Source organism: Natator depressus, chromosome 4, assembly GCF_965152275.1.
Source record: "Natator depressus isolate rNatDep1 chromosome 4, rNatDep2.hap1, whole genome shotgun sequence".
Classification (NCBI taxonomy): Eukaryota; Metazoa; Chordata; order Testudines; family Cheloniidae; genus Natator; species Natator depressus.
The window spans coordinates 55,000,380-55,288,707 of NC_134237.1; the positions used below are offsets into that span (position 1 = coordinate 55,000,380).

A 288,328-nucleotide genomic window follows, 5' to 3' on the forward strand; every position below is an offset into this window, starting at 1 on the left:
GCATTTTGCTAGGCCCCCGAGGAACCCATTATTTTTGTGCTTCTGAATGTTTCTTTTAATATAAGTGCTGTGAAAAAGGGTGTTAATATGATTATTAATAATTGAATCTCTAATATTTAATACCTACATACAGTGCTTTTCTTCTGTCATCTACAAATATCAGTACATTGACTTCTTAATCAAAATGTGATTTGAATTTTAGTAAGTGAAAATTTATTTTCCCCTCTCTCAACAAACTGCTGATATTAACATGGGGGTGGCAAAAAACTTGAATGTATGCCTTTGACTTTATTTTTACTACAGGATCCCAATGCTTAAACCACAAGTTGGCAGAAGGTGGTCTGTATGTTGTTTTATGCTGGCATCGTGCAGCAAAGTGATGGTGTTTGCATGAGTATCATTGGTGGAAGAGCAACAAAAAGCAGAAGTTCAGTTCTAATAAGTATCCATTCCAAGTTGTAGTGCTGGGCTACACAACAAGAGGACGACAAACACGATTCCTGTGCCACCTGTATTGGTTGTCCAAAGCTTTTGCAACAATCCTCTGACCTTATCTGGTCTACATTTAAAAAAAATGAAAGCTTTAGCAATAAAAAAAATTCTTTCAAGCTAACCTCTGTACAAATACACCCATTCTTCTCCTCACCTGCTTACTGTAAATGTCTCTTCCCTGACACTTCCCGTGCCATCCTTCTCCTGCCCATACAAACCACTGCTGCTCAGATCACCTTCCTGGCATGGTGATCTGACTATTTTTGAATCCCTTCATTGGCTCACTCTTTTCCAGTGTCACGGTCTAACCTCAACTGCAGCTCACCTTCAAGACTTTGGATAATTCTGCCCCTGACTGTTTGACATTGGATCTTCATGCTATGCTACCTCTGCTCCACCGGGGGGCTCTCCAGCATCCACAGAACTCTTGGCTACCCTGTTGGCTCAGCTTTAGTAATGTAGTGCAGGGTAAAGACTCCGGCTCCAAGAACATAGTGCAGTCATGTTGTTTTTTGGAAGTTGTTGAATTGGAGAATGCATCTGAGGTCAAGGACCCAAGTGCATCCTAGCCTCACCATTTCCAGTGAAAACACGCCTGGGGAGACTATCTGGGAGACCAACCCTACAGGAAAGAATCCAGGGTGAAATCCTGGACCCACTGACATCAATGGGATTTTTGTCATTGACTTCAGTGGAGCCAGGATTTCACCCCCAATGGTCAAAATGTACTGCCAGTCCCCTTGACCTCAGCTACAACCATAATTCTGGTGGCTGGTACAACAAGGCTTCACAAGTTCATGCTGATGAATGCAGTCATCAACAAAAGCAGGGTTATTCACAAACTGAGTTTGAATGAGGCTCCCCCCCACCCTCAGATTTTGCCTCTGTCACTGGGTATGTCTACATGGCAAAAAACCCCAGACTTGCAGCAGAGAGTCTCCGAGTCCGGATCAACTGACAAGCCTCATGGGGCTCGTATTGCACTGTTCAAACTAGCAGTGTAGGCTTGGGCTGGAGCCTGGGCTCTGAAACCCCAGGAGGGAAGAGGGTCTCTGAGCCTGGGCTCCAGCCCAAGCCAAATGCTGACATTGCTATTTTTAGCACTGCAGCATGAACCCCATGAGCCTGAGCCCAGGATCTCAGACTCGCTGCTGTGTTGTTGTTGTTTTTTTTTTTCTGTGTAGAAATATCCACTGAGATCTGGCTGGAAGACTCTGCCAGCCCGGGATTGACTCAGTTCTCCAGGCTACTCATTACAACACAGGCCAGCTGAGGTGAAGCAGCCATGTTATTCTTATGGGACCTCAGATGCAAAAGAGGACACATACTGAAGACGAAAGCATTCAATGTGTTCATGCCATGCAAGTCCAGGGGCAGAAGAAAATATGGGCTGGGGGTGAGGTTTCCTCTCCTCCTATTCCTCTGCCAATCTGCCTAGTGCCCAGTCCAGCTACTTGGTCTGGATGTTGTGCTGAGGAGTTGCCTTTATTTACACACAGACGTTTAAAAATGCCCATGCAAAGAGCTCCAGGTGCCCTAACAATTCTTTAGATCTACAATCACAACTGACTACCCAACAGCAAAACCGAATTGTATACAGCTAAAGCAACCCAACCAGCCAGTAAATTGCAGCAGCAAAAACAGCCCCTTTAGCAACCCCCCCCTAAAAAACCCTCAGACCCTCAACCTTCCCCCAGACCCCTATCAGATAAATGGCTTTTGCAGCATGTTCAGAAGGTTATTGAATTTGGGCTGTTAATAAGTAAAGACCTATGTGCAGCCCCATTTCAATTCCTTAACCCCCTCCCTGATGTGCCATGCTGTGAAGTCTTGTCTTGTCACACAGCAGCAGAGAAGCACCTTCTAATCTTGCTAGTTCCCTCTATTCCAGGGCGGGGCAAACTTTTTGGCCTGAGGGCCACATCGGGGTTGCGCAACTGTATGGAGGGCCGGGTAGGGAAGGCTGTGCCTCCGCAAACAGCCTGGCCCCTGCCCCCTATCCACCCCCTTCCACTGACTGCCCCCCTCAGAATCCCCGACCCATCCAACGCCCCCCGCTTCCTAACCCCTGACTGCCACGACCCCTATCCATACCCCCGCCCTTAACTGCTCCCATCCAACTTCCCCTGACTTCTCCCCCGAACCTCCGCCCCATCCAACCATCCCCTGCTCCCTGTCCCCTGACTGCCCCTCATCCAACCCCCCCTGCTCCCTGCCCCCTTACCATCCCAGAGCCAGCCATGCCGCCGCGCTGCCCGACAGGAGCAGTGGGCCAGACCGCTGGCGGCGTGGCGAGGTGAGGCTGCAGGGGAGGGGGGACAGCAGGGGCGGGACTGGGAGCTAGCCTCCCCAGCCAGGAGCTCAGGGGCTGGGCAGGATGGTCCCGGGGGCCGTAGTTTGCCCACCTCTGCTCTGTTCAGTTGGGGTATCACAATACTCCCTGCCTATCTGGACTTTCCCCCCACCTCCCTTTCAGTCACTGAATCACTTCCCCTCTTCAGATCTCATTTCCAGAATGCTCTTTTCTCATTCCTTATGTTTGACTCTCTCTGCAAAGCATGCTGCTAGATAGTGTATGAAGGACTCTATCTCAAAGTACACTCTATTGTATATTTCAGTGTATGCTTTGCTGATTTACAGTTGCTCTAGCGAACATCTCCCTTTCTTACCAGAGTGGGTACATAAAGGATATATCAGCTCTGAGTAATTATTATTAGTATGTTCCAAGGTTATGTTCTACAATCAAATAATGTGTAGGAGGAAGGAGAGACTCCAGTTTATCAAGCTAAGGTCAAATATCACAGATGGTCTCTCTTAATCTTCAGCTCGTAATATCCATTACAGATTGCATCTTCTAATGTCAAAGCATAATTTGTTGTTCTGAAATGTGTTTCTATTTCAAAGGCAAGTCAAAGATCAGAATCACTGAATATCAATGTACACTGATGTACGTTAGGAAGTGGCATGCAGGTACCAAGGACGGTAAGCTGTTGATCTAAAGGGATATGTAAAAAATGTGACTTGCTGATCTTTATTATGCAAACACATAGCCTAAAGTGGAAAAATAATTAACCCAGTCAAGTGAAATGTCACCAGTAGTTCCCAACACTTAACTTGTCTGACAAGTATCATTTGCACTCCATTATCTGTGATCTTCTCCTTTAGCCACAGCCCAACCCTTTCTGTAGAAATATGTGTGGAAGGGATAAATGTACAACAACAAAAATATGAGAAGCTCTCCTGTGGGAAAAGTGCAGCATATTCATCTCTTATGATCAGCGCAGCTATGAATTGTAGATAAGATATGGTCAAAGGTGTGTAGGCCAGAGATCCCAAAGAAACTCTGGATGAGATCTGAAGGTTTTGTTCCATCTGGAGTGAGCATCCTCCTCCAAGCTTGCCAGCCTAAATGTGGATGTAAATGTAATTTACACTCACTTTACCTGTCCAGAGTGGTGTAAAAAGACCTAAAGACCTAAGAATCAGCTCCTAAATGTTTACAAAGGTGTTTAACAAACAACATTTTTTGTGTATCTCTTTCCAAGTTGAAATATACAAATATGGAGTTGCAATGCAATATAATTATCTGTTATTTAATCCGAAGGAAGAGGTAGAAATAACCTAGATAGATTTTCATACACATATTAGTGCAATTTGCTGTGACAAACTGAAAGCATTGATGATAATGTACATTCGCCTGTCTCCAGCTACAGCCCCTAGCACAGCGGGGCCCTGCTCTCAGTTGGAGCTTCCAGGCACTACCATAATACACATAATAAATAAATGCCTGCTTGACAGTCATCTCCCTAGGACATCTGCTATAAGGGCCAAAAGGTGGTTTCTTAGCCCTTCTGTCATTTGAAACAAGCCTGCCACAGGTTACGTATGTTGGAATTCTAGATGAACCTCATTGAACTGCAAATGTGGATAACATTTCCCCTAAAGAACGGTTGATGATACACAGGTTCTAGCTCTACATATATCGATTACATTTTTAAAAAGTATATTACAAAGAAAGAAAAAGATACACAGATTATTTGGTTTGGGGGTGTCCTGTACCTATGAGATCAAGTAGAGCACAAATGTTTTGTGAAATATCCCCTCACTAGTGAAGGGAGAGTAATCAGATGCCCTGGGGTAGGTGTGGGATAAAATTTAATACAGCTGAAAGTGAGGGGCTAACACCAGGAATAGTACAGATAGCGTTCTGAAAGATTCTTGACACCATACTGCACTTCAGTTCTTACCTGCAACATGCTGGGCTGGTCCAGTCTTCTTCCTTTCCTGAACTGAGACTGCCACTTGTGCAGCTGGTTTGTGATGTGGAGGATACACATAATTTACACTACTAAAGTCATGTTAAGCAGGCAACATTTGAACTCTTGTCTTCAGAGTTGAAGTGCTAGTTTGTTAGCTACTGTAACAATTTGACCTCATTTGAGTAGTTTATCAGAAATACTCCGTGGTAATCTTAGCAAAGATATGAGGCTTTAATAAAGTTGTCCTAATAAATAATACTTAGAGCTTGGATGGCATTTTTCACCATTAGCTCTCAAAGTGCTTTACCAAAGTAAATAAGAATTAAATCCCCACTTGACAAACAGGGAAACTGAGGCAGACTATCCTGTGGCAGAAAGTGCTCTGAGACAGATCTGACGATGTGCGAAGTGCCAAAATATGCTATGTTGTATTTACAATACACATACAGCATCCTTAAAACCAAAGACAAACTAACGAGCTTCTGACAGAATTCCATTGTATGTATTTAATCTGGGTGTGAATGTAATGCCCAACCTGGAGGTGAGAGACTAATGGCACTGAGAAAGACATGTAAGTTTGCTCACAAGGCTGTGCCAGGTGGTAAACCTCAGCAGGGGCTGTTCTAGCTGTAGGCGAGCTACACAGCTGCTCCTCTGTCATGGGCCAAATTTAAGTGGTGGTGGTGGAGGTGTGTGTGGGGGGGAGCAGCACACTAAAGTGTTGCCTAGGGCGACAGATTGCTTTGAGTGGCTTCTGCATCTTAATGCTAGCCTGTAACCACTTGGCTATTTCAGTCCTGGGAGTGTCTGTCAAGCATAAAATTATGCTGTGATTTTATGATGCTGTCCAAGTGTCCATTATGGAGTATGATTTGAGAGTCTCAAACTAATTCTCACTTGCAACACAAGGACACATCTTTTCAAGGCACTGAGCATCTCCAGTTGAAAGGAGTGGGAGTTGAAGGCAGTTAGCACCTGCCAAGACCATTCATCCCCTGGCAGGACCTCAGCTAGTCTTTGTACCCAGGTCCCCAGAGATGAAAGTCACTGGGTCAGAATCTGCTCTCAGCCCTGGTCTATACTAGGAGTTGAGGTTGAATTTAGCAGTGTTAAATCGATTTAACTCTGCACCCGTCCACATGACGAAGCCCTTTTTTTCAACTTAGAGGGCTCTTAAAATCGATTTCCTTATTCCACCCCCGACAAGGGGATTAGAGCTGAAATCAGCCTTGCTGGGTCGAATTTGGGGTACTGTGGACACAATTAGATGGTATTGGCCTCCGGGAGCTATCCCAGAGTGCTCCATTGTGACCGCTCTGGACAGCACTCTCAACTCAGATGCACTGGCCAGGTAGACAGGAAAAGGCCTGCGAACTTTTGAATTTCAATTTCCTGTTTGGCCAGCGTGGCAAGCTTGAGGTGACCATGCAGAGCTCATCAGCAGAGGTGACCATGATGGAGTCCCAGAATCGCAAAAGAGCTCCAGCATGGACCGAATGGGAGGTACAGGATCTGATCGCTGTATGAGGAGAGGAATCCGTGCTATCAGAACTACGTTCCAGTTTTCGAAATGCCAAAACATTTGTCAAAATCTCCCAGGGCATGAAGGACAGAGGCCATAACAGGGACCCGAAGCAGTGCCATGTGAAACTTAAGGAGCTGAGGCAAGCCTACCAGAAAACCAGAAAGGCGAACGGCCGCTCCAGGGCAGAGCCCAAAACATGCCACTTTTCTGATGAGCTGCATGCCATTTTAGGGGGTTCGGCCACCACTACCCCAGCCATGTTGTTTGACTTCTTCAATGGAGATGGAGGCAACACAGAAGCAGGTTTTGGGGATGAGGAAGATGACGATGTTGAGGTTGTAGATAGCTCACAGCAAGCAAGCGGAGAAACCGGTTTTCCCGACAGCCAGGAACTGTTTCTCACCCTGGACCTGGAGCCAGTACCCCCCGAACCCACCCAAGGCTGCCTCCCGGACCTGCCAGGTGGAGAAGGGACCTCTGGTGAGTGTACCTTTTAAAATACTATACATGGTTTAAAAGCAAGCATGTTTAATGATTAATTTGCCCTGGCATTCGCGGCTCTCCTGGATGTACTCCCAAAGCCTTTGCAAAAGGTTTCTGGGGAGGGCAGCCTTATTCCATCCACCACGGTAGGACACTTTACCCACTCCAGGCCAGTAGCACGTACTTGGGAATCATTGGAAAACAAAGCATTGCAGTCTATGTTTGCTGGCATTCAAACAACATCCGTTCTTTCTCTCTCTGTGTTATCCTCAGGAGAGTGAGATATCATTCATGGTCACCTGGTTGAAATAGGGTGCTTTTCTTCAGGGGACATTCAGAGGTGCCCGTTCCTGCTGGACTGTTTGCCTGTGGCTGAACAGAAATGTTCCCTGCTGTTAGCCAGGGGGAGGGGGAAGGGTGGAAGGGCTAGCCACACACTGGGGGAAGGCAAAATGCGACCTTGGAATGAAAGCACATGTGCTATGTATGTAATGTTAACAGCAAGGCTTACCGTGAAAGAGTGTAGCCATTGTTCTAGAAAATGTGTCTTTTTAAATACCACTGTCCCTTTTTTTTTCTCCACCAGCTGCATGTGTTTCAAGGATCACAGGATCTTCTCCTTCCCAGAGGCTAGCGAAGATTAGAAGGCGAAAAAAATGCACGCGTGATGAAATGTTCTCTGAGCTCATGCTGTCCTCCCACACTGACAGAGCACAGATGAATGCGTGGAGGCAGACAATGTCAGAGTGCAGGAAAGCACAAAATGACCGGGAAGAGAGGTGGCGGCCTGAAGAGAGGGCTGAAGCTGAAAGGTGGTGGCAACATGATGAGAGGAGGCAGGATTGAATGCTGAGGCTGCTGGAGGATCAAACTAATATGCTCCAGCATATGGTTGAGCTGCAGGAAAGGCAGCAGGAGCACAGACCGCCGCTACAGCCCCTGTGTAACCAACCGCCCTCCTCCCCAAGTTCCATAGCCTCCTCACCCAGACGCCCAAGAATGTGGTGCGGGAGCCTCCGGCCACCCAGCCACTCCACCCCAGAGGATTGCCCAAGCAACAGAAGGCTGGCATTCAATAAGTTTTAAAGTTTTAAACTTTTAAAGTGCTGTGTGGCTTTGTCCTTCCTGTCTCTACCACCCCTCCTGGTGCTTCTCTCCTCCACCACCCCTCCTGGGCTACCTTGGTAGTTATCCCCCTATTTGTGTGATGAACGAATAAAGAATGCATGAATGTGAAGCAACAATGACTTTATTGCCTCTGCAAGCGGTGATCAAAGGGAGGAGGGGAGGGTGGTTAGCTTACAGGGAAGTAAAGTGAATCAAGGGGCGGCGGGTTTCATCAAAGAGAAACAAGCAGAACTTTCACACCGTAGCCTGGCCAGTCATGAAACTGGTTTTCAAAGCTTCTCTGATGCGCACCGCACCCTCCTGTGCTCTTCTAACCGCCCTGGTGTCTGGCTGTGCGAAACCAGCAGCCAGGCGATTTGCCTCAACCTCCCACCCCGCCATAAACGTCTCCCCTTTACTCTCACAGATATTGTGGAGCGCACAGCAAGCAGTAATAACAGTGGGAATATTGGTTTTGCTGAGGTCTAACCAAGTCAGTAAACTGCGCCAGCGCGCTTTTAAACATCCAAATGCACATTCTACCACCATTCTGCACTTGCTCAGCCTGTAGTTGAACAGCTCCTGACTACTGTCCAGGCTGCCTGTGTATGGCTTCGTGAGCCATGGCATTAAGGGGTAGGCTGGGTCCCCAAGGATAACTATAGGCATTTCAACATCCCCAATGGTTATTTTCTGGTCTGGGAATAAAGTCCCTTCCTGCAGCTTTTGAAACAGACCAGAGTTCCTGAAGATGCGAGCGTCATGTACCTTTCCCGGCCATCCCACGTTGATGTTGGTGAAACGTCCCTTGTGATCCACCAGTGCTTGCAGCACTATTGAAAAGTACCCCTTGCGGTTTATGTACTCGCCGGGTTGGTGCCAAGATAGGGATATGGGTTCCGTCTATGGCCCCACCACAGTTAGGGAATCCCATTGCAGCAAAGCCATCCACTATGACCTGCACATTTCCCAGGGTCACTACCCTTGATATCAGCAGATCTTTGATTGCATTGGCTACTTGTATCACAGCAGCCCCCACAGTAGATTTGCCCACTCCAAATTGATTCCCGACTGACCGGTAGCTGTCTGGCGTTGCAAGCTTCCACAGGGCTATTACCACTCGCTTCTCAACTGTGAGGGCTGCTCTCATCTTGGTATTCTTGTGCCTCAGGGCAGGGGAAAGCAAGTCACAAAGTTTCATGAAAGTGCCTTTACGCATGCGAAAGTTTCACAGCCACTGGGAATCGTCCCAGACCTGCAACACTATGTGGTCCCACCAGTCTGTGCTTGTTTCCCGAGCCCAGAATCAGCATTCCAGCACATGAACCTGCCCCATTAGCACCATGATGCCCACATTGCCAGGGCCCGTGTTTTGAGAGAAGTCTGTGTCCATGTCCTCATCACTCTCGTCACCGCGCTGACGTCGCCTACTCGCCCGGTTTCACTTTGCCAGGTTCTGGTGCTGCATATACTGCTGGATAATGCGTGTGGTGTTTAATGTGCTCCTAATTGCCAAAGTGATCTGAGCGGGCTCCATGCTTGCCGTGATATGGCATCTGCACAGGAAAAAGGCACGGAATGATTGTCTGCCATTGCCCTGATGGAGGGAGGGGCGACTGACGACATGGCTTACAGGGTTGGCTTACAGGGAATTAAGATCAACAAAGGGGGTGGCTTTGCAAGAAACTGAATGGCCCCCTCAAGGACAGAACTCAAAACCTCAAGGATAGAACTCAAAACTGGGTTTAGCAGGCTGTTGATTTCACGGAGGGAGGGAGGAGAAAATGAATACAAAACACATCTGGTCTATTTCTTGTTTTGAGTCACTTCATCTATCTTTATACATCTTGCTGGCAGCAGACTGTGCAGTACGACCGCTAGCCATCGTCATCTCCTGGGTGCTCGGCAGAAGATGGTGCAGTATGACTGCTGGCCATCATTTTCTGCTGGCTGCTGATTAAAAGACAGTGCACTGCTGGTAGGACTCAATCGCCATGAGACGAAACTTAAAAGGGAAATGACCTGGCTGAGTCACTCCCATGTTTGCCCAGGCACCCCTGACCTCATCGAGGTCGTTTAAAAGAGCACCCAGGACTACGTCGACGACGGCCACCAGTCATACTGCACTTTCTGCTGCCAAACGGCAATAACCTGCTGCTGTGTAGCAATGCAGTACCGCGTCTGCCAGCACCCAGGAGACATACGATGACGGTTAGCTGAGCGGGCTCCATGCTTGCCGTGGTATGGCATCTGCACAGGTAACTCAAGAAAAAAGGCGCAAAACGATTGTCTGCCCTTGCGTTCACGGAAGGAGGGAGGGAAGGGGGGCCTGACGATATGTACCCAGAACCACCCGCGACAATGTTTTAGCCCCATCAGGCACTGGAATTTCTACCCAGAATTCAAATGGGCGGTGGAGACTGTGGGAACTGTGGGATAGCTACCCACAGTGCAACGCTCCGGAAGTTGACGGTTGCCTCGGTACTGTGGACACATTCTGCCGACTACATGCACTTAGAGCATTTGTGTGGGGACACACACAATCGACTGTATAAAAACGCTTTCTACAAAACCAACTTCTATAAATTCGACCTAATTTCATAGTGTAGACATACCCTTAGTTACAGCAGTATCAAACTAGAGTAAACTCCACTGATTTAAATGGAGTTAATCTAGATTTTCACTGGTGTATATGAAATGAAAATCTAGAGCACTGCATAACGTATTACTGTTATATACTATATTATACTATTTTGTACCTGAACTCTCAGAATAATAGGATACAAAACAGGATTTAGTAGGAGCTCTTACAGGTATATCAATTATTAACATGAAATTACTTTGACCACATATCTTAAGTTTGTTTATATAAGATATAACTTGTAGCTTAGTTTGTCCGACTTACAGCTTCTTGCTCCCCAAAACATAAGCTTTGGTTTTCCACTAGAGGGTAGCATTGGTAAATTTATCGTAACTGTGGCATCTTTCTGGGTTTTTTTCCAAACCACTTTAGTTTCAGCACAAAATTTCTATTTTAAACGTTTTATTATTGTTAAAGAATGCTACAGTGTAAGGACATACAGGAGCAAAGCATTCTCCTTACCTTCTGTCAGCTTTTTTACAGCAATATCAACATACCAGTATGAGAGCTGCTATGTAAAATCCAAACTTCAGCCCAGAGTTATTTTCATGTCTTTCTGTAAATTATATGCCATTATAATTCTGGAGCAGAGGGACAGGGGAAGAAGAAAGATACCATTTGATAAAACTGTGAAAGCCACTATTAGCACATTCTCACCTCTAGCTATTCTTCTTCTTTGTTAAGGATTGTACGCGCTTACATAATGGGCTGGTATCGATTCACTCCTTTGAAAAGTGCCAAAGCAGCTCAAAGCTGTAGCCCGAGGGCTGTGCAATTAAAAAAACATGATTTCAGGACCGGAACCAGTGTATTTATCTCAATATGGTATTAATAGGGGAAGAGGAAAGCACTGAGAATTTAAATCAACTACCCTGGTGATTTTAAATACACTCGATTTGCAATATATTTCTTTGATTTTCAGTTTAAATGACTGAATCTTGCAATACATTTGATATACTGAAAAACAAAGTATGTATGAATACATAGAAGTCCTTGTTATACAAAGTGCAAAAAGTCATCTGGAATTATCGTTATTTTCTCTCTGAAGAGAAATCATCCTAAGAGACAATAAGATATAAATTAAAAAAAAACAGTGGAAAGTGATAGAAGAACTTCTTCAATTAACAATGGATTAAGGGCATACATTTATTTTAAATATATATAGGGCTTGATCCAAAGCCAATTAAAAGTAATGGAAAGGGTCCCATTGACTTTGATAGGCTCTCAGTCAGGCCCATTGTGGTCATCAGAGGGTGAAATTCAACCCTGTGCAGATGGTCAGCGCCAGGGGTGAAATCCTGGCCGCACCAAAGTCAGAAATGTGTTCCATTGAGTTTGTTCAAGTGTGGATTTCACCCAAGGTCTATGGACCATTTGACTCCCATCTGAGCCCTCTTTGGAGGGGAGAGGTGGTACATAGATCTCATGCTGGCTGGCTGAACAGGGCTGAATTTCAATCTTCTAGGCAAGCTCTCAGAGGACCCAGTTTGGTAATAATCAGGTCCACGGTCAGGGCTTGCCAGAAATATAATTACAAAACTGTTTATTAATATCCTCAAACACAATTTACTAGCCCTTACGGACATCATGTGTGGTCAAGGGCTCCAGAATCCTTAATAAACCAAAGCAAAACAGAAAACAAAAGAAGTTAAAGAAACAAATCAAGGAGTTACTGCTAAAAATCCAGCCTCACAGATGCATCTTAATTCACATGACTAAAAAAAAAAGAAAAGAAAAAAGAAAAGGTACAAGAAGCATCAGCCTAGATTTGACTCTTGACATCACTTCAAAGTAAAAAAGTAGCTGTTTGAGGTTATATTTTCCTTTGGGTGATTTGTATGCAATAGCTATCACGTGAATTAATAAATACGGACCTTTAAAAAACAGATATTAGGTATAGTTGATAACCTGCAACAGCTCTGCTTATCTTGACAAAGCCTTTTAGGGCTTTTTAGTGTGTGGATCATTGAGCCAATAGACCATAGCAATTATGTCCATTGGATCAGCATGAGTTCTACTTACACAAAAAAGCCTTAGGAAATTTTCTCTGGGAAAAAAAGACTTTCACTCATGGAGAGCATATTTATGCGAAAAAAAACTTCTAATTCATTTGAGAACAAGTGCACTATACAAAGTGATCATCAGGAAAGTCTTTGGGTTTTTTTTTTTAAATAGATTTTTTTAAAATGGAAATAAAGCACCTTTATAACTAAGGGCCAGATTCTGTTTTTATAACGAGGATTACTTTACTCAAGTAGTGCCACTGAAGTCAGAATTTGGCTCTTCAGTTTTTTTTTTTAAAAGGAAACCATTTTTCTTTACTTACGCTCATAATGTTTAAAATCTTTTACTACCCATTAAACATTTTTCCATCTTGGTGTAAGATGGTTCTTCCCAAATTTCACCCATACCACACAGTTGGTAGCCAGCAAACCCCTGAAGTCAGGAGTTAAGAAATGCCATTGGATTCTGAATCACAACAACCTGAATGATCTAAAGACAATTTCTGAATATTTCAAGTTTTGTTTCTCAAATATTTGGTTAATATTAACAAATATATCCAGAAATTTCCTATGTTAAAATGGCACTTACTTTTTAAAAAGTATAAACCTTTGTTTCTGCAATCTTCCACATACATTACATTGGAACCTCATTTTATGTATAAACCAGAGCTAAGTAACCAGTTGGGATTGGATAAATTAGCAGGGTTTGTTCTTACAACAAAAGGGTAGACTAACAATTCTTAAATATTATTTAAAAATCAAATTACAGTACACAAAGGTTAATGATTTACTACACCTTTTATGTGGAAAACTGTTTTTCACATGTAGTACCCAGTTCCAGGTATTTTCCTTTGTTTAATTCCTACCTTAGGATCTGTCAGAGTAAACACCACACATGAAATTGTTTTTAAAAAATGACCTGATAAGATCTGTTAAATGAGGTGATTTGTGGAACATCATATGTGGTAATATTGCTGTATATATCTGCCTGTGCCTTTCCAGACTGAAGGGCCAACATATGATATTATAACACCACACACACACAGGGCTCCCACAGGCTACAGTATTTTTATTCTGTTTTCTACTGCTTCACAAAATCTCATGTATCACAACTCAGCTATGCTCTTGCACTCCAAGGGGCCAAGAAGAGGGGAGTTTGCTAGAGTACGGTGGCAAAAATACAAGCACACAATAGAAGTACTGATCCCCATGTTGCTAGCAGGGGTGTTAATGTGAATGTACGAGGGATCTGACTTCCACTTGGAAAGATCGCAGTGTTTAACATTCATAGGCAGTTACAGCTGAGCTGAACAGAAACCGCCTTCCCACATTAACACTCCATGAACAGCATCCAGCACAGTTATCATATCTGCTTGAAAATGTGTCATACTTACATTTTAGTACAGTATTGTGCTTCTGGGAGATATTTTATTTATTGAGGCAATAGCTCTAAACAGAGATGATATAACCAATTCTCTACAGGAGGCTCAGGCAACTCTCAACCAGGTACTTGAAGGACATGGCGTGTGTGTGTTTTGAAGGGGAGGGAAGTGGGGCTGAGGAGCCACATACTGTACATGTCATGTATTATGTCTCTCTCTCCACCACAAAGCACCGTTCAGTAGTTATGTTAAATATTTCAGATAAATAGTGTTCTAAAAGATTTCACTGAAAAAGAGTTTTCTTAATTATTAAAAAAATTAAAGCCCCTTTGGAATTTCTCTAACGATGCAAAATCATGAAATGGAAAAAGATGCAGTTCGCTGAAAACCTTGGTGATCAGACACTCTGTAGTGACTCATCAGGCTCTTTACATGACCCTATGTCAGGCTCAGAAACATCAAATGAAGGCTTTGATGCAGGAGATATCAAAGGGGATCTGGCCCCGGCTTATTCTGGGCCAGATGCTGTCCCCCTTACTTGTGTTGAGTAAGAAGTCAATAGGATTCCTTGCAGCATACATGACTGCTAAACAACTGGAAGAGTGGCAGAATCTGGCCTTCAATTCATAGTGTACTGACAATTGGAATTCTTCGCTAGAGAATGTTTGGATTCTATACTGAGGTGGCCAGGGTCCTGATTTTCCAGGAATACGAGGTTAAACAGGGGCATTTTGGTGGATGTAATTATGCATTGTTTGTATTGCAGTAGTGTCTACAAGCCCCAATCAGGAATCAAGGCCCCGCTGTTTGTATGTACAGTGTCCAATGCAATCAATGAAAAGACAGCTTTTGCCTCCAGAAGAGCTCACAGTGTAAGTAAATGATGAAAGAACACAGGTGGAGATAAACAAACAAACAGGGAGAGCACAAAATAACTGATTAATGTAATAACCAGCAGACACAATACACTAACTACTACTAACTACTTGTCTAGCTACTGGCAAGATGAGAGTTGGAGGATGACTTTTTTTTTTTTTTTTTAAATTCCCAATTTCAACATAACCACTTGACTTTCGGTTTCCTGTCCAGCAACCCCCAGCACTGAGATGAGCTTGGAATGCAGGTATTACTACTTTGGTTCCTATAGGGCACTTTCCCAGTGACTTCTCATGCAGGTTGATGCAATGGAATCCCAGAAGTGTGACAGATGGCTCCAGACTCACGGAAGTATCCTGGGTTACTTCTGGGAAAAGGGGAGTTGAGATGGGTCAGTGAGTTCCCTGAGTTCCTCCCTGAGGCACAACCTCCTTCCCCAAACTCCTCTTGGGGTATCTCCTACTCTGGGTTATGGCCAAATGTCACAATCTAGCCCTAAAATGACAGAGATTTTGGTTATGAGGACACAAGGTAGTTTAACTTGGAGTAAATTGGATATGAAGAAAAAAATTAGGCTGCACATCAAGGAAAAAACCTCCCTGACAATAATATCCGTGGAATAATCTCCCAGGGAAGTGGCGGAAAGGCCCATCATTTGAAACAATCAAAACCAAGGCTGGCCAAAGCATTAGTGCACTGCAAACAATCTTGCTCTAACTGGGTAACTGAACAAATCTGTCTCATCTACAACTGCTAGGATGGAACAGAGAAAGTAGATAGGAACAGACCGCTCAGGAGGAATTATAGAGTGAGGCTGACTAGAAATCGACAAAATATAAAATTTTCAATGAATGGAATTTCACTCTCAGATTTTTGTTTTTTTCATGTGATTTTGAATCTCTCAGTTAGTACTTTCTATAGTTTCTTCCTGCAAAATGCTAATTTTCACATAATCTCCCCATATGTTTGCATTTTATCAATGAAATATCTTTATGGATGATCCAACTTTTTGCTTAAAAACAGGCCCATTTCTTGGCACAAGGGCCTATTGAACACCGAAGCATTGGTATAAACACTTTTTTTTCCATGAATTATTTTTTTCCCTGCAAATGCTCCAAGTGGCACATTCATAATGGGCAAACATTTGAATGTTGAGTAGCTTTGGCTTTTGTCACAATTATTTTATCCTTCTCTAAAGGTGCCATCCACTGGTGGAGGTGCCTGGACAGCCCATCAAGCAAAGAGGCATTTTTCTTTTTATTTACTGGGTGAACAAGAGCTGGATCTGGCAGGTGGCAGTAACAACCATCCTCTAGAGGAGGGCAGCTTTAAACTCTGGGGAGGCTCCAGAGAAACCCCACTGGCAGTGGCTCTTCTGGAAATGTTCTGAATTAACCCATTCTCCAGGTGCATTGGCCCCAGTCCTCTTCAGGCAAGCCAACTCATTTTGTGCACTGCAGCAGCCAACTCATGACCCTTTGAGCAGCAATTGCAGCAGTTTCTGGTACCGGGCACTGCTCCAGGTGGCCCACCACCTGGGTTGGCCAGCAGAAACCAGGCAGTGAAATCTGGCCAAGGCATGCTTATCCCATGCATTAAGAGCTAAAAGAGTTTAGTCTGTGGTTATTTTAGTAGCCATATAGCTCCAGTGTAATTAGATTATGCTGCACGCACAGCTGTTAACCGCTCATGTGCATTTACTTCCTTAAATGAGCTGGGTCCCTCGTTTCAGCATATTAAATAAGAGCGATAAGTGAAATACAGTTCCTAGATTTTAGCAGGGTGGGTGTCAAAATCAGTAACCAGTCAGTACAATGGAAATCTGAAACAACAAGGTTAATTTCTGCCCAAATCTGTAATAGAAAAAACAGGTTTTAGATGAGGGGTTTCATCTAGTGGCTCTGTTGCTCATTTCATTGTCATTCTGTAGGTCGGATGGCTGACAGAGATTGTTATAAAAATCCAACTCAAAATATTTTGAAAACTTTGCCTCCACGGCTGAGAAAACTAAGTGGTGACTCATGCCCTGGTCACTTCCAGACTCGAATATTGCAATTTAATGGATTCTGAAACGGATATTCCACAGAGACTGCAATTTAGGCATGTTAGCTGCCAAGAGATCACATCAACATGACGTGTTTGCAACACATTTCCCCCATTTCTTTGATCATTGCATTGGCCACAAATTAAATCCCACTTCCTACTGAAGAGCTCATTCTCACTAAGGCAAAGAAAACATTTAACAAGCTTGTTTTTTTACCTCTGCTTGTTCTCCAGTTTCTAGCACGAAGTAGGCCTGTATGTAGTGATGCCTCCTACCACGAGCTCTGGAGAGAGTGAGTTAGAAGATGCAATGCACATCAGTTTTGCAGATCACTACTTTTTGTGGTAAACCATGGCACCACTGAGTAATTTTCAATATTTAAAATCAAGGCTAAAAATGTTTTAGCACATATTTATAATTATTTGAGAAGCAAACTGTATTGTTCTGTAGTTTGTTCTGTGTTAAGTGGTAGCTTCAAGGGGTTATACATGTAGAGCTGGGTAGAAATTGTTTTTTAATAGTTTCGGTGTCTAATATTACTGCTTATGTAATAGCATTTTTTTTATCTATTTACATTTCCACAGTTGTACAAAATTACGGGTTTTAAGCATTTAAAAAAATCAATTTAAGTCTTCACACTTGTGCAAAATTAAGGGAGGGTCAGACAACTATTAAATGACAGTAGGCACAGACTCCAAAAGTTAAAGTTTTATAACAGCTAAAACACAAATTGTCAACATCACATGTCAAAATAGACAAAGTAAATATCCTTAAATCAAACTCTAATAAAATTCTCAAGCAGCATTTTTTCTTACTTTTCATATCTGTATATTTTGATCATCATCAATGGAAATTTTTTTTTGTCGGTTTGTGTGTACACAGTGGAATTGACATGTACCAACATTTACCCATAATCATCTAATCCTTCAAAGCCTACATATAACCAAAAAGATTTTGATCTAAAAGATCCAAAAGAATTTACATTTGACAACTATTCTTGGTATGCGGTTCAAAGATGAGAAAGTACAGAGACACCTAAGTATGGTCTCCTAAGAAGGTACAATCTGTACAATCTAGGAGGCTGGATTGACTTCGGAACTCTTGTAATCTGGGCCAGTGAAGATCAGGTTTGTTATGGGTTGCAGAGGACAAACCATCACACTTAAAATAAAACTACTCTTCATTTACTCTCTTAGCATGCTACATAATACAGAGCAGTTTTAGAACAATAGAAGTGCTTCTCAAGTAGCTTTCCTTGCAAGATTACTTCATAGTTTGACAGACAGCTCATTGGAGATCCACAAATGTAACTGAAGGGCAGAGTTTAATATCTTGTCTATTTAATGTGTTTGCAAGAGGCCATGGGTATATGTGGCACTTTATAATAATGGTAATATAATTGAATTTGAATGATAACAAAATGGAGAATTTATGATTTAGCCTCTTATCAGGTAGTAATTCCCCAAATACATCACTCCAGTGCTGCAACATCTATTTAATTGCAAAATAGCTTGCATGACACAAGTTTTAAAAAGTATGATACTGTGATAGTCTGATATGCAGAATTCTGTAGAAGATTATGATTCAATACGAAATGCAATTCAGTGTTTTCTGTATTTCATTTTTTAATGCCAGAATAACATCAAAAAAAGAAACAACTCTTCCACATGTGAACTTGCAAACAATTATATATTTTGGACTTGTTTCTCTCTAGAGATGTATGCATACATACACACACAGAGGTATGTATGTATATATACACACAATTTTTGTGTGCTTACTACACACAATTTTTCATCCTGGTTTCTATCTCACTCCTGCATCAAGATATTCCTGCAGAAAATCATGCACATGTACAACTGAAGGTGAAAATTGTGATTAGGGAGCATACTACAAAGGTTTCCTCTTTCCCTGTTCACCAGAATAATTTATACAAATTTTATATGTATTTTTGTGAAACCAAACTGCTGAATTCTTCTGTTTCTCCTCTGTGGATGGATACAAGTCATCAGTCTCTCCTATGACTGCTGCTCTTTTAGCCTGTGTGCTGCACAAACTAAGCAACTGACACAAAAAGTACAAAACCCAAAAAAGTAGTGGATAACGATTTCAAAAGAATTAGAAAATTATTTGACTTGAACATATTACTTAGGTCATTATACCCTTTTAGCTTTGGAGCTTTGTTTATTCCAACACATAAGAGATGATTAGCTGTTCTGTTAACTCTTGAATGCCAGAGTTGACAATACGACGTGTAATTTTTTTTTTTTTTTTGCATTGACAGTAATATATGGAGCCTCAGATATACAGAATGTAAGGCATTAATGAGTGAGAAGAATCCTTGAAGTCCTAAACATAGTCCAAAAATCTCATTTATATTAAAAGGAGTTTTATTCTGAATATAGACCGCTGGATTTCTCCCAATAAATGTGAAGCCAAGGCCAGAAACATTCAGAACGTTTTCTAATCCTCTACTTATAAAACAGCACTATATTCAATTAATTTATTTAAATCTGATTACAACTTGCCATATCTTCTGCTTGATTCTCACCTTTCCTGCTACATAAAAACAGGTCTTGAAGTTATTTATATCCACAAGAAAAGGACTGTCTCTAGACAAAGAACTTTTTTTCAATTTAATTAGTAAAATATTTTAAAAATTGTTTTCACATTTTTTTTTTAAAAAGGAACATGCAGAAAATTCTACAACTTCACTGACAAAAGAATGAAACTTCAACTTACAAACCCTCCCTCCCCACCCCCAAAACACAGACCCAGATGATAAGGAAGTTTGTCTTTCCCCTAATTTCACATTAACAAAACTAAGTCCCATGTGTTCCTTTTATAAAGGCATGTAAGCATAATTGAAGGCATAAAATGAACAGCTTAACCATCTTTAAACATAACAGAATATTTTGGATATGAATAATTAAGTTCCACTAAGTATGGATTTAAAAACTTATTTCAGATTTGCTTTATCTCTCGTTCAGAATAATACATCCAACATTAATTTATGTAAAAACAGGAATATACATACACCATTTAGGCTGCTCTAAACCATCACTAATTACACTAAAGGATCTAACAAAATTCTCTGGAAAATAGTCTTAAGAATATTTTTAACACAATAAAATTATAACAAAGACAGACATTTTCAACGGAATCTAAACTAGTTGTTGCATTTATCGAAGGCGTTAGATTCAGTACATAGAGGTAGATCAGTTGGAATATTAGCAGTGTATTGACTGTTTAGAGAGGACACAATCAATAAAGGGGGGAAAAGCAATTGTGTGTGCTAGAATTCTTTTAATAATTTATAACAGTCAACCACAAACTCATGCTGTCTTTGGGCTTGATTCAATGCCTATTAAAGCCAACAGAAAAATTCACTGATCTCAATTGGAGCTGGATCAGGCCTTTTTATACTTTGAGGGTTCAGAGACAGATTCATGGAAACAAAACAAAAAAGCTATAATGGAACTGTGCCCTTTAGCTAACCCTTGGCTGCTCTCAGTGTTCTTAAGCATTAGGTAAAGGAATTTTGATGCATATGGAGCCACTTTATGGAAAACATTTGATAAAGCGAAGCTTATGATTTGGAGCTAAAAACTTATGTTTGATCTACTTTCATAACTGGGTTTGAGCACACCTCTAAAGGCACACTTATCAAAAACATCTTTGAGCTCACTGGCCACTGCTCTGTGCATTATTTGCAGCTGAAAAGAAGCTTAGATAATACAGGCCCAATCTTGGAAGGCACTGAGCACCCTCAACTCTCATTCGTGTTTAGTTTCATTGGTTCAACTCTAGTTAATGGAAACTGAGGGCGTCAGCACCTTGCAGAATCTTTGTCGCTTGCATGTTTTATGATCAGGGATTAATGATTTCAAAACACATCACTGACAGCCAGTAATAATGTCTGATATTTTAATCTCAGTGGCAATGGAGCAGCCTACTACAGACCTCTGCTAACACAAGGCATCTCTGCTTGGCACCAAATGGAATCCTCTTATGTTAAACCAACAGGAGAGATACAGCGAAAAACAACAGGAATAACAAGAGAGATACAGTGAAAAATAATTTGACAAACACATGGGGACATGCATCCCAAGCATCTTAAGACAGATCGACAGCTGGTATAAATCTTCATAGCTCAATGGAGCTATGGCAGAGAAACTGAGGATCTTCCCCTTTGTGTTTGCAGTTAATGCTTGCAATGCAATTGAGTGCAAGGGGAATAGTGACATACAGGATACCTCTGAACTCTGTACTTTTATCTATCTTATTGTTTGAAGTTTTCTTTTTTTCCCTTTTATTTTTTAATGGACAATCACCACCACAATTCCAGCAGAGAGGTACATCTTAAAATTCATGTTAATGCACCCATTCTAATTGCCTGACATTTTGAATAAGGTGCTTGTTGTGTGTTCAACTATATACCTGTTCTCCATGTATCCTTGGTCCCTTTTCTCTGTTTATTAAAAAAAAATTCTATATTTTTAAAGAAAATATTTGCAATTGATTGTAAAATTAACCATGATAATGTTTTTGTTGGTAGAAGCATCCTTCTTAATTTGCCTTACAACCTTCTTAATTAGAGAAAAAAACTGTCAACTTTCTTGTCCTCATGAGGTTTATTAACGTGGCAATATATAACTTAGTTTTGCTTTTACTATGGTAAAGATTCTATTTTAAAAATAGCAACTAAATCCTGTCACTGCAAATCTCTGAGTTGCATTTGGGAGAAAGAACTGAAAAAAAGAAAAAAAATGTGTTCACCTTGGATAAATAATAAAAAAAACCCTCTTAGTTGCAAAACACAAATATTTCACTCATAACCCAAGCACCAGACCATTTCTTTGAAGAAGCTTATGATGCACTTAAGACATACAATGCCACAATATCATAATACAGAACTGAAAGAAATTTCTTGAGAAACCATTAACTTTGAAGGAATGTCTAGACAACTGTGTCAAGAAATGCAAATAATTTATGCTTCTCAGCTCCTACCCAATGGATGGCCCCATGCTGAGTGTACACAAACTCAGAAGAAAAAGGCATGTCACAGTCATATGACTAGGGAGGAGAAGAGAATCGCATAGAAATTCAAGTTAATCTTGAACAGAACTTCAGAAAGCACTTCTCTAAAGTTAGCCAGCATAGCCCCTGGTCATTTTAGCTAGTTTAAAACACTAACTTACAGGTGGTGCATCCTAGCTTCAAATGAGAGGTGATGAAGGGAACACAGCTTTTAATTATTATGATAATTCGTTCTGTTAGAAAAATAAAAACTAAATGACTACAAAATACTGTACAACCTCTTGCAGTAACTAACAAAATGGCTTCTGGAATCAATGCTTTTGCCAAAAATGCATTTTTAAGGCACTTAAACAGGTATCTCTTATTTAATATATATAGAAAAATAAAATATGCGCTAAAGCAACATTCACAAATACCAGTCTTCTCAATTGTCTGTGTGTGTACAGTATAGTACATATATACATTCACTGAGACACGGACTGCTTCCATTGTTATACCTTCACAGGTGCTTTGGGCTGTCTTGTTAATTTCAGTGCCTGCAAACATGAAACAAAACAGTCATTTATGGCGTTGCTAAAGACTATAACCAAATACAAGGCAAGCTTTTATTTTAGTGGGTGCAAAGGGTTCAGTATATTTCCAGGTGGCTCTGAGAAGCCATATTATCCAGCTTTATTACAGTTTATAACTGAAAGGTTCTAAGTCGTTTCCACTCAGTTACAGAGTCAAGTTTTTTGTGCTGTGAAGGATTTTCATCTTACCTGGAAAATAAAATCACTTGACTCTAAACTGAGCTGTGTGCCTCTGTGGAGGCAGAGTAGCAGCTGGAGGGGGCAAATGCAAACTCCCCTCTACTTGCATTTCAGTCACTGTCACTCACTGAGGTGCTGGGGAGTTTAGTGTTACAACTTTTGACTAGTACCTGTGTCCTTCCTGAGTGGCAAAGCCCAGCAGGAGAGCACTGGAACTGTTGGAGGAGACTGTCAAAGCATCTCTGCTGGTGGGCTGAGACTCAGCTATCCATAAGAGAGCAACTGGTAGGCTCTGCTCAAGAAATCATCTTGTGAGGCAGATAATCCAATTATTGACCTGTTTTAAATTCCCTTTTTGGGGACAGATTGTTGAGAAGGTTAAGGAGAGGCTATTCAGATAATATCTGGAGTCCTCGCATTCCCTTGACTTCTGATCATTAGGTTTCAGGCCTGATTATAGTACAGAAATTGTACCAGTTGCATTGACTGGTGATCAAATATCACTGTTTCCTTTCCGAGAAGTCCCAGATGGTAACAATAAGCAAATAGGTTATCAGTCCTGAGGCCTCTCACACAGTAGTTTTAAATATATGTAATGTCTGTATCAGTTTCTACAGCTTGTCAACCATCCCATTAAATACTTACACAAGACTAGATGCCGCCAATATGCTGACAACACCCAGCTCTACATTATCTTGGTGCATGACCCAACGAGTGAAGTCGAGCAAATTAGTCCTTGTCTAGCTGAGGCTCAACTCATACAAAGTGGAGATAGTGCCTGTAGGTTGGTGGGGAGAAGACCCTCTTGTTTTAGGGAGTACACGTAGCGGTTTGTCCTCCGACTTGCAGTGTTGGTGCTGGGCTAGACTGTAACTGCTCCTGGATGCTCACATAGTAGCTGTGAAGAACGCTTTCTTTCAGCTGCATTTGTCAGAGAAGCATGGCTTCTTCTCTTGAGTGTAGACCCTATTTATTTAGCCATGCCTCTGTCCTGGGGAGATAAAATTGCTGCAATGCACCCTACATGGCACTTAATGTGCTTGTCTATTTATTAAATAGTGCGTCCTATGGCACATTACACCAGTGATCTATACAAGCTTCCAATTAGCTTCTAGATGAAATATAAAGTGTTGAAAAAAAGCTTTACATGACCTGATTACTTGAGAGGCAAGCTCTTTCCTGTGGTATAAGTCTGAAATTTCTATCTGGGATGGCGCTAGTCCTAATAGCCCATTGTTTTATAAAGGGGGAGGGAGGAAGGACAGGACATTTCCTAAGAGAAGTTCTGAACTCTGGAAGTTAACTCACAACTCCTATAGGTCCTAGAGAGATGGGATTTGCTGACCCTTATCAGAGAACAGTCACGCTTTTTCCTGGGCTTATCCTGAAGGGGTACTTTAACAGATGTAAGTTGGTATGAGGATGGAGACTATTATTTTGAGGTGGGTTGATTAAATAAGAGAATTATATTTTGAGAGATGTAATTTGGTGGGTCTTTGCAAATATCTGTCCTTTAGTTTTATACATTTTTCAAGCCTGTAAAAGCTCCTTGGCAGATGCTATTTAAAACCAACTTAAAAAAAATCCTTAAAAATAAATTGGGCATATGTAATGCCATGTCTCCCAACAACTATCACCATTTAACAACTGCCAAAATTTAGCCATTAGAAACTGTACTCTTGGATATTATATACCAAGGGGTTCAGGAGAGAGAGACAATTTCACATTTTGTTTGGGTAACAATTTCCTTTACTTTGTAGTTTGGCAGATTTTGCTGCCATATTTACAAGCTAGAAATATCCTACTGCAGATGAACCTCTAAATATTTAAATTCAATTTCATACAAGCAGATCACATGTACTATCATAATTAAGCAAGAATGTCAGTGGAACTGAGAACTGTGACTGGATAACCGTCTCCCACTGCAAGAGAAATGCCAAAGTGAAGCCAAGGTGTTTATAGAAAATAAACATCAAGGCGATGATGACATGTTTATTTTCAAAGCAGGAGACCATTATCCAGTCACAACATTCAGTTCTATTGTAATTATTGCATCTGTACCAAAAACTTCATTGATTTTAAAAAAATAGAGTAATTAAAATAATATTCATGTGAATAACCCAAGAGACCAAGTGAAATATATTGGTGCAGCAGAATGACAGTTTCTCAAAATATCTTTATTGCAGCATTATAGTCTGAGTAGATGACTTGTCTGGTACTTAATGAATAAGAAACTAGTGCTTGGTGCACCTCCAAAGGAGGTGCAATGGTGTTTCCATATCACTTTTGCTCTCCCCCAATCTTGTACCCTGCCTGAAGGCTGCTGTAATTTGCAACTGACAACAGCCTCAAGAGGCCTTTACTACAAGTGGAGATCACAGATGTGCAGATTAGCTCCAGCCATACTCCCTATCCTAGCCACAGGGAAGAGAGAGGTGATACACAAGCTGTAATGCCCTAGCAGTGTGGTGATCATCCTCTGGCCAGAGATGCCAGTTTAACTGGGCTTTTTTGCAGGACTAGCACAAAGTTAGACCCAAGCACAGCTGAAGATCAGGACTACTGTACTTTTATTGATAAAGTCTGCCTGAAAGGGCTTTTTTAGGGGATGAAATTTTTAATCTGAGTTTTAGGCCATGATTTTCAAAAGTGACTAGTGATTTTGGGTTCCCAACCTGAGATGCCTTAAAGTGGCCTGACTTTTAGACAGTGCTGAGGATCCACTCTCTGGAAATTGGCACCGTTTGAGGTGTCTCAAATTAGGAAACCAAAAACCGAGGCACCCCAAATCACTAGTTTCAAAATCCTAGCCTCAGAGTTTGACACGGGCGTTGGACTGACAGCAGTGGAGGCTGATGGCCTCTTTGGCTGCTGACTCAACAACCCCAACATTTTTGTTGAAAATTCGAAATTCTGAAAATTTCAGTCATCTTTCTTCTCTGCCTACTGAGGAGGCTTAGGCAGTGGCAGTGTAAGCTTTCCCACACTGTGCTGTAATGTACCTCAACTTTCACCTACAAGGACTCCCTGTATGGCTGAGAGTTTCCCAGTCTCCATATCCATTCAATCCTTGTCATCTCTGCTAACCAGAGGTGCCAATTAGTGTCCATCACAAGGATTTGTTTCTCTGGTGTTGTTATTTCTATCTTAAGAACTGGACAGACACCACTAAACTTATTTCACGTGGACCACTGAACAGCTGTCAAATGGTAATAGCACCAATCACTGCTATAATAAACTGAATTTGACCCAGTGACTTGGAGATGAAAAACCTCTCTGTATCATGTTGCAGCCCTATGAACCAGCCAATGCTATATTTTTGTTTTTAAAACTTGACATGAAATACCAGTCATCCATCCACCTAGTAATCTGTATATTTTTCATTAAGTATAAAGGACAACATAATGTTAGAAAACAATGAAAGCTTTAGTCCTGAATGATTTTAATTCATTGCATACAGGGCTCTTGTTTAAAAACAACAACAAAACCCAGCATATACACAAGATCTCAAAATGATAGATATATGAAATCTCACCAGAAGAGAAATTCCAAAGCTAGCTTTATTTGATAGAGATTGGCTCATGCTGTTAAATTCAGATCTATGAAGGGCCTTCTTATTGGGGGTTTTCTGAGTCAGGTGCCTGGCTTGCTAATGAGCAAGGAGCCAGCTGCAGAGGTCTGATCTGGATCTGAACTTCTCAAAAATCTGGGATGTTTGAATCCTGGGTTTTCTTTCAGTCTTATTGTGAATATCAACACCATAAAACAAGAAAGGAACAAAGGAAACCCCTAGCCCAGGATCTACAAGAACAATGAAGGGTTTCAGAGTTACATTTACTTACTGTTATTTTTTCTTACATTTAAAAAGAAGTACTCTGCATTATAAATATGTCTGTGGGTGCAATTTCTTACCTTCTGTCTAGAAACCATCCAAGATTTTATTGTTGGTACCAACACACTGCCAAGAAGAATCTGAGCTGGGTGATAGATAAGTAAGGGGACGGAAATTAACGACAGGTGCTCGTAGCCGGAAAATACTATCTTCAGCATTGGAATCCCTGTGGACACAAAGACAGCAGACTTAAGACTCCAACTTTGCTTTTCACTTCAAGGATCACAGCAAAACATTTTACATTTTACTAAGATTTCAACTACAGAAAAAGAACATTTCTGCAAGAATGAAGACACAGAAGAATCTTGTGAAAGGCAAAAAAAAAAAAAAGGTTATTACACAACAACTCCACTGCAGAGGACCTTTTCCTCCTCTGGCAAAGCTTTAGAATACCAGAAAGGCTTGAAACAGAAGTTCCCTAATTAAGTGGAGTGATGCCAAGCTCCAGCCAGAGGCTTGATGCAGATTTGCCTTGATGGAGAGTGATTGTACAGGTGCTGGAGGGAGTCTTGGATTTTTTTTATTTTTTTTTCTCTCCTTTGCTCTATCCCCATTTTTCTCACTTGTTCCCTATGAACCTGCCCATTTGCTCCCACTCATAATCTTCCTCAAGTCCTACCAGCTGTGTGGGAGCACTGTGCACCTACAAACGCCTGATCCACTCTCTTTTCATAGAGAAGTGTTCAATCATCAACCTTCCCTGCTCTGACTGATGCTTATGGCTCAGGTGGAGCCAAGTGCCTGTCAAAGGGAATATTCATTTGTTAGCGAGATAATATCACTTCCCACTCTAGCAATGAGTTTCTGAAGAAAGAGAGGAAGACAAAAGTCCTAATGAATTAAAGGGGCAGAACAAATCAGCTGAAGTAGTTAGTGGAGAACTAGGAAATGGTTAGAGTACAGAGGAGGCTGGGGGTTGGTAGGAGTGGAAGTAAAGTCCCAAATGTAGGACATCTTTCCTAGGAGACTTAGTTTGAGCTCAGCAGTGCTATTTCTATTACACTTTCCCAAGGAGAATCTTGATAGATAATGAATTTGTATGTCTCTGTCTGACTCAGCCATTATATACTAAAACAAGGTATCTTTAAAAATACTTGTTCTGTAAAATAAGTTTATATAATCTGAGAGGATCTCTTTTTACGGAATGTTTTTCCATATAGGGCTGGAAATAAAACACAAAAAACTCTTCACCTTTAGGTCACTGATTCAACTCTAGGGAAAGGATGGCAGGGATGAGATCTGCGAAACTTTCATTACAAAACCCGCATAGGTGAAATTTTTATCATAAACCCAAACTTGGGTTTGTAGAGGCTGGCAAATCTCAGCTGAGTTTGGAGGAAACATGAACCATCTGAACATAAGAATAGCCCTACTGAGTCAGACTAAAGGTCCATGTCTTCTGAGAGTAGCCAGTGCCTGATGCCCCAGAGGAAATGAACAGAACAGGTAATCATCAAGTGATCCATCCCGTCACTCATTCCCAGCTTCTGGCAACCAGAGGCTAGGGACACCATCCCTGCCCATCCTGGCTAATAGCCATTGATGGACCTATCCTCCATGAATGTACCTAGTTCTTTTTTGAACCCTGTTATGGTCTTGGCCATGACAAGCGGCTCCTCCCCAGCACTGCACACAAGTATGTTTAGATGTCTTAAGAGGTCTGCAACCTTCACACCCGGCAGGCAATGCACCACATTGTTCTCCTGGCCATCACAAACCCATCTATCTATGTTTCTAATAACCAAAGCCCCCATGACTATTACCTGTCTCTTCCCAATAACTGGGGTCCCCTCCTCTGGAGGGATATCCTCAATGCGAGGACACCGTGACACCATCTGGAAGGAGGGTCCCAACTATGAGATTGTTTTCCTCCATCCCAGCTTGATGTTATCCTTCTGAGACGTTCAACCTTCTCAACAGCCCAGCGGTTGTCAGAGTGGGGATGGGACTGCTCTGCCATGTCCCTGAAAGTCTCCTCTGTGAACCCCTCTGTCTCCCTTTGCTCCTCCAGTTCAGCCACTCTAGTCTCCAGAGCCCATAGTTGGTCTCTGAAGGCCAGGAGCTACCTGCACTGAACGCACACGTATGCCACAATCGTGCATGCAGCATTCAGTGCAATAAACTGGATATCCTCCCCCGCCCCCACTCTGCTGCTGAACTTCTGCCGGCGTTCTTTTACTCTTGCAGGATTTTTTTGTTTTTATTCTTCATTGGGGTGGGTAGTGTTATCGGTCTAAGTTTAGAGAATGTTTGTTAGGTGCCTCTCACACATGCACACCTTACACTCCCTCGCAAAAGACCCGTTTGCTAGCTCCTCTGGTCGCTTAGGAGCTGGTTTCTTAAACCCCTCTTCTCTTCGCTGTCATCTGGATGGTGGGAGTCTAAATGAACCAAAATCAAGACGTTTGGACAAACTGCCATGAGCCAAACCTGCAAAGCTCCACAGAGGTCTAGCAGAGAATGTAAGAGATCACACCATCTGATGGCTATTCAATGACTTATGTGTAATGAGCTGCTGGTGTGAGTTCCGTCCCCAGTGGACAAGTGGTCACATCACACAAATCATCTGCAGAATTAACACTATTAATGGTAGCCTAAAAAGAGAAATGAAGGCATGAACATGTCACTAGAGGGTCAATCACATGCTCCTCCGTTAGTGGGTCTGGCCATGGTTGCGGTTCATTGACAAGGCAGTGTGGGGAAACTTGGACTGATGCTGTCTGTGCTCTGCCATGCGGATACAGAAAGATACAGGATATCTTTGAGACCTCAGCCTATCACCTTTCAGAAGCACTTCATGGTTACTTACCATTTAAAAGAATACGTTATTTTGTGTAAAGATGATATAGAATGAAGTTATCCAGGTGTTTTCTTCAAACACATCATTGTTCAAAAATGTTTCTTTTAAGACAGAGAATTATTACTATGCTCCACCAAACAGGGGTGCAGACAGAACATGTAACCGATCAGTGCCTTGTTTGGACCATAGAGAGGATTACACATGAAAGTACCAGCTATTCCCTAAGGGAGCCTTGCGAATTCATCCCATTTTATTCCTGATTTAAATGTCACTCCAGGGGACTCACACTTTGGCCTTCATCCTTCCAGACAAGGTGGGCTGAACAGGTCTTCTTTCTGAGTCCACCTATGTGGCTTCTTAATTGGCCAGAGCAACACTACTGAGCTGGTGAGACACTTCTTCGCTCCCACCAGCTGATGGCTTGGATCCACCAAAATTACTACTTCTAAAAAACACTAACTACCCCCTTCATTTGCGAACTCTTCCTCTTACTGGCCTCCCGGACCAAGTACTGTCTCCCTCCCTAGTTAGGCAGCATAAAACCTACTTGCCCCACATTCACATCTCCAGCTAATCCTGATCTATGCGTGATGCTCTATCCAAAGATGCTGCCCGAACTCATCCTTATTCATGGTGCCTCCACAGCATGCCTCAGGAGCTCCTTTTAATCCAGACTGTCAGTTTCTTTACACAAAACCACTAATACTGGTTCCAGTCCTTCAAGACCATACTCATAACTAGCAGTCTTTACTCATGTGAGTATTCCCAGTGAAAAACCACTAACATAATAAGGGTCTGCAGGACTGGGTCCAATATTATTAAACAAACACCTTCAAACATCATTATGGGTCTGTCATCAACCCAAAAGGGGGAGACGTTTAAAGTTGGTTTTGTTGTGCCATATCTCAATTAAAAGGATGCGAGTCCTGCTGGACTTCTGAAAGGCCTGGAGGATTCATGGTAACCTGCAGTGGAAAGGGAGGTTGCCACAGTGCAGGGATGAAAGATCTTTCAAGGACTTTCTGAGGCTAGTGAATACACTATATTTGGATAGAGTCATATGATGGATACTTGCATTGCAAAGGAATATAATTTGCTACACATGCCCACCATGCTGTTTTTGCACACTAGAAACTGTTTTATTGCATAACAATTTGCCATCCCAAACTTCAGAACTTGAAGCATAAAAAAAAAAGCTATGGTCCTCTAAATACAAGAAAGCAATCTGAAAAATGACTTAATTGCTGAACGCACTACATTCAACTTGATGATGATAATAATACTGTACTTAGCATTTAGGTAGCACAGTTTCATCCAGAGATCTGAATGCACTTTACAAAGGTGAATAAGCCCCATTCTCCATATTTACATATGGAGAAATTAAGACAGAGAGCTTTAATGGCTAGCCTAAGGTCACACAGGAAACTAACGGCAGAAGCAGAACTAGAACCCTGACTCCCAATTCTGTCCCAGATCCAAAGTGACGGACATGTTCTTCAAAGTCCTGGGTTGAGAATAAACATGAGAAATGTTAGTCTAAAAGTTGATTTTTGGGGGGAAGTTATGAGTCAGTAAAAACTGGGAAGTAAAATGAAGACTGTCATCCATAACTATGAAGTATTATAACTAGTGTGACAATATAATTAGATTGTTGGGTACTAAGTGATCCTTAATTCATGGACTGTTTAGATACACGTCAAAACAGTAGCTCTTTGTGAGCCATTAATGTGCAATTAGAGTAAAGTTTCATAATTTACCAGGAAAAGCTGACTGGGGGTGGAGTAAATTTTCAGGTATGCATTAATTAAGAAAAAATCCTGTTAATTTTTTATGCAGCTCCCGCTTACTGCAAACCCAGCCTTTGCCATCTTTTACGTGTTTGTACTAAATATGGAATTGGGGAGTAACACAGACTGGATGCTCAGAAACTCATGTCAGTAATGGTGAAAACAAAGTGTTGGAAGTTTGGCTTTTCATTGGCTAAAAATTACTCCCTAAATTTAAAAAAAAGAAAAAAAAAAGGTAAATAGAAATGTTTGTGTGTAATGTGCCAAACAATACTTAAAATGCCTTCTATCCTACTAAGAGTCCATAGGACTGTAGCTGTAGTTCTGTGTAAAACTTAGCCATTTATAAAATAAAAGTATCCAGAGATGTTATCGTATACCATGTAAGAAAATCTTGCAAACCCTTAATTAGGAAAAAAATACATAATTTTTAAGGTAAAAAAGAAGAAAGACTCAAATTGGAAACCTGTTACATTATTTTGTTTTGCTCTCCTATAACAAAGAGCAAAACTTTTAAAAATGTTGTAAAATAAACAAGCAAACAAAGAGAGCCCCCATCTTGATTCCTGGGCTGAGGATGTATGCGAAGTTTCAGCCTGCAATGTATTTTAATGGTGAGGTTGTGAACTGCTGTTAACTGAAGCTATAACAGAAACACTGACTGAAACAGTAGTGACATAAGCAGGTGCTGCCATAACAAAAATAGTAAAGTGAAGGGGATGAATTTAAATCTTTCAGATGGATAGCAAGGAATGAAGGTGCTAAGCAAAAAGGATCTGGTTATCTTTATTTTGGTCTGTCCGCTCCTGTTTTGCTCATCACTTATAGCATACTACTACTGACTCTAATGTAATAAGATAGCTACAGCAAGATTAAATTAATTCAGTATAAGTTTGCACAGCATCAGAGCACATACATTAAAATAAAATAAGGTCAGACAGACACCTCGCAGGTTTTCTCAAAATACTTTAAGCGTTTCTGACCTCATTTTTCTTGGATTTTTGTTAGCATATGTGCAGTTCTACCTGATGGTTTAAAAGTGGTTATATGTACCCTGACATATATTGCTGTATGCTTGGGTGGTGGGTTTTGTTGTTTTGTTTTTTCTTAAGAGTCATTGGGCCAGATTTTTCCTCACACTAGTGTAATCTGATTGACTTCACTGGTGTTAGTCCTGATTTACACTGCAATCAGAAGGAGGAGATTTTTTGCTGGGATTTTTGACTCTGCTATGGGTTCACTGTATGACCTCCACGATGTAAAGCAGAGGTGGTCAAATATTCTGACAGACATGTGGTCAGGTACACACATATTAACCTCTAAGAAAAGAAGGAGCCATGGGGCCTAGTTAGATGAGAGCACAGCACCTCACAGGATCAGGAGATGAAAAGGAGAAAGGAGGAACACCAACCAAGGATCGTCCAAAAAATGTCCTCACTTCTGGGGAAAAAATAAGCATCTTTCCAGCTGGATTTTCCCTGTTTCTTGCTCCCCTGGGCTTGTTCCTTTCTTCTCCTTCTCCTGTCTGCTCTCATTGTTCCTGTGTTCCCTCTCAGTCTTCGGTTCCTGTATTCCGATGGGCTCTTTTTTCTTCCTCTTCTGGTCCTTGATGTTCTCCCTCACCTAACCCTTCTGTTCCTGCATACTCTCTTTTCTTCTTTTTCTCAGTTCTTGCCCTTTTAACCCATGTTATTCTGCTGCACGAGGGTCCCAATTCTCCTCTCATTTACAGCTGTGAGAATCAGGTGTAATTCCATTGAAGGCAATGGAGTTACACCAGTGTAAACAGATGTTATGAGAGGAGGGCCAGGCTTGTGGGGCTGGATTTCCATTTATTCCTGATGTTTCTGCTCTTTTCCCATGTCTTTCACCACTCTTTTACTACTAACATTAAAGCATTTTGTGATACAGTGTTAGGGGCCTAGAGCTGACCCAGTGCTCTGGTCACTAAAGGTACTAGCTATTTCCCTCCTGGAATGGAATTAATAGGACGGATGGGGGCTCAATGGCTTAATTAGACAGGAGGCTGACCAGCTAATCAAAGCAATCAACCAATCAGCTGGGAACAATTAAAAGGACAAGAAGGAAGCACAAGAAAGTGGCAGGCAGAGACCAGGGGATACGGGATCTCAGGATGGGGTGATCTTCCCTTCTCACTCTCCAGAGAGTGTGTTAAGGGGGAAGTTTACTTTCAGTTGTGTGTGGCTACACAAGGCTGTACTGGTGAATTGGTGGAAGGGACGTAATAAATAATATGGTGGGGCTTGTGTCCACCCTGGTTTGTGGTGATTCAAAGGGTGGAGAAGGTAGCCTGTTACGTATGTGGAGCAGATATGCGAGTAGGAGAAAATCTGCTTGTCCAACCTCCATGGCTATCAACATGGCCAACAATAACGGTGGGGTATCTACAACACAAGGGTACTGAGTGGGTGTGCCAGAAAAGCTCTTTTTCTCCCCTCACCTATGCTGATTTGGCCCCAACATTGTACTTTGGACATCCCTGATCTAAGGCTACCGATTCCCAAGTAACTAACTCAAATGAAATCCGTTTTCCCCTCCCCCATCCTTGCACCCAGTGTAACCTCACACATCTTTCACTTCCTCTCTCTCTCCCCACAACCCCGTTGTTACTTTCACATGTTCTAGTCTCCTTTATAAAAGGCCCTATGAAAATATCATGCGGCACTTCATTACATTTAGTTAACTGTAAAATAATAAAAAAGTCCTACAAGATTTGAAGGTATTTTTAAAGCAAATTTAAATTTAGGGCTCTTTTCATCTAGCTATCATTGCAGTCATATAAATGAAGCAAATTAATTTTAATGCTCCAAGGTACTGATTCTGTGTCACCATGGTTGACAGGATCCAACCAGACTTTATGAGATGGCATTTGACTTTATGGAAGTGAGCACTGTGCACGCATTTACAATTTTACAGGGACTTTAAGCTGTCATGCTGAAAAATGTTTATAAAACATTAATCAAAAAGTGCCTCTTTAATACAATGCATTGTCTGAAAGATGTTAGAAGGCACATATTGTAAATGGATTCTTTTTCTGACTAAAGTAATTTCTACCAAAAGCATTTCCCCACTGCTATACAAGTACACAGGGTGGATAGATAAAGAGCACTTTCTCAACACATTACTACCTGATCCAAACACTTGGGAAATCACTAATGTACAGCATGCCATATTTCCATGTCACACATGACACATTTGTCTAAAATTACCCAACAGAGTTTGACATTGCAGCATATTCCATAGCAGAGCTTTCAACTGACATCTGCCAAGTAAGAAACTTCAAGTAAGAGCTTTCTTCTTCTAACAAGCAAGTAAGAGTTTTCTTTTATCCTATACCCATGATGGAAAGGATAAAACAATAAGTACTGTAGCTCAGTTTTTCTATTTTAATATGTTTATTTTATGCTCCCTGAATTTGGAAGTTTCCTCATAGCAGCGTTTCATCACTTGCTGTTTTCTATAGTACTACTGTGATTTGAGAGAACTTAATATAACATTTTATTGCTACCAAAATACAGGCTATTATCCTTCACTCCCAAACCCGAATTATTGCTAGCTGATATACTTTTCTTTATTGTTCAGTGTTTTCCCCTTAAATGTCTGTATACCAAACCATTTATCCTAAAACTTTATCACTTATATTACTGAATCACATTCCAAACCACTTGTGCATTGCACATATGAGAAATTGCAGTATTTTTACTTGGAGAAATATAGTTGGAACCACAGAAAGAGAATACCACTGAAAGTAGGGACACACAAGCCATTCAGAAGATCAGAGGAAAAAGCAAATATCACAAAAGCAATGACAAGAATTAAAATACTGTCCTTGGTCTATAGATTTGTAATATTCTATTCTATTTGTCTATACATTTCTAGTGAATCAATTAGCACGCTATCTAAGAGTCATATACAAGAAATAAGACATTACTGAGTGTCACAGACTCAGACCAGAAGGATATAAGAGAGTAGTAGAAGCTTCAGAATGAGAAGGTCCCTGTTCACTAGATAGCCAAACAAAGGCTACTCCAGGCTAATCAAGACATCTGATGCCAATTAACCAATTAAGGCTGTTAGGCTAATGGAGACAGCTGGAACCAATCAAGGTCTCACTCATACTGCTTAAAAGCTCTCCTTTCCAGTTCCCTCAGGGGAAGCCCAGGTGAAAGGAGCTGGAGGAGAGAAAGCATCACTGAATCCTGAGGTAAGGGTGAAGCTAGGAAAAGGGGACCACGGGGAAGTGGCCCAGGGAATCAAAGCAGCGTCAGTGGTGAAGAGAAAACCGCTAACAGCTGCTACCATTAGGATCCCTGGGCTGGAACCTGAAGTAGAGGGTGGGCCTGGGTTCCCCCTTTCCCCCCATGCTTTACAGAGATCCTCTTGAGAGGGGAAGCAGACTTTTGTCCAGGCAGGAGGCCAAACTGCACCTACTGAGCTCTAAGGAGCAACAGAGACTACGGGTATTCCACCTCCCATACTGACCTGTGATGAAAGTAGCTCAATAAGCTGTAACCTTTGCTGCTGTACTGAGAAAGGGAGGTCATATTGAGGACCTTAGTGAGCTTCTGAGGCCACTGAATCTGCCTGAAAGCACGAGACCCACCAGTACAGGCTTGGAGCTTTGTCACATGAGTTATGAATAATAGTAGCTTTTCTAAGTTATATTGTCTTTCTGCAGGATCACTTTGGAAGTTGATTACAAAAGGAGGGATGCCAGGACATTTAGCAGCCTTCTTGATTGAGGAAATACCTGTTCAGAGAGGTGAGTCTTGCATTGGGATCTGTCCAAGACAGGCAAGACACTAGCTCAGTTTGATTGCCAGTAGCAGGGAGTTTCATAAGACCCTACCACTAAGAACACACTGCCAAGCAGCCTCTGAGAATTCTCCTAGTGGTTTTGCCAGCCACATCTTCCCTGCTATGGCAGTATTCTCAGAGGGGTGCAGAAAGGTAGTCATGGTTATGAGTAGGTTCTAACCTATTTAGGATTTAGAAGTTGAGAACAAAGCTGTTAAAGCAGACATGAACTTGGATGGGGAGCTGTTGTTGAGCACAGAGTACTGGTGATGTACTGTGATCAGTCTGTCTCGTTCAGGGGAGATGTTGCATGTTGTACCAGATGGAGCTTTCATGGTTATCCTAGACAGAACACGCTGCAATAGTTTAGCTTTGAGGTGACACAGGATATATTACTATGGCTAGGTCTGTGTCCTAGAGGAAGGAACACAAACTTCTGGTTAGCTGTAGATGGAAGGTGGTGTTTTTGGCCACTGTTTTTTAAAATCTTGAAACTGCACACCACTTTGATGTATTTATTATTTGGCATATGCAATGCATTCAAGCCAAGCCACACTGTTCTTATCAGCAATGTTCAGGGCATGAAGACCTCCAGGAAGTTGAGTCATTTTGCATTCCTCAAGAATGTGTGTCATGGTTTGTGGCTGCCCGCACTGACATAGTGGACTATCTCTGAAATGTCACTGAAATACTGCTGCGGCACAAATTCCACGTCTGGTATGAAACTGGTTGAGAAGGCTCCATTGCGTTTGTGGTAAATCAAACACGGGTTGACATTGAGTCAGAGACAAGATAATTATTTGTCACTTTCTCTGCAGACCATGAAGCTCGCCACGCATCCTCTACCATAAATCTCTCACACTTAAACTTATCCACAACGGGTGCTGTGAGGGCAGATGACCCTGTGGTGGATTAACGAATTCTTTAATTAATGGTAGATGTGGTATATCATGCAATTTTATCACAAGCTTTGCTACTCTTTCATCTCTGCGAACACTGGGTGGAGCAATATTGCAGAGAACTGGTAACCATGGTAGAGGAGTAGATTTAAGTGTGCCTGAAATAATACACATGGTGGTAATAAGTTGTACATTGATTATCCTTGTGTGAGATGAGCCAGCCCATACTGGAGTGCAGTACTCTGCTGCTGAGTAACAGAGTGCCAAACCTGAAGTGCATAACATTTGGGTGTTGGGTGCCCATGTCATTCTGGCCAGTTTTCCGAGTAGGTTGTTGTGTGTTTTGACCTTAGTCATTGTCTTTGTAAGATGATCGTGATATGTGAGAGTCCTATCCAACATAATGCCTAGACCGGACGTGAATCATGCTTTATTTGCTGATCATTGAAAACTATATTCAACTCTCTGCCCACTTGTGCATGATGTAAGAACTGCGAAGAGCTACAGAAGGCCCCACCCCCGCAAATCCCATTGGCTGTGGTTCCCGGCCAATGGGAGCTGTGCGCGGAGCCCCCGGCCCCTCTGGTGCCTAGGAGCCGCAGGGACATGCGGATCTGGGTAGGGAACCCCTGCCAGCCCCACCAACCCTCCCCTGCCAGCACTAGCAGGGTACCAGGCCACCTCCCCCAGCACCCGTGGCACACCTGACCACCTCCGACAGAGCACCCACGGCCTGCTGCCCAAGTTTTAATTAGGGGTATATAGTAAAAGTCAAGGACAGGTCACGGGCCCTGAATTTTTGTTCACTGCCTGTGACCTGTCCATGACTTATACTAAAAATACCCATGACTAAAATGTAGCCTTAATAATAAGACAGAAAATATCATATTGTCTCTATATAAATCCATGATATGCCCACATCTTGAATATTGTGTGCAGATGTGGTCGCCCAATCTCAAAAAAGATATACTGGAATTGGAAAAGATTCAGAAAATGGCAGCAAAAATGATTAGGGGTACGGAGCGTCTGCCATATGAAGAGAGATTAATAAGATTGGGACTTTTCATCTTGGAAAAGAGATCACTGGTGGGGGGGATATGCTAGAGGTCTATAAAATCATGACAGGTGTGAAAGAAAGTAAATAAGGAAGTGTTATTTACTCCTCATAACACAAGAACTAGGGGTCACCAAATGAAATTAATAGGCAGCAGGTTTAAAACAAACAAAAGGAAGTATTTTCTTCACAAAACGCACAGTCAACCTGTGGAACTCTTTGCCAGAGGATGTTGTGAAGGATAAGACTATAACAGGGTTCAAAAAAGAACGAGATACATTCATGGAGGATAGGTCCATCAATGGCTATTAGCCAGGATGGGCACGGATGGTGTCCCTAGCCTCTGCTTGCTAGAAGCTGGAAATGGGTGGCAGGGGATGGATCACTTGATGATTACCTGTTCTGTTCATTCCCTCTGGGGCACCTGGCATTGGCCAGTGTCGGAAGACAGGGTACTGGGCTAGACGGCCCTTTGGTCTGATCCAGTATGGCCGTTCTTATGTTCCATCAACAACGTCCACATTTGTAGCCTTGCGAACAGCACTTTATGGTTGAATGTATCAAAGGTGGCCGACCATCCTAAAAGTATTACGGTGGATATTTTTCCTCTGCCTAAGGGCATAAGAAGATCCTTCATCTGTGCAATTAGCACTTTTTTGGTGCCATATCTAAGTCTCAGGTCTGACTGGGAAGAGTCCAGGAGCAGCTGGAGTTATTTTGCCACTGCCTTCTTGATAGCATCTAAATTATGCTGAAAGAAACCCTCGCTTAAAGTATTTTAAGAGGTGAGGAACTCAATACATTTTCAGATCTCAATTCAGTTTCAACGTGGGGAGGAAGAGGGACAAACTGAGGCAGCAGCAGAAGAAAAAAATGTCGAAAGAGGAAGTTGCACAATGAAATGGTGAGAGATTAAAGGAGCTTGGTGGGGCAACATGGGAGAGTCCCAAATGGGGGACAGTCCTTCAGCTGGAAGTTTTGGCTGGCCTGCATTTATCCAAACGAACAGAACACTTTACTTTCATGCTGTGCATTGAAGAAAGGACAATGGCCTAGATTCACAAAGATACTCAGGAGTCATGACATTGAGCGTTGCGGCACCTACATTTTGTGTGCCTGGAAAATCACAGGAACACCACACTGACTCACGAAGCCTGAGTTAGTGCCTAAATGGGGAGAGATTCACAAAAGCCAACATAGTAGGTGGCTTTCCTGTTGAAATCCCTTCTCCTAATCAGTTGGAGGGGGAATTTGAACTGGGGGTCTTCCACATCCCAGGGGAGTACCCTAACCACTGGGCTAAAAGTTGTGAGTGAAGTCCTCTCTCTCCCATTACCCTTGCTGTCTTGTGTGAATCTGCTTGAGGGGCCTGGCCTGGTAGGTGTGCACAGAGCGAGATCAGGCCCCACATGAGTTATGCAGGTGAATCCTTGTCCTCCTCGGTTTGTGAATTGCTCTGGGATTTAGGAGGGAGATACGTGCCCAGAGTTGAGGCAGTCGTACACATGTCCAGAGGCAGAAACACAGGAGCAGAGAGAACTTTTTACTGCAAAAACTTAGGTGCTGAGTGTGTTTAGGCACCCACAGGATTCAGCAGCAGTTTTGTGAATAGCAATGGAGCCTAAAGCTGGGACTTCGGTGCCTAAGAACCTTTGTGAATCTAGGCCAATGACACTAGAGCATTCAAAATAGTGCTCACATGGCTAGCATGAGACTGGGTGCCTGTTACCTCCTTTGGGAGCACAGCACTACTGGGATACAGATGAATCACTGAGTACCTGTTAACATATTACATTGGCCCTAAGTTACCCCGGGGATGCAGGAGAATCACTTTTTGAAATTCAGTCCTGTCTATGTGAGATTCATACTGGCTGCAAGAGATTCAATGGGTCTGTGATACATATAAAGGCGAAGGAAGAGGAGGAAGATTAATGAAGAATGAGACAGATATTTCTTTTGTCACTAACACTAAAGGAAAAGATGGAGAAAAGCTAGTGCCCTAGGCATGCTTTTACTAATTTTAGTTTTTAGTTGTTCAGGTCACTGGTTCACCTTGTTCATATTACCACAGAAATTAGATTCTGCAATGTAAAATGTAGCTACCAAGAAACAGTACATCTTCAACTATCAAAGATTTAAGTAAATAAAAATGTAAAAGGGGGAAAGAGAGAATGTGCTGTTTGATCTATTTATGGTTTTTCAACGGGTGTTTTCAGATTGGAAGTGATGTTTAATGAATGACCTGAGCAATCTCACCAAATGCTAACAATGAAACATTAAACACTGACAACTGAAGACTGCCTTAGACTCAGGAACACCTTAACCCATCTGACAATATTGTAGTAGTAATTAATTAACAGGTCATTCAAGAATGAATCAAACCACCATAAATCTTATTTTAAACACTAGCTTATCTCTACAATGAGACCTAGGCACATGCATGGCTATGGTGTAGTTGATCTTGGTCTACTTCAGAGACTTTTTACTGCCTGTATATCAAGTCATAGTTCACACAGACAATACATTCAGTGCACTCAGAGGTTCGTCTTGTACTTCATTACTAACATGAAAGCCATTGAGATGTGTGTACTCAGTGATTGCAGAAACACCCTTTTTTCTCTATATTTCTAGTATACTTTTATGTAACAGAGCCATGTCAGTGCCTCAGATATTATGGTGATAAATGGAAGGATGCATAGAGAGACAGACAATATCCTACAGATTGAAAGTTTTATTAATTTGCTGTTCCCTTGAACACAATTATTCTCTCCAGCACAGCAGATGCCAGGATCTGTGGAGGCATCAAAGTTTTGGCGAAGTGAATTTCATTTAATGTATTAAAATAGACATTATGGAAATACTTATATACATTATTCCTATTGTATTTGAGCACATGCACGAAATGAAACCCACAGTGATTCCCTCCTTATGCATCAAGGCAAGCAAAAACACGGATGCATAAACTAAACATCTCCTCTCTCTTCCTCCTTTTACTATGTTTTTAGGCCATGGAAATGCCAGATATCAGAATCTGAAAACACTGGCCACAACTTTTCAGCTTTTTTTTTTTTTGTAGAACAAAGGATAATAAGATTTACTTTCCCCATCACTTGGGCAGGGACTTTGGAGCCAACAGTCCTCTACCCACAGGAGAGAGAAATACTGTCCTATGTCTATTTTCCACACTAAACCACTGACAATTAGGATGGTGGTGGGAGTTGTGCAACTTGCAGCGCTGAACTTATCCACTTCCAACCTCCCAGCAACCCCCCTTCTAACAGGGCCACTACTTTTTCCAAGTGTTTTTTTTTTTTTTTTAAAATCGTTGCACCCACAGTTTCAGAAGTGTCTGAAGCCAGCAGCTGAGACTGGCTGCCAGACGGTGCACTGAGAGCAGCACATGTAGATGTGATACTCCCACGGAGACTCAACAACATCTTCAATACTCTTTACTATAGGTGACATTTGTAGCCTCTGCCAGCTTGGGATAAAGTGATCTTGAGTCATGTCCAAATTCGGATCTCCCCAAGGGTAACCTGCCAGCTATCTGCTGAGTATAACGTAGTTCCTTAAAGTAGATACATTAACTGTAACTGTTTTTGGTGGAGAGAGAGGGATGGGAGGGCTCTTGTGTCATTATCATTTTACAGCTGGGTGTTTGTAGCATTTTTTTTTATTATTATAAAGCGGTATGAGCTTGCTGTCATTAAAAACCTGCGATCTGGTTTTTAGTGTCTGATCTAATTAAGAGTTCATCTGGCAAGACACACAACCAAATAAATAATTGGAGAGGTGCAACTCTGAAATGACAATTGTTATTCATCGATCTCTTTTTGCAAGTAGAGATTGAGAGATGTAAACTTCAAGTGAATGAGATCTCCTGGGTGAGATTCTTCAGTTCAAACACAGTAAACAACTGTTGTTCTCTGATGCACATTTTAGTACTGCTGGAGGCAAACTTTCTAAATATTAATAAAAAACTACTACTGGCAGAGTGTACAGATGAATAGGAAGCACTGGGAAACAAGCCCCAGTGCTGGATTTCTTGCCCACATTCAAAGGCTAATCAAAAAGCATATGTTTCAGGGCACATAAGAAGGGAGATCCCCTAATTTCCTATAAAGTTACCCTTTTAGAATCATAAGAGAGATGAAAATTCAGTAAACAGAAACAGAGGAGGCATAGGATATCATGAACCTCATGCCAAACACAACAATAGAAAAACATGTGCTCTGTCCAAGTGCCACTAAGACTCATTTAAACTCTGACATTTCTTTCTTTGAGGTAGATCTACTAGCAGATTATCTTCCTGAATATATGCCCCCACTGTAACCCCTTTGTGCTTCTCTGGTGGTGCAAAGAGGTCATAAAGCTGACTTAGCTAGCCAGCATGTGGACATGATGGGAGACTAGGTGTTGGCAGAGCATTGCTACTCCCAGAGGCTGTCACTAGCTGGCACATGAGAGCAGGGCTGAGTCTGCTCTGATTTGTGCCTGGACCCCCCATATGTTTACTTGCCTATTGATTCTAATGGTCACACTGAAATATATGGTAAATGTTCAAGTTGTGGGTCAATCTGAAACTCCCAGACACTAACCTGGCAAGCTAGACGGTGCTTCACTTCATCCCAATAATAATACTTCAAAATATACAACTATACATGAATATGGGGCCAGAGTCACTGGCAGGTCTAGGTCAGCATACGATGGCAAAGTGCCTGCCGCAAAGCCCTGGTGATGGGCATTTGGCTGAAGGAAAAAGTTGCTAAGTCCACAACTTCAGCTGGACTGGGGTGAGTGTGTAGGGGGGTTTGAACTGCTAAATAAATAGGCACAGCTGATGGGTGTGATGATGGATGTGCTGATTCACCACATGCCAGCAAAAAGCCTCATGTACGGTGTTGTGGCTAAAACTGCCTGCCATGTCACTGGACTCTGGCCATCCGTCGGTTGGGATTTGGAAGCATGTATCTCAGCTCAGTTACACAACTGTGTTTGTTACCATGCTGAATAAAACCTTTTTCCTGTTTTAAAAAAAAAAAAATCCCTTGGGGATTACTCCTTCTGGGTGAGTAGGAACGCTGTACATGCCTGCAAACTGCCAGCTCTGTTTGGGGAGTGGGGGAGGGAAGGTGCAGAGGCTTATGTAGAAGGAAAACATTTAAACTATCTCCATCCCAGAAGCCTTGAAAATGGATTTGGTTTTTGTCTGTCCCCCCAGTGGAGTGATGTCTTTAAAACATTGGCAAATCCCGACCATCAAGTTCTGCCTCTCCTCGGAGTCTAGCGAGAAAGGAAGGTGGCGACTTGTTAGGTCATAACGATGACTTGATAAATAATATTGTACCTCAAGAACATGTTTGGTAGGGACCCAAATGAGCAAGGTTGGGAGAGCGAAGCAAGTATGTAGCCAGTCCTACAGAACTGACCAGCCATGCACGGAGGCCTACACGGCTTCTCATTAGACTAGATAGCTCTTTCCTTCCTCGGAAATAGTTTAAAGTTTTTAGGAGAAGACTAAAGGGCTGGTTGGTCAGCCAGCCATGGAAAGGGAGGACAGTCTATGAAAGGAGCACCAAAAAGGGAGTAACTTTCTTTGGCTTCTTGGTTCTGCTTTCAGCTACAGCAATGTAGCTTGGGAGTAATTTCAATGACTTTAAGTGACAATAACAGAACTGTTTACAGGTACTGGGAACTTCTGTATGTGAACTGGGGTCCTAGAACTGTCCTCTTGTGCCAGGCTCTCCTTTCTAACTCATGCACCATTAGCCCCTCCAGGCCTAATCTTCTGAAATAAGTGCCACTTACTGGGAAGGGAGAAAGCCCTCCCAACCGCCCTGCTGGTGGCAAGGGGGGAGACACAAAAGAACTTCAAAAAACAAACTTTAAAACTGACCTCAGGAACACAGATTTGAACTTGAAGAACCCACACTAACAGTAGGTACTTTATCCTTGGTCCCAGCTCTTCATAGTAGTTTGCTCTTAACATACCCATTAGAAGGCCAGGAGATTTCTTATGCAGGCACAGTAAGGAGGCTAGAGCTGGGAATGAGTGGGCTACAGTAATAACCCTTGTGAGACTTTGTATCTTTCTAGGAATTCAAAAGCAAAAATGGATTCAACAGGACCCCTATGATTTTAACAATTTTGGTAGAAGTTGGGAGTACACCTTGGTCCAGATACAGCCTCCAGCCATCTGTTCTTTCAAATGCCATCCCCTACCAACAAGAATCATCCCTCTCTTATGCAGGCAGGTCACTTTCACCTAGATCCCTTTCTCAATCAAGTTAGATGAAAAGGCCATATAAAACTAAATATCAGCAGCAAGTGGATGATTATGCAGCCTAAAATGTTGCCTCTTAGTCTTCATATAAATATCGAACAAAAGGGGTTACAAGATGGATCCTCCATAACCTCACAAATGAAGGCCTTCGGAGAACATCAGTAATTGCACAGCATTACCCTTTGGGAACTCTATACGAGAAGTCAATGGAATAACTCACATGCTTAAAATTAGGCACATGCCTTATTACTTGCTGAATCAGGGCTACAGAGCACAAACTTGAAGTCATTGGGAACAGAAAGCATTCAGCACCATGCAAGAAGTGCTCATTATTCCTGCAGGTTCAGCTCCATATTTAGTGGGTCTGCAATGGTTGACTATACAAATTAACTCTGGGCTGAAACTTGGCAATATTTCTGGTTTCAGCGTGTTTCTTTTCTCTTATGCAGTAATTAAAAGAAGCCTTATTTTATCGCAGCCTGTAATCTGAATCCAATCTTTTGGCCTTTTTATATTTAAAGCAGCTAGATTCTCATCGTCATAAAATAGGCAAATGCAGCAGCATGCTACCTTGTTTTTAAATTGTCTGAACATAGATTGTCCACTCTGCACTGAAGCAATAAAACAGTGTATCCATTTTTATTAAAAAAGAAAACCAAAACAGAAAAAACCTTCAAATGAATTTAAACCACAAACATTTTCAAGTGAAATTGACCAAAATAAATACATTTACAGCTTCTTCCTCAGAGTATTTATATAAACTGAAAAATTTAATTGGGTTTATTTAAGAATCTAAAAAGCCATTGCCTTATTGCCATCTAAATGAGAAAATGTACGCTGCATTGAAAACAAAATCCTAATTCCATAAGGGGCTTTTTAACAATCCTTTGTCAATCATATCTGGTATGCTGATGTTACAGAGTAGGTAGCAGCTATTTATTTTCTGCTGGATAAAATACGTATAGGTTGTAGTTATTGAACTATTATGAAGGTTTAAATTAAAAACTGAATTACTGGTGAGTCTGCATTTTTATTTTTTTAAGTGGTGACCTGTAGCTAGTATAAAAGATACAATAATCTCCTACACTAGCCAGAGACTATGTACAAGTTCAGGCAACCAAGCCTGCAGTATTGTTTTAGATGAACCATACTGATCGCTCTGCACTTCCTTCAGGCCTCCTCTTTCTTGCTGAACGAACTCCAGGGAATGGCATCATGTCAGGCTTTCCAGATGGATTATGTGAAGCCATAGCTCAATGTCATTTTCAATAGCAAGACTCATAATTAAAGGTCAAATAGTCACTTCATCTGCAATCAATCAATAGAAGAAGTACTAATACTAAGTACTAATCAATCATTGGCAAATGCACTAATAAAAGCCATGAATCAAATGTCTGCATGTGTGCGTACTCACATGTACTGTGTATATATGGGGAGAAGGAGAGAAAGAACAAAGTGTGGGGGAATATGTGAGGATACCACATTTATCTTCACTATTTGTAAGTTTATATCCCTAATTCACTAGTTAAATGAAATAGAAATAAATATGGCTTTGTGTGCCAACATGATGTATACTCTTTAGAAAACACTGAAAGGACCATTTATATTAAGAAATATTAATCAGTTTATGATACCGAATGAAAAATATAAGGAACCTAGTCAGTGTAATTCATCCTTATGCCTGCACCTGATCTTTGAGGAAAAATAGGTGCGTCAGCTGTTCAGTATATAAAATAAACCCCGACTTATGGGGACAGCACTTGTCTCAGTGTAGAGTGAGCAATTTTTCATGAATTCAGCAGTGGAAATGGCAGTTGAGCATGCATTGCATGAGAATTAGTTGGTTTCTTAATATGGTGCGGGAGAAATATCTTACAAAAGTCTTCTGGTGCTTCTCCTATTACCACTTCTAAAGCTTTAAAGCTGTCCTCTCTTCCTCCTCTTCTGTTGGTTCCATTCTAAAATCCCCAGGGAATGGACAAGAAACACCTATTGGAGCTTCACATGTCAAGATGAGAAAAACGAATTTCAAGCCCCAAAATAAAGCTACTGTTGTAGGAGGTCATTTATATGTTACCAGTTGCTTAATGGCCATGTCTTGAAGGTAAATGAAAACAACTGCCCAAAATGGGCTTAAAACAAGACCCTGAACTGCAGTGGTTCTCTCAGATACTGTGATGTTGGAGACAGAAGTACGAACATTAGTGCAGTTTTTTTGCATGCTTTACAGTAAATATTCCCTGTAAAATGTGATGGAACAACAACATAGCATGGGCATCTTCTGCCTGTTATGCTCCCACTAAAGTCAAAAGCAAAACTCTCATTGATTTCATTGGGAGCCAGCTTGGGTTTCTGATATAAACAAACAAGGATCTGGTACACTGAACGGTCATTCAGGAACAGTTTATTGTTATACACACACACACACACACACACAACCCCTGTAACGCTGCCAGAGACCAGGAGAGGAACTTGGGATAACTTTACAATAAATGTTAATTGCATAGGTTAAAGATTCCTATTTATGCCACTAGCTTTGGGGGCAATTTTCATAATACTAAAGCTTTGTTAATCCAGATCTTTCTGATAAGCTCCATCCACTTATTTATTTACATAGCTATGCCTTTTTTTTTTGAAGTTCCCTTTGCTGTGGGATCTAGAAACCCGAGCAATAATTAACAGAAACAAAAATGCATACTCTGTCAGAGGCAATGGATAAACAGTAATTGGCAACTGACGGACAATAGGCATGCTTACACACACTGCCCTCAGACTTGCTAACTGTGGGCTCTGGTGAACTGCCAAAAGAACCACTTTCCACAAATGGGAGCGCTCCGTTCAGAATGCCTTGGTTGTGGTCTCTTACAACAAAACTCCAGGAACCATCAACAAGAGCAACGCAACTGATCTTAACAGCAGAGATGTAACAGAGTCAGATGCAATCTCTCAGATAGCTGGGTGCTAGGCTATTCAGAGCTTTAAACAGTAAGCTAGTGCAAACACCCAGAGCACGAGTGTGCTCCCAGTTATCTGCCCACTGGGGAGGTAAACTGCAGCAAGAAATACCAGCTGGAACTTCTGAGTGTTCTTCAAGGGTAACCCCAGTGAAGCAATCTACCCCAAAGCTGACAAAGGCTAACATAACTGTGGCAAAGTTTACACCCAAGAGGAGGGGCTGCAATATTCTGGCCAACCACCCCCACCACCTATCCACTTGCACACCTCTTTGCCTATACTAGCTACATATATTAGTAGAGAGGAATTATGAGTCCTGGAGAAAACAGGTTCCAAAGAGCCCTGAACTTTTAGCTGGCTGCTGTTTTCCCACATCTGTTGCACGTGCACAGAGCACTACAAAGTGCAAGCAAAACCTGACTAATTTAGATGTCTCAGGGAGAGCAGTTACTTTTTATTCAGCAGCTGCTAGGAGCTAGGAACCAGGTAGCTTCAGGGAGAAAATAAAAATATAATGAACGGGGACTGAGTCACAAGCTAGTGGGGAAAAGGCTGGAGAGAAGGAGCACTGATTTCAGTGTATGCCATGTGTGATTCAGGCAGGGCTATATTGGAGGGTTTATAGCATGAGAACAACTAGTGACAAGGGAACACAGATCCGTGATTTTTTCTGGGTGAAAGCAATCCCCTGGAGGCTTCTCATGTTTAAGCACCCACTGTAGTGATTTTATTTGCACAGCAATTATATAAGTGTGTGCAGTCTACACACAAAATCACAGTCTCAAGAAAAAAAATGATAAAATTGCACATTCTTAGCTAGTTGAAATCAATGCCCTTTGTTCTGTCAGGTCACAGTTGTACCCTAGGTCTGCAGGTAACTTGGTCTAATCACACATGTTGTACTGTGCTATACTTATATGAAAGAGAAGTCATATGTACTACAGATTGTCTGAAATTGTACTCAAGGCAATGCAAACTGATTTTATTAAAAATGAATTCAAAGTATCCAGGCAGTTTAAAAGAAATCAAAATAAATACTTTCTGTATATTAAAATGTAACTGTAGAAATGCTACTCAATGGTAAAGATCGTCATTACCATTCCTTCCAATATATCCAACTCCATTTAATAACTGAAGTTTTATCTTTGATAGTTACAGGCTTGAAAAGGTTAATACTCAATTATATATGCTGTACTTTATCAAACAAACATTTTCCAGTTTTGGAAAGAAATAAGAAAACATACAGCCACCAATAGTGCCACTGACTGATCGGCAGAAGAGAACAGGAATAGGAATGGAGCACTTTCATGACACTCTAAACATAACTATTTTAATTATATTTTGTATCTTTCGATCAGACCATGCTTGTTATCACTAAGTAATTTTAAATGACAAATACTTCAATAATGTTTTTGACTAATGAATTGTAATAAATTATACACACAGTCCAAAGATGTTGCAGACTTCAGATAAATACAATTAAGCTGCTAAACTACACAAAAAACAGAACTGTCCTTAGTGATCTATTTTGGAATATGCTAAGCACGGCAAATGCTAAGCAGTTTTGAGCAATATCATCTTTCTGGGGTGACAGTGTAGGAATAACTCAGAACATTATGAGTAATGAACCTCAAACTTTATCAATATTGGATTAGGGTATTGGAACATCACAAGTAGAAAATGAAGTAGCTCCCTCTAAAATAAGAGCAGATTAATGGCACTGCAGTACAACTACTGAACTCCCAGTTGAGAAAACTGTGCTGTCTCCTTTTTAATAAACATTTATTTACCCCGTGCAAAAATGTTATCATTAATATACCAATATCCTTAATATACCAATGTTCGCATGCTTGTCACACTGAAACAACTACTACTTTGATTTAACAAAAAACAACTTTTTCCAACAAAGTGAATTACTGTGATTGCACTGAAAAGCTAAACTTGACCTCTCATAATGACTTACCCAGGGTGAGGGATTTGTGTGTGGAACAAAAAATGATAGCCACGGTGTCTGCTGGTGTGAAACCAGAGTTATTCCTAGAAAAAAAACATTTTAATAATCTCTTTTAGCAAAAATCTGCTTAAAACATCATTGATCAAATGTACAACTTTAAGTATCCACACACATGTTCATAACACTTTGATCAGCTAGACAGAAATAATTCTACCCACAAATGCACAGCAGTGTGTGTGTGGTGGGTTTTTGTTTTATTTATTTAAAAATATTTTTTTCCCTCAGTTGTGGCAAAGTCTCTAATGGATAAATTCCCACAACCTAAATCCACCCAAGGTTACTTCTACGTACATTCTGTATCACATTAGCAGCCAACTCCCCTTTGCAAAAACTGACCAACAGACAGTAAAGAGATATAGGATACATTCTATCTATTGAGAGAGAAGCTGGGCTTGAGGTTTATAGGATAAAATTAAGGCAGGAAGGTCGGAAAAGTGACCAACAGAGGCATACGATTGCCCAGTAGAGGTCATATGTTCAATCCAAATGGGAAATAGCTTTTCCTGAAACTCCAGATATGTATTTATTATACAGTTTAAGTAGCATCCTACTCAAGGTCCTGTAGAAATGGCATTGTGGGGTTCTACAACTGGGTCAGATCCTTGGTCCAGGAAAAGGCCAACATTACAAAAGGCACTTAAAGATGTCCTAAAGGATCATTTAGGATTCCCCTCTCACAGGGTAATACTCTGGTGGCATAAAACTAGCAGAGCTGGCTCTATGCCACGTGCAGCATCCCCCCTAGATAGGGAATGTTTTAGGCGGGGGCATAGCCAGAGTATGCTGCACTCTAGCAATCCCCAATCAGCAGAATGGTGCCTTAGAGCAGGACTGTGGCTGCTCTAACTCGCATCTGTGACACCTGGGCAAATCCACTGCCTTCAATAGAAGTAATTCAGGGGTTCTCAAACTGGGGGGTCAGGACTCATCAGGAGGTTGTGAGGTTATTACATGGGGGGGTCACAAGCTGTCAGTCTCCATCCCAAACCCCGCTTTGCTTCCAGCATTTATAATGGTGTTAAATATATAAACAAGTGTTTTTAATTTATAAGGGGGGGGGGTCATATTCAGAGGCTTGCTATGTGAAAGGGGTCACCAGTACAATAGTTTGAGAACCACTGGAGTAATTAATTGGAACTTGATTAACAATTCAGTAGAAAATGCACAAGAAGGAATAGAATCCAGCTCCTTCTCTCTTAGCTGTGTTGCTTCTGCAATGCTAATGGGGGAGATGCAGCAAAAGCATCATTAGAATGAAGTCACCCCTGTTTTGGAAGCATGCCCTTAAATGTATGCATAAATAAATATACACACTCTATATTGTACGTTTGTTCAAAACATTCTAATCCACTTACCTTGTAGAAAAGAGGAAAGTTAAAAGCATGAAGTTCAGCTGAACAAAAAATACTGAAAGAGAAACAAGTTAAATTTAAGTTTACATGGTAAAAATAAATTTCACCTAAACCACTGTACTGTATGCTGTGTACATACCTTTTCCAGCTGCATAAAGTATGAAAAGATACACATCTGATGCTTAAGGATGGGCCAAAACACTCAAAGAAATTTGATCCAGCCAAGTGCGTGGGCATATAAAGACTTGCAGAAAGGACAATTATTTCTGAAGGAGCAATGGACATCACCGTGTCTGAGGAAGCATTTCTGTAGCAAATGCGATTACTATGGTTATGGCAGCACTTGCAGAAGCACTGCCTCTGAATAAGGTACTTCCTGACATGATGTCTCATTGACAGAGAAGCTGACTGGTGAATGCCATGCATCCATTTCCAGAGTACTGCTTCACAGGAGTGATGACATAGTGCAACCTTCTGACATACTTTAGGTGCCAGATATATCTCTGCTTAACAAATTGCAAAATCACATGTAAGTGTGAATACTGCAGACACAAACATGCCCACACTCTGGTGTATATTGCCCTCTTGATGAAATTTTTGTACTTTCCATAATTGTTAACAGGGGTTAGGAGACTCCTATATATATATGTTTGCATTCCTACTGGAAAAAAGCCAATTCCTGAACCAAGCAGTGCACACAGCCTGAAACCCTCAGCAGTTGTTGAGCATAACAGAACTTTACAGGTGTGGACATATTTGACAGTCCTGAGGGGGACCATCCTCTCAGCTACCTTACTTAATGTCTACATGGCAGCCCAGTCCCCAAGCATGGAATCTGAGACCACATCCCACCCAAATGCTATATAAGAAATGGGGCAATTATGGAAAGGCAACTGACAAGTGGCCTTCCCAGACATCTCAGCACGTGTGGGAATCAGGCTGGCTGTGTGACACTTGAAGAAACTGAATGATGTGTGTGGTCACACAGGCTGATTGAGTGGATCCACCTCAATGTGGGACCGCAGCAACCCCCTGTGGGGAGAATAGGGCAAGTGAGGCATAAGACTAGGATTTCCAGAGATCTTTTAGAAGGAGGAGGGCGCACTTTTACATTTGCTAGAAATCTGGTGCAAACCCCCCCCTCTTGCAAAGCCTGGGTATGTGATGACCATGAAGCTAATGTGTCCCATAGTACAAGGTAAGATAAGGCAACAGTTTGGCCCCAATTTATAACTGGGCAATAGTGTTGGTACTGGGCAATACTGACACATTAAACCAAGACTGAAAGAATCTCTTAACTATCAATGAAATTTTCCATTTATTTTGAGAATTTCCTGAGATGGGCACACTAAAATTTTTGCCTCACATTTCATTTGGTATTTTACTTCATAGGAATCAACCAATTGTTACGGAATTGTAAATCATTTTTCTTTGGCATAAATGCATTAATTTACCATGCACAGAAAATGCATCCTTTCTGTAATAGCTACCTACAAATAAACACCAATGTTGCTATCAATGCTATGTTATATATACTTCACTGAGGCTAGAATATTAACATACAAGTTACCTTTAAACAATAATCTGGAGAATGATAAATATACTTTCCTGTTAAAAATCTCAGACCAAATTTGCCACTGAAATAACACGGCACATAGCCAATGACGCCAACGAAGTAGTACAGACTTTCCTCATTTTTCAATTTTCTAAATATTTTAGAAATAAAGACATGCTTTATCTGTAGCAAATTATAGATCTATAAGTATCAAGGTGTACATTAATGTTTTTGCTAAGGAATTTTAGTTATGCACATTGGAACTGACTAAATATAGAATAGGCAAAAAAATAAATGAAGTTGGATGATTTTCACAATTACAAGAACCACAATGTTGTACAGGAAGTTTTTTATCCTGAATGTGGCAAACAGACTAATCTTTCAAAACACTACTGTAAATGACAAGAAAAGCAATGGAAGCAACTGGACTGCATGAACAGTCCCAAAAAGCAGAGTTTGCAAAGCAGCTTTGCCTGTTTTTCACACCAGTTGTTATGCTGTCTGAGTAACATGAGTGTCTTTTATTCAAAGTTTCTCTTTTACTTTCTTTACATTTTAACAGAGAATTTACGTTTTTTCCCCCTCCATTTGCACAGATTTGTGCATGGAAGTTACACGCACATCATCAGAGGAGAATATTCCTCTTAGCATGCATACCCTTCATCTGAATTCTTTTTGGTTTTATATTTCCTTCTCAGCAATTTTGAAAAAGCTCACTAGAAGTACACTCTTTTTATTTGTTCTCATTTTACAATGTCAGTTGTGCAGTTTACTATCAATTACACAAGCATTTTATCATGTTGAATTGGCAACGAATATTACAAGTAATATTTTACATGTATATAGTGTTTTTCATCTGAAAGTGCTCCACAGATTATCCACCACTGGAAAACAGCCACAGCTGGGTGAACACTGTGGGACGGGGGTGCAAAACCCAGCCTTACAAAAGTAGTGCTATGAGAGCTATAAAATCTACACAAATTAGACAAGAATGTATCTAAAAATCCCACAGCAAACTCAGCTGTTATTACTAAATTCAAACATTATTCCATTAAGTGATGGGCTTTTTATGAATTGAGTGTTTTAAAACACAAAGACAAGATATGTAATTGTTAATTCTCTTATAGGTGTGATCTTTTTCTATTTACTTGGAACAAGTGAAAAATTTTATTTCCTTTTTGTATGTAAGGCGACAGACTATCTGAAGAGCATATACACTTTTGCAACCAAGGATGCAAGATGAAATGTAGTAAATGGCAAAACTTCTATTGACTTCAATGGGGCCAGGATTTCACTCACTGTATCAAGGACACTGTACCAAGGGACGAGGGATAGCTTAGTGGTTTGAGCATTGGCCTGCTAAACCCAGGGTTGTGAGCTCAATCCTTGAGGGGGCCATTTAGGGATCTGGGGCAAAAATTGGGGATTGGTCCTGCTTTGAGCAGGGGGTTGGACTAGATGACCTCCTGAGGTCCCTTCCAACCCTGATATTCTATGACACCTATATACTAAAAGGCGACTCAAGTGCTTTCCTGAAATTCAATGGTTTTAGACTAAACAGGATTTGATCTACAGTGCTGGTATTGGGAGATCCAAGTTACACCCCCCTACACTAATATGGGCTGCTGTATCTGTGGGGAGGAGAGGGGGGAGCAGATTATGCCTATTGGAAAGGCAGGTGATACTGGGAGTTCTGACAGGGGAGGGCAGCTTTTAAGATGCATTCAGGCTCCAGAGGAGCCCTGTCACATAGGAATCTTGAGTCAGTGAACCCCTTTGGAGTCTGGGCCACATGCCTTTCCCAAGCAGTGCTGCCCACTTTTAGGGTTACACTAGCTGCCTACAGCTCCCCTGGTGGAGTGGGACAGTGAGTACTTCGTGCTCTCAGGGCAAATTTCTACTCCCAGGGAGCCTCTGCTAAAGACAGACAGTACAGACCTTAGTCTGCATGAACTATTTAAAATTAATAATTAAATAATATGTGAGGAGGTGATAGGGATCCTGCTGTTTTGGTTCTTAATGATTGTGTAATGTATTTTTAATTGATGGATACCAGGACACTGTTCTCTTAAATATATTACTTAAATCTGATGAATAAAATAAAGAGCACCAAAAATGTACTTTCTAACAAATTACTTCAACCACAAAAAATTTATCATGTAAAAAATCCCAATATTTTCAAGATTTATAATATAGTAAGGAAAGTAAAAACCAGCTTTTTATAAGCTATTAACATAATTTTCTGTCAATAATAGCTCCAACTGGAATCTACACTTTCAGTGAGGAGTGCCAAATCAAAACATGAACTTCCCTTTAATAGCTACAACTTCAACAAGATGGACACTGATATTTGAAAACTTATTACTTTAGAAAGGAAATGCTACTTTGAGCAATCCCAAGTGTATATAATAGCAAGGTTCATACTTTTATTACTGCTGCTGCTTACTTAACATCCTAAAAATATGCAGCCTCTAGGAATTTTTCTTATCTATCTTGCTTGCAAAATGCATTAAAAATACAAAATCTAGCCTCATGGCAGTTAAATGTATTTCCTTCTTTTTTCTTTCCAGTATACGCTGTTCATTGCACACGGGAGACAAATAAGTGATAAAAGGGATAGTTTAAAACCGAACTTACTTATGAACACTATTATAATCAAGCTAAATTTATCAAGGTCAATATTTGGATTGGAGAAAGTGTCACAGAACGTTGTATAGATGATCATCAGGAGCACACAGCTGCTGATAGCACCAAATGGAGGTTTCTTCCTCTCAAGCCAATCCTTGATGTGTCTTCGGACAATCTGTAACACAGAAATCAACAGGTTGCCTCTTTTCAAAGATGCAAGGAGCAAGTTGGGCATCACAAAATGAATCTGACAGCGGAAAGACATAAAGAGAAGAGAATAATTCGGATGACGGCCACAGTGGATTTCAAAGCTTCTCTGCCACACAACTCTTCTTCTGGGGAATTTAACATTTGTAGTGCAACTTCCACTGGGCATCCATAATGAGAGTATATTTTCAAGTACATTCAAATCCATCCTTAATCATGCCAAATGTTCTTTGCTAGCTGTCACTGAGACATGCCCATTAAGCCTCCCCAAAGTTTATCTCCTCTGCTGATACTAATGGATGGATGTAATTATCACAGTCCCCTTTGCATCAACAGACAATTCCAAGTGCAACTTTGGGAATCTTAAAAATCTGACATCTTCAGGAATTTCATGACGGTAGATAATCGAAAGTGATCCATGGAACATTTTAATATTTAAATAGCTAGCGATGCACCAGAAGTTTTTAATTAAATTATAACTCATGCTTGAAAAGCAAAAGTGCATGTGTTGTGGGAGTTTAAATAATTCAAACTCTGAATATCTACTTTTTATAAATCTAAAGACAAATGCAATTTGCATGCTTTTAGAATACCAGAATTAACACATGAAAATGAACAAACCTACAGTGCTTAGTGTAACTTTTCCACTTTCAGGAAATTGAATCTGAAATTGTTTTGCAAGATTTTGTTTTAGAGACAAGTTTAAAAGTGAAAGTAACTTAAACTTTAAAATTTTGTCAAATTGGACTGAGCGTCATTAGAGACAACATATCTATCTGAGCACTTCTTGGTGAACTGCTTTTATTTTTTTGCTTTATTTTATATGGCTTGAAAAACTTTAAAGAATCATACGGCCATGACTTGTGTTAATTTTTCAGCAATCATACTGTATTACCTGATTTCTCATGAGATCTCCCTACATTCTGTGTTGCCACATTCTTTTAGAAATAATGATGCAAAATCACGGGGCTTTGCAATGATAAGGTGCTAAAAGTATTATGTTACCTCCCTATTGCAATACCATTAATAAACATCACCATTAATATGACTTAATAATGACTTAATAATACAGAACATTTTAGAGGTATTCAAGATCAAAATCAATGCAGCAGCACAGGTCCTTTTCACAAGCTAGCTGCCAAATAAAAAATTCTGAAAGTAAACTGCAACCTAGGTTAAAATACTGAGAAAGAAAATGTCTAACAACAAAGACAACACAGAGATTTCTTCAAGCCTTGGCCTACACTAAGATCAGCAGATTCAGACACCAACATCATTGGCCACCTGCACCTCACTGATGGTTTCAGAAGCAGGACAATGAAGTCAACAAAGTGTCTGAGCAGACAGAACTTACAGCCTGGAATGGAGATGTGAAACAATGACATCCAAAAATAAGTGACCTAGACAAGCATATTGATGGAAAGAAGTGGAAAGGACAGAGCTTTGTAGAGGTAAATCCCACTTCTCCATATTAAAGGAAAATTCCTCACAACTGAAAATCTTAAAGGCAGCATCTTGCTAAAGGAAAAAAGGGCAGGGATGTTTGAAAACCAAGTCCCATTGTGGAACATAAAATCGCTCAGCTTTCTTGCAGGCAGAGAGTTCTCACATCCCTTCCTTTTCACAAGAAAATGACTGGCCAAGTAACTTCTCAAACCTTAAAGAAAACACACTCCACACTGCCAAGTATCATAGGATCCCTACAAGAGATGGCAGTGAGGAGATGCTGGTCTTGATCCTGCAACCCTTGCTCCTGCCAGTAACACTGTGGAACCACTTATGAGAATAGGATTGGATCACATGCCAGTAACCATATCAGATGTGAGGGGCTGTGAAGATTTAACTCCAAACCCAAAGAGCAGGACACACACGCCCCAACCCCTAGTGGCTTTGGGGATATTAAATATGCAAACTGCCCACTTAAAAAGATTAAAAAGCACAATGTGAATGTTGATGAAGAATTTACTGAAAAATTAGAAGATAACAAAACAAGCTGTATGGCTTTAGCCCTCATACTACCTCTTGTTAGTGACTTAAAGCCACTAAAAGTTCTGTGAGCTGGTGTCTTTCCCAATTTACTCTAAAACACAGCTCCACACATGAGAACTTTCTAGGGTTCAGTTTTAACAACACAGAAATTAACAATAACACATTTCAATAGAAATCTTTCCTCAGGCTTGACAACTCCTAGGATTTCTCCTTCTAGACTGTTCAGCCCACACCCCAGATCCTCTCTTTAGACAGATACCCCGCATCCCTTATACCCTAATGGTTAAGAGGTAACCTACTTCTGTGAGTCAGGACATATGTTCAGGTGCTGCTCCTTAATATTGGCCAGCAGGAACAGCGCTCAGTGCAATGCCCCATGTAAACACTGCATGCCTATTACAAATTAATACTTTGAAATGGCAGAAGAAATCCATCACATACGTGGAGTTTACATTTTTTTATTCTGATTAGCACTTACTTATAGTTATACCATGTATTTAGTGAGATCTGCTAGTGAAATGCAGCTAGACTCCCTCCCCTTGTCCCTCCCCCCATGTGGAGGACATACAAGTTAATACATGAGTAACTGTCTTATTCAGGAATGATTTATGTGGCCCATTACTGTTTGTTATTAATTGAAGTTAATTATATCTAGTATTTTTTCACACTATATAGAAATGGAGCCTTCCTTGACATTTGTAATATAATAGGAAAAATTTGTACAATAGGTGTCATTAAAAAGTACATATATCTATAACTTTAAGATGTTTAAACCCTAATAAACTGAAAAACTGCAAAAACGGCTGTATAGTCATATAACAAATGTTTTGGAAGTTACATCATCACACAAAGCAGAATGTGCCTTCTATTTATACCCACTGTTCTGGGATTGATTTAATCTTTTAAAGAAGATAGTTTTAACCTTATATCCTCCTTTAAACCTTCTAAAATGCCTCGACTTTAACCCCTCAGCTGAGAGTATGAGTCATTATTCCCTTGTGCCTTACCAAACAATATTGGATCATTGTTAGCCCCAAATCCAGTACCTGATTTTTCCTCTCACTCACTTTCTCTCTCTTTTAAATTTAGGATTCCTAATTCTCCGTTTTGTCTTAGTAGAGCCATTATTTAATAAACATAATAAACAAATAGCACCATAACTTTATATTACATTTTGTGTGTTCTTTGCCTTCAAAAGCTCTCTCTTCAAAGTGAAGCATTAAAAAAAAATACTGCATAACAGTCCAATAATCTCACCACACCTTCCCTTACAAGGTGATGGTAACAAGGCCAGGAAGAGAAACAAATACTGGGGATTACATGAATGAAGGAACCAAGTTCAGAGAGGGAGAAGATAATAAACTGGATTTGTAAGGAGTGTAGGGACCAAAAAGGGGAGCAGATGGCAATGAGTGTATATATGCAGCACAGCACACACAAAATGGGGTCTAGACCCTTTCCCCATTATTTTAGTATTTTTGTTTGCAACTTGAATCCACATAGATGGGCCCTTACTTCAGTGCAGAGTTCCATTCATTTCAATGGGACCCGGAGCAGGTCTCTTTATAGGGTCAGAATCTTTGTCTTTATAGCAGGTTTTTGTGTTAATTCCTGTATATTACTATGAGGGTCACAGCCTTGCCCACCCTCAGGACTGTATACCAATTCACTCATATTCTTGCAGCCTGCGGAATTTTAAAAAATGTCAGTTGAGTCACTTGTCCTTTATTAGAGAGCTCAAATTCTGATTGAATGTCCTGTCCTAAAAATGGATGAAGAGAAATACTAACTGCTTCCTTCTTTTAATTTGAGGAGAAAATGTTTACCAGGCTCTGGCTTTTTTCTTTTTTTATCTTCATCTTACTGGATAATATAAAAGTGATTTAAAGTGTGTGAATCAATTTACTTTCATGCATTAGCTCTCACTCAGAAACTCTCTCAAAGTAAACCAAGATTCTATTTTCCATCTAGATGGGCCCTATGGAACACACTTTAAAAATTACCTACTAACATTGAGTAATTTAAAACTGCTATTTTCATAAAATTAGAAAGCAACACATTCAACAACAACATATACAAATACTCCTATGACACTTTATGGTTAAGTGTATATTTGTTGTTACTTTGTTTGCATTTCTGTGGCGAATTTGTTCTGTTACTTATTGAAGGTAAGTGTCATAAGAAAGTGAATCATGGCTGGAATCCTGTTAATCTGTCATCTTAATTTTCTGCAACTGCTTTTCAGTAGTGTTGATTTCCCAGAACATCACTCCTTATTCCTGCAACTCACCTGAAGTTTGATTATAAAAAGTAAGGCCACTTCCATGTGGATTTAATTACAAATATAATCTATTTGATAAAGTGTTCCTTTAGATGAAAGTTTCTCTAACCTTTGGTTTATTTTTCATTTTAAACCACATTTAAATTAGATTACATTTAATTTAATTTATGTTTTTCAACCCATATGTTTTGTACCTCTCTTCACTAATTCCCGTATACCACTTCCTTAACATTATAGATTGTTCTTTAAAAGTATTCATAGGAAAAATTTTACTGCTAAGATTTCTATTTTCTGGTTCCTTTGGCAGCTCATGTATCAATACAGCATCCTTTTAAAATTTTGTTTACAAATACAAGTTCTAAATGTTGGCAAAACTCCTGTTGAATAGTCTGAACAAGGATGCAGAAGACAGATCCAAAATCCTCCACTTGTAGAATATCACAGATCTTTTCGGTTGACTAGATTCCATGAAATATTACAGCACTTACACAACTAACCTCATTCGATAGATTTGGGGAAAAGAACTGCTGGAATCATAACATGAATTTTAGCTTTAGTTAAGATCTGTTTAAAATGAAGTGCCCACTTTACGCCGGCAGACAAATCACCGATGGGGCAACTGGAGAATGCATGAATGATAATGTACAGACATGCTTTTTATTATTTATTCATAGAAAACAGTGGGTTTTGGTGTGCTGTTTTGAAAAATGTTCAAACTAGTAGAATATAATGAAAGCACAGTGAAAATTCTATTTCATTAACATTTAATCATAAATCACTCTAATATAAAAACATAAAATAAAAGTCTGTCATAAGCACTTAGGTGTAAAGAAAGGAGAAGATCTGCAGAATGTGGAAAGGAAATATTGCAGCAGCAGTTGTTGTTTCTGTTTTCTGTCACTTTTGGAAGAAAAAAAAAGGAACAAAGAAACAATGATCTTTGGCCAAACTCCCCAGTCTGAAAGACGAGATGAAACTGCTTAGGGATTGATCTAAACTCTACTTGGCTGTGTAAAAGTATTTACCGCCTACTGTAATGAAGGCAAAAATTACCCTAACACGTCAATGTAGCTCATGAATAGCAACCTTCAATAATGAGATCAAATGCAGTATAACACTATGCTATATTGACCAGAATATATAAGAACTTCAAGACACTATAACATATATATAAATAAATATTATCTCTAACAATATAACAGATCTCATATAGCAGGTGTTCTCTAATCCCCTATCTGTGCACGCAATAGGGGGCACAAATCTCAGGTTGTTATAAATTATTGATCTTCAAGACCAATAAAATAAACCATGTTAGACTAATATTGCCAATTAATTATGACACACACATACGGTAGAGAGCTGTGAACTACTGACCATGTTTGTCATAGCTCCCATGTGACCAATGTGAACTTCATTGGAAGATCCAATCTCTCATGGACGATTTCATTAAAATATTGCCAAAATATAACTAGCATGGCCCAGTTTTCCAGTTATCAGTACTTCACACCTTAATATGAGGCTTGCCAAACCTGTATGCTCAATGTTATTTGCTTAACATCAGGAACATAATACAACTTTAATAGATTTTGAAAATACAGCCTCAATTACTATTATTTAAAACAAGTAGCTATTTAGTGAGCCTCTTGTTTGTTAACCCATGTACATTGTGGCCCACACTTTCAAAAGGCTTCCAATTTGTGCACTTAAGACTGCACAGTGCACCAAATGGTCATCTGTGACTATTTTTCACTGCCTTCACTGCCCACAGTTATGCATTCCTTTGACCTCCAGACTGGATTACAGTAATTTTTCATTTGAAAACACACTTGAAAGTTATAGTACAGTTAATGCATTATAAGGGTGCTTGATTAGTTAGCATTAGAGCTGGCCAGAAACTAGAATTCCTGTTCCACAGGAAATTCCAAAATTAAAAAAAAAAAGTTTCTAAACAGAACGAAAAATGAAATGTCAAAATCTCCTACCCTACAGGAATTCCAAAATGTTATTTACAAAAAGTCAACATGACATTTCATTTTGACCTTTTCAAAACATTTCCAATGCTTCCCTGCTAGGCAAGGAGTCAGGCAACACAGGGATCCTGTAAGCACCAATTCAGGGGCAGACCACCTGAAGCCCTGGGAGCATGTCTACAGCAGCAAGCCTCCCAGCCAAGGCTGACAGATTCGGTTTAGTGAAGCTCATGCTAGTGCTTTAAAAATAGCTGTCTGGACAGTGCCTTGAATCATAGGACTGGAAGGGACCTCGAAAGGTCATCTAGCCCAGTCCCCTGCACTTAAGGCAGGACTATATTATCTAGACCAGTGCTTCTCAAGCTATCTGATGTGGGGGACTGGCAATTTTTTTCCCAATGTGTGCACAGACCAGCAGCCGATGGCTCGCGGACCGGCACCAGTCCATGGACCACCACTTTGAATAGCACTGATCTAGACCATCCCTGACATTGTCTAACTTGCTCTTAAAAGTCTCCAATGATGGAGATTCCACAACCTCCCTAGACAATTTATTCCAGTACTCAACCACCCTGACAGTTAGGAAGTTTTTCCTAATGTTCAACCTAAACCTCCCTTGCAGCAATTTAAGCCCATTGCTTCTTGTCCTATCCTTAGAGGTTAAGAACAATAATTTTTCTCCCTCCTCCTTGTAAAAACCTTTTATGTACTTGAAAACTGTTATGTCCCCTCTCAGTCTTCTCTTTTCTAGACTAAACAAACCCAATTTTTTCAGTCTTCCCTCATAGGTCATGTTTTCTAGACCTTTAATCATTTTTGTCGCCCTTCTCTGGACTTTCTCCAATTTGTCTACATCTTTCCTGAAATGTGGCGCCCAGAACTGGACACAATACTCCAGATGAGGCTAATCAGCATGGAGTAGAGCAGAAGAATTACTTCTTGTGTTTCACTTACAACACTCCTGCTAATACATCCCAAAATGATGTTTGGTTTTTTTGCAACAGTGTCAACTGTTGACTCATATTTAGCTTAAGGTCCACTATGACCCCCAGATCCCTTTCCGCAGTACTCCTTCCTAAGGCAGTCATTTCCCATTTTGTATGTGTGCAACTGATTGTTCCTTCCTAAGTGGAGTACTTTGCATTTGTCCTTATTGAATTTTATCCTGTTTACTTCAGACCATTTCTCCAGTTTGTCTGGATCATTTTGAATTTTAATCCTATCCTTCAAAGCACTTGCAACCCCTCCCAGGTTGGTATCATCCGCAAACTTTATAAGTGTACTCTCTATGCCATTATCTAAATCATCGATGAAGATATTGAACAGAACCAGACCCAGAACTGATTCCAGCGGGACCCCACTCGTTATGCCCTTCCAGCATGACTGGGAACCACTGATAACTACTCTTTGGGAACGGTTTTCCAATCAGTTTTGCACCCACCTTATAATAGCTCCATCTAGGTTGCATTTCCCTAGTTTGTTTATGAGAAGGTCATGCGAGACAGTATCAAAAGCTTTACTAAAATTGCAGCTCAGGCTAGGACTCGGGCGCTGAAGCCTAAGGAGAAGCCTAAGCTGCAACTTCAAGGTGCTGTCTACACTGCTATTTTTATAGTGCTGGCATGAGCCCTGCTAACCTGAGTCTCTCAACTCAGTCTGGGAACTTTCTTCTACGAGCTGTGTAGACATACTCTGGGCTGCTGAGGGGGAAGGAGTTTCAAAGCCCAGCAGGAAAGCTGGCAGGTTTAGGCTGGTTTCCAGCAGAAACCTGCCTGGCAGGCAGTTCCATTGCAAACAAACCTGGTGAAATAGTCACACTCTCACACAACATTTCAATGTTGATGAACCAGCATTTTCCAATGGAAGAATGCTCCATTGGAAAATTTCTGACGCACTCCACTTAGCACTGATTTCCTATTGATTTCTGTGTGCAATTGAAGGTGTTGGAATTGAGCTATAAAATCTTACTAAATATGTTTTTTTTTGGTCCTAAGACTGCCTCTCTCCCTACGCACTCTCTCAGTTAACATCAGTTACTAAAGCTGCTAACAGTCCTCAGTCTGAATATTTTAGGGCTAAAGATAGGGCATTCCCAATGGAAAGCCTTCATCTATGGAACTTGCTCCCCTCTTTGGTCTGACAAAACCTTGATTAATTGATATTGGGGTATGTCATCTCACGTGGGAGTTGGTTTCTTGTAATACAATGCATCTTTCCTGAGTAATATTTGTGCACGGATCAAAGTATTTTTGAAATTTTTTGCAATCCTCTAAGGACTCTTACCAAAATATCTCTGGGCCTGCCACATGTAGCGCTGTGGAGGATTTCACTCTATTTAGTTTTGCTGAAATATCACTTGCTTCCAAGCACACTGGAATATTGCAATCCCCTCTTTCAATTTTCTGCCTGGGTCCCTGCAGGACTGAAGGATACATGAAATTTTGCTTGCTCCATTTTTATCAAAGATTTAGTTTAGTTCCAACATGCAATAAAGGTGTGACACAGAAATGCTGGTAAGAGGTTTCTCTTTATGGCCCCAACTCAAAAAAGCATTTATGCATCTCCTTGACTCAAAAGCAGTCTAATAGACTTCAATGGTTTGATTCTCATGCTTGAAGTTAAGTATGTGCTCATATACTTCCCTGAATTGGGGCCTACTTCCTTTCCTCAATATGTGATATGGTCAGAGTTACAAAAAGTTATACCTGTGTCACATGGCAGGGGATCAGTATTCGAGTCCGGTGGCTATTGTCACCATAGAAGTCCTAGTGGGTCTTAACTTCTTCTATCAAACAAGAATACTTTCCAAGAACCTTTTAAGGTGTACTATATGCTAGCCTTAAAATTCAGTAAAATGATTTACTATTATAGGTGTTTACATGGCAACTTACTGTGCAGAAAGCCAGGGTGTGAATCTATAGTACACCAGCTTGCCACGCAGCAATGACCCACGTGGACACTGCTACAGTACACTTTAAACCCTGTAGTATGACCTGGCATACTACACTTTCAAGCAGTAACACATGAAGCCGTACTCTGGGACTTTTGCTTTGCTATAGCAGTGTCCACATGGGATGTTACTGTGTTACTGCTTCTTGGGCAGTAACTGGCCATGTAGACAAGCCCTTATAGTTAAGGTTGCACAACCCTTTCCATTATAAGGCCATGTTTTCATTTGCTTTTATTATTGCCAAACTTTAACTGTTTGGGTTGATACAGGCCACATGTCTGCCTCAGGCTGAATTTTTTGGAAAACTTTAACCAAAATGGTCAAGCCATTTCTGAGACTGAAATTAGGGAAAACTGTGTTATTCTGACCCTGTTAATTATTTTATTTATTTATACATACATACCACTGTTTCATAGAGATGTTCTAGTCGTGCCTCCATACTTTAGAGTAGGACCTTGAAACTTGGCAGGAGGGATGCCCTGGTGTCTGAGGGTGTGCCTGGTGCTGTCTCAATGAAAGTCTGCTCAAATATGACCAAGTTATAAGTCTATGAAAAAAATCACACCTTGCATCTGCTCAGCAGAGGTTTGTTGGAGGCTGTAAATGTTATTCTCCAAAGATTCCATCGGCATGCTCCTTTCACACACAGCTCCTGCATGCTGACTGGATTACACATGCACCACCCACACAGCAACTGAGCATGCTCCATCCCTGGGCTGTAAAAGCTGAACAGCATTTTCCCCATAGTTGCTCCTCGCAGCTGCTAGAACATGCTGTGGCGCTGTGCACCAGAAGTGAGAGGTAGGGAGACCATCTCTCGTGCTTTCAGTGACCTCCCCTCTCCCAACTAGAACATTGTCATAAATATAAAGGGAAGGGTAAACACCTTTAAAATCCCTCCTGGCCAGAGGAAAAACCCTTTCACCTGTAAAGGGTTAAGAAGCTAGAATAACCTCGCTGGCACCTGACCAAAATGACCAATGAGGAGACAAGATACTTTCAAAAGCTGGGAGGAGGGAGAAAAACAAAGGGTCTGGGTCTGTCTGTGTGATGCTTTTGCCGGGGACAGAACAGGAATGGAGTCTTAGAACTTAGTAAGTAATCTAGCTAGATATGCGTTCGATTATGATTTCTTTAAATGGCTGAGAAATTAAGTTGTGCTGAATAGAATGAATATTCCTGTCTGTGTGTCTTTTTGTAACTTAAGGTTTTGCCTAGAGGGATTCTCTATATTTTGAATCTAATTACCCTGTAAGATATTTACCATCCAGATTTTACAGAGGTGATTCTTTTTACTGTTTCTTCTATTAAAATGTTTCTTTTCAAGAACTGAATGCTTTTTTCATTGTTCTAAGATCCAAGGATTTGGGTCTGTGGTCACCTATGCAAATTGGTGAGGATTTTTACCAAACCTTCCCCAGGAAGTGGGGTGCAAGGGTTGGGAGGATTTTGGGGGGAAAGACGTTTCCAAACAACATTTTCCCAGTAAACCCAGATAAACATTTGGTGGTGGCAGTGGAAGTCCCAGGGCAAAGGGTAAAATAGTTTGTACCTTGGGGAAGTTTTAACCTAAGCTGGTAAAAGTAAGCTTAGGAGGTTTTCATGCAGGTCCCCACATCTGTACCCTAGAGTTCAGAGTGGGGAAGGAACCTTGACAAACATGAAGAAGAAAGAGGAAGCAGCCTTATTCAAATGCAAAGGGATGTGGTGTAGAGGGTGGTGGTGATGGAACAGGAGCCAAAATAAAGACAGGGACTGGAGCTGAGAAGCTTAGGGGCAGAAGGGTCTATAATCACTACAGCACGTTCCCCTCCCAAACCTGAAACTGGCCCCAGGATTCCTGAGTCTCAACATCCCTGTGATCTCTAGAAAATAGCTGTGCATTCCCGTGGCAAAGTGTCTCTCTCATCCCCCGATCCTGAGTAACTCAGCTTTGCGGTGCCCACTGTTGCGTGGTGCCCCAGGCAACTGCTCTGCTTGCTACCCCTTAATGCTGGCCCTGGCTTTTATATGAAGAAAAACAGTTGTTGCACAGGTGGGCCGTGGAGTTTTTATAGCGTGTGGGTGGGCTTCAGGAAGCAAAAGGTTGAGAATTCCCTGACATAGAAGATAACTGCCTACTATTGCCACTAGATAATTAGTTAGCTCAAGTGGAAGAACTCTGTGTTGAGGATCTAAGGGTCTGAACCCTGATGATGACCCATGTGGGGGGTCAGCAATATGGTCCCACATGATGGGATTTTCTTTTCTTTTCTTTCTTTTTTCTTTTTTTTCAGTTTGCCTTTTTGAAAAAATAGGAAATTACATTAAATATCCATTAAAAGGAAGTTAAGGTTGCAAAGACCAAGCCCTCAAAAGTTAGAAGATGCCAGTGCACAGGATGCACAGTGTTCAGGAAATGAATCAGAATTATGTGGCATATAAGGCTGTTTTCTGTCGGACCCCTGTCCATGTGTATTGCTGAAGTTGGAAAGTTTATTGTGAAAGAGGCAGGGGATTGCAGGAAAAGAAAAGATAGTCTCATGTTTAAGGCAGTTGAATACCACCCTGGAGAACTGGATTCTCTCTGCTTCTGCCACAGATTCCCATGAGATGCTGGGCAAGTTACTTGTATCGAACTTTTCACAGGTAAGCAGTTGTTGCATGTTGTTTTTTGGGTGTCCAGCATGAGGCACCGTTGGCCTGATTTGCAAAAGGACTGAGTGTTCAGAACTGCAACTGAAGTCAATGGGAGTTGTGCTTTGAATGCATAAAGTGCTATAAAATGGTAAGTATTCTGAAAAATCGGCCTGTAGGTATCTCAATTTGGGTACTCAAAAATCTGTGTGCCTCAGTTCACAATCTGTAAAATGGAGATAAAACCTCCCTATTGCACAGGACTTTTTAAAGATTCATTAATGTTTGTGAAGCGCTCAGATACTACAGTGACAAGTGTAATACAAAAGCTCAGGAGGAAATTAATTCTGTGTTCAGTGCAAGGTTAAATTGCATGCTATAAATAAGGCAGGGGCCACACACTGAATGATGAGGCTAAAATGAAATATTGAACAGCTGCTCATTCACCGAGCCATCCATCCTGTGCTCAGAATGAGGCAGAGGTTCTGTGGGAAAAAAACAGTATGTGATCACATAATTAAAGACTGTAATATAATGTGCATTCAGAAGAGTGCGGGCAGCCTTAATTCTGGCATTTTCTAACTTTTGATGGCCTGACTTTACCACCTTCAAGTTCTTTTAACACAGGATTTTTTAATTAACATAATTAGCAGTAGCCATTACACAGGAAGAATTTTTTCCATCATCCAGGTAAAGGGCATATGACAAAAGAACTAGAGAGTGTTCTCAAAGCTCATTTTGCATTGGCTGCAAGTTTCTCAATCTGGACTGCTATTTTCCCCCATTTTATATTCACAAATTCTCTTCTTGATACGCAGTAGTGTATGTCTGCGGCAGTGAGGGTCAGATGCTCAATCTCAACAAAGATCAACGTGGCTCCAGGGAGCACTGTAGTATCTTCTCTATGATCTTAGACTCCACCATCCTGAGGCTGTGTCCTATGTGGCAGCATACTGTGTTGACAGTTTATCTTTAAGACAGCCCTCTTTATCTTATTCTTTTTTTAACAAAAAGTATATTTAAAAGACATACCTGTCCAATAATAAGAGGAACGACAACAGTCATAAATAGCTGTGAGAATATAGATGTAAAAGGCACAGAGGAGGATGATCCAAGCTACAAAATAAAAATACATTGTTAATATTGAACCTTTCCTTCACATCTGTTTTGAGCTCAGCAAAAGATCTGCAATATTTACTTATATCGACTGATGTCCTGATGTATAATTTTACTTATGTGTACATACCTACTTACACACACGTGTGTAACTGTTAAGCCCAATTAATATACGTGATGTTCCACAAGTTACAAAATTAAGGACAGTCTCTGCCAGAAGAGTCTATAATCTAAAGCCCCAATTCTGCCAATATTTATCTACATACGAAAATTAATCTAGAATAAGGTAGGGTATGAATTTAAAGTGGATTAACTATGCCTGAATAACTCCATGTGTAGATGCTCTTATTCATGAATAAGAGTGCCTTATTCCGTATTGGTTTAATCCACTTCCACAGTGGATTAGCCAATTCGGAATAAGGCATTCTTATTTTGGAATGAAAACATCCACACATGGACTTAACCAGGAATAGCTATTCTGGAATAACTCTCTGTGTAACTCCCCAGTGTTTCCTTCTACACCAGCCTATTTGGATGTGGCGCAGCGGCCCCCGCTGTGGCACATACTGGGTATGCATGAGCTCATGTGCTGCTGCTCCATCTGTGACCTCACATGGGACTGCAGTATCAGGGAGAATCTTGCCTGGACATTTTCCGAAGGAGAAATTTCATCCTTTTTGCACATGAACCTCTCAACCTCCAATTTTAAGCAAATGTGAACAGAGAAGTAGAGCCCTGGTTCCTTGCAGAAATTCCATTGCAGATTAACCAAAATCTCATCACACAATACACAGCCTCCGGGGTGGATTTGCTCTTCTAATGATCCCTGTAACAACTTTTGAAGCATTAAAAGGTTAATAAGTTTTCAAACCCTATTTTGACACCACTTTTGGGCTGGAGAGTTAAAAGCATTAACGACTGTATGTTCAAATAAGCTTTTTCAAGTGAAAATGAAGATTTTAAAACTTTAAAAGCAACCACAGAGGAGTAAATCAAAATGGGTGGTCAGGATTCCAGAACCCTTCACTTTGCTTCCTGAGGCTATAATACTTTTACAGTAACAACACTGTATTTGTGTGAAGGATTCACTGACTTATCTGAATGTTTGAACGTTTTATGTCAATTAGACGTTGTGTATAATCACATTCCAAGTCAAGAATCAAAAGATGTCTGACGATAGAAAATATTGCTGAAAAAGACAGCCATTTAGACACCAATATTCTTGCCATCTTTTCAGACTATTATTTCAAATGTAGCATTTCCAAGCACAGAATCTGCATTTGAAAGGAATCTCAGGGCTTCAGATTAAAAGCAGTTGTGGACTCATCAGCACAGATGTCAAGTTTTTTAAGAAAAGGAAATTGAATTATAGTGGGTGAGGGATGGGAGACGAAAAGGGAGCCATATCACAAACAAATATACCTATGAGAAAAATTATTTTATACAAAGCAATGATCGTCCAAATCAGAGTTTTAAAAGTTCAGCTCTTTCATGACAAATGTGAATAATCACTTTGACACCCCCTGTTTTTGACGAGTGCATGCACCTGGCCCTGTCTTGTATCCTAGTGCCTTTTATTCACACATAGTTAGTTACAGTGCCAGCCTTCTCTCCCCCACTCAGGGTATTGCCGTTATTCCTTCCTCAAAGATAGATTCCTGGTTTCTTGTTTCCCTTACCCACTCTACAATGATGTCACTGGTGGGCTATATTTTATCACTGTCAAGTCCCAGAAAAAAAGGTCTATAAGTTTAAAGACAACAGGCCAGATCCTCAGCTGGTGTAAACTATCACAGCTCCATTAAAGAGCTGGCCCTGAATCTATGCCCAGAGGATACAGAAGACAGGAGGAAGGAGGAATTTTCATTCATCCAACACAAGTACACTTTTCAGCCCCTGATCACTGACATAATCTGGCCACTGATAAGTGAATCTCAGATAATTCAGATTCTGAGATGATGCTTAGCTAAGCCTTATCGAAACTATCTGGACATACATAGTATGCAAAATTAGACTGAAAATCTCACAAGAACACGTTCCTTCTTGATCACCCGCACTTGCTGTTTCCAGATTTTACTGTACTTTGGGACTTATGGTCTCATCTATTAGCAGAGAGCTAAAATGAGCTAGATTGGGAAAAAAACGTGAAGTAAGGAGCTATTCAAACTTCTCCAAATCTTAAGTTAATGGTAGAGCGACTGGCTACTCTCCTTATCATCATAATCCCAACACCTAAGAATGAGCTGCCTTTTTTGTTTGTTTGAGAAAGCCAAATAGAAGGAACATTTCTTAAACAACTTTGGGAATAAAATAATACCAATCATGTATTAATAGCTGTAAAAATGTGACTGGATTTTTTTATCACTTATTTTCCATTTAACTTGTTACATAAATTGTGGAGATCAAGTTTAGCATTTAATCACATCTCATCACAAGTCTGTCTTTCAAAATATTGCAAAATTGATTTGCCAGTATATTTCATTTTAAAACAATAATTCTTTGCACCGACATGTGATTTTTATTTAATGGATACCTTGTTTATATGTACTGTATAGCCTGTGTTCTTCTGGATATCTATGTCTGAATATGGTGCTCATTAACAGCACAGGCTTATGAAGCACTAACTAGAATCAGACAAGGGGACCAATTTGAGTAGTCCCTATTCACTTAAATAGTCCCATTGACTTAAACGGGGTAACTCACAGGAGTAAGGAATGAACACATGAATAAGGGTTTGCAGGGTAAGGCCATATTGGGAGCAAGTTCCAGGTGAGTTTCTCCACACAATCCTGTCACTGTGCAGTACTTAAACTTGACCTGCAACGCTCCTGCTACTCCAGCCCTAGACCTCTCAGCTCCAGAGACTGCCAATTTTAACAACACCTGCCAAATTATTTAGTGGGTTTGTTTATAGCAGAGTTCACAGGAGAGACACGGACTGAGCCTGAAGTGATAGGATATAATTAACTTTTGTTGTATAAAGGAATCCTCCTCGCATGAAAATGAGAACACTCTGCACTTCCAATCCTATCCTAACTCCACATGACAGCTGGTCAATCTTCTTTTTTCTGGCTGCCAAGGCAGATATCACAGCTGGGGTGTCCTCCCCAAGGAAGAGGCTACACCCAGAACTGCCACAGACTCAGAAGAAACACCTCCTACCAGTCGTACCAAATTACAATCCAGTGCCACATTTGCTGCCCGTATTGAGTCCACTTCAGAGGAACTCTGGGCTCCCTGCTCTACAGCATTTTCTTGTACTTAACATGTTTTTCCAGGCTGTGTCCTCAGACTCTACTAAGTACACTGTTAGCTAGCTTGAGCCTTCTCCCTTGCTATGCACCCCGAGAATCTGTGCAAGCCTCACCAAAGATAATTAGAGTGGGGAAGGTGGTAAAAAGAAGAGATGACAGACTGGAAGGGTCATTGGCTTTTTGAGTTTGTGGTGCAATTTGCAGACTCCTGCAATATTTTGTGAGTTTTCTATTCAGAGGTAAATATATTCTACCAGCCATAAAAACAATTTTAGTTTAATAGGCAAAAGACATCTTTAAAAGACTCTCCATGTGTTTTAAAGTGATATCCGGTATACAATTACAAAAGTAGAGACAAGTGGAATAGAAAGTCCTCCACAGAAATTGTACAGATATTAGATTCCTCTACCCTTGCAGATGTGCAATTATCTATATATGTGGTAGGGGATGGGAGGATTTGTATTGTTGTTTGGCCACTAAAAAAGAAGTATAATGTAAGGCAGTCAAAAGTTAGTCTGACACAAAGGTACACAAGTTCACTGAAGTCAACGGAAAGATTTCCACTGATCATTTCATTCCTCAGAGATTAAGGAGGAAATTAATCTGTATACAAAATAGATATTACAGACAAGGTAGTAAGAAGATGGTGCACTTTAAATCATTCAGATGAAATAATTGACCTGTAAACAGTTAATGCACTGTATCGTCTTCCTCACTCCCACAATCAACCTGTTGTCACACACCAGTGACATACATTAGCCACAACTTCCTTAACAACTTCTGTGTCTTCTCAGCTATTAGTATATTATTTAACAATTCATTCTTCAGTTGACCAGCAATCAGCCTTCACTTGTCAAGAACTCACAGAAAATGAATGTGTGTATGTTCTATGATACTGAAAAAGGGAAGCTATTTTACCAGGGAAATAAGGAAACAAAGTACAGTGCAAAGAAATCCAGGTTGTTTTTCCTGAAAATCTGAGAAATCCAGCATTTTGAGGAATAGTAGTTTCATTTAAAGACTGTTTACATAAAGCAAACGTTAAAAGATAATAAAACTTTAATATTTATGGCAACATGTAGTTTTACTCATGTTCCTTTTCAGTAGTCCTTTCCTCCAAGATGTTTAAACTGAAGTTTTCTCCCCTTGACTGAGCCTAGATTCTTTCACTAATACTATATTCTAATATTTGTAGTATCACTGTTCACAAGCACACCATCAAAATGACTGATATAACATACAGAACATAGGAAAAAATCACTGAATAAATCAAGTAGAAGGAGCAAGCTGATTAGGAAGTAGAAAAGCTTCTATTTCAACACCTGTATCATGGTAATCACCTTTGATAGTATGGCAAATATAGAAGTAGTACATGACACTTACATGGAGTTTTGCTAAGTATATTTTCACAAATGTACATGAGTGTTGCAAGAGCTTTTTAGCATTCCAGGTTTAAGTGGTTTTGCAGGCAAGCTCTGAAGACTGACATACACAAGAATGTAAAATACACACTTAGCCCGACGTTTCTTTGGTGACTTCAGTAAAGATATATAGATTCATACATCTTTGTATTTGTTACTTTGTTATCCAACCAACTATACTTCCATAAATTAAAGAGAGTACCTAGCATCCGTTCATACACAATAGTGGTAATAATTTCAAGACCACGGCAGAGTTGTAATGTAATATCATAAAAAAGTGCAAAAAGTAAACAAAGTAAAATTTTGTTTTCATAAACATTCAAATGATTTGTTATATTGTGGTACCAAATACATTGTGATTAATCAGCTATGTTTTATTATGTCAGCACCATTGCACTATTGTAGCAAAGTAAAATCTCAGAGCTATATTGTTCTACCCCGAATAGGGGCATAAGAGCAGGAGAAATATAAGGAGCTTCCAACCTCCTCAGCTGAGCATAACTGCAAGTCCATGTACTCGTCCAAGGGCAGGACCAGAGAGAATAGTGGTGCTAGCCATCCCAAGAGGGATGAGAGGAGGGGCAGAGCCATTTTCATATAGAACCTGGCACTTGTGGCACAACAGCTATGCTCTCCCTGCTCCCGGGGAGCTCCAAGAGACTGTTTTCCTGAGGCATTCAGCTCTTCCCCCACCTGGGGCAGTGCTTACAAGGCATACTCCAGCCCTTAACAAAGATATAGACACAAATACAAACATACAGTACACATACTGTCTTAATGATGTTATATTTTAAGGAGACACAGGAGTGATGATGTAGTTAAAATTGTTCCAGGGTGCTGTGCTTCTCTCTTTCAGATAAGACATAAAAACAATGGTGCTGACAACTTGAGGTTATTAAAGAGATCACAGCATTATTACCTTCACAGCATGATGTTACAATTTGTTTAACTGTCTTTTATTAACGTAAATGTGCCCAGAAGCTTTGGCAATGGCAGCATATTTTTAGAATTCAAATAATAAACGTTCACAAGAGTATAGGTGTTAGCCTTAGTGTTCCAGCCAAATTGTAAGTTGAGGGCTTGATTCCTGCATCCTTACTCATGTTAAGTAGAATTGTACTCTACAAGACAAAAAAACTTATTCAAGAAATACAATGCTAATCAACTTAAGTGGGGTGCCACATTTGGGATTCAAGTAATTACATTCTGCTTACCTAAATTCTCTCTGTTGTTTCACTAGATATTGTTCATCACTTCCTAACATAAACTGTTGTTCATCGTTATTATGTGCTATTAACATTTGTTCTGTTTCACCTGAGAGGAGGTGGCAGTTATTTCAGTATTCACAGCAAAGGATACAGCTTTTATAACCAGTCAGCAAAGTTTGTAAGGCACTGTGCAATCCATTTAGATGAATAGGGATTATTATAAATGTAGTATCATTACTGCTACTGGGAAAAGTACAGACATTAGTTGAAAACAGAGAACAAAGTAATAAGATAATTGTGAACATAAGGTACTGCTCCATACCCACATGATGGGACAAAGCCTGGGGAATTAAACTACGAACTCTCTAAATTCTACATTGTGACAATTACTCATTAGTAGAGAAATTCCCCCAAAAGGAGATTTCTTCTTGTCTATGAGAATTCTTAGCTTACTATTTTTCTGAATTTTTTTTTTTTAAAACAGCTTAAAAAACTGGCTCTTCAGTTTAAAAATCTTGATTACTGTACTGCCACTACTGGTTTCACTTAAATATCTAACTGACACAAGGAGAGCAGGAACTTGTCGTGTGTGCTCTAGTATATAGGATCCCACATCCCTCTAATAAAACCTTGCAAAACGTTGCAAAGAAAGGAGAATGGCATATTCCCACGTTAACTTGCAACCAATGGGTCTCAGAGTGCTTTATGTTTCAACCCTTTTCTGCTCATCACATATATGAATGCAAATGTGTATTGTTTATGGTACACTGCCCCTTTATAACACGATCCTTGGGAATCCAACACAGTAAGTGTTAAAAATAACAGTTATAATGAGGACAACAATACCGGGGTTTAATGCAGCTGGAAGCCGAGGTTCTATAGCTTCCTATTACAGTGATAATCAGTGATGCTTCTGACACGGTTGCTATCCTTTAAAATCTAACAAAGGGTACCTACAAAGATAAAGTCTGCTAACTGAGGGTATAATATATGAGGTTTCATAAAATCAGTCTTCAAATCTCAGACCATTTTGCTAAATAAGCTTTATATAACAAGTTTGGTAGCAGAAGTATTCTCTTCAGAAATGTGACTGACAATCTTATATTTAACACCATTCATTTAGGGAAATAAATTATTTGCAGGAAATATAAAATTTATAACAAGCTTTCACTCTTCTTCCATTTGTGTACTTCAACATGTCTTTAACAACTTTGTTAAAACAACTCATGTTTACATTAACAGACATTTACAAACAAAGGAAGCAGTTCAAAACATTATATATTGTCAGAAATTAACATGGGGCACACAGAGGGAAAAATTTAAACCGTGACCATCTAGGGCCAAGCTATCTAAAGAAAACAAAAGAACAAGTTAATAAATAATAATTTACGTGTATTCTGGTAGCACTCAGAAAGCGTTAGGCACTGTTTACACATACAGGCCTTGCCTTAAGAGCTTATGGTAGTCTTATAAATATTATTACTATAATACAGTATTCTAATGATAGTATTATTACTCTGTTGGAGCATGGCCATTGCTTTATTAACACTAGCGAGCATCATAGGCCTGATCCAAAGCCCATTGAAGTGCTTTTGAAAACCATTCAGCGTCCATTGAAATCAACATAAATACAACCAGTGTTGGCTTAACTCCAATGAGAGTTTTACCTTGGTGCTGAGTGTTTTTGAAAATTCCATCCAACATGAATAGAGTAGCAAAGGACAAATCATCCCTTGTCACATACTAGACTTTTATACATCAATAAATCCCACAGAATCATGGCTCAAGTTTTGAACACTGTGATAATGAAAGAATCTGCAGCTTTTGCAGATTTTTAGTCCACACATTTTGTTTAGAGCTTTGTTAAGAAGTGACAACTTCTTTTTCTTCAGGAGAGCAAACCGCTGAGAGTGCTACAAATAGTAGTACGGTAAATAATAAACAGTCAAGTGGCACAGTGTTACACTAGTAACTTCAGCACTGATTGGAAGCACATATGCCTATTCTCTGGCTCCTATTTCTTCTTGAACATTAGAGACTTTTACCACTTGCTACAAGATGAAATAGAAGATGAGATACAAGATGAAAAACGTTACGGCTGACTACTAGCTGGCTGGAGTATTTTGTTACCTAATCTTTTATTTGCCCATAAAGAGATGTCACTGACATAAATCAAGCCTTTATCTTGTTTCAAAAGTTGTACAATTGAAAAATTAAATAAATTTCAGGTTTTACAAAAAATGCACCTTCCCCCAGGCTCCGTTTCAAAAACGTCCTATCTCAGTCGGGGTACAAGGGTTCAAGACGTCACTTAGAAAGTGAAAAAGATGCTCATGTTCAAGGTAATAAAACCAAAAGTTTTGTCTTTTTAAAATGGGATTTTGGTCTTCTAACTCCACCCCTCTGGAAGAATTACCATCTATCAGGGAGAACAGAAGAGGGGCAGACAGTGAGGGGAGTAGTAGCAGACCATCCGGAAGCAGTTCCTTCCCTCTTCCTTATAAGGAAGTCATATTAGCCTGTCTGTGAACAGGTGTCTTTCATAACCTACACTAAAACACAGTTTACACACCATGAGTCCATACTTACATCCCTTTCCGGGAGTTTGATTGTCATAATACAGAAATTAACAGTAAGACAACAAAGTTCAACTTAAACCTTTGTGACAGGCTTGGCCGCTCCTCAGGACTTCTCCGCCCATACCCTATATCTCCTCTCCCCAGAGAGCAACATACCTCAGTGGTTCCGTGAAACCCATGTATCCTGTTGCCAGCAGGATCAACACCTGCTAAATGATATTAGGTATTTCAGGGAAACACTGCCAGCCTGTTACAGGGTCACTCACTGTGTAATGACAAATAAACATCACTTGCAACCAGATCTCCGTCTGCTTCCATGAACTGTAAGTAACCAAGACCCTGACGGATGACCAACGACTGAGTAAGACTTGAACAAACAAGAGTCAACAAGGTTCTTGTTAGTGGCACCCAATGGCTTCAGTAATTTGTCATCCCCTTTCCAATCTCTCACACACCTCTAACACAAAAATACCCATAGGTTTTAGTTGCCCAAATGTAAGACTGCATTTACCTGGCCAAACAGTCAGACCTGAGGTCCATTTTGGCTCATTATGATCCCATGCTACCCCAGCACATGCTATAAGATAGCTCTCCTACTGGGGTAAGCATTTTGTCATTGCAAACGTGTGTTTGGCTCAGCTTGTCTGATAGCATATGCTTTTGTGATACTGTCAGATGAGCAGGCTCACACCCCCTTATAAAAGGAAGCAATGGGCACTGTGTTTGCTGTGACACATTTTTATTTATTACCAGTTTGGAAGACGTCTGTCTGAAATACTGACCACAACTCCTTTTGAGTATCAAAACAATGTAAAAATCAATGAAACTTCTGGTTTACAGTATATTTTTTAATAAGTGGTAAGTTACTTTAAAAAAAGGGATTGGAGTCTTAATACCAAAATACTCACAAAAAGCAGCAGTAGAAGTGGAGTTATAATGATACCCTGGAAGAAATAAAAGATAATGTTTTATTAGCCAGGAAAGCAGAATCTTCTCTTTGCCATCTTAAACCCTGATGCATGGAAATACATAGATTTTGTTAAATTAAAGCAAGGCTAAATGATAACGAAAGGAAATGTTTAGCTTCATTCTTTACTGTACAGATTCTTTAGCATCTGTATATGAATAATTTCTACTTACTGTAGCTAGAAGTTTAAATAATATTCCTTAGACCTAGCTTTCTTCTTTTTAGACTGAAGACTTCCTTTCTCAAACTATACACAATATAGAAGTTCAGACTAGTATCTTGTGAAGATTTCCCCACCACTATGTTGTACTCTCACTTGATTAAGATGCCCCTCCTGTCGGGGAGACAGGTGGTTCAGTCCCACGCTGCCTAATTCATGGTCCTCTCTTGAGCAAAAGCTCCATCAGCTGTGATGAATTAGGTGTCCTGATTTTATAATGTAAACTAATATCCCCTAGGAAATGAGCTGAGATCTCAAAACTCATTTCACTTGATTAGACTCCATGTCTCAATGGAGAAAGGCAAGTCTTTCATCTAATTTAGTCACACAGGACCACCTCAGCTCTCCACATCCCCCAAGCAGAGACAGGCAAAAGATTTATTTTCTTCACTGACAGGGAACAGGTTTAAGGCTCATGACTGGACAAAATACAAGATTTTAAGTTTCATGAAAGAAAATCTTAAAATGAATTGTTTGGGTTGGGAGTTAACATGGCATGCTTCACTTTCATAGCTGCAAGTGGTACGTCTCCCTCACCCCTCCATCATACTTCAATATTTTCTCAAGATTTAATAAAAGCAGTTTGTCATTTAATGCATATTCATTCACAAGTCCCACTTCGAACTTCTTTTGTAAACAAAGATTATTTTTTTTCCTAGTATTTATCAGATACCATTATTCCATTAATGAGACCCACTCACAAAAACTCTATATATTTTCCAAGGGCAAGATGCCAACCCACTTATACAAATCTAGAATGATAATTTTCCCACATATTCTTGGTTTCAATGAAGTGAAAAATACAAGTTAAAAGCAGTGCTCCCTTTTTGGTAATTTTTTTTTGTCATAATGCAGCTTCACTCTGCTCTTCAAAGCTGTTAAAATCCAATATAAAACTCTCTCTTTATCTGATGTATTTGTATTACAGCAGCATCAACAGGCCCCAAGCAGGAGAAACTATTGAACCAGACACTTATGAACAAACAGGAAGACACGGTTCTTGCTCTGAAGTGCCTTCTTTAAAACAAGATGCAACAAGTGAGAAACAGGAGGGGACAAAGGACAAGGAAAAGAGGAATAAGAACAGAAGGTAACAGGCTAGCTGCACCAACTTGAAAGTTACAAATTATTTTAAAGTATTTCTTGAAATAAATAAATGATATATCCTGTCTTTGATGGCTTCTCAATCTAGCCATCATTTGTCAGCTGACTTGTTGTGTGTGTCCCAGCAGAGGTGGATCCTGGAAGGACAGCAAGCAATGGCTTTAAGGATTACTCCAGGGGTGGCGTTCCCTGTGTGAGGAGCAGCATGGAAGAAAATGCAGCAATGTTTGTGGGAAAAGTAGACACATGGGTGTTCAAGGATGGCAAAATTTGTGGTGCAGGAAGCAGCAGGCGGGGGCTGTGGGATGTAATAAGAGCTGAGCAGTTATTATGCAAAGTAGTTGTTACAACACCTGAAATGATGGCCTATAGAGAACAACTTTATAGAGAGAATGTAATGCAGTCATTCCAGTATAATGTGCCACATAACATACTCAGAGTTTTATTAGACACTGTTGAGTATGTGGGCTAGATCCCCCTCTTCCCCTCCTGTGTATAAGAAATACTTCGCACTGCCAAGTACCTGAAACTTCCCCTGGCATAAAGGAATCCCCAGATGGTATAAAGCTAGCATAGCTGGCTCTATGATGCCCACTTCTAGACCCAAGCACAGGGGGATTGTCAGGGGTGGAGGTTATGTACCCAAAACACTTGCACTCTAATGATTCTCCCGGTAGAACAGTCCACTGGTGTAACAAGGCTACTCTAAGGTGCTGAATTAGGGCCTGGCCAGCCCTAAAATTTGGGGAGCAGAAAGGTGGCTTGTATGACTGCATGGTGAGGGGGTTCCATGACATCCCTCATCCTCGGCAGCCTGTGTGACATACAGAAGGCTTGCGATGGAGCAGTGCAGTGACTGCTCTGTCCATGTGCTGGGGTTGTACATCATCCCAAAGACAGCAGGGAGGTGGAGGGGCCACATCTCCACTCCTGCAACAGCCTGCAAATTTGACTAACTCCTCACAATGTGTGGAGGCGCTGGTTCAGGACCATGTATAAGCTTCGGGCACATCACCTCCCACTCCCGAGAAGCCCCCTGTGCTTGGGTCCAGAAATGGGTATTACAGAGCCAGCTCTGCTGGGTTTATACCACTTGGGGATTCCCTTTTGCCAAGAGAAATCTCATTTAGGAAGAATGTAAAGAGAGGTTAAATTACTGTCCTTCTGGTGAGTCTGGGTAGCGGTGGTCCCTTCCTTTTCACTTACTCAACTATGCTCTTCAGGACAGGGCCTGTGTCTTCCTATGGGTTTGCACAACACTTAGTATAATGGGGTCCTGATAGTGATTAGTTCCTTTGGGTGCTACCACTCTACTACTGCTGCTGCTAATTCTAAACAGGCACAATATAAAGAAAAATTTTATAATAACGTAAAGGTGGACGTGGAGTTGAAATATTCCTCTTTTATAATAACGTAACGGTGGACGTGGAGTTGAAATATCCCTGTACAGGTCAGATTCCTGACTGCTTTGTTAAAAAAACTGGCTCTCAAAATGTAATTCTAGCAATTCTTAGGATAAGTTTTATGACCAGCCCTGGTGATCTTAATAAACTCAGAAATGAGGTACATGTGGTCTCTACACAATCATTATTTATACGGTCAAATTCTGCCCTCAGTTTTATACAATCAGTACACAAGGAAGTTCAGAGGAGCCACCCACAATTATCTTAGGGGATGACTGGCCCATATTTAAGAAGAAAATAGTTATTTGATGTTAACATTTTACTTAGATAAATAGTATCAGTTCCAGCACACGCAAAGATTTAAATTAAAACTTCAAGCCATATCTCTTTTCATTAAGCAGCTCTCCTTAAAAGTATTCATAACCCAACAGTATGATATTTCAGAATCCATAGATATCACAGAATGTAAAATTAACGTGTACCAATATACAAAGGTTTAGGAGATAAAACTAAAACATTGGTTCATTCTAGAATAAGCAATTCAAAGAACAATAGGAAAATGATAGCTATTCAGGACTGTCCAATTTATATGTTACTCTACTGAAATGCTAATAGGCTGAATCAGAGATAGAAGTACTCTAAGTACAGGATGTGAACTATAATCTTACATTGCTGCAGCAACAGTTACTGAATGCCACAAAAGAAACTAAAAAGGGAAATCTCTCCTTTCTAGTCCATTGCACACAAACACTACCAGGAAGAAACACCTAAATTTGACTACTCTTTTCCCTACCTCACTTTCTGAGCAAGTGCGGTCAAGCACATAGTGTATGGAGATAAACAGGTTGTAGATTAGCACTTCCAGCAGAAGCTGAGCATCTGCCCTTGTGGATGCAAGGTCATTACACAGTTTTAGCATCCTCAAAATTAGGGTGGAATGTTAAGCTCTCTCTGTGCAGCCCATAATGGAATCTAAGTTGTAAAGTGACTGCCATTTGCTATCTGCAGAAAAACTTTCAAGAAATCCATTTACACCTCAGATGTGAAAGACTGACTGAATATATTTCAATGATTTTAGTGGGAAGGCTGGGGGGGAGGGAATCACAGCCTGACCTGAAACACTGATATAAGTACCATTCTGCATAGAATCAGTCACATTAGAAACTTGTAAATGCACTTCTCTTTACAGTAAGGATCACAAAATATGTCACAGTTAAGAGTGCTATTTATAATTTTTTTAAAACAGAAAACAGGTACAGAGAGATGCATTTTACCATATTTCCATTGCAAAGAAAATGTTCAAAAATAGATCACATTGGTTTTCCAATTTTGTTTCCTACAGTATAGCACTACCCCATCTTGGTTACTGGAAGAGGTTTTCTTCTCTGACAAAACATGTACCCTCAATACATGTAATCAGTGACAAAACTGGATAGCAAAAAGCATAAAGAATTTTACAGCTATGATGGCTAATCATTAGGAAACAGGTGATGTTAATGGATGTATAAGACAGGCCAGGCTGAAGAGAGGCACCTGGTGGAAAAGGTGTATTGCATTATTGTAGTTAAGCAATGAGTCAGGCAGACTTTCTTTATACCTCTTAGCCCACAAATTTTACTTTTTCACCATCATTACAGGCACTCAGCGACACCTGTATATGGGGACTATCAATCAATGAACATAGTCTTTAATTTGTCTTCAGAAACAGCACTGGAAAGAACAAAAAGTTATTGGTAATCAAAGCTCTGATCCAGGAAAGCACTCAAGTATGGGTGTAGCCCCACTGACTTCAATGGGTCTACTCATGCTTAAAGTTAAGCACCTGCTTAAGTGCTTTGTTGGGATGAGGTATAACAGGATTAAAAATGTAAATGTCTTGCCTCTGATCACAGTGTCATTTTATTCAATGTACAGTACTGTTGAATGGTCAGTATTTCTATTAGTATAGAGTAGGTTAATGAAAACAGCTCCATGTGGGAGCCAACTTTGTTGGCAATCTCAGCAGAGACCAACTGAAAGAGCTTGGAAACTGAATTACTCCATCCTCACCCTTCTACAATGTGCTTACAGGTCTGGGTTAAGGAATACATTTGTTGGTCAAGGCAATATGGGAAAGCCAGCAATGAATTCCTCAATCCACAGAATATTGATAGAAACTCTAGGTGCAATCTGGCACTGTTTAAGGCAATTTATTACAACTTGCCACCAAAAGAAAACAAAGAACAGGCCCTTGTATTTATTTATTTGGTTTTCTACAGTTTTTAAAAAGGACAATATCCAAGGCTCTAAGCATTCATGACACACACTAACACCCTCCGCAAAAATTAATAATAGCACAGCAGCCTTAGCCTCAAAAACAAAAGAGCCCCCTCACACACATGAAACACTGAATTCCTCCCTCGCACACAGATCTAACCCCTATCAAACCTCATCCTCCACAGAAGCCAGAGCAAATAAATACACCTCACTGGGTGTCCTGAAGGTCGGCAGGCCAGGGCTGGAACTTCTTCAGGGAAAACAATACACCACCTGCTCCTGTCTTAAAACAAGGGGTATTCAACTTGAGCTCCTCCACTGATCACACTGCAAAGCTATGGGATAGGGAAAAAAGATGGTGTGATCACCACTTAAATTCCATATGGAAACCAATATGCAGCTAGTGCAGAACATGAAGCACCAGTGACATGCATTGCCACTGTAAAGCACCACAAGGAGAGTGAGTTAAGATTGTGTAGGCAACTGTAAATCTGGCATTTTCTAATTTTTGAGTGTTAAATCATTTTTGAAAATGGTTTCAAACATGTTAGTGAAATCATTTGTAAAAACCGTTTAATACACTTATATGTGGAACGGTAGCATCAGAAGTATGTTTGAGACTACCCTTCTTCTGCGGATCAAACACAACTCTTTAACACTGTTTAAAATTTGTGCAGCATAGATACAAATATTCTGTCCATTGTTCCCAACCATAATTTAAATATAACAACAGGGACGGGATTTTGGTATACTGAACCAGGTCACCAACTTCTACATTAACATTTAAATGTTTCCCACTTTCAATCAACATGCTAATTTTTTCTGCTGTATTATTTCATAGATTAAAATCAGAATAGCTCTTTCTGATGTCTTCATTGCATCAGTCATTACTCCCCCTTTGTAACTTCAAAGAGCCCATGCTTTTTCCTCCCTGTACATCTCTGCATTTGATGCATAATCACCTTTATTTTCCTTCTTTGTTTTCCAAGTTTATTATTTTCAATATTTTCCCAAGTTACATACTAAAAGCTTTTAACATTCCCCTTCCACACATTATTTTTTCATCAGCTATTTAAAAGGAATGTGTTTGTTGATTTTAAAAACAATCAGTTTTGTTTTGGGAGTTAAGGGTAAAACATTTAACTTATTTGCATATCATATTGTTTTATTCCAAAAGATTATTATGAACAAAGGGAGAAATAAAAGCTTTATGAACTGACAACTTTTAGGGCACTAAGTTGATCCAACTCCTCCACAATTAATATATCAGAACGTGAATACATGTGTGAATTGAATGTTATGCCCTTTTAAAAGATTAATATGCATGTAGTTTTCTGCAAAGACTACAGCGATAAACACATACTACATATTATCAGGACAACAAATTAAAAACAAATCTACAGATAACGTAACTATACATTTTCCTAAATCAATTATAAATAGCAAGTATGACATAGGAAACGGCAACTTTCCAAGGAGACCGATGTTTGGATTTTAATGACTGAAATGTAAAATTAGAGGTGCAATCCTGAGACAGCCATCACTTTATTAGAGGGGACGTAATCTGCCAGGTTTAATTTCAGGCTGTGGGATTATGCCCTGGGCATGCAATCCCAATCAGATGTTGCACAATTTTCATCCTCCAGGACAGCACATTGTTCTCTCCTCTGGGGAGGGAAGAGGATCATTAACATAACTATTCACATTAGATGCTAAAAGCACTACTAGCATTAGATGGCAGACACTGGTAGTGCTTCTATCATTTAATGACAGTAACTAGTTTTAGACACTAGGAATTATTTCTCCCACCAATTACACACATGAAGCCCAACTGCAGCCACCAGGGTTGCGTGAGAGAAGTAAAGATTTGGCCCAGAAGTGCTGCCAGCATCAACAAGATGCCCTTGAAAGCATAATATGAGAAAGAAAAAATACAGTCAGTAGTCCAAGTTTACACTGGTACATTGATCAAGGGTTTGGTTTCCACCAGTAAAGCCAGAAAAAAGATACAGTTTTCCTAAAATGAATTTGAAGAGAAGGGTTTTAGTATGATAGACCTGCAATGTGAGAATATAAACAGAGTATATTAGAAATTTAAAACACAATGTGCCCAGTTTCCCAGCAGAGGGCATCATCTACACTCTCAAAATCCTCTTCCTTACTTGTACAAAAAGAAAAGGAGTGCTTGTGGCACCTAGAGACTAACCAATTTATTTGAGCATAAGCTTTCGTGAGCTACAGCTCACTTCATCAGATGCATCTGATGAAGTGAGCTGTAGCTCACGAAAGCTTTTGCTCAAATAAATTGGTTAGTCTTTAAGGTACCACAAGTACTCCTTTTCTTTTTGCGAATACAGACTAACACGGCTGCTACTCTGAAACCTTACTTGTACAGTAATAGTTTAAAACACACACCAGTAAGAAGCCTGAAGTTGAAAAATAAAGATGGAGTATCAATTTCTGTATATTTCTGAAGCTTATATTTCAGTAGTGTTCTCCCACAGTCAGAATGAAACACACAAAATGAAATGCCCCAAATATGAGTAAGAAGGGGCAGTTTCTAAGCATGAAATGGACATCATTAGTTAATATTCGAGACTGAATTTCGGAGTTAGATTGTTATAATAAAACAATGTAGGTCTGAAATTCAAGATCTAATATTACCAGATAACATAACATTGAGTTTGAGAATTCCAGTTTAAAAAAGAAGAGGATAAAATGTTATGCTTCAGGCAGCATGAGTATTGAGAGAGTGATTGATAGAGGCACCAATCCTATGCTGTGATGGAGCCATTTTACACAGTTCTGCTAGTGCAAAGCTTCTTAAAGCCAGCATATCCATTATAGGTGGATTTTCCAGCAAAGTACAGCCAGCATAACAGTTCCTACAGCCAGTCTATGAGGTGTTGCCACAGGAAAGAGGTCCTGGTTACGTTTCCCCTGCACTTTGGCTATCACCTGTTGCCACAGTGGCCCCTTGGTTCCACGGGCAGCCAGCATAAATTCGAGCATCCTTCACAAACACAGATGGACCAGGACTGGGGCCACACCGTATATACAAACCTGCATGCATCCCTTCACTGGTTCTCCCTTGAACACCACATTCAACTTTAAATTTCTTGTCTTCACCTTCAATGCACTATACAGCTCTGCCAGGCCTACATCTCTGATGGTCTCCTATCACACCCTTTCCCATGCTCTGCCAACGGTACCAGCCTCAACACCAGTTTCGTTTCCTCCTCCTGCTTCCTTCTCTGTGATTATTTTTCCTGTTCCCCCCCGTACCCAGTCAGTCCTCAGTGCCAGCTCTCAACAAACCCTGTTCTTATTCAAACAATTTTCTTGTGCAGTGCCCATACGGAATGAGATTATTATAATTATATATGGCTAGTTTAGAAACTGTATTTATGTACCACCAATCTCTGCAGTACAGTACATAGATATTCATTACGGATAAGAAAGAAAGAAACCTCTCAGTTATTCCATTGGGGCACTGCACAGGTGCAGGGGTCCACCCATGCAAAGCAGCTTGCAGGATTAGGGGTCTTTGACTGTAAATTCAAGTGCTGTCTGTTTCTGTGTATTGTGTACAAGTATTTAAAGAATGTATAACAACAATAAACAAAATACATTTCAAAAGATATTGCCGTAAACTACATGTACAGTGCTACCTAGGAAGCTTTAGATCTATTTTCACCATTGCTTTACAAGGTAGAAAACTGAGATGAATAGTTACATTTTTATATATTTTAGAAGAAAAGCTTTTACTCCATTTTTTTTAAAAAAAAAAACAACCCTCTTTAGTGCAGAAGAAAATTACAAACAATCTAAAATTCTGCTTTACTTGGAAATGTCCGGTATCACCCGATAAACCCTATTTAAATTAATATCAGCAATACGTTAAAACCAAAATGCGATTCTTAGCACCTTAAATGACAAAATAATGTTAACATGAAACGATGGTACACTAGGTGGTGCTGTTGGACCTTCTAGAACAACCAGTTCCTCCTAAGAGAAGTTTTGTGCTGTTAAATTAGCTTGATTGTTGATTCGATATTTTGAAATGTATATAAAACAGGGTTAAGTCACTTCCAAGAGGTAACAAAAGCAACACAGGAATGAAAAAGATACTCTGAAAAAAAATGTTGGCAGAGATTCCTTTTCTGCTAAATGAAATTTAACCCTCTTCCAGAATGCTCTCATCTTTCCCTCCCAAATGATAGTAAATAGCATTCTTAATCTAATTATCACTGTAATTCAATCTCCATAACAATTTAAATTATAATTCACACATATGAAACCTTTGCTTATTAGCTGTGCTTAACTATAATGAAGGTTATCAACAGGGTACCAATGAAAAAGATTTTAGCAAATTAAAGTTGTACAGTAATTTAACTTTCACTGGTGTGATAATTAGTGTGGGTATGTTTGTAAAATAAAAAACAAAAAACCTCAAAACAATCACCCCTCTTACACACACATCTCAGAGAAAAGGTTTGTGAAAAATCGTTCAACTACAAAGGAAGCAATAAGCATAATCCCATAACTGAATCTGTTTATTTCTTTGTGAAACCTGCTCTTTATGAATGAAAAACAGTTCTAGTATTAATCCATTCAGAAAATGTCATCATATATTAACCAAAGCACAGTTAATTCTGTTCACCCTATTATCAAGATATATTATATTCATACACAAAAAATCCTGTTTTCCTAAAGTCAAGAATCTTAATTATGCTAACAATGAAACACTCCACAACCCTGTGTGTGTGGCAGAAAATAAGCTTTATTCAGATTATGGATGGAAAAGTATCATGTTACTAGAAGAACTGAAAACCTTCATTCACCGGTCACTGAGACAGGACACTATCTTAGCACTGCAAATGTCACTCGATTATTTATTATCCAGAAATATCATCTATGATAAAGCACTAGAGCACAGACATAATTACTCTCACATTCACAGACTGGAGCCCAATGTATACATGCCATTGGATAAATCACTGAAACAGAGAATTTATAATTGTATGGTTACAGACTAGACCATTTGTGTCAGTTTTCTCAGGAAAAACTCTCTGAAACCAGACTAGCACCAATGAATAGCTCAAACTAGAATACCATTAAGGAGGGGCTCACAGCAAGGTGAACCCATTGGAGTTGATGGCACTCAGCACCTTTCAGGATCATGCCCAAAGTTTGCTAGAAAGTTAAGCCAATGCTAATTAGTTTCAGAGTAACAGCCGTGTTAGTCTGTATTCGCAAAAAGAGAAGGAGTACTTGTGGCACCTTAGAGACTAACCAATTTATTTGAGCATGAGCTTTCGTGAGCTACAGCTCACTTCATCGGATGCATCTGTAGCTCACGAAAGCTCATGATCAAATAAATTGGTTAGTCTCTAAGGTGCCACAAGTACTCCTTTTCTTTTTGCTAATTAGTTTGTGAGTTCTCGGTCCTTTTTGAGCTCACCCACATCATCTTCTTCTAGCTCCACTAAGTGCTCTAAACTGCGTAACAAAATGTATGTCAAAACTCACTTGTTTGTTTTCCAGAATCTCCTATGAGGAGGAGTTATGATTTCCTTTCATAACTGGACAATTCACAGATTTGGAAACCCCTCGCCCCATCTCAAAAAAACAACCCCTCAGTATGGTAATCCATATTGCTTGTGCTCTGTGCTGTCTGCCAGGCCCCAAGTCATCAATAATGAATAGAAATGTACAGCTACAGCAGTAGCCTGTGTCATGGGCTTGTCAGGGATTTCTGAAAAGGAACAAAAACACAGGTTTGCCATTTGACTGTATCTTCTTTAGCAAACACAAGACAGAAAAAAAAACAAAGGGGAAATTTGGAAAGGGAAAATATGATTAACCCTTTAAGAACTAAGAACTTTCCTCACAAACAAAACTTCTTTGCCGGTATTGCAACCAGTACTCTAGTAACTGTGGAATAGGCCTGGGAATCTAACAATAATAGTGTTCATTTTGAGGGGGAAAGATCAATGTAGTTTTAAGACAATGAAAATATAAAGAGGGGTACACAAGTGCATCACGGTTTATATGTAATCTCTTACATGGAGGAAATAAATATAAATTTCTTTCCCCAGCAAAGCTAACAAACTCAGTCTTTAAAATAAAATCTTTTCTAAAGTAGAACCTTACTAACCTTTTCTAAAGTAGAACCTTGTGTGTGAAAATACATAAAGCAATGAAAAGCAACAGCGTTATTAACTGTGAGTTGCTAGCCACTGTTTAAAAATAGATTTGGCCATTTTATCTCTTGTATTTCTTTCCAATTTTCCTGAACACATTTCCATAGATGCTGTGACTGTAGCATTATGAGAGTGATTATCTCATATTTTACAAACAGAACACACCAGCTGGTACACTACCAGTCTATCCCCCTGGGAGGGTGAGTGGTGGATAACAAAATTTCTACAGCAGGCACACAAACTAAATTTATTGAAATCCCAATGCAAAGCCAAACCTTTGTTGCTTTCTGCATCTGAGTAAATTCCAGAAGATGTCTCACACTGTGTTTTCATAATGTTAACCGTAGAAGTCCCTGAGCTACTGTACTAGGTGGGTAAACATTCTCTATTTCCTGAGAGATGCTAAACGAGGTTTAAGAAGCTACAAAATAGCTCTGGTTTCAAAGAGCTTGAAAGTAGTCTATTTTTGAATGGAATGAAAGTATAGAAACACCTACTTTAAAGTCATGTAACTGTGCATGAAGTACAGTATATTTCACTTCAAATTATGCTGCCATGCTATGCTTTCTAGGTGAAAACATGAAATGAAAACATTGGTTTAGGAACAACTGAGTAAAATTCTCATGCAGCAGTTAAGTACATTTTCAGTAGCCTAATCACTGTGCTGGCCTAATGCCATCGTGTGTTGCCTTTTGTATTCCTGGTTAATTTAAGATATATTATTCAGCTAAATTCTGTTTCGAATCAAGCAGACAAGTGTTGCTAATGATTTTGGGTAAGAGAAAGGGAAGAAAACTTAGTTTCCTTATATCATACATTAAAACAACTGACATAAAAAAGCATGAATTAGAGACTATGGCATGTATATTAAAGCAAGCACCCTCCTTCCCAAAATATGATTTTATTTAAATTAATTAGGTCTTTTCTCAAGTTGTAGATCAGGATCATTTTATTAGTGAACAAATATCCTCATCCTGTCTAAAGTTTTCAAATTATTTTACAGCGGACAAATAGCCATTTCTCAAGTCTAACTCCAAATGTATTTTTGCAAACAGGGATTAGACTCAAACAACAGACTGATTGCTATTTATTTCACTAATCCTACAAACATATAAACTGCTTCTTTCCTCTCTGCTAGGTGTTTTCTTGACTAATTAGCCCACCCATCTAGTATACTGTCCAAATACAGGCACAGCAAATTTTAAACGTCCATGTAACAGACAGCAACAACGTGCTCTCAACACAGAGATGCAAAAGGCTGTGCTGCCTGCTCAATACGCACAAGTAATTCATATTACCACAAAGGAGAGTTTTTCATTCATATCTGGTGAGGAACAGGCACTAAAAAAATAAATCCCATTTCTTTGTCAATAATGTCATATATTTATTAAAGCAGGTAAGAAAGAACAAGATGCTGGATATCTACCTCAAAGATGTGCATTTTTGTGTGTGTGTGTGTCTATTTCCCACCAAATATCAATGCAAATCTCTCCATTATCATAATATGAATCTACATATTTCACTTGCTTATCTGTTCAAGTATATGTTCTCAAAACATAGATCATCCATTCAATCAACCCATTATATATAATAGCCTGTCCCTCACTGCAGTGTCTGATATCCCTCACTCCATCTCACCAAGAAAACAGATGAACCTTGCAGCACACACCGAAAGCCAACAAACAGGCGCTCTGTCATACCAAAGAAGTGTGCTCCAGAAGCGAAACACTCATTTACAATGCCCTACCACCCACTCCTTCCCTTTTAAACCTGGCGGCTGTTAGCTCAAATACTTCCACTGGAAGGGTGCATGGAGGTATCAAAGAAGGAGAAAGGTGGTCCTTCAGCCATGTGCCATTTAGGCTATTCTATTAGGATGTATAAACACACAGTGTGTTGTAGTTTGTTCAAGTCAGTCAAAGCACAGAGATTTAGCCAGAAATGCACCACGTTCCCCTCACTGGGAACTGAGCTCTGAATAACTCTTACAAGGAGGTTGGCTTTGAATTTCAATTTTCTTTCCTGACTGTGCTGCTCAAACTTGCCATTAGGAGGAGCTGATATTTCCTCTACCTGATACGAATGCTGTTCTTATGCTTAAATGGTTTGCCCTGAAACCTGGATCTTTGATTCAGTAACATAAGAGAACATTTCCAGAGGGGAAACTTGTTACTGAAAACAAAAAGAAAAGGAGTACTTGTGGCACCTTAGAGACTAACAAATTTAGTCTCTAAGGTGCCACAAGTACTCCTTTTCTTTTTGCGGATACAGACTAACATAACTACTACTCTGAAACCTGAAAAGAAAAAGAAGTCCTAGATTTAGGAGAGACTGCTTAGGCAGAGCAGAGAGACTGCATGTCTGGGTGGATGCGTATAAAAAGAAAATACTTCCCCGCAGCTCCCACAAGAAAGCTTTTTAATGAGAACTTCCCAATGCCAAGATGGTGTCTTGAACTGTAGGAGGTGCTTCCTTTCTTAAAAAAAAAAGAAAAACAAAAATAAGGAAGCAGTGGAATGATCTGTGCTCTGGGAACTCTATCCTCCCTTTTTCAGGGCAGTAGTCCTCTGTCCTGTTCCTTGAGGTGATATGTGCTCTAGCCTACATGTCTTCTTAGTCCTTCCTGCAGCCCCCAACCCCATACTTGGGGAACCACTGTAAGGCTGAATTGCTGACAATACTGCTCTGGAAACTCTTACCTGGAGTTATCATTTGTGTGCTTACATTTCGAAAGCCACAGCCCTCTGCATACAAATCAATTAAGCTCTGCCTGCAAGCTTAATTGAGAGTGAGTATAATTAATGAAGCAAATGACATGCGGCACACACATTCTTAGCACCATATGAATTCCCCTTAGCTGGATGTATGATGCATGTCCTAAGGCACTCAAGGCAAGGCTGAATTTTAGTGAGGATTCCTAGGATTTTCTAACCAAAAGGAGCATTTACTTGCATCTACCGTTGTGTTCATCACTATTCATAAACCACTTGATCCGGTACACAGCACACTGTAAATGCTGCAGGATCCACTGAATGAATCACATCCTTTTATCTACCTAGAGGCTACATTTTTCAGAGATGGTAACAAGTTTGTGCACACTCCAAAATAATATACAATTATTTGTAGGCTAGCTTTCAAATGCACTAATTTGACATTAAAGAAATCAGGTTGTGTGACCTAATTACAATCAAGTATCACCTTTCACCTACTGGTTGTTTCCACTTTGAAAATTACCAACATTATGTAACAGTCTTACTCAGTACTAGCTGTTAATAACTAATATTTATCCAACAGCTGGCAGGTTTAATCCCCCTGTATGCAGCACTAATGGTCCTAACACAGTGTTAGGGACCACTATGCTGCTGCTGGTGCTCTCTGTCAGATCAGATGTAGAACAGGTCTTGGCTACTTGCATGTGAAAAGTGCCATGGGACTTTTTACCAGGACAGAGGTTTCTATCCAAGCAATATGGTCAAATTCTAGTTGCCTGTAGGTAACTATATCCTGCCTCTTACTATTCAAGGTGTAATTTCAATAGGACACAGTATTATTCTTCACTTTGTGTCCTAAATAGTTCTGAAACTTTGCTGCACACTATTTAACAGTTGTCATGATTTCCCCTAGAGATGGCTGCATGATGACAGTGATGAGAAAAGTGATTGCTGTTATAAATACATACAGACATATAATCACACTTTTTGAAATCACTTTTTTGAAATCTAGTTAACTGCTATACTACTTATATAAAATACACTATTCAATATATAAACTTTATAAAGTGCTTTGGGATCCCCTTTGGATGAAAGGCACTCTTTAAACACAAGGATCTTAAAATGAAAGACCCTATTTAGATGCAATGTCATAATTAAAGCTGTTTTCTATAGTAAAACAAAGTGGATCAGACATGATATATATCATAATCCTACTTATATGTAAAGATTAGGAAAACCAGTATGTGGATGAAAAGAAACAGTTTAGTGTTTCCAGTTTCTTCTGGTTTTTTTCCCTGATGTGAATTTGTGTACATTTTAAGACAACCATAATTTATTTTTATTAACTGTTTTACATGAAGTATTAAAAAACTGTCCCCCTTCAAAGTTGCATGCTGTGGAATGAGCTCCCAGAGAGTTTTATAATCTTTAAAAGCCTACTTGATCATTCCACAAAATTTAACACCGCAAAAATTGTTAACATGGGGTATTTTTGAAGTATTATATTTAAACCCGTTTTAATTTTAATATTAAATCTGCTTTACTGTTTTATCTAAAAATCAGACAGACAATTCAGGCAATCAGTAATAAAAAGCTTTGGTTGTTTGACTTCAGGGAGAAAAAAACTGCTTGAGTGAACATTTTTGTTCTTTACTAGGTAAAGCACTATTTTATTCTCTCTCATAGCTGTAGTTTAAGAGAACTCAAAACAAGAAAATGTACATGGAAAATCTCCGTAAACATGTGGACTGAAGCTTTAGTCTGTTTGGTTTCAAATTCAGACTACTATCTTTTGGAAGAGCCTGGGGAGCCAGAAAGAGAAGAAAAAAAAACTGTCCCCATGTGCCTGACAGCCTAAAAAGCAAAACCAGCTGCTTAAATCATGAGTTACTTGTCAAGTGGGTTTAAGAGCAAGGTGTCCAGTGTGGATTTCACAACTACAGCAGGTGTCACTGCAGTTTATGGGTGATAAAACAGAATGTATTTATCAAAAAGGTATTAGTAAAAGTATATACATACACACCTTCACAATCATAGTTAGAATTTAACTTCAGTATTATAATTAACTGCAACAGAAGAGAATGGCCTACCATTTAATTCAGTTTCATGTCTTCAGTAATTTAACAATTCTTGCCCTTAATGGGCCCAACCCTGGTTGGTACTGAGCATCTTCAACTCCTACAGACAAAGGGGAATTGAAAGCACTCAGCACCTTGCAGAAAGGTCCTTAATAGATACGTGGCTTTAGTAATAAGGATCTGAACTAAAGATTAGGCTCTCCACTCACATTTTTTGAATTTTGCCTATTCATATCTAGTGACTTATGGTGCAAACAAAACATTACCGCTGACATTTTTAAAATTCCTGTCTCAACATGTTTGTTTCTTCCCTTTCCTCCCCATCGTCCTCCAGCTTATTTCTTTCAGCATTCCTCTTCTTTCCTCACTCCTCAAGATCAGTCTCCTCTAAAAAGCCATTATCCAGGATTTTGCTGATAAAAGAAAGAACGCTCCACTGGTCCAAATTCCAATGGTCCTCCACACATGGACGTTATTTTGTGCAATATCCGGCAAGACATCAAAACACCTCACTTTTTTTGTCATGATTTTTTCCCCTCTCCATGCCTGTAAGGAACTCTTGTTTATTTTTCAGATCAGGAAACTCCCCCAATTCTCATTGCCAATAGCAATACTGAAAAATCAAATTTGAGCTTGTCTTCAATCTGTTTCCTCAGATCGGGAGCTTTGATGATGATTTGCAAACAGCTGACTTAGCCATTTATCCAACAAGTATAGAGCATCAAGATGAACATTTCCAGATTTGACAAGTAATTGCCATATTAAATACTGCATATGTACATTTCTCAGAAGTTGATAGCCCATCTGTAGAGTACTTATCACAATCAGCAATAACCATTCTGGAGAAGTGACTTTTCCTTCCAAGGGTAATAACATCTGCTTACGTAAAGGGATATTTTGGCACATTGTCAAGGTCTTCTTTCTTCTGCCCTGCTGTCAATGCTCTAATCAGATATGCATAGCACCAAAGCAATTCCAGCATACTGCAGGTGATTAGCCTTTCCGCTAATCAGAGAACAGCACCTGAGAAACCTACAGTGTACCATACTTGTTTCTTTAGCGCTCAGATTTCCTATATGCTCATTTCTAAGGAACTCACTGAACACTGGTTACTATGAGCTACTAATTCAATGCACACATTTAGACCCTTCCAAATGAAACAATTTTTGAGCATTTGTTCAGAGCTGAATTTAAAGGTACCTTTTAAACACTTGAATTATCAGTATTCCAGTACTTTTAAAGACTTGAATGATCAGTAACCCTGTTCTTCCCCCCCAGTATATGATACAATAAAATACTCCCAAAATGTTTCTTTATGAGCTTCTTCACATCTGTCTTTATACATGAAAATCAATCATCTTTTTTTTAAATCCAACTAATTATATCTGAGTTATTAAGACAAGTAACCTGTGCTTAAAAAAACCTGCTCCAATAAACGTCTATGGTCTGACAAACAGCAAAAAATACAGCTGATTTAATAAACGAGTGCTCAATCAATGATGCACTGAGGCACATGACAAAAGCAAGTCAAAATCCATTACATTCAAGAACCTCCTTTAAATTCCACTTCAGTGCACTGACCCTGTTGCTCAGTGCTAAAGACTTTACAAGGTATTCGGAAACATTCAGAAGAGCTTTTGTTTTGACATTCACTCAGCTGCACCTCACAATTAACACTGCCAGACTCCTTTCTAATCAATTATTTATTAAGATTACTAGCATATCTTTTGAGCGCCTTAACTTCACAACAGAAGTGTGCGAGGGATGACACATGCATGTGTACTTTACAGAATAAAAGGCAGACTCTACGCAGGTTTTAATGCTAAATGAGAACAAGGCTAAAAGAAGTGAAATCAACACTTTTACTCAAAGTTGAGCTTCAGGCGAGCTGCAGGCAGTGCACAGCATGAGAGAATTTGGCTCCAGAAAGTGCCCATGGGTTGACAGCTGAATAAGAGTTTGAAGGCTTAATGGTTAGAAATGTTCCATCAATGATAATGTTACACATTACTTTATTTACTGGGTTTGTTACTCTTCTCAAGAGTTCTGACAATCAGTGACAAATTCTATCTGAGAGGGTTTTATCATTATTAAAATACATTTATTATGGTTACCCTGGCTAATATTTATCCAAGTCAAAATGAAAAAAGGAAGAAATAATTTTGAACAGAAACCCAGAAGCACAACTGTGCTAGAAATGCAGGAAGTCTGGAATAATGCCCATATTTAAAAAAAAAAAAAAAAGATACCAACTAATTAGTTCTTTTTCCTGCATAACTATTAATACAATTTAATATATTTACGAGGCAAGTTATTAATTTGAATAGTGGTAGAACCTAGGGCTCCAATGTACTAAGCACTGTCTATACATAATGAAAAGATAGTTCCTGCCCCAATGTGACCAGAGACAAAAAAACAGATGAGGATAATGGCAGGAAACAGTGAGACTATTATTAGTTTAATAAGTAGTCTCTACACATTAAAGCCTTGATCCTACAAAGACTTACGCACATACTTCACTAAACTTTTGAGTTCAATAGGACTACTCACATTGCATAAAGCTAAGCCCATGCATAAGTAGGATGAGGGCCTTGCTGCTTAGTCATTATCAAATATTTGGTACATATATTGACACAGGTGAGTACTAAGGAGAGATCTGTAGGAAGATGATGTAAGGTAAAATTTTCAAAGGTGCCTAAGTCCTATGGAAAGTCAATGGCACTTAAGTCACTTAGGGAGAATTTTTCAAAGGTGTTTAGGTGCCTAAAGATGCAGATAAGCTCCAAGTTGCATTTTCAAAAGCAGCTAAACAGGTTCAGTGCCTAACTCCTATTATGCGCTTAAATACCTTTGAGAATCTGGCCTAAGGACTTTTGAAAATTTTACCCATAGGGGCTCTGTGGATGTTTACAGAGTGCTCCTCCCATGAATAAAGTACATTTAAACATTACAATTACATTTATGAACTCAGGCTATGGTTATTATTGGAGCCAATCTAAGACAACAGGAGACAGCTCTCCCATCGACATAATAAATCCACCCCCGAAGAACAATAGTCGCTATATCAGCTTATTCACACCCCTAAGTGACATAAGTTATATCAACATAAGTGGTAGTGTAGACATAGCCTAAGACTCATTATTTTATACATTTTAAACGGAAGCTAAAAGTTTCATCCTCAAATCAAGCACAGCATTGGAGCTTTAGAGGTTAAAGGACCCAACGGTTATCAAACTTGCTTGACTGTCTGCGGGCCAACAATGAAAAGATCTATAGCGTTCCTAAGACAAATCAACAATTTGCAGATCTACATATAAGCTTTAATGTCCAATTAATATTTAGAAACAGTTAATATTTAAAACTTTCTTACAAAAAATTTTTTTGTCACAAAATGCCTATTTGTCAAAAATGAAACTCTTCAGGGGAGCGTATCAGTTTCAACAATACTTTCATTTGGAAAGGATTCTCAGGTGCAAGAGAGAAATCTTGATCAAAACTGGGGCAAGGGGAGCAGATGGAAACCCCACCCCCAAGCAACTCTGTGATCAGAACACTCACCTGGGCAGTGGGAGACTGTGAAAGGTTCAGCTCACCACTGGTGCCTGCTCCTGGCTGGGTGTGGCATGGCAGATCTCTCTCTCTCCACTGGAATCTGTTCCCGCTGGTTGCTCTGCTTCAGCAGTAGACTGTCTCTTCCTGGGAAAAAAAATCTGCATTTTGGTGAACTTTTTCCGCTCTATACTGAATTGGGAAAGCGTACAGCTGAAAGGACAAGTACCAGTACATAAGCTTGAACGGATTTCCCAAGAGGTATTATTGGAGAAATTCCACGGTGAGTCCATCCATTTCTATCGTGGAATATGACTGCTCCCGAGGGAACAGTTGCAGCTTAAATAGAGTACCAAGTGTCCCTCTCTATTTGTTTCCTGGGACCATACTGCACCCAGTCCCAATTCTGAGGCATTGGTTTGTAAAATGAAATCTTTTGAGAAGCTGGAACTGAGCTGGACAGGCTCTCTACACAAGCGGGGCTACTGTCCTTAATTAGATTTTTTTTTTTCTGCTATCATCGAAAACCCTGGCACAAATTAGTGGTAGTAGCCTGTGAGCCTCAAAAACCTTTCAACTTGCTTCTTCGTGGCTGGCATTGGCATGCTTTGAGGGCCTGGACATGAGGGGTCAGACCTGGCCTTTCTCCAAAGTATATCCCATGTAGATGGTCTCTTCTTTCCCAGTCTTGCACTTTACTGGGTTTGCAGTTAGTCCAGTCCCTCATAGAGACTGAAGTCCTTTAGTTACTTGTGCTAAATGTTCCTCCCAATCTCAGCTGTAGGTGACCACATCATGTAAACAGGCTGCTGCATATGAGCCATGTGGCTGAAGAACCTGATTGATGAGCCACTGAAACATTGCTGGGGCACTGTGGAAGCCAAAGCCATAGTTCTAAGTTCATACAGGCCGAAGGGTGTGGCAAAGGCAGTTTTCTCCTGTGATTCTGGTGTGAGTGGAATCTGCCAGTAGCCCTTCATTAGGTCTAACATGGCTATATATCAGGCCTCATCCAGCTGGTCTAATAGTTTCTCTACTCAGAGCATAGGGTAGCATCAAATTTGGAAACAGCATTGACCTTTCTGAAGTCTATGCAAAACCAGATGTGCTGTCCAGCTTTGGGACCAATATGACCAGGCTTTGCCATTCACTGCAGGATTCTTCAATGACCCCTAGCTCCAGCATCGCCTGGACCTCTTGCCTCACAGCCTCCCACATTTTGCGGGGGGACGTGACCATAGATTCTCCTCGACAAGTTGCCCAGGTTCAATTTGGATATGATGGTGCACAAGATGAATCTGCTCTGGTCAGGAGACCAACTCTGTCGAGAAGGCTTTTACTAGGCTTTTCTCCTGGACCCTCTGTTCTGGGAAGATGTGTTCACCTATCTGTATAGGGTGTGGCTCCAGTGATGTGGGCACTTAGGGCCCCAGTTCTGGCTCAGGGGGATAAAGAGCAATAAAATAAAGTCCCTCATTCCTTCCAGGGCTTCAGAAAATTAACATGGTAAACCTGAGTGAGTTTCCTCTTGTTGGGCTGTCTGATTTCATAATTGACTGGCCAAACTTCGCATACTACTTCATATGGTCCTTGCCAATTAACAAGTAACTTGGACTCTGTACTTGGGAGCAAAAGTAGAACCTGATCACCCGGCTTACATATGCACATACGCACCCCTTTCTTATAGTTGCGATCCTGGGTCCATTGAGGACTGAGATGGTTTTCTTTAGCAAAGAAAGGGTTTCAAGCCATTCCTGGAACTTCAGTACATATTGTATAAGATTCTTCATCCTAGGAGCCTGTCCCTCTCACAGACCAGATCAAGAATCCCCCAGAGTTAATTCCTATATGGGAGTTCAAATGGGGAGAACCCTGTAGATGACTGCGGGACTTCTCGAATAGCAAACAACAGGGGAGGGATAAGCTGATCCCAGTGATGAAGGTCCTCAGCAATGAACATTTTTTTTAGGGTCTGGTTGAATCGTTCAACCAAACCATCCATTTGTGAATGACAGACAGATGTATGTAAAATTTTTATTTTTGAAGATTACATACTTGTTTCAGCAGCCAACATGTAAAGTTGGTGCCTTGATCCATGAGGATCTCCTTAGGTACCCCTATTCTGGCAAAGACTTTTAGCAGTTCTGCAGTAATAGTCTTTGCATTGGTGTTGTGCAGTGGGATTGCCTCAGGATAGGTAGCATAATTAAACTATAGCTAATATGTATTTATACCCAGCTGCACATTTTTCCAAGGGTCTGATGAGGTTCATTCCAATCCTTTAAAAGGGGATGTCGACTACAGGAAGGGGGACCAGAGTGGATTTGCCCCCCTTTTAGGTCCTACAAGTTGGCATTTGGGGCAGGAGCTGCAAAAGTCTAATTTCTTGGTGAATTCTGGGCAAAAAGAAGTGATCCAAAATCCTGGCCAGGATCTTCTCATGACTGAGGTGAGCCGCAAAGGGGATAGCATGAGCCAGTTGCTTGACTTTGCACCCATGAGGCCTTGGAATGAGGAGTTGCAACTGAACTTTCCCCCATCAGCTAGTCTGTCTCCAGCCGGTGGTAGTTCTTCCTGGAGTTCAAACCAGGCTCTCCTCTCTGTGGAACTATCACTTCACAGTTAACCACTGGAAGTTGGTCTTAAGCCCGACTCAAGGTTTCAACCTCTGTATGGTCCGCTGTGAAATCTGTCTCCGGTTAGAATGTCCCTCTCCTTTGGTAGGGCCAATATTGATTCATTGTTATGAACTCCTTCCGGAGGAGCTTCCCTTTGGCCAGCTCCCACCCTCTCCAGGATCCAGCACCTCACCTACACCTGCCAATGTTGCAGGTTTTGGGCTCCTGTCTCCCAGGGTCCCTCTGATACTCCCTCTGGGGTCTCAGGAGTTGGTTTAAACCCCTTAAGAACCACAGAGGAATACACTCAAACCCAACACAAGATAATGGGGTAGGCTAGTGTCAAGGCCAGCCCCACTACATGGAACTTCGTGGTTTCCCTTACAGTCAGTTGAACATGTGCATTAGAATAGGGTTGAGCACCTCCATGGATATACTGCAGGAAGATAGTCTCCCTGGAGCCTCAGAGTTTGGGACCAACTTGTCCTGGACTAGGGTCTGCTCACACCCTGAATCCACCAGGCCTGTTGCCTCAGTTCAATTTTTCTGCACAGGGACCGTTACTTTAGCAGGACTTTGCTAATGGGCCTGGCTTTCTGCCATCCACACCTTTCCATAACCACACTCAATGTAGGGGCACTCATGGTACCTGTGACTGGGGTGCCCACATGAAAAGTAAGCCCCCACTGCTGGCCGAGTGGCTGCTGACTCTGAGAATGATATCCTAAGTAGCCCTTCTCTATGTGACTTGTCTGCTCCCACTTCCTGGCTTTTCAGCAGAGGAGCCCACAGGGGTCCCAAGGGTCTTTGTCCAGGCTGGAGCCTGAGATGCTTTTTCCCACTGGGGCACAGTCCAGGGCTCAATGGCCTGCTGGGCCCCTTAGAGCTGGAGCTTCTGAGACCACTCTCCCCAATCACTGATGCCCCTGGGTGGACTCTCCCTTGAATAGAGGGGCCCCCTTGGCCTGATGCAGTTGCTTGCGTTAGGCAACCAGAGCCATCTCTGCCACTAAATAATTCTCCATCAGCCAGACCATGTTGGATAAGGACTCCATCCAGTGTTTGAGCACCCAATCCCTACCCCCAGCCAGAAGTATGTGGGCGAAGTGCTCCACCACAATGAGCTTGGCCACCTTTCTTCTAGTCCGAGTCTCCAGCTATAGCTGCCTCCAGCATAGGTCTCTTACTTTCTGGATGACCCCTCAGGGCTGAGTTTCACAGGGTATTACTCCCCATGGAACCTCTGTTGGAAGGTCTCCTCCATGATGTTAAGGTAGTCAAGTATGGCTGCTTTCACCTGTACATAGTCTTGGGCAGCATCCATCCCTGATCTGCAGCCTGAGCTTATTCCATCTGGTAAGGCACCAGCAGGATGGCCCACTAGTCAGGTGGCCACTGAGCTGCCATCACCACTCATTCAAATGTTCTCAGGAAGCCCTTTGAGCCATCCTGAGGGCCAGAGGAAGCCCGTGGGAGACCCGGGGCTGCATCAAAGTCATGACCTGTTGGACCAGTCTTTGCTGCTGGTCCTGTTGTTGGCCCCTGAAATCCCAGACCAACTATTGCTGCTGGGCAGCAATTTGCTGCAAGAGTTGTTGCTGCTGCTGGTGGTTATCAGTCATCCATTTAGGAAGATGCTCTAGGTCCATGTTGTTTGACCTACCATATCTCTAGGTCTAGGGTGTTTGACCGCCTAGGACAGTCAGTCCTCCCCCGTCTCTAGGGGTGGGAAGGATACCTTCATTCTCCACCAGTTGTGAAGGAGTCGGCTCACTGGTGGTACCTCCTCATGGATAGGTGTGGCATGGCAGCTCTCTCTGCACACTGGGGTCTGCTGCCACTGGCTGCTCCACCTCAGTGGTGGTTTGCCTCTTCCTGTGACAAAGTCGCTCCCCTTCTGGGGTAGCCTGAGGGAGAGCAGGATGCCTCCTTCTCAGTTGTAGCAGGAGCAGAAACAGGCCATTCAGGAGGGACCTTCAGGCAATTATTGTTGGGGAAGCTCTTGCCTTCCCTTGGCCTTTTCCTCAGGAGCGGAGAGCTGAAAATCTGTTCCCTTCCCTGGTCTGCCACAAATGAGCTGTTCTGCTTCCCTTTGAACACCCCCTCCAGCCTGTCCATGTCTTGTAGGTGTGGTGGAGCAGGGCTGGCTGAACCCAGAGCAGCTCCTTAACCCCTTGTTGTCCAATGTGGGGTTTGTATGCATCATCACATAGATCTATATTCAAGTCTCTTCTCTACTAGAAGAGGGGGCTTAGGGAAGATTTCTTTCAGGATGAGGTCCCCATCGGGTATTGGTGGCAGTCGTTTGATGATTTTCCCCATATGGGTTTGAGTGTGGGGTGGTAAGTGACAACTAGGGGAGTGCAATCAGAGGATTGTTTTATTTCTTTATGGAAGCAGGTTGTCTCAGGGTACTTGGGTGGCCCATTCCATGATCCAATCTACTACTCTCATAGAGAGTCCTTGTTTGGTGAAGACGGTTTTGAGTTTGAGTAACTGTAGTTTGTAACCTATAATTTAAATCAGCTTCTATACTAAATGACTGAGGATAGCTAATGTGATGCCAATTTTTAAAAAGGACTCCAGAGTTGATCCCGGCAATTATAGGCCAGTAAGTCCGATTTCAGTATTGGGCAAACTGGTTGAAAATATAGTAAAGAACAAAATTGTCAGATACATAGATGAACATAATTTGTTGGGGGAAGTCAACATGGTTTTTGTAAAAGGAAATCATGCCTCACCAATCTACTAGAATTCTTTGAGGGGGTCAACAAGCAGGGGGATCCAGTGGACATAGTGTAATTAGATTTTCAGAAAGCCTTGGAGAAGACTCACTTAAGACTCTTAAGCAAAGTAAGCTGTCATGGAATAAGAGGGATGGTCCTCTTGGCAATTGGTTAAAACATAGGAAACAAAAGGTAGAAATAAATGGTCAGATTTCAGAATGGAGAGAGGTAAATAGTGGTGTCCTCAGGGGTCCGTACTGGGCCCTTTCCTATTCAACATATTCATAAATGATCTGGAAAAAGGGGTAAACAGTGAGGTGGCAAAATTTGCAGATGATACAAAACTACTCAAGATAGTTAAGTCCCAAGCAGACTGCGAAGAGCTACAAAAGAACCTCATAAAATTGGGTGACCGGGGAACAAAATGGCAGATGAAATTTAATGTTGATAAATGCAAAGTAATGCACATCGGAAAACATAATCCCAACCATACATATAAAATGATTGTGTCCAAATTAGCTGTTACCACTCAAGAAAAAGATCTTGGAGTCATTGTGGATAGTTCTCTGAAAACATCCACTCAATGTGCAGCGGCAGTCAAAAAGCAAACTATGTTGGGAATCATTAAGAAAGGGACAGATAATAAAACCGAAAATATCATATTGCCTCTCTATAAATCCATGGTATGTCCACATCTTGAATACTGCGTGCAGATGTGGTCACCCCATCTCAAAAAATATATATTTGGATTGGAAAAGGTTCAGCAAAGGGCAACAAAAATTATTAGGGGTATGGAACAGTATGGAACAGTTGCCATATGAGGAGAGATTAATAAGACTGGGACTTTTCACCTTGGAAAAGAGACGCCTAAGGGGGGATATGATAGAGGTCTATAAAATCATGACTGGTGTGGAGAAAATAAATAAGGAAGTGTTATTTACTCCTCATAACTAGGGTCCTACCAAATTCACGGTCCATTTTGGTCAATTGCAGAGTCTCATGATTTCAGCTATTTAAATATGAAATTTCATCGCGTTTTAATTGATGGGATCCTGACCCAAAAAGGAGTTGTGGGAGGGTCACAAGGTTATTGTGGGAGGGTGCGTGTTGCAGTACTGCTACCCTTACTTCTGCGCTGCTGCTGACAGGGCGCTGCCTTCAGAGCTGGGTGCCCGGCCTACAGCTGCTGCTCTCCAGCCACTCAGCTCTGAAGTCAGCGCAGAAGTAAGGGTAGCAATACTGCAACCCCCCTCCCCCCCCCCGCAACTCTTTTTTGGGTCAGGACCCCTAATTTGAGAAACTCTGGCCTCTCTCTTGAAATCTGTATAAAATAGGGTAAAAACACACAAAAGGCCAGATTTCACCGGGGGGAGACAAGATTTTATAGTCCATGATGCGTTTTTCATGGCCATGAATTTTGTAGTGCCCTACTCATAACGTAAGAACTAGTGGTCACCAAACGAAATTAATGGGCAACAGGTTTAAAACAAACAGAAGGATATATTTTTTCACATAAAGCAAAGTCAACCTGTGGAACTCCTTGCCAGAGGATGCTGTGAAGGCCAAGACTATAACAGGGTTCAAAAAAGAACTAGATAAATTGATGGAGGATAGGTCCATCAATGGCTATTAGCCAGGATGGACAGGAATGGTGTCCCTAGCCTTGGTTTGCCAGAAGCTGGGAATGGGCAACAGGGGATGGATCACTTGAGCATTACCTGTTCTGTTCATTCCCTCTGGTGCACCTGGAATTGGCCACTGACAGAAGACAGGATATTGGGCTAGATGGACCTTTGGTCTGACCCAATATAGCCATTATTATGAGTGTGTACAGGTGTATATCCTGGACTTTCTCCTCTGAGCATATTCTAATCTGTGATATCTGAGTGCTCAGCTGTAGATAACAGATTTCTAAGTGTGTTTGGGGTGGGAAACATTTCTTTCAGGATATGGTCCCCATCAACTATGGTTTGAAATTGTTTGATGATACCTCATGGGGTTCCAGTGTGGGGAGACAGGTGATAATATGGACATGCAGTCAGAGGGCTTTTTTTTCTGTTCTGAAGCAGGTTCTTTCAGAGTATTTGGGATGCGATCTACTTCTCTGGTGTACTGTCCTTATTTGGTGTAGACGATTTTAAGTGTGTTAAAGTGTGTATCCCAGACTTTCTACAATCTCTGGTATCTGAGTGCCTGTCTGTAGATAATGGATTTCTTGGCGTGTTTGGGGTGGTTACTGGATCTGCAAAGGTAAGTGTGAGGTTTATGGATTTTTTTGTATATAATGGTCTGCAGGGTTCCATTGCTGAAGCTGATCGTGGTATCCAGAAAGTTGATGCTGGGTGGGAGTGTTTCAGAGAGAGAGTCTGATGGATGGGTGATGGTTGTTGAAGCTGTGGCAAAATCTTTCCTGAACTCCCTCTTTTGGCTTTCAAACAACCCCCCAATCTTGGCAACCTCATCATCAGAAGCAGGCTCCCCACGTTATCAATAGCTATGGTAACTCTCAGACCAGCACCTACCAACTCAAAGCAGCACCAGTCCCTCCCTTAACAACAGATGCAAAGCCTGAAGACTCCACAGCTACAATGATCCAATATCCCCCACAACATACCTTTCAAGATCCATGGGTCCTACACATGCATATCAAAACATACGCTGTACCTCAACAGTGCATCAAATGCCTCAGTAACAACTGTGTAGGTGAATCGAGACAATCTCTACTTTCTTGAATGAACTGAGACAGAAAAATAATAAACAAAAGCATCCTATCACTCATGGGCACACACTTTTCACAAAACGATCACTCCATATCTGAGTTCTCAGACCTTGTCCTCAAAGGAAACTTGCACAACACCTTCAAAAGACAAGCCTGGGAGCTTAAATTCATAACGTTAGACACTAAGGGCAGGTCTTCACTACCCGCCGGATCGGCCTATTGAGGATCGATTTATCGCGTCCCGTCTAGACATGGTAAATCGATCCCCAAACGCGCTCCCGGTTGACTCCGGAACGCCAGCTTACGGGAGGTGGAAGCGGAGTCAAAGGGGGAGTGGCAGCGGTCGACTCACCGCCGTTCTCACGACCAGGTAAGTCGACCTAAGTAGCTGAAGTTGCGTATCTTAGGTCAACCCCCACCCTCCCCAGTGTAGACCAGGGTTAAGAATCATGGACTCATAAAGACACTGGATTTATTGCTTATTACAACAATCTGTAACCCACTAACTCTCCTTTGTACTACAACTGCAGAGATGTTACCTGCCCACCTGACCTTTAATGGTCTTTTACAACATGTTAACTCCTTATGCTAAACAATCTGTTCCTTGTATTTAGCTGTAACACTAAGTACCTTTCCCAGACCCAAAGAAGAGCTCTGTGTAAGCTCAAAAGCTTGTCTCTTTCATCAACATCTCCAATAAAAGATATTACCTCACCCACCTTGTCCTTCTAATATCCCCGGGACCATCATGGCTACAAACAATGCTGCAAACACCTATTCAGTATATACAGTAATTAGTATGGTCTTTATCCTGCAAACACCAACTACCTGGATTTCCACTTAAACCAATTAGACTTCTTTACAGCAGTAAGCAGTAGACTTGGTAGTATGCAGGAAGAGGTGTCAGTTTTGTAATGGAAAATATCCATGTAGTTTTTAAATGAAAATGCACCATTCCTTCATGAACCTTTATAGTATTATTTCTGTAAGAATCTACCGTACTAAATTTGTGTATTTTGTATCTAGGAGAAAAGAAAAACTTGACTGAACAGAACTTCCAATGAAGTCTGTGTGGTTAGAGTAAGGCCTGAACACTAGTTGGAGCTTTATAATTGAAAACACTATAGGATATGTGAGGATTCTTCTACTGAACTACCATGTATGGTTTATTTTTACTGTTGCTCATAGAAACTACCCGTTAGGCTTATTTCAGTGATCACTCTTGTACATTTTCATTTTCAAATTCACCAACATCTGTAAAAGAGATTAAGCGATACTGCTAAGCACACAAACACTCTGTTTAATTGTGTATGCAACTGTGCCCTGAGGGTGCATCTGAAAATACTAAAAACAAGCAGTATCAGTAGCTGATTACCACATCTAGAAGGAAACATGTGAGGCGGAGCAGGGGATGCATCACAGAAAGGTAGATGGAAAAATGTTAAACTGCCAACCAATTTAGAGAAGAAAAAACCCACTCTCGGAAACAATTTACAAAACAATTTCCTTTTTTACACATTTAATAAATTTTGTGTCAGAGTAAACAAAATCTCAGAAGCTTGAAAAAAGTTTTAAAAAAATCAATTAAAATGAAGTCACAGGGAATGGCAGAAAATTGTTTCTGGCAGTTATTTGATATAATATGGTTAATATTTCTAGTCAGACAAATTAACACAATTTTGCCACTGTAGATTTACAGTCACACAATGCATAATCTCCAGGGATTTGTTCTAAAAGTCAAAGCAATATATTTTTAGTGCACAAAAACAGCCATTTACTTACCAGATTTACACACCACAAATAATTCAAAACCCCTAAAAATGGTTGAAATCATTGTCTGTAGGTCTGAAATTATATTGCTAATGAGTTTATTCTTAAATCCCATCCGGTCATGTTCTACTCCTGGAGACTAACTTTGAAGTTCTTAGATAGAAACCTGTCTATTTATCCATCTGTATCAACAGATATGTTTTTATTTCATATCTGTCTGCCTATCTGTATAATTTGTATGGTGCCACACTGATATTGATTGAAGGAAATTCAGGCAAGGCAGTGTCAGCTTTTATTCCTACAGGGAAACCACTGAGCTGAATGGCAAGGCACTTAAGGTCAAATCAGGATTCATCTTGCTGTTTCGCTCTGTTAAAATTGTATTGAACAAAAGGGAAAAAATTGTAGCCTTTGCAGGCACACAAAATAAACAGCAGCACTTCGACTTTTTGCTTTTCACCATCTGTCTAGGGTTTGAATAATAAACATTTGCAGGAAAATTCTTCTTTCTGCACCTTCTTCACATTTTAAATTAATTTATTTAATTTTGAAGGGCAGGAACTGCATTCTCTTAATTACTTCTTGATTCACACTTTGCTCTCTGCTCCCCCTGCCACAAAATAATCATGGAGTAAGATTCTATAGAGAAACAGTGGCACCAGAAGCACCTTTTGGGTCATTTGGCTGCCTATTTATTAAGCTAGTGCTTACACAGGTTATCAATGTCTCATCTGGTCCTTTTACGTCTGAAGCTGCTACAGTTCTAGGCCTAAATTCTCAGTCAAGGTTTGTCCACGTGGACTTCACACAAAGGGATGAAGTTAAGATTAAAGGAGGCATATCTTTAAAACTGTGGGTTTTGTTTGCACACTCCATTTCATACAGGTGGTGAAAACTGCAGATGGGGACATCAATCTGTCCTTCACTCGTGCAGAGGAGTGCATAGGAAAGATGATGGGGGACCTGTTATATCCAGAGGTTACTTTCATATACGGTGACCTGCACACTATCCACAACTTATTTCAGTTTGTAGTTGGAATTAATAGTGAATACCAGAACTCGGCTTCTGCCTACTTCTGGTAGAGAGAAGAGCTGAATAAAGATGAGCACCTCTGCTTGTACTAGTTGGCGTTTGGTGGGACATCTGAAAGGGACTCAGCAAGGAACAGCAAAGTTTCTAGCTCTGAAAGGACTTCAAGAAATGCACTCCCTCTGGGGCTCCAAAGGTCCAGGTCAAGTACAATGGCATGTGCGTGTAGAAGCCCAGAGGTCTTTCTGGTTCTCCGTTACTAGGCTTGTACATGCCAGGAATCTGCCCAACTGGATCAAACTGCAGCCACATTATGGTGTTGGCATTGTAGTGCAATGTAAGGTTCCCTCTATTTGCACGGACGTGGCTTTTCTATGTACATCTATGAGGATTTGGCCCCAATAATCTTAGACGTACATGCAAGTTTGTTAATACTTAATATAAAGCCAGCCAAAAATGCTTAATAACTATGACGCATCGTTCCTACATGTAGTATTAGGTCATAAGCAATGCAATGCTTGAATAAATCATAAAAGGCAGAACAACTTACAGGGAAAAAAGATTTACTGTGCCTGATAGTACATTATGAAGGCAAGAAAAGGTCTCTTCTAGTGTGTCTAAAGTTCTGTATGTGAAAAGGTTACCTGCTGAAAAGCAAGTCACTTTTAAAAACCACATCCATTTACTTGTGCTACCACTAAACATTTTAGATTATTAAAATCCAGAATATTTTAAGTCTACTTTAGTTTAACTACTTGTAATTTTGGTTTATTTGCTGCATTTCTCTCAGGTTGGAAGAGGAAAACAGACCAGTCACTTTCACTTATGTTTATAAGCCATTTCTAGGACAATTTCACCTTTAAGTTTTCACAGACTAACATCATGATACAAAAATTTGGGTTGACAAACAAAAAACATAGAAGGGGAATATGTATTTGTTTATGAAAATGTTTTCATTTGAACTAAAAAATATTCATAGAAACACTTTGTAAATTCTCCATCCATTTACACAAAACTTATTTTTTCCTTCTCCCCTCTAAAACAGCTTCAAGCTTTGAAAGAAAAAAAAAAGTTCTTCAAAACCTAGCTACATAAAGTAATATTGACAGCACAGTAAAAAGATCGACAATGATTTTTAATATCATTGCCCTCAATTATTTCTTATTTTCTTGCTATTTGTTGGATGAAAGAAACCTATAATGGCTGATGGCTCTGTGATAAAAGCAAATGTGTTTGCATTGCACAAGGAAGGCTTCTAATGATGCTTCGTCAGCACAGAGCACCTGGGCAGCTCTTTTGTACTAACGCTAAGACACATCATGGACTAACATCATTAAATTAAGATCCAGTTACTGTAACAATTTCATATCTTAACTGCTTAACATTCTGTTTTCATAGAGCAACATAATTTAGTAAACAATGATGCACACAACCTTTCATGCAATGTTAACAGGTGGCATAGTGTTTCCCTTTGATATTTGTTGTGAAGTATGATTCAAAGACGCTGTTTAGTTATTCTTTGTTACATCTGTGTTTCTCTCTTATATCGACTGCTACATTAAAAAAATAAACCAAACAAACAGGTTTTAACCTTATGGGATAAACTGTCAAATGGTGCACGCAAATTTTCGTCAGCATGTGCATGCATCTTGTGCATTTATTTTAATATGTAGGCATTCTTTGGCTGATGGAAATTGTGAGGGGCACACAAAAACTATTTGCAAATCAAGAGATATTGCTGAAATAATGAAGTGAGAGATTTTCAAAAGGCACAAAGGGCAGTTAGGCACCCAACTTTCACTGAATGGGAGTTGGACACCTATGCCTTTGAATATCTACCCCTAAATCAGCTACTTTGTAATTATGGAGTTGAGGGGAGGTTGCTTATTATCATATTTTTAAAAATATCTTACACAAATGAGGCAATTGTGATTATAACTCATAAGACATTGCTCATTTCTAAGGAGTGATAAAACAGTAATAAAGGAAGAAGGGGCCAGCCTCTGAACTGGTGAAAAATAATAAAACAAAAAGAAACATGAAACAAAGTGACCGAATTCGATATACATCAGTAAGTTTTATTTCACTGCAAGAGAAAAGTGGTAAGAGGGAGTTTACTTAAGAAAATCTATTCTGCCTCTTTGAAGGGCCACCATATAAAATGTATACAGAATGAACACATGATTCAACACCAGGGCCGGCTCTAGGATTTTTGCCACCCCAAGCAAAAACATTTTTGGCCGCCCCGCTTTTTTTTCGTGCCCCCCCAACTCCGCCCCTTCCAAACCCCTTCCCCAAATCCCCGGCCCCGCCTCCACCCCTGGGCGTGCTGCATTCCCCCCCACATTGCTTCCTGCGGCTCCCCCCACCCACAACCCCTGCCCTAGCTCACCGCCGCTCCGCCTGCTCCCCTGAACACGCCACCGCTCTGCTTCTCCCCCCTCCCTCTCAGGCGAGGGAGAGGCAGCACATTCAGGGGAGCAGGCAGAGCGGAGGTGAGCTAGGGTGTGCGGGAGCACAGGAAGTAATGGGGGAGGGGTAGAGGAACTGCTCCCCGCCCCAGCTCACCTCCGCTCCACCACTGCCGCCTCCCCCGAACGCACCGCCGCTTGGCTTCTTCTCCCTCCCTCCCAGGCTTGCCGTGCGAAGCAGCAAGCCTGGGAGGGAGGGGGAAGAGGCAGGATCAGGGGAACAAGCGGAGGCGAGGCGAGCTGGGGCACATTTCTAGGGGTGGCATGGCCAGCGCCAGAATGCCACCCTTAGAAATGTGCAGCCCCAAGCACCTGCTTGTTTTGCTGGTGCCTAGAGCCGGCCTGTGGAACACTAATAGCCAAGAATAATGGACATGCAAATCAGAATTCAATCACCTTGACTTCTGAGGCTGGCTAAGACAGAGAAAATCTAAATGACCTTTGAAATGTTAAATTTGGAGCCAGGAAGCTCGGGGACACTTCCAGAGTTAGATGGGTCAGGCTGCTAACAGAATGAAGGTCAATCATCATTTTATGGGGATTAGAGACTATTTCAATATCTTCCATATCTAGAAATTAAGAGCTACTTGCCAACTCTTTGGTCAGACCAGCCTGAAACACCATTTCTCCCCTTTTGGTCTCAAAGGAAGATATGCACAGTTCTCAAAACTGCTCTCTTTCAAGCCCCTGATTCAAAGTTTATCTCAGAGATGTTTGAGTTCATCACCTTAGCCAAGTGAAGTTACGTCAACATTTCCACAAAATACCATCTGATCAGGTGTAACACCTGGATGAAATCCCCACTCCCCCAAGGTAAGGTAAGCCCACCACAGTGAGCTTCCCAAATATACAGACGAGGTATGTCACAGTTTCATTTTTCCAACAGAGACATCATTATCTTGGGTGATTTGGGCTGAGGGGCTTCAGCCTCAGAAAGAAAGAGATTAATCAGCGTTTTTAAAAATCTATAATCTGATACCTATGTAACGTAATGACCAAATTCTGCTGTCAGATATACATGTGTGTTTCCACTAAAATCAATGGAAGTCATTGATCACATCCAAAGGCAGAATTTACATGATCATATACTATAAACACTTCCTTGGGAAAATGTGAGAAGAGTTTTCCAGTATCTAACGGTTGGTGTTATGCCAATAATGTACAATTATAGCAGTACTTCTTTCAACTCTTGAACAAAATACATTAGAACTGTTTGATATTTTGATGCAATATCTCACATCCAGTGAATAGAAATTGATGATCATGCCCTAGCAAAATCTCAGAGTCTTTCCTCTATGAAATGGCATAATAAAGAAGAGACTTTTCTATTTGAACTGTTGCCTGAATTGCATATGGAGGGCCATAGACCACCAAAAAGTAATTAAAAGAATGAAAGAAGATTGAATATTTTCAGTTTTTAAAAAGTGCTTTTCTTATCCATCATCTTAGCTAGCGCTCTCATCTCAAATCCTACCTGTACAATTAAAAGTTAGAGTAGGAATATTGTCAAAATAAGTTAAAAGAAATAATGGCACATCCTCATATTAATTAACATCATACTGGAAAACAGATACTGCTGTCTGCATCAAACTACCAGTAAACTTGCTTTAAAAGAGATATAGCCAACTTAAACAAATCATATAAAAATTTGACTTTTTTTTAAATTTACTGTTACAAGCAACTCTTTTGATTACTGTGATTGAAAGAGACTGAAGAATTTTTGCTCCTTTTTTTGGTTTGTTTATTCTGTGTATTTGACAGCCCACTTGGGTATCGTCATTTAGTCAGTTTCCTATTTTGTTTGTGTGGGCCTTTCACACAGCAACAGAGTGGATAAAAAAATTTTTTTTTTTTAAATCAGAGAATACGATTGTATAGGTATAAATTAGCAGGGGACACGGGCAGGCACAGAAACTTATTTTTATTATTTGTATTATGGTAATACTGCAGGGATTCCATGAGACTAAAGGCTCTAATGTGAGGCACTGTACACACTTTTATTAAACAGACAGTCCCTTCCCCCAGAAGATGTATAATCTGGGTTACAATCAGATACTATGTAGATAAAACAATCTTGGGGAGAGGGGGGCTGAAGAGAAGGCAAGAAGTGGAATACAAGACAATGGTAAAGCAACCTGAAACTAGTGAACTCATTTCTGTAAATATACTAGATTTCGATCTGACAGTCTCCCTTTAAAAGTAGCCTGAAGAAACTAATAATGAGTGCCTGTATATGTTCATCTATTCCATCACCAGAATAACTTCAATAGGTAAGCAGACCTTTACAGAGTAGGTTTAAGGCACAGTGATCTAGCACTCGATATGGCTTTCTCAGTTGCATATCTAAAGCATGTGCCTATTTAGGGCTTATTACTAATCAAATATGCATACCACCCTGGCAGTGGGATCATCAGTGGGGGTTGAACCTTCATATCCACAGTACAGATTGGTTGAGCTAAAGGAATTGGCAGTAGTAGTAGGTTGTTCTCTTACTAGTGGATCAGATACTAGAGTGTGAAACAACATATACTTTGCCATTGTATTGCATATAATTCATATTAATATATGTAGTAAAATTTGCAGGATATTATTTTAACCCCATTCATTCATTTCCACTTAAATCTATTTTTCAATTTGTGTTATAAGAAGCTTTAAGTAGCTGTTTGAATTTCCCCCTTTTGTGGTGAGTGATGAGACTGTACCTGTAGTGACGTCCTGAGCCTCCATTCATTCCAGACAAAGATTGGTCAGGGGTCCCTCTAGACGCAGTCAGTGCTGCTCCTCTGTGGAACTAGAGGTGGGCACTCTTGCCGAAGTCTGTAATGAGCTCTTTTTTAGCCAAATCTCTGAACCGATTCTCCATCCTCATCTTCCTTGATCTGTCAGCAGGCTTCAGCACAGTTGACCATGCTTTTCTTCTTGAATTCTTGTCCTCCATTGCCTTCTGTAACGTCCTCTTTTGGTCTTCTTCCTGCTTTTCTAATTACTCCTTCATTTTGTCCTTTAGAGGATCCTTCTCATCTCCTTCTTCAGCTTCCTATGGGGGCTCCTCAACACTCTGGTTTCCTTTTCTTCTTCCTCAACACCTTATTGTGAGTTATCTCATCCACAAAACACAAATTAAACTACCATCTCTAGGCAGACAATTCACAGAAGTGCACATTGTAAGATGACCTATTGCCAGCAGGAGAGTGAGTTTGTGTGTGTGGTTTTTGGAGGGGGGTGTGTGGGGGGGTGTGAGAAAACCTGGATTAGTGCTGGAAATAACCCACCTTGATTATCATGCGCATTATAAAGAGAGGTTTCAAAGAGGGATGGGCTATTACCAGCAGGAGAGTGAGTTTGTATGTGTGTATGTGGGGGGGGGGGGGGGGAAGGGTGAGAAAACCTGGATTTGTGCTGGAAATGGCCCTACTTGAAGATCACTTACCAGCAGGAGAGTGGGGTGGGAGGAAGTTTTGTTTCATGGTCTCTGTGTGTATATAATGTCTTCTGCAGTTTCCACGATATGCTATGCATCCAATGAAGTGAGCTGTAGCTCACGAAAGCTCATGCTCAAATAAACTGGTTAGTCTCTAAGGTGCCACACGTACTCCTTTTCTTTTTTCTTTTGTCTACTCTAGACCTGTCTCCTGTTCAAATTAAAATCTCAGCCTGTCTCTCCGACATCTTCTCATAGATGTCTAGCCATCAGCTCAAGTTCAAAATGGCTAAAACAGAGCTTTTAATCTTCCCTTTCAAGCTCATTCCACTACCTCCTTCCTTAATCACTGTGGACACCACCACCATCCCGCCTGTCACTCAGGGCTGTAACCTAGATGTCATCTTTGACTCAGTCCTCTCTCTAGGACATCACATCCAGGCTATGTTTAAGATTTTCAGATTCTTTGTGCACAACATCCCTAAGACATGGCCTTTCCTATCCATCCACCCACAGTTAAAACTCTCATCCATTTCTTATCATCTCTGATCAGCCCACAATGCTAGCATCCATTGCCTACTTGTTAAATTTTCAAAGAAGCACCTTCATACTTTCTCCCATGTTACCTCCTCATGCTTGGACTCTCAAGTCACTGAGTAATATTATCTAGTTTTGACAAGAAGAGGTGGACACAAATATCCTCCTCCTACTGGTGGCACTGTGGACCATAACCATTCACTTTCTCTCAAATTGCTACATGCATGGCTTGAAGAGAAGATGGAACCTTACATGCAAGAGTCATAAAGTTTAAGGCCTGAAGGGACCACTAGATCATCTAATCTGACATCCTGTATATCGTAGGCCACCAGCACTACCCAGCACCTGTGCGTCAGATGAAAAGTAAGCACTCATTACCACCATCCAGGTTCGACAGAGAAAGGAATAAACTTACTGAAGGGCTTTCCTAGCAACTCCTGACAGACTTAAGCACCAGCTACTAACACCACTAGACAAAAAAGTGTCCACACAAGATTCTTCTTGTCACCTAAATAAAGAATTACATATCATTGAATAAAATCTGATATTTAAATTTTATTTATAGTAGTGTTTGCTGCTTAAATCAATTCCAAAGTCTGCTGAAAAACTCTTAGAATAATAGTCAAACAGAAGTGGTTACAGTCCTTACTGGGGAGACTAGACTGGGGATTGGGAGGAGAAACAATAGTTTTCCACTACAGATCTTAATTCCAATGATCAGTTCAAGTCAGCAAATCTACACATATTTGAAATGTGCAATTCTTTATGAAATTTTCAAGATAGAAGTGCTACCATTGACACCAACACATTCGGAGGGAAATAGTGTTAGGTTTCTGTACCTGATTGTACTTTACAGAGGCAGAGGCAAACACAATTTGAAGAGCAGTTTTGGTCTTGTTACATAAGACAAATGCGGTCTATGTGACATCACTAAATATAAAAATTAAATTGCAATGAAAGAAAACAAGTTCTATCAGCAGACTAGATTTAAGAAATAAAAATGATTTCAAAATTATGTCCAGTTAACTTACGTGTTAAAGACAAGCATTCCACATATACTATAGCTTAGCAGTTTCATCAAATAGGTAGGTGGTCAGTTATCAAGAATGTGGAGGGAGGGGAGATATTGTATAAAGTGCAAATGAAGTCTTCTCTTGTGAATGTCAATACATCATCTTAAGCTGAGAAAAAGGTCCCTCATCATTCCTAACTACAATCAGTAATTGTCATTAAAAGCTCTCATTATACAGAGTAAGTGTAATTAGAGCATCTTGCCCTCACAGGGTGCAGCACACAGAGAATGCTGGAGGGGTTCATAAATTAGTGCCAAATCAGTCTCCCTCTATCTACCATGCAATCTGCTATCAGAGAGAAAAACTGCATTTACACATATCAAGTCAAAAGCAAGCCCACTGGCCCCTACAAAATTAGCCTAAACACTAACTGCAGTTATTTGAGGGACTCTCTAGTTCATTATGTCTTACAAATAAAAGGGATAAAGTTTGTCATCAAGAACACTGAACATATCTGCTGAACCCTGCAGATTCCAAGGCATTAATAATTCAAAATCTTGTGGGATTTTTGTCATGGTGGAGACTTGTCTGCAAACAGAGCTTAGGGGATGTTCAATATGATCTATTCCAGTATACACACACAATTGCTACATTCATCACGATGCAGGAAAAAACATGATTCTTTCTTAAGGATTTCAGTTTTCTTTTCTTTCCTTAAGTTTACACAATAAAACCTCTCAACATCCAATACAAATCCCAGGTTCTAAATATATTGTCATTTAAATCTTACTTTCTCTCCATGTTCTCCTCTCTAAATCACTCTCATTAACATGATTTTGATTTTTATCTTCACATCATAAAGAACAACTGGAATGTGCGCAAACGAGTTGGCTGATGGCAGTCTTGGCTATACAATGTGGTACAATACTTTCTCGCAAGGGCAAAGCTAATAATTCTGCATATAAAACAGGCAGTTAGGTGTGCAATTAATGGATCACTGGGCATAAATGCATTTTTGCACATAACATGGTCTTTGGTGGGCACACCACGTGTGCCCTCTTTTGAGAAGTTTGTCTAACACTCACAATGCAAATTTTAAAATCATTCCAAAAAAGGCTCTGGCCATACTTTTTATAACATAACCATATTCCAAAATCAATATTCCAGGTAAGCATGGATGGGTATAAATCATAGTTTCTGGGAGGCAAAAGGACTTCCCCACAAAACTAAGGCACCACGCCATGCACTGTAGCTCTTTACTACTCCAGTAAAGTTCCTTAACAATTTTTAATTCCCTAAAACTAAATCTCAGTTTTAGAAATTCAGTAATTGGATAAATAATAAGTGATCAGAAAGAGAATTTTAGTCTGACTTCACAATATAGGTTCCGCACCTTATCTTTAACGCTGAATAGTTTTTAATGCTGAATAGTTTTTTTTTTAAACCAGGATTTAAAACAATCCATATAAAAACATTCAGGATAATCTCCATATGTTTAACAAAATTATTTATGAATAGCCAAGAAACAGAGTGCCTTTGAGTTCAGTTCAAGAGATTTATCATATAATGTCATAAAAAAGCACAATTATTTTTTATCAAGAGGGATATTTACAACAGAATCAACATAGGAAGTTCATCTTTGAAGCAGTATCAACTCTGTGGTTAATAAACTGAAATATTATGTTCATATTTAATATTAAACATACTGTTTTATTGCATCTAGCAAAAGTATACTCAAACTACACTAACTCAGAGCGCTTGAAAAACAATTTTAAACAGATCTCATGCTTTAAATGCCAAAGCCATAGCAGTTTCCTGGTTATGCTGAACAGGGACCTGTTCTGCTCTCACAAGTAGGTATAATAGTCAGTTGGGAGTGGTTATGGAAGGTTTCAAGGGACCTGAAAATAATTTCAGCAGCAAACAACAACATAAACTACATCAATTTTACATACATTATGTGAAAATCTTGTGCTAAATGTATCTTAAGTCAAGTGGAGTTAGAAATATAATTGTGCTGTTGATGTTTCAGTTTACCATAATTTTAGAGATCTAAAACAGAGCAGACAAAAAGCACAGATTATCTTGTCATTAAATAACTATTGTTATGCACTCCAAGCATCTGAGATGCAATAAATAAACCAGACCTCTATATACAGGTGTTCTGAAGGATTGGTTTTCACCTGCATCTTCAGACTAGTTGCTCCCATTCTGCCAGATCTTTATAAGTAAGATGGAGGGATAGAGCCATTAGCAGTCTTTGTGGGGGTAGGAAGAGTGGGGGCCTGCTTATGTATTATGATTTCTTATAGGTGCAGGTCAGTGATATTAAGCCAGCTGATCGTACCTCTGGAAGCTGAGGAAGTGATACACAAGGGCCAAAGAATAGCAGCAGGTTTTGCCTGGTGAGCCCAAACTCCAGATCAGCCAAAAAGAAAAAAAAGCACAATGCAAAATTGTGCTTCTATTAATTGTGTAATTAAACTAATCAATTAGAGGATTTATTAAATGCATTGAAGTTTTATTATTTTGTCAGCTCTCTGAGTGCTGTTATTAAGTCCAGTTCATACTTTGTCTTTTATATAAAATCTATCTACTAGAAGAGAGACGATGATATTAGCCAAACACACGCAGCTTATAAATTAATTCAGATGGCAATTCCTTGCTGGGTATAATTTCCAAATTATAAAACCTTAAAATGAGTTATTTGTGCTCTTTTGCTGTGACAAGTATAGTTTTGCTCTGCAAACGAGAATTAAAAATGGATGCAGTTTGTTTCTCAGAATCAATGACCACATTTAAAATTAATCAGAAATGCTATACACGTATTAAAGAGACAAGGTGAGTGAGGTAATATCTTTCACTGGACCAATTTCTGTAGGTGAAAGAGACAAGCTTCCAAGCGCCACAGATCTCTTCTTCAGGTTCTGGGAAAGGTAATCGTAGCTAAATACGAAGTGGAACAGATTGTCAGGGATAAAGAGCTAACATATGTTGCAAGACACCATTCAAAATGAAGTGGCCAATTAATACCTCCACAGTCATAGGACAAAGGAGAGTTAGTGTGTTACAGATTGCTATAATGAGACATAAAACCAGTGTCTCTATTGAAACCATGATTTCTGGTGCCTAACAGTTATGCATTCAAGTTCCCAGGCTCGTATTTTGAAGGTGTTGAGCTGATTTCCTTTGAGGACAAAGACTGGGAGCTCACATATGGAGTTATCACTTGGTGAAAAGTGTTCACACATGGGTGTTTTTGTCTTGTATAATTTTTCTGTGCAAGTTCATTCAAGAGCTTAGTGATTATCTAGTTTCACCCACCTAGCTGTTTTGGGGGTATTTGATGCACTGGATGAGGTAGACCACATGTTTTGCCAGGCATGTGTAGAATCCATGGACCTTGAAAGGTGTGTTGTTGGAGGCATTGATCACTGTAGTAGTGGAAATATGGATGCAGGTTTTGCATCTGTTCTTATGATAGGGTCTGGTGCTTCTTTGTGCTGGTGTGCCCTGGTCTCTTGGGAGCTTGCTTCTGATTATGAGCTTGGTAATGTTGAGGAGGGGGGAGAGGGCTATTTGAAGGCCAGAATGGAGGGGATGGGAAACATTTCTTTCAGGATATGGTCCCCATCAAGTATGGGTTGTAATTCTTTGATGATACCCCATATGGGATCCAGTGTGGGGTGGTAGGTGAAAACTCGGGTGTGAGGTCAGCGTTTCCCCCGCTGTGTATTGAAGCAGTTTCTCTTGGGAAAGTAGGATGGCATGTTCCGTGATGTGATCTACTTCTCTGGTGGTTTCAGAGTAGCAGCCGTGTTAGTCTGTATCCGCAAAAAGAAAAGGAGGACTTGTGGCACCTTAGAGACTAACAAATTTATTTGAGCATAAGCTTTCGTGAGCTGCAGCTCACTTCATCAGATGCATGCAGTCGAAAATACAGTGGGGAGATTTTATATACACAGAGAACAAGGAACAATGGGTGTTACTAGACACACTGTAACGAGAGTGATCAGGTAAGGTGAGCTATTACCAGCAGGAGAGAAAAAAAACCCTTTTGTAGTGATAATCAAGGTGGGCCATTTCCAGCAGTTGACAAGAACATGCGAGGAACAGTATGGGGGGGGGGAATAAACACGGGGAAATAGTTTTACTTTGTGTAATGACACATCCACTCACAGTCTTTATTCAAGCCTAATTTAATGGTGTCCAGTTTGCAAATTAATTCCAATTCAGCAGTCTCTCGTTGCAGTCTGTTTCTGAAGGTTTTTTGTTGAAGAATTGCCACTTTTAAGTCTGTAACTGAGTGACCAGAGAGATTGAAGTGTTCTCCAACTGGTTTTTGAATGTTATAATTCCTGACATCTGATTTGTGTCCATTTATTCTTCTACGTAGAGCTGTCCAGTTTGACCAATGTACGTGGCAGAGGGGCATTGCTGGAACATGATAGCATATATGACGTTGGTAGATGTGCAGGTGAACGAGCCTCTGATAATGTGACTGGTGTGATTAGGCCCTATGATGGTGTCCCCTGAATAGATATGTGGACACAGTTGGCAATGGGTTTTATTGCAAGGATAGGTTCCTGGGTTAGTGGTCCTGTTGTGTGGTGTGTGGTTGCTGGTGAGTATTTGCTTCAGATTGGGGGGCTGTCTGTAAGCAAGGACGGGCCTGTCTCCCAAGATCTGTGAGAGTGATGGGTCATCCTTCAGGATAGGTTGTAGATCCTTGATGATGCGTTGGAGAGGTTTTAGTTGGGGGCTGAAGGTGACGGCTAGTGGCGTTCTGTTATTTTCTTTGTTGGGCCTGTCCTGTAGTAGGTAACTTCTAGGTACTCTTCTGGCTCTGTCAATCTGTTTCTTCACTTCAGCAGGTGGGTATTGTAGTTGTAAGAACGCTTGATAGAGATTTTGTAGGTGTTTGTCTCTGTCTGAGGGGTTGGAGCAAATGCGGTTGTATTATAGAGCTTGGCTGTGGACAATGGATCGTGTGAATTATAACATTCAAAAACCAGTCGGAGAACACTTCAATCTCTCTGGTCACTCGATTACAGACTTAAAAGTGGCAATTCTTCAACAAAAAACCTTCAGAAACAGACTCCAACGAGAGGCTGCTGAATTGGAATTAATTTGCAAACTGGACACCATTAAATTAGGCTTGAATAAAGACTGGGAGTGGATGTGTCATTACACAAAGTAAATCTATTTCCCCATGTTTATTCCTTCCCCCCATCACCACTGTTCCTCACACGTTCTTGTCACTGCTGGAAATGGCCCACCTTGATTATCACTACAAAAGGTTTTTTTTCTCTCCTGCTGGTAATAGCTCACCTTACCTGATCACTCCTTTACAGTGTGTATGGTAACACCCAATGTTTCATGTTCTCTGTGTATATAAAATCTCCCCACTGTATTTTCGACTGCATGCATCCGATGAAGTGAGCTGTAGCTCACGAAAGCTTATGCTCATATAAATTTGTTAGTCTCTAAGGTGCCACAAGTACTCCTTTTCTTTTCTCTGGTGGAGTGTCCTTGTTTGGTGAAGGTGATTTTAAGAGTGTTAAGATGTGTATCTTGGACTTTCTCCTCAGAGCATATTAGGTTGATTTCTTGGTGTGTCTGGGGAGGTAGCTGGATCTGTGGATGTGGTGATCCATGAGTTTCATATATATAATTGTCCGTAGGGTTGCAGTGTTGAAACGGATCATGGTGTTGCAGAAGTTGATGCAAGCGTGGGAGTGTTCTAAAGTGAATTTGAGGGGTGGGTGGTGGTGGTTGAAGTTGTGGTGGAAATTTCTCTCTCATGCCTATCACAACATGTGGTGTACCTCATCCAGTGCATCAAATGTCCCCAAACAACTATGTGGGTGAAATCAGACAAATACTACATTCTCAAATGAACTCACACAGAAAAATAATAAAATAATCCTATCACCCATGGGCAAACATCAAAAAATGATCACTCCGTATCTGAGTTCTCAGTCCTTGTGCTCAAAGGAAACCTGCATAACACCTTCAAAAGACAAGCTTGGGAGCTTAAATTCATAACTCTGATAGACACCAAAAATCATGGACTCAGTAGAGACACTGGTTTTATGTTGCATTACAGCAACCTGTAACCCACTAACTCTCCTTTGTCCTATGACTGGAGAGGTATTAATTGTCCACTTCAGTCTGAATCGTTTCTTGCAACATGTGTTAGCTCTTTATGCTTAACAATCTGTTCCACCTTGTATTTAGCTATGACACTCTGATTACCTTTCTCAGATCTGAAGAAGAGCTCTGTGGAGTTCGAAATCTCTTCTTGTTCACCAACAAAAATGAGTCCAATATCTCTCATATCCTGAGACCAACCTGGATACAACACTGCAACATACATCTTCAGAGTAGAGTGAAATTTGCACCATTATCTTATTGACCATTGAATTAAACATATTAAACATCTTATAAATGTATCAAGCAACCTTGCCAAAAATTACATATGGCTTCATATAACTTGCCAGCTACTGGAAGGAACTCAATTCAATAGTACTGAGAAAGATTCAGTGACTGTTACTCTACAGGAACAAACATGCAGGTCTCTAAGCACCTGTTAATAAAAATATGGGAGAAATACTGTTAGCCTGTGAATGGAAATGAAGGGACAACAGTGAGAGTGAATGGGTGTTTGGGATTTATTTACTCTTCCTATGGAAAAAAAATGAAGTTGACACATATGAAACTGGACATTTTTAGTGTTTTAAAATGTCAAATCATTGTTTTGCCAGCTGCATGTTCACTGTCCTCTAGCAAAATAATGGAACGGATGATATTTGGATACCTGTTCCTTGTGGTGTACCAGAAGCAGAGTGTAGGGGTGCAGGTCAGATTGATCTAGTCAGTGCACCATTGCCTCCCGGAGAAGGGACACTTGTGAGATGAGACCAGAAGAAAAAGAGGAAGGAGATGGGAACAGCAGGGTGTTGCTAATAATGCCTCCCTCTTTTACTGCTGCATGCATTACCACAGAAACTAGACTGCTGCCCTAGGCACGGTGTGGCAAAGCCCAGTTCTTCTGATAAATTACAGGTCACAGTGCATGAGGGGAATACATCTTGGGAATGAAGCTTGCCTATTCAATTTTAGGAGCGCCATCACAAAATACAGTTTATTCAGAAGTACTTCACCGCTGTGGGCGGCTCATTGTAAACAACAATTCACAACAAAAGAAGGAGAACAAAATGCACATGACACTGAACACTCCTTCAAGAAGGGGAGACAATCTCCCTCAAGCAGCAGCAGCCACCCTCAATCAGACAGATTGATTTATATATGGTTCTTCTGATAATTGTGTCCAGCTGTCTTGCCTTCTTTCCCTTGAGCTCCTGTGGGTACCAGACTGGGTCACAGCATCCCACTGGCTAAGGACACTGCTTTCTTTTATTATGGAGAGAAACTATGATATTGAGGGTCCTGTTTTGAATCCCAAAAGCTCTGTAGTGCCTGTCTCTAAAAGCCACTCTGCAGTAGCTGGTGAAGCAAGTGGGCATTGCAGAAGAGTGGTGTCTTCCATCCAAAGCTAAAGATCAGGCTGAGAAAAGAAGAGCAGATTGGTGAAAGAGAACTTGGAGAGTTTAAAAGGGATCAAAGGGAGGAGAGAAGGCATTCTGGGAAAATCAGTAACCCTTATGGGGCTAACAGTAATAAATATTTAAGGCTCTCTGACAACAAAATGACACAAAATGCAATGTGCTGTTTTGTGTAAGGTGCTTCATAAGTTTCACATCCAGATATAATGTCAAGAATCTGTACATTATTCTCTAAATTCATTTTTTTATGATGGATTAGCAGTATCACACAACAGCATTGTGCTTGTTCACTTTGACTCATGTGGTGTACTCTGGTACTCTCCTAGGTAGTTATGACATTTTGAAAATTCCACCTAAGTGAACTTAGTTATTATTCTTATTAATAAATACTTTGAATTGTGTGCACGATAGGGTTCCCAGGCATCCGGTTTTCGACCAGAAAACCTGGCCAAAAAGGGACCCTGGCGGCTCTGGTCAGCACCACTGACCAGGCTGCTAAAAGTCTGGTCAGCAGCGTAGCGCAGCTGAGGCAGGCTCCCTGCCTGCCTGGCTCCTCACGGCTCCTGGAAGAGGATGGAACGTCCCTGCAGCTCCTGGAAGTGGCTACATGTCCGGTTCCTAGGCACTGGCCAAGGGGCTCCACGCGCAGCCTCCACCCTGAGCGCCGGTTCCGCAGTTCCCATTAGCCATGAACCGCAGCCAAAGGAAGCTGCAGAGCCCCCTAGCCCCTCTGCCTACAAACCAGACATGTAGCCGCTTCCATGCACCGCCTGAGGCAAGCACCACCCAGCCAAAGCCCATACCCCGAACCCCCTCCTGCACCCAACCCCCTGCCCTAAGTCGGAACCCCCTCCCACGCCCCAAACCCCTCATCCCTGGCCCCATACCAGAGCCTGCATCCCCAGCCGGAGTCTGCACCCCTCCCATACTCCAATCCCCTACACCAGCCCTGATCCCCCTCCCACACTGCGAACCCCTCGGCCTGAGCCCAGGGCCCCTTCTTACACCCCAAACCCCTTATCCCTGGCCCTCTCCCCGTCCCACAGCCCTGTCCCCTGCCCCAGCCTGTAGCCTCCCTCCCCACACCCTGAACCCCAGAGCTCACACCACTCACCCCCCTCCCACACTCCAACCGCCTGCCCCAGCCTGGTGAAAGTGAGTGAGGGTGGGAGGGGGTTGGAGTGGGCAGGGCCTCAGAGAAGGGGCAAGGCAGGGGCAGGCCAGGACAAGGGTGTTCGGTTTTGTGCAATTAGAAAGTTGGCAACCCTGTGCACATCTAACCTTGGCATCAGATTTCTGTTCTGCAAAGAGTTGTTCTGTGTTTTTATACATAGTGTCTTTCTTTAGCAAAGACACCTGCAATGGCCTCTAGTCATATAATAACTTGCCTGGGTTAATAATTTTCTGCACCAGCACTTTCACGTCCTTGTGACACAGACAGACCTCCTCCTCCTTTGCTTGCTACAGCTTAGGCAAATGTCAGTCAGACCTTCGACTGTGACAATAACCAACAAAAGTGAATCCCAGCACGTATTCTTCATGTTACTTTGGATTCTTTAGTCAGACTAACACATAATTTCCCCCCCAAAAATTAATTTGCTCCTTTTAAATGTGAAAAATGAGGGATTCTCAATATCTTAACATGTCAGGGAAAAAAAACTGACAAAGAAGTGACCAGTTTCAGACCTAACACACACACACTAATGCCAGACCTCCTTCAATGCAGTAACAGAAGAACATATGATATAGTATTTAAGTACACAGTGTGTTTCCTGCATAAAGTGGTAAAATAAAAGATAAATGCATTTTATATGAAACATTCTGAATATAATTTAGTACTGTTGCTGCTATCATTTGTAATAAGTTACGTACTAACGTGTTTTTGAAAGAATTAGCATGTGTGGCAGCAGAGACTTAAAATCAAATTTAGTTAAATCAAAATCTGTTTGAAAAGCTGTGTTATATGATGTAGGTTTTATTTTTGCATGATGGGTAAAATAAGCCAGAATTGTGCTAATGGGCCCAGATCTCCATATACATGTGCATCCAGGAGTGCACGTAGGATACATGGATGCACAGAATTTTCAAGGGAATGGCCTAGACTTTAACCCTTGGCTTCCATAGCTAAAAAAAATGGTAGCCATAGTCCTCTGGACCTTCTGCTAGTAAAAAATTAGTGTATCCTTTGAAGAATGTGGTGCACCAACAACATAAGAACGGCCATACTGGGTCAGATCAAAGGTCCTTCTAGCCCAGTATCTGGTCTTCCGACAGTGTCCAATGCCAGGTGCCCTAGAGGGAATGAACAGGTAATCATCAAGTGATCCATCCCGTCACTCATTCCCAGCTTCTGGCAAACAGAGGCTAAGGACACTGTCCCTTCCCATCCTGGCTAATAGCCATTGATGGACCTATCTTCCATGAATTTAAAAAACATGTAATAGTGTGGCCAGTGCACAAAGAATACACTGTTGCATGCAGTTGACTTCAACTATCATGTTACATAGTATCTCCCACTCCTGAGCAAGGTAACTGAAAAGCTAACAAGGAACAGTTTCCAAATTCAGCTGACCTCTGTCAACATCTTTCACCCTTCCCAACACAATTTTAGACCTGGTTACGGCACAGAGACTGTGCCTGTTGTACTAGCAGACAAACTCCTTTTTGCCACAGAACAGGAAAGTATCCATACTTGTCCTTCTCACTCTCTCAGCTGTTTTCAAAACAATTAATCATGAAACGCAGCTGATATGTCACAGTGAGCTAGACAGGGTCCACAGAAGTGTGCTGAGCAGGCGGAGATCCTTCCTTTTTGACTGATCTCCAAGGGTCACTATAGGCAGCTGCACCTCTGCATTTAGGGCACTCACCTATCAAGATCTGCAAGACTTCATCCCCGAACTTGGTTATATAGTAGCTGTGTATAGCCATTGGGAAAGAAAGTCAGACAGCAGAAACTAATGCCAACAGTATGCAGAAGACACTAGCTCTATATCTCCTTTACTTCCAGTACAGATGGCACCATCCTAAAGCTGCCCATGAGTCTAAGTAAAATCACTGTCTGAATAAAATAAAGCTAATTAAAACTTCATCCATGTCAAAGTATTTCTCAGGAGGAAAAGAAAATATTTCAAGGCACACTATACCAACTCATATTGAGAGCTTCTACAGAGCATGGAGCTTGGAGGCCTTCTCATTATTTACTGGATAGTCAGATAGCTGCTGCCAACAAAAATGCCTTTGCCCACCTCTGGCTATCCCAAGAAACGGAGGATCCGGAAAGATTATGACACAAAGGAAGGGTTTGATTAATGCACAAAAACCTCTGTCAGTTCAGAGCTCAGCAGCACATCAGCTCAGCAGCACTAATTCCTGAAATCACACTCCCATTTCCCTTGACACTGCTACGGCTTCTCACCAAATTCAAAGTCCTGATCCTAACTAGGCTGTTTCTGAACTACCTGAAAGACCACTTCTCAGTCAGAGTTCAGTTCCTGCCATGACAATCATCTTGCACACTGCAGGAAGGAAGGCAAGACATCAGGAATGTGGTTTAAATTAGGCTGCAACTTTATTAAGTAACACATCAGGGAACTATCTGGTAATACTCGGCCAGTTCAGGTCATTCTTCCTTGTAATCTGTTCTGGTCAGTGCCCCACACCTGGTTCATCTCTCAATCCATATCAGAAGGTCAACCCCTGCCTTTGATTAGCCCATGATGTCAGCCTCCATTGCCCACTTGTTACATTTTCAAAAAAGCACAATTAGTCAGAGTGCAGGATCTGTACTTAGGTTTCACCCATTGCAGAAGAGTGCCCAAACCTCTCCCATCGATAGTCAATTCTTTTTTGTCAAGGTCCAAATTTCTTGGTCAAGGTCTAGTCAAGGTCCAGACTCCAGAAAAAATAACAACGCCACCCCACACCCCCCAATAATGATGATAATAAGTAAACTAAAAGATTTCAGGGTCTGTTCAAAAGCATCTGGCGGTCTGGATTTGGCCCACGGTCTGCCTATTGACTACCCCTGTCTGGGTTATAAGATAGTCTGGAGTGGGTCTTTCTCAGTCTGCCTTGTTGAAGCTGTTCCATTTTGGATAAAAATACTTAAAAATAGTCACTGGACCAGAGAAAGAGAGCAGGCAAATGACTCCATAGCCTAGTAGTCAGGGCACTGACCGAAGAGGTGAGAGGCACAAGTTCATATCCTTTCTCCAATGACTATTTAATTATTTATACACAGTGGAACCGCTGCCATAGTACAGACTGAGAAGGGGCCACAGCAGACTATCCCAGAGCCCACTGGTTAGGACATGCTCCTGCAACGTAGAAGAACAAAGTTCAAATCCCTGCTTAGCCCTGGTCTACACTACGAGTTTAGGTCGAATTTAGCAGCGTTAGATCGATTTAACCCTGCACCCGTCCACATGACGAAGCCATTTTTGTCGACTTAAAGGGCTCTTAAAATCGATATCTGTACTCCTCCCCGACGAGGGGATTAGTGCTGAAATCGACATCGCTGGGTCAAATTTGGGGTAAAGTGTGGACGCAATTCGACGGTATTGGCCTCTGGGAGCTATCCCAGAGTGCTCCATTGTGACCGCTCTGGACAGTACTTTCATAGAATCATAGAATATCAGGGTTGGAAGGGACCTCAGGAGGTCATCTAGTCCAACCCCCTGCTCAAAGCAGGGTCAATCCCCAATTTTTGGCCCAGATCCCTAAATGGCCCCCTCAAGGATTGAACTCACAACCCTGGTTCAGCAGGCCAATGCTCAAATCACTGAGCTATCCCTTTCGACTCAGATGCACTAGCCAGGTACACAGGAAAAGCACCGGGAACTTTTGAATTTCATTTCCTGTTTGGCCAGCGTGGCGTGACCATGCGGTCCCAGAATCGCAAAATAGCTCCAGGATGGACCAAACGGGAGGTACTGGATCTAATCACTGTATGGGGAGGTGAATCCGTGCTATCAAAACTCCGTTCCAAAAGACAAAATGCCAAAATATTTGAAAAAAATCTCCAAGGGCATGATGGACAGAGGCTATAACAGGGACCCGCAGCAGTGCCGCGTGAAAATTAAGGACCTCAGGCAAGGCTACCAAAAAACCAAACAGACAAATGGCCGTTCTGGGTCAGACCCCCAGACATGTCGCTTCTGTGATGAGCTGCATGCCATTCTAGGTGGTGCCCCTACCACTACCCCACCCCTGTACATGGACTCCTGCAAGGGGGGAATCTCACGCAACAGGGATGAGGATTTTGGAGACGAGGAAGATGACGATGAGGTGGAGGATGAAACTGTTCTCCCCAACAGCCAGGAAGTGCTTATCACCCTGGATCCAATACCCTCCCAAGGCAGGCTCCTGCACCTTGAAGGCGGAGAAAGCACCTCTGGTGAGTGTACCTTTGTAAATATAATACATGGTTTAAAAGCAAGCATGTTTAATGATTAATTTTCCCTGAAGACTTGGGATGCATTCGCGGCCAGTACAGCTACTGGAAAAGTCTGTTAACATGTCTGGGGATGGAACGGAAATCCTCCATGGACATCTCAATGAAGCTCTCCTGGATGTACTCCCAAAGCCTTTGCAAAAGATTTCTGGGGAGGGCAGCCTTATTCTGTCCTCCATGGTAGGACACTTTACCACGCCAGGCCAGTAGCACGTAGTCTGGAATCACTGCATAACAAAGCATGGCAGTGTATGGTCACGGTGTTTGCCGGCATTCAAAAAACATCCATTGTTGTTATCCTCAGGAGAGTGATATAATGGATACACAACATCCATTGTGTTATCCTCAGGAGAGTCTACCATGAATTATATCACTCTCCTGAGGATGAAATAGGGGAATTTTATTAAGGGGACATTCAGAGGTGGCCGTTCCTGCTGAGCTGTTTGCCTGTGGCTGAAAAGAAATCATCCCTGTTTTAGCCAAGCAGTTGGGAGACGGGGCGGGGGGGCCATTGACACTGAGCTGTTCTTGTTTGGCTGGCAGGGATCTTCCCTGATACTAGTCACACGGTGGGAGGCGATCATCCCAGAGAATTGGGGGGGGGAGGGGTAGTTGGGTTTGTGCTGCATGTTAACCCAAAAACTGCAACCCCTCCTTTTAAATGGCCAAACCAATGGGTGCCTGAAATGGGAAAGGAGGGTGCTGCTGTTTGAAACCATTCACTGTGAAAGAGTCTACCCATTGTTCTCTAAAATGTGTCTTTTAAAACACTACTCTCCCCTTTCTTCTTCCCACAGTTGCAAATGTTTCAACGCTCCCCCATCATCTCCATCCCAGAGGCTAACGCAGATAAGAAGGCAAAAAAAACGCACTCACGATGAAATGTTCTGCGAGCTCATGCAGTCCTCCCCCACTGAAAGAGCTCAGCAGAATGATGGAGGCAGAAAATTGCAGCGTCCAGGAAAGCAGAAAATGAACGCGAGGAGAGGTGGCGGGAGCAAGAGGAGAGGTGGTGGCAGCGTGATGAGAGGCAGCAGGAGGCAATGCTGAGGCTACTGGAGGATCAAACTGATATGCTCCGGCGTATGGTTGAGCTTCAGGAAAGGCAACATGAGCACAGACTGCTGCTGCAGCCGCCCTCCTCCCCAAGTTCCATAGCCTCCTCACCCAGATGCCCAAGAACGCGGGGAGAGGGGGTCCGGGCACCCAACCACTCCACCCCAGAGGGCTGCCCAAGCAACAGAAGGCTGGCATTCAATAAGTTTTGAAGTGCAGTGTGGCCTTGTCCTTCCCTCCTCCCCCCACCCCACCCAGTGCTTCCCTCTTCCCCCACCCCTCCTAGGCTACCTTGGGAGTTATCCCCCTATTTGTGTGACGAATTAATAAAGAATACACGAATTTGAAACAACAAGGACTTTATTGCCTCTGCAAGAGATGATAGAAGGGGGGAGGGCGGTTGGCTTACAGGGAAGTAGAGTGAACCAAGGGGGCAGGTTTTCATTAAGAGAAACAAACAGAACTCTCACACCATAGCCTGGCCAGTCAAAGCTTCTCTGATGCAGAGAACACCCTGCTGTGCTCTTCTAACTGCCCTGGTGTCTGGCTGCGCGTAATCAGCGGCCAGGCGATTTGCCTCAACCTCCCACCCCGCCATAAACGTCTCCCCCTTACTCTCACAGAGATTGTGGAGCACACAGCAAGCAGTAATGACAATGGGAATATTGGTTTCGCTGAGGTCTAACCGAGTCAGTAAACTCCACCAGCGCGCTTTTAAATGTCCAAATGCACATTCTACCACCATTCTGCACTTGCTCAGCCTATAGTTGAACAGCTCCTGACTACTGTCCAGGCTGCCTGTGTATGGCTTTGTGAGCCATGGCATTAAGGGGTAGGCTGGGTCCCCAAGGATAACTATAGGCATTTCAACATCCCCAACAGTTATTTTCTGGTCTGGGAAGTAAGTCCCTTCCTGCAGCCATTTAAACAGACCGGAGTTCCTGAAGATGCAAGCATCATGTACCTTTCCCAGCCATCCCATGTTGATGTTGGTGAAATGTCCCTTGTGATCCACCAGTGTTTGCAGCAACATTGAAAAAAGTACCCCTTTCGGTTTATGTACTTCCTGCCAAGGTGGTCCAGTCCCACGATAGGGATATGCGTTCCATCTATCGCCTCACCACAGTTAGGGAATCCCATTGCAACAAAGCCATCCGCTATGACCTGCACGTTTCCCAGAGTCACTACCCTTGATAGCAGCAGCTCAGTGATTGCGCTGGCAACTTGCATCACAACAGCCCCCACGGTAGATCTGCCCACTCCAAATTGATTCCCGTCTGACCGGTAGCTGTCTGGCGTTGCAAGCTTCCACAGGGCTATTGCCACTCGCTTGTGAACTGTGAGGGCTGCTCTCATCTTGGTATTCTTACGCTTCAGGGCAGGGGAAAGCAAGTCACAAAGTTCCATGAAAGTGCCCTTACGCATGCGAAAGTTTCGCAGCCACTGGGAATCATCCCAGACCTGCAACACTATGCGGTCCCACCAGTCTGTGCTTGTTTTCCAGGCCCAGAATCAGTGTTCCACTCCATAAACCTGCCCCATTGCCACCAGGATGTCCAAATTGCTGGGGCCCGTACTTTGAGAGAAGTCTGTGTCCATGTCCTCATCACTCTTGTCACCACGCTGCCGTTGCCTCCTCGCCTGCTTTTGCAGGTTCTGGTTCTGCACATACTGCAGGATAATGCGTGAGGTGTTTACAATGCTCATAATTGCCTCGATGATCTGAGAGGGCTCAATGCTTGCCATGGTATGGTGTCTGCAGAAGAGCAGAGTTGCAGCAGAAGCGGTGGATGACTATGGTTAGCAGGCCTACTGCACCATCTGCTGCCAGCAGCACCAGGACACAACAGCGGTGGTGTTGGTGAGCTGAGCTGAGTGGGCTGCACACTTGCCGTGGTATGGCATCTGTAGGAGAGCACGAAAGTAGAGTTGCAGCGGAAGTGGTGGCTGGCGACCTGCAAGGTGGATTCATGAGAGCAGGAGAGCAGAGTTGCGGCGGAAGCAGGAGCACATGAGAGCCAACATGGAGAAATTCGCTATCGAGACAAGAACAGGAGAGCAGAGTTGCAGAAGCAGCAGTGGTTTGATGACGACGGTTAGCAGTCCCACTGCACCGTCTGCTGAAAGCAGTATGGCGTCCACGCAGAAAAAAGGCATGAAACGACTGTCTGCCGTTGCTTTCATGGAGGGAGGGGCAACTGACGACATGTACCCAAAACCACCCGCGAAAATGTTTTTGCCCCCATCAGGCATTGGGAGCTTAACCCAGAATTCCAATGGGCAGCGGAGACTGTGGGAACTGTGGGATAGCTACTCACAGTGCAATGCTCCAAAAGTTGACGCTAGCCACAGTACTGTGGATGCACTCCACCGACTTAATGTGCTTAGTGGAGACACACACAATCGACTGTATAAAATCACTTCCTAAAAAATCGACTTCTATAAATTCGACCTAATTTCATAGTGTAGACATAGGCAGAAGGGAAACTGAACCTGTCTCCCCCACATCCCAGGTGAGTAACCTAATCACTGGGCTAAAGCTTTTAAGGAAGTAGCACCACCCATTCATCCTCTGGCCCTTAATTTCCTTTTTTGTTAAAAATGGCCCAAAAATAAAAGTTCATTTTTGGTCGAACAAAATGTTTTTGTTGTCTTTGTGTTCATCTAATTGTTTTGGAATTTTCATGTTTGTTTGGGTCAAACCAAAATTTTTGTCTATTTTTTGGAGCTGACAGCAAACTGAAAAATCAATTATTCACCCAGCTCTACTTCGAACAAAGATGGCTTTCCTTTAAAAATGGGGAAAAATAAATATACCTAGGAAATACCATGATAGTTGATGAAAAGTGACACAATCCAGGACACTAAATCTAGCTCACCAACTTGTGCCTCTTTCACAAAAATTTTAATGAAGGATCAAATATCCTCATTAACTAAATTTCTCAGTTTTGTTGATTTGTACAGCAAGTCAACTAATATTTAGACACCTTTGTCTATACAGATTTTATACACACAATGTATAGTCATGCTGTACATTTATATAACATGCCAATATTGCATAAGCATATACACGGTGTATACATCTGTAATATACATATATATGTATACATATATATGTATATATATAGCTGTGATATCTATTCATTTGGTGGAATTAAACTAACAAAATGAAGTAAATTCTGCTTGCTTATTGTCAAATGATGATAAAGGAACAGGGGGGAAACAGTTTAAACGCAAAAGGCACCTTTTCCCTAACTGCTGAACTATCTCACACAATAAAATTAATAATTTAACTATCAGAAACTTCGCATATGAAGAGCTCTGTAAGCAGACCAGTGGCATTTTCACTTCAAATTTGTATAGTTTTTAGTCAATACAGTTCATCTGCATTTCTAACATCTGCTTCAGTCAGCTGTGAAGTTCAATGTTATCTGTAAAATCTTCATCTTTATACTGTCCATCTAACAAAAAATTATATGATGTCAGATAATCGTTTTGCTTATAAAAGAATATGAAACTATTCACACAATTTTTGATCATTTCTTGAAAGACATTTTCATATGCTTGAAATTCCATTTTAATAAAAGTTTGTGTGTTGTTTTTTAACTCTGGATCTCTCTTTATTAATGTTATCTAATTCTATGTAATATATTTTCCCTTCAAAAAGTTAACATTAATTTTACATACAGTAGCAAAAATGTTGCAAATAAACGACAATGCAATTAAGCAATAAGACACAACAGGGTCCTGTATCCCAATGCCTCAGGTGCATTGGGATACAGGAGGCCAAAGACAGAATGACTTTAACCAACCAATAAGTGTACCAATGGCTCATTAGTACATGCCCTGGAATTACTTATTGCTATTGCAAAAGGGAACAGATAACCTAAATTGGTATTTTTTAAGGTTATGAGGTGGGTATCATCATAAACAAGCTTTTATCAAGTAGGTTTTGCTTGTGTATAAAAAATTCCAAAAATACTTCAGTGAAAACATGGCATCTGCTACAGCTAATTTAAAGACTAAGAAGATGATGTGCCCCCTTTGTTCCTTTCCATCACTCCTGCCTCTGAGCCTTATTCCATGCTGCCACTAAGCATGGAACACCCGTCCCAAGCCTTTTTCACCAAACCTCCTACCCTCACCCCATTCAAATCTCTCTACAAACTCACTTCTGTCATCTAACCTACTAGAATGCTTGTGTGGAGAACGAGAGGGGTATGGGAGAGGAAAAAAGAAACAGGGAAGAAAAGTTAATGCATCAAGATCTTCAAAAGTTTTACTGAGGAACTGTTACTGTTACACCCCTGTACCTCCTCTCTCTCTCTCCCCACTTGTTGGTTTATGCCCATTGTGACGCTGGCAGAACAGGTGAGACCATGCTAGAGCCCCACAATTCACTTGTGTATTAGTATAGATCAAAATGAGTATTAAATGTATCAGAGTGAATTTGGTGTTTAAACTTCACAAAAACTAATGGGATGTTACTTTCATTATTTTCACTTATCTCTATCCTATTATAATGTAATAGCAAACATTTATATTGTATATACCCCTGTAACAACTAACCCATCAAAGGAGAAAGAAGCCTTGTGGAATGCAAATGAAGAACTTTAAACAGAAAAGTGTTAATTTTAAAGGAAGAGGTCATTGTGGGATGATCAGGGGTCAAAGAATCAAAATGCATTCCCTGGTCTCTGTCATCGAAGGAAAAGCCCACATAGGTAGTGACACTGTCAGCTTGTTTTCCGTGGATGGATTCAAGGAAAGAGCTTCCATCTCTGAACTGTTTGGACTCTTACAGGGAAGGGTACCAGATGCAAAGCCGAGATTCCCAGAGACAATCTGGGTACCCTGAAAAGACTTTTGGGAAATTGGCAGTTTATTACATCACTGCCACCATTTGGAATTACAAACTATGACTCACCTGTACATTTATTTTACCTGCTTTAAACTCACACTTCCTTTTCTTAGTGAATAAATCTTTAGTTAGTTTACAATAGAATTGGCTACCAGCATTGTCTTTGATATAAGATCTAGAGTATCAATTGATCTGGGATAAGTGACTGGCCTCTTGGGACTGGGCGCATCCTGATGTGGTGCAATTTTTGGTTTAAGTGACCTTTTATCACAAAGTCCAGCTTGTCTGGGTGGCAAGATAGACTGGAGAGTCTAAGGGAACTGTCTGTGACACCATGGTAAGACTGGTATGGTGATCCAGGAGTTCACATTTGTTACTGGCTTGGTAAAATCTAATTATAGAACACACCAACAGTTTGGGGTGTCTGCTCGGACAATCTGGCCTGAGGTAGGCACTCACAGGTGAGAGCCACTCCAGACGGCATGACAGCCATGTTGTGTCTAGATTGTACGTTCTAAAGAGCAGGGACCACGTTCATACTTGACTTTGGGTTTAGCATTTTTTTGGTGCTAGAGAAAAATGACAATGAAAGGGAAAAAACAAGCGTACTGGAAATTCTAAATGAAATCACAGGCTCCTAGAGCATGTTGTTCTCCTAAATAGATGAGTTGTAAGACATTCTCCGTGAAACTCAAACTGTAGAAAAATTGAGAAAGAAGAGACAGAGCAAACAATCAGTGATACACAAAACAGGGAAAAACTGCATCTTTGCAAAGGTGCGTTGATTCTCTTAACTATAACAAAAGGTTTGAATATAGACTTGCTTTGAACGACAGAATACATTTATTGTTGGGATTATGCAGATTAAAGAAAGCAAGAACACAACTCTGATTATATGCAACCTTTTCAGATACATTTTATATTCAAGATCTATTGATACAACAGACTAAGATCCCATCCAGCAAAATATGTAAGCACATGCTTAACTTTAAGTATATAAACAGTCCCACTGACTTCAATGGGACTACTCACATGGTTAAATGATTTGCTGGCTCAGGGCCTAAACTAATGCCCACTGACCTTGTAGGCTGAAGCCTAAAGTTAGTGGCTTCACAAACGCATCTACTGTGTCGCTCCCCCAGTCTCCTGAAAAGAAGATACTTTGTGAGGAAAGAGAAAATTCTATCAAGCACAATTTCTAAATACATTATCGTAACCTAAGCACAGAAATGCTCTCTTTAGGCTTTGATATATTTTTTTTCATCTCTTTATTTTTATTCATAGATACATTTATGATCTTTATTGGAAGGATGGGAGAATGTAATAAAATATTTGTCATAAATTTATTGAGCCTATCAGAGCTCAGGAATTGTAATTTCTGTGTGGTCCAGTTTTGTATGAAATATCCATTTTTTCTTAGATTCATAGATTTTAAGGCCCGAAGGGACAATGATGATCCTCCAGTCTGACTTTCTGCAAAACACAGGGCATAGAACTTCACTCAGTAGTTCCTGAATCAAGCCCTTATCTTGTGGTGGAGATAGAGCATATTTTTAGAAAGGCTTTCAGAACAGTAAACATATGCTGCATATGCGGAGGAGACAAATGAACCATTCCCCAAATTAATACATTAGGAGGGGGGATTTTGGAGGGAAGGGAAGAGGAAAGGGTGTAGGAGGTGGAGTAAGGGAGTTGAAATGGTGCTGTCATTTTGTCATATAAAATGTGAAAACTTTTTGGGGGAAGCCTCTAAATTGCTGAACATACAGACCTCTAATGGCATATCTATACTGACCCTCAGAATGGCAACGGCTGGCTGGGGTCTGCTGAACTGGGCTTGGGCTGCGGGGCTAAAAATTGCTGTGTAGATGTTTAAGCACAGGCTGGGTTCTGTGACTTTCATCCCTCACAGATTCCCAGAGCTCTAGCCTGTGCCTGAACATCTACACAGCAATTTTACAGCACCACAGCCCGAGCCCTGCAAACCCAAGTCAGCTTGACCCAGGCCAGCCACGAGCGTTTAGTTGCTGTGCAGACATACCCTATGAGTATATTCTTATGAATTTATAAATTTCAACTTAAATACCTGCTCCAGGCCCTCCCCACAACAGTGTTGAAAGGGCCCAAATAATCTCAAAGTCGTTAATCAAGACATTCACTCTTCTCCCTCACAACAACATTCTACCAAATGTGTGTCATGGGGTTGAAAGTTATAGGTGGTTTTGGCACAGTGAAAAAACTTTAGGGAAAAAAATAATGAATGAAGCATCTCAGCAACAATATATATACATGCCTTTCAAAAAATTAGTAAACATTTGTACACTAAAGCTATCATTGCCTTTTCCTTGTGTGGCTCATCACGCTTTCCTAAGATTGACTTTTTAAAAGGTCAGTAATAATAAGTAATATGAATTTCCAAAAGAAGGGCCAGTTCTCTGACAACTCTCTCAACTGCCAGTTTGGTTAAGGACTTTGGGGAAGCTTATGATTTAACCTTCAGTGTTTCCATAAAGGCAAACATTTGTCACCTTGACAGCAAGGTGAAAGGTTTGGAACTAGCCTGTTTATAGAACAGTGGTGTCCTTTTTCTCTCTATCCTTAGGGACCTCTGATTTTTGAAAAGGCATTAGCAGACCAGATAAGAATGAACCAAAGAAATAAAGTGATCTGGATTTAGACAACACAGGCCTGGCTTTTAACAGTTCTGGAGCAAAATCAAAAAGGCTTAATGTATACCTGGTTTTTCCCCCTAAAGAGTCAACTTAAAATTATGGAAATTTAAGCATAGCACCTGATACTGTATAATTTACAACAGCAACATTGTTTGTAAAGGCCTGCCAGGCTATGATACATGTACACATTTTATATAAACCTCTAATTTCTGAATTTATCCACCACTATCTGTTGAACCCAATATCTGTGGCAGATGTAAAATATGGGCGAGCAAATCTACAACCTCCATTATGGATCAGTGCACAGTCAACTCCTCAAAATACAAGTCTGTCTTTCAACACACACAAAAAAACCCTGAGGTGAAACAGTTCCTTACAGCACTAATGCTAAACCCAGTAGTTCAAAAACCAAAACTACAAATATTTAAATATTTTCTATTCCAATAGAAACGTATGAGGTTGGGGGTTTCTCTGTCTCCCCCTCCCCCGCCTTTTCCAGAAGGGGAGGGAAAGGAGAAGAAAGAGGGGAAAACTAAAATACAGATTTGTTTTAATTTTGGTTTGAATCTAAACATTTTTTATACAGAATCTAAATGAAAATTTACATTTTTTGGATGAAAACAAACAAAAATACTAATTAATTAATTAATTAATGTTAAAAAATTGCTTCTCTCAATTTTATTTTATTTTTTTTTTGCAGAAAACACATCCTTTTTTGACCAGCCTTAGCTGCAATGTAACTTTTATACATATACACACATCCTTAATGGAATGCACCTCTACTTACAGCACTAAAGAAGGTTCCAGAAAGGACAGAACAAAGAACAAATTATCCCAGACCTTTCTGTCTCCTTTCTTGTGCTTCCATCTAAACAGCCACATGGTGCAAATACCCAATAAAATGAAAATCTTTTTTTCCTACACCCATCTGCATGCACGCAACAAAGGGCTTGTCTACACTGGCAATTTACAGTGCTGGAACTTCCTCACTCGCGGATATGAAACCCCCCCCCCGAGCACAGCAAGTTTCAGCGCTGTAAAGCGCCAGTGTAGACAGTGCACCAGCGCTAGGAGCTACGCCCCTCGTACGTGATGGTTTCTTTAGCATTGCCAGTGTACACTAGCCCAAAGCAATGATTAGCTTTAAGAACACACGTAGTTCCCAATCCTCTACCTCCTGCCCCATCCTCTATCAGCCCTGCCTCTGTACACCACAATAGAGACACATTCAAGCCTTCACTTGAGGCACTTTTGGAAGTAAAGTAAAACGACATCTTTCTAATTAGATCTGTAACCAAGATACTCCTAAAGGCAGAATCATCATTGGACTTTTCTGGTGATAGACCTTTATACACTGAAGCCTTAGTAAAATCCCCTCCTCTTTTTGGTTCCTACATATGTATTTTAAATTCTGCCAAATAACTTATTTTCTTATTTAATAATGAGCCTGATCAAAATTTGTGAGATTAAATGATCATCCTGTTTGAAACAAAGTGTCCATATATTTTCCTGAATAATTATTAGAAACACCCACAGCTGATCTTTAGTGAGTACCTGATGTATCAAATTGTTGTGAACTATATGCAAATTCCTTCTTCGTGAAATTGTTTCCCCAAAACCTAGCCAATAGCAAGCTTTAAACAAACCAAAAATACCCTGAAATTAAATCTGAAGAAATTAAATAAAAATTGTTCCCTTGATTAAAATGTTGTACTTTCACAGTAAAAAGGGAAATTTGTGACAAATGCAAATAGGTTCAAGCTGATGGGTTTTACAAGTCATGACAAAAGTAATCTTTATATCACAAATTGATTTTAAACCAAATCTGTATGTAGGTACTAATGTGATTTACATGCTAATCCAGTAAATTGCTTGGTAATATAATAATATTAAACACATCTATGTCTCCCCCTCCAGATGTTCTCAAGACAATAGCTACCATCAGTACATAACCTCATGGCTTCATTGTTCATTAAAGTCTGTAATCAAGTTTTCCAAAGCATCTCACTTTAACACTTTCTTTTCATAGCAGATCTTTATTTTGGTCAAAACCACAGAGTGTTAATCCTAGAATATTCTACCTTCTAGATGAGGTTTAGTTATTGTTTCCCCACCATACTTTTCACTTCTCCTTATATCATTTGGAATGTGATCAGAAGGAATACAACAACTTTTTAATTTTAAGGGTTTGGCTACACTTGCAAGTTAGAGCGCATTTTTAAATCAGCCCCGGGAGCCCTAACTCCTGAGGTGTCCACACTGGCAAGGCACATAGAGCGCCTGGACTCTGCAGCTGTAGCGTTCCTGGTAATCCACCTCCACGAGAAGCTTGCTGCTCCCCGGCTGAAATGCCCGGGTGTCAGTGTGGACGACGTGTTGCATTACTGCGCTGTGATTGGCCCCTGGAAATGTCCCATAATCCCCTGAAGTCAATTGGCCGCTCTTGTCATTGTTTTGAACTCAGCTGCAGGCATGCAGATATCCCCTTTCAAAGCTCAGTTTCTGACAGTCAGCATGCTTATCTGCTCCGGGACAAAGCAACCATTAGTGTGGAATGCTGTTGCTGTGAGAGTGTGAGAGAGAGAGAGAGAGAGAAGTGGGGGGGAGAGGGGTCTGCTGCTGTCTGAACTTAAAAGACAGCATGCTGACATGCTCTCTGCCCCCCAACACACACTTGTCTCTCCCCCCACATACACACACAACACTCCTCGTGAAACAACACACTCTACCCCCACCCCCATTTGAAAAGCACCTTGCAGCCACTTGCACACTAGGATAGCTACCACAATGCACTGCTCTTTGTGGCATTTCAAGAGCTGCTAATGTGGCCATGCCAGTGTGGATAGAAAGCTGGCTAGATTGTCGGGCTCAATGGGTAGTGATCAATGGCTCCATGTCTAGTTGGCAGCCGGTGTCAAGTGGAGTACCCCAAGGGTCGGTCTTCGGGCCGGTTTTGTTCAGTATCTTCATTAATGATCTGGAGGATGGTGTGGATTGCACCCTCAGCAAGTTTGCAGATGACACTAAACTGGGAGGAGAGGTAGATATGCTGGAGGGTGGGGATGGGATACAGAGGGACCTAGACAAATTAGAGGATTGGGCCAAAAGAAATCTGATGAGGTTCAACAAGGACAAGTGCAGAGTCCTGCACTTAGGACGGAAGAATCCCATGCACCACTACAGACTAGGGACCAAATGGCTAGGCAGCAGTTCTGCAGAAAAAGACCTAGGAGTTACAGTGGACGAGAAGCTGGATATGAGTCAACAGTGTGCCGTTGTTGCCAAGAAAGCCAAAGGCATTTTGGGATGTATAAGTAGGGGCATTTGCAGCAGATCGAGGGACGTGATCATTCCCCTCTATTCGACTTTGGTGAGGCCTCATCTGGAGTACTGTGTCCAGTTTTGGGCCCCACACTACAAGAAGGATGTGGAAGAATTGGAGAGAGTCCAGCGGAGGGCAATAAAAATGATTAGGGGACTGGAACACATGATTTATGAGGAGAGGCTGAGGGAACTGGGATTGTTTAGTCTGCGGAAGAGAAGAATGAGGGGGGATTTGATAGTGGCTTTCAACTACCTGAAAGAGGGTTCCAAAGAGGATGGATCTAGACTGTTCTCAGTGGTAGCAGATGTCAGAACAAGGAGTAATGGTCTCAAGTTGCAGTGGGGGAGGTTTAGGTTGGATATTAGGAAAAACTTTTTCACTAGGAGGGTGGTGAAACACTGGAATGCATTACCTAGGGAGGCGATGGAATCTCCTTCCTTAGAAGTTTTTAAGGTCAGGCTTGACAAAGCCCTGGCTGGGATGACTTAGTTGGGGATTGGTCCTGCTTTGAGCAGGGGGTTGGACTAGATGACCTCCTGAGGTCCTTTCCAACCCTGATATTCTATGATTCTATGACAGTGTAAACACACGGCAACGTTTTCCCTGCTGCGGTCTCTGAAGGCTGATTTAAATTCCAGTGCTCTTCATCTGCAAGAGTAGCCAAGCCCTTAGATACTGCAAATGTTCAATTCCATTTGCTGAACTATCACTTGTTTTTATTTTGCAATTTATGGATGGCTACTGGATTGGAAGAGTAAACCCAGACTATCTGGCCAGATATTGCTCTATTGATAACAGAGGTGTGCCTCTGAAATTTCTCCTGTAACATCTACTTTTCTGCTAGTTTTGTTAACTCAAGCAATAGTATTGCAGATATTCTCTACTACTAGTTTCGCTGAGAACTAGATATCGTGAAGCTTAGCAAACAGGAGGGGAAAAAATCAAATTCCCTATGTCAAGAAACAAATGCTGGGGCAAATGTCCCAAAGTACCTATCACCAGCTTGACTGACCTAAAGGGTTTTTCGCTAATTTTCAACAGTCCAACAAGTATGTAACTCAGGTGGACCCGCTTGGGCCTTACACTTACACAGGGTAAATGAGAAACTCTCCCAGTGACCTAAATGCAAAGCTTCTTGGGTTATGATAGACGGAAAATCCTTCCTGTCACTCTGACTTCATGCAGGAAGTGCCATTTGGTAGAAGCTGCCAGTCCTTTTAATTTGGCCTGCTGGTCCCTGATTGGCTGCCACATGATCCCTGTCCTTCTGGCCATGGGAGGAGCAAGTCACTGGTTCCATCAGCAGCTGTCCCGGGAAGGTCTTAATCGGCAACTGCAGAGGTCCAAAAGTCGCTGCCCTTCTTTTTAGAAAAAGGGCTTCCTTGGGTGGGGTGGCCAGGGCACCGGGATCTCCAGCAAGGGGCAGAGAATGCCTGGTACATCCGGCTATTGTATCACACCAAGAACAAGCACTAGAAGGGGTTACTGACCAAACGACATAGGGACAGAATCCTGACTACCATTAACACACTTAATTACTGTATGGGAGAGACGGGGCAACACAAGTGGAAACATCTGGAAAGGCTTAAAAAATGATGCTTGAATAGCTTTCCACTGCAAAGACAACATGAAGAGGGTCACTCCATGGGCTTGTCCCCACCACCATTAACCAACCTGTTTCAAAGGAACTGGCCACTCAAGCCATACAAAATGGAGAGATGAATGAAGTCATTGACAAGTACAAAAAGTTAAGAGGAGAACTAAAAACACAATCCAACTAGTCTAGGATCTACTTTATTTATAAACATTTGACTGTGGAAAATTCTGCAACAACCTTCCAAGTAGATTCAAAATAGGCAAAATCCATAAAAGTGACATTTAAAAGAAAAGCTTTTAAATAGCCTTATTATAAAATGTTAGAAAGAAGATTCAGATGACAAATGAAATGTAAACTCTCTTTGTACCCACAATTATCCAGTTAGTTTTTTGTAAGTAGTATGGGAAAAGTGGGTCTTCAAGAAGGACTCAAATGCAGAGAGAGAGAGAGAGAAAGGTGACCTTGTGAACCAGCTCAGGAAGGGCATAGTGGGAAAAAACACAGACACTTGTAGAATGGTATGGATGCCAGGCAGTCCAGGCTGGTAGAGTGGTGACAGTGGGGCCGGAGTGACATGACAAGAGGCAAAAAAAAGGTAAAACAGGGAGGGGCCGAGTCCTGCAGGGCCTTGACAGAAGACATAAGAAACCTGAACTTGATTCAGTGGAAGGGTGACAAAGTTTGTGATGTGGTCAGATCAATAGGCAGGAATCTCTAAAATATTTTAAAAATAAGTTTTTGCACAGACTGGAGGGGGAGATATGGGTGGCAGGGAAACCAGAAAGAGGAAGTTACAATAGTCAAGGTGGGAAAACATGTGGGACTGAATAGTAATTTTAGCTGTAAGAACAGAAAGAAATAGACAGATCCTGGAAATGTTTTAGAATGGCAGCATCTGAGTGCAAGCTGGATGTGGGAAGCAAGAGAGGAAAAAGAGGCAGATGATCTGAAGGTCAAGGGACTGGAATGACAGGCAGAATGATGGCATTATTACAAGCGACAGAAAATTAAGAGGTGTGGAGAGGTTTTTATTTCTTGGGAAGATCATCTTATATCAGCCATTGTTGCCTAGAGAGCAATCCTCTTCTTGGCCACAGAGTGCCTGAGTCACAAATTGTCCCTGGAAGTTACTCTGTCCTTGATTGCATTGACAGAGATGATCAGAGACAGAAAAAGACCTTTTTGGACATGTAGTCCATCTCCATGACAATACTGGCTTGTCTCTGCAGTCCTTCTCTAGTATTTTGTTCAATCTTGTTTTAAAAGTCCTATGTGTGGAGTCTTCCACAGTTTCCCATGGGAAACTATTCTACGGCACAGTCTAACGCAACTAAATACCCGGAAGCTTTTCCTGATATTCAGTCTAAATATCCCCTTTCTTAATTCCATTTCCTTACTTCTAGTTAAAAGGGAACCCTGTGAACCAGCCTATATAAATCCTCCCCCTCGTTGTTCCACTCAAATATTTGCAGGCCATTTTGTCTCCCACATACTCATCATTAAGCCAACTACACAAAAATAGCACCTTTCATCTGTCCTCAAACTGATCCTTCCAGCCCCTCCCAACCATTTTCATTGCTCTTCTTTGAGCTATTTGTCAATATCTTTCCAGTAATGAGGTGCTAAAAAATTAACACAGTATTTCAGCTGTTATTGCACCAGAGCTCTACAGACAGGAACTATTTCCATTCTGATATGGAATATGATGCTTCTACATATCCAGCAAAAAAAAATGATTGTTTGTGTTTTGGCTGTGTCATATTATAAATTCCCATCTAATTTGCTGTCTGCCATTATGCCTGCTAAATCTCTTTCAGCATTACTGGCTTTGCAGGTTTCTCCCTCACAATATGTTTTAGTTTTTTTCTCCAAAAATATATCAGACTATTTTTCCAAATTAAATCTCACTTGGCTGCTTTTGGTCCTTGTATCTAACCCCCTGTTGGCCTCTTTATATTATTTCTCAGGCCTCACTGCTGTTTGCAACTCCTCCCAATTTAGCGTCATCTGCAAATTTAATTAATATGCAGTTTTACTCCCTATTCTGAATCATTAGAGACATCGAATACAACTAGACCTAATATTACTCCCTGAAATAGGCTGCCAAAAACTTCCCCAAAACTCGATTATGGCCCTGCAGCCTGTTTTTACTGCATGTGACAATGTCCCTATCCAAGCCAAATAGAAGTAATTTTGAGTGTAAGGTTTAATAAGATACCTTATCAATGCTTGATTAAAACCCAAATATACATCACCCAAATTCTCTTGATCCACTAATTCTGTCAAGCTGTAAAAAAAAAATAAATAAAAATTCAGACACAGATGTCGTTAGTCGTTTGTTGATTTGTTTTTTAATAAACCAAGGTTATTTATGAATCTCCGTATTGGGGATTTTTAAGAGCAGGTTGGACGAACACCTGTCAGGGATGGTCTTGATAATACTTAGTCCTGCCTTGAGTGCAGAGGACTGGACTAGATGACCTCTTGCGGTCCCTTCCAGTTCTGTGATTTATTGTTAATGGTTTCATTTATCTAGTGATGTTCCTCTTGCTATTTGCTATACTTAAAAAAAGAATACAGGGAATAGAAGTTGGACTTATAAAACAGTAGTTGCCAGAACCACTCTTTTCTCAATTAGTTTTTCTTTTGGAAGATCAGCAGTACAATTGTACAGCTCTAAATAAGTCATTATTACTCAGTAAGAGTGTTGGGCACAGTACAACACCCCAACTTGCAACTAGAACTGGAATCAGAGATGTCCACCCACTTTTCCTCAGTCTGTGATGGCTGCTCCTCCTCCTTCTCCCATCTCCCTGGGGTACCTGAATTAGCACCATTCACAGCCTATTGCAGCAATGTGAGCATCCAGTTTTCATTTTTATGTCTGTTTTATAACTGATGCCCATTTTACCTTCTTCCACTAATGAAAGTGCAGGGTTAGTTGCAAGTAAAAATACATAATAAAATAGTACTAATACTCTGCACATATACAATACTTTTAATCTGAGAATTTCAAAGCACTGGATGATGTCCACATTATATCGTGCTTCTAGCTCAAGCCAGCAAAAATCAAACAAGAGCAATCATTATAAAGGAGGATTGAACACTATTCCTAGGACATAGAAAAGTTACAGTGAGACAACTGTAAATGGCTCCCAAGCAGATTTAACTTCCGTGGCATCTAAGCCTTGTGTACCTTGTATATAATATGTGGTCCAAGGATTCTCTACTGCAGAGACCAGGCCTCCTCTCCCTAATGAAAAAAAAATCCCACCTTCTGAGGTTGAGAAGGCTTCCCAAGTGGCTGATTAACAGGAAGAGCTTCCTGAGGGTTCTGTGAGCTGCAGGAATCAAATTCAGAACACAGTCCAGTGGCACCGTTGTGCTGCTTCACAGAGAAAAAAGAGCCGACTTCTGAGAATGCAGTGGCACACCATAAAGCAGCTGCAGCAGCTATACTTTGAAATTAACAAGTTTTAATCTAGAATTCAGCACCTGTAGTGAACAGGCTTCCTGGCAAGTTCTTCTTGCAAGCAGCTAGCAAAAAAGCAAGTCCCAGAAGACTTTTGTTCCCCTTTTTACACTGCATGAAGTTACAATAAGGGGAAAAAAGTATATATACAAGTATTTTTCAGTTTTCCGGACAACATTTTAAAATGTAAAAAACAAATTAAAAGAAAAGAAAATACACCCACCATCTGCTCAAACATAATAAAGTAAACTAATTCAGTCAATTGGTTAGTTCCACACTGCTGGATTTCTTTAAATAGTAATGAAATCATTGCTAAAAAAAATCCATCATTATTAAAATAAAAAAAAAAGTTGGTTCAGCCTACCAAAATTTGATTTGTAAGTTGCTGGTCATTCCCATAATTAAATCTATGTCACAAATTTGCAAGAAAAATGGACACTATGACTAATGCATTTATTTGCTGCACAAGTCCTGTCAGGGTGTGTAAAGCATTATGCCCGCTAAAACTGAGTAGATAAGAATTCCATACATTTTTATTAACTAACAAAGCTTCTTCTGTTTGTGGGAAGCTAAACTTTTACATACACTTCCAATTAAAATCTAAATTTAAAACATAATTATAAAAAATAGTGGCCTTGATTTGACCAGCTAAGTTGCTGCCCTAAAAATAAAATGACATGGGTATTATGGAGTTTTCAAGCAATAAGAATAAATTCTGTCCTCTTAAACAAAAAAGGTTAAGTCCTGGGCCTTGTACCCATAAACGTGCTACAAAGATAAGCATAACATATGCTTGATCTATGTGAGGGAGATTTTTCAACTGATGGAGCACCAAGTAGGGGCTATTCCTCACCCTGACACACTTCATCCAGGACACATACCCTCATTTTCCCATAAACTGCAATATAGAAATAGTCCAGTAAAGGCTAGTTCAAGACAGAGTCATAGGAGTTTCAACTAAGAGTTTCATTTTTAGGCTGCCATTTTGCTCGTTTACTCAGGGATCTGAAGGTTCCAGTTTCCCACATATTCCTAATTTTATGTCTCCTACTGCCACAGATCTCAGGATTCAGCCACAATTCTTTGATCCAAGAAAAGAGATGACTGGTCCTTTGAAGCCTATCATAATTAATCCCAAATTGACTGGAAAGGATCACCATTGAGAGACGCAAGGCAGTCCCTCACTTCAAGTGCTGAACAATACTACCCTCTACAGATTTCCAGCCCATTGGTTCAAGAGGAAGGGAGTTGAAGAGGAAGAAGGAAGTGACTAACCAACCTGGTTTCTAGCCTAGCAATGCAGAGAATTGTATGAAACCAATCTCTCCCTTCCTCACACATATGGCATTACATTGTGACTGGAAAAACAAAAGAAAACCAAATTCAGTTCTCATCTGAACAAGTGCATCTTCAATGAAGTCAAGGAAATTGCATGTGCATAAGGATCTAGCTGGCCCAGTTTCTGGAAACAATTTTAAAGCCAAGAAGGAAGGTGACTGTCCTCTGATGATGCTTCCCAGATAAACAAATCAGAATAATCACCTGTATGGCAGGAGGGTAGAATACTGCAGGAACATAAAATAGAATACAATTCCCCATGGTATTAACTCCCAAGTCAGTTATTAGCAGTCACATTACAAGTTCCAAATCTACCAAGCTTCTTTATGTGCTGGGTGCAAAAGCTAACCCAGAGAGATTAATTACGTTCACACAAATTTGCTCAGTCACTCTTCTAACAAATCTCAGCCAGAGTTATCAGATTGGGTATACAGCCTCGCCATTTATTGGAATATTCCAGTAGGCACAACTGCAAATAACTGACTAGGTGCAACAAATCCAGTCAGACAAATCTACACATATTATTTATTTCATCCAGATTTAAAATGAATTCTTTAGGTTAACGTAGAATAATTCAGTTAAGTTTTAAAATACTAGAAAAGCAGATCACCACATATGGTGGTCCGGTTTTAGCATTTAAAAACTATTCATTCTTTTCTAACATGACAATCATCAGAAATGAAACAGAAGTGCTTAGTTACCATGGGGACGGGCTCAGTATAAGAACCTAGATAGAAAGATGTTTGAACTTCTAGACTATTTCTACTGTAAATCACCAACTTCTTTAGTTAAAAAAGTGCCTTTTCCTTTTAGATGTTGGAGCAGTAGCCAGCAATGCTGTTGAACTCAATGGCACTGCTATTGCAGTACATTTGCATGCTTTATAGTAGCAACCACTCTGATAGCATTTTAGTAATACAGAGTGGTTGGATATCAGATTTTATTAAAACCCCATCAAGGGGGGAAACTTGAATCACTTATTATGCTCCACAATTATTGCAAACCAAACTGTTAAAATGAGAGGAGGAGATAACGATATTAACTTCCTAACTTAAAGCAATCCTCTGTGGCATGATTCTAAAATATTCTCATGGTCTGAAATTTATGTAAATTGAATTCATCTATCATTAGTTATTACCAGTCTAGCTACATAAAAAAACAGTTTTCTGTAACAATTAGTTCTTTAAAACACTGTTTTAATTAGACCTGGGACATTATTAAACTAGCTATGAATATGTACAGTATCATTTTGCACATCCTGCTGCATGTAAATCTACAGGAATTTTTTTGTGTGGGGAGATGGGAGGGAGGAAGGAAGTTGGTTTGGGGTACGGTTTTTTAAACTTTCCTCCCCAACAAAAGTATCACAACCTACATGACCTAAGAACACGATGACCCACCAAAATAGCCTTTCAAATTCTATTATATGAATACCAGACACTAGTTAATTCCCCCTGTAACAGGGACCCTGCTCCACGCCCATCTTCTTCCCTGCAGAAACTGCAGAGTCCTCCAGGTGTACTCTCAGTTAAGCTTTACTTCACCAATATCACCATAGTCCCTCATGCTTCCCCCTATTTACAGTGCTTGCCAAGGTTTAGGTCCTCTCAGCAGGACCTATGGGGAACAGAGGTCTCCCTACTCTGAGCCTTCTCTGTGACTAGCCCCAGCTAGTCCTGTTCCTCTCTTGCACTTCCCTCTGTGCCTCCTATCAGCCCTGTGCGGATGGCCCAATTGAGTCCATTACCCCCACTCAGCTTCTCCTGGTCAGGGTACAGGCTAACCTACTCACTCCATGCCCTCTGTCTCTCTCTCACACACACACACCCCTCCCCCCCAGTCAGATCACATTTTAATATCATTCTAACGTCATTAAGAGAACTTTTCTACAAATCAATACTTTTCACCACAAACAGTTTATTTAGGAGAAAAACTTCCCAAAGTCCATGCACAATCCTCTTAGAGGAGTTAGAAGTCCAAATAGCATACCCAAGAATATTACAATTAATCTTTCAAAATTTGGATTCTTCCATAAGCAGCCTATATTTAACCTAATGTGCATAGGCCCTGAGTCCACAAGGTGCAGAGCATGCGGGCACACTGCTCCGCCACACAGAGTCCCACTCACTTTGCCACAGCTATATGTGGACGCAGCAATCTGCCTATGTGCTACAAACTGGATTGGATTGGATTGGAGCCACAGTGAGCCAAATTCTTCCCTTAATTCAGCTCTTCCAGATCTCCCAGCTTCACCTTTAACAAGCATTATACCAATATGCCTTATGGTATTGTAGGTCTGTAAATAAATCACTGTATATAGAAAGAAAAGGAGTACTTGTGGCACCTGAGAGACTAACCAATTTATTTGAGCATAAGATTTCGTGAGCTACAGCTCACTTCATCGGATGCATATATAGAAAACACACTGTCTGATGCATAGCTTTAGATATCTGTTTGTTTATCTGTCATAAATATAAAGGGAAGGGTAAACCCCTTTAAAATCCCTCCTGGCCAGAGGAAAAATCCTCTCACCTGTAAAGGGTTAAGAAGCTAAAGGTAACCTCGCTGGCACCTGACCAAAATGACCAATGAGGAGACAAGATACTTTCAAAAGCTGGGAGGAGGGAGAGAAACAAAGGGTCTGTTGGTATGCTGCTTTTGCTGGGGATAGACCAGGAATGGAGTCTTAGAACTTTAGTAAGTAATCTAGCTAGGTATGCGTTAGATTATGATTTCTTTAAATGGCTGAGAAAAGAATTGTGCTGAATAGAATGACTATTTCTGTCTGTGTGTCTTTTTTGTAACTTAAGGTTTTGCCTAGAGGGATTCTCTATGTTTTGAATCTAATTACCCTGTAAGGTATCTACCATCCTGATTTTACAGGGGTGATTCCTTTATTTCTATTTACTTCTATTTCTATTAAAAGTCTTCTTGTAAGAAAACTGAATGCTTTTTCATTGTTCTCAGATCCAAGGGTTTGGGTCTGTGGTCACCTATGCAAATTGGTGAGGATTTTTACCAAACCTTTCCCAGGAAGTGGGGTGCAAGGGTTGGGAGGATTTGGGGGGGAAAGACGTGTCCAAACTACGTTTCCCAGTAAAGCCAGTTAGAGTTTGGTGGTGGCAGTGGTTATTCCAAGGACTAAAAGATAAAATTAATTTGTACCTTGGGGAAGTTTTAACCTAAGCTGGTAAAAGTAAGCTTAGGAGGTTTTCATGCAGGTCCCCACATTTGTACCCTAGAGTTCAGAGTGGGGGAGGAACCTTGACAATATCAGTTTCATATTTGCACTTTAGAGGCATTTTGAGATCAAGATTTTTAAAACAGAAGCATAATTCTAGGTGCCCAAAGTCCATACTTAGGCACAAAGTCATTTGATTTTCAAAGTTGATGACCATTCAGTAGCTTCCATTGACTTTTTATAATTAGATTACTTATTTACATGCCTAATTACGGATTTTTGAAAAAATCTCATCCTAAAAGTTAGTAGAAAGCATACATATTATGGACCAGATTCTGATCTCACACGGGAATAAACCAGGAGGAACTCCCCTGAAGGGAATAGATATACACCAGTATAAAATGGTGTGAGATTGGAATCCAGCTACATATGGCCCCACTTCTGCAAAAATCCTCACTTTAATGGGACTACTCACCTACTTAAAATGAAATATGTTCATAAGTGTTTACAAGATCACAACCAATGCAGTTATATTATATACACGGCTTATAAGTGACTACATATCATGCACACACACTCCCCCCATAGAATCACATTTTCAAACAGTTACAGTATAATGAAATAAAATTTCAAATGGCTCATTAATAACCTCTGATTTAATTTACTTTTGAGGGGGTATTTTTACAATACATTTTATTTTAAAAATTGTTTAGTACCATAGTTTGTCTTTAGTTAATTTTACAACAATTTTTTTTTAATAATCTGTTTTCCTCTTCTATGGATTTATAAAAAAGAATGTTCATCACATCTCTCCAGTATTGCACACAAGAGTGAAATTTAGGTAATCACACATTTTGGGAAATTCAAAAACAATATTAGAAATTCCTAGAACTAAATTCAAAACTAATACATTTGTATCAATGAGGTAATACAAATTTATATGAGGTCAGAATTTGATCTAGCTTCTTTAACCAAGACTTGTTTAAAACGTATTTCAAATTTGAGTCTAGAAATTCTAAATAATATTCTTTTAAAATATTAAATTAGTCTGATAACACATTATATTATGGGTGACACAGGGTTCACTCAAACTCCGAATGACGTCAATAGGCTACAAATGGCTTAAATGAGCCCTGAATTGGGCTCTCTGTGAACTCAAAGTTCTGACTGAAGTGGGAATGGGAACTGCAGAGAATTTAGGCCTTGCTGACCATTTTCTCTTATTAGACCAAAGAAAGAAAAGTGTGACTATTTAAAACAGGGGTGGCCAACCTGTGGCTCTGGAGCCACATGCGGCTCTTCAGAAGTTAATATGCGGCTCCTTGTATAGGCACCCACTTTTAGGCTGGACCTACAGGCACCAACTTTCCAATGTGCTGCAGGGTGCTAACTCCTCAACCCCTGGCTCTACCACAGCCCTGCCCCCACTCCGCCCCTTCCCGCCCTCTCCCCTGAGCCTGCCGTGCCCTCACTCCTCCCCCACAAAGAGCCTCCTGCATGCCACGAAACAGCTGATCGGGAGGTGTGCAGAGGAAGGGGGGGGGAAACGCTGATTGGCAGGGCTGCCAGTGGATGGGAGGCGCTGGGAGCGGTGGGGGGGTGGGGTGCTGATGGGGGGCTGCTGATGTATTACTGTGGCTCTTTGGCAATGTATATTGGTAAATTCTGGCTCCTTCTCAGGCTCAAGTTGGCCACCCCTGATTTAAAAGGTAATTTGACAAAAAGATTCCAAAACCTGGTGCAGAGATGATTTTTTTTTTTTTTTTTAAGATCAACATTACTAGAGCCCCACTAACCCATAAAAGGGAAGAAACATTTCGATGTTGACATTTTTAGATTTTACTTGTGTGTACATGTATACACTACATATAAACATAGTTACACAATATGTACATATTGGGTAACTCTAAAACACATCCAACTATAGAAACATGGTACACAACTGCAAATCTCAGTATTACTATCACACTCTTTGCAGTGTGTTTTTATATACATATGGTTTATATATTTACACACATACACTATTCTAAAAATCTTTTTACATGCTTAATGAACAATTTCATGTCTGTAGTTCCAATTTCACCTACATATTTTACATTAATAGTTTTGCCTTTCATTCAAATCACACATCAGATTAATTCTCTATTTGGGTAAGCAAGACTGGAACTGAAAACATCCACTTTTAAGCATTTACATATTTTAGGAAAAAACCTAAGTAAAGTAAAATCCATGATTAACTATACCACTCAAGTAATCAGTCTCATCAGTTTATATCATATTGTAAGAAAATAATCCAATATGTCTCTAAACAATATATCAGTACAAAATATTTTTTCTTTCTTCATAAATACATTTATTTATTAGAAAAACAAATTTGTTTGGCCTTCTTTTCCAGTTAGTTTGCTGAAATTTTACAGACTAATATGCCCACAAATATCACTTTGGCTTTTTTAAAGCAACAGCTTGTTCGTTTCCTTGTTTCTAGCTACTTCAGTCTGATCCTCAGGGACGCAGAAAAGAGTGGCTTCGCTGACAGTAAAATATGCTAAACAAATGACATGTCACTGAGTAAATTACCATCTCCTTTCGATTAGCCAGGTCATGTTTTCTTTTCAAAGTCCATGGCCCCTTGATAGAAAATAATGATTATCTAATAAACTTCCTTAGAAAAATCAATGTATGGACACCCATCTCTGAAACATCTCAAACATCTGCCTAATAATAGATAAGAGAAAATTAAGATGTACTTTAAACATTTATTTACATTGATCAAAGATTATTCATTCACTAATTTTCTTGAGACTCTGATTCAATGAAAAGAAATAGCAGTATTTCTACTTAATTAAAGAAGGGGTGAAAGAAATACTAAAATTATTCAGTTATTTACCAGCCTAACTCAATGACTAGCCAGCACCAACCATAAGATAAAAAACAACGTTATAGCAGTAGGTGTAACCATTGCATTACTTACCAAAAAACTTCCAAAGGCTGAGTTAAATATAGCAGCTGCCTAGAGAGCGAGAGAGAGAGAAAAAAAGAAAATATCACTCAAAGTAAAAATAGCCCTAGCGAAGAACAGAATGCTATTTCCCCTCCCAGCAAGCCTTCATAACCTCCAAATACACACACACCTGATTAAGCAAAGTTAGCCATTGCTTATAAAAATTTCCAGTGTCCTGTAGCTTATGAGGACAGATGAATTCCAGCTTATAAACTCATAAATAATGGGTTGTATAAAGCAAGATTGCCGCTGTATTTTATATCTTACAAACTTATAATGGATACCAAAAGTACGAGACAGAATCTCAGTCTCACTGATTTTACTCTAAATCACTGACAAGAATTTTACATGATTGACGAAGTCATTTAAAAAGAAACCCAAAACTTTTAAGGGGCCCAGGAGAGAAAGAGAGTTCTAATTTGTGTTGGACTAAAACAGACATAGTTAATTTGAATAGCCCTCTTACTAATTTTTCAGCACAGTATCTTAATTGGGCAAGTAACCTAAGAAGTTATGAACAATCACTTATTAACAGGCTCAGAAGTTTCTATAAAATGAGCAATAAATTGCAAATAGAAATAATGTAGTAAAAACAGAATAATACAGTTAACTCTTAGGCCAAAATGTCCAAGCATTACCTACAATTTAACAGTCTTTTTAAACAACTGGTAATGTCTGTAGAAGCCTTTTTTGCTTACCTAAATATCCAGGAAACATAAAATGGCAGTTTTAGCTCTGAACCTTAAATCACTAAATTCCATGAAGTTAAAACTTAAATTATGAATAGCTTCCACAATTATCAGGAATGGAAAGAAACTCAGTCCGATGATGAAAAGCCATGAGACAAGTTATAAGGGAAGGAGAGAGTGAGAACCTACCATTACATGAAGATTCTAGAGCAGAGTCAAATTAATCAACATAGACTTTTTCAGCCATAACAAGTGGACGCTAGCGACTTTAGCAAGTTTGAATCAAGTCCAAATCCAGGCTAAAAGCTGTTGCTGAACCTGCCTTCTGCTCCATAAGAGGATGCAATGAGAATGAATGGGTAATGAGATCTCTGGCTCTAGAGAGCTCAGCTTTCTTATTCAAGTTCATAATTAATTCAAAGCTTTGATAATTTCATTAGATTCCTCCTCTGCTGGCCATATCAATAAAAGATGGCACTGGACCGTAGCTCCTTGGTGACCCAAACACAAAAACAAGTGCAGACTGGGAAACCTTTGCTTACTTGCTTACTAACAGGGACAATGGCATATGGCACTGCATATTGCGGAGGGAGCATCTGAATAGATACAGCTAAATAAAACATTATAGCTGACAGTTGTAAACTATGGCACCATATTTTAACACCTCTTCCTCATCAGCATTCTTCTTTTGAACATAAAAAGGAGGCATAAGTCCAAATGGCTTTTCCTGCCAGACATCATAGTGAAAGCAAGAATGAGCACTGCTCGCTACTAATTCTTCAAGAAGTGTGAATTAAATCATGCTTTTTAACCTTTGAGTTTTGAAACTTTGAGATTGATATTTTCATATGAAAAGAGATATAGATGACATGTACAATGCATACATGTGCGCGTACACACACATCATAACCACTGACTACATACTGTAGATATCTTTTGCTTATAACCCCTCTAATTCCCATCACTGTATTAAGAACTACACTTTATCAAATCCTTTCAGTATTTCTTAGAAACATGCCTCTCTGACTGTATGTAGTTGACCATGGAGCCCCCTTTTAATACATTCAGCCTCTGAACCTATGAAGGAAAATCTCAGCTTTCACTAATTTTTTTTTCCTCTCTCTTTTTAAAAAAAACAAAAACAAAAACAAAAAGCAAACTTCTAGCCCCTTTTCTTGCAAAAAATAGCCTTCAAAACATAAACTGATTGCCAGATATGAAAGGAAGAAACCGCTGGGCTCTGCTTCTGCACCAGAAGGCTGAAGAGAAAAATAAAGGTCTCTCCCCGCACACACTTCCCATCATATACACTGAAATGTAACCATCTCACTTCACATAAAATGTGTATATTTCAAAAAATTATTTTATGAGCTCTCCCCGGAATCCATAGGCTGGCCCAGCCCTCAATGGTGGGATCATGGACCAAAAAACTGCTCATCCCAAAATGTTAAGGCCCACTCCATTGAAGGATGCTCTGCGGCTACAACTGAGCCAGCCTCTACTCACCTGGGCAACTGCTACCTTGCAGGTGAGCCTGCTATGCAATAGTAGGTGGTGCAGGAGAAACACCCCTCTGGCATCACCCACTAGGAATCCCTGAACGCTCCTGTTGGGCACCCCCACAACGCATGAGATGACGGGAGCTGGGGACAACTTATTGCTGTATTGAGTGGGAGTCCTGCTGCCCTTTTATGTCCTCAAGCACCTGCCCTGCTTGTCCCAGAGCTTGAAGAACTGGTTCTAGGAGGGAATCTTGGAGCACTACTTCCATCCCAAAACCTCCATCACCACTCAAGGAAAAGCTGGTTTCCCATCCTGAGCAAGCCCCCTGAACTGACTACTCATACCAGCAGGGGAAAAGACACCCACCCCAAGAACCAAAAAGGGACCACTCCACAACTGACTTCCCAACAAATCACAGAAGGAGATTTGCTCCCCATCCAACCAGCCACCACACGGACAATGGCCACAGCATGACGGGCCTGCAACCATTTCTTCCAGCAGTATACCCTCATAATAGCACCTGCGATGGCAAGTGGAACACCTGCCAGGCTGGCAAGCCCCCAGAGGAGTCTCCGTGAAGAGATAGGGAAGAGAAAATATGGTAGGGAGATGAAGGACTGAAGGATTTGGCATCAGAGGAGAAGAGTATGAAATCCATGTTTGTTCTGTTTTGTTTTAAAGGCTGTATCACCAAGGGAAGGAAAATTTTTGAGGAAGTCCCTTGCTAAAATTTTGGCAGTATCTCCCTACATTGGAAATGTTTTGATACTGACTTGATTAAGGGTGATCTTTTCAAATTCACCTAAGGGCATAAGCATTCTACTCCCATTGACTTGCAATGGATGCTGGGCAAGTGCAGCATTTCTGGATGTAAGTTAATATACACTTGTCTATGGTAACCACTTTGACCAGGAATTTATTACATAAACATGTAATAGACTGCACCTACAAGGTCCTGACCGATACAAAGTATTTACAAACTGGCATGATCATTTCTTCAGTGATCAAAATGGTGATGACATGTTTTTCCTATTCAAGGATAGTAGAGTGGGTGTGCAACAAAGTATTTCAACAGGGACTCATTCTATTAAGATCAATTCTGCAGCAACCCCCACATTGACAAATAATTTTTTAAAAAAGCACAAAGATTTGCTATTTTCAATTTTGTGTTTAAACTATATATTACAGTTCTGGTGGAAAAAAAGTAAAGCAAAAATTAATGGGCACAACCCTGCAAACTCTGCAACTACATACCTGAGTAAGGACTACCCATGTGAATGAGAGTTTGCAGAATCAGATACAGAATGAAAATGTCTTAGCTCAGTGTGATACAAAAATTAAGTATAATTCAATCTATTGTTTTAAACATTTATAAATGTAGTTATATACTAAAACCCAGTAGCTTGATAGTTTACATACCATCTACTGACCACCTAGTGACATAGTAACACAAAAAAATGCTGAAACTATATACTAAATAAAGCATTTGTGTTTGTTTAAAATAAGGAAATCTTTATGGAGTATCAGCTGACTGCAAATTCAAATAAAATCTGTCTGAAACAACTACTTCTAATGAATGGAAGTATTCAGGGAATAAAGAAGCATGGCCTAGCAGCAGTCTGGAGATCTATGTTTATTCTTGGCTCTGCCAAACACTTCCTGCATGACCCTGTGAAATTAACCATTTTGTGCCTCAATTTCTCCTTCTGTAAGGGAGAAATACCCTCACAAGTGTGTTGTCAAAATTAATTCATTGTCTGAAATTTTTTTTAAAATACTTAGATGGATGGTGCGAATAAAGCTTAGTTTATTAGACACATCATAGAGGTACAACGTATTCACTCTCTGCTTCAAATGCTTCTTAGTTCTGATCGCAAAGATCAGGAATGAAATAGTTTAACATGTTGACATTAAATTGTCATCCTTAGGTTTCAGAATTCATATCCCATAGGAGATGGGTGTTCACAGCTTTATTAGTGCTATTGCTTTTTCCTTGTAGATTAATGGAAAACAACACTGCATAGATTTATACTCGGTTGGGTTTTTAAAAAAGCTGCTTTGCCATTAAAAGGGCTAGGAGGATTTTTTTTTTTAGGTAAGAACTTTGATTTTTAGAGCACAATTCTGCAGCGAGAGGTACATTCCACAGCAAATTCTGCAGATGCAGAATAATGAAATTCAAAGGCCCAAGTGGCCCATAATCAAGTGGGATTCAGCCCTAACAATTACACGTGAGCACTATGGGCCTTACAGTACAAAGAGCAAAATACGGTCCCAGCTCCCTAATTTAAGACATGACACAATGAAGGAGGTAACAGAACAGTTGGTAGAGGGAAGGGTTCCAGCAGTAATATTATGTGGTTACTCAGCAGGGGCTGGAACACATTGTATGGTGGTGCAACCTTTACTTCTGTATTAATACAGTGGATGTTGTTGACCCATTTCTTACAGGCTTTGCAGTAGAAGAGACTTTTAAGGAGAGATTTGAGTGAGGTGAGCATAGAGGGTTGGGAGCCCAGCTCAGGAAGGGAATTTTATCTACACATATGGAGCAACATGCAAAAAAGGCAAGGACATAGCAGTGGAAGATGATAAACAGGGCATCAAGACTGGTCTGAATGGGCTGGCAATATCCCTTTAACTTACCCCTTGTTTAAAAATAAAAATATCTTGAATCTATGATCTTTACAGTTACCATAGCTTAACTCAACACTGTTTCCACCAATAAAATGATACAATGTTCTAGAAAGCTGTTAGCCACAGGTCTCTTACTACAAAAAGAATATAAATCTACTTGATATGTTTAATCTATTTGTTGCTGTTCATAACTATTCATCCGAATTTAGACAGAAAAAAATGTATGTTTGAGTTCCAGGTTGTAGGTGCTAAATTGAATCAGGTGTCCTCTCCTCTTAAGAAAATTAAGTTGCTTTTGTGCAAGTGTGTTTTAATGAGAACAGAGCCTGCCGACATTGATAAATGGGAATGACACCAGAGAGAGCATGTAAGCAGGACAATATGTGCATGTTACAGTCTTACAGCCTATTTTTCACTGACTATCCTGAATGACTTCGCTGTTTCTTAAGGGGCCTATTAATCTCAAATTTAGTTATTACACAACGTTTATTTGAACATATATTCTGTGGATGATGACAGTTAATAAAGGAAATCTTTTACAAGCTGTATTTTTACATATTGTTCCAACTACAGCTTCCCGTCATTCTATTGCACTGATGGAATAACCCAGTTTTGATGCTGCTTTAAAAAAGGCACACATATTCAGATTCCTTTCTATGCATACAGGGACTCTTAAATTATTGTTAAAATGCATATAAAAACCCTGTTACAAAATGGCAAAAATAAAAAAAAAAGGATGGTGCTAACTGCTCAACAAATCCTCCAGATGAACAAGTATCCCTCAAAGGCAAAGCAAATGCTTTTTCACATTTCAACATCATTTTTTTTTTAAATGAAGAGGCCAGATTCTGCCTTGAAGATGCAGATACAATTCACATTCAATTTAATGGGAGCCGTACATGTGGACCTTAAGGCAGCATTTGGCCCCAGGTGTATAATTTCTTACTAGTAATTCTTGCAAAAGTACTTAGTCACAATAAGGCAAGCTTTGATGAAGACTAATCTTATATGAAGCCCCAAAAAATTAGGGAAAGAGACGTATTGTTTCAAAACTGACAAAAATATTATATTACTGCCCACTTTTGGTAAAAGAATGGTATTACAAGGTTTTTCCCTAAACGCGCGCACACTCTGTAGCCTCCTCCTCCCACCAACTAAAAATGTCACAAGAGTTATTACTTTACATATTTAGACCCAGGACCATGCAACCCTGGATTTCTGTAGCAGACATGCACTGAATTCTGTGACAAAGTTTCTTGATTACAAAAATGTTCAAAAACTATCCGTTTTATGAAAATACTAAAAAATGCAGTATAAAATACAAATGTAACAAGTGTATAATGTTTATTTGCACTGCAAGATGGGAATGCCACCCAGAGTATGCTGTCCTCTGAAACATCTTGACATTAATCACAGAACATGAAGCTCTGTATGCTGAAGATTTGTTCTGCATTGGAAGAGACTGTCATCAACTACATATAAGTCTGTGCTATTCCAGCCACAGGCTTTGTGCTAAAACGGAGGGTTTTACCGAATTATGTATTATTGCTAACCACATAGTTGGGTCCAAGGTCTTTGTGGGGAAACCATTCTTTCCACCAGTCCAGATTCCCACACTGATAGTTCCATGTAATAATCACTGCCCTTGGTAACAATGATACTCGTAGCAATAAAATATTCTGTTAAAAACTGGCATGAAGACATTTGTTTAGTTTTCCTGCTGCTTCTCTGAAAGTCTCCTTCAACTTCACCAACATCTTTGGCAATATTGAAAGAGGTACCTTCCTCTTCTTTAGTCAGCAAATGGCTACAGTTTTCTACTTGTGAGCTGCTTGAGTGTTTCCAGCTGGATCTGAAGTGTCTTTGTGGGACTTCAGATTTCAGTGGTGATTGGAAATGGAGACTGAAATCAGTCCAGAAAGGTGTGCAGACTGGTAAGATTTTTCCCCAGATAGTGAAATCAGAAAATAAGTGAACAATAAACATTCAATTAAGTGCACCTTAAGATCTTGTGATGATGTATACAGTGCTCTCCCAATTTCCACTCATTTTTCAATGAAGGATCATTTATATTTGATGCGGTCTCAATGTTAGACAGGTGCCTGGATGTAGGAACTCCATGAATATGGGTCCAGTAGCATTGTGGCCTTTTATAGTAGAGTCATTTTCCTACAGATACTAGAGATGTCTTGCTTTTATTCTATTTGGTAAAGTAAAAATCTCCCTGAACAGTGCCACATAGGTCACTGTAACTGACCAGGGACGTGGGGTGGAGAAAGCCCTCTGCTACACATTGGAATGTCTGCTCCCTTGGTGAAAATGATAGGGGATTTGTCTTCTTAAGTTCAAGAGCTTCACAGAAGATGTTGCCCTACTAACCCACATTCCCTCTTTCACAAATCCTTCTTCTCATTGTCGTGCATCTTCTCCCATGTCCCTAGACTCTGCAGGGGTGTAGCTCTGCCCATAGCAAATGCCTTTGTGGAGCTACTAATTCGTGTATGAGTGCCCGAAGAGCTTAAAAATACACAGGAGGCCGTGTGGTGCTCACAAGTCCTGCACAGAGAGGAGACACTGCACAGAGCTGTGGAGTTGGCTGTGGAAGCAGAATAGAGGCTGGTGGACAAGGGACAGCAGCATTTGTGAAGCTGTTAAGTTCAGGAACTTAACCAACCTGCAGCTACGTGATGCCTATCCTTTTATGTGGCCTCGACATCCCTGCAAATCAGCTGGACCATCAGTTGAGATTTCCCTTCACACAAACCTTTAGAAGAACAGCCCAGTCATGTGTTTGATACTCAAGTAAGAGGTGCAGGAAGACTGGGAGCTCAAGTTGCTGAAGTCCAGAGTTCTGCTGAAGCTGAAAAGGCTCTAACTTACTGCCTCCTGCTCCGTCCTTCAGTGGACAGTAGCATAAGAACCAGTGGTATACACATATGGATTTGTTATGAAATCATCAATGCCTGTATGTACATTCCCAGCCCACTCACCACAGCGAGGCAGGGCCCCAAAAATCTTAATTGGTCATTTAAATACTAACATTACTCAGCACAATCAGTTTCTCTTTCTTCCTCCCTTCTTTAATAATGTCACACAAATTAAATGCAAAAATTAAAAACATTGTGCACTGTTAGCACACACAAAAAACAAGAAATGATAAAAGGTGGACAATCTCATAGCTATGTTGCTTCTCTTGTATTGAACACACTGTATGTATTTAACAAGTAATCAGAAATATTATGAAAGTCATAACTTCTTCCGTTTCCTTGTTTCCGCACATTTAAATTACCAGGAGCATTAACTTTAATCTTAACATTGTATTTACAGACTTTTCTTGAGTATGTACACATTGAATTTATGCCTGGAACAGCAGGACTTTTTCAGTGAAACCTGCTTCCTTCTGCAAAGCTGTTTGACTGGGCGCCTATCTGCAAGATCCAAGATTCAGCATATGGCCTTCTCCTCTACAACCTATTTCAAACAACGCTGCCATGCCAGATTTGGAAAGGTTCGGCAGCCAAGAAATAATATATCCAGAACTGGTGTATGTGTATCCAGAACTGGTATATGTATTTTTCACCAAAGGATTGAAATTATTTCCACACTATTCCCAGCCATCAGGAAACAGCTGAACCCCCTCTCCTATCCACCCCACAGGAACATTTCAATATCGGGTTGGGGCGCCAGAATCTGCAAAATTAGCAGCAGAGGGAACCAATCCTGTGTAACATCATTAAATGGTCATTATAGAAAGAATAAAAACCAGCCACCAAACACCCAGGCATGAGAACTATCTGCAAATCTTATGGGATTCATTTTTGTTAGTGACCGAAGACTTATTAGCTGAGTAGGCCAGGCAATAACTGTAGCACCAAAACAAATGGACGGCTAAATGATGATTTAATAAAAAGGCCCAGCTGAATAATGGTGTATAAGTTACTCTGATAACCGGAGGCTTTATTCTGGTCAAACATTTTATATTTGTGACTTTCTCTTTTTAAAAAATTACCTCAGAAGGTATCCTCAGAAGGATACAGAGCAATAACAACCTCCCAACCATACTGTTATTTAAGTTCAAATTTTCTGAGATCTTAAGCTGTGATAAAAACACTTAAAGGTCTTGTCCCCAGATCCTCCTGAAGACATCATCCATAACATGATTAGAGGTCTAGTTAAACAACTCCAAAGAGTATTACTTTTCTGCTGAAGTGAAAGAACAAGGCCATTTTCTAAAAGGTGCCCTTTTGCATTAACTCAAAAGTTGTGCTTATACCAGTATTTATCTACTAATATCCCACTGTCATAATACAGGTTTCAGAGTAGCAGCCGTGTTAGTCTGTATTCGCAAAAAGAAAAGGAGTACTTGTGGCACCTTAGAGACTAACCAATTTATTTGAGCATAAGCTTTATTTGGTTAGTCTCTAAGGTGCCACAAGTACTCCTTTTCTTTTTGTCATACTACAGTGCAGGTCCACCACTGGGAGTGCAGTGTAGAGCATGCCAGGCTTTTTAACTACTAGCTCCCCAAAGCTTGCTCAGAACAGGACTAGATGATATTGTGGTTATTTTGCTGAGTCTGTGATTTACAGCAGCATTGCACTGCTGGCAGTACACTGGTGAGAGATTTGAAGAAAATCAGTAGTGTACAGAAGGCCAAAGTTTGTAGTTTTTGCTTAATTACCTGTTTTATAAAATAAAAAGAAGGTCAAATGAGCCACTGAACAGATCCATGAGCCCTGACCTCTAGGGAATGTCAGAATTTGTCAGAGGTCACAACTGAAATATATTAGGAGGTTTCTGTCTAGTTCCAGGTATAGTAGACGTCTGTTCATATCACAGAGCCAACACTAATTTGGCATAACTGCCCTTTTTCAAGTGGCCTTGGGAAAGCTCTAAAACAGTACTGAGTTGTACTGGTGGCCCCCTCACAGTTTATGAGTCAAGCCAAAGCTCTGCACTCTGTAGTATCATGACAAAAATTACATGTAAAAAACACCAATACCTCCACCAGGAGGGGTGGGGGGGGGGGGAGAAATCTGTATTATATAATTTTACAAGTTAAAAGATGCTCTGGTATCACTGTGTTAAGCATAGTACTATATATTTAGATTACATTTGACAGACAGAAAGCTATTCATGAAGTGTTAATTATGTTTTTATATAACACCTTTGCTACTCAAAGTATCTCAAAGCATTTTACAAAGTAAGCAGTTAGGCAGTAGGAGCACAATGACTGTCGGCCACTGGAATAACCATTTGCTCTCAGTAGTAGCTCTCTCACAATCTGGGGCACCGGAACCTGTTCTATAAAGGAAGAAAAGGCTGGGCTAAAACACTGCCACGACCTTCACTCTTCTTAATAAATGCCAAAGGGTCTTTAACTTCTAGTTATACAGCTGTCCCGAACAAACAACAGAGTCCTCAATTTTATCCACTAATCTAAAAAGCAGTGACTACTCTACATTGAGCTGCAAGTGTCGCCATTCAGTATCAGCCAAATATTGGTTGTGGACTTGAACTCACAGTCTCTTTGGTCAGCAGTAACAGTACTATCATGAATTATAATTTTTTCCTTTACAATTAAAAACACATTAAATAAGAAAAAAGTATAAGGCACTCAAACTACAGTGGCAGCTGAGGTAGATGCAGGTTTATGTCAAGCTGACCTGAAATAAAACATTTCAGTTCCCTTCAACAAACTGAAAAGTTTTGAATTGGGTCAGCCACACTTGAAATGAAACATTTTTTTCAGATCTTCTTGACAGAAAAGTGAAAAATGTCTGCAAAATCCAAATTTTCCTGTGGATGTATAAAAAAAAATTCAATGGGAAAATCCTTAACCAGTTCTAATCTACACAGACCAAGAGTTTACACAGACCAAAGTGTCTTAAACACCCAACCACTGAAAACACTCCCAAAATTAGCAAGCACTGCAGCAAACTTTGGCCATAATCTCTGTTCCTCATTTTCACCATTTATAAAGTGGGCATACTATTGCCTTTCTATCTCACCGGAGAGTTCTGAAGATAAATAAATTCATTGTTTGTGAGGATCAGATACTCCGGTAAAGAGTTCCATTACAAAACTTAGAGAAAATTTATAATTCTGTATTCAGTGCAGTGTTTAAATATTATGTAGTAAATAAGGGAGGGGCTACACACTGAATGATGAGGATGAAAAGATCTATCAAGTAACTACCCATTTAGCAAGCACTGGCCACCCTGTGAATGAGTCAAGGGTATTGTAAAAAAAGCACGTGATCATGTAATCATAGTATATAGGCACATAGGGTTGCCAACTTTCTAATAGCAGAAAACTGAATACCCTTGCCCTGCCCCTTCCCCGAGATCCTGCCCCCACTCGCTCCACCCCTCCCTCCATTGCTCGCTCTCACCCACCCTTGCTCATTCGCTCATTTTCACCAGGCTGGGTCAGGAGGTTGGGGTGCAGGAGAGGGTGAGGGCTCCAACTGAGGATGCGGGCACTAGTTTGGGGCCAGGGATGACAGGTTTGGGGTGTAGGAGGGGGCTCCAAGCGCAGGAGGGTGCTGTGGACTGGGGCAGGTGATTGGGATGCGGGATTTGAGGTGCAGGAGGGGGCTCTGGGCTAGGGCCAGGGGTTCAGAGTGTGGGGTGTTGGCTCTGGGAGGGGGTTTGGGTGAGGGAGGGGGTTCTGACCTGGGGCAGGGGATTGGGGTCGGGGAGGGGGTTAGGAGTCTGGGCTCCAGGCAGCCCTCAGGAAGTGGTGACATGTCCCTCTGGCTCCTAGGTGAAGGGTGGCAAGGTGGCTCTGCACGCTGCTCCCACCCACAGGCACTGCACTCACAGCTCCTATTGGCCACATTTCCTGGCCAATGGGAGCTGTGGAGCCAACGCTCGGGGCGGCAACTCAGGCAGAGGCAGAGTCCCCTTCGCCGCCCCTTTGCCTTGGAACTGGATATGCCAGCTGCTTCCCAGGAGTCGGGCAGGGAGCCTGCCAGCCCCACTGTGCTGCCAACCGGACTTTTAACAGCCTGGTCAGCACTGCTGACTGGAACTGCCAGGGTCCCTTTTCAAAAAGGTGTTCCGGATGAAAACTGGACACTTAGTAACCTTATAAATGGGGCAAAAACAACAATTGCCCATGCGACCTTAAATCTGGAATTTCCTAACTCTGGAGTGCTTGACTTTGCAACCTTAACATTCTTTAAAATGTAGGATTTTTGTATGTATGTGTGTGTATGCACACATGCATAAAATACATATAAAAATACAGACCCATAAAAACCTACATTAAAAGAACATTTAAGGTTGCAAAGTCAAGCACTCCAAAGTTGCAACAGCCAGTGGCCTTTCTGTGTACCTATAGGTCCTTATTCTAAGAAGGAAGTACCTTCCTTTTAATAATAAGGAATTGCCATGTATGTCACCCTGGCATAGGGAAATATAACTGGAGAGCAGGTTACATTTTGGCAAATGAATACTCAACAGCAACAAAATTCCCATAGTATGCTGCTTGCAGAATATTATTTCAAAAAGTTAGCTAAACACAGTCTAATTGCTATTTTAAACTATTTTAATTAAAATATGAATACAAACATGCACTGTAATACAGAAATGCAAGATAAAGATACAGAATATGCAAGTCATGTATCAGACAAATGTATAGTAGGCATTTTAGCTGTATGTATTTCATAAAAAGTGATAACATGGTAAAAGTGGGGCTTTTTCAAGTTAATCATTTTTTGAGTACTCTGCTACTTTATTTTTAGGGTGTACTAGAAGAGCGAGAACCATTTATGAAATTACATGTGGCTGGAATTTTGAATGGAGGTTTGCTATTTATCAATAAGGGGAAGGGGGTATCTTCTTCCTAAGAAGAGTTTGCACAATATATCCAATGAAACCAAAAACAGACAGTTTTCCGCCATACCAAAGAGTCACACACTTGTTCCAGGACTGAGTTACCATTTAGGAAATTCCAAATGCAAGAAAGATTCAAAGAAAATATCACTGCATAGTCACCACAGAGGCAAAATAAAATTCAATTTGCTTCCTATGCCATAATAAATTTATCTGTATCTTACTCTTATTGAAGTATCAACAAAATCAGACTGATGTACTTTCCTACAATATATAAAAAAATCATATCATTGCTGTATGCTACAGTGTAGCAATACAGTGGCAGAGTATGAAACAGTAATCAAAGTCCTGAAAAATACACTACTGTCAGCATTATGCACTGGTACCAGTGTATTATAGCACCTTGATTCAAAATAAATCAACGTAAGTGCCTGCTTTGGTAAGCACTTCAAATTCAGTGTACATCAGCATTAGAAAGGGTTATGCTCAAAGAAATGAATCTGAAAAAAGGGTTTATAAACAACAATTTAATTAGCAGATTTATATTACACTTTTTCTAATAAACTTTCTATCTACACCTATATGAAAACCCTCCTACAGATTTGCTTTCTTCATTTACATATCTGTGAGGGCCTGTTCTTTTTTCTTCCAAGCCCCTTTGCCCTTTCAATCATGAAGCATATTACTCCACTGTCAGTGCAAAGCAGTTCCTAACAACAGGGAACCCAGCTGGGATAGGAAGAGGGCAGCAGGCTCATGCATTAACATAATAATCCAACTGTGTTCCCATAGGCCCTTAGGGCAGACAGCATATTAGGTAGGCCTCCTGTGCAGACCCTAGTGGAAGCTGCCTGATCACCTGCCTATCAACCTGTGGCAGTTACAGCCAATTCAATAGCACCAACTCCTGCCAAGCTGTGGTGCCCAATTACCTTACTACAAAAGGCAGAAATCCATTTTTCTATGTCTATTTAATGTACCTGATACATTTCCTTATTTATGATTTGAATATACATTTCTGCATCGTTTCCAGGGGACTGACTTATTGCCTTTTAACTTTTGAAAGTCTAACTGTCTAAAGAACATATTACTACAGCCAGCAGGAATAAGACCTTGAAACAAAATTTCAAATACAAAACACAGCTTTGCAGACGTTACTTTCAGCCCCACATTTCCTGTGATTTCCCAATGAACGAAAGGATATGGGGGCCAGTGGGGGTGAGGGTGGTGCAGAAGCTATATATATAGGCCATCATTATTTCTTTTCAGCAAATAAAACTGGCTCAGTAGTATTTACATTTGCTACAGCTGATGGCTTTCGGCAGCATAGATCTTTTATTTCTATGGTCCAAACTCTGCCCTCAGATATATGGCATGGCTACTGCCGGACAAGATATGGCTCTATCTCATGTTTCATGTGTATGTGCGCATCTATACATGTTAGGAATTTCTGTGAACAACTATTTCAGACAAAAGATCAACAAAAGATTTACTGAAGGTTTTGCTTAAGACTGTACTAATCCTCTTTATCTTAATCTACAAATTTGCTCCTCCTATATCTACAAAGTAATTAGCAGAATGTGCCTTTAAATAGACAAACATCAAACAGATCAAATTAAAATGCCCCCCTTTCTGAGCTCCATAAGTTAAGCAGGTCTTCAAATGCATTATGCAGTGTATTTAAACACTGTTCTATTACAAATACCTTTGATTTACTGTGTGCACACTCCTTTTTACAAGCTACAGCACATATCAAATAGGGACAGGAAAAGTGTGAATGCCATTTAAAGGTATTATTTATTACATATTACACAATGTGATCTTATAAAGAACGAGAAAGACATTTTGGATTCTAATTCAATTCAATCAATTAAACATTATAGTCTTCCTTCTTAAATCATTTCCCTTATTTCCCCTTAACAAAGGGACAGTGCCAAAGGTGTCTAACAGACACTTAATTTCATTCTAATAAAATAACGTTTTGGGGACTGTGAAAAAACATGCTATTTAAATAAATGCTACGTACCAGTTCTATAAAGATACACCAGTCTTCACTAGTCAAGTATTTTCAAGAGAAGCTTTCTGAAGTAATTTTTAGATTTTACTTTTATTTTTTTACATTTCATTGGTTTTATCCTTAATACAATAGAAAATTTTTAGAAAGTGTCTTCATATAGCAATACCATCCCAACGAATAAATATATCAAAGACTGCCTTTACAACATTTTAAAAAACCCTTGTATAATATATAGTTACCAATAATCTTCTCTTACACTAAATAATAGTAACTAAAACTAACTCCCATAAAAATGATGACATCTATACAATAGTAATTCATTTTCACAATTCCACCAATCACTAAAAAAAAAAAAATGTAGCCATCAAAATTGGGAAGCTGTGCTTCAGTTGGCAATAGCTCCTTGCATTGAATCTATATATTTTAGATGAAAGTTTCTTAGAAACTCAGGTCCTTGCCTCATGTGTTTGTAAAGCACCATGAAATCCTATGGGACTGCAAAAATAATAAATATCTGGAATTAACGCAGGTAAGAATCCTCTTTTCAATAGCCTCAACCCCACACTAGTATTAGCTAGGGTTGCCAATTTTGGTTGGATGTATTCCTAGAGGTTTCATCACTTGACAATCTTTAATTAAAAATTAATCTTTAATTCCTGGAGACTCCAAGACTCCAGGTTGGCAACCCTAGTATTACCCTTTATAATGAATTCTGCGAATCTTTAATACAAACGATATGAAAAATAATTCTTCCAATAAAAATCTAAGCAAGTTCGTTGTCCTTACAAATCTCAGAAAATCCTAAAAATACCCTCCTTTCCCTAAATCCTCTCCATCTCTGCATTATACACTGATGTAAAAGCACATACAAAAATAGTGATCTCAGATACAAATATTTGTACATACATGAAACTGTTGGGATATACATATATACACATACATTGTGATTCATATATCCATATATGTTATAGGTCATTGAGGCCTGGTATGAATGACGCATGCTTGACATGAAATGTGTGTTGCAAGTTGGCAACAGAAGCAAGAACTTAAGGTTAAGAACTATTTGTCCGAAAACAATCTTGTTATGTTCCAGGAAAAATAAGGAGAATAAGCAGAAAAGGAAACAACACCAGCTGGACTGATATAAAATATAAGAATTGGAGGAAATGGCACGCCTTGGATCACGGCAGCCAACACAGGATTGTCTCTTTGGAATTGTGTGCGTAGAAAGCCTAATAAACAAAGGCAAAGAACTGCTGACGCGGAGGAATGGACTATAAATGGTTGCCCATGATTTCTGCAAATCGGAGTCGTTTATTGATCCAGAGCTCCGTGTGGATATAGATGTGATTTTTGCCAGCTCCCCGCATCTTATGATCGGAAGGAATCTCAACTGGCCATCAGGACCATTCTGACCTTTGGACTCTGGCATAGTATGTTTGGGGTGTAAATGTGGAGTGAGTAAGGTTTGTGATGCAATCAATAAAGAGCATTTAGAGTATTATATACCAACACTGTGTCCGATATCTGCTTGATCCCCATCTCATAGGGAGACCTATATTGCAGGTTTAACAAAAATCATGCTTTATGCTCCTACAGAGGGTTCTATAATCTCATTTGACAAGACGCATGAAGGCACAAACCCAGGGTCCAGCACCAACCCCACAAAGCCAGGCCATATGTTGCAGAAACAAAGTGAAGGGTGCTGAGGAATCCTCCCCAGGCTGCAGAGATGCTCTAAAGAGTGTACTTCAGCCAAATGGGGTCCTTACATTGCCCTATCCTAGTGGTAAGGGGAAGGACAGCATTATGACTCTGCTGCACAATTTGTTGGAAAGCTAAATAGAGATTTGCTTCTTCTTTATCTGTAAATACAAACAACACTAAGTAGCAGCAAATATAGAAAGAAAAATTAGGAAAAGGAATGGATGAGTGTCGAAGTCTGATAGATTTGGAAAAAACCTCCCTGGGAATGAGCATCACTTTCCAAGGGAATAGTTCTCTACTAAAAAAGGCAAAAAAGTCCACAAATAAAAATCATCATAAGTTACACAAGAAACACATTGCAACAAAAAAGAAAATGATATTTGGAAAGAGGCACAGTTGAATAAAAATCCACATTACTATATGTATAGGTTTAGCAGAATTTACATTAAATTTGTATCACCCGTAGAACCTTATTACTTCAGTCAAAATGCTACATCGTCTATTCCTTATTCTTGCAGCAGAACTGAACTGTTATATTTTAGAAAGAGTAGTCCCCTACAGACAGATCTGCAGGGGCCCATACCAGGGACATGCTCTATATTATATATGTTTACTACTTTCATATGTGTTTGAACTATTACCTTGGCTTCTGAGTAGTAGTAGTATGTATTTTCTGTTGGTTTTATCCTTTAAGGTCAAATCCCATCTCCAATTAAGTCAACAGGAGATATTCCATAAACATCCCCAACACCAAGATTAGAACAGAAATGTCTTTCACCCAGCACAGAAGGGAAGCTGGGGCTTTAGAGGCATATGAAGGTGATGCTCAGGTAGACAAGATGATTTTTAACCAGTGAACGTTCCCTATATTACTGAAAGAGCCAAGGCTGTAATGTGGCAAAAATGAATACAAACAACAGATGCCACTTATGCTGTCAAAAATTTAATTTCTTGAGATGTTAATTTCACCTAATGTATTGGGAATATGCAGTCGGTTGGTCTACTTTGGCCATTTTAATTTAGATCACAACTTATACTTTTAACTCAATCAAATTGAATGGGCCCATAACTTTCCCCTTCCAAAACCTTCTGCAAGAGTCTCCTTTCTCAAATCTTCACATAGTCCCCATGTGCATAATATTATCCTTATGTATTTTATCATACAATGTTGAGATTACATCACTTAGTTCCTCTCTGTATCAGTGCAAGTTATTCCCTACTATGTATTTATTAATGTTTTGTCCAGCCTCCGTCAAGTGATGGAGTTTCCATTACTTCCCTTTGGGGATTCTTCCACAGGCTCCCAAAGCTCATCAGGAAGGTTATCTTCATATTCAGACCAAATTTTCCCTTTCATATTTTCATTCCATTACCCCTTGTTAAAACCTCTTTTTGTGGTAACTAAATTGCCTCTTTCATTTTTATAACCATCAAATGTTATATCCCTCTTCTACCCTTCAAGCATCACTTAACCAAGATATGAATATCTGGACCTTTTATATGTGTTTGATTTCCCTCATAAAATCAGTCTCTTTAGCCCCCTCATTTCTGTTACTCTTCTGCAAGATTTCCAAAAAATTGTAATTCTCTCCTGTTACTTGAGTTCCCACAACTGAACATAATATCCAACATACACTCGTACTGGACTATCCTGCAATGTGATGCCTCAGAATACGCAGCCCAAATTTTCCTTAGTTTTTATCAAGAACTTTTAAATGTATTCACCAGACTAATAAAATGACCAAACCTCTTGAGACTCTACCTTCCCATCAGTTAAAAAAAAGAATTCTCCACTAGGCAACCCTAAATGAACAGGGCTCCGAGACTCCTATCTTTACCTTCTCCAGTCCAGCTGATGTCACCAACTCCATCAGTTTCAGAGCTCAAGAATGATCAAGTACTGGTTTAAGAACCAGCCCATTCCAAAATTCCACTCCAGAGCACAATGACACATATTTGTCAGAGACTGGCAGATTTTCTAGTTTGCAAAGCTCTCCCCACACTATTCTGCACCTTAGTGTTCCACATCCACATAGTCCCTGTCACCTCTTCACCCACAGTAGGTAGGTGCAACAATCAAACATGGGATTGGTTCAGTCAAGTCTGTCAGACAACAAACTACAGATGGACAAAGGAGCACCAAAATATTAGCATGATGTTACTGCCCATACTCCCCTGCCACTTTTTGATTACTAACTGCTTCATGCCATGTGAAACCTCTATGGACAAAATAAAATGAATAGCCCAAGCAATCAAATATCTCCCCTTCTTATGATTTGAGCTGACATATTGGAGGTCCTCCTTCTTGTAAAAGGAAACCTCCATCTAATAATGCTCCCCACACACACCACTTATAGATGTATTATTTTTCTTTGCTATTTTCAGTGCCTGTGAGATTCAATCCCTTGCTGAGTGCGTGGCAAAGGAGTTTGGAGCAAGTGGAAAGGTCACTTTGCCCTTGCAGACATAAGCCCCAATCCAATGACCTACAGGGCCCCCCCCCCCAGATTTGTCTGTACTGATCTTTCCCAGGACCATAAACAGCTACAGATTGCTACAAACACTGTAGGTGCAGGATAGAAGGGAGAAGGAAGACTCAAAACCAAAAGACAAAAGTTTAAACAAAAAGTGAAAATTACTGAGCAATAATTTCATCATACCACATCATAAAGGAGCAGTGGTCAAAATATTCAATGAAAAGGATTTCTTCAGTTGAGGAGTGAACAACCCAAAGAACCAAAAGGCAAAAGCAAGGTTTTATGTGGCCCAGCAATGTCACCAAGCTTTTTGTTCAAACTTCCATTTTTGCCTGTTTTCTTCTATGTGTCTTGATCTGAGTGGTGGAAAGGGAGTGGAAGAAGAGGCAAAGCAGTCAAACTGATGCAATCAACACCAGAACAGCAGCTTGTGTTTATGCTGTTGGATGTAGTCCCTCGGGCACACATGTGCAGAGTTAAACGTAAACACAAGATACTCTTCTAGTGGACTCAGACTATTTGGCTTCTTTCTTGAACAATGTATTAGAGAGAATGAGAGAGACTGTCAAGTTTAAAACAGATAAATCAGTTCTGTTCCTTAAATTAAACCAGGGATCTTTTCTTCAGAATTAAAATGCCTGCTCACTTAAAAATGTCCCATAGAATTGTTAAACATGTAATATAGGCAATACATTGCAAACACATTTTCAGTGTGACCAGAAACTACCCTGCCCCCAGTCCCACTGTTAACAGCACATTAACATTACTTTGTCCTAAAGACAGTGAAATTGTAGCAGCTAAACCACAGAAAATAAGGCATGTAATCTTGTCCTTGATAACTAGGAGCGCAAGTAGGGTGGTACCCTCTAGTACACAGCACTGGCAAGAGATTTTTAGGGGGTACCAGAAAGACTTGGGGCTAGGCCCTCCTCCCACCTCCGGAGTGGGGTAGGGGCTGCGCTCTGCTCCTTAAAGGAGGCAAAACGCAGCTAGGGAGGGCATTCATTCTTTATATGGCTTTAACAGCACAATACATATGCTAACAAACTTAAACAAAAGCACATGTATTGTGCTATTACATTGTCAGGAGTCCTCCAGAGTGAGCTGTAGCTTACGAAAGCTTATGCTCAAATAAATTCGTTAGTCTCTAAGGTGCCACAAGTACTCCTTTTCCTTTTGCAACTACAGACTAACACGGCTGCTACTCTGAAACCTGTTTAAATAGTGTTTTCGATTCTGTTTCTCCCCATTGGTCTGAATTATCCAGGACATTCATAGTGCATCACATCAAGTCCAAATCATTAGAGGAATGCCTCTGCTTGAACTGACCAGACGATGTTTGGCTGACGTCAGCCCAGTTCTGCAGCCTTACAGGAATCAGGTGTTGTCACCAGTGTACATAGAATTCTTCTTTGCAGTCAAATTACTCAAACACACATTTGGTTAACTGAAACTGGAGCAGCAAAACAAAGAAAACAAATGCCTCATTTTCCAGCTTTGTGAGTGAGAGAACTATAAGTGAATATTATAATGCCTTAAACCAGCTGCTCAGGAATCTGTCAAGAACTTTGCTGAAAATATGTTCCTCATCTTAGCAACGGAGCTTAGAACGGAGCTTAGAATGGATCTTATCACACATCTGCCCACCTTTATTCGAATGAAGCTCCTTCTGATCTGACAGCTCAGGCATTGTCAGTTTCGTCCAGAACAATTTACAAAATTAGAAACTAATCCTCTAAACCCTTAATCATTTGATCAATCCCATTGAAGACAACGGGACTATTTGCATGACCATGGACCACTTTTGTGGACTGGTAAAAGTTTCAGGAGTCTGTTCCTATAAAGGAAGTTGAATCCCCCATTGAAATGCAATGTATGGGTACAATACCATAAAGCACTTTAGTATACAGTTCTACTTAAAATTTGTCTTTTAATAAGTCATACATATGCTGAAATGGCTCCTCACCCAACTCCCATATTCCATATAAATAGACTGAATGCTACATACTAGGGAACAGGGTAGTTAAACATGTTGATGTTTGTATATATATATAAAAGGGGGTATTTGAGGGGATGGGGAGAGCGTGGGGGCCCTGGGCTAGGGAGGAGTCACATGGAGGGTCTTGTGGGAAGGCCATGTGCCTCCCCTCTTCCCTTCCCCCATGTCCCTCCCATGAGTGAAGTACCAGCAAGAAATTATTTCTACTTGCACCACTGTTGATAACAAGAGTTTATTACTTGAAAGCTATGAAATGGTGTTGAGGCTTTAAATTCTGCATGACTGCTAACATTTTCACTGAATAAAATGAAGGACAGAACATTCATTTTTTTTATCTCGATATTTTCATCTGGATGGTAACACACAGAGGGTTAAGGTCAGATTTCTGTCTCTCCCCAGGAGCTATCCCACTCTAAAAGCACTGCAAGAATTCAGAGCTAGCACTTACCCTAAAATAACACAGACTCAAATTTATATAACACAAACAGGTGTTGATCACTAAAAATGTTAATTAGCATTTCATTAGGAATATCTATGTGGGAAAAAAGCAGTGATGTGCAGATATTCTGCCTCTGGGATTTGATCTGAATTCATTTTAAACTATGAAGCAATGATCTAAAATTTTTACTGAGACAAGTTATCCATTCTCAGTGACAATTCTGGATAAAAAGAAAAAAAAATCTACCAACATTGGCCCACGTATGGCATTGTAATTTTTGAACACTAACTTCTAGTGTTTTTAAACTAAAATACAATTATATTTTATATACAGAGAAGTGGTTGTAGTCAAAATGTTAGGCTGCATAATTTTGCCAATATATGTAATGTAAACTTCTACTCTTGTTAATTCTACTAAAAAAACACACACACAAAATATTTATATCAGACAGAACTAAACTCACACTTAAATATAACCAACAAAAGGACTGATTAGGGATACAAATTTTCTCATACTGTTAATAATGGGAAAGACACATAGTATGTACCCATCAGTAATTCTCAGGTATCTTTGATCTTCAGCCCTAAGCAATTACTGTTGCCTACCATACCCTGGCCTCTGGGACTCTCTCAGAACCAGACATCTGGCTACTTTGTTGTTTTAGACTAATCTCATCCCACGAGAGCTCAAGAAACGACACCGGGCAAGGAGGGTCCTGGCAAGGGAAAAATCATTACATTATCAGCAGATTCTTTGAGTGGACTAGAGTATCAAAATTGTCTTCTGATTTCTACAGGGGTTTGGGGGCTGCTCTGTTGTGCAGTTTCACTTTACAATAACGAAAGGGAATGCATATTCGATCTTTTAGGACTATCAATCACCTTTAAGAATCCATGGAATGATAACAGTGAAAACAGTACAAGAAAAAATTAGAAAGGACAAGTAATTTAATCAAGGTTTTATTGAATGATCAACTGAAACACACAGCATGATTGAATAATTTTGAGATATATAATTCCAACTTCCTACCTCACACTTCTTCCTTTTGATTGGTTGGCTTTCAGGGGTTTTTGCTGCCAGTCAATGTTATCATTAAAGTACCCCTTTCTCTTATTGCTCTGATAGTGCCAGATTCATCACCATAATATCAGATATGCAATTTATAATGCATTGTGTCTTCAGGGGCAGATGGTTTGGCACAGGCACATGCCCCAAGGTACGACCAGGTCATCCCCATCCCAAGAGATGTTTTCCATGACTAGAAGGCAGTTTTATTTTAGGGATGGGGCTACACAGACATCCCACAAGTAGAAGCTGCCTGGGAGAAGTGCAGAATCAGCAGGTATTCCAGCTACATGATCCCATCCCTCCTGGGACTTACCTTGCCCGACTGGTGGGTATTGTTGGATGTGGCTCTTCAGTGCAAGTGCTGTTGCAGCCAGCTTGCACCCTACTCCTAGCAGATTTTTCACTGAGAATAGCTAACAGTCTGGTGCACCAGCAAAATGCACAGGGTTCTTCCCCCCACCCCCATAACCCTTCCCTGAGCCCTGGTCCTATATTGAGAAGGACACAGACTTAGAGAGAAGATTCTCAATGCCCAGATTTGGAACAAGAACAAACCAAGGGGCCCAGACTTGGAAGAGAAAATTTAAAAAAAAAAAAAAAAAAAAAAAAAGATTCTGAAGGCAATAAATATCCGTTTGTCATACAATACTATGATCAAAAGGAGTACTTGTGGCACCTTAGAGACTAACAAGTTTATTTAAGCATAAGCTTTCATGAGCTACAGCTCACTTCATCGGATGCATTCAGTGGATGTCATTTTCCACTCAGTGCATCCGATGAAGTGAGCTGTAGCTCACGAAAGCTTATGCTCGGATAAATTGGTTAGTCTCTAAGGTGCCACAAGTACTCCTTTTCTTTTTGCGAACACAGACTAACACGGCTGCTACTCTGAATACTATGATCGTTATCTCAATTACACCATCTGTAAGGCCCACAATGTTTAAAGGAGTTGGGGAGAAAAAACAAACAAAACAATCACATACCAACACTAGCTTAAAGGAGATCTCTTTTTGCCTTTTATCCTGTTTCAAAACATTCACCTTGATTTTTTTCCTGCCCCCAGCAATAAATAAATAAATAAATAAAAAAGAGTACACTAAAGAATGTCTGCTAGCTAAAACATTATCTCTAATTGTACCCATAATGCTTCCTAGTTCCAGCTGTATTATTTAACTTTGTTTCTTTTTATTTATTTATTTAAGGATGCAGTTGCTCTCTGGAAATCTTTGAACAAATTCCTTAAATCATATACCCATAACAGATTTGACTCTTAGCTACAAAAAGGTTAACATAGGTGTCTTAGAAACAATATAGACAGAAATAGTTTGATAATCCTGAGTTGTTAATCTTAGCATGGACCACATCTTCAAAGAGAAATCATCTCTGATATTTCCCCTTTTATGGCTAATCACAGACTGCTTTCTCTTCCAGTATCATCAGATAAATTCCCTGAGTCAATCACAGTAATTAAATAGAAAAATAATATTAAGAAATCATTTTAATGCATTTTCAGTTGTCTTTTAATGCAATTTAACAGCTGGAAACAAGGAGAATGCAAAGCAACATGTGCCTCACTAACTCTGTTAGGATCACCTACAAGTGCTCTGCAACCCATCAGTGGTGTAAATTGTTTATGAAGACTGAATATATCTTGTTGGGTATCTCCCCCCTTTTTTAAATGTTATTGTTATTTGTATAAAAACAGGGTGTTTACTCCTTAGGAACTGATTTGCTCATACTGGTTACTCCCCACTAGAAATCATTTTTTTGTTTGTGACATAATAATCATCCACACTGCAAATAACTACTACATCACTACTAGACTGACTTCTAGTGGAGAATGCTTATGCTCAAATAAATTTGTTAGTCTCTAAGGTGCCACAAGTACTCCTTTTCTTTTTACAATGAGTACAGGTGCTCCTAAAAGGAACAAAAATTTTCTTTGCATGCAAATACCTCCACTGGAGAAATAAAATAAAATAATTATTTCCTGAATCACCAGTGGGTCTTTAATCTTCGTTCTGAAGATGCCAGTGCCTACTGCTACTGCTATTGTCATCTGAACTTCCACACTTTTCTAAGACATGGCTTTTCTTGACTAGTCTGTAAAAGACTCCAAGAGATGGCTGTAAATACTATACATTCTGATGTAACAGCTAAGTGAATCAGAATGGAGGATGTTGCTGCTTATACCCTCATGAAAGCTTCTAGAATGATACAGAAGGCAGGAACTCAACAGCAAGACTGCTCCATATAGGTGTTGTTTATGCACAAGAAGGTCTTTTTAGCCATGTTTAAAGTGTGATGAAAGCAGTGGAGAGTCAGCAAATCAGATTACAGAGAAGAAATTTACACTACAGATCACTCATTCTGTAGTAATCCTATCCACTACTTCTGAGCTCCATAGGGCCCCCTGGCAATGGAAACAGTGAACATCTGATGGAGCACAAAACTGTTATGTATATTTTTAATTAATATGATTAAAGTAAGTTCTGCTTGCTTTATATCCAAATGTGCATGTTGTTTGGGTAAGCATGGATTAGCCCACACAGCTAAGTAACCTCACAAACATCAGCATTCTTTTTATGGCCTTAATACACATTTGTTCAAAAAAAATTTTCTTCTATTGAAAGGTTTTCCATGATGTCAACCTGCAATACCCCATCTGATTATTTCTACAGAGCAGAACCCATCATCTGGAATGGTGGTTGAAGCATCAAGGGACATATGAATCTTTAGTGCATCTGGCATGTAAATATCTTGGGATGCTGGCTACAAAAATGCCATGAGAACCATCTGTTCTCACTTTCAGGTGACATTGTGAACAAGCGGGCAGCATTATCTCCCGTCAATGTAAACAAACTTGTTTGTCTTAGCGATTGGCTGAACAAGAAGTAGGACTGAGTGGACTTGTAGGGTCTAAAGTTTTACATTGTTTTGTTTTTGAGAGCAGTTATGTAACAACAAAAAATCTACATTTGTAAACTGTACTTTCACAATAAAGAGATTGCACAACAGTATTGTATTAGGTGAATTGAAAAATACTTTTTCTATTGTTTATCATTTTTACAGTGCAAATATTTGTAATAAAAAAGCAAGCAAGCACTGTACACTTTCTATTCTGTGTTGTAATTGAAATCAATATATTTGAAAATGTAGAAAAACATCTAAAATATTTAATAAATTTAAATTAGTATTCTGTTGTTCAACAGTGCAATTAAAACTGTGATTAATCGTGATTAATTTTTTTGAGTTAATCGAGTGAGTTAACGGCGATCAATCAACAGTCTTAATTAAAATACATATTTTAAGTGGCAGAAGTGGGGAACCTTTAACCCAGCTCCCAATACTAGACACTCTAGATTCTGTCTCCAATTTAAACAAATGGTACATGTATTTTATGTACAATTTTTCAGACAATTTGTTATCCTTGACATTGAACTAGAAATGAGTATTGCCGCATGATTCATTGCAGACTGTATGTGCATGTTATTTTTTTCATTCACATCCAAGGTGTATGAACAGAACTAGCAGAAAACAGCTGTAAATCACTTAGGGTGAAATTCACCGAGGATCCTGGGAGCTACAAGAGCACCCTTCCTTCACCCCAATGCAACAAAATTGTGGACGTCTACCTTCATCGGGGCTTGGGACTTAGGAAGGGATATTCAGGGTAACTCCATACATTTTTCCATGTTGCAGAGCTACATTTGTTGCAAAACTGTAGTATTTGTTAACTTATTTCTCATCTCAAAGTCAGGCAATTGTTCAACCTACAAAAGTTTTTACTGTATACTCCCTTGGAACTGAATAATTATTGGGATAGATTAATTTATGTCTCCTGAAGAACAACATACAACAGGAAAAGTTTTGAAATAAATGGTAATAATGTTCTAAGAATGAGTCAACAAAGATACAAGTATCACTTAAACCACAGAGAAGGCTCTCTCTTCTATAAAATCTATTGCAATGGGCCACAGTGAAATCTTGACTTTATTTGCCATTTTAAACAGTGCAGTGATACTGTCGAGTCCCTGAATTTCGTTTAATTGTAAACTAAATTTCTTTGTAAACATGTCAGCAATTAATGGATGAGAATACAATGCTGTGCTAAAAAACATTTAACCATTTTGTGTCAACAGGACACTTTGCATAAGGAGACTAGCCAAGGCCAATTAGTGTTGATTAAATCAGGCTCTGCAAACACCATAGGCCTGATTTTCTTTACCCCAGTGTAACTGCTTTGACTTCAACGGAATTACTTGTGTTTTTATATTAGTGCAAATGAGAAGAGAATCAGGCCCTGAGCTCTCAGGTACCTCTACCTAACATAAATGTTCATTCTCTTGCCCATAGCAGCTAGTATCTGGGAAAACCCAATACAACAATTGCTTCTTCTATTTGAAGAAAACTTTAACAAGAGCAGTGTCACATCATAAAACTTCAGATTACAGTATACAATATAGGAGGATAGAGCCCAACACAATGACATTTTTCTCCTCCCACAAGATTCAAAAAGAGACAGAAGTTTGAAACATAGGGGAACTCTAACAACAAGTTGCTTAATTTGGCTTATACTGTATAAACAGCACTAATTTCCAAAAAAATGGATTAAAAACATGAAAGATTCTAAAAAAATAAAATAACCACCCAGCAACACAATCTGATAAGGAAGCTGCCTTCCTCAGAGATACTGTATGTTAGGTTAGTACATGCCGTGAGCTACTTAAATAGATAAAGCTTTGTTTTAAGTAATGGAGGCAGAGGATACTGCTGAGGGTAAGCAGTTTAGGATGCAGGGAGACAGAATCCTTCACTACAGATTTTAATCATGTTGCATATTGTAACCTGGAAGAAGGATTACAAGGTAATATGCTAAAACTGGCTGACAAATGTGGAAGAGCATAATTAGTACAAATATGGAAGGCAATTAAATTCAGGATGGTCTTTACAAACAAGGTAACATGCTTATTTAATGGAGTGCAGTGAATTATATGAACAACAAGAACAAAATATATACATTTTTAAAGCCCTCTATCCTGTTAATGCAATAGAATTTTCACACACTGCAGCCAAAAAACAAAGTTTGGTTACCATTCACTCAACTGTGACTTAGCTTCCCCAGACACATGTAGTATTTTGGACTTTCATGCAATATGGTTGAATCATAGGTATTGTGGAAACCGTTACTCCAAATTTCTCATTCTTTTGTGCATGTAAAAATATTAACTATAAAATTTAATTAAGGTAGGGTTTTGAAAGTAATGCCTAGATTTTTAAAATATGGAAAAGAAATAAATTTAAAAAAACAGAGAAATGCAAGTGCTCGTCAGGCACTTTGCCATTATTTATAGGCAAAGAGAATTTCTACATCTGGGAACGGTCTGGAGACTTGTCAGTTGGGACTGTCAGGAGGGTTTGAAAAGCCAGGAGTAGTGGGTTATGTACTTGTCAGTTATGGGATCACAATGGTAGAGTTTATGAAGCAATAGTAGTGGTGAATGACTTTCTTTTCATTAGGGATTCATGTATAGCATCCTCAAGGCCCTTCATTTTTGATTTGTATTTTGTTTTAAATTTTCCAGCAATTTAACAGCATTTATTACAAAAATTAAATGGGTGAAAATCTGTGCAAATATTAACTTTACAGTTTTCTGGGTAAATATTGAGGTTAATATTGCGGAAAAAGAGGATCAAAAAAGCAACAAATAGCAAAAAAGTAAGAATGCTGAAAGTAAAGGCAGATTAATGCTGTAATTTATTTCATGAACTGTACATTACCATTAAGTACACATATAAACACACATGTGTGTATGTATCTTCCACAACATGGTCTTAATTTAAATCAGCCTCACATTTACATTTAGAGTAATTTTCTAACAAATACATCTATGTAATATAATATATTGGATTTTCTTAACATAATTAGTATTTTCATCTACTTGAGTAGTCCAAAATTTGGGTGAAAAATCAACAATGCAATAACAGCTTCCATAAAACCTGAAAATATTTTGGTAAACATCAATAAAATTTGAAAATGAAGGGCCTTAAGTATACTGTAGTATTGCATGCTATTCTGTGTGTATTCCAGACAAACAGAGCCCACTGTCCTGATCTAATTGCACTTGTGAAAATCAGGAATAAAACTTTTTACATTCAAGAAGAGATACACTTATGTAAAAACATCATGAGATGACTATCAGGTCACATGAAAATAATCTGTATAAGAAGTACACATAGGAACATGATAGTATTTGTAGGCCACAAAAGTTTGTAAATAGGATAATACTGAGCAATTCCTCCCAGACTTGCACCTTAAGCAAGCTGTGTTGCTGGCTGAAAATAAATTGTATAATATATGGCTGTTAATTATTAAAATAGATACCTTAGAGAACATATAAAAAAAGTCTAGCTCAATAAATACATATTACACCATTGGGGCAATGAAACTATAAGTAAATGCAACCAGAATTTTTTTTAATTTATTTATTTTTTTAGATATAGCTCTAAGAAAAAATTATGTAATATTTTGCAAACAACATATGATTGTGTAATTTATAACAGTATCAATGTATCCATAAAAACAGAGCTACAGTTCTATATGTGACCTTAATTTTATCATTTATTCAATTTTGGATGTTTAACAATCCAACTGTAACTTCCTCTGAAAATAGTTTTTTTGTAATAAAATTACATAATTTCAAAACAAACATTTACAAGGAAACAACTTGCATAAGAAACAAATTATTTTTCTCAAAGTAGGAAGATCCTGACAGCACATACATACTTTCCAAGACAGATAGAACTTTCCACAATTCCCATTATCAACATGCTTCCTTTTAAATTAGCTTATATTTTAAAAGAAATTTAAATATACCGGTTAAATATACAAGTACTTAAGATTTGTATCTGTAGTACATAAAAGAAGCGCACCCTAAAGCAAATATTCTTGTTTTAATATCATGTGAAGGATTTAAAAGTAGAGTCAATTTGGCCTAGAATTTGAATAGTGTGTAAACAAGCGGATATAAATAAAACTACCGGAGATAATGCCTTCTTGCAAATCCAATGCCCTCTGCAGTAGAAGCAGACAGGACAGGAAGGGCTCCCCTTCTGTTCATACCTGCCTATTGTTATGCTATTACAAGTGGCACATCATTGCCCCATCCCATTGCCCACCTTTTAAAAGGAAAGGGATTGGCCACTAGCAGCCCTCCTAACAAAGGACAGCTGTCATAGGCCAGCAGGTACCAAAACACCACCCCCCGGAAATGGTTGTTGAAGAGGGCACAAACTACTGAGCAGATTTCTACTGCACTCAGACATTACTGGGGTGGGTGCTGTGACAGGCATGGCAATTTCCTGCAACATTCTGGACAAACCTTACTGAAATAATCTTATGCATCATTCCAGGCCAGGCAGGGACTGTATGTAATTCTATGCGGGAGGGGAGACCACAATGCTGCAGGAACTAAGAATAGTGGGGGATGGTTACGCAAATTCACTCAGATTGTAACACTTGCAGAGAGCTACCACCACTTAGAGACAGGCTCACGTAAACTCCTTCAAACTGAAGTCTCCAGGGACCAACAGACAAAGAAAGGATTGTAGGATAAACAGCCTGAGTTGACTCAGGGCCTTCTTTCTGATCCAGCAAAAGGACAGGACCTTTGGTCCAAGATGGGGCCCCAATCCTTCCTGGGAAGAGTTAGAAGGACTTGGCTCAGTCTGCATCCTTGTTCTGAATTAAAGCTATTATGAACATGTGACAGACAAACCCTGGGTGGGGTTTGAAGGACTGTTCACCAAGCAGAGCTCTTGTTGGAGTTAGGGGATGATCTCCGGGAAGTTTATTTGCATGTGTGTAGATTCTTTTGTATGTTTCGCTGTAATGTTTTTACCCTCAGAATAAAAGTGCTTGCTTAGGAAAAGCTGTGTGGTAGTGTAACTATGGACAACTACACTGCTTACTGCCTCTGAGGAGAGAAGCAAAACAGGCCTGCTTAGGCAGTCTGTTTTTTGCTGGGGATATTACAGCATAGTCAGAGAATTGTGCAGCCGAAATACCCCAGTCAGGAGGGAGAAATATTCCAGAAATATTCAGGAGCCTGGAGCGGGTGCCCTTGCTGGACCACAGAGTGGTAATACAGGTACAGGTTGCCATGATCTGTGACAGGTGTATCATTGATCGATTAAAATCATATAGAAGTCTATTAGATAACGGGGCAAATAAATAGTGGTCTAGTGGACAGAATTCTAGAATGGGAATCAGGAGATCTGGGTTCTATTCCCTCTGCTCTGCCACTGACCTGCTTTGTGACCCTGAACAATTCCCTTTACCTCTCTGTACCGGATTCCCTTCCAACCTTTTGTTTTTCTCATTATTATAGATAATAAGCACTTCAGTGCAGGGATGATCTCATTGTGTATGTGTCCGTTCATTAGCACAATAGAGCTCTAATCATCTAGGCTCTGTAAGTGCTACTATTTAACAAATTAATAATAATAGAACAGGTATTACTGATTAAATACTCTAAAAGGTGCACACTATAAAAATTATGATAGCTGTAAAATAACGAATATTTTAAAAAATTAAGTTCTTAAATCATCATAGAATGAATGTCTTCCTCACTTAGGAAAACTTGGACTAAAACCAGAATAGATTGTGAAAAGTTACAATGATTCTGATCTTCAATATTAGTGAATGTGTAAATACCCCACCAACAACATGAAAATCTCTGTGAATGTTTCATGTCCCAGTGTTATGTCTGAGGAAGAACTTTTTAGAATGAATTATGTCTCCCATGAACTTGATCTTTCACCCCTAGTGAAAATTCTCTTACAACTATAACTTTAAAGTTGATGATGAGAGGTTTCATTTGCTTTCCAAGCAAAGATAAAACCTTTCTGAAATATTCTCACTGCCATGACCTTGCTCGATAACTTAGAGTTCACCACATGTAATAATTTACTTTGGCGTATGGGACTCAGAGATAGCCTTTGAAAAGGATTTGAATACACAGCTGGAACGGAGAACATAACATTTCTACAATGCTGATTTTTCATTATGCTTTGAATAACAAGCAAACTAAATTAAAAAATTATAAAATATAACAGTATCATGAACATGATCTATTTATGTGTAGACCCCACACCACTTTTATACATTAAAAACTTAATAAAGAATTCTGCTGCAGATATAAATGATTTTAAAAAACCCAAGTCCACACATTTTTGTAGGATTCAAAATTGTATATAAGTAACACATGTAAACTGCCAAATTAAACTCTGAAAACAAACCATAGTTCTGGATTCATTAGCTCAAACGTATTTCAAGGGTTGGGGTATTTTTTAGTTTGTAGGCTACATAATTACTAGAAATTGAGGCTCTTGTTGCTGCCTCTTTCTCTCTTGCCGATGCAATCAGCTGTTGGCTTGTTTGCTCACTGTAGTTCTTATTCAAATATTGAATTTTTGTACAAAACATTCTGAACTAAGTTCTTCCCTCAGATATGCATTTCCGAATACCAACAGCTTCTATTGGAGCTGCATGCATGTAGTTGAGCACAACGAATAACACTCTGCTATTGCCACTCATACATATTTCCCATCCATCCATGTTAACCGATGTCAATTATGGAAGCAAATGGTGGTAGGGAGGTTCAGTGTTTGGTTCTGCATTGCAGAAAACATGCTATGCAGCAGCAAACACCTGAAAAAAAAAATCCCCACTGCCTAGCCGAGTGCTCAGCTACGGCAGTCTTAAGCATGATGAATTGGTAAAGGCTACAGGCCATTACTTTGGCAAACCCATACAGAGTTTACCAGGAGTTCTAATGTGGAGGTCAAGATTTTAGGCTCCTACTTTTGAAAGAGTTAGGCTCCTAAAAGAGGGCTAATTTAAAAAACATTGAGGCACCAACTCTACTCATTCATTGCTGCTAGGTGCTGAGCACTTCTGAAAAAAATCAACCCATCAATTTAAGAGGCCAAATCAGGAAAAATCTCTTGATTTTTAGAATCTTTAATAAAAACTACCAGAAATAATGCCTTCTTGCAAATCCAATGCCCTCTGCAGTAGAAGCAGACAGGACAGGAAGGGCTCCCCTTCTGTTCATACCTGCCTATTGTTATGCTATTACAGTAAAAGGCATAGTGGAAACTACAGCTGTCTGACAGTAGGATTCAATATGCCAATGTGAAAAAATAATGGTACTTCCCAACCAAATGAATACTGTTCATAAACACCACCTATTCTATAAAATTTTGTTAGAATGTAAGCAACAGCAAGAATTAAAATTGCATGAGGTGTGAATAACTGTGGAATATATTTAATTAATATGATGTGTGACTCAGTTTCCCTGTTCAGTGTGACATTGTTACCTGCCTGAATCATTTTCACCATGGCAAATCCCAAAGGGCCATAGCCTCCTTGCAGATCAAGCTCCATCCATATAACAAGGTCTACTTGGATATTAAGTTCAACTTATTGTGTCACCAAAGGTTTTGATGACCATGTCATCAATGACCATTGTAGAGACATTCTTTGGTAAGCATACATCGTAATTCATTGGTCTTCTGTCCTAATAATATGTCCATTCCAAGAAAGCCAACCAGTGCAGATGGAAGCGGTTGCTGGGTTCAGCTTAGGATAGCCCCATTTCTGCTCTTGTCCTGCCGCTTAAAATGGAGCAACTGACGAAGATTACAAGAATCCAAGAGGTCAGTCCAGTGTTCTTCAGTGCGCTTGTTTCACTTCCATAAAACAGAGCTGGTATAACCAGGGGTCTAGAGATCTGCAGCTTTGTGACAGAGAGGGGCCCGAAGCACAGCAGCAACTGCTGTTATAGGAGCGTCCACATCTTTTGAGCATCCTCTGGCACTGCATGGCGCTGCCCATGTATTTGACAGTTGCCACGAGCTCAATGTACCATGAGCACAGATCCAATTGTAATCTGGAGCTGGAGGCTGCTTTATGGTAATGGCCAGGGACTTAGTTTATTATTGAACACCTACCTGAAAGCACAGAGTTAAATCACAGGGGGCTTAAGGAATGTAGGAAAGCTAAAACAGTGGCCCAGACAAGGAACATTCCCTCAAACAATAGCCAGGTTTATAGCCATATGAGGAACTCCTCAGCCCCAACACTGGCAACACGGCGAATTCCAAAGACACTGGTCCGCTAAACATAATCCTGATAGGAAGGGAGGGAAGAGCTGGTCAGAGAGGCTGGCCGGCCAGGAGTCTGTAGAAAGACTGATGGACTATGGGTATATCTACACTTTGAAACGGGGGCATAATTCCCAGCTCAAGGGCATACCCAGGCTAGTTCTGATCAAGCTAGTGTGCTCAAAATAGAAGGTAGCCGCCGCAGCATGAATGGTGGGAGGGCCTAGCCAACCCAAACACAATCTCGCCTGAGATGCTAGGAACGTACTTGGGGTTGCTAATCCCCCTCCCACTGCTCACACTATCATGGCTACTCTATTTTTAGTGAACAAGCTTCATCAGAACTAATGCATGTGCATCTCCTTGAGCTGGAATTTATACCATTAACTCAGAGTGTAGACATACGCTGAGAGAGACAGAAAAAGACAGAGGGACCAAGTTGCAAGCCATGTAGGCTATTTTTTCCAACTCAGAGGTGGGGAACAAGCCAGACCCACCTGAGCTATGGATAGAGAGGCTAAGATAATCTAAGGGAATACAGGCCTCTTTATTTTAAATCTACTTCTCTTGGGCTTTGTTTTGAAAAAGCTGTGTCTGTATCCTTACTAATGTAAGCTATCACAGGTTTCCAAAGAGAAATGCTTGCAGGCTCCAACCCCAGTTGGACCTGCTGAATTAGTCACACTTGGTACCCAGGGGATGGTAGCCTAGGCCCTTATCTGAGAGTGGGAGAACCACAGAATCCCACTGCAGGAGAGGTAACAGGCCAAAGCCTGACTGCTGTGGGGGAGCACTCAGAGACCTCAAAAAGGGACAAGGATGCAGCCCAGTAACTGTGATATCAGCCATTTCTATTGTGAACCCCTGTTTTCAGTCACTTAGGTCCAGATTTTTAAAATACATAATTAGGCATTGCAGCAACTCAGCATTGCAATGCCTAACTGATTTAGGCACCTAAATTTCATGTGATTTAGGCACCTAAATCAGATCAGCATTGGAACACTGAGTACAGCATTGCCTAATTACCTTTAAAAATCTCGGCTTTATGACTTTCTGAAACTTTCACCTTTAGAATGAAAATTTCCAATTGTGATTGAAAGCTTATACAAAAATGGTTCTGTCATTTTTGAGTAAAGGAAAGCGAAGAAAAACACTTTCCCTGTTTATATAATAAAATTTCTGCAACCTCTCTTCTCAACCATTGGGGGTATGAACTTGAAATTTAGCAAGGTAATAGCCCTCAATGGAAAACGTCTTTCAGTGTCTAATGAAAAGTGGCTCTTATTTGACCAAGTAATGAGCCTTCTAAAAATCTTTTGCTGTGCCTGGGCAACAGATTTTGCACACCCTTACTATGCCAACAAACCACGCTGCTAAGGAAGCTCAAGCCACATATAAATGTGTGGCTAACTTCTGTGTACTCATAAATGTGCATAAATTGCACATGGGCCACGGCAAAGGTTTTGCAAATGTCTTTGGATTCAATCAGGGCATGTTTTGTCAAATGTGGAGATGAGATCCTCACCCATTCTAACCTCTTTACACCAGGTAAAAGGGCCAGAGCAGCATGGGTCCCTGAAAGCCCATGGTCAGATGAGGCCAGATTCCACTGGTGCAGGTACTGCAGACACAACTGTGAGGCTGCCTTCTGAAGGCTCGCTCGCAAGCCCTGGTGTAGGGAGCATGTCAGGGCAGAGCAAATGCACAAAGCACTGTGAAGATTCCAGGCACTACTGCAGCCCAAAGGGCAGTCCAGGGAAGCAGGTGTAACTCTGGGTTGTCTAAATTGAGGACCTCTCCAGCTCCTGGAGCAACACAGAATTGAGAGGGCATAAAGATGTCTTAAACCCACCTTAACCTGTCCTTTACCCTCCTGCCTCTGGCAACAGTATCGTCTCACTCTAAGGGTATGTCTATACTACCCGCTGGATCGACGGGCAGCGATAGATCCAGTGGGGGGTCGATTTATCGTGTCTAGTCTAGATGCGATGAATCGACCCCCGAGTGCTCTCCTGTACCCCACGGCCATGAGAGGCGCAGGCAGAGTCGATGGGGGAGCGAGAGCAGTCGACTCACTGCAGTGAAGACACCACATTCAGTAGGTCTATGTACGTCGACTTCAGCTACGTTATTCACGTAGCTGAAGTTGCGTAACTTAGATCGATCCCCCGCACTCTAGTGTAGACCAGGCCTAAGTAATTATTATCTCATTGTCTCCTTCTGCTCCAGTCATCTATTTGCTGCATCCACCGGCTTTCTGCAGTCTAATATTTAGATTGTAAGTTCTTGGGGCAAGGACTCTGTTATACTTTTGTACAGTGCCGAACACAATGGGGCCTCAGCCTCAATGCGCTACCACAAGAGAAATTAAATAAATAAGTGAGCTGAAAAAGAGTCCCCAGAGAAATGAAATAAATAAGTGAGCTGAAAAAGAGTCCCCAGAGAGCAGTACAGGAGGGGAGCTCAACTATGTCCTTCCTCAGCCCAAATGCACTTTCTAAGATATCTCTCAAGATGTTCTGGAATAGAGGGATGGCTCCTGTGTACGTTACAAAGGGTAAAGAAAAATCCCTGCTCTAATACGCCTTAGATCTGTAGCCGAAAAAGGGATAAAGCAACTTCTCCAGCCCTATCTTTTGTGAGACAAGTGCTCTCCAGCAGACTTTACAAGGTGAAAAGAGGGGCTTCTTTCAGCAGACAACCTGGGCATTCGGGGGGCATACAGGCAAAGAGTAAACAGGAAGAAAGCTGAGATAAAAGTTCCCCCAACACTAATGCCTACAGTTAATAAATCAAAACGGTGAAGGTCACTTACAATTCCCACTGAATTCAATACAGTTTGGGATGCACAAAACTTTGGCGTAAGACAATAAAGGTGGGGATTATTAAAAGTATTCTTTGTTGGCTTAACTCTGCTCCCACTGGCTTAAGAGCAATGTTAAATGCTTTTGAAAATCATACGTGTAATGTATTGAACTCAGAATTATGCCTTTGCAGGACTGGGCCTCTAAATTATTTCCTCATTTATTTGCTCCCACAAATCGACTAATAAAAGTTCAATAAATCAGAGTTTAAGCTAAACATACATATATATGAATGCAAAATGGGTAGCTACATATGTTAACTAGAACATGTGTGTAAATATCTATTTGCATGCACAATTCCCCAGTTGCATATTACATCAGTACCTGGTAAATAAGAGGATATTAAGGAAACAGGGTTGGTGTTAAGGTTCTGCCATTAATCAGAAACTGGCTAAGAGACCAAAAACAAAGACAGGTTTCAGAGTAGCAGCCATGTTTCTGTATCCACAAAAAGAAAAGGAGTACTTGTGGCACCTTAGAGACTAACAAATTTATTTGAGCATAAGCTTTCGTGAGCTACAGCTCACTTCATCGGATGCATGCAGTGGAAAATACAGTGGGGAGATTTATATACACAGAGAACATGAAACAATGGGTGTTACCGTACACACTGTAAAGAGAGAGTGATCAGCTAAGGTGAGCTACTACCAGCAGGAGAGCGGGGGGGTCGGGGGAACCTTTTGTAGTGATGATCAAGATGGGCCATTTCCAGCAGTTGACAAGAATATGTGAGGAACAGTGCCGGGGGGGGGTGGGGGAAATAAACACGGGGAAATAGTTTTACTTTGTGTAATGACACATCCACTCCCAGTCTTTATTCAAGCCTAAGTTAATTGTATCCAGTTTGCAAATTAATTCCAATTCAGCAGTCTCTCGTTGGAGTCTGTTTTTGAAGTTTTTTTGTTGAAGAATTGCCACTTTTAGGTCTGTAATCGAGTGACCAAAGAGTTTGAAGTGTTCTCCGACTGGTTTTTGAATGTTATAATTCTTGACGTCTGATGTGTGTCCATTTATTCTTTTACGTAGAGACTGTCCAGTTTGGCCAATGTACATGGCAGAGGGGCATTGCTGGCACATGATGGCATATACCATCCCACCATCAACCTTAGCCTGGACCAGTCCACACAAGAGATCTACTTCCTACACACTACGGTGCTAATAAGTGATGGTCACATAAACACCACCCTATACAGGAAACCTACTGACCGCTATGCCTACCTACATGCCTCCAGCTTTCATCCAGACCACACCACATGATCCATTATCTACAGCCAAGCTCTACAATACAACCGCATTTGCTCCAACACCTCAGACAGAGACAAACACCTACAAAATCTCTATCAAGCGTTCTTACAACTACAATACCCACCTCCTGAAGTGAAGAAAGAGATTGACAGAAGATTGACAGGAGAGTACCCAGAAGTTACCTACTACAGGACAGGCCCAAAAAGAAAATAACAGAACGCCACTAGCCATCACCTTCAGCCCCCAACTAAAACCTCTTCAACGCATCATCAAGGATCTACAACCTATCCTGAAGGACGACCCAACACTCTCACAGATCTTGGGAGACAGGCCCGTCCTTGCTTACAGACAGCCCCCCAACCTGAAGCAAATACTCACCAGCAACCACACAACAAAAACACTAACCCAGAAACCTATCCTTGCAATAAAGCCCGTTGCCAACTGTGTCCACATATCTATTCAGGGGACACCATCATAGGGCCTAATCACATCAGCCACACTATCAGAGGCTCGTTCACCTGCACATCTACCAATGTCATATATGCCATCATGTGCCAGCAATGCCCCTCTGCCACGTACATTGGTCAAACTGGACAGTCTCTACGTAAAAGAATAAATGGACACAAATCAGACGTCAAGAATTATAACATTCAAAAACCAGTCGGAGAACACTTCAAACTCTTTGGTCACTCGATTACAGACCTAAAAGTGGCAATTCTTCAACAAAAAAATTCAAAAACAGACTCCAACGAGAGACTGCTGAATTGGAATTAATTTGCAAACTGGATACAATTAACTTAGGCTTGAATAAAGACTGGGAGTGGATGTGTCATTATACAAAGTAAAACTATTTCCCCGTGTTTATTCCCCTCCCACACTGTTCCTCACACGTTCTTGTCAACCGCTGGAAATGGCCCACCTTGATCATCACTACAAAAGGTTCCCCCCAGCTCTCCTGCTGGTAATAGCTCACCTTACCTGATCACTCTCATTATGGTGTGTATGGTAATACCCATTGTTTCGTGTTCTCTGTGTATATAAATCTCCCCACTGTATTTTCCAATGCATGCATCCGATGAAATGAGCTGTAGCTCACCATAGCTTATGCTCAAATAAATTTGTTAGTCTCTAAGGTGTCACAAGTCCTCCTTTTCGCAAAAACAAAGAGTAGGACTAAGTGGTCAATTTTCAACTTTTCACAAGGTTAACAGGAGGCATCCTATGGATCTGTACTAGAACTACTGCTGTTAAATACATATAAACAGTGTGGGAGAAAAAATTGCAGATATCAATATGTTTTAGGTTAGTCAAGACTTGAGAAGACTGTGAGGAACTTTAGAGGTTCTTAACAGATACTGTGGCAGATTAAGTCCAGATTTGTAAGTCACAATTCGGACTACTCATATGCACTGATGGGTACAAACAAACCATTCAATGGAAAAATAACTGAGCCTCATCTGACAGTAAAATAAAAGCTATTTGCTCAAAGCAAAGCAGCGGTCAAAAATGTAAACACCACATTAGGATGTATAGAAAATAATACCAGAATACAGGAGATGGACCACTTCTCAGTAACAATAAGGCAGTTCCCTATGTATACACAAAGTGCATGCTCATAGTTATTTCTCTGCATGTGTACGTGTACAGTGCAGCTTAACTAAAGATTTTCACAAATGCAGCCTTTCAGGACTAGTCCTGCACTCTTCCCGACCCCACCCCCTCCACACATATGCCAAAATCTGAAAAATATCCATTAACACATACTATAGCTTCCAGGTCATAGTTACATTTCATAACATCTTCGGAAAGATCACTTGAGAAGATTTAACATTCAGTCACAAAAAGGTTATATTAGAGAAGGAAGCCAAACATTGCAATATGCATATTTCCTGTACAGGTCTTAAGTGATCTTCTTTCGTAATATTTGTGCGTTACCATCCAGTGTCAAATAATACCCCACACAGTGGTACAAAGTAAGAAACACAAAACATTAAGGCTTGCACATTCCTTTAAATTCATAGTATTTTGTTTTTAAAAGGTTAATGTACATATACACAGTTCAAAGAAGCTTTCTGATATTTTTAGAAAAATCAATATCTTTCTTCTGACTTTGCCATGTTGTTAGGGTTCACCTTTTTTGTTTGTTTTTAATAAAAAAAATCACTGGAATTTTCCAGTATTTATTTGCCAGTGTGACAACTCCCATGCAGTTCATTTTAAAATATCAGTTAAAACTATTAGTTTATTTATTTGTACATAGCCTTTCAGGAAAGGAATCAAAGAGAAAATAACTATTTGTATACCTTTCATTTTACAATTTGGTTTTTCATCTTTTACACATCCTTAAATAAACAAAATTTAAAAATCAGTTTTAGTACTTTCCCCAATTATCTTGGTCCTGGAATACATTTATTAGCTTTTTCATTGTATTTCAGTCTTTTGTATTTACAAGTCCTCTGCCTTGAATATATAGCAGCATCTTATTTTGGAAGCACCAAATCCAGTAAATACAAAGCCAGGAGGAACATACAAAAATAGAAGTCAATGTTACTAAAATTAAGGAGTTATTTAGACTACAGTTTTTTTAATTAACTGTCAAAATAAAAAACAAAACAAAAAAAATCACTTCTACAATTTCCTCTTGTGAAGTAGTAAAGGGTCAGTCTTCCATAACACAAATTGTCTGATGTGATTTATCTGCACAATACTATCCTGACTCTTGTGTAGTAAATTAAACTTTTCAAAATGTGTCATTAAGCTGCCCATAAAAGTCATCTCAAATTGTTTTTTCCAAAAAAATATGATAGGCTTACAAATCTAATTTTCAGCCTCTTTTTTCAAAGAAAGGACTATACTTGCTCTCTGCCAAACACCTTTTAATAATATTTTGCACTTCCATAGAATCTTCCATCTGAAGATCTCAAAGCTCTTTTATGAATTCGCAACTCCCCGTAATGTTGGTAAAATTATAATCCCCATTTTACAGAAACAGAGAGAGATTTAGGGCAGAGTTTTAAAGGTATTTAGGTGCAGATAATCATCTTGTATGATTTACAAAAGTGCCTTGCTCTTTAAACAAAAAAATCAATGGGAGATAAGCCCCTAGGTGCTTCTGAAAATCCCATCAGGCACCTATTCTGCATCTTTAGGCACCTAAATACCTTTATAGTCTGGCCCTTAGTGGTATTCCCAAGGCCATGATGAGAGTCTGGCATGCTGGCAGAGCTGGAATTTGAAGACAGATCTCTCTTTCAATTCTGTGTTTTCACTCCATGACCATCCTTCTCTAGTATTTCCCCAGTACCAAGAGATTTCCCAAAAATTATTAATGGCATAGCCACACAAATAGTGTGGCAAACATCTCAAATAAATATTAGATCTTGATGCGTCATTTTCACAATAGCCCCTTTTGTATTTACTTTCTGCCAGCATTCATGGGAGCAGAGTTTTCCTACACACAACACATTTACACATGGACCTGAAATTAGTTTTCCAAATAAACTAAATTGATTTGTGACATAAGCAGCAGCTGTTTTAGAATTTTGTTTGTAGGGTTGATGAAGGTATCAGTGCACAGAGGGAAATGATAGAAGAAGAAAGGGAAATTAGTGAGAAAGCTAAATGGAAGGAGGGAACAAGAGCAGAGAGAGAGTTGAGAGGATGGCCCACTCTCAAGATTTGTGTGGCCTCTTTCAAAGGGAGATGAACAGAGGTACATGAGAATGAGCTGACACTGTCGACCCTCCCAACTGCCCCAATAGATATGAACTGGGGGACCTACAGAGAAGGCGATTCTTCCTAATCAGCAACAGGTGCAGCATATCCTGCAGCAGGAAGAGAAAAAAAACTGCCATTCATGACTACCCTTACATCTAATATCTGCAGAAAAGGAACAGCTGCTGTCTCTTCTTGAAACCCTCAAGGACCATTTTGCTCTCCCAGCTTATTAATGGCCTCACTGGATTCCCCCTTTTGCCACCCTCTGAACTCCAATACAGTATTTTAAATATATTTTATTATTGATCTTAGCATCCCAGACACTTGAACTCCATTTTTCTCTTTTGCATACCCCTTTGCATTTCCCTTATTTCTCTTAAAAAACTGCAAAGTTTATTCCTCCCTAGAATTTTTATGAGCTCTACTTTTGCTCCCAAATACCTTAAACAAGTTGCCATTCATCCACATATCAGAGTGGAGTCTAAGATGTTGGTTTTGACCTACAAAACCCTACAGAGTTTGAGGCCATCTACTTGAGAGAATACCTCCCCCATATCATAATGCCACAGTTGCAACCAGCAGAGGCCCTCAATCTTGGTTCCCCCCTCACTATAAAAGGCAGGAGACTACTGGCAGCAGGCTCCCCATAAAAGCTAGTTTCCTCTGAACTGCTCTGACCCTCAAACTCTGAAATAGCCCCAGTTTGTTGGTTTTCCAAGTGCTCTTGCAAAGCCAATCTGAGCAGGCATTGTGGATGGCAGAGGTAGTGGAGTGCACTAGAGGTTTCATGCTGTACGGGTCATGTGTTTAGTGACCAAATGATGTGTGAAGTGAGGGAAGATGGAGAAGTGTTACTGCTTTTGATGGTTTTATGTTCTGTAACTTCTGAGTCGTGTTCTTAAATGTGCATCAAGGGCACCCAGCACTTTGGTGGTCACTCTTTGGTCTAGAGTTTCTTTAGACCAAAACAGAAATAAATACATAAATATTGGTAGATTTTATAACTTCATAAATGCCAATTTATGCTCCTAATTAAATTCCTCATTTTACTGACACTGGATTTTTAAATTTACCTGGTTTTGCACCAAAAATCACAGTACAGCTGAAATTCAGAATCAGTGAACAAAGCTCAATTAGTTACTCAAACTACCCTTAAGATTAAATTCACTTACTGTACCCTCCTTATTCAACAAAAGTATGTCCCCTCTAGTACATATGCTGATATAAAAATAGATCCTTATAAATTTTTTTTTAAAAAATCCTCCCTTTATCTTCATAATTTCATGACCAAGTTTTCCCAATTATTAGGCTTCAAAATCTCCAGTTATCCCAGTGGCTTCTAGCCTAATGGTGTTAGCTATCTCCCCAAGCATTTTAACAAATACTTACTTGCTCTTATCTAGACCTAATAATAATAAAAATATAGCATTTATCTAATGCGTTTTTTATATAGTGCTTTTCCATTAGAAGAGCTCAAAGTGCTTCACAAAGAAGATAAGCACCTTTACCTGCATTTTTAAAGATGGGGAAACTGAGGCACTGAACAGTGAAGGGAGTTGCTCAAAGTTACCCATCTCTGCCACAGGCCTGCTGGAAATAGAACCCAGGTCTCCTGTGTCCCAGTCAAGTGCTCTGTCTTAGGCCACACTGTCTAATGCTTCCTTTAAAGACTCACGGTTCTTTTTCCTCTCAGTACTTGAATCCAGACAGACTAAATAATGCCTGCTATTTCAAATTAGGCATCTCTACTCACCACTTCATGTTTCTTACTAACATATTGCAACTATCCACCACCCTCTCCATTCTTTACCCTTATAAAATCTACTGAAGCCCTAACAAATCTCTAACTCAGTAAGAAGGATCATGTAAGAAGATGAATCAGTGCTTGATGAGACAACAGTAGACTAGAAGGGATAATAGTCAACAATCACTACCACCATGCAAGCTGAATTTCGCTTCAGGTATTGAATACAACTTCACAGATCAGAGGCGATTTCAGTGACAGAGAAAAATACATTGTTTTTCCTACATTAAAAAATTCTCACAACCATTCAGTTGAGAAGCTCTAGAACCTCCGTGCTTTGGGGCAAAGGACTGAAATTTGGCAGGGAGCATTGCCCTGGTGTCAGTCATTTGCCTTTTGCTGTTCCCATGCAGCAAAAGAGCCAGAATCTGGCCATGCTGTAAACCACAAATAATTGCACATTCTCTGTAGAATTTGTCAGAATTTGGCAAATAAATTCTCTATAGATTCCATCTGTATTGAGCATGCTTCAGCCCAGAGCTGGAGAGGCTTTAGGGAAATTTCCTTGCAACTGCTATTTCCAGGAGCCAGTGGCTGCTGTAGCACCAGGCACCAGAACTGAGAGCAGGGAGACTGTCTCTTCTGTGCTTTCAATGCTCCCGCTTCTGGTGCCCAGGGAGTCTGGAGGAGAATGCACCCTGACTTGAATGCAGAAGGGACAAGAGCCAGACATGTTAGGGAGGAAGGTGAGGGAATAGATTGGGACAATGAGGTAGTGAAGGAAATCGGTATTAAGATGTGAAATCCGAGATGGGGGTGGAGACTAGGACTGGCTAGGCAAAGAGACAAGAAGCTAAGGGGTAACGGGGGCAGGCAGAGATGATTGGGACAGGGACAGTCTGGAGGGGACAGGGCAGAAAGGGTCTGGCTCGGGGGAACAGAGGAAGAAATATGTGACCACTAGACCACACTCCCCTCCAGAACCTAGTGTGGAACCAAGACACCCAAGCTTCACCAATCCTGACATCAGAAAACGTGTGCACAACCCACTGGCAAAGCATATGTCTCATCCCCCTCTAACCTGGTCCACACAAAGGATGACAACGTACTACTGCTATAAGTTGCTCAGTGAGCTCAAGTGGCAGAGGATTTAAAAGTTCCAACCCTGCTGATGACCCATGGGGGTGTCAATACGATGGTTCATGATTGAATTTCTGTTTCACCAGCTTGCTTTAAAACAAAAACAAAAAACCTAGGAAATTACACTTTAAAAACCCCTACATTAAAAGAACATTATTAAAGTTGCAAAGCACTCAAAAGTTAGAAAATGCCAGAATTAAGTTTGCTAAGAAAAACCAGGTCCTGGACACCTAAAAATTAGTTCTAGAGCTTCTCAGTTGATACTTTTGATCTTAGCCCTGGTCTACACAAGGGGGAGAGTCGATGTAAGGTATGCAACTTCAGCTATGAGAATAGCATAGCTGAAGTCGACATACCTAGATCGACTTACCGTGGCATCTTCACAGCGGTGAGTCGACTGCCGCCACTCTGCTGTTGACTCCGTTTGTGCCTCTCACAGCGCTGGAGTTCCGGAGTCGATGGCAGAGCACTCGGGGATCGATTTATCGTGTCTAGACTAGACACGATAAATCGACCCCTAATATATCGATTGCTACCCGCCAATCCAGTGGGTCGTGTAGACCTACCCTTACTCTCTCTTGTCCTGATTTTTAAAGCTATTTAGGCATTGCTTTACTCAGCAGCACAATGCCTAACTGATTTAAGATCCTATGTCTCATCTTCAAAAGGGACTTAGGCACTTAGGAGTCTAAACCCATACACTATCTGTGGTATTTAGACTCATAAGTGCCTAAATCCCTTTGAAAAATGAGATAGACTCCTGTAAACATCTGGGCCTCAATTCCCCCATCTGTGAAATGGGGATAATACCCTCCCCCTCCAAATCTCACTGGTGTGCAATGAAAACAAACATGAATATTTTTGAAGTACTCAGATACTATAGCAATAAGTACAACAGAAAAGCCAAAGAGGAAATTAATAATTCTGACTTCAGAGCAGGGTTTGAATAGTGTGCAGTAAATGAGGAGAGAAAAAAGTAATGAACAGCTACCCATTCAGTGAGCATTGTCCATCATGTGCACTGAATAAGGTAGGGATCCTGGGCAAAAAACCAGTACATGAGCAAGTAATTAAAGACTGCATCATACTGCATAGCACAAGGGGATTTAATTAAAGTTGTCTGTTGCTTATTCTGGCATTTCCTAACTTTCTGAGCACTTGACTTTACAACCCTCGAAGGGTCTTTTAAATGTAGCTTTTTGTGTGTAATAATTATTTGTATTGCCTCAGGATCCTAAAGAGGGCTTAGGGCCTCATAATACTAAGCACTGTACAAACAACCACCATAGAGACTGTCCCTGCCCCAGGGAGCTCACTATCTAAGATTCAGACAATATACAACAGGTGAATACACACACAAACTGGTCGGGGAAGGAGAAATAAACCATCATAGAGATGATGTGATTATATTACTTTGTAGCAACAGTGGACTCAGTAGCCACAGGAGTTTGTCAGGATGTTACACCAGTGGTTCTCAAACTTTCGTACTGGTGACGCCTTTCAAATAGCAATCCTCTGAGTGTGCCCCCCTTATAAATTAAAAACACTTTTTTATATATTTAACATCATTTTAAATGCTGGATGCAAAGCGGGGTTTGGGGTGAAGGCTGATAGCTCGCAACCCCCCATGTAATAACCTCATGAACCCCTGAGGGGCCCCAACCCCCACTTTGAGAACCCCAGTTTACATGATAAATTTAAATTTGCCTTTTTTCATATCCATGCTTTAAGTTTGAGAGTCTTCATAAACTGTAATAATATGAAAAGCTCTATTTCACCAGGCTGTACATTTTAGCACATGACTTTGATTACACAAAAGTTCTTTGTATAAATCAACAACAAATAAAATCAATTGTGAATAAAATAAAAACTCACCTCATTTCCACCAACAGCTTTGGTTAAAATCACTGCAGAAGACACAGGAGGCGGCATACAGCCTACTGTCTGCAAACTAAACACAAAAAAGGAAATGCAATATTCACTGCAAGACACTAGCACTAAACAACCATCAAAGCTGAACAAAAATGATTATTTATCACAAGCTCAACTGTCTAGTGGTTAGAGCACAGCACTAGGAAGCAAGACTTTTACGTGTTCTGTTATCATCCATGGCACTGTGATCATCCCTGCTCTGTGATCCTGAATAAATCAGTTAACCTCTTAGTGACTCTGTTTCCCCATCTGTACCATGGAGATTATAACGCTTATAATTCACAAAATTCAGTCTTGATTTATGTGTGTAAAGTGCTTTGAAACACCACATCTATAATGGAAAATATGCAACATAAGACATATGCATTTATTTTTCTATAGAAGATACCATGTTCTAAAAACATGGACCATTAAGAAGGTGGCAGAGGGAGAAGATGTAGGTTCATTATTTTAGGTTCACATTGTCCTCTTCTACTTTTAGTTAAAACATATTTTAAAAACACCACTAAAATTTTTATTTATTGTATGTTTAGAGAAGTTGTCAAGTGTTTCATCTTCATATGTATTTTCACTCTCTCTTAAAACTCTCAGAAGACTGAATATAAACATTTTCTTCCTTACTGGTTTTTTCCACATCTATTAGTCAAACATCAATTGCTTTTCCCCCTAATTTTTAGAAACGCAGAAACTAAAATAGCTGTGTTGCTCACGTCCTCGTTTGTGCATCAATGATGCTTTAGTAATGCGTATAGTATATTGTGAATGCTACCGCAGAGTGAGCACAAGAGAAAAATAGCAGGTAAGCTTTTTGTTTGTTTTAAGTACATCCCACAAAAATAGTAAAATGTACAAAAATTAATCATTGGTTATTTTTAATTATATATTTAATATGAAAACATGCCACAGCAGATTACTTTAAATTTAGGAGGTTAAGTTTTAGGCCTAAATACTTGACAGCGTGTCTTTTGAAAGTAAGGGATCTTGAGTTCACGTACCAGGACAATGTTAACTACTATGGCTTAAATAAGTGTTATATTACATATGCAATGTTGCAGGCATTACATCAGTAAGATCACAATGCCCTAATCTTGCAGGGCATCTTCTATTCACAGTTGCTAAGCTTACACAAGTAGTGCCTCTGGTTTTACAAGATATGCAACAAGAGTTCAGACTCTGCCCATTAGGACTTGAGGCTGGTAAGGGCAACAAAACCAGCTAAGGCTCTTAACTGATAATGGGCCCAACCTAAACTTTCCAGTATTTGTGTTTCTGACCCACTATTCTGGTTCAAGGCCATCTCTAGACATTAACTACTATGAATTTTAAAGTGTTAGCTCACACTCAGAGATGTAGTATCAATACACCTTTGGTGTTAATATCACTTTATAAGCCAGCACAGAAAGAAACTATATTACAGAATAGATTTGCTGTTAGTGAATGCTTAGAAACATGAGAAAAAATATAAATGAGAAGGAATGGATAAAGGATGATCAATTCAGTCACAGTTACCATTGTTAGAGAAGGAAACTGCAGATGATGGAAAGGAGCGTTATATGGATCCAGTCATGCCAGATTTGGAGTACCTCCTTTGAGGTGGTGAGTGCCCTCAACGCCTAATAATGCCAGTTGGAATTAAAAGAATTTGGTGTTTTTGCGGGATCAGCTCTAAATTTTTATTTATTTATTTTTAAGAGGCAATATATATATATATATATAAACAGTCTGGCAAGTTGATGGTGCCTCTCTAAAAGCATTTATAAGCATCACAAAAAGCATATTTGCTCATTAGATCCCTGTGTAAAAATGGCCGTAAATGCAAATTTGAGAGAAAAACAGCATGTAGGGAGTTGCATGTATATACCCCTGTGTATTAAGATAAGAATGCATCCTTAAGGACTAGATCGGCATGAAAAACGTCATCAAAAGGAAGAGGGGAATGGGGATGGTAATGCAGAGAGTGGGAAGAGAGGAATCAAAACTCTTTGCAGTCTAGCAAATGAGACTGTTCTTTGTTAGGACTGAATTTTGACAGGCTATGACGATGAGAAAGCCTGTCACTGGTCTTGCTGGTGCAAAACCTTTGCACTCATATTCACTGTAACTGTTTTTATGCTTCACCAAGTCTAAATTAATTCTGATACACTGGCATGCTTCTACTCCAACTGATCTATTGACACCATTATGAGGAACAGCACTAACATTTCCTAAATGATGTTTTTGTTGTCTCAAATTCAACGTCACTTGTAATGTGTGCACCACTTTATACTTAGAAAATCAGAACAGTCTGGAGAAATACTGAAACAAACAGCAAAAACAGCTCTATTTTAAGGACATACACACATGTGCAGCTTTACAACTAAGATATTTACATGGAGGATTGTTCTGAAGCAACACCACACTATTGGAACAATGGGGTTTCTTTCCAGTGGATGGAACAGCACTGCTCTCTATTTACAACTGGGATATTTCTAACACAATAGTTTATTTTTATATTTTATTTACACAGCAAAGCCTGGTGGTTCTTGCTATATAAGTTTGATTTTGATGCTTCTCTATTTTAGGATTTTTTTGTACTGTTTATTATCATATCATTTATGGTGTCACTTTGTATCTATAAACATTTGTTTGAAGATTAGAAAAATTCATTTAAGACAATGCCTTTTATTCTCATGATAAACAGCCACTACTTAATTCACCATTTCAAAGAATAAGAGATTTGTTCCAACATAAAAACTCTAATTTTTTTTCCACAACTTAGCGGAAGAACCAATATCGAACAATCATCTGGATGTGTACAGTGTGATGCTAAATACACACAATACTTGTAACACATATGCCACATATTGTGCTTTTTTAAAAGTATTCATAGATTTAAGCCTCTCTTCAGCAATCACTTTTTTCCATACGTCTTGAAATCAAACATAGCAGCTTCAACAGACTGCATGTCAAAGAGAAAGCTGATCTGTTGCAAGCTCCCTACAAATGAAATTAGCTGACAAGTCTTTCTAAACATGAGACCATAATTCTGAAAGGATAATCTTATGTGTACTTCTTCTTCAATAGCAAGTGTCAAAGCATGAAACTACACAGTGAAATCTCTTCACTATATAACTGTTAAACACATATTACTGGTACAGCAGCCCTTAATAAGTAGCCATAATATATTTCACTCTAATATGTTTAAACATACCCTTTTAAAAGCCATTCATTTATAGGTGTGACTGATAACACTTGAAGAAAAAGCCATATTGCTGTTGGGAAGAACACAAGTGTAAAGATCTGGACAAAAAGGTGTAGTTTCACATGCATCAAAGCACTTGTCAGCTCCTGCAAAACAAGAAGAGAGGAAGCTGCAGTCATAACAGCAAAGGTAAGTTCACATTTGGGCTGTTTGAAATAGGGTCACCTTTACATTAAGACAAAAATGCACGCATTCTAAGTCTTTTAGAAGTCTATTCTCCCCTTCAAAACCATTAACACCAAGGCCCTGTCTACTAAAGGGTCTTTTGTCAAAATATTTCCCACTGTTGCTAACACCAGCTCAGCTCCCATCATGGTAGGTTAGTGCAGAAAAGTCTCTGGCTCTGTCACCCTTCCAAGAACTGTCAGCTGACAGCCCAACACTAAGGCTCCCACTGTTAATACTGGTTTGAGCATTGGCCTGCTAAACCCAGGGTTGTGAGTTCAATCCTTGAGGGGGCCATTTAGGGATCTGAGGCAGAAATTGGGGATTGGTCCTGCTTTGAGCAGCGGGTTGGACTAGATGACCTCCTGAGGTCCCTTCCAACCCTGATATTCTATGATTCTATGAATACCACAAGGGAGATGAACTAATGTAATCAATATGGAGACAGTTTTAAAAGTTTCTCTAGTCTAAATAGAGCCAACAAGAGTGTAAGTCTCTTGCATGCCAACAGAAAAGGGCCTTTACACTGCAGAAAGAATCACAGGTATGCTTTCTCTAGTGAAAAGTTAAAACTCACATAGCAAATTAATTCAGCGTCAGTTTTTATTTCTTCAGCATCCCAGAAATGCTTAAAAACTGACATACACCAGAACCATAGACAGCAAATTCGTACCAAGTAATATTAAGGTTTGGAAGAACTACACAGAAAGAACGCTGAGGCTATGACAAACTAACAAAAGCAAGAAAATTCAGAGAAGTGAGGAGTAAAATTCACCTGGATGCAGGAAAAATAAATAAGACTTTGTTGCTACACAGCACCTTTCATCAGAGAACCTCAAAGCACTTCACAAGGGTGATTAAAGATTATTACATATTTCCCTCTTAACTATGAGTCTCTTCACATTGGTACTCTTGTTGTGCAACAATTCTCTTAGTAGTTTTGTATATACATTTCCTTTCAAACAAAAGAAAAATTCTTGTTGTCAGATCAACTCTTTCTGAATGTAATAAATCTGAATGGAAATGGATCACCCTAACCTATTTAGCTGTCTCCCTCAGAAAAACACTGGAGTCCTTTTCAGTCACTTTACTTAACTGATATCTAATGTAACTCTTATGAGAAAGCTAATTTGTTAGGTTTCTCCAGCTATCTTTAATTAGGTTAGATATGTCAGATTCTACATTTTAAAAAAATGTAGAAAGTCTAGTTCATTGCACATACATAGTAGTCACTTTTTAAAATGTAAATTTGTATCAGCTGGCAGTGGATTCTTTTTCAAGCAGCTTAAAGAGTAAGGGCCTGTTGAAGTTTTTAATTTTAAAATTTAGCCAACTTTAAGAAAAAGGCAATTTATAAATAAAAAACAAACAAACAAGCTTTAAGACCCACACTAAGGTCAAATACTGCATCTTTATCCACCACTGAAGAAAATAAAAGTTTTAGAAATATAAGGGATTCAGCATTGGAACCTTGTCAGGTATTTTTGCCTTCTCTTAACAAACCAAAAGTGTTTCCCTCAAACTTGACTAAAAAAAAAAAAAACCCCCACAACACATTTGATCTAAAAATCTGCCCCTTTTTTCTATTTGCAAGGTGTTCTCAGGAAGTCACGTAGCCCTGAAAACAGGGATTTAAAATATACACTGACAATATTATCACAAAAGAAACAATATATTAATTTTTTGTTTAAACACAGAAGACCTTTAAGAAGTGAAAATATTTTTAAAGAATGGAAAATCGTCAGTAAGAAAAAGGGCCTCTTTATCCTTGTGAGACTGATCACAATGCAATACAATCTGTGAAGAAGCATTAGAATAGCATCTTCTTAACCAGCATTGCATATCAACTACTGCACTACAGATAGTCTCATCACAGTACGACGTCATCTTTTCTTCAACAAGGAGAACAAAGATGAATAGAGGTTCATCACCAGCAAAGGAAAGAATTTTTTTAAAGACCAGATGAGGTGAGAGAACACAGAAGGTGATTAAAGTATAGCTATTTTAAAAGCAAGGGTTTTTAAAAAAAAAAAAAAACACTATTATGTATGCTAAAACCCCAAATAATTAGAATAAGAGAATTATCTGGCCATTCGTACATTCCGTCTTATTTCTTGCCAGGTCCGAAAAGTTCTGTCCCACCACAGATCATTCACTAGACCAGTCCAAGACCCCTTGTACAGTGTATGGGTGGCAATGTCACACTCACCCCATAATCAGTCTGGGTGAGTGTGAAATTGCCACCCATTGCTGGATTTTAGAACTGTACAGTATTATACAGTTTTCAATAGTATCATCTTATATCTTTTGGGAAATGCCCTATAAGGAACCCAAGATAGGTTTAATGAAAATTGCTGCAGAAGTGCATGCAGTGGTGCCACACTTATAGGATAGGCCTTTGCAGACTTGAAAAGATGGGAGTGGAGGAAGAGATTTGCGTTACAAGAAATATATTCCCCAAATTATTGGTTTTTCAATGTCTTTGCTGGTCACTTTTAAGAGGAGACCCTTACAAAGGATACATTTTGAATCATATTGTCATAGTCTATATCATGGATACAAAGGAAAGGAGTGAATAAGGAACCTTCACCCTGTTGTGCATCTCACAAAAAAGCCTGTCAGAATTTCAGTCGGTGCACTTGAGAAAATGCAGAGACTACTCTCTCAGGACACCTCAAAGGGGCAGGGGAAGCTGCCAAACCATAGCCCCACCCCTCCCTACACAAGCCAACAGAGAAAGCTACACTATCTCCCCAACATATCAGGACATTCAGGGCATTTCTGTGCCACCCAAGCTCCTACAGGGCAGCGCAGTTCCACTCCTCCCTCTAATCAGGCCAGTGAGCACAATATGGCTTTTTGTGTGTCAGCACATACACACAGTAAAACCTTTTTCAATGACTCGTCAGATTCCCCACTGTACAACTGTAGCCACTAACCAGATATTCAGGAATATGATTTCAAATTCTAGGTCTGTGGGGACTTAGTTAATAGAGCTCTTTCAAAGACCAAACCAGCCAATAAACTGAAAGTTGAATGGGCGTGATGGTATGGGCAAATACTCTGCTCGTGTATCATGACTACAGAGTTATTAGTACAAATATAAAATTCTGTCTACTTATGGTAATTCATGTTTTTGAAAATACAACCAAGATGCTTTTTGTATGTGCATAAACAGAGCTATACCAGTAAGCTGCCCACTGCTTTGTAAAGAACTTCTGAATCCACATCTACAATAGCATTGTTGAGCATGAGTTCTGTTTTCCTGATAACACTGAACCATGAAGGATAATATTAAAAAAAAAAAAAAAAGCAAGCATATTGTAGTTTATAAATTAAAATAAAAATCTGGAAGTGTGAACATTTTGTCTATTAATGACATAAAATTTGTACAGTTTCTTATGATTTTACAGAATATACTGAATGCATGCTCCATTAAAATTAACAAATGTAAAAACAAAGTGATCCCAACACACGTACACACACACTCAAGAATTGATAAAAACCAAAAGAGGAGAAAACTTGCACTGCAACTCAAAATACTGTAACATTAAAATATGGGAAGACAGGCTGATGTAAGTTGCCTTGCATCAACCTAATTGAGTAAGACCTAAGAGTCTACATTAAAATTTCGCTCCCGCTTACATAACTGCCCCATTGTGCCAGCTTAATAACGCCACCTCTGCGAGCAGCACTGAGTTATGGTTGACGTAGCTAGGTCAACGTAGCATCAATGTAGACACTGCATTGTTTACCTCACCTGTCACTGGCTTTCAGAAGCTGTCCCACAATGCTCCACACTGACAGTACAATCTGTACAAGGTCTCCTGATGAGGACGCTCACTGATGACACAACGAATATAGTGTGGACCCGCAAAAGTGATTTAATTACCATAGCGGCTGTATGCCATCATAACTTAGGTCAACATAATTTTGTAGTGTACACATGGTCTTATTCATGTTTATAAATTGCTTTGAGGTCCTTGGATGAAAAGATGCCATGTAAGTCCAAAGCTGGGCTTGAAAAGTTTATTAGGCACTTAACTTGCCAAGCACTAAACCTACTAGACAAAGGTAGATACAAAAAATGATTTGGGTGGGGAGGGGTGCCTCGCCAGCCAGACACAAAAGCCAAGCCCTTCTGCCACCCTCACTTGCTGGCATGTCTACCACAGTACTGTCCCTGGACAAGGTGTGGGGCTACATCTCTCATCAGCTTCTAGTTAGCAGCTGTTTTATTAATTTGAAGCATCAAGACTTGAAATTACTGAAAGGAAAAAGGACCTTTCCATTTCTTCCCTGCACTTCAGGAATTCCTGCCTGCTGAGAGAAGAGAACTCAACTACACCACCACTTCCCAGCCACTGTTTTTGGGTCCTCTTCCCCGTGAATAACTCCACTGCTAGCTTCTGTTAGTATTAATTGGTTTTCCATGTGAAAGGATGAAACTGACAGGATTCTTGACAGTTTCACTGATAACCACAGGCTTCTGAAATAGCAGCAATGAAACCAACCAGAGAGATTAATTTCACTGCTGCCATAACCGGGCAAAACCATGAGAATCAACAGTGGCGCTGGAACAATCTGACTATAGACTCAGGATGGCATTAATTCAGACTTGGCTCCCAGTTGGAGGGTTATCTTCACAACCATAAGCTTAGAAACTTAAAACAAAATATGAAAGCTTAAATTCTGCAGAATTCAATAATATAGTTTGGCTCAATAGCCAAGAGAAACTTCCCACTTAACAAAGGTGAGCAGGTAAGTAGATTTGTCAAACCCTGGTGCAAAGTATTAGCCAAATTATTGATTTCATCATTGCTTTGCAGCTAGCTAAATTACTTACTTAAGCAGGTGAATTAGGAGCTATTTCAGTTATCCTCTTAAGTAACAGATCAAATCAGCCAACAAAGTGAAAAGGAACAGAGAGGCTGCACAGGCAGAGAAGTGCAATGGTTCTCTTTCAAGTAAGGTCACCTGAGATGCGCTGGCAGACAAATTTGGCAGAAAACTGCTGCATCCCTTCACCCAGTCACCAAAGTTTTGCAGGCAACTAGGCAACATTTCTTAAGCTACTTGAGACTTTTTTCCCCCCCACCAATTTTTCTTTTTTTAAAGTAAAATGGGAATAAGAATTGAAATAGGCTCAGGCACCCCGAAGCACTACTGAGTGTGGCAGCAGAGTCAAAGCACAAATGCAGCAATATTCCTTTGAAGTTCAGCATTCCACCAAGCACAACTGAATACATGAGAATCTTCTAGTAAACTGTTCCCAAGCCATAGGCAAGCTATGGAGCTGCAGAGAAACTCTTCTGGGACCATTACTCCAGGCAATAAACTGCTGTAGCAACTGCTATCCCTTAGGCCTCCACCTCTGCAGCAGTTTGAAGCCACTGGATCATCATAAGCATGGATCCTGTAGCTACTTGCTCAGTCAGCCTCATTTGGGGATGATGCTAAGCCTTCTCTGTAGTTCATAGAGGCATGGGGGCTCCATTTACACCCTCTCTATCTCACTAGAGATTGACTGTGGGATTTCTGCAACAATAAAGTGTCTTGTGCAGACCCTCCACACGTGAGTGAATTTCACTCAGCGTGTCCTGCTCCTCTCTCCCTCCGGCGCTGTGTAATTTTTTTAAAAACACACAAACTAGTTATGTACACATGTAACTTTCACATGGTTCCATTAGTTACCTACCAACAAAAAAGAGTCAGTAATTTGATGTGCCTAACTACATTCAGGCCTGTTCAAGATCAGCCCAAACTTCTAAAATAAAATAAGAAAGAACCAAAGAGAACTTATTTACAGTACCTCAGTTTTTAATGAGAGTCCACTGTTAAAGAATATAGCTGAAACAGCAATATATGTTATGGTAATTTCTGGCTTCAGTGGTCCTAAAAAAACAAAACAAAACCACAAAAACAAAGTGAACCACTTAAGGAAATAACACTATAAAAAGTTATAATATACCAAAGTAATTAAATATTTCAGAATGTAGAGAAATATTTGGAGCACTTTGATCATTAACTTTAAAGTCTGTTTAAAAGACTAAGTTTTGCTATTTAAGTGAATGTCATTCTTATTTTAAAACAAAAACAAACAAGACTAATTAACGGAGAGAGATAGCAATGAAAGGCATGATGCAATGAAAAGTATGCCTATGTATACAAAACCTGTTGGTTACCATGGGGCAGATTCTGCCTTGCCTTAATGCGGAAATATTAAGTGGTAAGTGGCAAATAAGGAGCCTTCTCCCACCTCTGGGCTGCACACATATGGGCCAGTCAGAATTGCAACATGTACCAGCCAGCAGGTTGACAGGCTGGCTGGCTGCACAGTGGAAAGCAAGCTGCACCCCTACACAGGGCTCCCTGGGGCAGTGTAGTACACCTCCAGCTGTATATGATTTCTAAACACACTAAGGTCCCAATCCAGCAGTTAGATCTGCATGGGCAGACCCCTGCACCTCCAAGGAACCCCACTGAATCAAAAGCCTATGTTTGTACACTGTTTCAAAGGAATTAACATTTTTCACTCTTATAAAAATGACAAATACCCTTTTGGGGTAGGAACCATGCCTCATGTGGGAATGCTGAAAACAAAAACCCAGCCTCCATTTTTAAACATTACTAATGGAGTTCTGACCACGCCACTATCTAAACTCAATTAGTGGATCTTATTTTAAAATTCTCTCTTTCCTTTTTATTTCATACTTTTAGTAGTACTAATCTGACATGACTAAAATTGCAGTAGCAAGCAGGCAGGCCTTTACGCTCTACTCCAAAAGAGGAGATCCTGTCTCCTCTCGCGTACGAAAGATATATTATTGACGGTCACAGAGAAACTGAATCCTCTACACAAGTCAATGATCTCAAAGTTCATACAGAGCTTGATTCTACACTGAATCCACCCAACTTCTGTATTGCTGGAGACAAGCTATTTACATAGGCCTGACTCCAGGAGATACAAAAACGGTCTGTGTATTGCATACAAAACACCTTACGCTATACACAACTTTAAAAAAAAGTCAGGAAAAAAACTGGGACTAGCAAGACTGAATTCCCCACATTTGAAACATATCCCTTATAATACAATTTGCCATCGCTTAAAACTTGAGTGTGATTAAATGTTATTTGTCCAGTTATTAGAGTCACTCATTTGGAAGGAGGTTCCTTAATTTTGGACTCATTTTAGATCATTTTAAAGTGTCTCCTTTCTCTTGTGATCAGGGATTTTTTTGTGTATATTTCAATGAGACACTTACAAACCTCACTCAAAAAACCCACCCTTCTCTTCAAGTTGGACAGCTGCAGAAAAATCCACCCTTCCCGACTGAGCAAGGTTGTGCTGGTAGCTAGCACTGTACCGCCATTCAACCCCGGCACACGGAAGTCGCGCCCGGGTCTCAGTGCAACGTGTCAGCGCGGGCCCTGGAGCCGCAAGGGAGCCCTGTGCTGGGGGCTCCGCGGCCCATAACCTGCGCAGCCCAACGCCCCACGGGGGCTGGGGGGAGGGGGATTTTGCCCCGTTACTGGAAGCAACGGCCACGCTTGGCGGAGTAACGCTACATTCCTGGGGCGACAGGATGCTGTGCCCTGAAAGTAACCCCGGGGTTGGTCTGGTTCCCCCCAAAACTTGTGATCTGCGGCAGGGGACGCTGCCCCCACCCGCTCGGGTTCAGCCCCTCGCTTGCCTGCCTGCGAACGAGCCGAGAGGGGGGCTCGGCGAGGGGCGCCGCGCAGGGCACGGCCGGCACCTGTTCAATGCCCCCCGCCGCCCCCCATCTCTCTCTCGCTGGCTTGGCGAGCCCCTGGCGGCAGCCGGCGCGGCCCGGGATCGGACTTACCCCCTTTCGCCCCGACGGCGGGCTCCAGCTTCGCCACGGCGATCACCAGCACGATCCCCAGAATGAACCATTCTTTCCGCGTCCGCTCCAGCAGCCCCATGCTGCGCGGCGCCCCCACGCGCCGGCCGCCCCACGCGCGCCTTTGGCCCCTGCCCGGCGGCGCTGCTGCAAAGGGCGAGCTCGGAGCGGGGCTGCCGCGGCGGCGGGCAGGAGCCGGGAGTAGTATCCAGTGACAGGGAAAGTCTCACTGAGCGCCGCCATCATTACCACGCGCCTGCTAATAGACTCGCACCGGCTCCCGCCGCAGCCCCGAGCTCCCCCCAGGCAAGGGAACGCCGGCCGGGCGGGCGCCGCGCGAGATCAGAGGGGGGTCGGGCTGCAGCGCCCGCTGCCTCCGCGGCGCGGAGTTCCGCGGCTACCCCCGGCGCGGGGAGTTCCGCTAGCTCAGGCGGGCGCCGGCGGCTGCAGCCCGGCCAGCGCGCGAGGACCGCGGGGCAGCGCCAGGGAGCTGCTCCTGCCGCCTGGGCTCTGCTGCGGCCCGCCCGGGGAGCCCCCTCTAGGTTCCGTGGGCGGCGGGGCTGGCGCCCGTGCAGGAGGCTTATGAGATTAGGGGGCTGCGCGCTTTTTTGATACATTACAATGTGTCCGTGACGCCCGGCGTTTGACGCGCGAGCCGGGGGGAGGGGTGACTCGGCTCTTCAGTTCCCGGGGTTGGAGGCTTTCCCCGGGGCCGGGCTGGAGGAGCGCGCGCTCCTCCTCCTCAATCGCAGCTGGGCCCGCTGTAAAGGGGCGCCTGGGGCAGGGACAGCCACGGCGCGCGGGACAGTCGGAGCAACACGTGCGCCTTCCTCCCGAGCTACCTTTGCAAACCAGTGGGCGCGTTTGCAATGGGAGGCTGGTTGCTGGAATGACTCGCTTCTTTGTTCGTGGCAGGGGGTGTGGAAAACTCCCGTATGCAGGGGGAGACTAGGCTGTAATCAGCAACCGGTGCCTGTGCTGCACAATCTGGCAGGAAACAATTTTTGGCAAAGAAGGAAGTTTCAGGTTCTGGAAATTGTCTGATAAAATGTAAGAGTGAATTACCGTTAAAAGTAGACCTCGATCCAATGGCCTTTCAGGATTCTTTTAACTACCAAGCAAGGAGAGCATGGACCCATCCCTTAGTTTGTAGCCACTAGTTGCCCAGAGGGCTACACCGGCCAAAATTCAAGCAAAAGTTCAGTGTTTGTCACCTCCAGGCTCTACCATCACAGCAAGTTTTTCTTCACCCAGGAGACCACAATTAGTGGCCTTCCAAAAGTGGTTTAACCAATTGCTTCTTCTGAGCAACAACTTGTTGCCGGCACCCAGTGCCAAGAGGCTGAACAACAGCTTGAGTTGGTTCGTTACCCGGTGTGCTACACCCAATAATCACAACAGGGTGGAGAAGCAGAAAAGTTTATTTGCAGCTGCAAAAAGCTACAGGGAGAATAAAATCTCAAATCCTGCACACAGAGCAGGAAGTTATACAGGCTTTTATACATCTTTTTTCCCAGCATACTTATCCAATAGCAAGCTGCCCCAAGTATCCATATAGCCAGCCAATCCAGTTCCCAGCTAGTTCCCTGGTTCTCTGTATCATTTGTTAAACTATACATAAAGCTGCTTTATTCAGCATTGTTCTTCCATATCTGCCCTGTTTGGCCTTGCTTAGTTTCAGGCAATCTGACTCTGCAGCATATTGTTGCAGATCCTCAGCATAACTGCTGTGTGTGCCTCCAGGCGGGGGGGGACCAAGGACATTTGGGCCTAGTACGCAGAGCTGCTGCGAGTGCCTCCAGGCGGGAAGGGGGGCCAAGGACACCTGGGCCTAGTGCGAGGGGGCTTCATTGACACTCATGGTCTTCCATCCCCTCGAGTTACCTAGTGGCCATGCCCCAGTGTCCCCAACAAACTGATAAGCTCACTTACTGGGCCAACTTGTAGAATGGATCCCCCAGTTTGCTTCTGAACGCCATTGAACTGACCCCCTTCGATTTATAACATTGACAGTTGAAGTTATTGTTTATATGACAATAGGAACAGCATAGAAAAGTACATCTCGCAGTCTAATTACTAAACAAATACAGGTTTCAGAGTAGCAGCCCTGTTAGTCTGTATCCACAAAAAGAAAAGGAGTACTTGTGGCACCTTAGAGACTAACAAATTTATTTAAGCATAAGCTTTGGTGAGCTACAGCTCACTTCATCAGATGCGCTCAAATAAATTTTTTAGTGTCTAAGGTGCCACAAATACTTCTTTTCTTTAAACAAATATAGATATCGTATTTTGTTCTTAAGTCTATGATCATAGTTCTGACTTGTGTAATATCGTTTAGATTAATTCATCACTAGGACAGTTTGTGAAACAGGCGTGTAAGACATGTAGAATACGCTTTATTTGGAAGGAAGGTTGTTCACAATAAAACAAAAAATGTCAGAAACTGAACGAGGGAGACTAGTTTCTCTGTTCAGATTATTACTGGGTGTTACTGGTGTGTAGTTTGGAGTAGGCTGTGTGTGCCTGGGTTGAGATATGCTCCTACACACTAGCATAAAAAATTTTTTGTTTGTATACAGATTACCACAGAGCCTACAAAGTACTTTTCTGAGAATTCAAGTGCTCTAATTGATCTAAATAGATGGAGGCTTAATGGCTTCAAAGTTGTCTATATTGGCCTTGATCCTGCAGTCTGATCCACACAAGTGTAAGACTCCAGCTCACGAAAAGTGGATTGCGGGAACTGGAGTCCATACATTTCTTGCTGGAGCAGGGCTTTCAACTGTAAACTCTTTGGGACTGTGTTTTCCTTTGTGTCTTGTAGAGCACCAAGCACTATAGATCCTTACCAAATAACCGTGTTTTTCCTTAATGATGAAGTTCTCCACGGTGAAATCTGATTCTCTTTAATTAATAATCCTATGTTTCCATGTAGTCAAATTACAGAGAGCAAAAAAGAATTACTTTTGGTCATTTAAATGATGTGATAAAACCAAATATGGCAGATTCATCATCATTGCCTTCAAGTTTATCCACTTATCATTACCACTGCATCACCACAAAAAGCAGATTCCCTCTCAGTCTGAACTCATTCTAACTCATCTGCCCTGCCTCCAGGAAAAGGAACACTAACTATAAACTAAAGCCAACTTAATCTTTTGTGATTTATCATATGAATGACTAGCTTGCTTTCAGACTTAGAAAAATATATATGATTCTCTTCTAGTCTTTAGCTGAAAGTCAGCAGGCTTATTTCAATACTAAATAAATCTCCATTAAAACAGAGTATCATAAAAATCTGATTCTGGTGCTCGACTTGCACTTTCAATTTTCTATTCCTCTCTTGTATCAGCTTCCTTGATGGATTCATTAGTCCAGTCTCAGACTGGCCATGACCCCCTTCCTCTAAATCACATTAACAAGGAAATGATAAAGTATGAAACGTTTTATCATTGTAACTGCTCACACCAGTACTTTCATAGTGCCCCTTGTTCAGTGGTGTTTTAAGCACATAATTGTTCCTGATATCTGATTTTTAAGTGTTAAGGTAAGTTTATGCTGCACATTCTTCATGGGTGTATTCAGGCTTCAAAGAACAGTTGGACCATATGCTTTTTTGTTACTTTCCAGTATATAAATGTTTACTGTTTGTAGCTCACAGCTCAGTTCTGATCTCACCTATGTAAGTGTGTATGGCCAGGTATCCTGAACAATTTACTGTATGTTTAAGTGCACATGCCAGAGCTGAATTTTCAGAGTATGTAGGGCTGCATCTTCTCCCACCCCATAAGGAGAAATTTGCACAGTTAAAAATGTTTGTGTATTTTACTATAGCTGATCAAAGCACATTATGGACCTAATTCCAATCTCAGACACATAAGTGCAAAACTTGCAAAATCCGCTACCATGCATGTGTGTAAGGGTTGGTTGTCTTTTGAAAAATAGATCACAGCAGCTGATTTTATAATGCAAGCAGTCATGCTGATATATGTGTTTTCTGTCAGACTTCACAAGTCCTGATTTGACTAGAACCATCCTCTGGTCAATGTCCTTGTATTTTATATATAGATCTTCTCTTGTGGTATACCTTAATATTTAAACTGCTCCCAGCAATAGTTGAAATGGTCCTGCAGCTGTTTTCACAATATCAATGGGTGGTTACAACAGTTATGGGACTGCACCTACTGAAATATATTTGGAATGGGTTTTTACCTACTATTCATCATGTAACGGTATTTACATGGACAGTTCATCCATAGATCACAAAGCATTTTACAAACATTACCAGCCCTATTCTACAGCTGGGGAACTTGGGACCTTACTCTGCCCCAGTAGGGCTGAAAGGCATGTCCAAGTTTATCAGGGCTCATTAAATGAGCTACCATTGTTACTAAGCAAAAGATAAACACCTATATTATTTACTTCAATGTTAACACAAAGACAAAAATACACTAAAACACATCATGAAGGTTGCAAAGCCAACCATTCAAAAGTTAAGGAATTCCAGAATTAAGGCTTCCTGTCCACCCTTAATTTGCTCCCCCACCCATTGTGTATATGCATTATGATAGTCTTTAATTACATGATCAATACTTTTTTGGCAGTTCACAGAATAATGGTGCCGAGGGAGAGACCCAGCCTCAGCCATTGCTGGAACCGGGCCCTGGGCCAGGAATATTCCTGGTGCCCAGGCACCCCGGGCCCACAGGACTTGCCACCCATGATTCTCAGTGTTCGATGTGTGACACAATGCCCTATTCTCTGTACACTATACTATTTGCTCTGAAGACAGGATTATTAATTTCCTGATGGGCTTTCATATGGCACTCATCACTATAATATATGAGTGTTTTACGCATATTAATGTATTTATTTTCAGAATACCCCTGTCACACAAAGGGTGTTATCTCCATTTTACAGATGGGGTACTGAGGCAAAGAATGATTAAGGTCAAAAGTACCTGAATTTTGGGTGCCTTATTTGACACACCTAGGATCTTAGAATTGTATTGCACTTTATATGTTCAAAGCACAGCTCCCAATGACTTCAATTGTGAGTGATCAGCACTTCTGCACATCAGACCCCAAGTTTCAAGTCAGACACTCACAAAACAAGGAATACACAATTAGTGACTAACTGTGAAAAGTTGGGCTAAAGGGATTTGACCAGAATCACAAAGGGATACTGTAGCAGAGGCAGGGATAGAATCCAGTTCTCTAGGGCACGAGACCATCCTTGTTCTTCCTGCAATCTCTTGCCTCAATCATTACACACCTTCCAACATCTGCTACAAATGAGGCAGTAATCCTACACAGACAACAGCATTCTTCACTATCTAACTGTGATTCGTCTCTATAGCAGATCCATACTATGTACTGAAGTAGGCAAGGGGCCTCTGGAAAAATTATGTGTTCATGTAGTTAATGACTGCATCAGAATGCATATCCACAAGGGAACCAAATTAAGGTTGCCTGGGTCACCTTAATTCTGGCATTTTCTAACTTTGGAGTGTTTGACTTTGCAACTTTAATAATGTTCTTTTAACAGCTTTCTTTGTGCATAACTTCCTAGGTTTTAAAAAAGGCAAACTTTGAAAAACCTTCCATCATGTAGTATCGTATTCATACCAACATAGTTTGTGTGAAGGGTTGTAATCTTTAGATCCACTGCTTTGACCTGTTACTTGAGCTAATGAAGTAACTGATTGCTGTATTTCAGAAAGGTTCTAGCCTGACAAAGAAAAAAACATAATTTTCATTCAATTGTTTGTTTATTTTTTTTAAATATAGTCCCCCTTGACATCAGTGCACTTGGTCCAGTGCAGCTTCAGCTTGGCTGTGACCATCTTGTAGAAGTCGTTGTCCTGTATGTCCAGAAACTCAACTGCTACGATCACTTCATTATCATCATTGAAACTCTTCCCACAAAGGTCTTCCTTCAACTTAGGGAACAGGTAGCAGTCTGAGAGAGCCAAATCTGGGAAAGCAGTTGAAAGCCGCATTTGGTTGCTGTGGTCACAGTGCTGTGGGGTGATGCACTGGCCTGGAGAAGCACCACTCCTTGACTCAACTTTCCACAGCACTTTCTTATGCCCCAAGTCTTCACTGAGGGTGGTGTGAACAGACCCAGTGCTGAGGCCCACTGTTTCAGCTATGTGCCTGACTGTTGATCTTCTGTCATTGATCACCATCTTGTGGATTGCATCAACTTTTTCTGATATGGTGGCCCACTTGGGGTGTCCTGACATTGGTTCATTCTCGGTGCTGATTCTCCCTCACTTAACTTCAGGAGCCCAGTTTTTTATTGAGGCATATGAAGGGGCATCATCAGGCCAGACACTTTCTGAATGACCCTCATAGTAGGTTGTCATCCTCTAGTGGACTAGGGCTAATAGGGGATGAGAGACATACTTTGGCAGTGGGTTTCACTGCTATTTCCTGGGAGCAAAGGAATGGTGAGAGGCTGCGATATTTTTATTCCAGGCTCTGGAGGGGAGTGTTCTGTGGCGGGCACAGATTCTTCTGCTCATTCCCCCGGGCATTACTACTTGTGCCCATACTCTCCTACCATCTATTGCCCTAGTCTTTTCTCCTCTTCACCCCATCCTGCTCACCTAGCTAGTCATAGTCTCCACTCCTGAGGCTTGTCTTTTCAGTCCCTTTAGCGAACAAGTCCTACTCTCACTGCTCTGGAATCCCAGTCCCAGTCCCCCTCCTAATCATACCTAGTTCCCCACACAAACTCCCAATTCCTTGTCCCCAGTCTCCTTGCTCAACCAGTCCAAGTCCCACCCCCTATTCCTGGCTTCTCAGCCAATCTCTCTCCCCCACTCTGGCATCCAGTCACCTCCACATGCCCCCACCTATGTTCTCCATCTCCACTGGATCCAGTCCAAATCTCCCTCCAAGGGCTTCTCATCCAGGTTCATGGTCTTCTCCCCAGGCTCCTTGACCCACTCTCCCCTCCAAGCCCATACCCAGTTTCCCTCTTCCCACATCTCACCAGTCTCCAGCCCTGTTTCCCCACATGTACTCCATGTCCCAATCTACTCCCTCCACCCCATGTTTGACTCTTGTCCTTTCTGAATTTGAATCAGGCAGGCCTCTCCTCCACACTGCCAGATCTCAGAAATGGCTGAAATTAAAAAAAAAAAAAATCAACCTGAGGGAGACACCCGTTGTGGAAAATTACAGCGTAAATATTTAAAGTTTGGCAGAACTATAAGCTACTGAACCAGGGTCTTATAATGAGAAGTGCCAATAATAAGATGCTATACAGGTAATAATACCTGGTATTACTACTGACACAACTTAGCTGCAGCCCTAATAATGACATAGATAGAATCATAAGGCCATACCGGGTCAGACCAAAGGTCCATCCAGCCCAGTATCCTGTCTACCGACAGTGGCCAATGCCAGGTGCCCCAGAGGGAGTGAACCTAACAGGTAATGATTTAGTGATCTCTCTCCTGCCATCCATCTCCACCCTCTGACAAACAGAGGCTAGGGACACCATTCCTTACCCATCCTGGCTCATAGCCATTAATGGACTTAACCTCCATGAATTTATCCAGTTCTCTTTTAAACCCTGTTATAGTCCTAGCCTTCACAATCTCCTCAGGCAAGGAGTTCCACAGGTTGACTGTGTGCTGAGTGAAGAAGAACTTCCTTTTATTTGTTTTAAACCTGCTACCCATTAATTTCATTTGGTGGCCCCTAGTTCTTATGGGAACAAGGAAATAACTTTTCCTTATTCACTTTCTCCACACCACTCATGATTTTTATACCTCTATCATATCCCCCCCCCCCCTTATTCTCCTCTTTTCCAAGCTGAAAAGGCCTAGCCTCTTTAATCTCTCCTCATATGGGACCTGTTCCAAACCCCTAATCATTTTAGTTGCCCTTTTCTGAACCTCTTCTAATGCCAATATACCTTTTTTGAGATGAGGGGACCACATCTGGACACAGTATTCAAGATGTGGAAGTACCATGGATTTATATAAGGGCAATAAGATATTCTCCGTCTTATTCTCTATCCCTTTTTAAATTATTCCTAACATCCTGTTTGCTTTTTTGACGGCCGCTGCACACTGCGTGGACATCTTCAGAGAACTATCCACAATGCCTCCAAGATCTTTCTCCTGAATAGTTGTAGCTAAATTAGCCCCTCCCCCCATCATATTGTATGTATAGTTGGGGTTATTTTTTCCAATGTGCATTATTTTACATTTATCCACATTAAATTTCCTTTGCAATTTTGTTGCCCAATCACTTAGTTTTGTGAGATCTTTTTGAAGTTCTTCACAGTCTGCTTTGGTCTTAACATCTTGAGCAGTTTAGTATCATATGCAAACTTTGCCATCTCACTGTTTACCCCTTTCTCCAGATCATTTATGATTAAATTGAATAGGACTGATCCTAGGGGAACACCACTAGCTACCCCTCTCCATTCTGAAAATTTACCATTTATTCCTACCCTTTGTTCCCTGTCTTTTAACTCGTTCTCAATCCATGAAAGGAACTTCCCATGACAACTTAATTTACGTAAGAGCCTTTGGTGAGGGACCTTGTCAAAGGCTTTCTGGAAATCTAAGTACACTGTGTCCACTGGATCCCCCTTGTCCACATGTTTGTTGACCCCCTCAAAGAACTCTAATAGATTACAGAGTAGCAGCCCTGTTAGTCTGTATCTGCAAAAAGAAAAGGAGTACTTGTGGCACCTTAGAGACTAACAAATTTATTTAAGCATAAGCTTTCGAAAGCTTGTTTTCAAATAAACTTGTTAGTCTCAAAAGTGCCACAAGTACTCTCTTTTTTCTAATAGATTAGTAAAACATGATTTCTGTTTACAGAAATCATGTTGACTTTTGCGCAACAATTTATGTTCTTCTATATATCTGACAATTTTATGCTTTACTATTGTTTCAACTAGTCATTTTATGTCTAGCCACTAAGCTTCCTTGTAATTTTTTAAAACAGTCTGTAGGTTGCCTCCACCTAGCCTTCATTTGTGCATTTACAACTGTATGTGCAGGCAGGTTTGTCTTGTTGATGTAACTGGCACATGCAAATTCCAGCCAATGCATCTACAATATTTGTGCTTGAGATGTACATGTATAGTTGTTAGCACATGCTAAAAAAAGAGAGCCCGTTATTCAATGTTAGCCCTCAATTCCATTGATAATTTTCATAACATGCTTAGAAGGCCTGATTTGCCACTATGTTACTCCAGTCTTACACGTCATTCACATCATTCACATCTTACACGTCATTCACGTCATTCACTTAGACACAGCACACCAGTTGAAAACTGTATAGTGTCTCTCAGTTTTCACATTACTAACCTTCAAACTTGTTCCGTTTTTTTCCAGAAAAGAATGTGTGATACCCCTCAGAGACTTCCAGATGCTTTTTCTGCCTCTTTATGCCCCTTGCACCTCCTTCTGCAAGATCCAATAGCATCATGAGATGTATAGTTATGTGGAACCAAATCCTGCCTGCTTGATTCACACAAGTAGCTCTACTGATGTCAACAGGACTATTTGTGTACGGTGAACAGGATTTTGTCAACAGTAACCATTTTTCATATTTTAAAAGATAGAGAGTAATAGAATGACCACTCTGAATTTAGGGCTTGTCTAAAACTATCAATCACTTTTGTTGGTATAAAGCGTATGTCGCTCCGGGGTGTGAACCCCTCTCTCCCGAGTTACATAAATTACACGGACAGAAGCGCCGGTGTGGACAGCGCTATGTTGGTGGGAGAGCTTCTCCCGCTGAAATAGCTACCGCCACTTATGGAAGTGATTTTGTTTTGTCGATGGGAGAGCTCTCTCCTGTTGGCATAGTACAACAGTACTATGCCAACATAGTACTGTTGCAACAGTACAGCTGTGCCACTGTAAGCTCACTAGTGTAGACAAGCCCTTAATGTGAACATCCAATATAGGTAATTCTTAAGTCATATCTAGAAGTTGGCTCCCTCTGCAGCACATTCAGCCTCTTAAATTTCTCTCTCTTTTGTGTATTCATCCTCTCACGTGCATGACATATCTTTATGTCTAATAACTACACAGTTAGATGTTTTTAGTGAATGTGCTGGGATTTTTAAATTCTACAGTAATGGATGTCATCTGATTATGCATTTAGACAGCAGAGATTTCAGTATAAAGGAACGCGGATCACAAGATAAAGAGCTTAAACGAGAGGAAGAGAAGGTATTAAATTATTTAACTTGAAAAGAACAAAGATAGTCAAGAAGAACAAGATAAAGAGAGGTGTTAATTATAGAGAAGTTGCGGAGAGAAAGTGGAAATATATAGGAGACAGTTTACAACACATTTATATTTCTCGCAGTCACTTAATGGCATAATCTCAGATTTTCTCAACAGTTGAAAGAGATTGCTATAGTGTTAACATTAGTTAACTGGTTTTACTTAAGGAAATGGAGTTCATTACTTTATCTATATTGTATAGGTGCTTACACTGCTTTATATATTTGTAAGGTCTCTCCTGCTTGTTACTACTGGGTATTATAAAATGTCTTCGACCAGTTGCAAGATTTACTAGTTCATTACTCCAATGGTAGTAGGAATTATGCACAATGGCTCCAAATTAGAACAACACTTAAGTGTGTATTTAAGTTCCCTTGATGTCAATAGGATGTCACTGACTGTCAATAGGATGACACATGCTCAAGTGCTGTCCTGAATAGGGACTGTAGAGAGGACATTAGATTTCATGGTTCTGTATCTTATTATGTTTGTTTCTGTACTGGTATTTTCTTCACAAGTATACAACCACTTTTTTAAATCTGTAATAGGAATGACCATCTTACTACATACAATTAGACATTTAACAAATAAGCAGGATACATCTTAAACTACAGAATATAAAGATAGTTTGTGATATGGTTAAATATTTGTAGGTTGGCCTTTTCCCAGAAGTAAATGCTGTCTGGTGAGTCAGTTCATTTTTAGAGCTGTATTTTTTATACATGGCTGACTATTAAAGGGAAGTACAATGACAAATTATGGTTAATTTCTGTGGTTTAACCAACTGAAAAATCTATTTTCCATATAACTTACATTACAGTTTTGAAAGTTTCCCATCTTTTTCATGCATTCAAACTAAACATCCTTCCCTGAATTGAAAACTGCAGAATCAAACAGGATTTCTTGCTGTGAAATATCAGAACAGTAGTTCTTATTGAGACACCTGCCCCATTCACAAATTAAGGTCCTCATCATATGGGTGTGAGGGACTACTCACATGGATCCCTCCGTAGGGTTAGGGCCTAAACTATGAAGATATTGAAACTGGGCTACTTTTAAGAAGTAATTGGAAAAAATTTAACATGTATTCATATTTAGTAAATAGTTACTTAGCTCAGTCATAACTAAAACCAAACAGTGGTCATTAAAACCCATCCACATACCGTATGCCACTCATCCAATCTGATTGACTCCACAGGCAATATTTCTGAAGTACGATTCTTAAATATATGCATATTTAACTATTATAAGATTGTACTGGGACTCTGTAGTATGAGATGAATAATAGTCATCAGATATTTCCATTTAGTTTGTAATGAGATCAATCCTGGCACATGTAAAGAAATTAATTGTGTATTTGAAAGCCAACACAAAGAGCAAAGCTTGAATGAAGGATAAAAACCAATGTCTTATTATCCTGTTGATCCATTGTGACAGGATGGACTAGATCTGGAGGCCTTGCAGCCCTGCCTCACCCTGCCCCAGGAAAGAGCAGAGAAGTCTTCCAGGCAGCCTAGAGTGGCTGCAGGGGAAGCAGCCAATTGGAGGGGATTCTGGAGAGGCCAATCAAGGGCAAGGAGGGCCTTATAAAAAAAGAGACAGAGCAGTCAGTTGCTGCCTGGAGTTGGAAGAGAGAGGACTGGGTTCCTGGCTGGCTGGAAGAACAACAGGACCATGGATAGCTCAGTGTGGGAAGGCTGAGCCCAGATTGGGCTGATGATGCTTGAGGGGAAGCTAAAGGCTAGTGTACACTAGCAAATTTTTTTGTTGCCAAAAAAGGCAGGTTTTTGCTACAAAACAGCGATTGCGTACACGCTGAAATGGGACTTTTGTCAAAAAAAAAAAGCCCACTTTTGGCGACAAAAAACTTTCATCCCTACAAGAGACTTTTGTCTTTTCCCCTCCCTTTATTGCCAACGAACAGCCGGTGTAGACACTCTTTTTTATTTTATTGGCCTCCAGAAAGTGTCCCACAATTCCCATGCTGCCTCTTGTCAGCAGTTTGAACGCCGCTGCCCTGCAGCCAACCCGCCCCTCCCCCTTGCAAGCCCGGGGAATTTTAAATCTCATTTCCTGCTTGCTGGTTTCCCATGTGAGCTTCCCAGGTGGCTTCCCAGGTAAGCATGGCTGGCTATTGCACCAAACACGCTCCTGCTTGGACCACCGCTGAGCTGTTGGATCTGATCAATATATGGGGAGAGGAGTCTGTTCAGTCATAGCTGCGATTGACCCATAGGAATCGGTACACATATGGGCAAATTTCTTGAGGCTTGTGTGAAAAGGGCTATGATCGGGACACGCAGCAGTGCACAGCGAAGATAAAGGAGGTGAGGCAGGCGTACCATAAGGTGCGGGAGGCAAACCATCGCTCTGGTGGTGCAGCTAAGACCTGCCGCTTCTAAGGAGCTGAATGCTATCCTCGGTGGTGACTGCACCTCCACCACCGATAGCCCAGTGGATACTTTGGAGGCAGCAGAAAGAGGGGGGTAACCCGGAGGCTGAAATTGTGGATGAAGAAATGGAGCTGGAAGAGGATGTGGAGCTCCCAGCGGGGTCATCCGGTGGGCCAGGCAGCCAGAAACTTTTCTCCACTCCAGAAGTGCTTTATGGGGCAGAAAGCAGATGAGACACCACGTAAGTTGCTGTGGCTTGTGTAGGGAATCGAAAAGTGGGAGGCAGGTAGTGTTTTCTGTGAGCTGGACATTGCCCTGTACTAATCTGCATGGCCAAGCAGGGTGTGGATGGACATAGAGACCTGCAGGGAATCCTCCAGAGAGAGGCTCTGGAAAGTTTCCAAGAGGTACTTGTTAATCCTCTGCGGTAGATTCCAAGGGATTGCAGCCTTGTTAGTTCCCCCATTGTAGGAAACTGTACAATGCCATTTAGCAATCCCTGGAGCTGGGACCAAAGCAGCACATAGCTGAGCTGCATCTAGACTGGGGTGAAAGCTGCAAGCATGCAGTAGTGGTGTCCTGGTTTCCTTGCTCACCTGTAGCAGTGAGATGTCAGCAAACAGGTTAGCCACCTGTGGAAAAAAAAAAAAGTGAGAGATAATTTTAGAATGAGTTTTCTGCAAAGCTGCCCTGCAAGCCGTGACAGTTTTGTCCGTACACACAACTGCCTTCCCCCCACTCCCGACACTCACCATGATTGGGGTGCTCACGGAGCTGTGTGCCTGCCTGGAGTCAGTGAGAAACTGATTGCTACTAGTTGCAAAAGGCCCTTGTTACCGAAATGTTTCAATCGTTTGCTGGAATGTAACAATCCCCCTTCTGTGCATTGTCCACAGCAGCCAAGACCTTGAGGAACACACCAGGCACCCCTACCAACTGGCTTCAGCAGATAAGGCAGAAGCAGAGATGCAGCAAAGAAGACATGTTCAGGGAGGTGCTTCAGCCTGATGAGAGACGAGCAGGGAACACAGAGTACTGGGAAGCCAATGCAGCATTTGCTAGGCAAGCGAGAGAGAGAGGATGATAAAAGTTATGGAGGATCAGACAGAAATACTCAAGTCTTTGATACAGCTGCAGACTGAGCAGTTCCGTGGTCGACCTCCATGGCAGCACATGCATATGTACAATTCTCTGCCAATCCCACCCCTCTCTATGCCCACACGTCCCTTTTCACTTCACAGCACTCCTGAGTTTCCCCATCACTCCACCCCCTCTCACAGTTTGAACAATGATAGCTGGAGCTACACACAGTTGTGAGGTTTTACCCTTTTTAACAATAAATAAAGGCTAAGGTATTTAATGGTACAGTGTTTTTATTCTGTATTCTACAAAAAGTGTATAGCAATCAATTCACTCATGGGAACAGGCTTCTAAAGCATTTTGTTGCATGGATCTTGGGCCCCAAAATTGTACATGGATGCACCAGGGAAGCAACTCCAAAGCAGACATGTGTTAGTGCCCCTCATTGTCAAAGTGGCTCCTCAAAGCCTCTCTGATCTTAAGGGCAGCCCTCTGGGCTCCTCTGACAGCCCGAGCATCCGGCTGTTCAAACTGTGCAGCCAAGTGCTCTGCCTCAGTGCTCCACACCTGAGCAAACATTTCACCCTTAGATTCACACAGATTATGCAAAGTGCAGCACGCGGCTATGACCACGGGAATACTATCCTTGGTAAGGTCTAGCCTGCCATTGAGACACCTCCAGCAAGCTTTCAAACAGCCAAAAGGCACGTTCAACTACCATGTGGCACCTGCTCAGCCTGTTAAAACGCTCCTTGCTGATGTCCAGGTGCTCTGTGCAAGGTTTCATGAGCCAGGGCTGTAAGGGGTAAGCCGGGTCTCCCAGGATTACTATGGGCATTTCCACATCCCCCACTGTGATCTTCTGGTCTGGAAAGAAAGTCCCCACCTGCAGCTTTCTGTACAGGCCACTGTTCCTGAAGATGCGTGCATCATGCATCTTTCCAGACCAGCCTGTACTGATGTCTGTTAAATGCCCCTGGTGATCCACAAGTGCCTGCAACACCATGGAGAAGTATCCTTTCCTAGTGATGTATTCTGAGGCAAGGTGGTCTGGCGCTAAAATTGGAATGTGTGTGCCATCATTTGCCCCGCCACAGTGAGGGAAACTCATCTCTGCAAAGCCATCCACTATTTTATGCACATTTCCCAGAGTCACAGTCCTCTGCAGCAAGATGCGATTTATTGCCCTGCACAGTTGGAGTAATACAGCCCTAACAGTGGACTTCCCCACTCCAAATTGATTTGCAACTGACCGGTAGCAGCCTGGATTCGCCAGCTTCCACATAGCAATAGCAACACAATTCTCTATCGAAAGGGCAGCTCTCATTCTGGTGTCCTTGTGCCGCAGGTGGGGGCCAGCTCAGCACATAGCTCCATGAAGGTTGCTTTACCCATCCTAAAGTTCCGTACCCACTGGTTGTCATCCCACACCTGCATGACAATGCGATCCCGCCAATCAGTGTTTGTTTCCCTAGCCCAAAAGTGACGGTCTACTGTATGCAGCTGCTCTGTGAATGTCAAAAGCACTGATACGTTGCTGCTCTCTATATCACACTCGGGTGCCTGCGATTCATCCTCTGTCGGTAACTTTGCTGCCATGCGCGATGTCCTCATGACAGTCAACAGCACATAGGAGAGAAGTGTGGGATCCATCCTCTCTCACTGCAGATGCTGGCGCACACTACAAAGACTGACACTTGGAAAAACGGTGCGAAAGGAAAGACAGAATGGTGCGAAAGGAAGCCAGAAACCATTGGAGAGCTGGGACACAAAGCGGTGCATGATGGGACATTTTGCACATCCCAGGATGTGCTGCGCTCCGTTTCCACCTTTCCACAACACCTAGCAACAGATGGTGTTGCCAGGCACCGTGGGATACATACCCACAGTGCATTGCTCATGCTGTCAACAATGGTGCACAGGATCTGTCGACAGAGGGAGCAAATGTAGACTCACTGGCGACTTTGCTTTTGTCGATGTTTTCGTGTCAACATTAGTTTCATCGACAAAACTTGCCAGTGTAGACAAGCCCTAAGAAAGAGCTCCTGGCTGGCTGAAGGGACCAAGCAAGGAATGAGCACAGAACCTAGCAAGGCCAAGCAAGGATACTGTGATGGGTCTTATTGGTCTGATTAAAGACTGAACCCAGGGGGAGGCTGCCAAAAAGAACACACCAATGGAGGGTACCACAGCGGGCCTTGTTGTACTGATATAGAGGGCAGTGTCTCCAGGGAGGAAGCCTGGTCTGAAAGTAAAGATGGTATACCCCAGAAGGGGTTTGTTCTGTTCCACATACAGGCAGCGTGTGAGACTCAGCTGGAGGGCTGAGTCACTGAAGATCCGCTGAAGAAGCCATCAGCCAAGAGGGTAGGGGGCTTGCAAGAGGTGGGTGCCATCCTGTTCCAGGAACTAAGAAACAGCAGGCCCACACCTGACCAGAAGGGGGTGCTTACGATAGGTGAGGGCACCCCATTACATCCATATAATTCCCATAAATAAAAGCTATGATTTGTCAATGGCAAAATAGTTTCCTGGTTAAGGTTAATAAATAACCATATGTGGGCTAGGTAGCAAAATGGATAGAGATAAAACCACTAACGCACCCTGCTTGATGAATGGGAATATTACAAACTCAGGACAGCATTCAGCACACAGTCATTTATGCTGCCCTTTTGCCATGCAAATATTATTGAGTATTCCTCAGTCTTTTTGATCCTAAAATGCTTTAGAAATTATGATCCACAAATACACACAGAAATCACTTCACCCACTGGTGGAAATGTAGCCAACTCTGAAGTGCAGCAGCCATTTAACAGCAAACAACAACATTACTACAATTTTGGCCAGGAGATTAAGAATAGCAGAGCCATCGAACCTACAGATAGAATTTAGTCAGACAAAATGTGATTGCTCAAACTGGTATTCGGGCTGAACGTTGTGGCTAATAGCTCTGTTCATGCAAAAAAGGTCAGCTGATCTTCATAGCTGGATTGTGACAATGTATGGAGCCACCATGCCCCAGCGGGTGTTCCGGAGGGATTGTGCCTCAGGGAGCAAATCTTTCTCTAGCTCCCGGGAGCATAGAGAATACACACCCATTCTTTTGAAGTATTTATGTGCCATTCATCTCCAGGGCATCTTATGCCCCCTGGATAGCACAGTGTGTCTCTTTATGTACAGCTAGCCACTCTACAGACTTGTATGGAGTGGCAGGACCACAACCCCATGCCCAACTTTTCCTCTTTGAGGTATTTTGCTCTCTAGGGATGCAAAAACAGAGTAAAAAAGGGCTGAGGCACCTTTCCTTTGCTTGGAGAGTACAAGCAAGGGAAGGCTCCTTTGTGCCCTTCCCACACCTGTGTTAGGGCCAGGGACAAGCTGTCCCTTAAAGAGTAAAAGTGGTCAGGACCCCTGTTTTGCCTGCCTTCAGAAACTGTATCCAGAGACACAGTAGATCCTATGGAAAGTATTCAGTACTGACTTAGTGGAAAAGTACCACTTTATAGTTGTCACCACTTCTTACAGCCCCTGTGTTTTCCTTAGTAGTTCTCTGACCCCTGGACAAATCCTATTTAGCTAATGAAAAGGTCACAGCCTGGGATGATACCACTGACTTGGACCTCAAAATGTTTAGCCAGTGAAAACTCTCATGCCGTAGTCTAGTGTTTTAGAGAGAGAAGTTAAAGGCAACAAAACACAGTGTTGTTTTGCTGGTCCAGTTAGCAGGGTACATTCTTTCTTACAGTGAATAAAATGGAGTTTTAACCCATTACCATAAGACTCTTTGGCCCCAACCAGTTGCCCCCTTCCAAGACAGCCCACTAAAAGAGCAACATAGGGAAGGTTACATTACCAGTGCCTGTGCTGTAATTGTTGTTTACATTTCTAGGACCTCAGACTCCAGAGCTATCGATGTATTCTGAAGTTTGGATTTTTTTAAAAACATGCAAAAGCAATCAGCAGAATTATTTATGATTGAAATAAGGTACAGGTTTCCTTAACTGCTGTTTGAATACAAAAAAGAGAACAAATAAATTACTTTTTATCAAGCAAAGAAACATGAACATGTAAAATAGCTTGTTGGATGATTTCTACAATAAACCACAAAGCTGGGTTCAGTCCGCTAAACAACTTTTCAGAGGTAATGTAATGCTACTTTCTTTTATATACATTCCCTCTCCAGCTTACAGAGATAACCTTTTTATATATACAGTGTATTAAAGTCACACACACACACTAATATTTTAACAGTTATCAACATAAGAAAACCTGGTCTACTCACATACAGTGTACTGTAATTTCAATGCATAGGGATTTCTGCACATGGCCATTTTAGCCGGGGTAGGCCAGGTTGTAGGTGTGTTCAAGCTTTGAATTATAGTTTGAAAGTAACTAACCAACCACAACAGGGTGTACAAATTCTCTACTAGGTTAAGGCAGAAAGGGGCTAACAATCAGGCCTGCAGATAGTCAGTTCAGCTGTGCAATGCCTGCTAAAAGTTTGGCGGGAATACTCAAAAGAGAAACTGAAAATAGAAGAAGCAGGCTTCAGAGAGAGGGCTTCTGTGATAGAGGAAGGATTTTTCTTTTAAGCCTGGAAGGAACTGGATACCAGGAGCCAGAGATCTACAGCCTAGCTGCCAGAGAGTAACAGTATCAGAGCATCCCTGAGGGAAAGGGAACCTCAGGCTACAAACTTTTAATCCACTCAGCCATCTGGGACTGGTTACTCCCTCTGATTTGAATATACCAATCTGTTTGAAAGTTCAGGTGAACGGGAGAGATTCCCCAGGCCTCCTTGAAGGAAAGGAAAAGCCCAGAAGGGAAGTCTTTGGCCTTGCTGGAACCCCGATCAGTCTGTGCTTGGCTTGTGGTGTTGACTTACTGACTGTTCCTGACCCTGCACCATGGCATCATCTTTTCTGATTGTGCTCTGGCCATTCAGTCTTCTCCCACTGTGACTTCTGTACATCAGCATAAACAATTACAGAACTGACAACAAGATGGAGAAGAAACGCATTAAGAGACAAGGTTTCATAGGAAGTTTGTGCCTGCAAAACCCCTGATTTGTGTGCACAAAGCAGGTTATTTTGTGTGCAGGTAGGTAGGCAGGCAAGAGTACGTTTACCTGATTGGCACACACATTTTTCCTGGACTAGCCATGCATCTGCTTTAGAAAACTTGGCATGAAGATCAAGGGACAAATCCTTGCCCCACATGGCAAAACTTCTTTTGGCTTCAATGGACCAAGCTGGGAGGGGTTGCAAGTGCTTTGGAGGATAGGATTAAAATTTAAAACGATGTGGACAACCTGGAGAAATGGTCTGAAGTAAATAGGATGCAATTCAGTAAGGACAAATGCAAAATTACTCCACTTAGGAAGGAACAATCAATTGCACACATACAAAATGGGAAATGACTTCTTAGGAAGGAGTACTGCAGAAAGGGATCTGTTGATCATAGTGGATCACAAGCTATATATGAGTCAACAGTGTAACACTATTGCAGAAAAAGCAAACATCGTTCTGGGATGTATTAGAAGGAGCGTTGTAAGCAAGACACAAGAAGTAATTCTTCTACTCTACTCTCTGCTGATATGGCCTCAACTAAAATATTGTGTCCAGCTCTAGGCACCACATTTCAGGAAAGATGTGGACAAATTGGAGAAAGTCCAGAGAAGAGCAACAAAAATGATTGAAGGTCTAGCAAACATGACCTATGACAGAAGATTGGAAAAAAATGGGTTTGTTTAGTCTGGAGAAGAGAAGACTGAGAGGGGACATGATAACAGTTTTCAAGTACATAAAAAGTTGTTACAAGGAAGAGGGAGAAAAATTGTTCTTAACCTCTGAGGATAGGACAAGAAGCAATGGGCTTGATTTGCAGCAAGGACGGTTTAGGTTGGACATTAGGAAAAAACTTCCTAACTGTCAGAGTGGTTAAGCACTGGAATAAATTGCCTAGGGAGGTTGTGGAATCTCCATCATTGGGGATTTTTAAGAGCAGATTAGACAAACACCTGCCAGGGATGGTCTAGATAATACTTAGTCCTGCCTTGAGTGCAAGGGACTGGACTAGATGACCTCTCGAGGTCCCTTCCAATTCTGATTCTAAGTTTTGGCCCCATGTGAACATATACAAATACCACATCCTGCGAGCCAGATCTGAGAGTTGTGTGTGCATTCCCACCCATCAGTATAAGAATATGCCTCACTGCATGGATGGAATCAACTAATTTTTCTTTTAATTTATCCAAAATGCTATTTCTATATTAGAGTAGTATCCAGGGGCCCTGATCACATTCAGGGTTTCTTTGTACCAGGTGCTGTGCAAACAGACATAGAACAGTCCATGTCCTAGAAAGGTAAGTGAGCATGTCTAGTTATGGGACCTATTTGCTAGTGTTTGTGGAATCTTTTCCCCCTAGAATTTCACTATTAAGAGGAAAGCTGTCTCAGAAAATTAAAGACCAAGAAAAGAGTAGTTAGGAATGGATGATAAGCTATTGGGAAGCACAGTAAATAATGAGGAAAAATGCAGCCAGAAAGGGTGAGATCATTTAAAGGCTATTAAATGACAAATCAACTGCAGTGCATTTATTCTACCTGTAAATACAGATGTATACATCTGTACAGTTATTATACCTGTAAATGATGATGTTGACAACTCCTCATCACACAATCTGTGGCATTAATAAATGATGAAGAATAAAGACAAATAAAAAAAAGTCAGCACTCTTTGTGCCTAGCAATATCACATGAGGACATAGGAATAAAGCTGAACTAAAACAAACAAAAGGACCTGATTGTGTACTGCTAATGAATGATGACGTGAGTTCAAAACAAAAACAAAAATACAACTCAAAAGGCTGTCCGTGTACATCATAAACATAAAGAAATAATAGCAACTTCTTGTTATATTAATCAAATCCAAAACATGGCAGTTGACACTGTCTGATGAAAGATTTGGATGTAATTATTACTCCAGAGGAAATATAAAGCCCAACATGCTAAATGTAAACAAGGCATAAATCCTGCCCAGGAGCCCCTATGGTAGGTGGAGGTCCTGTAGAAGGCTGTTTCACAAATCCACATTGCACCTCTATTCTTCCTTGGATATGTTTTGCTTGCATCTGGTGACTTGTGCCCCAGTCATGGACTTCCTCTTTTCCCACGATTTTGCTCCACCCCACGTCCTCCCCATCATCCTTTCTGCCCCACCAGTCCTTTCCCTACTGTCCTACCCTCCACCCTCTATTTCCCTGCTCCTTCAGGAATGCCTGTTCTCTCTCTAACAAAGTTATTGCCCTCCACAAAATTTTCATCTTCTTTTCTTTCCATTTCCTGACTTACAGAGACTTAGAATACCTTGTTTTGCAACTATGCTGTTGTACAATGCCACCCTTCTCCCACTTCCCTCACCCTGAGTCATCCTTCAAAGAGAAAGAGAATAGTGAATTATTCAGACAAGGAATTTTCCTTTCTTCTTTCAAAACACACAGCAGTCTGACTAATACTGAAGAAACCTACTATGGATACATTGTTCTTGTCAACTACTGCCCAGTGTCAAATCTTCCCTTCCAGAGCAAGCTCATAGAAAACCTACCCAAAGGCCAACTTCAAGCTCATGTAACTGAAGCTAACGTTCTAGTCTTGACACAATCCTGTTTCAGGGTGGGGACACAGAACTGAAACCACTCCAGGATGGTCTCCTGTCAATGGATAGGAGAGAGCAGACATCCAGACTCAATCCTCCTGGACCTTCCTGCGGTATTTGACACTGTTGACCATGAGGCACTGCTATCTTGCTTGAGAGAGATGGCAGGAGTCCAGAGTAATGTGCTAAAATAGTTTGAGTCTTCCTGGAGGACACTCAATGAATAGTGATGGGAAACTCCACCTCTAACACTCAACCTCCTCCTGTGGAGTTCCACAAGCTCTCTCCCGTCCTTTCCAACATCTGCATGCAGCCATTAGGTAAACTGGTCAAGTGACATGGACTCAAGTGCTAGCAATATGATACACAGCTCTACCTATCCTTCATCAAGTACTACCACAGCACTACTGCAAAGATGGCCCAGTGTTTGAATGAGATCAGCTCATGGATGATGAGCAGCTGGCTGAAGCTGAACCCAAGCAAGACAGAGGTGATTCTGGTGGGCAGAGGAAAGTAATCTGAAGAACTTGCTGCCACGGTACAATCTCCATTTACTGTCACAGTTCAGGGCAACTGCACCTGTATATCCCTTCTGTGGTCCAGCAAGGGCACCCACTTTTAGGCTACTGGCTCCTCCGCTGTCACCTCTTTTCGGCAGAGACCTGTGTTTCTCTACCTCCTGACCAGAGTTTTTCCAGACTGCACAGTTACAAAATTACTCAAGATAATTAAGTCCAAAGCAGACTGTGAAGAGGTACAATGGGATCTCACAAAACTTGGTGACTAGCTGACAAAATGCCAGATGATATTCAGTGTTGATAAGTGCAAAGTAAAGCACATTGGAAAAAATAATCCCAACTATACACACAGTATGATAGGATCGAAATTAGCTGTTATCATGCAAGAAAGATCTTGGAGTCATCATGTATAGTTCTCTGAAAACATCTGCTCAATGTGCAGTGGCAGTCAAAGAAGCTAAAAGAATGTTAGGAACCATTAGGAAAGGGATAAATAATATAAATCAGTGGTTCATCCACACCTTGAATACTGTATGCAGTTCTGGTCACCCCATCTATAAAAAGATATATTGGAAGGGAAACAAAACAAACAGGGGTATAGAACAGCTTCCATATGAGGGGAGATTAGAAAAGTGATGACTAAGGGGGGGGATCTGATAGAGGTCAATAAAATCATAAGGATGTGGAGAAAGTGGATAGAGAAATATTATTTACCCCTTTACATAATACAAGAACTAGGGGTCATTTGTTGAAATTAATAGGCAGCAGGTTTAAAACAACCATAAGGAAATACTTCCTACAACGCTTAGTCAATCTGTGGAACTCATTGCCATAGGATGTTTGAAGACCAAAAGTATAACTGGGTTCAAAAAAGAATTGGCTAAGTTCATGGAAGATAGTTCCATCAATGACTATAAGCCAAGATGTCAGAGATGTAACCACCTGCTCTGGGCGCCACTAAACCTCCAACTGCCAGAAGCTAAAGCTGGATGATGGGGATGGATCATTTGATGACTGTCTGTTCTGTTCATTCCCTCTGAAGAGCCTGACATTGGCCACTGTCAGAGACAAGATACTGGGCTAGATGGACCATTGGTCTGACCTACTATGGCCATTTTTATGTTAGTTCCCTGCCTATACTGTGATCCCCCAGCAAGTTAGACCACCTGAACAGGCCAGCAAGAGAACTCTTATTCTCTCCTCCTAAATCCTCCTCACAATCTGCCTGTCACTGTGACTAAGATATCCTCACTGCTAGTCAGACCCATAACCTGGGCATCATCTTTGACTTGGCCCTCTCTCTAGACCCACATATCCAGTTGAGGTCTAAATCTTGTCACATCTTCCTACATAGCTCTAAGACCTGGCCTTTCCTCTCCATCCACACAACTAAATCCCTCATCATCTCACATACTGTCTGCCGCAACCTCCTCCATCCCAAAGCAGTGCTGCAAAGATAATTTTCCTGGTTTGTGCTTCAAGCATGTCAATCCCTCTTTGCATCCCTCTTTGGACTTTTCTAATGCATCAAACACAAACTACTCAAGTTCACTTTTAAGGCCCTGTATAATCTATCCGTACCCTACTGATCTTTCCTTATATGCTATCAACCCTTGTCTTCACTCCACCTTTGATGTCAGCCTTGATAGTCCATTTGTCAAATTTTCCAACAAGTTCCTCTCCCATACCATCTCTTATGCCTGGAAGGAGCACCCTTCAAAAATCCACTAAGCCACCTCATTGTCCTACTTCAAATCACTACTTAAAACCAACCTCTGTCATGAGGCCTACAAAAACTTGACAATGGTTAGACAAGTTGGTGTGCTGAGACTGCTGCTTATCACACCGTTTATAGTTGTCTCCTCAGTATGCTTCCTACATCTGTTTGTTGTATCCATCTGTTATCTCTCATCTCATACTTAGATTGGAAGCTGTTCAGGGCAAAGACCATCTTATTATGAATTTGTACAGAACCTACAATCATGAGTTTGGTCCCCTAGGCATTACTGCAGTACGAAAGAAACATTTTAATCCTTATTCTAGTTGAAACATGTCAACATTTAAAAACATACTAGGAAAAAGAATTTACTCACATTGTGCAGTAACGATGGTTCTTCGAGATGTGTCCCCCTGTGGGTGCTCCACTCTAGGTATCGATGCGTTCCTGCGCCGGAGATCGGAGATTTTTCGCAGCAGTACTTGGTCAGGGGAAGGGCGCTTACAGGCGCTATCTTGTACAGCCATTGGCGCCTCCTGTAGCGCGCGCACCCCCGACCGTTCCCACCGTTCCTTCTCTATTGCAGAGCTTGGCTTTGTGAACTCCGAAGTAGAGGGGAGGAGAGTGGGTAGTGGAGCACCCACAGGGACACACATCTCAAAGAACCATCGTTACTGCACAAGGCAAGTAACTTCTTCTTCAAGTGGTGTCCCTGCGGGTGCTCCACTCTAGGTGCTTGTAGAGCAGTACCCCACCGGGGTGGTAGAAGTTAGGAGTTACGTATAAGTGTGTGATGAGAGCACTGTGAGGCCAATGATAGAGTCTGAGACAAGGTCTTGGGTGATAGCATAATGCTTTACAAAAAAGTGTATTCTGATGTCCAGGTTGCAGCTATACAAATAGCTATTAAGGGGATATTTTTCAAGAATGCAATCGATGTCACCATGGCTCGTGTTGAGTGGGATCTGATGCCCACGGGGGGGTTCTTTGTTATGTAGATGATAGCAAGTTTGAATACAGGAAGAGACCCATTTGGAGAGTCTCTGGGTTGATATTGTAGAGCCCTTGGAGCGCTCTGCTGTAGAGACGAATAGTCTTGGTGACTTGTGAAATGATTTAGTTCTGTTCAAGTAGAAGGCTGCAGCCCATCTGACATCTAGCGTGTGTAACGTTGCTTCTCAAGAATCCTTATGTGGCTTGGGATAGAAGGCAGGTAAGTGTATGGTTTGGTTAATATGAAAATGTGTAGCCACTCTGGGCAACAATTTTGGGTAAGGATGTAACATGGATTGTCTTTGGTAAATACAGTGTACAGCGGTTCAGCTGTCAATGCTCTTATTTCGCTGACACGTCATGCAGACATGGTTGCCACCAGGAATACAACCTTCATTGACATATGTAAGAGAGCAGGTTGCTAGAGGTTCAAAGGGTGGTCTTGTGAGACATTTGAGTACAAGATTGAGATCCCATGGTGGCAGAGGTTGACTCCTTCTGGGTCCATGTTCTGTATACCTGAGAGAAAGCGCCGTGTAACCAGGTGAGAGAATATTGAAGCCCCTTCTATCTGTTCATGGAGGGCCGAGATGGCAGCCAGGTGTACTTTAATAGAACTTATGGCTAACCCGGTTTCCTTCAGTTCTAGTAGGTAGTCTAGGATCACAGATAGAGGTGCCTTGGTTGTGTCCAGCTGTTTTTGCTGACACCAAAGGGAGAATCTTCTCCACTTGTGGTGGTAAGTATTTCTAGTGGTGAGGCAATGGCTATTTAGTAATACCAGTTTTACTTTCTCCGAGCAGTTCAATTCTCCATGTTGGAACCACACAGGAGCCATGCTTTGAGATGGAGCTTTGCTGGGTCTGGATGGAGCATCAGGGCCTTGTTCTGGGACAGGAGGTCCATCCGTAAAGACCATGGTTGTGGGGCACAGACTGCTAGTCGTGACAGGTATGGAAACCAAGTCTGTCTGGGCCATGTGGGGACAATGAGAATGATGTATGCTCTGTCGAATTGTATCTTGCGGATGACCCGTGGGATCAGCGGGAAGGTGTGCATAAGCGACCCTTTCCATGGGATGAGGAAGGCTCCCCTAATGATCCCGGCGCCAGGCCTGCTCTGGAGCAAGAGTGGACATTTGTAGTTTGTCACTGAGGTGAAGAGGTTGATTATTGGATGACCCCATTTTTCGAATATCGTGCTGAGAACACTGTCGTGGATTTCCCACTCGTGTTCCTGTAAGAAGTGCCTGCTAAGGTTGTCAGCTGGAGTGTTTTGGCATCCCGGTAGGTATGACGCTGTGATGTTTATAATGTTGCGGATGCACAAGTTCCATAAGTTCATGGCTTCTATACATAGCAAGTGAGACCTGGTTCCCCCTTGGTGATTGATGTAAAACATGCATGCCACATTGTTGGTGAGAATAGAGATTGAGGTTTGTCATATGAGTGGGAGGAAGTGGGGGCATGCATTGTGTACCAAGCAGAGTTCCAGAAGATTGATATATAGTTGGGTTTCCATTGCAGACCATTTGCCTTGTACATTGTGGTGACCCAAGTGGGCGCCCCAAACTATCAGGGAGGCATCAATTGTAATAGTCACTGATGCGGGGGTCTTGTTGAAAGGGAATCCCGGAGCATACATTCCCTGGTTGTGTCCACCATTGTAGGGAGAGGATAACCCTTGGTGATAGTGTCACACGTCTGTTGAGAGAATGCTTGCTGGGTGCATAGACCATGCTCAACCAATGCTGCAGACAGCACATACAGAGTTTGGCACACTTTACTATGAAAGTTATAGCTGCCATATGTCCCAGAATCTGAAGGCATGTCCTCACTGAAGTTTGTGGGCTGATGGTCACCGTGGAAATAAGATTGGTGAATGTAGTGAATCAGTGGTTTGGTAATATTGCCTTGGCTTGTATGGAGTCTAGGTCGGCTCTGATAAACTCCGATTGGTGGGTTGGTTCCAGGGTGGATTTCTTTTCATTTATCTGTAGACCTAGCTGGTGAAACAGGTCTATTGTGGTCTTCAGCATGTCTGCCGTTTGTCGATTGGCACCCTTGAGTGTTTTTGAGAATACGCAGGGAGCAGTGGATAGTCCGAAGGGAAGGACCCTGTATTGGTAGTGGTTGGTTCCTACTGTGAACCACAGGAACCATCTGTGGGCAGGATGTATTGTAATACGGAAGTATGCATCTTGGAGGTTGAGGGCTGCAAGGACAGTCTCCCCTGTCTAGTGCTGGCATTACTGTGGCCAGAGTGACCATTTTGAACCTGTGGTTGTGTACGAACCTGTTGAGTTTTCGGAGATCTAAGATTGGTCTCCATCCCCCTCCTTTCTTCTCTGTCGGAAAATATTTGGAATAAAAACCCCTCCCTAGGTATTGGTGTGGTACTGGTTCTACAGCACCCAGTAGTAGAAGGTGGTCTGCTTCCTGTTGCAGAAGGTGCTCATGAGAGGGGTCCCTGAGGAGGGACGGGGAAGGGGGGATGGTTGTGAAAGGGATGATGTAGCCAGATTGTATGATCTCCAAACCCATTGATCTGTGGTTATCACAGCTCAGGCACGGTAAAATGGGTGTAGGCGGTGACCAAAGTTGTGGGATGGGGTAACTGTTGGCGCTAGAGGTGTGGGGAGGTTGTGCATACCCTCGACCTATACTTCAAAATTGTGGCTTCGATGTAGATGGTCGAGGCCTGGTTCTGTGGAGCTTGTTGTCTCTGAGCCCGTTGTTTGGGTCTGTTCTGAGTGAAGTATCATGGTTGTTGATGGTTAAATGAGGTGTCTCGTGAACTCTGGTATGGTGTAAAGCATGGGCATTTGTCAGGCGGTGGGTGTATGCCTAGTGTACACAGCTTCACTCAGGAGTCCTTCATACTAGGGAGGACATCGTCTGTTTGAGATGGGAATAGTTTTTCCCCTATTGAAGGGAAGGTCCTCCACTTTTAGCTGTAGTTCTTTTGGAATTCCTGAAGCCTGCAACCATGATGTTCTTCTCATAACCACAGCTGTTGTGGTTTTTCAGGCAGCTGTGTCTGCTACATCCATTGAGGCTTGCAGCACTGTGCGGGCTACTAACTGACCCTCATTAATAATGGCATTGAATTGAGGACGTTTGTGCTCGGGGAGGTCTTCCACAAGCTCTTGTATTTTACTATAGTTAGAGTAGTCGTAGTTTGCTAGTAGAGCAGAATAGTTGGCAACTCTGAGCAGAAGGGTGGCTGATGAGTAAACTTGATGCCCAAAGAGGTCCAGTCTCTTGTGTTCCTGAGGAGTGGAAATGAGGCTGTTTACTGCACTGATTGGCAGCCTCTACTACCAGAGAACAGGCTTGAGGGTGTAAAAACAAAAATTTCATGCCTTTGGCTGGAACAAAGGATTTCCTGTCAGCCTGTTTGTTGGTGGGTGGTGCTGATGCTGGTATTTGCCATATGGCCTCTGCAGGCTCCATTATAGCCTCATCCATGGGGAGGGCAATCTTGGCCTATGATGCCAGCTGTAAGATTTTTAACAACTTATGTTGTTTCTCCTGCACCTCATGTAAGGCAATTTCTTGGCAGTTTGCTACTCTTTTGAAGAGTTCTTGGAACTGTTTCAGGTCATCTGGTGCCGTTGGGGTAGATGGTGTCACCACTTCCTCTGGTGCAGAAAATGAGTGTGGGGCAGGTGGTGAATCATCCAGGTCTGCCTGTGATAGTATCTCTTCCTCTTCTATCTCTGTCTCAGAGGGAACAGAGGTTTCTCTGAGTGGTAAGGATGGGTGTACTGTGAAACCTCTTCTGGCTGGGGAAGGGGGTCAAGAATAGGGGCTCTGGTATGTGGCCCAAGGACCACATTGTGGCCATTGCATAGGGTAAGGTGGTAATGGGTAAGGCCAGTGTTGTGCATACCAGGGCTGTGAAGGCTCAGAGGGATGAGTCTTAGGCTTCATAGCACTCCATGTAGGTCTCATCTGTGATGGCCATGAATGCTGGGAAGAGAAGCAGTTGTTCTTCATGTCTCCTTCTTCGCCACTATGCATGGAGATTGGTGCAGGAGATGAAGGATGGTACCGTGCTATGTAGCTCGGGGATGTTCGGTGCTGAGCAGTGGTGAGTGCGATGCAGAAGAAACCGCTGTCAGCATGATGTGGGAGTTGTGCTGGTCCCGCCTTGGGGTTGCAGTCAACTGTTGGAGCACTGACCAGTGCTGGATTTGGCTTGTTAGCTGGCATTAAGACTGGGGTTGGTGCCGTGGGCGGCAGCATTGATCGCAGTGCGGCTGCCTGTGCCGCACCAGGGTAATCGGTGCCACGGAGGAGACTTGACGTCTCAACTCTGGTGCCGCGCGTTGGGGCTCAGCAGAGGTCCCCTGAGGGACGGTGCCAGAGGAGCTCGGTGCCTCATAAGTGCTCACTCTGGAGGACGTCTCTTGCAGAGGTTGGAGGGATTTCTCCATCAGAAGCATTTTCAAATGGAGATCCCTATCACATCTGCCTCTTGACTTCAAGTTGCTGCAATGTATGCATTTCTGGGAGATATGAGTTTCTCCCAGACAGCGGATGAGGGATGCGTAGCCAACAGAGACCAGCATCGGTTCACGGCAGGAGTCACACTTTTTAAATCCTGTTGAGTCCGGCATGACTTCAGTTAAGCCTCTGCCCCGCCCCCTCGATAGATGAGGGTGGGAGTTAATTGTAGTGGTAAACTGTAGAACTATTCCTAAACGGAGAACTAAGTAAAGAAAAAAAATTTGTTTGTTGGTTTTTTTTGTTGAAGAAAAACCTCTAAGAGGAACTAACAAAACTATGTAACTATGTATAGACCAATACTAATGAAACTATGTAACTAAGTATAAACTAATAAGAAGTTCCTATTTTTCCCCCAGAAAGTATCAAGGCAAGCACTGCCGCGGAGCTCCGTCTGCAGCCGAGGATGGTTGAGAAGGAACGGAGGGAACAGTTGGGGGTGAGCGTGCTACAGGAGGCGCCAATGGCTGCATGAGACAGCTCCTGTAAGCGCCCTTCCCCTGACCAAGTACTGCTGCGAAAAATCTCTGATCTCCGGCGCAGGGACGCACTGATACCTACAGTGGAGCACCCACAGGGACACCACTTGAAGAAGAAATATTGTTCTTCTATACATGCCATACATATCCTATTAGCCTCTTGGGCCTGAATCCTTTCTTGGAAGTAGCCCTTACTCATGTGAGTAGTACCACTGAAATCAGTGATACAGTTCTTGTAGAAGTTTGCAGGATTGGCTGAAACATCATTCCAGTTACAATTTATCTAGACTCTGCTGCTTATCTTTTCGCATACTGCTAGAGAGAACAATATGTCTGAGTAGCCCTCCATGAGGTAGTTATCCAGATACCCAGGAAACAAGATTCTTCTATTAAGATCTTCTATGGCTCATTTTTTCCTTCAACCTAGTTCAACTACTACCAACTGTTCAAATAGATTAAATAGATTCCTAGTTGTGGTTTATTCAAAACATGGATTTTGTTAAAAATCCACTTTTCTCAATTAAGGTAATATGAAGAAACCCCAATCAGTTCTTGTGCATAGAATAAACTATTGCATTTTTGGATGGATATTCAACATTAAAGAACACAATTTTACAGGCTACCCCTGATATTTAAAAATTATGGTTATTAGTATTATTCACAGTTTTTATCCATTACCTTTTCATAAGAAGGTCAAATAAAGCCAATATAGCCTTAGAAGGAAAGAATAATTTCTATTGTAAAATATGCCCTCTACCATTAAAATTAATCAGCACTTTTAGTAATTCTAAAACCTTTGCAAGGAATAAGAGGCAGGCTTTTCAGAAATGCCTACTGGATTAGAGGGCCCAACTCCCATAGGTGCTTTTGCGATTCTCACCTGAAATAATTGTGTAAGCATTCACTACTTTTGGAGGAGAGAAAATACCTAACAAATAATTTAATAAGTTATACATTTAGAGTCTCACAACACCAATTAGCAAGGGGAGCCTCTGACTCACTTCAAACCAAATGCACTGCTTCAGGTAGAACAAACAAACAAATTTATTATTAACTATAAAGATAGATTTTAAGTGATTATAAGTCAAAACATAACAAGTCAAATTTGGTCAAATGAAATAAAAGCAAAACATATTCTAAGCTGATCTTAACACGTTCAGTGCCCTTACAAACTCTGATGCTTCTCACCACAGTCTGGCTGTTTGCTTTTCAGCCAGGTTCTCCTCTTTGATCATGCTTCTGTCGCTTGGTGTGGTGTCTGTAGATGTAGGTGGAAGAGAGAGGAAGAGCATGGCATATGTCTCTCCCTTTGATATGTCCTTTCTTCCCTCTTGGCTTTGCACCCCCCTTCAAAGTCAGGTGAACATTACCTCATTGCAGTCCCAAACTGACCAAGGAAGAGGGGTGTAGTGGGGTGGCTACCCCACTCCTAAAATAGACGGGGTTAAAAGCAGCCCTGGAGAGGGCTGTGGCTGGGGATGGCTGATTGAGGACGCAGCCACAGCTGGGCCACGCCCCAATCAGGCCCCAGCTGGCCTATATAAAAAGGCTGTGAGCCAGAGGCCCAAGGAGTCTCTCACCAGGCTGGGAGAGAGCAGGGCCTGCCTGACAGGGTACTGAGGGTGGTGCACTGCTAGGGAAGGAGCAGGCTGAGCAGGGGCGCTCCAGGCTGGCAACTCCCCAGGCTGTAGGGCCTGGTCCAAGGCCCATAGAGGTACTGGGAGGCAGAGGAAGGCAACAGGTCTGAACTCCCTTGCCTATGATGAGTGGCCTTTATACTGCAGTCTGCCCCAGGGAGCGGGGGCTTGGTGATGACTGGCAGTAGCCCAGACTGAGGCAAGGTGGGGATAGTGGGTTGGGGGTTCCCCAGGAAGGGGAGACCCAGAGACAGAGTGTGGGAGTACTGCCAGGGGGCAGAACCCCAGAGAAATGGGCACTGGGGTTTGTGAGGGACACAGGGGCCAGAGCTGGGTAGATCACCGGCCTGCAGAGGTGCTCCAGGCTGGAAAAGAGCTAATTCCCAATGACCAGCAGGAAGCACCGCAGGGGTGAGTCAGCTCCTTTACAGGGGGTGACTCACTTGAGAGTCTAACATTCTTTTGCTGCTGCTTAGGCCAGCATCTATTGTTCCTGTGAGGCTGGGCTGGGTTTGTCCCATCAATGCCCTGATGAGGTGTGAACTGCCCCTCTGCTTCTGTAGAGTTTTTGTTTGGGCTTGCTTTAAGCCATGAGGATACATTTTCAGCCTTATAACTTTATACATGAAATTATAACCTATTACTGTAACGTCACTGTAACAACTGTGCTCTGTGCATCATGAGCCTTCCGAAGATACCCAACATGACAAACTTTGCATTGGATACCACACAATCATTTTATAAAGATGAACATGGGGGTGTATGGTGTTCCTCCCTCTTTCTGGTTTTTTTGGGGGAAACAGTCCACAAATGGTGTGTTATTGCACATGTATCACAACTGTTTATCCACAGATAGGTAATACACCATAAATACAAATTTACTTTTCTTCTGTCCAGCAGCTATCTGTATATAATAAGCTTCATGTGAGTCACACTGCAATAATCACTGCTTATATACAAGATCCCTTGTGTACTGTATATTAATGTCTGGCTGGTAATTTAATGGCACCTCCAGGCATAAACAAAAGTTTATTAAAACAGTAAGTAAAATGTTCCTGAACACTGGCCTGCATTTTTTATTTTCTGTTCAGCATTCCAAAATAGCATTCCATTCATTTTTGCCTTTTTATGCAAAAATGAAAGCTACTTGTTTGAGTCAAGAGTAATATCGTTTTGCACAAGTTGCATCTCATTGCTCTAGGCCATGCTATATGTTTAATTTATATTTACAAATCCTTTAATTTCTGATCATCTTTAACAATGACAGCAAACAAACATTTTTGATTGATTATTGGAAAATGCCTATAATTCAAGAAAGCAGCAGAGTGTTGAAACTGAACAAATGCTTGCCAGAATAAAGTTACCTGTCCATTCTCAGACAGGAAGCTACATGACATATATACTCTACCTTACATTATAGTTAAAGTGTAGTTGTACCCTGAAAAGTGAAAAATGAGAGAGACAAGGTAGGTGAGGTAATATCTTTTATTGGACCAACTTCTGTTGGTGGAAGTGACTAGCTTTTGAGTTTCACAGAGCTCTTTGTCAGGGCTGGGGAAGGTAACCAGAGTGTCTTACCTTCCCTAGATCTGAAGAAGCGCTTTGTGAAGCTCAAAAGCTTTTCCCTACCGCCAGCAGAAGTTGGTCCAATAGAAGATATTACCTCATCTCTCTCATATCCTAGGACCAACATGGCAACAACAAAATGGTAACAGTTAAAAAAAAAAATGCGTTTTGGGATACGTATGTTTCAGTGATTCCACATCAAAGTTGCTCAGTCTACAAACTCACTTTGGAATTTGAAAGAGATTTTGGTTTTTTATCACAACCAATACCCTGACCTATCTAAAATGCAGTAATGTATAGGTGCAATTGAAGTATACACCTCAGTTTGGGCAAGTTTACTGGCGATGATGCATAAGAAGGAAAAGAACCCAGATAGATTTTCACGTCTTGGGTTAAGTAACTTGTAAATGGAGAAAATTTGATCTGGAGTCATTGACAGACAAATAGAGAACCCTATTTTTACAGTCTCTTTTCCAAATACAACCACACCCTAAGATTACAGAAATGTTTCTATTATAACTCAGTACTCACTGGATGTCTGCTGGAAGCCCTGCTAAGTTTGTCACATTACTACACATTCTTCCAGGGGACTCAAGCACACGCAGAGCCTGCTGCTCTCCATCTCCAGCTGGGACAATTTGCAAGAGAAAGACTGTAAACGTCTCACAGGAAAATCTCCCAAAATAAGTCTAGGGCAGCAGAAAATCAAATAATAAGTTAGGCTGCATTCTAAAATACCAAGCACATTTCAAGTTTTCATTTAAAAAAATTCCCTATTGCAGAGATACAGCAGCACAATATAAACTGATTTGCTGCCGTCCTGTTAATTTAGCACTGCAAAAGGGAAAAATTGGTTGCTCATTTATGACCTATAATGGGGTAGGAATGGTCTCTTTGTTCTGTGTTTGTACAGTGCCTTGCACAATGGGGTCCTGGTCCATGACCAGGGCTTGTAGGTGTTATGCTAATACAAACAACTATTGTTAGCCATGACATGTTTTTGTCTTAGATATATTAGAACAGAGAATCTTGTAATTTCTGTTATTTCCTCCTCAGGATTAGAGAATTGGACTCAAAACTTTGAGCCCTCACTTCAAAGGACGAGGGTTTTAAATCTTTCACAAATATCTTTTTATCACAAATTTTTGGCTCAGTTGAAGTCTCAGGTCTGGAAATGCAAAAAGTTAAGATTCCTGCAGCAATGCTAATTCAGTCATGGTACACATATGTAGTATTTTGTATCTATATAGTTTACTATATTACTGTTCATCATAAAATGTAATACACAAAACATTCAGGTATACTAGGAGTATTTATGCGAGCAAGAGTTTGAAGGATCTGGTCCAGAAAGTGCAAAGCAGCCAAGTTAACATTAAAATTAGAGCCTTGGGATCTGATGCAGAAGTGCATCCCTGAAATCTGTGTGGCTATCAAGCAAACTTCTGGATGTGGAAAGAGAATTCCTCTTCTTCAGATCATAGCATGAGAGGAATCTCTGAGGATTTTTCACCCAGGCTCCCGCCCCTGGGTTTTTCCTTCAGGGGGTTATTCTACCTCTGTCCCTGTTCACTAAAAGGAGGCGTTTAGAGATGAGAGGAAACATTTTTGTAGTCTATAGAACTCATTTCTGAAGATCATACTATCTATGCATTCCCCTCCCCTCATCTTGTCTCCCCTTCAGGGGCACCTTTGAATTGAGCTGCATACACAGTTCGCCAAATTCTGGACCTAATTCAACAGTGCACTTAAGCACACGTTCAACTTTATGTTCTGTTGAAGTCAATGGAGGACTTATTACATCCTTAAGTGCTTTGCTGAATTGGGGTCTTTGCCCTTACGCGTGCACTTAACTTCCATTAACGCAGTGAGAGTTGCCTGCACAACCTGGAAGGCAAAATTTGGGCCACTGACTTTTGCATTCCAGAAATAGGAGAGACTGGGAGATGTTGGTCAGAGAGTCTGCAAGCTTTGCATATTCATACTGCTCACAGTTGTTAAGCATTTGAAAATTCAGGTAATGAGCATACAATACTCTGGTTGCCTTTGTATTACTTGGGGGTTTGCTATTCTAGTAATATCTCTACAGAAACCATTCTATCAAGTCAAATTTTTTTCCCCTCAAATTGAATTAGCACTTGTACATTGAAGTTTTCAACATCACCCATAAGATTTTTAGGCTTGTCAAAAGAATCTGCATGGTCTCTAACCATGAATAAAAATGATTTCAGATATCATCTTTATTTCAAGTCTTATTTCATGGGATTAATTTAATTGATTGTGCTGGTGACTAGTTAAATAGTTGCTGCAACAAATAGATGGTTTGCAGTTCCATTGAAAGAAACACATGGATACTTGCTTTAATCAGATTTCAAACCAACATAGTTGGAAAAAACAATTGTATTTTTCAGAGCAACATCACAGATCTGAATTACAATAATTTTTTTAATAGCAACAGCACTTGGCTTTCAGTCACTTTTTTCTCTCTTGGTTTATTTTCCTCTAATAGATTTTTATTACTGGATCTTTGCATTATATGCAAAATAGATTTTGAGTTATAAGGCTGTACAGTTTTTCCTAGTTTGGATATTTACACAAACTATTCAGGCTTATCTCCTTTTCTGATACCACCAGAATCCCCTAAAGATGGAATTATAGCCCTGTGACCCCTATAAATCACATCAGCTACTTTGCAATGGAGCAGATTCTAATCTACTTTTAATTGGTGTAAGTCAGGACTAACTCCACTGATTTCAGACATGTTATTCCTGTTCTACACTGATGTAACAGACCAGCATCTGGATCTATGATGCTAAATAAAACATATAATGCAATAACCTCCTCTGGTGTTAATGCAATTTTTATTTCTCTTAAACTGTCATTGAAAGAAAATAGAAATAGCAGTAAGAAATATAAGAGGAGCCAACATTCACTAAGAAACTCAAGAACAATTACTAATGTCCTTATCACAAGTTATAAACTTCCTGAGCCTGATTTTCCTCTCACTTATACTGTTGCAAATCCACTGAAATCAATGAAGCTACAATGATATAAAGCTAGTATATAAGCTAGAGGAGAATCAGGCCTTCTCATTCAGGCAGACAATTATTTCTATACCACTCAATAAATTCACAGGTGCAAATAAAATTCAACCAACATCCCTGTTATGCCCACAGAAGCACTGTTCATAGCACTGTATGCAGGATATCAATGGAATATTAATAGACAACTGCTTACTGATGTTTCCAAGCCAGAAAAAGGTCACATAAATAAGAATGTTATGCCAGACACATGCCCAGTTAAAGGAGGAATGTAAAGAGTGAAAAGATGGGTAACTGCCACCATTTTTTCTTCTTAAATTTATAATTGAAATCAACGTATGCACATGTAACCCCCCTATAATTTGGGGGCTTATGAGAAAAAGTTCCAATGAGCACCAGCCCAGAAGCAACAGTAGCTGGTGATGGTGGTTGGGGAATTACAAATTAAAATATTTGTCTGGCAATCTCAGTTGGAGCCTATCAGAAAGGAGATGGGGAAAGGTCTGCCTAACCCAGAAGCCTAAGATCTATGCAACCTGTGGGGGGCCAAGCCAAATAAAAGTAGGCATTGGCCTGCACCAGTAGGGTGACTGACATTTCAGGGCAACCAAATATACAGTCATAATAGTCTGCCCACAGCTGGGAGTGCCCCGACAGGTGCACTTGTTTGAGGGAAGGGAGCCAGCTGCAAGGCATCAGCTTCCAGCAATACAGTAAAATGAGGCCCCTCAGCTCTCCTTAGAGGAAAGGAGAGAAGGAGATCCCAGACCCACAACATGAAAGAGGGCTCCCTACTCATGACACCTATGTCAGAAGCCTGGGGATAGCCAGAGTTTGAGACATCCTTGCTCCATCCTGAAGTGTGACCTCTCAGCCTCCCAGCAAGAGACCACCTCTGCCTACTGAGCTCTAATCTACAGACTAGCTGAGATCTGTGGGGGAGACTTTAGGTTGCACCTTTCTACTTTTGTGCTCAGTTTGTGAGCTTTTAATCATTATTTGAGGAAAGGAATATTTAAATATTGCTGTGGGGTTTATTAGGTTTGGTTTTTTTTTTTGTTACTTTTGTCTCCCCTGACTTTTCCTTTTGTCTCTGATTCCTGCCCTTACTCCTTTTTCAAATTCAACCCTATCCTTTCCCAGAATAGAGTATTTATTTCTTCTTACAATTAGTTAGTCCTTACAAAATGTTTAATGTCCTAGAGGCTGTTTGTCTATTCATACAACAAATAGGTGGAGAAATTAAGAAGACCAGTCATCACAAGTTGCTGAATGAATCCAAGCCTATTGGCCCTAAAACGGGACACTGAGTAATTTAGGACAAAGGAGAAAGTGGACTCTGCCCGTCTTGAGGACAGGGGTGCCCCAGGAGACTTTCACCAAGATTTAAGAGGCCAAACTGAGAAACATGCTGTCAAATGAAATTTGATATTTGTAATTTAGATTTCTCTTTTTCCTTGTAATAGCAGGAACCAATTCATTACCCAGCAATTTTAATAAAGCTAATATATAGTAAGTGTTGTGACGTTTTTGTCATAAAATTTTTCTGAACCATCAATCAACAGAATTATTTAAGGGATGCATTAGCTAGAACTAGCTAAAAATAAAAACAGATTTGAAGTTTCAAAATTGTTTTTCATAGTTTGAAACAGACTTTTTTTATTCTTAAACCAGAAAAAAAATAATCAAAACTTGTATGAAAATGTTAACAGCTATTTAAATTCTTTTGTTTCCCAAAACCACAATTTTTGATAAATGAAAAAATGGATGATTTCAGTAAAAATGGGGAAAATATTTTGTGGAAATTTTCAAAAAAAGTCAGTTTTTCACATTTTTCTACTTTTGAAAAAAGGAGTTTTTTTTAAAAAAAATTCCCCCCTTCCATACCCCCTCCCCCCACAAATCTCTTGATGGAAAAATTGCAGACTGCTTTGTTATTAACATATAAAGAGTCAGAGAATTTATTTTGATCGGAAAGGAGTGATACTCTTTCTGTGGACTTTTTTTTTTTTTTTAAACATATCAGCATCTGGCATTTCAGTATGTCAAAAGCAACAATTTGAGTAAAATCATACACAGCAATTTAATATTGCAGAGATAAATACACCTTGAAGTCATACATGTTGACCCTGAGCCTGTAGACCACATCCGGCCCACAGGACCCTTCCCTCTGGCCCCTGAGCTCCTGCCAGGGAGCGGGGTCAGGACAGGCTTGCAGAGGAGCCAGCCCAACTCCCCAGCAGCTTGGTGAGCGGGGCGGAGGCTAGCCCCTGGCCCCCTGCCTTCTGCTCCCCTCCCTCCCTCACAGTCACAGTTCCCCCAGCACCTGGGTAGTGTGGCTGCAGCTCTGGCTGGGTTGCACGGCTATAGTGTGGCCAGACCTGGTGCTCCAGGGTGGCACAGTCAGGGGGAGTTGGGGGGGGGGGGGAGGTGAGGAGCAGGGGGGCTGCAGGGGCGTGGCCAAGGAGTCTGGGCCCTGCTGCCGGGAACACGGGCAGAGCAAACCAGGGCCCCCTCCAGCATGCTTGGCCCCTGCCCCAGCAGCCAAGCCCAGACAGGGAGAAAGCCCTGCCTGACTGCCAGGGAGAGCAGCCAAACGAGCAGGGAAAACGCACAGGGAAAAGACTGATCCCCTCTTTCCTCCACCCCACAGGTAATGTGGGGCAGGGAAAGCAGGGAGGGTTGGATAAGGGGTGGAGGCGCCCTGGGGGACAGTCAGGGGTGGGGAACGGGAGATTAGATAGGGGACGGGTGTCCCGGGAGGATGGTCAGGGGCAGAGAGCAGGGGTGTTTGGATAGGATGCAGGAGTCCCGGGGGGCAGTCAGGGGTGGGGAGCAGGGGGGGGTTGGATGGGGATGGGAGTTCCAGGGGGCTGGAATGGGGGTGGGGGGCCAGGCCATGCCCCACTGTTTGGGGAGGCATAGACTCCCCCAGCCTTCCCTACCTGGCCCTCCATACAATTTCTGTAACCGATGTGGCCCTAGGGCCAAAAAGTTTGCCCACTCCTGCTGTAGACCTTATTCAAGTGAGTAGCCCTTGCTGCTATTAAAGGCACATGAGCATATTCAGATGAGTGATAAATACTTCACAAAAAAGTCTGCAGAGTCAGGCTTTTTATAGCATAATCCCATTCCTTAGCCTTGCATACAGTCCTATTCATTAGGGCTCAACTCTGTAAATTTCTTTTCATGCAAACAGTACTCCTTATTCACTTGAGTACTCACATTGAAATCAATGGAAGGCAATGGAACTGGTCACATGAATGAGTGTTTGCAGGACTGGGTCCTTAAAAAGAGTTAGTTCCTACAAAATTCTATGTACATGAGCATCTCCAATATCTTTAGTTCCAGTAAGAGGGCTAAATATTGAAAATACAAAACAGGAAGAAAATTCAGAGCAGAGGGCCACATGCACATTAAAATGGAATCTCAAGTCTACCTATTTTGAAAATATTTTCATAATATTCATCGGAGCAAGCGTAAAATCCTGGCCATTGCCTGCAATAAGGCCAGGATTTCACCCTGAATGTTGTAGTTCAGCTGATATTGTTCAGGAAAGTACAACCCACACTTAAAATATGTATTTTAATATAAAATTCCCACTACCTAAGAAGATATTTTGATTATTAAAAAACTCATTTCCTGTGACGGTACCCAAATTCTGAAGAACTCTATACATAACAAAACGATTAAGCCTTATTATAAAGCAATTAAAACAACAACTAATCAGTACGTTGGGTTTTTTTTTTTTTTAAGGATTTTTAATTGCATTGGTGGCTTAAGATAGCCATTTACTTTTTCATTCATGGCAGAAAGTTATTCTAAGTTTCCCAAATCACCTTATAATTTGGAAGCCCGAGACTACCAGTGGACACTAATTTTTCTTTTAAGGTGAAACATAAAACTTCAAATCAGTTTTGAAATCCCAGTGGGTTTGGGGGGGGATTTCCATTTCATATCTTAGTATGAGAGAATGAAATGTGAACCAATTTGGCTATATTAGATTGGGCAGACTATTGTTGTGGTAAAGTGTGCAGCAAAATTTGCTTAGGTTTGAAAGGACTAGCTATATCTAGAATTATGTTAATGACCTGTTATATGGTTTTTTCATTGTTATATTTTCTTGCAACTATGCATTATGTGCAATAGGAACTTTTAATTCACACACAGAAGAGAATTGTAAATTTGCTTTCATTATCTTCAATAATATATTTTCGCTTTCCCGGTATCTTGGAAAATATAATGTCCCCTTGGTATGCTGTTGTGTAGTCTACCTCAAACGAGTCTAATATGCTCCTTTTTTAGACAGAATCTTTGTTTATATATACACATTATATATTAGCGAGAGAGCTAATTTTTTGTTGTTCATGCTTGTTACACAAAATTCCTGCTGAAGAAACTGCTCACATTTAAACATAGTAAAAACAGCTTGTTTTCAAGAGGTCTGTTTCCAAGAGACAAGATGTACTGCTTAGGAAAACAACTTGAGTTGAGGTTGCTGTATTAAATATGTTTATGGAAAATAGCAATAAAGAACTATCTTGACAGAATAATGACGACCACCCACAAGCCAGGCACTTAAAAGGCTCACTTCACATCCTGGAATATTAAAGAATAGATACAGTAATAGCATAGTGCCACACTTTTCCCCTTGCTGTTAAGTTGTCAGATGGAAGACATGCATTACCAGCTATACACCAAAGGAAAAATAAGACAATTGGAGTAAAGATGGATGTCAAGTAAGAGGGCCTAAAAAGTTGGGGCATCACAGAGCCTGTTTGTCATTCATTCTAAACAGATACCGTAAGAGCGGTACAGTAAGCAAAATACAATCTGGGCCTGATTTTGTTCTCACATACCCTGGTGTAACTCCACTGATTTCTATAGATCTTCTCCTGATTTACATCAGTGTAAGAAAAGAATCTGCCCCATCCTTTGAGCTATAGAGGAAAAGGGGGGAAATAAAAACCCTTTTTTGTGGAGGAGCAGTGGCTGACATTAATTTGGCTGGTAATTTATTTTCAGGCTAATAACTGCCATTTTAGTGGAGGCAAAAGTATGAAGTTGGACATGGTTGCTAAGAAAGCATTAATATTGTGAGAAAGGTAATAGTGGAGCACAAACTGGATGTCACCACACAGTATGAATCTGTTACATATACATGAGGGGGACAGGTCACCTAACTGCAGCTCTAATTTTCTAACCCGTTTGTGATGGGTTTGGTCACAGAGACCCCCCCACCCTTGGGACTGTCACCTGACATGCTGGAATTACCTCTGAGCCCATTTTCCCTGCCAGCTTGGGACTCCAGAACCCTGCCTTGTTGAGCCAGACACGCTAGCCTGCTGCAACACAGAAAAGCTGCAGACTTTAAACCAAAAACTGCTCAGCAAGTCACCTATCTCCAGTTCCCAATGGGATCCAAACCCCAAATAAATCTGTTTTACTCTGTATAAAGCTTATACAGGGTAAACTCAAATTGTCCGCCCTCTATAACACTGACAGAAAGATAAGCACAACTGTTTGCTCCCTGAGGTATTAATCACTTATTCTGGGTTTACTAATAAACAAAAGTGATTGTAATAAGTATAAAAAGTAGGATTTAAGTGGTTTCAAGTAATAACAGACAGAACATGGTTACCAAGCAAAATAAAAAAAACACGGAAGTCTAAGCCTAATACATTAAGAAATTGTTTACAGGTAAATCTCACCCTTAGAGATGTTCCAATAAGCTTCTTTCACAGACTAGACTCCTTTCTAGTTTGGGCCCAATCCTTTCCCCTGGTACAGTTCTTGTTAGTTCCAGCTCAAGTGGTAACTCAGGGATTTCTCATGACTGGTTGCCCTCTTTGTTCTGTTCCATCCCCTTTTATATCTTTGGCCCAGGGCGGGAATCCTTTGTCTCTCTCTAAGTTCCCACCCTTCCTTCTTAATAGAAAAAACAGATTTAAGATGGATTCCAGTATCATGTGACATGTTCACATGTCCTCTGAGACTTCATTACCCACTGGCTGGCACCCACATACACAGGAAAGCTTACAAGGAAACAGAGCTATTCACAACCAATTGTTCTAGTTAATGGGCGCAATCAAGATTTCAAGCCACCATTAATGGCCCACAATTTGCATAGTTACAATAGGACTTCAGAGTAATACTTTATATTTCTAGCTTCAGTTAGAAGAATGATATATTCATACAAATAGGATGAACACACTCAGTAGATTAAAATCTTTGTAATGATACCTTTCATGAACTACAGCTCACTTCATCGGATGTTGAATCCGATGAAGTGAGCTGTAGCTGATGCATCCGATGAAGTGAGCTGTAGCTCACAAAAGCTTATGCTCAAATAAATTTGTTAGTCTCTAAGGTGCCACAAGTACTCCTTTTCTTTTTGCGAATACAGACTAACATGGCTGCTACTCTGAAACTTATAAAAGTATTTCCATAAAACATGGAGTGCAACATCACACCATTTAATGAATTCCTGGCAATTTTGGTGATAGAATCACAGAGGCTTATTGTCCTGGGTAACTTCAAGCCCACACACAGGTGAATGATTCTGGATTAATTCAGGGTTTCCTGGATGCCAGGACAAGCATGGGACTATTGCACTCATAACTGATTCTACTCGGCATGTATTTTTTGGACTGGGGAAGAGGTGCGAATGACATTTTTGGCAGGGTCTTGTCATCACCTCCATTAGGATCCATTTCATTGGTCTGGGTTCTGGTGGACTTCACCGGATTTCAGACTTCTCCAAGGGCCTGATCCAAACCCCACTGAAGTCAACGTAAATCTTTTCAATGACTTCCTTAGAATTTGGATCAGTCCATAAGGAAGAAGTGACTCACAGGTAGCTGTGTGAGCTACTAGGATGCTCAGAGCCATTGATAGTTTTTACTAAGTGTCTTGTCTCTATAGGTACATCTTTACTGCACACTCCTTTTGGCAGCGTGTAGAATACATACACTACACCACAGCCCCAGCATGAGTATAAATACCAGTGTAGATGGTGAGGCACTGCTTAGGCTAGTAGAGAAAAGACATGCCTGAACTCTGTGGGTATGTACCCTAAACAGCTCTCTAAAGATGCCCAAGCTGTGCCTTCTATGTCTACACTACTATTTCTAGCAGTATAATGTCCCACTGCCTCCCCACTGCTGGAATCTTTCCCTGCAGCAGCGAGCTGCCAGAGCCTTTCCCTGCCATAAGGAGCTACTGGAGCCTTTCCCCACTGCAGGAAAAGACTCTGGCAGCAGGAAAGGGCTCCCCGCTACCACACCCCTGCCAGAGCCTTTCACTGACACATGTAGCTACACCACAATGCGGACACAACAGGCTTTTCACTGCAGCACGTAGCTACACATACACTACATGCCGCTGCAAGTGGTGTGCAATGTAGAGGTAGCCTATATGACATCTTTACAGATCACCAGTCTAGCTCCTTAAATCTAGGGGGAAACAGCAATTTTTCTACTCGTGGAGGTGGGGAGAAGGGGGTCTACTTAGCTTTAAATCCTATTGGGAATTCCATGGGTTACAACATAGAACAATTTTATTTTTATATCACTCCCCCTGCCAGAGCACTGGATGAGATACCAAGAACATATACAAAATGAAACCAATTATATTCTACTTTCTTAAAATGCAAACACCTACAGACAATTGAGGGGGCCCCCCAACAGTGGCTATTCTAAAATCACCTTTGAAAAAAGAAAAAGAAAAAAGATTTTAAGAAGTCAAGAAGGATGAAATAAGGCTGTTTTGGGAATTAGTGAGTTCCAGAAGGTAATTGCCTGCAAACGTCAGACACAACAAGTCAAATTCATCCCTGGCATACCCCCATTGAAGTCAGTGGGCTCGCACCGGGGAAAATTTGGCCAACAGGGGTAACTGATGCACAGATAACTGTCAATATAAATGTAGTACCACCACCACCAGTTAGGACTTTAAAAATCAGAACTGCCAATTTAAAGTCAATCTACAAGTTTATGGACAACATATGTAAAGAATGCTTGATGGGCATAACGTGCTCACCTGAAATCAAATAACTAACTGTGCCACTACATCCTGAATCAACTACATACAATGGAGCAGCCTCATTTGTTATTGATAAAACATTTATCTATTCAAAATACTTGCAGGCTTATTATTTTGCAGTGATCTTTCCAATGAATGAAGAGACCAGGGAAGTGCATTATTATTCCCAGGATAAGCATAAGAGCTGGTTTTTAGTCACATAATAGAATCAGATGGAGAAAAAAAATGATTAGATCATCATCATATCATGTACCTGCAAAGGTATATATAGAGAACCAAATGCATGCTGGTTCACAGATTAACTTAGCCCAGGATCAGCAATTAAATGGTTTGTTATATTAGCCTTTTATCCATATGAAGATTGCGAAACAAGATCATGATCAGCATCAACACTGAAGGAGGTAGGGTGAAGTTAGTTCATCTCTTATTGTAGACTTGAAGGCCTTATAGAAAGTGTAAGTAGTGAAAGTTTACAGGTGAAATCCTGGCCCTATTGAAATCAACGGCAAATTCCCATTAACTTCAGTGGGGTCAGAATTTCACTCAGATTTTCAGATAGCAGCACGTTCCAGAGAAAATCTTTGGTTGGCAGCTTGAGTAAAACCTATTGAGGAGCCTGGGGCTGCTTACCCAAGTTAGAAGCATAGTTGCTGTGTGTCTCCATTGCTATTTTAACTAGAGTTAAGAACTAGGGCTGTCCATTAATCACAGTTAACATGCAACTAACTAAAAAAAATTCATTGCAATTAAATAAATTAATTGCGATTAATCGCACTGTTAAACAATAGAATACCACTTGAAATTTATTAAATATTTTTGCATGTTTTCCTACATTTTCAAATATATTGATTTCAATTACAACACAGAATACAAAGTGTACAGTGCTCACTTTATATTATTTTATTACACATATTTGCACTGTAAAACACAAAAGAAATAGTATTTTTCAATTCACCTCATACAAGTACTGTAGTGCAATCTCTTTATCGTGAAAGTAGATTACAAATGTAGATTTTTTTGTTACATAACTGCACTCAAACACAAAACAATGTAAAACTTTAGAGCCTACAAGTCCACTCAGTCCTACTTTTTGTTCAGCCAATCACTAAGACAAACAAGTTTGTTTACATTTGCGGGAGATAATGCTGCCCGCTTCTTATTTACAATGTCACCTGAAAGTGAGAACAGGCTTTTGCACAGCACTTTTGTAGCCGGCATTGCAAGATATTTACGTGGCAATGTGCTAAATATTTGTTTTACTGTTTTATTTTTAATGCAGTTTTTTTGTACTTAATTATACATTTGTAAGTTCAACTTTCATGATACAAAGTACTGTAATGCAATTGCTTTATTAGGTGAATTGAAAAATACTATTTCTTTTGTTTTTACAGTGCAAATATTTGTAATAAAAATAAATATAAAGTGAGCACTTTACACTCTGTTTTCTGTGTTGTAATCGAAAGCAATATATTTGAAAATGTAGAAAACATCCAGATTTTATTTAAATAAATGGTATTCTCTTATTGTTTAACAGAATGATTAATCACACGATTAATTTTTTTAATCGCTTGATAGCCTTATTAAGAACACCTTTTTTGCAGTGTAGACATATTTTTAGAGACCTAGAGGGAAGGTAACAAAAGCGAACGTGAAAAATTTTACATCTAGAAGTAGTAAGAGAAGAATAGAGAAAAAAATACAAGGGAGGAAAAATAACTGATGCTGCATCTTATATAGTTTTCTAAATTGCAATAAAAGAATCTCTCTTTTCATTATTAAGTTTGCACTTCAAGCAGTTCTGAAACTTTGAACTTATATTTCATATTATTGAACATGGTTAGAATTTTATTGGCTGTAAAAACTGCATTGTTTGAAAATGCAGCAAGCTGATACAATCATGCCCTGCATATGCATTGTTTGCTTAGTTTTGTTTTTAAAGGTGAGAACTTGAAAAGTTTGCCTGAGTTCAGCCATGCCACTTTAAAAAAATCTGTAATACCTAGCACGTTTCATTAGAAGATCTCAAAACACCATACAAAGGAGAGTTAGCATCATTATCAACATTTTACAGATAAGGAAGAAGAGACCAAGTGAGATTATGTGGCTCTGACCATGGTCACTGGATATGCCCTTCACTATGCTTTATTCAGCATTCTGTACTCACTGCTTGGGACCCAATTCTGCCCCAAGTCAATTGACTGCCACTGTTTTAAGTGGGATCAGGAACAGATACTTACTTAGGAAAAACTCTCATTGACATCCACAGAAATTTTACCTGAATAAGGAATGAATAAAGGACTGCAGAGTAAGAATTAAAGTTAGACATTTCTGCAGAGCTGACTGTGAATATTTAGGGGTGGGAGAACATCACTATGTCAGAAACAAACCACCATTTTTACATCACATTTTTCTATAAGTAACACAAAGAACTGGAGACATATGGTAAACCAAAAGCAGAATATGATCAAGTCTGTAAGTCACAATATGAAAATTTTGACCATATTGACATGTTTACCCTACAAAACCGTTATTATTAATTTTAATAATATTATTATTTAATTATTATTATTAATAGGAAAGTGGACTGGGCTAAATATATGCATTTCATCAACTATCTGCTTGGTATAGAAGATGCTGAAGTTGTTTTGATCACATTAAGGTATATTACATTTCCTTCGAGGACTAGAGCAATTAATTTATAGATAAAAATGAACTCTCCCTCACTTACATCTGCAGGTTACAGAAGAAATGCTTTATCTGAGCCTCTCAGCTACAGACATTGCAGAAAGACCCATCTCCATTTACAGAGGCATAAAAGTACTTGTCTGTTTGTGCGCATAGCACTCACATTTCAGCAGGTCTAACACTCAACATGTTTCTTATTTTCTCAGCTAATTTCTCTCTCTCTTCTAAAGTTAAATAGCCTAGAATTCACTCACTGCAGACTGTGACTTACTTTAGAAAGAGCTGTTTCATGTTCTCATCTGGGTTAGAGTCATCTTGTAGGCTTGCAAAATACACAAGGTTCTAATGCTACAAGAGTCTAAAGAATCTTGAAGAAATGTTAGGTTCTAAAGAAAACATGCCAGAAGCAAAGAGAGCTTGACCGTGCAGAACTGTTACCTAAAATAGCTTCTAAAATACTGAACATTTTAAAGTTTAAACATAGTTACCTTAGACAGAGTTAGAGTAAATGTAAAACTAGAACTCTTTGTGCATTTTCATGTTTTGACAAACTTCCAAGCCTGTTGGGATATTTTGATGAAAGAAACCATACAAAACGTTGCTAACTATATATACACCTCTTCAAAGGCTCAGCACCTCTACTTGTACGTCTTCCCACTCTTACCTCCCCACTCCCTAAAGCAGTTTTACAGTCACTGAACTACAGACCCCTGAAAATGGTAGGTTTGTACACTAAACTAACCTGCAGTGACTAGTAGCATTGACTAATCAGGTGTGTGTAAAATAAGATTCTTAAAAGAGAAAGTTTCCTTTTTTTAAAATAGAAAAAAATGTAATGAAGTCTTATTTGTGTTACAGCTTGAGGCTGTACCTTGAGGCCCTAGTCAGAATCAGGACCCAGTTGTGCTCAGCACTGTACAAACACATAGTAAGACACAGCCCCTCCCCTGAAGGCACCTATTTCTGTAATTTGTGCAACCCCTTCTACCCACATACAGCTTCACTAACGTCGCAGGGCTCCACACAGGCACAAGAGTCCACTGCACCAAACCAGCTGCGAGCCCTTTAAAGTGTAAGTAACTATATGCACATGAATAGTCCCATTTTATCACCCACATGCATAAGGCCTAAACTGAGACGAGGTGTAACAGTGAGGCGTGGTCTACCCAGGGAAATTAATCAGCATAGCTAAGAGGAATAATTTGTCTGCTATAGTTATGCTAGCATAACTCCCCCCTGTATTCTATTATGGAATGAAAGTGACTTTATTTCAGAAAAATTGGGAGTGGAGGGTGGGGTGGAATTTGTGTGTGTACAAGAGGTTCCCAAAGAGGGACCTCAGTCTGTGAAGAACATAAGAACATCCATACTGGATCAAACCAATGGTCCATCTAGCCCAGTATCCTGTCTTCTGACAGTGGCCAATGAACAGAACAGGTAATCAAGTGATCCATCCCCATTTTTTCCATAGGCAAAAGGGCCACCAGCAAAATCCTGGGTCTCTTCTATTCTGGAAGTAGGGTTGCCAACTTTCTTATCGCAGAAAACCAAACACCCTTGCCTGGTCCCTGCCCCACCCCTTCCCTGAGATTCTGCCCCTTCCCTGAGTCCCTGCCCTCACTCACTCCACCCCCCACCCCACTCACTCTCCTCCACCCTCACTCGCTTATTTTCACTGGGCTGGGGAAGTGGGTTGGGTTGCAGGAGAGGGTGAGGGCTCTGGCTGGAGGTGCAGGCTCCAGGATGGGGCCTGAAATGAGGGGTTCAGGGTGCAGGAGAGGCCTCTGGGCTGGGGCAGGGGGTTGGGGTCAAAGAGGAGGTGAAGGCTCCAGCTGGGCGTGCAGAATCTAGGGTGGGGCTGGGGATGAGGGATTTGGTGTGGCGGCGGTGGCTCCAGGCTGGCGCCGAGGGATTCAAAGTGTGGGAGGGGGCTCTGGGCTGGAGCAGCGGTTTGGGGTGCAGGAGGGGTGAGGGTTCTGCTGGGGGTGTGGGGTTTGAGGAGCAGGAGGGTGTTCCAGGCTGGGCCAAGGGGTTTGCAGGGCTCTGGCTGGTGTTGCAAAGTCTGGAGTGGGGCCGAGGATTAGGGGTTAGGGGTGTAGGAGGGGGCTCTGGGCTGGGGCAGGGGTGCAGGAGGGGATAAGGGGTGCAGATTCTGGGTGGCGCTTACCTCAGAGGACTCCTGGGAAGTGGCAGACATGTCCCTCTGGCTCCTAGGCATAGAGTCAGCCATGGAGACTCTGTGTGCTGTCTCCATACCAGGTGCCACCCCCGAAGCTCCCATTGGCCACAGTTTCTGGCCAATGGGAACTGCAGAGCCAGCGCTCAGGGCAGGGGGCAGCACGCAAAGCCGCTGTGGCCGCCCCTACGTCTAGGAGCTGGAGAGACATGTCGCTACTTCCGGAGGGCTGTGCGGAGCTGGGTAGGGAGCCGGGCAACCCCACGCCAAATGGACTTTTAACAGCCCGGTCAGAGGTGCTGACCAGAGCTGCCAGGGTCCTTTTTCAACTGGCTGTTCCAGTCAAAAACCAAACACTTGGCAACCCTACCTGGGAGCTGGTTTCTGGCTTTCAGCCTTATCCACACTGGACATTGACCACAAGTTGAATAGTCAGACCTTTCCTAATATTACATTTTTAAGGTCTTACTGGTCATAATCTAACTGTGCCTGCCACGATGTGGCGAGAAAGGTGAAAAAGTCCACCAGATTTCTTGTCAGTTTGGTCCAACAGGAAATATTCCTTCCTGATCCTGAAAGAGACAATTTTTCAGGTCCATACCATTCAATCCCACCCCCCACATACACAATACTGACCCTACAACTATGGGAAGGGACTGTGGGGTAGCTAGCAGGTGCAAGAGGTTTTTGAAAAGCTTGGGGGCAATTTAAATATGTTGTGAGGCTGGAGCCACGAGAACATGGCTAGTCCATTCCCCCACCTCCAGCCAATAAGAAGGTGGCAGACCTGAGGTAGCTGAGCAGCCCTTTTCCAGGTACTCATGTGCTTTCACATAAATGCCCCTCTCCTCCTCATGCTGTTTACATAGCTGCTATACAGCTCTGACCCTGGCTACTCTGGCTTGCCTCCTGGCCAAGAGCCCTCCCCTCCACGTGGGATAGGGGAGGCAGTCAGAGAATTAGCTGCAGCAAAAATGACAGGCAACTTGCCCAGCATGGGTCTCACAGCCCTGAAATTAAGAGTCTGATGCTCTACTGCCTGAGCTAGATCTGACTGTATAACTTGTATTAGTGTGTCTTTGAAGGTATACACCCAGAGAGATCCAAATGCTGGTCAGGCGAAGAATAAAAGAAAGGTTTAGAAGTTTTGTGGAGTTTTATCCAAAATAAAATATTGTCCCCCTTGCTTGCCTTTACTTACAAGACTCATCTTCTGATTGGGTCCAGCAAGGACAAATTCTGCTTTGATTTCAGAAGAGCTGGTAATGAGAACACAATATTTAAAATCAAATTTTCGTTCATTTGTAGCTCCCTTATATTAAATTTTTACAATAAGGTGTACTTGGGTTTGAATGAACTAATGTTGAACTCCACATTTATTTTTGACTGTAGCTGCCAAAATATTATTGAAATATTGATACCTGAACACACACTAATATATTATTCAAGTATTGATACATATGTATATGAGTTTAACATATTAGAGAAGAATTGATATATATGAATGTATAGTCATATACAAGGGAGAAAAGAAGGCAGGATGACTTTTTTAAAGTGTATACTTGTGTGTGTGTATATATCTATATATCACAAACACATTCTATTTTTTCATAATGTAGGGGTTGTTTACTTTTTGTTATGATCTACAAAACAAAATTATTATTATTAATTTACACCCAGGGACTGCCACCCTTCAAAACAAGTTCTGCCTTCGTTATTCAGGCAAAACTCTCATTGTGTAACTGCTCTTAAAGTTCTGTGTCAAGCCCACAGTTTCCAATTTACTGGCTTTTGCTTGGTTTTTGACATACACTTAATATTACATGTAATTTTGGGTCTGTGAATTTTCCTCATTTTTTAAATAAAAATTAAATTGTTCTTATATATTTGGAAGGTTATTTCCCCCCAGAGTGACTTCAAAGTGTTCAAAAGAGAATGTTACTGATAATTAAACTTGATTGAGAATCTGTAATATTGCCCTGCCAATATCAAATATTGGATACATTTGTGTGCTGTGTTTTCAAAACAGATATAGTATTCAAAAATCTTTTTAATGGATACCACCATAGGGTTAGAAAACCACCTATCTAAACTTTCAAAGGGAAGAAGGACACCAACACAGTCCCAGTTGTCTTTTTTGTTTAACAGGAACATTTAAATGTCTGGGTCAGATTCTCTATTGAGCCAGTGCACTTCAAATGAGTTGCTCCAGCTTTAAAATGGCTTAAGAGCAGAAAGTGGCCACGCATCTTTATTGGAATTAAGATCTCCACACCCGTTACCTAGCTTGGATTTTTTTTGTACATATGAAGTAATTTTGATTAGATTAAAGTTGACATAATAGACCCTAATGTTTCCTGAAATACTATTACCATCTATCATGTCATTCACATTGCCCATGCACACTAAAAATCTCTATCTAGTGTTAACTAAAAAGATATTGTATAGGTGTAGGAGTTAATCTGCAATCCTCAAAATATCATCCATTTTTATTAGGTCGCATTATGGATTAATTCCTTGTCATGTGGCTCAGTTTTAAAAATCAAAGCTGCTTTTGAAAATGTGCTCCCTAACTAAGACACTGTATGGCACACATCAGCCCAGAGTGAATTTTTATGGTTATGTCATAAACCTTTGAAAAGATGGGTTTATAATGGATATGCTAACACAGCCTTACTTTCAACATAGTGAAGAGGAAAACCATATGTAGATAGCCCATCTCTGCTAGAAATTGACCACATGAATACTAAGCACCAAGTTCTATAGAAAAAAATATCTTATCCATATTTTGTTACACATCTAAAGATACAGGGCAGCCATACCTCCTTCCCTTTCCTCTCCAATATTACACAAAATAAAATGATCTCTTTTCAATATACTAACACAATCCTGAAATAAACAGAAACCTCATAACATTAGACCACAACCTGCTTCACATGTACACAGAATAACCTTCTTCCTCTCCCCCCACCATTTTCTCTTGCCTTTTAGTACATAAAGCAGCTGGGCCTGGTTCGCTGATGAGCTCCAGCTGCCTTGACCTCCCAGATGCTTAACCCTTATGTGCCTGGTCTCTGAGTCTTGGAAACAAGTGTGAGGGAAAGGAAGGTTTTTTGAGTATGACCATTTGCAGCTGGCCCTAGGCCCAGTGTCCTCCAAGACCCAGATAGGGAGTATACTTACCCTTGGTTCCAGATGTTTTATCACCCCTATAATTCAAAAATGGCTCTCTTCTAGAAAATAGAATTTATTATGCTTTCAGTCTTCATTATAGTCCAATCCCTTAATAATATGTATCTGTGTTAGAAACAGGATTCCTGCCCAAATTAACAGTGATGGGTCAGCATTAATTTAGGCATATTCTCCTTCACTCTGAAATCTACCTGAGAGGAGATTGCGTGAGCAGCTATGAGCAGGGGAATCTATGGGATCCAGGTAGATCATTGGGAATGTACAGATTCCATGGATTGAACCTCCTGTTATTTCAAGGAAGATGCAAAACCTCACTTCCCCTCACAACACTGCTAAGGCAACTAGCCATTTCTAGTACCATGAGCGGGATTAACTCAGATGGATCTTGTCTAGACTAGGAAAAAAAATATTTTTTAAAAAATGTGTTAGCGAATGTGTTTTAATTAAGACTTGTTAAAAATGTGTTAGCACTTAATACAGACAGGTTTTAACGCCTTTAAAACATGTTAGCTGGTCAAGGTCTGATGCTGAATTCAAAGCTGTTAGCTAACTTAATTTTTAAAGCATCTTGTCCTGGAGAAGGCCCTATAGACTCATGGGTAATATTTTCAAAGATGCTTAAGTGATTTAGAAAACTAAGTCCTTTTGAAAGTCAATGGCACTTAGGCACATTTGAAAATGTTATCTCAGCACCACCAGTTTGCACTAACATGTTTAATAAGTGCACATTTGGTAGCTCTTCCGAGCCTAGACTAGGGAGAAAAGTGTTTTATTTATTCAAGTTAGCTATATCAAGGCAGTCTATAGGATCAACCCCTACCAGATAACATTAATTTAAAGTGTTAACATTTAAAAAAGATTTTGGAGCTAAGTGATGTCTGAAATGGTATACCTCAAACTAACTCAAATTAAAAGCATAACCTAGTCTAGACATACCTGCAATGACAAATCCCTTTGGTCCTGATTCAAGAAGCATATGCTTGAGTCTATCTTTGTTCAGCACAGCATGTAAAATTAAATGTGTTTAAGTGCTTTTCTGAATCAGGGCCTCCATGCAAATCTTTTTTAGTTCAGAATGAGTTTGCTGTGTGTGTCAGCTGGCTAACAAACTCAGAACCATCAGTTAACCTTTGGTCTCCCTTTTATTATTTCTTCTTTATTTTCTTTGTGTTTCTGGTTTTCTGATTTGTTGTCTGGACTGAACTTTTTCAGAATTTTTTCTGTTTTAATCATTGAACCATTTCATCATGCCTGAGCCTATAGGCAAAACTCCCATTGACACTTTTATATGATTGACTTCAAGATACAAATTTGTCTGCATCAGGTGTTTGCTTTACAAAACAATGTTATAAAAACATAATATAATTGTAATAAGGTATAATGACTCTTAGGGGCTTTCCTTTCACCCCTCCGCTGGTTCTTATCACATAGATAGAAAGCAGAAGGCCAGAAGTCTGAAGTGCAGGCAATGCGATGTTTATTGGGGTTAGTTTCAAGCAAGCCTATCCATAGCTATGATGCCACAGAGCCTTTTTCCCAGTGTCCCTGTTCCCACCTCTTCCTTTTTAGCAGGCCCAAATATATCTGCAGTGCACATCCCGGTCGTAATCCTTACAACTTATGGTCATGTTCTATTTTGGAGGGTCTTGAGTCTGGGAGCTTGGTAGCACATCTTTTGTATCCCATGGGATGGGTAAGGAGTGAGGTTATGTACTGGCCAAGGCCAGGCTTTTCTTTGGCTTTTAGTATTTTTTATACCCTCCCCCCCATTCCCCTCCTGACTAGTTGCTTGACCTTGCCTTGAGATAGGAGTCAGGCAGTCTTTAAGTGTACACTCGTATATTACATTCCCACTATACACAGAAACATGTTAGCTCTATTCCTTATCTTTTCTCATTGTTTAAAAGCCCCATCTGGTTGTGGGAAATGCAACACACTGTGTCTTTGTTCACACATATTAGTAAGGATGTAAAAGTATCAAAAGTTAAACCCCAAATTCTGTCTCAGGCTGACAAACAGACCTATATACTAACAATAACCTTCAGCTTTTTCTGTTATGGAATGTTTGCATGACTTAGTTATTTCCTGCTTTCATTTCATTACTTTAACATTCTTCAAACCTTAATCATATTTCATTCATAAAAAGAATGAGTAGAACATATGAGGAGATCTGCACACACTCATTGCATGCAGTGATTTGCTTTGATTTGGCTTTTGTATCCAAAGGTAGAATGTTGAAAACCAGTAAGGGATACAAAGAAAATATTAGCTTAAAATTTCAAATATGCTGGTGCCTATCACCACATATTGTGGGGAAACACTTTACTGGTGCACACATATAAACATCTGTTTTAAAGGAACAAGACAGCATAATGTGAAGATTCATTTTAAAGGATCATGAGCCTGTTTATTTGAGATCAGATTCGTGCGTATAGGTCCCAATCCTGCAATGAGAGGTCCTTCAGCATGCATCTCTTGCAGGACTGGTATCTTAGTGTGCATGTGCGACAGCCAGATCAACAAAATAAATTGTAATTTGTAATGACTTCCAGGTCAGTAATTTTGTGAATAAAAATAATAATAATAATAATAATACATAATTAATTAATATATTGCCCTACTATACTGCTTTTCATCCAAGAATCTCGAGCATTGGCCTGCTAAACCCAGGGTTGTGAGTTCAATCCTTGAGGGGGCCGTTTGGGATCTGGGGCAAAAATTGGGGATTGGTCCTGCTTTGAGCAGGGGGTTGGACTACATGACCTCCTGAGATCCCTTCCAACCCTGATATTCTGTGATTCCATGAACTTTACAAATATTAGGACTGAGACTCCTCCCATTGAAGTCAATGGCAAACCTTCCATTAGTTTTAATGGGATCAGTAACAGGCCCTTAGGGAAACAAGGTCTTATCCTGAGAATTGCTGGACACTCAAGCTCCCAGCTGAACACCAAGAGGTGTAAAATACAGCTGGTTTAAAAAAACTGGTCTTAAGGTTTTTTTAATAGTAAACTAGGCTTACAACACAATGAAGATTTTTGCAAAAATGTCTGCAAAATAACAGGGGAAATTTTGAATTTTCATTAAAAAAAGAGAACACCTGAAAAACCTCTATTTCACTGGACTGTATTCCCTAGCTGGACTACATCTTCTGTGATACACCATGACCCTGTACTCCCACAATGCAGCATGGTGACTCAGCAAGATGGGAGACCATGGTGCATCATGGGAGATGTAGCCCCGCTAGTCAGCCTGGCCCTTAGAGGAGAATGGAGGTAAGAAGCATCCGAACTACAATGCCCATGAGACATCATGGCAAAATTTCTAAGTCAAAATGTTCTGTGCTAAACTGGAAGTTTTTGGCCAAAAAAAAACAAAAAAAAACCGCAGACACTTTTTTTTGTTAATTTGTTTGCTTTCATCAAAAGTTTTCAACTTTTGATTTTTCATCAAAAACTCAAAAATTTCCATTGGAAAAAAAATTCTGATCACCTCTAGTGTGGAGCAGTGATTTTACTGTGAATTATTGAATTCTGAAGAACAGGAAGCCTTAATATGTCCCATGTCCACTTTATAGGTGGTGAAAATGAAGTACAGAGAAGTAAATTAACTTGCCCAACATCACAAAGGAAGTATGCAGCAGAGCCTAGGACAGATACCAGATCACCTGACTTGCTGTTCTGTGATTTCACCTATAGACAATATTTTCTCTTTTCATGATAGAGTGTACTTGAATTGTGATTCACAGTACATTGTATAGATTCATAATATGATACTTACCCTTCTTTATTATATGCTGTGATAAGCAGTGAAAGAGTTGATAATGTTGACATTTAGTTTTAAATTTTCATCATTGGGCATCTGAGTTGTGATGATCATTTTTAAGAAAATGAAAACAGTTTCTGGAGCAGAAGATGGTGTTTTTGGAGAGGTGGTAGTATGCTGTATTGCCATGTATCCGTCATTCCTTCCAATCTGAGCCCTGAAGCAAACAAAAAAGAACTCAACAATAATGACATTTACAAATAAAAAATAGATGTAATGACCATTAAGAGACACATTCTAAATTTGGTATGATTTGCATCTGAGGGACCTCCACACTTAACTATTCACGTACTGCTAATGTCATGTTCCAAACTTTCTCCATTCAGATCCACTTGTCTCCAATATCTGTGATGGTAGATGTCCAAAAGGACAACAGCTGACACCCTTGAGAAGGGAGGCTAAGTGGCTTAATACCATTTTTCCTTCCCACTGATTCTGGGGATTGCTGATAGCCTCAGCTGCAAGTTAGTGTAACCTCAGGACTGCTTTAATTTGCATTAATAGATAATGGCCCCAAATTGTTGTTCTGCCAGCAAGGACCACCAAAGCACATCACATTCAGTCCTTGCCCCCTTTCTGCACCTAGCCCACCCCAGAACACTATTCACATCAATGTGGGCTAGGAGGTATTTATGTAGGTATTATACTAAGGGAATCTTCAACTGCCACTAGGAGGCAGTTTTACACCCCCTTTGTATCATGAGGGAAGCCCAAAGAAAATTTAAGATGGGTGGAACATCTGACCTTAGAAGACTTGTAGGTGATTTAAAGAACACAAGGTAAGACATTCAGCTGACACAGTTTATACTCCTCAGATGTGTAACTGTAGTCCATTGGGGGGAGTGGCTCCTCCCCTCCTGGGTCTGCGGGCAGCCAATTCACCACTCTACGTCTCCGGGGGTCGCCTGACATGGGGAAGCAGTGGGGCGATGGGAGACGTGGGCTCAGGCCTGTGATCACGGCAGAACAAACACACACAGTTATGGAGCCTGAGGTGGGTGGGGGGGGCAGCAAAGAGTCTCTGGCTCAGGCCTGTACTCAGTCTGGGCAGCAAACAGTCGGGCCTCCTAGCTCTGGCAGAGGGCTGACAAGCACAGGCTTCTTGCCTAAGAGAGGGGGAGACTGCCACCTATGGGTTGGGGCAGCAGGGGGGACACAGGCCCACCCACTCCACTGCACCCCAGCCCACGGCCCTAGCAGTGGCAGAGCGGTCTGCCACTGTGTCAAGTGTGGATCCTGACCGCAACACGTTGACTCGCTTGCTGTCAGCGTTGCAGCCAGACAGGGGTCAGCTACCTCTGGGCCACTTCTCAACTCCCCCTCAGGGTGTACCTGGCTCTGTAGACGGTCACCTGGTTGTCGGGGGAGAAGGCCTCTGTCCGTGTTTGCAGCTCCTCCGTGCTTGGGTCCATAAATGGCCCTGGTGGTCCTGACCAGTCCTCGGCTCCCTCAGGGTCTGCAGCGGCCTACCAGCTCTGGAGCTCACAGGAGGCATCTGGCTCCTCCAGCAGCTGCCTCCCAACTGAATTCTCCAGCATGCCTTTTATACTTCCTGTCCTGCCCACTAACTTCCAGCAGGAGGGTTGAGCATGGTGTGGCTTGGTCCACCAGGGTTCAATGAGGGGCTCCTCCCACTCCAGATCTGTGGGCAGCCAATCTGCCCCACTACTGTAGCCAATAGGAAATTGTCTGATTGAATGTGTTTTTAACAGTCTTTCCAATGAGTCAGAGGTACAAATGCAAATCTTTCATTCAGGCTTTCCCTGTAGGATTTTAGTTAAAAAATTGCAGCAATCCATTTGTGATAGTAAGTATTATTATAGGGGTACTGCTTTCATTCTAGAGGGTCCTTTTCAAATGTATATAATTTCCTCAAACTTTTACCTTTTTGGCTGAAATTTGGCAGGTTGTTCTCAGCCAGGGAATGTTGCTTTGGGGGAGTTTGTAGGAAAATGGTCCAGCCAATATCAAGACTGAAGAGAGTGAAAAAATACAATTTTACTATTGTAAAAAAATGGTGCAACCTTCTTTTGAAAAGCTCTAGCTAAGACCGTGGTAGATACTGAAGTTTGGCAGTGATATAGTCTCTAGGATACAGTCATGCCTTTGAATGATTCAGTGAAAAATCAATATTTTTCTGAATTATAATAGTTTAAAAATATCTTGTGCATAAGCCCTGCCTTTTTGTTATACTAACATTCCGTTGGTATACTCCGTGTGTGTGTGTAATCTGGAAAATGTCCACTAAATAGATGCCCCTTCAATGTTCTATTGGCTTTGCACAGGTATACGTAAGAAAGTTAAGTGGAATTTCCTGCTTACTATATAAATGTGTGTGGAATATGATCTGTGATGGTACATATGCAAGAAGATGCAAGGAGAGATGAGAATCAGGCCCCTTTATATTTAAAATCAGCAAGAATGGAGTCATAATAAGAGCTACACTTTGATTTTTAATATTTTTGTTAAATGATCCATGAAAGACCAGAAACTCTTTATCTCAGGCAGAAGATAAGGCAAGGGAGGAACGTCTATGTCCTGATTTATATAAAGTGGGTCTATTGTGAGACTCTTGTTCAAATTTCAAATCTTTTGTATAGGCTCATGTATGTTTCTTTTGATCATTAATAGTAGCTTCATGTCTGTGAATGTCCCCTTTTGTAATCTTGTCTTTATCTCTGAAAAATAGCAGCGAAGTTTGCTTTCATACAGAGTCTAGTTACCAGAAAATACTGAAAATACTGAAAATACTGAAAATAACAACTAACATAAATAAAACCAAACAAGTGGGCTTTTGTTACATTTAAGGATCTGTGAGAAATAAAAACAATACAATAGAAACAAGAATAATAATGGCTGAATTTAAAAACCTTCACACAGAGATTTTTGAAAAAGTTCAAGCAGATAATGTACAAGAAGCCATTGAATGGCTTGATATGAAAAGCCATTCAATAAAGAAACAAAATAGAGTAAGTATTGGTTTGTCTGGTTCTAAACAGCAGAAAAAAAGACCTTGCAAGGATAACGGTACTGTTCCTGGTCTGCCCAGAACTGCGCTGAGATCAACAGAACTTCACAGAAGCATAGGTGGCTGCCTGCATGGCTCCCTGTGCAGGATTGGGGCCTACATTAAATATAAAATATAACAGATCAAGCAGGTCGAGGCAAGACTAATGTAAGCCATAGAAAGTTCTCTTTTTCCTCACTACACACACCAGAATCCACTCTCCACACAGGCTCAAACACCCCACCTACTAGCTCCCGCCTTCCACTCTGGGAAGTAAATCTGGAGACTTTAAATTCTGCATATGTATAGATGGAAATCTAAGAAACATACATTGAGCCAGCATAAAACTGCCAACATGCAGTCCTTGCTTAGTTTCTGATTAGCAGTCAGCTCACATTCTTTTTACACTAAGAATATTCAGCCTTCTTTGTCTAAAGTGTTGAGTGGTTATGAATAGTAAGGATAGGCTATCTGTAATTATTTTTAAATTATTAATGATTTTGTTAGATCCCTTCACTTTTACATTGCATTTCTGTTAATGTAAGTTAAATCAAAAAGTACTTCAGTTTCCAGGCAGCTCCCAAATGTATTTTTCATTCTTTCATAACATTACTTCAAGTTCTGTGATAAAGTTCTATGCTACTTTATATCTATGATAAAGTTTGGCTCGGAACAGTCACCATTCCAAAACTAATGAACTCAGAGGATATCTGGTTGTGTAGACCCTCATCTGTCAAGCTGGACGATAAATTAGAGGGCCATTCTTGCACTTCCAATCAATACACTAACTGCAGCTATACAAACCCTAATCATAAAAGGACTGTGGCAGGATATCCGGGGTATCATCAGACACTAGGGGAAAGTTTAACAAAGCAGCTACTTACTTTGGTGGCACTTTCTATTAAGTTTGTGGGACTGGAGTTGTCCTTCCAGGTGCTTCTGATCAGAAAATCTTTACACAGTGTTCTTTTAAGAAAATTAACACAGAGACCATGAGGGTTTGGGGGAAGGGGGCAGAGAGAAATACTGTACATAACACTTGTAGCATCCTTACCACTGAGAAGCACCGTTAACCACATTGGATACTGAACTGAATAACTCCAGTATAGAACATTACTCCTCTCCGAAGAGAAACAAGAAACAAACAAACAAACAAAAGCAAAAAGTCTGTGTGTGTGTGGGGGGGGGCACCCTTCTTTTAATCAATGTTTCCACCACCAGATGAATGCTACTTTTTGATAGTGCTACTTTTTGATAGTGCAAATTCTCCATGAGAAATATTCCGCTCTGGTGTGTACTTAGACCCCGTTTCCAGTACGGGTAATCAGCCAACACTGGGTTACAAATAAATGCAAAAACGGTAAATACACACACACACACTTAAAAGAGGGCAGAACAAGAACAGATTCAAGAAGGTTACAGTTGCAAATAAAGAATCTAGGGCTGAGTACAATAATCAGCAATGTAAATGCAAATACAACTATTGGACGGTGTGGGGGCGGGAGGGGGGAGAGACAGAGGTACAGAGTTAAATGCATGCATTCAGTACAAACTCTACTAAAGATGACTGGATAAATTATGCAGAGGGATTTCTTTCAAGTAATTACGTTTCGATTTCTTGCATTTATTTTAGTGCCAGGAAGCACAAGGCACCATGGATTGCAAAAGTCTCCATTGATTGTTCCGTGCGTTAAGTTTGATTTCGTGACTTGACTTAACTTTCAAAAAGGGTAAACACGCCGGCTCTGGGGAAGTCAGGAGTTGGCTGCCAAACAACCGCTGCCGGGGGCTTAGAGAGAGGGAGACCTCCGGAAGTTTCCGTCCTGCCAACCAGTGCGGGAGAGGTAGGAGAGCAGGGCTGGCGGATTGAACGTGTCTCTGCCTGGGGCTCAGTTTAAGACACTGAAACGAGAGTTTCCTCCAGAAGTATAAATCGCCAAATCCCTTTCTGGACAGTTTCTCTTTCGGGGGCGCTGGTGAGATGCCGGGGAGGGGGCCCCCGAAAGGGGCGCTTGTCCATTGTGAAATGCCAGTTCTGCTGGGGCAAGGCTGACGCTTGCCAAGGCGTCACCGCCCAGAGATGCCAGCGAGAGACCAGACTAGTCTGACACACTCAGGAGCCACCTTCTCCCCCTGCTTTCAGGAAGACAGATCGTATGATGGAGCCGGGTTGAGCTCCAGCCCTTAATACAGACCCCTGGGCGCACGAGACAGTTCTAAAGGCATAATCACCCTACCTCTGGAGGGGAACAGACACTGAAACAGACACAACGGGGGGGGGCTTTCGTGTTTTGTGAGGGACATCCCCCCACCCCAGCCCCAGCCCAGCGTTTAGCGCGGAGAGATTCATTCCTTTCTTAAGGGCTGCGGAGAGCTTCACCTCCTTCCCAGAAGCACAGGGGAAAGCTTCGCCACGCACCCACAGCATCACCCCATTCTCACAGGGCCAGATCTTCCCTATTAATTAGGACTAGACAGGTTCACTGAAACTGCTTGCAAGCTGCAGTGTTTTCAGGTTATATTAACCTCAGCCACTGACTGAGGGGCAGCTTGTGTCTGAATACATAAGCAGAAGGCCAAAGGGTTGCCGTTTGATGTTTAGCATTAGAGACATGCTCCAAGGATCAGGGAATACAATTCATAAGCCTGCCTCTCCTCTCGATCCGGTTTCACAGAGGTGTAACTTCGCTGATATACGCCCGTGTAAATGAGCACCCAATGAGTCACCCCAAAACCGTGCAGGGAATTGTTTATTTAATCATGTTCCGGTACATAAGTGGCCTCTGTAATCCTTATACAATTATTCCTGCATTTTATGCAAATAAGGTAACTGGACTATACAGAAATAATCACTTTTATTTAATATTTCACAAACTATATGCTGTTTGGCAATCCCTTTAGTAAACCCTAGGTGCTGGGTCTGAATATCTGCCCCATGGAACCTACAATGGGAATAAATCGATATGGGAGAATCTCCTTCCCTGACAACAGCTTGGGAGCATATCCTGACCTCAGCATGAACTGGCCACAGCATTTGCCTGAGGTATCTTGCAGAAGCCTTCATTGATTGCTCTTCACTGTGTGGGGCTATTCCATCTGTGCTGAAGGGTCTTGCGTTTATTTTCTACTTTCCAGATTAGCAGGGAAGAAAAGTGCATCAACCGATCTGCTCTGACCAGGGTCCTGAAGGGAGCTTTTGCCATTCTTAGTTTCTCTTACTCGCTTCCATGTGAACTGTCTGTCATCCCTTTGAAATTTTATCAGAGCACTCCTGTTAAGGTGCTCCGCATTAAAGGAACGGAAACAATGTGTTTATCTTACCAGATCACTTTAGACCGTATTGGTTAGCAAGGTGTGAGCACTGAGCTTGTCTCCATACTAAAAGAAGAAAAATAAAATTGAAGTGTAAAAACAAAAAAGTGTGAACATTACTATAAAGCAGAGCGAAAAGCAGCTGCATTTTCAATAAATAAATACGGTAGTTATAGCCAAACTCTGTTCTGTGCTTAAAACAAGGGTAGAGTTTCCGTAAAGTATATACTGCATCTTAATGGATTAAAAATTCATACAACGCATTAGGTTCAGTAAAATATGAATGCATTGCTTTAAATTTTAATCATAAATCAGAACGTGGATCCATGAGAGGCGACAGTGATTTCTCCCCAGATGTCTGCGTGGGTCAGGATATGAAAGGGGACTCTAATTTTATTTAGGCAGTCCATTTGTGTGCAAAGCCTGCTGAAAGACTAATGGCATTTGAAGGCTTGCGAGTGCAGCTTTGCGCTTTCACCAGCAGCTTTGTCATTACTTGGAACAGGTACATTTTATGTGTCTGCATCTGGCTGAGGACAGCGGCAGAACTTATAGTCAGACAAAGAGGCCGGCATGTCCAGGATCACCTAGGGTGATCAGCCTTTGATATGGCCCTATGGAATCCACTTCTTTTCTGAGTTTATGAATTTGTTGTACACTTAGTGAGGTCATTGTCGTCATTTTTATAAATGATTAATGTAACAGTTAATATTAGTAATATTGCATTAATTTCAGGTAGATCGGGGATGTTCACCCAATTGGACTCTAACATTGGCCTCCACCGTTCCCACTAAACTTTCTGTTATTTCCCCTTTTTAGAGGTACTGGTATCCTTGCTTCAGAGCTATTGTTCGAGACAGTGACACCCGTTCAGAAGAAAGAGTGAATATTAACTGATATCCTTCCCCTTCTGAATATGTTGGTATTCTGGGCACTTCTGTAATTAGCAGGAGATTGCAAACTACAGGGAAGGATTGCGTTTTGTTTACACAAGTGTCAGTTCTATGCGCTGCTTTTCAGTTGTCACATTGGAGAGGTAAAGGAAGAATTGGAATAGTATAACCGGATATTTTTATTTGTATTTATTTATTTATTTATTTTATTTTATTTAATAAAAGCATAATTGTTTTCCGATGACGTAGCGAAGACTGCCGCATACATGGGAATTATTATACCAAGATAAACACATTTAATGTCAACTTGATAAATACATTGTTACAGAGAAGAGTGTTGCCTGTAAATAAGTGAAAGCTGAAGATGGCTCTAAATTAAAAACACAAATGTAGTGATATCTTTTCGGCCCGCCTCGGGGACTGATGGGTTTAAATAATTTTGGTCAATCAATATAGCACCAAACAAAGTTTGCTTTGTTGTTTCACCAGTGGTCTCTTTATTTCATGTATATATTAGAATACCATACTTACCATATGAAGTGGTGATAAGTGTTTAGCATTTGGAGATCAGTTGTCAGTTGCTATTAAAATCAAAATTAATTCATATTAACGATATGCATTCTCAATTCTCCCATGTGACAACATACATTAAAACAACTACTGCAAGTAATTAACCTGAATGCAAAGATGTTAAATTTATGTTTTTAAAAGATTGCTAGTATCAAAGTTCAGTTAAGAGTGTTGAATTAAAGTCCTTGCTCTAGTAATGTTCATTTAAAATGTTGGATTAATTTTACTTTAAATCTAAGCATTTTGAGAAGTAAGATATTTGCCTTTTATTTTGTTTCCCCCTTAAAACTCAGCGCAAAGCCAAAATAAGATGTAAAATGTGATTATTGTTTGGGAGTTTGAAGCTATAAGACAAGGATGGCGAAATTAAATTTAATGACTCTGGTGAATTGACGTTTTTTCCAACTATTTCCCGTCACTGACGTTCAGTTCTTTCTTGTAAACTTTACACACTATACAATGAAAGTACAAAAATATTATCTATGGATTTTATTAGGCATTTGAGATGCTCAATAGTTTCGGCTAATTAGACAAACCGAAAGCCTTTTGAAGATTAAGCAAATTGGACAACTCTTGTTAATTAGAACATAATTTAAAGTTTGAAATTATATCACTCATGAAGTAGCTTAATTAGTATGACGATATGTTAATAGCCTGCTGAGACACTAAGCACAGAGGTTTGGCATGAACTCCATAAAGGCTTGCAAGAAAATTCTCCTTCCTATGTTGTCATTAATAAAAGATTTCTATAGACTTCAGCCTTTCAACGGTGACATACAATTTATTGTACACACAATGCATTAGCCCATAGTGCTGCTCAATTTTTTTACTATTATGAAAACTAATAAATTCGTCAAGCTGAATTAAGCATACAAATCAGATGAGGCATAACAGATTACATATTGAAGCGCTGTGTCTCCCGAGCCTAAATGAAATTTCAATCTAATAATTCCTTCCTGGCCCGGCTATAATTTGTTTAGAGATGTTGTTCTACTTCTTTCCAAGCGCTATTCGCACCATAATTAAATGATACTCAAGCTTTTAACTTTGATTTATTTCATTTCTCTGAGCTGGCGACAGTGAGAGCTGATACGGTGTAATTTTTTTGATTTCCTTTAAAATTACCAAGTCTACTCTTTAGGTGAGAAATTAAACACCTAAGCACTTATTTGAATCTCCTGGTGCAAACAAAAATTCATTGAAATAAACCCGTCCACATTAAATAAAGGGACTTTTTATTTATTTTAAAAGGGAGGTAAGCATGAAGTTGGCGGTACAGATGAGTGGATGGGTGGTTTTTAATCACAAATCCCAGTTTGATACAACGGGGAGTACCCAATGTCTCCTGGTGGTATCTGGAGGAATCGGGCAGCAGGGGGAAGGTGCAGACGGAGGGATGAGATGCCCATGCTCCTCACTGCTTGTTTTGGAAATGTAGGGCCAGATCCTGCTCCAATGTGACGTTAGTGCTAGAAGTCCTGGTGTCTTCAGAGGGAGCAGCATGGGGCCCTTATGGAGCCTCATGATAACGGGCTGCAACAACATATGGGAAAGCAGGGTGGGAGCTCCTGCTCGCCACATGCTCTACCCGCTTCAGCTCCTGTACCCGCTCCCTCCAATACCAGCTCCAGCACCTGCTATCTCCAACACAACCATCCCCAGCTCTTGAATGCTCCCCCAGGCTCAGGCACCAGCTCCCTCCTGCCTCGGCTTCCTCCAACACCAGACCCCCATGCACCAGCTCCCTGATTCTCCAGAACCAGCTCCAGCACCTCTCCCTCCAACCCCAGCTCCCCCAGGCACCGGCTCCTGCATCCTCTCAGGCGCCCCTCGCGCTCGGCTAAAGCTAAAGAGGCTGTGGAAGTGCTAGAGACAAAGGTCTGAGGAGCGGGGCGGGGGAGGAGGCAGCGCCTTGTTTGCAGGGAATAAAAGTGCGTCCGCTTCAGAGAGAAGCGGCTGGGCACAAAGTGCTGCCAAAGTGCCTGCGTGACAGGATAAAAATAGGAACAAGCGGCGGTGGAAATGAAGATAAGTGGAGCTTGTGCCAGCCTGTCTGGGTGAGGGTGGGGGTGTCCTACTGCATCTGCGCAGCGCAGGCTCCCTGGGCACCCCGCTCCCTCCTTTACTGTGTCTAAAGAAGAAGAAGACTTGGAAGGGAAAGGTTTTCAAATGGATCCACAGCAGAGACGGGAACACTTCCTATACACCTTCCCCACCCACAACAAGTATCCCCCCACTTCAGGTACCCCACACACAGACCCTCCCCCACATCAGGTACCCTCCACACAGCTCCCCCCCACATCAGGTACCCCTCACAAAGACCCTCCCCCACATCAGGTACCCTCCACACAGCTCCCCCCCACATCAGGTACCCCTCACAAAGACCCTCCCCCACATCAGGTACCCTCCACACAGCTCCCCTCCACATCAGGTACCCCACACACAGACCCTCCCCCACATCAGGTACCCTCCACACAGCTCCCCCCCACATCAGCTACCCCCCCACAGACCCTCCCCCACATCAGGTACCTTCAACACAGCTCCCCCCCACATTAGGTATCCCACACACAGACCCTCCCCCACATCAGGTACCCCCCAAAGAGCTCCCCACATCAGGTACCCCACACACAGCTCTTCCCCCACACGAGGTACCCTCCACACAGCCCCCCCCCACCAGCTCCCCCACACACGCACACTCCCCATGTACAGGTATATACACGCCGTACATAAATCCCATTCAGACACTCCATACAAACCCACACTGTCTGTGCAGACACTCCATACATCCACACACACACTCTGTACTTACACACGCTCAGATACAGCCCCCCTACCCCCCACCTCACACCCAGATACTCTCTGGCGCGCCATCTACACATCCCACAAACGCACACTCCATATATCCGCCCATAGGCGCGCTCTCTCGCCATCCCTAGCCTCCCCCCCGCCCCCATGCCTTTTCGCTCACACCCCTCTCCCCGGATTTCCACCCCCAACCCTCTTAAATATTTGCCCACACATACTCGCAGGACGCATGCGTCCACATCGCCCCGGTCTCGCCTCCATCCAATGGGCGAAGAGCGGCCAGAAACAGAGGGAGAGAGAAAGCCTCACAGCCCAGTTCCAGTGATGTCTCTTCTGCACAAGGCACCTGCCGGGCCAAGGTGCGCGGCAGCCGGAGCAGAGGCAGCACCAGAACAATAGGGCGCCGGACTCCCGCCTCCTCCAGCGGCGCGGGGAAGGGGGCTCGGAGCCGGGCGAGGGCGAGGCGCAGACTAGGCAGGAGAGCGGGACACGCTCCGCTCGGGGCTGGTTCGTGGCTCGGCGGCCCGGAGAAGGGGCTGAGCCAGCGGGCTGCAGCAGGGAGTTTCCCGCCGGGTGGGTGGGTGGGTGGGAGGGCAGGCGAGGGGGACTCCCGGGGAGCGGAGCAGGGAGCCGGGGAGGGGCGCTCGGAGGGCTGGGCGGGGGGCGAGAGGCAGAGAGGGACCCGGCGCCCAGGCGGGAAGCGGAGCGGAGAGTTAGGCAGAGGCAGAGCGGAGCGGCCAGGCGGCTGGAGGGGCAGTTTGCCGACCGGCTGCCGCCGGAGAGGAGGCGGCGGAGGCTGCACCGGGGGCTGAAGGAGGAGAGCGAGAAAAGCCCCTCGCGTCCCCGCGCCACCTTCCTTCTCAAGGCGGCTGCGGCGGCAGCCTCAACTTCCCACCTCCTCCCTCGTCTCCGCTGTGGGCTGGGCGGGCCCCCCACCGCCGGCGAGGATGATGATGATGTCTCTGAACAGCAAGCAGCCCTTCAGCATGCCCCACGGCAGCGGCAGCCTGCACGAGCCCAAGTACTCGGCGCTGCACACCGCCTCCCCCTGCACCTCCGCCGCCGCCGCCCCCTCGGCCAGCTCTCCCAGCAGCACCAGCAGCGGGGCCGGCAGGAGCAGCACCAGCACCAGCAGCAGCTCGGAGGCGATGAGGCGAGCCTGCCTCCCAACCCCTCCGGTAGGCACGTCCTGCAGCAGCGCCCGCTTTGAGGCACATGCCCACAGCCCCCTTGATCTGCACGGTGTTTCTTTCATGCCTGCCCAGCAAAACACCCAGCACCCCCCGGCTCTCTTCCGCCTTATGCATGCAGCGGCGCTTGCCTTTCATATTAATTTTTATGACCTGGGAAGTTGCATGTGCCTCGTGTTGTGTGTCTCTCTCTCCCCCTCTCCTGGTTCAGGCTCTCTCTTTTGCCATGCTGGGGTTGTGTTAATGGCCCAGAGGCGTGCGGATGCGGAGGGAGGGCGATCCCCTGTTGACAGTAATGTGTGCCTTCTATTTGCAATTGCAGAGCAATATATTCGGCGGTCTGGATGAGAGTTTGCTGGCCCGCGCCGAAGCCCTGGCGGCGGTGGATATAGTTTCCCAGACCAAGAGCCACCATCATCACCCGCCTCATCACAGCCCCTTCAAGCCGGACGCTACTTACCACACCATGAACACCATCCCTTGCACCTCTGCTGCCTCCTCCTCGTCGGTTCCCATTTCCCACCCGTCAGCCCTGTCCGGCACTCACCACCACCACCACCACCACCATCACCACCACCACCAGCCTCACCAGGCTTTGGAAGGGGAGCTTTTAGATCACATCACCCCAGGGCTGGCGCTGGGGGCCATGACCGGACCAGACGGCTCGGTGGTCTCCACGCCAGCCCATGCTCCTCACATGGCCAGTATGAACCCTATGCACCAGGCGGCTCTAAGCATGGCCCATGCCCACGGGCTGCCTTCTCACATGGGATGCATGAGCGATGTGGACGCAGATCCCCGGGATTTAGAAGCTTTTGCGGAGAGGTTCAAGCAGAGGAGGATCAAGCTCGGAGTGACCCAGGCAGATGTGGGCTCTGCCCTGGCCAACTTGAAGATCCCAGGGGTAGGCTCACTGAGCCAAAGCACCATCTGCAGGTTTGAGTCCCTTACCTTGTCCCACAATAACATGATCGCCCTCAAACCCATCTTGCAAGCCTGGCTAGAAGAAGCAGAGAAATCTCACCGGGAGAAGCTCACCAAACCAGAGCTCTTCAATGGAGCAGAGAAGAAGAGGAAGCGTACCTCTATCGCTGCACCTGAGAAGAGGTCCTTGGAAGCCTATTTTGCCATCCAGCCACGTCCTTCCTCGGAAAAAATAGCGGCCATCGCAGAGAAACTGGACCTCAAGAAGAACGTGGTCCGGGTCTGGTTCTGTAATCAGAGACAGAAACAGAAACGAATGAAATATTCCGCTGGGATTTAAAGTCTATGGGAGCTTTTTTTAAAAAAAAAAAAAATCGGCAACAAGACACACTTTAATATTTCTCTGTAGTGAGACAGAGAGACAAACACAGAGAGACAGACAGAAAGACCGACAGAGAAAGAGAAACTGTCAGAGAGTCTGCCAAACAAGAAGTAAATTGTCAAGTTTAGGAAAGTTCCCCTTGGACAGAACGGCTGCTTGGTCAGAATGACACTATCAAACAGAGACTGGCTTTTTGAAGGCAGATAAGAAATTCTTTTTTAAAGGACCGAAGACGTACCAAGTAAGATTTGTTTTTATTATTAAAGACATCATCCGTGTTCAAAATTTAAAAGTACACTTTGCAACTATTTTTCAGAACATAAATTGACTGGAAACTGAAACTTTAATCTAGAGTTGAGGCTATACCGCGAGAGAGACATCTCAAAAGTATTTTGATTTAAAAAAAATGGCAGTTTTTTCTGCATATACACTGCGTATTATAAATATATATATATTTTTACTGTGATTATTACCCTTTCCTTCGCTGAAGTTATTATGCTTAGGAAAAGAATTGATCCTGCTGTGTTCACTGATCTTTAAAAGCTATTATTAGATTACTGCCAAACAACCCCTTGTAAATTATTAATTTTATCTGTCCAGCAACTTCATTCTGTGCTCATTCTAATTAATTACACCTCTTTAATCTAAGTCTTGATAAAAGTAAAAAAAAAAAAAAAGGTATGGATAGTGAAAATCAAATACTTTGTGTTGATAGAATTGATTATCTGTAGCTTTTTCCTTCTTATAAAAATATCCCTTTTGGCCATCTGTAAATTGTCACCTGAAACTAAAATATTTCTCTGGCCAGTATTCTTATTTGTAAGGCGTTGGCACTCTATAATAGATGTCCTACATTATTTGTGTAGATTGATTCACTGTCCGAGGTATTTGTTTACTGCGTTACATATTTAATGGGGATTCCCATATTGTCCCCCCCACACACTTCTAAAGCGAGAAAAGAAGTGGCTGAATAGGTGACAGTGTGGCGTTTTGTTGTTTCAGGGTTTGTTTTCATCACAATATTTGTCCTTCTAGATTTCTAAGCTATATCACAACTGTGTTCAGACCTGATAGCTTTTTATTTACTTTAATTGCAATACTTTGAGGAGAATCTTTTTTGGAGGTTTGTTTGTACAAAAGCCAAATTTAATTTAGAGAGAAAGAGAGAGAGAGAGAGTGTGCACTCTTGTAAATTCACGTTATTGGTACAATTCTTTTGAGGAAAAATGAAAGGTACTTGAACTGTGGTACCTATATGTACTGTAAATATTTCATTCGAATTGACACACATATAGATATATTCTTACAGATTTCGCTGTATTGCTGTTCTATTTGAGACTATTTGAAGTCTTAAGTTCTGTATCTGATACAATTTTGTTGTTTTTGTTAATAGAAGGTTTATTTATTACAGTAATGTATTAAGTTATTTAAAATGTTGTTGAATTGTCTTTCATTAAAAAAAGATTTTAACGTTTTATTGGGAAAGTATGTTTGCTGGTTTTTTTTAATTAAAAGTCTACTACTGAATTTAAATTGCTTCCACATCTCATATTTTAAAGTTGAAGTGGGAGGACTATTTTGATTTTTTAAATGGTTTACAGCTCCTGCCAGCTCTTCCTTTCAGGCTGGATGGTGGCTGGATCATCTTTATATGTCTGATCCGGTATTTATCAAATGGAAAGTGAACTCATTACCCGATTTTTTGGAGGCGGGAGGGGGTAACCCGTGAGCCGATAGTGTCCCTGTGTTTGCCTACCTTGTCAGACGGTAAAATACATACCTTTATAGACACTGTTGGTCGCCAAGGATGTGCTGACTGTTCCTTCCCAGGCAGCATCGCAGAGCTTCTGTGTGGCCTGCCACATAGCCAGATAAATAGTTTGCTAACTGCACAATAGAATTTACTAAGCAAGGATGGTGGAAAGGAAGCTGGGGTGGCCTGGAGATGGCTATTCAATTAACCTGTCTTCTTAGCTGGGCTCTGGGAGTGATGACGAGGGCAGGCTGGGTCCCAGGAGCTCAGCTCCAGAGCCTCAGTGCCCAGCACAACACACACACACACACACACACACACACACACACACACACACACACACACACACACACGAGGAGGAAGGGCTGCCTACTTACCTACCGGCGTTTCCTGTGGCATTTATTCTGGAGCAAAGAAGTCCGAGGAGGAGATTAAAATGTGGCGCCATTATGCCACTTGCTTATTGGCTAGTACAGATCGATATTACCAGTCACAAAGGCAACAGGAACAGTCAGCGAAGTAATAGAAATACTTTAAAATTAATAGTATGGACTGGCATGGTGAAATGCGTTTAAACGCAACCGTGTGTGATCAGTTTCATGCCTATAACATCTGCCATGGGGACATGCATACGAATTTTAAAATGCACGGGGGACTAGCAGGGAGGAAAGATCAGATATAGGTGTAGTTCAGCCCCTTCCCCATTTGAGAGACAGCCACAGATTGCCCTGGACCAAGAGCGTTTCTTGGTTAGCAGGACAAATTAAAATGTGATGGGATGAAAAGATAATTCCGAAGGTGCTATATAAATACCCTCCAGAACTAGGCTGCCTTGTACTACAGAGAACGGATTTAGCACTTGGAAAGGTCTGTGTCATGCCTATTCTTCGTGTGTCAGACAGAGGTAGGGATTGACAACATTATTGCCCAAGGAGTTGCGCTCTTTGATGTAGAGTAATTTGAATAAACGGCTACGATGGGGCTGTAACCTTGGCGTTTCGCGTTTCAAATGTAGGGAATGGGGATTATGGGCTGTTATTTTGCTAAAACTGAGAAAAAGACGCACCAAACCAACAGCGATGGTAAAAGAAAGTCTCCTCGCAAGTGCCAGGCCATTACTCGCTCTATGGGGTGGGGTGTTTGAGAAGGAGCAGTTTGTACATAAAAGATCTGGGCGACGCATATTAGTGTAAAAGCGGAGAGCGCTGAAATACAAACCCTTTCTCTTCTCCACTCACCTTTATGTTATGGTGGCTGCTTCTGCCTCATGCCGGCTTTGCTTTCAGCACCAAGGACAGAACTCTTCGGCTCTGTCCGGCCCTCCAACCTTGCCAGTGCCTGCCTCCTCCAGCCCAGGCATCCGAGAAACCCTGCTGCAGAGAGAGAGAGAGAGAGAGAGAGAGAGAGAGAGATGGACTGGGGGGAGGGGAAGCAGCTTATTGCTTTAGGACTCAGCAAATTAAACGAAATATTACTTCGCCCTAGACAAATCCTTCCATGTAGCGCTAATGGGGAGGCGGAGGATGGGAAACACCATATTAAATCTTCTTACAAATAACATTTTTTAAAAAGTACAAAACCTGAAGTCAGGGGAGGCAGCTAAATATAACAAGAAAGCCTGCTTTACAGATATGGCAGAGTATCGATTAGGATAGAGAGCTGCACTGGGAATTGATATAGTCAAGGGTTAATAGCACATATTGTTAAACTGACTCCAGTAAGTTACAATAGCAACATTTTCCCCCTCAGAATTTGCCGTTTCTTTCCCAGACCGCTAGTAAATCTTTTTGCTTTGGGTTCTTTGAGGATTTTATGATTTAAAGTCATGATGAATACATAGATTAGATAAACAAATGCTTTAAAATAACTTTGAAAGTGACACCAACATATTTTAAAGATCTGGATTCATTTTCTGTTTAATAGGCCATTGTTTCCACTTGACGCAATGCTTATTTGTTCACTAGAAAAATAAAACAAACAAAAAGTAATTTGACTAAGAACAGATCCTTTGGCATTCATAAGAGACGGAAACATCCAACACCGAACAGGAAAAAAGTATGTAATCTACAAATGGTTGTTACATATTATTTTTTATCTTCAGGGATTACATCGATATTTTGCTTTAAAAATACCTTGAACACGCCGAGAGTGATAACTGATAGACAGATATTACCGTATGTCACTGGTGTATCAATCAAATCAATCGGTATCGCATGACTCAGTTTCTTTGAAATGTTTGCCAAGCCTCACAACTGAAGGAACTCAAGTTATACAGACTGATATTTTATATCTATGTTTACCGCAGAGACGGCGAAAGAGAGGATTCGTAGGTTTCAGACCCTGCTTCCTTCACTTCCTCATTTTTCTTTAAAGAGTCACAGGCTAGTCGCTACTGTTGTAAGTCTTTTCAGTCATAACGTTTCATGGTTTTGGGTTCCACGTCCCAGTGATCAAGAACTAAATGGGGGGGGGGGGAGGGAAGCGGGAGGCAAAGGATTGTGAACTAACGTGCAAACTACAGTGGTGAATCGCCTTATCAATAATCAGGGTTAGAGTCTTTCATCTAAATATCTCTTTGTTAGCTAGTTCCATTTACAAAAAAAATAAATCTCTTGAAAGTGCAATTCTCTGGCTTGGTAACCACGGTTTTGTTGTTGTTGTTGTTTTTTGTTTTTAAATAAACTAAAATGCAGTAAGAGACTGGTTTAAAATTGTGGCGAGTTGAAGGTGTGAAGTAGTTATTCTGAATTCCCTAAGAAGGAAAAATGCATTTTCATGAGCTAAACAAACCCAATATTGCAATGAATAGAAGTAAGCTTGCAAACGGCGTTTACGCCGTGTAAGCAAAGCGACTATCGTTTTAGTATCACAATTTCAACTTGAAATAAAACTACAAAACGTGATTTCTTCCCTTTAAACTTCTATTCAGGGATATGTACATTTCTTTGCTAAACAACACAAAATAATCCTCTTATTTGCCTCAGCTAAAATCTTCCTCCTCCCCACTTAATTGGCGTGAAATAAAACAACATTTTGAAGCTTCTCCAATGAAGTTCATGTTTCCCAGTGTGATGGAAGTATTGATGACTTTGAAGTTGCTTTGTTAATAACGTTTGTGTCTCTAGGAGGGGAGGGAAACCAAAGAATACTCTGTGAGCTTCTCATGTGGCTTAAAAAAGAGGGAAAAGAAAGGGAAAGAGAGAAGAGCTACCAAATATGTAAACAAATAAACAAAAAAGATCCACGCTGCCACTTACCTATTCCACAGAAAGAGTGAATCGGGTAATTAAAATCACCAGAAGGGCAGCATTTGTCAATAGGCGTGTGCACTACAATGAGTAGTCTCTGAACTTCCGCTTTGCCCTCTTAAATGAGCCATTCACTTAAAGGCTATTATGGGCGAATTAATAAATTACACAGCGAATTATTAAATCCAGATAATTACAAGGAATAAGTAAGTAATCATTAGTTAGCTCAGCTAATTACTGTGGGTCAGAGCGAGCTGGAATATGAAATCCTCCTCGGGAATTGAAATTAACTTTGCCCAGTGAGTCTCTCTGCTTGACATCCCTAGTCTGTAGGCACATGGCAGCTCCCTTGTGAGCCAGTCTTTCTATTTAACTTGTAGCGAATGGAAATAAAATTAAGTGGAGATGTGATAATAGGAAGCTGCTTAGAAAGCAAACGCTGCGGGTTTTATTTTTTACCTTTTACTGCCTGGAGATAGAAAGCTTTCTGGTGCCCCAAATAAAAAATATTCTGCAATTAGACCAATTCTGAATAATTGTCTGACCCATGCATGCAGATTAATCACAAATTACAAGGAATGAGACAGGGAGCAAGAAATCTGAGCTCCAACAAACGTAATAAAGGTACAAGGAAAAGCCTCTCTCTTTTCCTATTGCAAAACAAAAGGGCTGCCCGGACTGGGGAAGGTTCAAGGAATCAGTGTGCTTTGTTTTTGAGACAATGAGCTTTCATCTCTTAACTGTGGAATCTTAATTAGAGGCGCGTTGTCTCTTCTGTTGATCTTTCGCCAGATCTCTCCGAGAGAGAATGTCATTTTTGTCCCATTTACCATCCCTTTCCATTTTGTATTCAAGTGGGATCTTTCTAGACAGCAAATGCATATGCAGAGAAGCTTATACTTCCCTATATGAGGTTTACACATATAAAAGAAAATGTTCTTCGTGTATGGAAAACAATCCAAGCTTCTTTATCAATTGCAATTAGGTGGACAGTCTTTTTCCTCTTTCCTTGCTCCAGTCTGGGATGATAATTAAAATTTAATGAAGCCTGGGACTAGCAGAGCTCTGTCTGGGGACTCTGGAATCGAATATTTTAACTGTACATTTACACCAACTGTCTGGCTTCAAAGACGTGACTGCTTTTAATCTCGAATTAGAAAACCACAGACCTGAAATTAAATATTAGACACCGTCGGCTCCCCTGTCTTTCTGGAATACTGTCACGGTTGTGTTTGCCTCCATTGCCCCATAACACAAGCATCTAGCTCAGGTCTCCAATTACATTTGCTTTAATAATAGATGGCTTTGATAGGGCACAGTATTCTTGTGTTTTTGGATTTTTTTTAAATAGGGTTAATGCAATATTAATTGGTTGTAGCTGTTATAAGACTGCGCAGCGTTTCTCGGGAACAAATCGATGAGTCTGGGATGTGAAAGCAAAGGTAAACGCTCTGCTTGCGGTATAACTTCATTTTCAAATACCCCCCGAGCTTTAGGTGAGTACAGATTGTCAGTTCTGTTTGTGTTCTTGATCAGACGCGTATTCATGGCAGAAAGAGCCAGAACAAACGGCTGTAGATTGGATACGAATAAAGTATCTGAGACGTGGGGGAAATAACAGGAGTCTCTCAACCCTTTGCTATACGCAGGGACATTCATCACAGCAAATTCCCCTAACAAACAACAAACTACCCACTGCTGAAAAATCGCAGCCCACAGAACTGGTGCATAAATAAGACAGAGCCGCACCAAAAGCGTCTATGCTGGCTAACTACATTGCTGTCGGTTTATTCTTTAAAACAATTTCTTCCTAGAGACACTGTGAAAATCAGTCATCACGAAATTAGGGGCTATTTTAGTCCATTGTATTTTAATAATCCTGTCTATTTAAATTCTAATATGGTTCCACCATTTGCTTCAAGGAAATGCTCTTGAGAACTGGACCCATAAATTATTCTTAAAAAATCCCAAGCTACTTGAGGCTTCCAGATTGAGGGAAGAAGGGGGGAGACTGAGAGTCAATCTGCTCTCTGCTCCCTTCGACGTTTCCCAAGCAACATTAAGCACGTTTTGAGTGGCAAAGTTTACAAAACATTCTGTTGGGGAGGAGGAGTGGCGGTATTTAAATGTGCCTCTTTCTTAAAGGTATCGTCTTTAAATTCCTCTCCGGCAGATTCCCATACAATTATCACAGTCATGTGAAGCTATCCAGGCATACAGCGTTGTTTAATTCTAACTCTGTGACTTCCCAGGCTGTGGATGCAACACCAACAATATTTGCAGAAGAGAAAACTGTCCTGAGCGTGCACAGGAAAGGTAAAGCGCTTTGCTGTTGAAGATGAGAACAGCAGATAGATACAAATGAACAGATCGTTTCCCTTCTCGGCTTCGCTTTCTACAAATTTAATTCATCCTGTTCAGAAACGGGGAGGGGGAAGGGAGCAGTACGCTTCTTAACCTGACTGGTTGCTTTCATGCGCCACCAACGCACATCTAGCTTTTGCAGAGCAGTAGCAGAAGTTTTCATTCCATTAAATGAATGAAATAAAATTCCTCATTTAGGCTGGGTTGAAATTATGCACAAAAGTCGCAGGCACTGCGTAGGCAGGTGCAGAGAGGGAGTCACGTAGAGTAGACTGATCCAGCACCATTAAAGACAATGGTACTCTTTCCACTGACTTCAATTATGCAGCAAAAAGCCCTTAAGGCATAAAAATGTACCATCGGTCAGATCGCCCACTTACTTCAGTGGGAGTTTTGTCTGAGGAAAGACTGCAGGATCTGGTCCTGTATGATATTAATGCTTGTGAGTAATTAACGTCTCCCGAACACCCTCCGCAGCTCTGTTATTATCTGGGGGCTAGATCCATTACTCTAGCTGTCCCTTGTTGGAGAGAAGGTGTCACTTTGCAGTCTCACGTAATCATCTCTCCTCGAGGAGTTGACTGCTGAGGGAATGTTTCTTTAAATAAATCCCGACCCACACTCTCTTAGATACCGTGGGGAAACGTTCTGGGCTGTGTGTGTTGGGATGAAATCTGTTTAAACAACTTTGGACCTGATATACTCCGATTTCCTAAAGTGATTATAATATTGCATTTTATATTGAATGTGTTCTCCTTGCATCATTCTCTTTATTTTATTTCACTGGACCGAACTTAGAAGTAATAAGCTGATGAAGAATGAATGCATTTGGAAAATACTTCTAACGTTATAGTTACATTAAAATAGCATATAATAGAAATACATTAAAATAGCACATTGTAACTAGTGGCACATATTTCCTCCCAGCCTAGTTTTAGTTTTAAAACCGTTTCTGTGGGTAGCTAAAGGACATCACCCTCAAACAATAATATGAAATATATTCCACAGGAACTGCAGAACATGTGTTATTCTGCATTTGATTTAAATAACAATAGACTTAAAACACACACTGGGAATGCGATGCTACATCTATCTATCTATCCATTAAAGATAATGAAGAAAATACATTTACCAGATTTTTTAAAAAGTTATCAGATAGTAATGCACTTGTCTTGGAGCTGAAAAGGAGCTCTTTATAAAATCTAAACTCAATTATTTGGAATTCTAGTTGCCACAATCCTAAGAAATATATTTATGAAGGTTCAAGTTGAAAGTTAGACCTACCATAGCACAATCAACTAACCCTTGGCATATGCCTTCACTCTGGCTTGTCTTGTCACACATTAGTCCCCTTATTTTGGCACCACATGACTAACCCGAGCTCTTCAAGCATTTATAATCCCAGGGAACTGAACAAGTGTGAATGCAGAGAGTGCTATGTGCTCGTATTAAATCCTGTACAACGCTGACAAAAGGATTTAGAAGGACTTCTATAAAGCAAGCTAAACATCTAGCTTGATCGAAATCACAACACAGCAGAGAAATGCAGCAGCTAGGGAACATCTCATTTGTGGTTCCTGATATCAGAAAACGAGGCAGAACTTATTTATTTTTTACTTATTTTCTTGAACAGGAGCTAAATCCAGTTTGTCTCAATCACCCGAGAAGTGCTAATGGAGGTAAGTAACTGACTACGGACCCTATACAGCACCACTGAAACCAAAGGGAGTTTTGACGCTGACTTCAGTGGCCTCAGTATCAGACCCTAAGTGCTGGACAGTGAATGTACCTGGCTAGTTTAGAGCTACGGGGACACATTAAGGGGCCTTAGACTTTAGAATTTGCAAAGAAAACTCCTAAAAATATAACTGTTTCATCCAATTAATGAAAGCCATTACATCATTACCTTTTGCCTTATATGCAAATAACACAAATTACGAAACAAACGTGTCGTGAGTTCATGGGTTTTTTTTCGGTACACGTTCTTTAAAGTGAAATTGCTTATTTACTCTATGCACGCAGGACATGTTGAAATAAACATTAGCGACCAGCACTTAGAATAACAAACCTTCTTGCATGACA

At 41.0% G+C, this 288,328-nt stretch overlaps 2 protein-coding genes across 2 annotated transcripts; one reads left to right on the forward strand and one right to left on the reverse strand.

The window, feature by feature from the left end:
• Positions 1-19,591: 19,591 nt before the first annotated feature.
• SLC10A7 (solute carrier family 10 member 7) lies at positions 19,592-210,106 on the reverse strand. The gene is made up of 12 exons (XM_074950960.1): positions 209,999-210,106; positions 207,964-208,046; positions 201,936-202,072; positions 198,689-198,764; positions 152,528-152,566; positions 77,141-77,176; positions 67,687-67,770; positions 54,651-54,816; positions 50,462-50,513; positions 49,056-49,129; positions 26,517-26,662; positions 19,592-22,388 (listed from the first exon to the last, which is right to left on the reverse strand). The coding sequence occupies exons 1-12, from the start codon at positions 210,096-210,098 to the stop codon at positions 22,344-22,346; spliced, it is 1,038 nt and encodes a 345-aa protein (XP_074807061.1). The 5' UTR covers positions 210,099-210,106; the 3' UTR covers positions 19,592-22,343.
• A 66,957-nt stretch (positions 210,107-277,063) lies between these two features.
• POU4F2 (POU class 4 homeobox 2) lies at positions 277,064-280,359 on the forward strand. The gene is made up of 2 exons (XM_074950034.1): positions 277,064-277,563; positions 277,898-280,359. Exons 1-2 carry the CDS (start codon positions 277,333-277,335, stop codon positions 278,837-278,839), a joined length of 1,173 nt encoding a protein of 390 aa, XP_074806135.1. The 5' UTR covers positions 277,064-277,332; the 3' UTR covers positions 278,840-280,359.
• The last annotated feature ends 7,969 nt before the right edge of the window (positions 280,360-288,328 follow it).

What these genes read in the sequence shown, in the direction of transcription:
- SLC10A7 (XM_074950960.1), bottom strand. Translation starts at nt 210,098, where the DNA reads ATGGGGCTGCTGGAGCGGACGCGGAAAGAATGGTTCATTCTGGGGATC. An exon ending in CGCCGTCGGGGCGAAAGGGG is followed by an intron (nt 208,047 to 209,998) that starts GTAAGTCCGATC and finishes TTGTTTTTTTAG; the next exon opens with GACCACTGAAGCCAGAAATT. An exon ending in GGATGGTTTCTAGACAGAAG is followed by an intron (nt 22,389 to 26,516) that starts GTAAGAAATTGC and finishes TCATGTTTGCAG; the next exon opens with GCACTGAAATTAACAAGACA.
- POU4F2 (XM_074950034.1), top strand. Translation starts at nt 277,333, where the DNA reads ATGATGATGATGTCTCTGAACAGCAAGCAGCCCTTCAGCATGCCCCAC. An exon ending in CCTGCCTCCCAACCCCTCCG is followed by an intron (nt 277,564 to 277,897) that starts GTAGGCACGTCC and finishes TTGCAATTGCAG; the next exon opens with AGCAATATATTCGGCGGTCT.